General features: G+C 47.4%; 1 protein-coding gene across 2 annotated transcripts; it reads right to left on the reverse strand.

Annotated features, from left to right (window-relative positions):
* Positions 1-20,614: 20,614 nt before the first annotated feature.
* LOC142571812 (neurotrimin-like) lies at positions 20,615-194,647 on the reverse strand. Of its 2 annotated transcripts, XM_075680444.1 has the most exons (11): positions 193,993-194,647; positions 192,857-193,280; positions 56,045-56,166; positions 51,405-51,612; positions 48,500-48,655; positions 39,018-39,149; positions 37,799-38,089; positions 34,363-34,437; positions 32,517-32,585; positions 31,665-31,748; positions 20,615-23,181 (listed from the first exon to the last, which is right to left on the reverse strand). In XM_075680444.1, exons 2-11 carry the CDS (start codon positions 192,993-192,995, stop codon positions 23,060-23,062), a joined length of 1,398 nt encoding a protein of 465 aa, XP_075536559.1. In that variant the 5' UTR covers positions 192,996-193,280; positions 193,993-194,647; the 3' UTR covers positions 20,615-23,059. The 2 variants fall into 2 exon arrangements, with proteins under 2 accessions (XP_075536559.1, XP_075536560.1); XM_075680445.1 differs by having other exon boundaries at positions 20,615-23,178; positions 192,857-194,647.
* Between the last annotated feature and the right edge of the window lie 44,328 nt (positions 194,648-238,975).

Genomic DNA, 238,975 nt, shown 5'->3' on the forward strand with positions numbered 1-238,975 from the left:
TTACGGAAACGTGCGGATGCAAATGTACAGCCCTGGAATTAGCAGCACAAACCCACTCGGGGGGATTGGCCAAATTACTTAAACGTTTTCACTTCACTTTTTTATTCCTTTCTATATAGCTCAACGCTGCTCGCTCAGCGCACGCGCTGGTTGCATTTTGTTCGCTTTAACTCTTTCCTTCGCACTCGGCTACTTTTAATGCCGACTTCTTCGCTTAATTATTGCCCCTTGCGCTGCTTGTCTATTCGGCACGCATTCATTCTGAGGGGATCGGCCAAGAATGTTCACAGAGCCAGTGCCATATGCCCAGTTGCAAAATACCCAGTGGACAGAGTTGTCTATTCGAACACATAACCAGGGGCTAATGTCCGGTGGCACATACAGAGCGGTCCAAATATTTGTATAATTGGCAAGGCAGCACCCGCCAGCACACTCCATGAAGGAGAAAAGCGCTTTAAATTAAGGTATTGAGTATAGAACTCTGTAATACAACAATAGAAAACGATTAGTTATGAAACTTGCATCTATTGAGAAATCCGAAGAGCACAAAATTGGTGTATCATACTATGAGCTGAAGAATCGCCGTGAGAAAAATAAAAAGCAGTTAGCTCAAAGCAAACGGTTGCTTACTTGGTTATTATTATTATTATTATTATTATTATTATTATTATTATTATTATTATTATTATTATTGTTGTTGTTGTTGTTGTTGTTGTTGTTGTTGTTGTTGTTGTTGTTGTTGTTGTTGTTGTTGTTGTTGTTGTTGTTGTCGTCATCGTCGTCGTCGTCGTCGTCGTCGCCGCCGCCTCAAAACATGCCAGGAGACAGCATCCACGAACCTAGTTTTCATCATCTGCCGCTAAGAGGCCGTGACATTATCTCCTCTACACAAGAAAGAGATAGACTCTATGCCCAGGCGCAGAAGTATAGCAATGAGCTAAGCCACAAAGGATGCAGTAAGCTCCCAATGCAGCGGAAGAAAATAAAAAAAAAATAAACGGAAAGCACAGCGGCCACGAAGACTCGGGCAACACTAGGAAACGGGCTACAAACGTCGGCAAAGAGATCTGAAGCTGCGCCGTGCATCGTCTAACGGGTGCGGCTAAAAGACCACTAGCGGCGCTCTGATGTGGGCCGCCCCATGTTGTCAGCACCTTGCGTAGCTGATTAGCGATTCAGGCGCTCATAACTGAATAATCGGCTTTGCTGCCGACGAAAGCAGTGACGAGGGAACTGTCGACATGGACGGTGATATCGGCGGAAGTTCTGTAGGTGATTGCGGAAGAAGGTGTTAGTTGCGCGGTGTTGGCAGGCGGCGTCGAAGGAGGACATTTCACAGTTCGTTTGACAGCGGCCTCGTCCCCTGAGGTCACCGTTCTCAGTTTCCCCGGTGCGGGCTTCCACAAGTGGCGGCAGTGGAATCAAAGGAGAGCCGGGAACGGTTAGGTGACGCTGGCCGACGAGGTGGCGGTGAATGGAACTGTCACCAAATCTAAATAAATTGGAAGTTTATTGCAAAAAAGGTACAGACGATGAATATCTACAAAAACATTTGGACGGACAGCCTACTGTATGGCTAGTTATCGCTCCAATTTGTGCGACAGGTCTGACCGATGACCATGTGGCTGGAGGAAGATTATTATTTGCCAGGTGCTACTCGATTTCTCGCGGGCCGGTCACCATAGCGCGGGCAACGGGCGTCTGAATGGAATACGCGCAGGCCAGACCGTCGGTACAGGAGCTCAAAGCACAGGTGTTCAGCTTTCCCACAGTCGACTTCCAAACTGTTGCCTTCCACAGGCCGGGATGAAAGCCCGCTTGCAGAGTTGGGCGCTGTATTGCACCCTAAAAGCGTCGAGGCAACTCTGCAGGCAGGGGCAAGAAAGGAGCTGTAGTTGGTGCAGGCACCTGAACGTCATCAGCGTAAGAAATTCCCAAGGGGGATCGGCTCGTGATGGGTGTCAAGAGATGCATCACCTGCCGAATTTCGACCTGAATGACGCCAGTAAGAGACCTCACACTTGGCAGGGGTCCCGTTGTCGAAAGTTGTAGTTACTCCCGGAACGCCTGCCGTGTAAGTTCGGTGAGAGATTTCCTGCCATTTTCTAGCATAAGTGAGCATAAAGTGGCTGCTGTGGGTTTGCTTTACTACTACGACAGGCTGCTACCTAAATATGGGCTCCATAGCTGCGACCTCACGGACGAACTCCATTACCATAGTCGTAGAACTGCGTACGAGGCCGGCAAAAATCTGTTCTTTGACGCGTCGAATCAATAGCCAGCCTTTTTTTTTCTTCGGGCGTGGCTGGGTTATTCCATCGGAACAATCGCGAGATATTCTCCAAAACATGGCTATGCTTTCATGCAGCCTGTCAGTCAGCGACAAAAGGACCTGATTTGTTCTTCCCTTTCTTTTCATGTTGCTGTTGGCGTGGGTGTCGCGCAGCTGCCGGTGAAACTCTTGTCAAGTCGTGATCGAAGCTTCGGGGCTCTCATACCAGAAGTTGCCGAATGTTCAAGGGCGAAATAAGGATTCTTTGCCTTAGGACGGTCATCTCAGTCATTAAAGGCGATGATCCGATCGAAATTGGGCGACCAATCCTTCACATCTTCAAGAGCATCGCCATGAAATGGTTTAGGCGTGCGAGACGCGTTGACAAGCCAGGTACTGAGACTGTTTGACTCACCTTGGTTTGACTTGCCGTTGTTGTCGACGTTCCTCTCGGTGTCTTGCCAGTAGACCCTACTGCGGTGGAAGGCCTTGGAGACGGCGGCTATTTCGGTGGATTTCTGCTGTCTCCACCGTAAAGGCGCTCGTAGCTTCCGGCTTGAGTCGAGGGGGTGGTGATGGTGGTGATGGGGGGGGGGGGGTATTCTGTAAGAGTCCACCTAGTGGACTGTCCATTTCGGCTGCTACTGATAAGCTAGGGCCGCTCGTCTCCTCCTCTCTCGTACAGCTGCATCCAATCAGCAGCGGCCGCAATGGGCAGTCCACTAGGTGGACTCTTACAAAATAGACCCCCTGGTCTGCCCAGCCACTCCACCAATTTGTCGCGAGAGGAAATGGCAAGGTAGCCAGCTCAGAACGAACGGCTGTTTACTTTCTTGCTATGAGGCAGCAGCCATGAACGCCGTCTTCGTCGTCTACCGCTAATTGAGTGTCGCAATACGAATAACTTGCCAATAGGGCTTTCGGGAAAGTCGCGCAAACAATGGGACAATTGAACGTAAACTAACCTAATGCATCATATTTGAAGCGCGCTTTACAATCTGACAGATACACTTAACAAAAGTCAGCATGTTTTTGGTGCAGACTTAAGGAGTTTTAACTTTTGTGTTCTAACTATTCTTAAATTTACCGAATAAAAAAAATTTGGATCCCTCACTCAAAATTCTGCTTCCAACAGCCGGTGGAATATAGCTTTATCTCTTGAATGCAACAAAACTTTATTCAGATTGTTTCAGCGATTGCCTGTTGAAGGCATTTTTGATTTTTACTTTTTTTTCTAAGTAGTTATGTAAGAGTCGGGGGCCCCGGCTGAAGCTTCCTTCTAAAATTTTACTAATGAAGCTACTAGTTAACACATTACGCATCGAAATGTTTCGTGTGGGTTCGTCAACGACAGCTTAGAATATGTCGCAACATATATGACGCCGTTATGTTCAAGCTGTAACAGCAACAGAAACTATCAGAAAACTAGCCGCAATCAAGTACAACAATTAAGAAAGCTAGACGGACAAGGCGAGCATCGGCTTAACGTTTTTCAATTTTCACATTACTTATACAATGATTTCCTCTTGTCTTTTAAAGCAGACAAATGAAATTTTTTTTTGTAATAGCAATTGTAGAGCTCGATAACTTTTCTAAATTCTCAACTACAGCAAGACGCACGGAATTTTTCAATAGATATAATTGTCAAGAAGGTCTGAAGAAATCAGGTTAATGAATAAGCATTCGAGCTTCTTAAGCTGACTTCAAGAAAGTTTCCAGAAGCTTGGAATGTTCACATATTCGAGCTTTTAGGGGAGGCCGTTCCATGCTTCCTTTTAATATCGTTGACAGCTTGTGTCAACTCCTAAAAAGGCCCGCATAAATAAATTGCTGAAGATGGCAGAAGTCGAATGTCATGACGTGGGGTGACAGATTGAGAGTTATTGCTCTCTTCTTTATTGTTAATTCTATAAAAGGCACGCATTATGATGTGGCTGGAGGCAGATGGTACAGGATGCTGACGTCATAAGCAGACACTCTATAGAGAGCAGGGAAAAACCAATATAACTACGGATCATGAAACAAAAACAATTAGAATTTATTTCAAAAGAAAAGAACGGATGCTAGCCCACGCGTAGGAGACGGTGAAAAAGGAGAATTTTCTATACTAAATTTACTAGACGAAAATCTGGCGCTGCAGTCAACCATCACTTATGGGAAAGATGAATGTAGTACATGGATTTTTCTGTGAGCTGGCATAGAGTTGTTGACGAAACAACTTGGCAGCTCTTTTTCTGTTCTTTGTACGTTCAGCTATTTTGCGCGCTTGTCTCATATTTCTTAAGAGCGATGGAGCGTTGTACATTGACAATCACTACATTGGGTTACTTACTTACTGCATCAATAAGTCTGGACACTGTTAATATGTGTGTCACTGCAGATCTGCGGTAAAATTTACAAAAAGCCTTTTCTTCGTAAGCACTCCTTGCAGTTTAACGTAGGCCGGTCACCTTCGCATGAAAGTGGTCAACGAGTCTTCACTCCGCTTTCGCGAACAGACGCTGCGGCTGGGCTGCGATTGTTGTCCCGTGATTGTACTTTACCCCTGTGGGACTCGAACGTTTTCACCATGAGTCGTTTGCGTTCGTTGTCTCCCGACATACGGGTTCACCTCCCGCCTGGGTTACCACGACGTGAACAGACCATGCTGTACCGTCTGTGGCTAGGCGTTGCCTTTACGAACTCATATGCGTTCCTTATTGGAATGGCCAACAGCCCCACGTGCGATACATGGAACAGCGAAGAGGCGCTCACACAAATTATCTGTGTCTGCCCGCGATATAGTGCCCAGAGACAAGTGATGTGCATAATACTGGACCAGTTGGACAATCGTCCACTATCAGAACTGAGAGCTTTGGGTCAGTGCTCTGAAAGAACATCCGCGTTTAAGGCTTTACTCGCGTTACTAAGGTTCTTGCGGTCTATGGGGCTTAACGATATACTTTAAGAACGCCGCCCCCTACCGCTCTATAGTGTACGCGCTTTGTTAGTGCTCGTCTCGCTTTCTCTCTGTCTCCCCCTTCCAATCTCTTTGTGTTTTTATCCCCATTAACCCTTCCCCCCGTGCAGGGTAGCCAACCGGAACTGCCTCTGGTTAACCTCCCTGCCTTCCTCTCTAATCTGCCTCTCTCTCTCTCTCTCTCTCTCTCTCTCTCTCTCTCTCTCTCTCTACGCTAATAATACGCCCAACATCAAGATTGGCTGGAATTTTTTTGTTTTGTCTTTTCCTACGAGGAATTCAAGCGCAGGAAATTTTTGTGAATACGGGCCCTGGATGGCTCTTGGCACAGTGACACTCGCCATAGGTGATTATTTATTATATTTGAGAAAGTTGTATTTTTAAGTTTTTGATGTGCTGGAAACAATACGAAGGTAGAAATTAGAGATTAAATGAGGCTGATCATCGAATTGAAATTATTTAAATTGTGGGGTTTAACGTGCCGAAACTGTGCTGAGGGTCTTGAGGGACACCGTATCGCAAGGCTCCGGATTGTTTTTTGACCACGTGATGGGCTTTAACGTTCTCCCAGTGAACGCTACTTGAGAATGGCGCCCCTATTGGAATGCAGCCGTCAAGGCGGACAATCGAGCGCACGACCTCAGCAGCAAGACGCAATTGCCAAGGAGCCATCACGGTGGGTGGCTAATCGTTGTCATACAGCGAGTTTCAGATAACATTATTATGTTAAAGTGCGATGTTGGAGGCCTAAACGGCGAAGGCTAGAGAATTCCATCTGTTGCCTATCATTCCTATGATGGATGAAGCGCTTTATTGGTGGCGCGCCTAGACATAAGCGCGATATTTGCCTTTGGTAATATTGGTATTGAACTCTTTGGGAAAAAGAATGTTGTTTTATTTCCACTGGTAAGTCGATAGCATGCTCACATCTACGCGTATGCTTACCATTGGGGGTTTGCTCACAGGCATCACTAGCGTTGGCATACGTCGGCCTTTCATGAACTCAGATTTCTCGGACAAGGAAGAACGCCACATATAAGGTCGCCATCGTCGATGTAGCGAAAACAAAAATAAGTAACTAAAATGCAAGATAAAAAAATATAAAACAGGCTAATTAAATAGGCTCTAGTTTTCGCGTAGCTGCTAGCTTTCTAAATGAATCGCATTATGTTTGAGAAATTCGATTTTTACGTTCAGCTGCAAAATGGAGCAATTCTAAATATGTATTTAAGTACGACTTTTTCTTCCAGGTATACATACATATTTGTATTTTCTGTCCAGTTCATACGACGAGATTCGGCGGTATATAAAAAAAAATTTGCAACCGAATCCGTAGCATCAAATCATAAATTTTAATCAGCTGTCTGCATTCTTCTTTTTTTATCTACACGTGTGTCGATCAGCTAACCAGCTTTTAAAGATCCAGTTTCTTACTTGAAGAAAACCAATTAATGAAATTTTGCTTCTCTTTGTCACCGTAGTTGCCACAAATAAATGTTTAGAACGTGTTCTTTTTTTTCGAATTTACAGTTGTGGGCTCGTCATCCTGCCTGCGAGCAGCTTTTTTCTCTCCATCCTCTCATCTAACATGTATGATGGCAGAAATAAACATTATAACATTATAACATTATTCTTAACTGTATCTGATAAACACCATAATTTACAATACTTCTATATTCTACAGAATAAGAATTTTTTAGACTTTGATAACTTTTACAATCTTTTTACATGTCTTCCTTTCTTTATTTGGGCAAAACAAATACAATGTTTGCCCGCAAGGTAAGAAAACAGCGGGGAAAAAGCCTCCTGGCTAAGGCTTTTACTTCGCAGCAGAAGTAGCAGTTTACAAGTATCAATACTAATAAAACCAAAACAACTAATAAAATAGAAAAAACATCAAAACTATATTCAGCACAAGTTTTAAGTACACTGCAAAGTAACAGCTGTTTGCAATACAGCAAGTAAATAAACTTATAAAGCACTGCAAAAAACAAAGGAACATAAGTATAAGTTATACATTAAGAATGTAACATTTATGACATGTCTATTAACATCGAACAATTTAAAACTCCACTAACATTCATTTAAACATTTCGTGATCAGAAAATGGTATGTTTACGATTGCATTTTTAAATTTGTGAACTGTTCTATAATTTTTAGCTTCGTCAACAATGTTATGGTACGTATTGCATAAACACATAGTTTCGTATTCGATAGCTTGCGTGCCGTAGGTTGTCCTTGGTTTCTTCATTACTATTCAAGTGCGACGTGGGCTCTATCCTGTGTCTCTACTCAGGTAACGATTTGAATGTTGTTCAATGTTGCTGGATGCCTCTTTAAAAAGCCGTATGCAGATGTTTGTTTTGTAAGAGTCTGTAATTTAAGAATGCTGTAACGCATCATTAATATAGAAGATCCTATGTATTGTCTTGAGGAGTTAAGGATCTGAACAGCTCGCCGCTGCAATACCGCCTATTTTTCTATATCAGTTTTATTTCCATTTCCTCGTACTAGAGGCAGTAGCTAGGATGGGAGTGTACATTTCGTCAGCAAGCTTTCAGCATGTAGTAATTTCTGCTTATAATCAGTGATCTCTGCTAATGATTATTGCTTTCATTATACAGCTGTTGTTATTATTGAAGATTCGTTCACACTACCAACTGTATTATCGATTGCCGTTTTAATAATCAACTGCAACCGGAGCGTCTGATAGCACATAAGGAAACAAAGGTTTGTAGCGATGCGTCGTTTCGGCTACACACGCAGGTAAAAGTGTCTGTTCTAGTTCTTCTGGCGGAGTGCGAGAACCCCCCCCCCCCCTTTTGACGAGAACAAGCGAACAGAAAAAAGAAGCTTAAGCAGCGGATGTGGCCGAACAAGAAGGGTCGGATACAAAACGAAAGCGTTCCATTTTGTGAACGGAAAGACGGGAAACTGAACCGACGCTGTAAATCACTGAGAATGCATCTGCTTCTGCTCAGCGCAGCCTGCAGTTCTGGATTCATGCAAAAGCGCCCGGATTATAGTTAAGCCAGACGCATTTATTCGGTGCCCTCTGAATGGTTCTTTTCGTTCCGTAAGAGCTGCTCCCGGCGGGCTATTCCAGAAAGGAGCGGCCGTGTCCTCCGTAAGGATGCCATGAACCGCTCTTCAGTCATACCGCTTTTTTGTCTTTTCATTATTCCTTCAACGACAGTGGCAAAAGAAGAAAGAAAACGAATTCATGCATAAAATTTAAAACGAAAGTTTGTCGCAGACTGATTTAGGACAATAACGAACTGAATGGGTGGGGTTGCACAACTGTTACTGATATCTAGAATAGCTCAAAAGACCGAAGTACTTCGTGAAGAACAGACACGCCGACGCGTAGAGACAAAAGTTGACGTTTAGCACACTTCTAAACATGCTGCTTAAGAGTCGTTCATATACGGGGTATCGCAACTATCATGCATCAAGATTTAAAAATATGCAAATGCCACGCAGCTGCGAAGAACCAAGGTATAATGTTGTTCGCCGTAGCTTGGAGGTACTCAGACTATGTCATTTTGCATCCTGCCTAATTGAATAATTAGTCTTAAATAATTAGTCGCTTTTCAAATATTATAATTAGATGAAAAATGTCAATGAGAAAATTGTAGAGGAACACGAAAAACTCTCCAATCCAGCTTTCTGCTGCTCAATACGTGCTACATAGAAGTGTTTTTCCGAGAGTGAAACAAGCCCGCGCGCGAAACTGCAGCGCGATTGGCCGCTCGAGGCACTTACGTGCATTTTTTTCTGTTAGTAACATTGATCATCTTATCTCTAATTGTAATGACACTATAGTTCAGCTACCAACAGTGGTCCTCACATAACTCTATAAAGATTAACGAAGATATCTCTATGTCCTTTTCCGAAGCAAAGCAGTGTGTCAGCGCTTAGGTGAACTGCATGTTACAACCAATTAGCGCTCACGCGCCATTCTAGTACGTAATTTGATATGCTAGAGTGAAGCTGAGAATACCCGCAAAGTATGCTACCTGTTTCTAAGCAACAAAGATATCAGGGGATTTGGTACAGTGAAGTAAATTTAATTATGGGGTTTCATGGTAACCATTTTCTTTATTTGACATGCAACTTAAGCACGTTAGACGACTGTTTTCGCATACTGCCATTGATGGAATGAACCGCGAAGGGGAATCTATCCCCGACCTCGTGCGCGGTAAACAACATTATAAAGCAACATCATAATACACTATAAACATGTAGTCCCAACTTAGGTAGAAAACAAAGAAAATTCCATGGTAGGCTCAACTAGAGCACATTTAGCAGCCACTTGTAGCAACGCACAAGGAAATGCAGTGTGCGTGTCACACACTAGAAAAAAACTTACACCAAACATAAGAAAAGTCGCACTTTCGCCCAAAAAGCGAAGCATTGATTGCGATAGCCAGTTATTAGACAGCTATACGAAGCAAGAATGGTAGTTTTATCCGCCGCATAAACTTGTCAACATTCTTCTTGCTAACTAGATTAACAAGCGTGTAGTCACGCGCGCACAGGTAAACAAACGAATCTCACTCGATGACAGCGGACACTCGCTGTCAAAATGCTGGCGTGAAGAGCAGCACCAGCAGCGAGCCGAATCGACCTTCGTGCCGCCTCTCGCTTCAATGCAAACCAAGTGGCGAGAACACAGCTCACACGAAGACATTAGCACTCGGCGGACCTAGACTCTGCACTCATCGCAGATCGCCTTCAATATTGGGCCCGCGCTCAGTGTTGCCGATTAAGCGGTTTTTGCGCTGCTAAGCGGGAAACTTCGGTCGCCTGCGGGCGGCGAGTCTTTTTTAACGGTTTTCATGCAATCTTGGCTTCTTTTTTTGGCGGTACAATAACTTAAAGATATGTGCAAAAATTCGTGCTCTTTGTGTCACATGCACGGCGCTTATCCATGTCCATTTGGACTTAAGAGGGGATTATCATCATCATCCGCAAGCACTGTGCCTCGCATTTTTTCCTCAATGGGCATTATTCTGCGGTGCTGTTCTGGACACTGAAAAATTCCGCCATATTGTCAAATATTGTAGTGTTGTCATGTTGAACACCTCAAGGAGGCCCAGTGGGCCGTTACGACCTATCTAATCGGTTCAAATTGCCGCCGTTACCAAATTTGTCAGTGTGGCAGAATTTGATAAGTTCAGAATAACACCCTCAATTCCGCCATATTGTCTCATTTGCCATCTTGAAACTCTTATTGGTTCAGAGCAGACTCGTAGGGCTGCTACGGCCTCTCTGACTCGAGATGCCGCCATAACAAAATTTGACAACGTGGCGCAATAAGACCAGAATAATACCCCATGTCTCGATGCCTCTTCTGCAGCATAACTCTGCCAGTTTCGGCACTTCCCAGCAGTGTCGCGCATCGTCATTATCACAGACGCGCGTTAGGGGATATTGCCTCGGGAAATGGTTCCGGTGAAATACATAAAAAAAAAGTCAGTTGTCTAATTTTGCTCTATCAGTACTGGTACTGCCGTGGCCAAGCGCGGATGTCAAGCGTGTTTTCAAGCAGCTGAATATGATTAAATGTAAGTTAAACAACACAGTGTGCATTAAGATGACAACTTCCATCCTTACTGTGCGGGTTCATCTACGAATAAACGAAAATGCTGCTTCAGTTACACGCTGCCTGGGCACGTTGTTCTCAGGATCGTCATGATGGGCGTCTACGGGGTCAGCGATGACCACCGACCCTAGATCCATCCCCGCGAGCCAACAAATGCACACGGAGGACGCGCGACAATACCAAGATCTAAGGGAGGACATTTTTATGTAAATTTAATCGCTACCCGGTAGTTCGACCTGATTTCCAGTCAATGATTGTGCGTTTCCGCACTTCACAGTCTTACAAAAAAGCGTTTATCAATACACACAATTTATATTTTTATTCCGGTATGGACGAAAAAGCAACAGACTTTCCAGCCAAATGTAACCTTTCATTTCTAGGTTGATTTATTTATACGCAATAAAACGTATTTTCAACGTGATTCTGATTGTTGTGTACAGTTAGCGGGTTCTTGGCGTACTTTAGATGCACGTATCACGAGCACCTAAAGAGACTATTTAGAGTATTTTTTTGGTCCGAACTTCCGTTCTTTTTTTCCTTTTTTACTTGTAGTCGGCAACACTGCCCGTGCGACCACACTCAGCCGCGCCATACGCAACCGACGGCCGGTGTAGACGCCTCCTCCGCCCCCCTCCCCCTTCTCCCGTGCCTTGCGTGCGATGGAAGACGGCGCGCTTCCTCCTCGCCTTCCTCCCCGCACGCGAGATCGAGTCACAATTCTCGGCTCATCCTAGGACGCTTTCGCTCGCACCCACAGCATACATCGTGCAGCCGCGATGTTGTCGCACTTGGACAATATGCGGAACTTCACGGCGACAGTGACGATGGAAGTGCGCCTGGAGTGTCCATATAATTGCTTCCGCAGTAAAAACTAAGCAAAATGAATATAATAAACGCAACTTGAGCATGTCAGAAAAAGGAGAGAATACATTTTATTCAAAAGATAGTGTGGGCTGCACAGCGTGAGCCTGTGTAGGAAGCGACATGTCAATTATAGCTGCGAAAGTAGGTATTTATAATAATCCTTCAATTGGAAGCCCCTCTGTAGAAATTGTAGTGTTCGCTAAATTATCTCTGTTGATACAGACATAGAGAAATGGGATGAGAACAGCAGGGAGGTTCACCGGAAAAGCTTCTGGTTTGCTACCGAGCACTGGGGGGAGGGGAAGGGGAAAAGACAGACGAAATTAATAGGCGGAGAGATAATGTTGGTTCTCCATTGGTCGCTAAGCGTGTCATTGTCTTTCGTCGTCAGTAACTGGATGATAAAACTTTGACATAAATAACCGTCAGAGGAATTTCTTACTACTGCATCGTCTGCGGCATCGGTCACCCTGTTTTGGTGCAAGCGTGACTTCATTATACATTGCTTCTAACAACTCAATGAATAAAGACTGCGCCATCCTTAAGCCGAGCGTCCAGTCATTGCCGCTGGTGAAGGGGCGAATTCAACAGAGGCAACAAGCTTCGCCGGTGGCGACTCATTTGCCATTGACACTAGCCATTCGCTCCACGTCCTGCCACCTAGCGGGGCAGTCATCGTAGAAGAGCCGCACAACTGCCTAGCAGGCCATTCACGCAGCGAAAGGGTCTCTAAACAAACTTCCTGTCACGTGGCTAGTGCCACGCATTTCTCTTTCTTGCCTCTCCGGCGTCATCTTATTGTTGTTGCCAAGGGCTCGGAGACGGAAAGGAACCCGCGCAGCCAGCACTTGCAGTGCGCGCTGACTATCTCTAGCACCTATGCTCCACTATCCGGAGCTCTCCCCACGAGCGCCGGGAAGAGGAGAAGGGCCCGGGAAACGCGGGGAGGGCGCAAAACGGAAACAAAAGAAAGGGCGGAAGTGCAACGAAGAAAACATACGGCTGCGCATCGCAGACTAAAGATGCATGCAACACACACACGATGGGGGAGAAGATGCCTTCAGGCCGGCAAACGTTGGCAGCTTCTAATAGGATTAGGGACGACGCTGCCTGGTGGGCCAAGAAGAACTGCGCAGCCATGCCTCGCGGGTCAGGCTGCGCGAGATGGTGGCTACCGCGGCCGTAATGGCGCCTTCTTTCCCGAGCGCCCCCCTCTCTTCTTCCCCGCTCTTCCTCTTTCCAGAGCCCTGGGCGAACGGTGGAGGTAACTAAGGGGGAGGGGGGGAAGTGGCGCGCCACTGTGGTCAACTGGTGACTGGACGGTGGCTCGGAAGGGTTCCGATCCAAGCGCAAGAGCCGGGCTTTGACAGAGGGAAAGGGAAGCTTCCGCAGTGTGAGGGAACGAGCGAGCTAAAAGGCAGGACCCGGAAAAGACTATCATATCCATCGCCAGGGGTGTTCTTGGGCTTGGAAGAAGCTCCGGTACCTTATACCCCACGCTGTGCCTGGGAGCGCGGGACTTATGACGCACCGGGGGGGCGAGTCGTCGGGCAATTCTGGGGATGAGGCCGGCATTGTTTGACCCCCGTTTGTTGTGCTCGAGGTTTGTTTCGCCGCAGAGAGGCTCGTATTTTTTCTTTACGTATTGGCACAAGGACGCGGGAACGCGTCTGCTTTGCCACCGCCCCCGTCACGCCGAGATCGGTCTTGTTTAGTTGCACACCGCGGCTGTTTGTCACATCGCGCTATGGACTACAAGATGCATTGGCTTTCCCGAAATTCTCTCCCATCTGACAGGGGACTGGATGACTCGTTGCGCAGACTCTTCCGAAAGACGAGAGAGGGTCGTCAGTCTTGAGACGTTAAACGACGCGGCGCAGTTATGTGACAGTAAAACTTACTTGCACTCTAATGATTATTGCCGGGGCGGATGATGGCAATGGATTGCAGGCAATCCTCTCCAAAGAGGATTGCCTGCAAGTACTGCTCGGTAGGGCGCAACGACATCGACCTATGGCTGAAGCAGATTCAGAGTTCTTGAATTGCGGTTGGGATTGCAGGTCACGCGAAAAGCCCATAAGCGCGCGTGAATTTGGGATTACATTTCATTTTTTTGAAGTGCTGTCTTGAAGAAAAGATATATAGAGCAATTACTCAACGGCCGAGAGAGCTTGTGCTTGTGCTTCTAGGTGGGCACTTAGACTTGAAAGAATTACCCATTCTTTGTTTAAGAAGCTTAGGAGCTTGCGTCATGGAGGTACAGTATCACGACTTTCAAACAGCTCATAAAGTTCAAGGACGGGAAGGACCACTTCTTCATGCACTTGCTGAAATAGTTCTTAGAACAGTGATGAGCAGTCCTCTGCGTTAATATTATATATCAGGTAGTGGACTTCTAGGATTTTGCAAGAGTTAGTGCATGCGTACTTGAAGGCTACACTGAGAATGGACTTTTGGCCCATTGGACTAGTGATTCACTATTTGAAATGATGAAAATAAAGAAATGTGCAGCCACAGGATAGGTCTGGTTGGCGCCATACGAAGGATAACTGAACACCTCTCGCTTAGGCACTTGCCTCGCACTTGAAGTTAATCGGCTGCTAACAATGACGACGATGCTGAAATATCAACGCAAGCAAAATGCATCTCTTCTTGGCTATCAACACATGCTACTTTAAGTGACAGCATTGATACTGAGCTCCTGTTCTTGCTTCAAGACGAGCTCGATGGCACTTTTTACCACAGCTTCGCGGACGCATCAACAGGCTTTAAGTGATATCATATGAATCAAACATGACACTGTGATTTGTTAAGACTATTGGCGCACTTTCGGGTGCCATTTTCTCGTTTTTAATACCCTATAAGGAACATGCTCTGCGGGGCACTTCTAGCTCTAGGCCATGAATGGTGGGTTGTTGTTGTTGTTGTTGTTGTTGTTGTTGTTGTTGTTGTTGTTGTTGTTGTTGTTGTTGTTGTTGTTGTTGTTGTTGTTGTTGTTGTTGTTGTTGTTGTTGTTGTTGTTTCACCTTGCGTCATATAAACCCTGGAGTCAAGGCGCTGACAGTATACGATGACGTGCACGCCAGAGCTACCTAGCGCAACAAGTGGTTACAGCCTGCGGAAGAAAGGGCCAGTCCATCAATATCGAAAATCGCTGGCAGTTGTTTTGCCGTTTGCGTTGTTTCAATGCGGTGGAACCGCACCCTGCTTTTGAAGAGGCTAGGTAGTGGCTCAAATACGCGCAGGGCGCGACTAACTTTCTTGTTCTATGAGACACTGCGCGTTTAAGCATGAATGCTTTTCCGTGTTTTAAAGGCGCTAAAGCACCTGTCAGAGTGTTGAATACTTTCAGGTTAGACCCTGTGATGTGTTTTTTCTCCAAGTTAAGAAGGAAATCCGAATTCTGAGAACAGTACGCGGCTGCAATGAATGATTGCAAGTCAAACGAACTTCAAATAACTATGGTGCAGTACAATCGCAAACGTGCAAGATATCATCCCATATGGAACTCGACAGCTGCGACAGATATTTGTTGGGGCAGTGGCTTCTCAAAATGTCGAGTTGCTTTTAGGCATACGTAATTTAACTTTTATAGACATACTGTAGGCTGACAAGCTACAGAATCTGCAGACCTGCTACAGAATACTGCACATGCGGAATGCGGCCACATATACAATATTTGAAATCTAATCGGATTAGCGCTGGTTTCGAAGCATCTGTGTTCTGTTAAGATTAAGGCTCAATTTTTTACGTTCGATTCACCTGAACTAGACTGTTTTTATTGTATCTGGGGTACACAAAAGACTATATGTGTTACCTGTCTCATTTATTTCTCATTCTATCTTTTCCATAGTTTCATTACCCAAAAAAGATATTCATCACCTGCCATGAACGAATTCCTGAAAACTATGCGATGTCTACTAAAAAGCCACACTGCTCTTCCGAAACAAACCCTTACAATGAATACATGTCAGCAAGCGAGACTTTACAGCAGGCCTCAAGAGAATATATCATTAAGACAAGAAGAGGCGCTGTCACGCTGTTTATTTCATTACGGAGGAGGGTGGCCCGAGAGAAAAAGAGGTGCGTGACTGACGTAAACGCAGTGCGCCGCTCAACAAGGCGCGGAGGAAGACATTTGTTTCCACGGTAAGGCTCGCTAGTAATCGAAGCCGCATGAAAGGACACGGTTAATTCTCGGTGAAGCGGCAGCATCTATAGGGTTAAAACTCAGCACGTTGCTTAGCTACCCGCTTGCTCAAACAAGACAAGGAGAGAATCCTCACAAAAACGAGATTGTGTACGACGTGAGAGGGAGACCCCGAGGCGGTTTATTCTTCACGGAGACGGAACAAATCAGCGGTCCGTAACGTTGCTGATAAGAGCGCGCCGATTTTCGTCCGGACGTCCTTTCGTTGCGACCCGCCTTTATCACAGTCGCTTCTCTGCCGCATCGCCTGTCGGCAAGCCACTTCCCCACCCACCCCCGGCCTCTCGTGCGATGCGCGCTGCACCATTTAGCGACTTGGCCGCTCTCGCTCAACCATTTTATTTCCGCCTTATTTTGCACGCGCAGCAGGGTTGGAGCGTTGGAGGCAAAGGCACCCGGACCTACGGCTATACCCACGCTTTCTCACCTCTTTCCTTTTCATTCGCCCTTTACAACGCGTCCGTACAGAGCGCACGACGTCGTTCAATCCCGCTCGCGTGCTCGGAGCAACTGACCCAGAGCTAAACGTCTCTACCCGGTGGGCGGCGATCGACTAGACCCTGACACTTGGGCAACGGGAAGCGCCAAGGGCAACGGTTGGCGGCAAGCGTTCTCGTCGCTTGCCGCCAACCCACTCCCTCGCCCGGTTCCCCTGTTCACTTCCTCCAACTTTGCGCGCAAGTCGACTGGGAGATGTTAGCGGAGATCCTGCGTATGAGCTTTTCTTTTTCCTTCTTTCTTCCTTTTTTGTTCCGTCGTCGTTCTTCGTGGGCTTAGCGAATGAATTGCCAACCTTAACCTGCGTGATAAGAGCTTAGGCTAGTTTTGACGCACGTCACTCCGAAGATGTTTGTTTTCGTTTTTGTTTTCCTGTGCGGGTAGTGAAGCACACCTCTCACTTAGTTTTGTGTTAAAGTAAAGACTTATTATTCAGAGAAAATGGGTGACTATAATAAATATATGTGAAGTCATGAACTGTAAAAGAAAAGGAAAACCGTTTCGCGGTGTGTTTACGTGTAACTACCAATCTCTGCCGCGCAGTCGTATTATTGGTGTGAAATGCAGCTATAATCCATATCTTCGAAAATGAAAAGGGCGGCTGCTTGAGCTCGTTGGTGAAACATTCCTTAGACAAGTAAAAAATCATTTTTAATGCTCAAAACGTCGAAGGAAGGAAGAAGGCGACAAGACAGAGTGCACTGTCCCGTCGTCTTCGTTCCACGTTTTCCGCTCTAAATAAAAATTTTCCCTTGTCTAAAGAAAAAAAAAAGTAGATCTTGGAGCAGACCTTGCATATACAACGTTGGAGCAGCCCCCGCTAGCACTTCGCACGCTACAAAGGCGCTATTAGTGATCCTCTGGAACACTGACCTCAACCAGATGCTCTAAATGTTCGTTATTTTGTGTGCCTGTGGTTTTTACTTGTCCGTGTTTTGTGCGTGTGAACGCATACGCGCGGGTCATTTCATTCATCACCTTTGTCATCTGAAGAGGCATGCTAGGCGTATGACTAGGCTAGCGTCTCCAGCACACATAGAAAAATTTCTCTCTCTCCGTGAAGCGATTACACAAAAGCGAGATCGAAAGAAGAATAAGCTCCTTCTTTAATCATTTATATTATTTATGTTCTCCTTCCTGCGACATCATCGAGGAAGCATAATTAACTTTTGAATGCACTGTGTGACAGACTCCTGGCTTATACATTCAGCTTACCCTATAGCACGCGAAGTTGAAATCTCAACGGCACCACAGTAGCTCTGTCATGGATGTCTTGTTCGCAAACTGGGTGATGCGTAAAGTAGTTAAACGATTTTTTTTGTGTGTCAGTGAGGCACAGTGCGTCTTCAGACATTTAATATAGCTCGGACGGCCCGTGTGCCCGTTTTGCGTCCGCTGTGTAACTGTCTTCACGGAACATGTGTCTTGGCGTCTTTCACATATTTTGCATCTGGAGTAGATGTCAAGCATGTTTCCCCGAGGTTAACCCTTTCAACTTTCAGTAAAGCCATCGTCTATCTCTTTGAACAGTCGAGTGTTTTTTTGGCAAGGTGCGTCTCGCTATGTGAGCATTGCTACAAAAGAATTTATTTATTTATTTATTTATTTATTTATTTATTTATTTATTTATTTATTTATTTATTTATTTATTTATTTATTTATTAGCGTCCCCATGCAGCACCCAGGAAATTAGAGAAGCCATTGTGGTGGCTACGCACGTGTTGCCTTATTGCGCCCAGCACGACCGGGAATTGAACGCACGAGCTTTGGTTCAGCAGCAGAACGAGGCACTGCAGCAAGTGAAAAAGGCGTTGCCATCGATTTCGATCTGGCTTAACACCTCGAAATAAATTCAGCTGCGGGAGTATTGCAGCTTTGTAGCAGCTGGCAATTCTTCTTATGGAAGCCGGAGTGACAGCTGACGACTGTGAACAATTTGTAAAAGGAACATGCCAGATAGGAATGAAAGAAAATGACGTGATGGGGTCATGTGCGGGCACCTTGTTTTTTAGGTAGGCGGACTTACAGAGGATTTAGTTATAAGGTGGTTTCATTGAGCTGTTCTTAGTAAAGCTGTACTTTTTCAAGCGCATACTATACGAGAGAATGCAAAAGGTGTGAAGGGCATATATTTTTAGAGACACACATAAGAGAGGCAAGAACTATATTAGGAATAATCTTTCTTTAAGAAGTACTTTCTTCAGCATGAATACAGAATCTGAAATGTGCGAAGCACTTAGTCATTTGGGATAATTCACAAATTGTATTCCCATACTCAATATATTCTTGTAAATTGTAATTTAGTCATTCACTACCAACGAAGCATGTGATCGACATAGTGGAGGAGCTCTTATTCGTTTGTTCGCTGGAAGCCACTCGTATAATGACTAACACATTCTTTATTATTGTTTTCTTAGGCCATCTGGCAGCAAGAATAAAATTATAGCAGTGCTAGCTAAGAGTACGCGGACATCTCCCGCCGCGCACAGTTGGGCCTGTATTTCCCCGTCCCCCAGTGTAGGGTCGCCAACAAGACACATTTCTGGTTAACATTCCTGCCTTTTCCCTTTCTTTCCTCCTCCTCCTCCTCCTCCCCATGTATCTTCAGCACAGTTCTTACAATGGAACTGTTCGCAAGCGCCAACGCCCACCATTCGTGCTGTTGGTAGAAAAAGATTTTAACAAAGAGAAAGTAGAATAGGTGGGCCGGGGGGATGAGCGTGTCGATAGCCTGGAACTCCTCATCTGAGTAAGGTGAAAGTGAGAGGGATATGACAGTTTAAATTACTATAGGGCAAATGAAACATACGCAAATTGTCCAATACGCGGACATATTAGCGAAGGTCAACGGTAAATAATGGTGAAGAGGACTTGCGTGCAACAACCTTTCTGAATTTGAGGGATAGAACGAGAGAGAGAGAGTGAGAAAGGGATAACACGTTTATTAGTAAATGAAACATTGAACTATTCCACGGCAGAAAGACAGGCAACAACACCCAGCATTCGCAGTCGTTGCGTACCTTCCCTGTGCTGTCCGACGCACTCCCTGACTAACAATACTACCTATAACCTGAGCCATCTAATGAGAACCAGCATACTGAACAAGACATGTCCAATGGCCAAGGAGCATGCGAGAAAAAGAAGCTTATCACGACCTCTGCACTTGTTTTCATATTAGCACTTTATTCACGTGAAGGGAGAATTCGCTTTCTGTGACGCAGTGAACTAAAACTTGTAGGTCCTCCTTAGTGTATCTTATGCTAACACGGAAACTACGTCGACTTACGCAGTGTACACGGTTCTGGTTGCGAGAAAGAATTAGTGATAGAAATGCAAATTTTACAAGGAAGGTGGGGGTGTTAGCCTGGTTGCTGACCTGGCGTGCTACTCAAGGTATTGGGTAAGGGTTGCGGCGTACACAGTGATCACACAAAAACATATGCAGTTCCTACACGCGCATACGCACAAACTGAAGCTATTCACGAAAGTGAAAGAAAAGGAAAGACCGAGAGGTTAACCAAACTTCACCAGGTGTGCTACCTGACACTGAGGGAGGGAGAAGAGGGGGAAACGGAAATGGAAAGGGAAAATAAACGAGAGCGATAACAAAAGATACGGGCGCGCAAACAACCTTCACCTCGCGATCAAGGACAGTCACCGATGATGAAAGACAGACTTTGGTTTCTGTTTTATAAGCCGACTGGACGAGAAAGCGTTCACAGAATAAAATATATTGGCACCGTTGACTCGACCGTCACCCTCACAGAAAGCCACCGAAGCATTAGCTGCCCTTTTTTAAATATCTATTCACAAAGATGTGTTAATGCCTCTAGGTCTTAAGAAAATCGAAAGCGTTACGTAGGACGCTGCGCGCGTGGTGCTTCCCCACTAGTCGAGAATGCACCGCCGCTATCAGCTTCAGTCTAGCTGCACCAGGTTAACAAGGTGCAACCTGGTTAATGTTCCTGCCTTCCATTTTCTTTCATTCTCTCTCTCTCTCTCTCTCTCTCTCTCTGCGAGTGTAGCTCGGCCTTTAGAGATTGTACCTGCGGCAAGTAGCAGTAGCAGTCACACGCAAGCCCGTTGTACGACCTCCGGATAGAGATGTGCAACAGGACTTGCAACATTTTCCTCGCTGTGAATCGTGCTGATCGCGAAGAGGTTTTGTGTTCGTTGAATGACGTAGACACGGGATTGTTGAGCTCCACGTACTGTACAACTTTATTTCTTCGAAAGCTCGTTTTTGTCACCCAAGCAGTAAATACAAAGAAGCTGCTTGTCAGTAAGTCAAGTGAGCAGAAACAAAGAAAAGCAACGCAGCACAAGAAAGTGATCTTGTAATGGAAAGAGGGCGCGGTATAAATAAAACAAGTGCACCATTTTATGACGCTGACAGCGTTGTCCACGCTCTAATATTTGTCACGAGGAAATTTTATCGCAGCAAAGCATATGAAACCTCGATAGACAGAGAGAAATCAACTTCACTACATACATATATACAAAAGAACGCAGTATACTCGTGGCTCACTGAGTGAATGAAAACTAAGCAGTAGCTATAGCAGTAATAAGAGTTAACTTTGCTCATTTAACAAAGAAAAAAATGTATCTGCAACAACATACAAGTGTAGTGGCCTCAAACCCGGCATCATATACAAGGTTAATGCTTTTAGCTTCAGAGAGCCCGCTGAGCAGTCAATTATTTAACACCGCGTTTAAATGTTGATCGTACGGTATACGGTATATTATTAGCAGCGGAGGACGTAGATGTTTACAACTGCTCGCAATGACGTAATTCAGTCATGTAATGGCGTAATTTTGCAGAACGCAGAAGCCCAGGCTCGCTGAAGCTAAAATGCATTGTACGTACGCCGTACTACAGAAATGCTACGTGGCCCTTCACTAGTGCGTTTAAAAGTGCCACCGCGCTGGAGCGGCCCGTTTAGGTGAGACCATTAAAGGCGAGAACGTCAGCAGTCTCGCCTCCGTCGAATCGCACACACACACGCACAAAAAACCGTTCGCACGATGTGTTGTAACCAAAATAGTGCATTCAACTCCATGTGGCATCTATAAAACTACACAAAAGAAAACACGAACCCATCAGAGCAGTTAAAGCGAAGCTGCTGTGACAGCCTTCCGAGGAAATACAGCATTTGTCAAAATTTCTGGAGCCGCTCCGCATCTAAGGAGACCAGCTGCAGGACCCTGGGGCAGAGTTTCTGCAGCACGTCTCGCAGTGCGAAGCTCAGTAAAGCGAGGAACACAGCCTCTGTGAATCCCTCGTCCTTTGAAACGAAAACAGTTCCACAAGGGTCCTGCGTACGCGAGTCTACGAGGAGGCTGGCCACGGATGCAGCGGATTCTGAACTTTTGACAAAGACTGCACGTGCTTAGAGAGCGCAAGCAGCTCATTCCTACCCGCTTCAATGGTAAAACACACGGTCACACGAAACTCGAGAGCTGCTGCGGTGAGACGTTTACTCTGGATAGTTACCCGTATGTCCAGAAAGCATAGGTCCTACGTCTTTCGAACTTTATTGATATAAAGCGGACTGTGATCAGCGGACAGGAGATGCTGATAAAAGGAAGTTTGAAGTCCAAGCTTGATGAACCTGCTGCTTCCCACTTATCAACGTCACTTTAACGCATGGTAACAGCGAAGACGTCAATCTTTCAGTCTTGATTTTTTTAGCTCATCTCGACAGCTTTAGTCTAACAGCAGGGTTTAAAAATTATTACGTGCGGGCTCCAACGATCAGATTTCAGTGCACCAAATTTGGGCCCCCTTGTGTCATGTTTATATTATCTTTTATAATACTGCCATATTATGAAGACATCAAAGCATATAAATGTATATATGAGAATCAAACATATCGCTTAAGTTACCTTCTCTACACAGCGATCGCAACGCTGTAGTTTCACTCTGACACTTTGTTTTCATAAGTGCATGGGCACCGATGGTTTCTGACTCCAACCGCTCTAAAATAAAACAGCAGCAGCTATCGAGTTCAAACACTTTGCAACTTGCTAAACTGCGACAACGTTCTGTTAAGCGTTCACCATTATCAAGCAATTCAGCTACAACTTGCTTGGGTTCTTCTCCTTTGAGTTGGCATCTGTTGGCACGTCGTTTCCTTTTCTTTTTTTCTTTTTTTTTGACAGAAACAGGGAGCAAGTAGGGATAGGAGGAGGAGGAGGAGAAGTTGGGAGTAGGTGGCTCAGGTGTGCCCGCAGGTTACCCGAGCAGACGTCGTCGTTGTCTGCTTCGGTGTTTTGGCGCTCAAGCTGTTACTCTTACAACCACTGCGGATCGGCCCGAAGCATCTCCCATGACGCACGACGGCTGTTGGGATCTGAGAAGCACCGAAGGACCATTGTCACCATGCACTAAGCGTCCATCAGTTCTTTCGTGAGAGGTCGCACGTTTAACGGTGATGGTTTATGACATTCTTTCTTCCTTCTGTACTTTTTTTCCCGGGCCAAGCAGATGGCGGGAACGAACAGAAAGATGCGATTCCTAGCAATGCGTTTCATCTTTCAGTTTCTTTCTTTCTTTTTTTTCATTTTTGTCCACGTTGGCTGCGCGCAGGGTCTGGAAGCAGTACACGCGTAGTTCCCAATTGCAGCGGTCCTCGGAGGAAGCAGTGATCAGACGGCGCACATGCGAAGCAGCAAAGCGCTAACTGCGGCCAGGACCACGACTGAAGACGCGATGCCAGTCTGCGGAGCCAGGTTGTGACCGGACGATGGTCGCGCGCTGTCCTTGTCTGCTGCGTGAACCGGGAAAAAAAAAGAACGGTTAGTGTCAAGCTGTTGGGCACAACTTTGGTCTGCGTGATACGAACAATCAATGATACGGCGGGCCATTAAAAACATAAAAGAAAAACAACAGAAATGTTGTTTGCTTGAAACTGCGACCTAAACAACTTGCGATAGTAATTTCAGCACTCTTTTGCACACGGTGACGCTGGAGTACGTGCTCCTACGCATTAATCGGATATTTAAATGCACCTTAAGGAACTTGCGCGAAGTAAGGCGTCGATACCACACGAATTAGTAAAATATCTGTGCTTGCGGCGGTGCAATATTGCAGCGCCATTTTTATTGCATTCGGCGAATGACGGTCGTTACTTCCGAGAGTTCGATGCACATCTTTGTGCGCGCGTCTATGTCAGATGAACATATGACGCACAAGAAGCTTCAGAAAGAAGAGGCTTCATGAATCAGTTCAAACACGAAGTGCCACTCGCTGTCCTAATACGAAAAAAAGCAAAAGAAATATTAGCCTCGTAGAAAAGCTAATGTGTGGACAGAAAAAGTTTATCTGATGTCAAGTAATTACGAGGGGAATGTGATTTTAAAAAAATTCCGTCGCGTACGTCAAGCATCCCCTGCCGTAATGGAAGAAAGAAGCGGCTTCTCTAAAGGACGCCGGAATTTCGTCTTTAGGAGATCGAAGTTAGAGAAACGCGCAATACGCTCAAAATCGTTAATTCGAAAACTGTCAGCGCTCTTAATTGGATGCCGAGTTTCAGAGATGTGCACGTGAGCTCCTAATGATCCTCCATAATCAGGGCACATATTCACAAAAAAAGGTCGTACGCTGAAACTTTTTTTTTTGTAATAGCCGATGCCGAACAATCGTGATGTTTAACCCGGCCGGCTGCTAGGCTAGTTTATTCAAGGTATACAGTAAAATTACAATAGCTAAATAAAAGGACACAGACGCCACTGAACAACACAAGCACTCACTAACAACTGACGCCTCTCAGGAAGAGATGAAATGACGAAACGAGAATTCGAGGTCTGTAGATGCGCGATGCAAACGTCACGGGAGTGCTCAGAACGAAACACTTTCCGCCAGTACTTCATCAGATGTAAGGACCTTGTCTAATCAACGTTTCGACGTTGTGTCTTCTTGGCAGAACACTGGTTTCTGTGCTCTGTGAATTTTGGTGAAATCTTCGCCTTTCGAAGTGCTTCGCCTCCCCGTCTTGCGGCCATGGACGCGGAGCATGCCAGAGGCCCGCCTCGCCAGAAGTCATCACGGCCGCCAACCGCAAGGAAGCGAGTTGGCTCCCCTAGTGACACCGAAGACACCGAGCTGTGCTCTATGTCGGAAGGCGACACATCGGACAACGGCTTCATACCCGTCTGGAGTAAGAGGGCGAAGAGAAAGATCCTCAACACAGCGCCGTCGACTCCAGCGAGTACAACGACTATGAAGTCAGGGCCTGCGCGCTGGCCACACGTCATCATCCTTATGCCGGAAGAACCCTCCAGCAACCTACGATTGCTGAACAGGCAAGCCCTATCCATTTTTCTGGAATCTGCGGTGCCGGATCAAATGAAAGACAGAATAAATCCACGCGTGAATATACTCGCTATAGACGTGTACAACGCGAGTGCGCTTGGAAAAATTCAAGAAATCACAGAGCTAGACGGAATCAAAATGCGCCCCTTTATCCCGATCGACGACACATCCATAGCCGGTGTGATTTACGACATTGACATTGCCATTCCCAATGATGACTTACCTAGCCTCATCAAGCCGGCATACGAAGGCACGATTATTACGCAAGTGCGTCGCCTTGGGAATACGCGCTGCGTAAAAGTAATATTCAAGGGGGAGTGTATGCCATCCCACGTTAAAGTCGGACATTTCCGACATCCGGTTCGACCATTCATCCAGATGCCGCTTCAATGTCATCAGCGTTTCAGGCTAGGAGTTGGGACACACGCCCTCGTCAAGGGCGTGTGTCCTAACTCGCTACTGTGTCCCCGTTGCGCTGAACCTAATGCAGAAGAGACCTGCGGTGCCACGGTTCTGAGGTGCGCCAACTGTGGCGGCCCTCACGCGGCCTCGTCGAAAGAGTGTCCCCGCATCAAGAAGGAGCGCGCGGTCCTCAAGCAAACGGCCAGAGACAAGTCGGCCCACAGGGAGGCAGCCAAAGTAGTCCGGCGTCGGCGTCGACGTCTGCACCATCGTACGTCTTCAAAGAAGGCGCATGCGCGAAGTGATAGTTTTCCAGGCACTCGACATTTGCGACACTTGCCAGGCACTCGACATTTTGGCAGGCCCTCGACCCCCGCAAGCCACTGTCTCACATTTGGAAAACGCTGCAAGGTCTGCGTTGCCTTCCGGAACGGCGTTTTCCATTGAAGGCGCTCGCGCTTTTCCAAGGGCGGCAGGACATCGATGTCGCAGAAAACTTTTGTGCACGGATCGCAGACCAAGCAACTCGTCCAAATTCTCCAGCCCGAGGCGACGTCCCCATACCCGTGAATGCCGCATGGACCTTCCTTTTACAAAGGATGAGCTCGAGGCGGCACTAGCTCTCTGCAGGCGCTCATCATCTCCGGGTCCAGATGGTATATCATACCGTGCCTTGTGCTATCTCGGAGAATCCGCATGGATAGAATTGTTGGGTCTTTACAACTCCTCATGGCAGGAGGGAAATGTTCTTGACGAAAGGAAAGTAAGCCTCCTGGTGTCAATCTTGAAGCAGGGCAAATCCTCACTGGAGCTCACCTCTTACCGCTCAATAGTGCTGGCCATCTGTGTAGGAAAGATAATGGAACGGATGATCCTTGGCCGCCTCGAATGGTACCTTGAACACTACAAGATTTATCCGAATTCCATGGCTGTTTTCCGACGTGTCCACTCTTCCATCGACAATGTAGTTGATTTCGTTTCATATTTCCAGCACGAGAAGTCCCGTAAGCGTTTATCTGCAGCTTTATTCTTAGATGTGAAAGGCGCATGCGATAACGTATTACATGAGGCCATTCTCGACGCTCTTGCGACGGTTGGCCTAGGTGGTCGAGTCTTTTTAAGGATTGCAAGTTACCTGTCTGCAAGATAATTCTATGTGTTAACTGACGGTGGCCCAACGATGCGACGCTATACCATCAGAGGCGTTAATCAAGGCGGTGCTCTCAGCCCGACGCTATTCAACCTCGCTCTTGTTGGACTTGCTGAATACTTGCCAACTACCACCAAAATTTCAATGTACGCAGACGACATCTGTGTCTGGACTTCGGCAGTCACACGTCCTCAGAAACGTGCGCGGCTTCAAACAACGGCAACTTTGACAGCGAGCTTCTTGTGTAAACAATGTCTCAGCATATCACCAGAAACATGTGCACTAGTGGCATTTACTCGCAAACTAATGGCGCCTTATGTCATCTCAATCAATTGGCGGACCATTTCTTATGTCAGAACTCACAGATTTCTTGGCGTAATTATTGACCGAGACCTTTGTTGGAGCCCGCACTTGGCCTACATGAAACGGCGCCTGACAGCAACTTCCCAGTTGTTTAAATACTTGACAGGTAAAATGTGGGGGGCTGCCAGTAGACTCTGGCAGCCCTGAAATGCCGAAACTCTACAGAGCTCTCTTTCTCAGTTTTTTTAAGATATAGTCTACCTGTACTGAACATCACCTACAAAAAGAATATTCGTCTTCTGCAGGCAGCACAAGCTCAAGCACACAGAGTTTGCCTTGGTTCGCCCAGATGCACATCAACAGATGCAACTATTGCGATTGCTCGGGACCATCCAATGCGAACTCACATTACGGTGGAAGCCCTGAGAACGCACATCAGACATTTTGCACGTGCCCCCTATCACCACCTTGCAACACTACCTTGAGACAGGCACCAAGCACCATTCACTAAATGTATCGTCAAGTACAACGAAAAACTTCCCTCAGGCTTCACCGCTGCATCTAAACCATCGATACCCCCTTGGTGTCTTATCAGCCCAACAGTCTATTTAAGTGTACCATGAATCGGTAAAAAAGTCTGAGCTGTCGTCGCCTGTGCTGAAACAACTGTATCTGCTTCTTCTGCACGAGAGGTACGCGGACAGTGTACATATTTATACTGATGGTTCCACAAACATACAGAGTACGTCCGGTGCTGTGGTTGTCACAGCAAGAGCTATTACCATCAGTTTTAGGACTGATCACCCAACGACATCGACATCTGCGGAACTAGCTGCTCTTCGCGCTGCACTTTGTTTCGTCATTCGGGAGCCACCTCGACAATTGTCAATCTTCAGCGACTCAAAGACAGCCCTACAATCTGTGCTAGCAGCTCTGCGTCGAGGGCCATTCGAACATCTCGTATTCGATATTAGATGCCTACTCCATACATATGAGAAAGGACACCATGTGACGTTTCAGTGGCTGCCAAGTCACTGCGGCGTCATAGGAAACGAAGACGTCGATAATGCCGCTCGGGCAGCTCTTGAAGACACACAGGAAGAGGCCATACCACTTTCGCGGTCCGACGCAGCTAGCAGACTTCGATTGCTTGCACAGGAGATCACGCTCTCTCTACGGTGCACACAACAGCCAGACCAACGGGAGCAACCGTCAACCTGCCTTCTTTGATCCGTCTCTGTATGCCAACTGGATGCCGCCGAAGAGAGGCCACTCTGCTTTATCGCTTATGGCTAGGGGTGGCTTTCAAAAAATCTTACTCATCTCGCATTGGAATGGCCGACAACGCTCTCTGCAATGCCTGTCTTTGCGAGGAAACGCTAGAACTCATTCTGTGCGACTGTCCTGAATATAATGTTCAGCGACAGTCCCTGGCATCCGTTCTAGCGCACCTTAGCACTAGACCATTGTCACACGAAACAATTTTCACATGTCACCGACAGAAGACATCGCAGCTAAAGGCGACGAAGGGTCTACTTCAATATTTGAAAAAGACGGTATTTGACAAGTGGCTGTGACAGTGATACCACGCACCACGCAAGAGTGGTGGACTCTAACTGACAATGTGTGTGCTCTGCTATGTGCTCTCTCTCTCCCTTTCCCATCTTTCATCCCCCCGTCCCCCTCCTATGTGTAGGGTAGCAAACCGGTTGAGCTAAACTGGTTAACCTCCCCGCCTTTCCTTCTCCACTTTTTCCTTCCTTCCTTCCTTCCACCAACCTAGCTTCTCCCTTCCTCGAGCCAACAAATGTGTCACAAACGCAATCGCACCGCCTCTGCGGGATAAAGAAAGCCTGCAAGAGCTCACGCGCCACACTGCCCCTGCTTCGACCTAATATTGTCATCTAGCCAAACATGGGCACGCCCTTGCAGCTGCCCCATTGCGTAGGCAAATGCGCATTCCTTTCTGTCTACAGCCTTTCCCCTTCGCCCAACGCCGAGTAACAGGTCAGAACATTGATTCAGGCCGACTTCTCAGCTTTTCTATCATAATAAATACCTCTCTCTCTCTTAGAGTACCCCTCAAGGTCTGTTCCTGCGTTCTGCTCCATGTTTTTCTTTGTTATGTCGTCTTACTTTCAATTTCTGAAGAAGGATTTCGGCTACTGCCACTAAAGTAAATTCAGGGTAATCAGCCCTCCGTAGCCTTTACAACTCACTGCTAAAACTAGTTTCAGCGCAATGGTCACATGACTTTCGTACCATTGATTACAAACAATAGGACGCAACTGCTCTGTCCACTGTCTTAAAATGGGATGAACAGGAAGTTAGTAAGTCCTTACGCGCGCGAAGACTGTCCATCCAGCACATGTGACTCTTTTATTGATCAGTCTCTTGTCCATATCATTTTTTGCGCTCCTTTAATGTTACTATAAAGTGTGATGTTGCATATAGCATTAATGAAGGGAACAGCACTTACGACTACAGTTACGAATGAAATGTGAATACTGCCCCAGTTCCTCAGAGTTTCTACTATTATGAGAATTATGAGCGGGAACACAGGAGCGCGTGTAAGATAGCCTCGAACCCTGCAATGGGCGATGCGTGGCAGCCGCCGTCGGAAACAAAGTGGAGAGGAGGACACTGTTCTAATAAGTGTTAGCACTCCCACCATGCGTCTCTTTATACAAAGTGCGGAACTTCGCATCACCAGCGCACATTGATAAAGCTGTTTGATATTGCGGTTACTGATAACTTTGTGCACCGAAGCGTGGCCAATAGCAGCATTGTCTTGAAGCGTTAACATTCGAGAGCTACTTCCTTGGGAAATCTGTCCGTCTATCTGGAACACGTGACACGATGCGCTCCATAAGATATACATCAGGTCCTATGGGGGTATATCTGAAAATACCTTACGCTAAACGCGAAAACGGGCGCCTAAAAGCTGCGCTCAAAAAAGAAAAGAAAGACACGACTGAAAATAAAATGACTCGCTGGAAGTTACTGTGCACGTAACCGTCTTATCGGTTGTCGGCGGCCAGTGAAATGCCGTAAGCTGCCGTTTTCGACAAACGTAGGCGCCGTGGGAGTGCCAACAGTTAGCGGAAGAGCGTCCCCCTTCCTCCTCTGTTTTCGACACCGCCATCCGCGTATCGCTCTAACTCGGTTTCTAGGCTATTTGCCATGCGTTCGCGTGTTCCCACGCATATTGCTCACGATAGTAAGTAAAACTGAGCTGCCGCCCTTATTATAAGCGCTTGACCTCTCGACTGTCCTTAGTGCACAACTTTTTTTTTCGATTGAAAAAGAAATGCGGGTTCTAAAGATGAACATTGGAAGGCTAACGTTGCAAGCTAGGCTGTTCGCCACAGAGTAAAATGATAAACATTACGCCATACATGACCATTCATGGATGCGCCATACAGAACATCGAAAAGACGGCCATAGGTTGCGACTATAGTTACACTGGTCGCGATTCACATTTCCTGCGATGCATCGGACAGGACAGTTTCGTGGAAGCATGGCGCACGATGGGACCGCTTCACGACAACGCACTCAAGGAAGGCTCACTTTCGTTTAATCTACAGTTGCCAAAACGTGGATCGCCAAGATTTCGACACACGTCCATCAGTGTATTTCAGTCGCGTCTGCCCGTCGTCGCAGCCATGGGATCGAACCGACGACCAACGTTTTACTTATTTGAGGGACACGACGTCTGAAAGCAGCCCAGCGGCTCAGAGAGGTTGTACTGCTGAAAGCTACGGAATAAGTTTTTTTTTTATTACCGGTAGTTATTTATCGTGTATACGTATATCTCGATGCGCGAGTGTTTCTGCAACTCGTACACGATTAGAATGGGGCGTCGTGGTCGGGTATCGGCCCCGCAACTTCGTACTCAGCAGCAGAACTCCGTGACCATTGAGCAACCGCGGAGGTTAACGAAAAAAAAAAACGAAGGCCAAGCGCTCAAGCAGGACTCACTTTTTTTTCAGTTGATTTGCAGTAGGTAGAGGTGTGAACTCCCCCCCCCCCCTAAAAAAAATTGCACTGGTGTCGAAACGCGCCGGTTGTCAAAGCCGGTGATCGAACCGGTGACCTCGACCTTACCGCGCACACTCTGTGCTACTAAGCGCACGACCGATCGCTTCTCCGCGATGGACGAGAATGGCGGGAAAAGGGTTCGTGTAAGGGAACGCCGGCGGATGTGCAACACCGCGGGGGGCAAAGGGCCTCTCCCGTTATACGAGCGGCCGTAAATGAGCGCACTGTAGAGGACGGCGACGACGGGCACGATGGGCGCCCATTCCGGCAAATTGCAGCGTCGGCCCGCTTGTCGAGTGATGTCGCCGCCATAGCGGACGACTACGACGAGGGGGGGGGGGGGGGGGGCAATCCTATATACACGATACACACGGGCTGGCCATTTATTCCGAAGAAGAGGCACGTCGCTTGGTCGCATGTAAATGCGCGCACGAGGGCTTGACCGCGCTGGCGCATTGTGCGGAGCACACATAGCCATAAGACGTCCCTGCTGTCACGGCTTCATAAAACACGTATATGCACGCCAACGATGACGGGCTGTGTCGAAGGACAGGGGCCGGTGCTCTAAAAATAGTATATGCTCGAATCTTCGCAGGCCGAGAGAAACCAAGCGAAATAAAGAAAGAAATGCAAGATAGCCAAAAATAAATATGAACAACAGACAGCTGTGAATGTATTGGGCTTATGCTGTGCGATTTCAGCACGATTTTATCTGGCGCATTCGCGGGCTAATAATTTTCGTCCGTGATTTGAGGCCTCTGTTTATTCTCCCGGTTTTTTTTTATCTTCGTTCGTTTAAAAGAAAATGTTTTTAATGATTATTTGGAAGTACTCGAATAATTGAACCCTGGTAAGCCAGAACAGTCGAATAGCGAGGTGGGCAAGACATATTTCGTCGCTTGGTGCTAGAAATAAACTTATTGTTGTGCCTGCAGCGTGGGGTATCAAGAAGTATTAAGGACTCGGGGGTCACTCATAACTGAAGACGAGAGAGAGAAAAAAACAACTCCAAAGAAACAACTAATAGGCTCTAGAAGACTTACCTGATCTCTCGTAGTCCTGGTTGAAGTTGGGAGAAGGGTAACCCTGAGTGCCTTCTTCTTCAGTAGAGTACTCTCCTCTGCGCCCTAGAGGAATTTTTAAAAATTCATGTTTCATAATCAGTTCGCTCGCTCGGTTCGCAATCTGATAATTGTAATGTGCACTTCCTGCTATGCCGCATCTGATAATGACGTTATTTACACAACTGTTACAATAAAGAAAGATATTCGACGAAATCCAAAAGTTTCTGTGGCAGACGTTTCTTCGGTCTATTTGGCAACTTGTATAAGCTATTACTGAGCCAGACGATGATTCTCATCGCCTAGGGCTTGTCAATTTTCTAGCAAGAAAAGTGATTAGTATGTTGAATTATTGTCAGTTGACTAAGTTGGATAAGTTAATTGACTTATTCATTAAGCTTATTTAGCTTTTAATTCCTGCAGCAGCCATACAAGATGACACTTTTGTACTTATGTTATGGATTATTCCTGAGCTTAATAGTGAGTGTTACTGCGAATGAGCCACCTAACAAAACGAAACGCTGCATTACTTTTGCTCGATACACGCAAGGGTCACGTAATTATCTGTAACTCATTTTATTTCACTTGTTAGAACTGTTACCTACTAAAACTCTGATGTCACTTTATTTTATTGTTATTTTTTTATTTTTTTAAATTTTGATTGCCTAAGTTCTTCACTTTCATTTAAGCAGTGCAAACTGCATTCGTAAGTGAAATCTCCTAAAGAAAAGTGCTTTGACCATGGTGAGGAAACCTTAATAAGGTGTCGCACTGAATTAGTAATACTCCGATGCAAAAAGAAAACACCCCGAGAAAAGTTTTCGGTATACGCACCTTCTTTGAGCAGAGCGTTGGAAGCGTGCGTTCCCAAGTGGTGCCGGGGCCCATTGGATTGCTGAGTTGCTGAAAAGATACGAAGGAGCGTATATACGTATAAAGGGCATCTCGCGTTGGAGTGTTATGAGGTCCTCGTAGCTTCAAGTTTACAACGAGGAGGTCATTTGGTAAAATGAAAATGAGATAAACTTCCAGCACCAACTCATCGAGCAGGCACATTAAAGTGATAGCAGTAAAAATATGGATTTTCTTTAACCATCTAGATGGACAATATTGCGCTCTGTTCGGAAGAGGGCCACTCAGCTAATGCGACCTTTCCTTTGATTTCTTTCTTCTTTTTTTCCAAGTACACCGTCACCCAGTGTCCACGTTGCAGAACGTCTGCTTTGTATTGAATTAGTTATTGATCAAATTTACTCGTTGAGCTGCATACAACTACATCCCCGAGAACTCGATGACGCTGCTTTAAAGAGCTTCGATCGACCGTCTGACAAAGAGTAAGATTGATGTGGTCGCTTCCCCACAGGACATTATGATTTCTTTTTCTTTTTCTTTCTTCTTTTTCGTTTCACAAGCGAGTTGCGTTTCCGTTGCCAAGATAGCGAGGAAAAGAACAGATGCGACGTCTTTCTTCACGAATTCACTCGTTCAGATAATTTACGAGTCCATTATCCAAAATGGTGGCTGTCCTTAAAAATATATGCCACGGGAGAGGAAGCATACACATTCGGGTTCTGATGCAATTGGTTTTAATCCCCTGTATTGGCGGTTATTTTTAAATGTTTTGCTCTCGCCTGCGCAAAACGTTATCGTTGGACACTGCAGAGAGGAGCTTAAGGAATTTGTAGGGAGGCTAAATAGAAGAATCCGGCTTGCCCGCCTGCTGGAAGGGGGTAGCAAATTCCCTCTAAGGATGTCGCAGCTACCACAAGGCTTCTCCCGCTGCAACGCAACATTATTGCGTCGCTTGTGGTTGGAAGCAGCAAACGATCATTAGTGCCTCGCTAGGATGGATGGCACATTTTCCCGCGACACTTGCGGTTGTGAGCATAGTCTATCAATAATGCGCTCTTCATCTGAACCCGATACAACGACCAGCACTTTCTAGACCTCACAACCTTAGAACACTGAACCCGCCGTGGTTGCTCAGTGGCTACGGCGTTGGGCTGCTGAGCACGAGGGCGCGGGATCGAATCCCGGCCACGGCGGCCGCATTTCGATGGGGGCGAAATGCGAAAACACCCGTGTACTTAGATTTAGGTACACGTTAAAGAACCCCAGGTGGTTGGAATTTGCGGGGTCCTCCACTACGGCGTGCCTCATAATCAGAAAGTGGTTTTGGCACGTAAAACCCCATAATTTATTTTTTTGGAACACTGAATTTAAGCTTATCCTCAGGCACAAAAGTCTTTGGACCATGGCCAAAGCTGGAAGCTCAGAGAGCGACATGTTCGTTGCTGCTGTTCCTGTTTCCGACAGACCTCAGCGAGCGGCTGTACTCTCGATATGTAGCACCGCATGAACGCAAATTCCGTGTTAGTTTTTTCTTCCTTTCTTTATTTTCATCCCTTAGCCCTTTACACTTTGCTTAGGGTGCAAATCAGAATTGTGTGCTCAGTGAACTCCCTGGCATACCTTACATGTTCTGTGTCTCTGTCACTTTCTCTTTAAGGGTCTGTTGTGCCACCCTGAATGGAAGCAAACCAACTTTTATGTGCCGCATTCCTGGCAGGGAAAAGCATTGAGGAACTTTAAGCGAAGAAAAGTAAGAGGACGCTTTTTTGACACTACACAATGCGAGTTGTCATCTTGAAAGTACGTGCACAAAAGAATACAATCTTACAGGTTGCCTCCCAGTGTTTCCTGACTTGGAACTCCCTGGAAGACGCGATGGTCGATGACGTCGGCCGGGGTATTTCTGCGAGGATGTCGAACGACGTGTGAAATTAAAGGAAAACCGATACCCAACGCATAACGTGTCATCCATGAAAGCGCGAGAAATACTGCAACGAAATGTGAAGCGAATGCTCAAGGTCTGCTCTTCATTTTCTTTTCATCGAGAAGTAACGACCTAAAGCACCACCGGAAACACTCAAATATCCATCAAACATAATTTTCTGTAAAAAGGTTCAAGCACCATGAGTTACTAAAGTCGAGTACAACTTAAGAACGCAGGCGAGGCCCCGCCCAGACGACCCAAGTGCGGCAGCCGATTGCCTGCACGACTAAGAAAATAGTCCCGCTGACGCGACTCGGCCCAGTTCGAATGTTCTCCGTAGGCGGGGTCACCGGCCGTCCGGCCCATGACGTAAGTCTAGAGTGCGCGCCCATTGGACTAGGCGCGTGTGCATCCACCTTTGAGGGCCAAATGCCGCTGCCTTCTAATGTTGTACCCGGCTATAGTGATCTGCGGTTTTTAAGTACCATCTCTTTGTACACGAGTACAGCCCGGACATTAGGCTCAAGCTCAAAATTACATACACGATCACACAATAAAATTTTACAGCGCACCTGTTAGCCTCTTGGCGGTCTGCATTTTTCGCGTCCGCGTCCGTTAGCGAAAAATGTAGGCCGATCCCTGTGGGAGTGCAGGGCCAGGAGATGTGGCTCCTGGCCCACGTTAGGCAGAATCACGCATACAATATACAGAACAGCATTCGTTTCAAAAAATAAAAAAACAAGCTCAAAACAAACATCCGAACCACATATTCCGACGAGCCTGTCAATTTCAAGCCTGCCATTTCCGCGCTGTTATTCAAGAGTTAACCGCTCCTCTCCGTAACGCCCTAGTGGCCCTGAGAATAAATAAATAAATAAATAAATAAATAAATAAATAAATAAATAAATAAATAAATAAATAAATAAATTGATGACTAGCTCGCGAGAAATTCATAAGGGCGTTCTATGCGGCTTCTCGGTGCATGCGTGCGTAGCGGAAAGCTTTCAATATCGGACTTCCGTACTGAAGGTCCTAGGTTCGAATCCTGACGCCGAACGTTCTTAATAATATTATTTATTTATTACACAGAACTCTGTTGAAAATGACGAGTTTGCAAAGGTCATGAAGCAGTTCGAATCCAGAAGGACGAAGTTTAGTCGAATCAAAGTACTTCCGTTTATTCCCATGTAGGCTGAACTACCCCGATTGCAGCTCCCGTATATAGACACTCCCGTTACAGCACGGCAGTGGGTAGATCACGCAGAGTTTAGGGCTCCCGAGGAACCACAGCGACCACAAATCGATTGTCACTACCCTTTGTCCAAAGTAATTAAACTTTTCATACGCAGATCAGCAAGGGTGGCGCTTTTGCAATATCTTCTCTGGACATCCATTTTTGCAGGGCCGGGGTATCGAGTGAACTTCTTATTTGCACCAAGAACTATGGCTCAAAACTGTGATTTGCACTACAGAGCTGCACAGGTTTATGATAAAGGCGATGGTCAGGTATCAATGGCGTGAAGGACCGTAAAACTTGAATAGGGACATGAACCAAGCAAAACGTTCAAATTATCTCAATATATTTACTTATATTGCGTTTATCAGGTATTAATGGCGTGAAGAACCGCAAAACTCGAATAAGTACATGAAGCAAGCAATACATTCAAGTTATTTTAATATATTTATTTATGTGGCGTTTATTGTAAGGTTATGGCAGGGGTCAATATTCTAAAACCGTCAAAGCGAGTATCGCAGCTGCCACGATATCTGTCATGAGGCTCTTGTTTTGCTGGGCGCGACACTGTAAGGTTTGGAAAGCCTTTGGCGCTCATGTGCAATGATATGATGCTCGAATTGCAGATATTGAGCCATACGGAGTAGTGTTTAACATGAATTTAGCGAACGAGTAGCTCGCTTGTCTTGTTTACTAGGTTCCACTCTAAGAAAATAATTTTCTATTATTTGTTTCTGTTTTTTACTGAAAAACAATATCTTAACATAAGAGGTCGACATTTCAACGTCAGGCATCGTCCCCACTAGTGCGTATGGCGCTGAACATTTAATCTTCTTCTGGCACCGTAGTTCGTTGCTTATGCTACTGAGAAACAAATGAAAAGTTGATAGGACATGTAAATTTGACAAAACTTGGCGATGATTTGTAACTGAAGGTTCACAAATTCTCGAATTGATCACAAAAGTCTTAAGAAGGCCGATGAGCAAAACGTGAACAAGGAAAAGGCGGGTGCTCCCGCTTTTACCTTGTTCTCGTTTTGATCGTGCTCTTGGATTTACGCCTCCTGCCTTCCCCGTGTTTTCCCTTAAGAATTCCCAGTATACGTTGTTCGTGCATGTGTGTTTTGCGACGTCTGTGAAACTACTTTTACTTTACACAAAGTTCCCAAAATACTTCATGTTAAGCCCTCTGGAACAACAGAAGCTACGATAGTCTATAAATATTAAGAACTCTCCCGTTGGCACCAGATTTGCTATGCAGTTAGAATGTTTGGCAAGTGAACTTTATTGGCAAGTGCAACAAGAAAGCTACATACAGGAGCTCTATGCATGTGGTACGTTCCTCATATCTGTACACACCAAGAGAATGCTCCTATAATATACTATAGGGCAAAATATTGTATTTTCCATGGCTAACTTTACTGCTAAAAATACATGACAGGACGTTTTCTGGGCTCATGAACGAACTGTCGCCCCAATACGTCTAAAATGGTTTATACAAACAGCCCAACAAACGAAAATCTTCCGGTTTCCACCCAGAAGTGATTATTGGCAGTGAGACTTAACATGATGCGTTTAAGAGAAGGAGTTTATGATGGTGCTGATTTACTAAGATTAGAACAGAACAGTGGTGTTACTTGAGTACTGTCTGTCATGGCGCGAAACAAAGTAAAATAAGAGCAGGACAGGAAAGACCCCCTGTCAGCAGGGTTACGAATGCGAATGCGAAGTACGCTTTTGGATCACTCATCATCGCGTTCTAAGTGGTGTGAACTACTTAGTACGGACAGAATTAATGCCGCGGATATGGCAAATGTGCTGTCATTAGCCACTACGTTGTGAGTTGACGTCTTGTGTTGTAATTCCCGCATTTTTTTGCACACTTTCAATCCGTGACAATGCAAGCAGGAACCTAGCCCTCCTTACACGTACTCTTCTCGGCCGCGTTCGTGGAGCCACGGGTTCTGTATAAACGCTTGCTCACAAAATAATTTCAAACGGTCATTTCCTAGAACTCACTGACTGCCTCCGCACTGGTTACGGCACTACTTAAGGCATTAGCTCAGCACAGTACACCATTAGCAATATAACAGCAACGCTCACTGACCTTGGAGCTTGATGTTTGCCTCCGTCTCCCCCAACGGGTTCTTGGAGACGCACTTGTAGGTGCCGAAGTCGTCGGGCTTCAGGTCACGTATAGTGAGGCGCAGCAGCAGGCGGTAGGGCCCGGTCTCGAGCACCAGCGAGTCGTACTTGGCGCTCGAGATAAGGATGGTGCCGTCGTCCCGCTCCCAGAAGGTCATGCCACGCGGGTGCGTCTCCAGGTTACACTCGAGCGTCACGTCGGCGCCCAGAGGAGCGCCGACCAGCTGGTTGGGCTGCCAGATCATGGGCGCGACTGTGCGGGCAATGCGTGGAAGGTGAGAATTGCTGGCCTACTACTATGCGTTAGGACTAGAGTTGTCAACTCCTGTATGAAGAGTGCAATTAGGATGTAGTATCAGGCCAGCTACCGCGTGTACAGGAAGGAAAGAAAAAGAAAACGGGGAAGCGGGATTGTGAAAATAAAGACGGAAGGCTACGTTTAGCAAATCGACTTTGAGAGCGTCGAAGCGTGAAAAACATTTTGCAGAAACCGTCGACGATGATTGTCAATGTAAGCGAATAGCCCGAACGAACGAGCGAGCGAGCTCCAAGGGGATCGCTGCGGGTGACACATTGCGTATGTATCACGGGTGCACGACAGCACAGTGCGCGCGAGCCAGTTCCTTTACGCCAAAGACTCGGGAATCAAGCAGGCAAATTTATAGCATTTAATTAACCACTTCACGAAAGCTTCACCACAAAGATTACAACATGTGCTTTGGATCTGCATAATTTTTTGTGTGACGTAAACGCTGCGCCACTGTATAAGGTCACCAGCGTATGCCCAATGTATTCGACGGCCTGGCGAACTTTATGTATGAAAACTTTCAATCGCACTTTCATAGAAAGCACAAATTTGAAAGTATATGTTGAATGCAGTGCTGGCGACCTTGTGTAATTGTGTAGGGTTCACTTATACAAAAATGTACAGGAAGGTTAGTGCTGTGTGTTTTAGTGTATTTATCTCATTTCGCCTTCGTTCATCTTTTGCGGCCTGCGCCAAACCATGAAGTCCTAACTCGGCCAAACCGTTCTGTTCGCGAATAACAGCCAATTTTAGCTTTTGCATAGAAATGTCAGACGCGCTCGTATTTCATGCCGTGCACTCACACTTTCTCACCAGGCAGCAGTCGCAGCTGCCTGGAGTCACACATGTGCTCTACACCCAATGTCATACTCACAGTCAACCTTCAGGAGTATGCGCTTGCTGACAGATGGCTGCACCCCGTTGAAGGCGATGCACAGGTACGGCCCCATGTGCAGCCGCGTCACTTTGCTCATGTTCAGGTACTCGCCTTGATAGCTGGGAACTCCTGCGGACAGCGCCACAATGTGTAGTCATAGTTAAGGTTGATCTTTTTCCTGGCTGCTTTCACTCATAATAAGAACACAGCGCACAAGGACATCGACGATGACGCGCTTACTTGTGCAAGAGCTGGCGAGTGTCGCTTAATTGACATAGCTTGACGAAGGGGTTCAGAAATTGTTCAGTTCCTGCCGTGTATATTGTATTACGCGTGTAGCGCTGCGACTATCGCCTCCAGAGCCGGCGCATAAGAAGACGGATCGCGTGCAGGTAGCACGAGAAAGGAACATTCACCTTTAAGTTAGTCTGACTGCTCGCTCGCATACTAGTCTAGTTATTGCATCATCTCATTTTATTGTATGTCTTTTATTTTGCGTTTATCGTCTTCAAATAAGAATTTTCTTTAGCGACCTCCTGCCGCCCGATTCTTGGCCTATCCATACCTTAGTGGGTGCGAGCCATGACAGAGGCTCCTCCTCCTCCTCCTCCTCCTCCTCCTCCTCCTCCTCCTCCTCCTCCTCCTCCTCCTCCTCATCATCATCATCATCATCATCATCATCATCATCATCATCATTAGAAGACGTTGGCGCTCGACATGGTCGCGAGTATTTTCTCCGAGTCACTATGCTGGTCATATGCATTACGCCTTCCGGATTTCACATCCATATTTCGGACTGAACTGTCAGTCCTTATCTGAGCTCTTCAAAAAAGTCCTTGAAAATTTTCAACAGCAGTTATAGTGACTGAATCACTGTCAGTATGCACATCACTCACTTCATCTTCAGACACCCCCCACCCTACTGTGTAGCCAATACATTTAAATCATTAATCCCCCCAACCTTAAGCCTGTTGGGGTTTTTATGGGTTCCAGGCCATCGTGGTATGTTCTTGAATGAAATGGCAGACACACTTGCGCGGACGTCTCTTGATGGACCAGCTATGTTCGTTACGCCTACTTCGGCTTATGTCACTGCGGCTAGGTTTAGAAGATTTTCTCTTTTCCAAGATTCTACAAAACTGAAAATCCAAATTTCGGAATTTAATCATTTGCCCTTTTCATATTATAATAAATGGTGTCCCACACGTAAATTAGAAATCTCCATAACAATTTTACGGTGCCGCATCCTACCATTAAATTTTTACCTATACAGGTCTGGTCTGGCACCGTCCCCTTTGCCAGGAACCCGAAAACATTGATTACTTTCTAGTAGCATGCCGTCGATTTAGAAATGAGAAGAAGGAATTAGTCTTTTCCTTCCGAAGACGGGGTATTTCTTTAACTACTCAAAATAACCTCTCCTTCGGGGCTTCTTCATTGGGCTTTAGCCAGGAGAAGATCTGCGTGGCCATTTGCGACTACCTCTGTGACACAGGGAGGCCAGCTACCACGGTAGTTCTCGAAATCAATAATCGGATACATCATTAAATCGCTGATTGTGTGTTCGAAAATTTCTAATGCAATCCAAAAAAAAAACACACACAGAAAAAATAAATTATGGGGTTTTACGTGCCAAAACCACTTTCTGATTATGAGGCACGCCGTAGTGGAGGACTCCGAAAATTTTGACCACCTGGGGTTCTTTAACGTGCACCTAAATCTAAGTACACGGGTGTTTTCGCATTTCGCCCCCATCGAGATGCGGCCGCCGTGACCGGGATTTGACCCCGCGACCTCGTGCTCAGCAGCCTAACACCATAGCCACTGAGCAACCACGGCGGGTCACACAGAAAGAGAATTTGCTGCTAATATATAATTACAAATATTTTCATTTCTGTATCTGCCGCGTAAATTCAGTTCTTGATTACCACGAACGTTATACTTCACCGTGATTTTACTTTCCGCTTAGGTTTTTTTTCTCTCTCCCCTTCCCTTTAACCTTTATCCGCCGGCTTCTTGGCCAATCCCCCGTAGTGGGTAAGCGCCACAAGTGAGGAGCAAGCAAGCAAGCAAGCAAGCAAGCAATGGCCAATCCGCCATACTGGGTTGCGTCATTTCACCGAGGAACAAGAACAAGACCTGAACGACTGCGGTATCGGCCGCTCCCGAGATACCGCTGCACCATGGCTAAACGACCTAAATAAACAGTGGCCGCGGCGGCTACCTCTTCGCACCGCCTCCCACATGCGGTTTAGCCTTCAAAAACCCTGCAGCGGGTGATGACGGACGCCGGATGGTGGAGGGCTCCGAATTAATTTTGAACATCTGCATATCTCTAACACGCACCTAAGTCGCCTAAGTTCACACGAGCGCGTTTGTATTTCACGCCCGGATAAATGCGGCGGCCGCGGCCAGGAAACGAAGCCGCGCCCTCCTGCTCAGCAGCACAATGCCAACGTCATCTACAAATGCAAAGAAATAAGGGCTGTAAACACACAGCAAGGTTTAGCGACAAAAGTTCGAACCCCAACGCAAGGTATTTCAAAAGCGATCAGGCTAAACAATCCGGTTATATAAGAAAAGAAGCGACAAGGCCGCGAAACCTGTGTCTTCACGACCGCTCTGAGAAGGGAAGTGCTAATTGGCATCGGGCAGCTGTCGTCGCTCATATGTCCAGCGAAAGGATTAGCTGACATTTTCTCTTACGAACCATTCCAGCGTGGGAAGAATTTGGGAATACGGGACCAGGTTCTTCCTCCGTGAGATAAAGGGCATAACATTAGCGTAGGTAGCCTGCAGATGACAAGCCGTTCTTACAAAGGTCAAGTTTTTTTTTCAAGTTAGAGCCCGGAGCTCGCGGTATTCACAGGGCAATTCTCACGCTAAATGATTCGTACGAAGTACCACGCTGTAGTCACCGTGAACATATTATTAGGAAAGGCGGCTTACTACATAGAAAAACCGTTAATGTATGGAAAGCTTTGTGAATTTGGCCTCCCCTTCTTCCTACCTTCCATTTCTATGTTTCTGTATCCTCCTTCTTGAAGAGTGGGCAGGCGTGGTGCCCCTTTCGGCGGCAGTTGCAAGCCTGCTCCTCGTTTTCCCTTTTCTATCAAGCGTATCTATGTTTTGAAAACTAATAATAATAATAATAATAATAATAATAATAATAATAATAATAATAATAATAATAATAATAATAATAATAATAATAATAATAATAATAATAATAATAATAATAATAATAATAATAATTGACCTCTAGCCCGGCATTCACACCTGCTTAAGCTCGTTTCCTCCTTGGCCAACGAAAGAGGAAGCGGCACGATAAAGTCATGAATGCTGAGCCAATCCTGGACGGCGCTTACATAAAAGAATGAAGGCCTACTTTTAACAGTACATTTGTTTATTTCCTTCGCCGAAATAATTGCGCAAGCCGAGATTTCTTTTCGGCAAGCTTGAGGTGCGTGTCGTATAAGCTACCCTGCGGGAAGGTGCATCCGGTACTATGTTATGCGTTCGACCTCATCATCATCACGTAGCTTCGAATTCCACAAACTTTAGCATAACTGCGAGTCTGCCTAGTTGGAACAGATTCATTTTAAAACACAGTTATTGCGCGCAAAACAAACAGGGACAAAGAAAAGACAAAGCACTCGTCCTTGTGTTGCTCCTTTTCTTTTTCCCTGTTTGTTTTCCACGCAATAACTGTTTTAAAATGAATCCGTTCCAACTAGGCTGACTCGCAGTTAGTTATGCTAAAGTTTGTTTAAAAACGACAAACTTTGTTCCCCCGCCTATACAGAGTACGCGACTGGAATGTACAAATTTATCCTCACGTTTTCACTCACACTGAATGGGCCACTGTATCTGGAAGTGAATGCCGATGGCACCCAACTGCGAGGGCGTGTCGGTTCGAAACGTTGCGCCTCTCGCCGCCTTGCGTATTTCGCTTGCGCTCTGCGCGAGCAGTATTGTCTCGGCCGTCGCCACGCCGTCGCGTGCAGCTGGACGCAGCGATGCGCAAGGTAGCCGCGCCCCCCTGTTTTGCACACCGCCCGCACCGCAGCGCCGCTCGGCGGCATTGTCGTGCGGTCAATACGGCGCGCAGTAATTAGCAGGAGCAAGGACTTTTCCCAGGCACCTCACGTGATTCAGGGCGCAGATTCAGGAGCTATAGATTGTAGGTTGGAACTGATTGTATCGGTGAGTGTTGGCCAAAACGCTATGTTAGACGATGTGATAGCAAAATCGCTGGCCAGTGACGAACGCATCTGGAGGAGTGTCAGCTTCGTTAATCTCGAGATGCATTATCGAAGTTTTTGTCCGTGAGATCTGTTTCACATTGACCGGCCGGCTTCTTTGAGTATGTTGGCTATACTGCTTGGCAGGCGGCTGTATATGAGCCGTTCTCGTGAACTAAGTTAACGACAAATTTAAGGCAAAACTGCAGTCTGGGCTGCCGTGTACAATGCACACTGATGATGTCGGCATAAGGGCCTCTAGTTTGTCGGTCGGTGAGCTTCAGTCGAAGCTGCTGGACGGCTTAGAAATGATTGACAAGGTCACGAAAGAAAAGGCCAGGGGTGTGTCTTATGCTGAAACAGCTATATTGATTTTCAGCAAATGCGAATTAAGAATGTTTATCTCATTCTTGAAGGTCGAACTTTGATGCCTGTGGAACAACATAAATTTCTCGGACTTAGACAAGTATCATGGACTTCGCACCAAAAACTCACTTGAAAACCACTCTATCATAAACGTGTTTCGCCGATTAGCCTAAACAACTTAAAGCGGGGAAAGATAAAACAGTCGCATCACTACTACTAATGTACGTCCACAATGCAATAATAAAGCGTAAACGTGGCTTCTTCGGCACCCGTTCTAGCGAGATGACTTATCGCGTGTCTTCGAGTCCGCCGAGCAAACTAGATGTTCTCTTCTTGCAGCTGACTATCATCATTTGTTTTTGTTTTTTCCAGTGCTTAATCATAGATTCAGCACCAAGAAAGCTTAAAGCCTTCAGCTGAACACCATGCCGACGATAGATTTGTAGTAGGAACAGTTTACGTCACATACGGCCTGAATATTCTTTTCACATCTGCAAGGCGCACCCGAAATCACATGCACACGGTGCATTACAGCGATTGACTGAGCGCTGGCGTATAGGGTACAGATTTCACTTTGCCCGTTATCCTCACGCTTTTCTGAGATTTCAAACGCGAAACGAACCATCGAAACTGGGTATCCTAAAAGCAATGCCACCGTGCCCATTTTTTCTTATAGTAAATAAATGAAATGATACGAGCATTGCTTCAAAGACGTTGCTAAGTGCCGTGTCAAGGCCGTGAGCGAGATGCAGCGATGGTTTTTCTGCATTCAACGCACGATCTTAAATTATGTTTCTCTGTTTCTCCTCCCATGCGCGACGTGTGTCGAAATGGAGATCACGTGATCATAAAGAGCACGCGAAAAAAAAATAAGAACAAGAAACGAAGCAGGCGAGATGCAAAGAGAGACCCTCGTATATATTATTGCTCGTCTGCCAAGAAATCCAAACATTTTCGCTTCATTTCCGCGGAACTCGCGGAGAAGGCCAGGCTCTCGGTCTGCATGATTTGCACACCATCACTTAGGCGTATATTCCGGGAAAGGCAAACGGTACTTTTCTTTTTTCGAACAGGGATGAGAGCTCGGGTGTGTCGAGCGAGAAACGCTCTCCGTGGCCGCCACCGCAAAGTTTCTGGCACGGACGCTCGGCCCACACGAGCTTTGAGCATGGTGAAGTGTCTTCCATGGAGAAAGAAGTGGGGTGCAAGGGGAAAGGGGGGGGGCAGAAAGGGAGCTCTTGTTTTCTGTCTAGCCAGTTTTGTTCCTGAAGGGCATCACAAGAAGCCACTGGCCGGCATAGGTCCGGGGCCGGACCCGACGACGCCGCTGAGAAGAGGACGGACCGTAGTGACGACGTCGTAACTTTCACTTAGGCCGCTGTCCTCGAGACTTCAATTTTCAAAACGAGTTTTCCTCTCTTGCCGTTTTTTTTCCCGGCGTTTGCAGTCTCCCTGGTGCGGGGCAACCCTTTCCTATCCCCATTTCTCTTTCGCTGCCGCTTCCCTCGTGGGGAGGCCAGCAGGCCGTGGCTGACACCCGTGGGTCTTTTGTTTCTGGTGTCGGGGCCGCACGGGGCTTCGCGCTGTAAGGCAAGGGGCTCGGGCGACGTCGTTGGGGGTAGTCCTCGTTACATAATGGAAGCGGGACCCTCGTCGCTGCTCGCGGAACGCCGTACGTCTTTTACGCACTTTGAATCGTGTCGTGCCTCTACGCTATACGGTTTCTTGTTTTACTGCACCGTCGCCCAGCGCGTATGTGTACAAAGCCCAGCTTTGCTTTCTCCCTCGCCTGATTCCCCTGCCCCTCAGCTTTCCGAGCCCGGTACTTGCTCTTCTCGGTATCTTTTCCTCGCCGTTTCACTCTTTCTATCTTTCCGTGTTCTTTGTTCTCTCGTGCATCTCATTTCTTTTATTATTGTTCGCGCGGCAAATGTTCCGAAGCCGTCCAGTCGCCGTCACCGTCGCTGCCTTCTTGGAGCGACCCGAGTAACTTCCCGTTTCGGGGCCTTTTCTCTCTTTTTTTGGTCCGTGTTTCTTTCCAACGCTTTCTGAACACCGCTATCCCACCGCCGGCCAGCTACAGCCGAGCAGGTTTTATACGCGGAAGTGAAGGCACAGGAGAAACTGGATGAAGCGAATACGTTACGAGGAGCGGGACGGCCGTTAACAGTGTTCTGCAGCTGATGTAGTTCGCGTTATTAGGTTGCCTGATCGCGCTCCAAGGCACGCGCGCGCCTCCTGGCGATGGACGATGCCTTGTCCGGCCACTTTCCTCTTCCCCTCTTTTCTTTCCTTCGGGATTACGTCTTCGCTTCACCCAGGCAGGCACCATCGCGTGTTCGTACGTGTCCGTGACTTTTGAGAATGGGTTAGGCGTTGCGTGTCGCACGCCGCGGGCAGTCGAAAGCACGCCCGCGTCTCGCGCTTTTGATCCGGACCCTTTGACGATCATGTCGCGTCAACGCACAGGTCTCCCCGAAAAGAAAACAAATGACAGCAAGAAATTGGCTAAGGACAAGCTCGGGGGGACGTTACTTAGCAGGTGATGCAAAATTCAAGACGCGAGAGAGAAATAATCTTCGTGCTTGCGTTGCTTCTAGCGTGGCGCGCTACTCTTGCTACACGTGCGCACCTGAGAGCATGCACGGGGAAGTCGAGGCTTCTTGATGGCTAAAACTTTGATGGAAGCCCCGGTTAAATGTATTCACTACTTTGCGAGAAGCCTATCTGCAGCCTGGAAGTTCTATCGCTGAGTTAAAGAAAGTGAACATATAAGAGAAAGAATATAGGACCACTCCTGGAGCATATATGAGCGAATGCGTGCAATCGGGTAAGCTTGCGTCAGGTTGAGCCTGAAGTTGCTTCACGCTGCATTATGAAGCGACGTTAACTTCCGGAACAAAAAATGCATATGTTAAAGGAACTCCAAGTGCGTACTATTATAAGACTTCGTCTGAGGCTCGTAACGGTGGCTTAATGCACATCTGCAGTTTATGATCCGACGACTTGCGCGGAACCGACGACTCGGCGCTTCTGCCGGCGATTATAGACTCGGTCTGTGTTGAGTGCAATTTTCGAAGCTTGAGTCAATTTTTTTATTTGATTTAGCGAATTGCTGCAATGCCGATATCACGCTCGCTCGAATGTAGGCTAACCACGCACCACAAGAAAAGAAATTTTTATCTTAATAGGCACTCGTTTGCATTCAACTCGAGAAGCCCGTGTCCTCAACAAATTTTTCCAAACGATGTTCTCGCAAACGCTTCAATAAGCCTTCGCTTCGAAATGGATGAGGTTGCTTACGCCCTGCGTACATAATGATGCGAACAATAGACCACACATTGCGCACATCTGGCTTACTTGTATGAATAAGCATAATAGTGAGGAAATGCGGAAATGCTACAGTAATGTAATAAAAACGTGTTAGTGTTTTCTAGAGTAATTATTCTAGCGTATACTGATGTAACAATGAGAGTGAGAGAGAGTGAGAGAGAAATAAAAGGAAATGCAGGTAAGTTAACCCAATCGTGATTCCCTATTTGTTGGTCTGCGCTGGGGGAGGGAATAAAGGTAGCACGAGATATAAAGTACACAGAGGGCGTACGTCATCGGGGACAGCGAAACACATGTGCGAAATTAACGTTGGGTAATAACTGTAATAATAGTGTACTAACGTTCAGTGAAATTAGAATTCGCGGCTGCTGGTCAACCTCTTGAAATAAGCGAAGGAGTCAGCACCTAAGCTAACTGGCCATAGAGGACTTGAATCCCAAAAATGAAATACAGGTTGACTGTCTGGGTAGGAAAGCACCGTAACTGTCTACGCCAAGAATAGGGGAGCAGAGTCGACAAACAGTTCGATCACAAATGTCTTGTTCTACTTTGTAACGATACTGGTGACTCAAAAGAAATAAATGATAACCTTAACCAGCGAAGTCTAAGGCATGATTTGAGAATTAATACGCACAAAACTAATGCAATGCTAGGCAAAAGTACAAGAATGCGTGATTCGTAACCAGCGTCATGAAGCTGCGCGAGACTACGTTTACATGGGCCAAGTAATCACAGGGTGGGGAAACGGAGTACCAGGAAGAAAATTCTAGACGAATTATAGGCGCCATGTCAAGAGACGTGAAGGTTCGTATGGATTAGGCAGCAAATAGGTGTAGACTGACGTTAAAGATGAGATGTTAAAAACAATGAGTTCGACAGGTCATGTATTGCGTAGAGCAGATACTAGGTGGTCTGTCAGAGTAACGAAATGTGTTCCGAGGGAAGAGAAACGCAGCCGACGGCACTAGATGAAATGGTACGATAAGACAAGAAAATTTGCAGGCAAAGGATCGGCTGACGTGAGATACGGGCTTCGGATCGGATCGGAAAACATTTATTGGGACCTAGAAAAGAGATCTTCGCGGCTTCAGACGGCCTCTTCCATCTTCTGATGGATTCTTCTGTCTGCAATCACAGGGTTGGTGCCCTAGTCCAAGGCTCCACTGAGTATGGCCAACCCGCGAGCTCGCTCTACTAGGCGCTTTTGGCCGTTCAAGCTTACGCTGGAAAGCATACTCTCCCACTGTTTTATGTGACGAATCGGGTCAGTGAGTGACTTTCCATGGTGCTTAGGTACAACGCAATTGGCCAAACACGGAACACAGAAAGGCGCGACGACGTGCTCGTTGTGTCTTTATTTGTCCTGTATCTACCAAATCGTTACCCATGCGCCATAATAAAATATTGCATAGTTGTACAGCGCTGGGAGAGGATCCTTTTGACTGTGTACATAAAATAGAAAGGAAGCAGAAGAATATGTTATCATGGATGGGGGTTATGATGATGATGGCTAAGATGATGATCGCTACCACGCACCTTTCTTTCCGGAGAGCAGTATCAGCGCGTCGTCCTCTCTTCGCCACTTGATGACCGGCTCGGGTGTGCCCGTAGCCCGGCACCTTAAGGACACGTCGCTGTTTTCATGCACCTCCGCGTCAGAGCTTGTGTTCTCGTCGTCGATCCTCGGAGGAACTGGGACAGAGCGCACGAGTGAATTCCACTTTCCCTAAAGAGGTGCACCTCCACATTTAAGTTTCTCAGTCACAGTCATTCTAAACATATACATGGTTGGCCTAACAGCGCAAAGACTATGAAAAACAGAAAACAAGATGACAGGACGAGCGCTTGGGCTTACCTTCTGTCTTCCCCGTCGTTGCACTGTTGGGCCAATCATGCATTCGCGCAAACTCGCTCAACATTTAGTTCTTGTAAGCTAAACATATACCTTCATGCTTCAGGTAACCGCAAAATGGAGCATTCTATATAAGGTAGTGAGAAGAAATTAAGGGGCAGAAGGCTGTTTGGTAGCGCATACAATAAACGGATATGCTATAGTCAACAAACAATATGACAACTAGAAACTCTGGTTGTTTAGTATGCCGGTTGCTTGCGGCAAGTTTTGTTTCTGCTTTCCTGCTGCCACAAGTGTTTGTGAGACCCTTTGGAAAAAGCAACTCGAAACAGACGAGGGACAAGGAAGCAGATGACGTGGGCGCAGCACTAAGTTGTCTCTCCCTTGACCCATGCTGTTTGTTTCCAAACGTGTTCAGCTATATCATCTCGCCATTGCGATTCAATTTTTGAAAAGTCTGTCAGCCATACGTGACTCACTCGCAGTCGTCTGAATGCTAATAAGATGAAGAAGGCATAGTCTTCCACTTTTTTTTAATTTGTTTAAGTGGTGGCTCTACGCCTATTTTGGCCTAAGGAGGAGAAATCGTTGGAAAACTGCATGGGTCCGACCAGGGCCGCTATAACGTAAGGCTATTGCAAAGTTTACTGTTCCAGTTCTGCAATCAGCCCTCCACAAATGGTCAGGACATTTTCGGGTCACCCCCACTTCACCTGTCTGTCGCGGGACGTCATGAAAACCATGATAGCTTCCCGTCTTATATGGCTTGCACGCACTGATTATGTATGATTAGACCAAACAAAAAGAAAAGACACTTATTTCTGATTCAACGTCTCTTTGCTATTATCCCTCTGCTATTGGTCAAATGTTTTCGGGCAGCGCCCACTTCGCTTGTCTGTCACGCGACGTCAAAAAACTGAGAAAACTCTCCGCCTCAAAATAACGTGTGTCCGCTAAAGATGCATTAATACGCCGAACAAAACTGATTTTTTTTTCTGAATAGCCATAGACTGCCCCATTTTGAAAGGAATAGAACAAGGCTGCCTGCCGATCGCTCGGGCACTGGCTACTCGCACCTGCCGGAGAGCATGGATTTACTTGCATGTAATTTATTCTTGTTTCCATCGCAGTTGCGTTCCGTGACGTCATCGAGCCCTCTCGGCACGTATACGACATCGCTATGCCAATTCATCTTTGCTGAGGATCTGTTTTAGCGGTATTCTTATCTCTCCGTTGCAGGCCGCCACGATTTTCTACTAGCCACCGCAAGCTAAGTAAGGGGTAGCGGACTAATCGCAGACGCCGGCACTACTCTCCTCATCAGGGTATCTATTTTCACTGAGCTGGCTCAGTCCCAAGGCAACCTTCTTCACTTGAGCGTGTTCCTCGCCCCTTGTCAGCCAATTAGACAAGGAAAACCGCTCAATGTAGGCAACGTACGCCATTCGTTTTGAAAGCAAACAGTGACCTCCTATAAACGAGGAGAGCATTTGACTGGGCTGTTCAGACAACGCTGCAGGTCCCCACCCGGCTCTTTCGTTGGCGGTTCCGTAGATTTGACGTCAGGAGATTGGAATAAAAACAGACTGGAATAACTTTATGTCATAGGGCCCCAGGCCAACGTCATAGAGACACTCAACTCGCTGTAGTGCTTCGCGTGCGAAGCTTCCATAGGGGTCACGAGGGTTGCATAGTGGGCTTGTTGGTCGCACACCTTGAATTAGTTTACGGTAGCGCGATCAAAATACACGACAAAAGGAAACACAGATCAACACACTCGGCGTCGTATGCACCCTTATGTGTCTTCTGTACTGTCGTTCAATCGCGCTACCGTAAACCTATTCCATAGGAGGCCATACTTATAGCTCCTTTTTTTTTCTCTACGCTATAAAGCCAGTACTAAAAGTATTGCTTTGTAGCACGTTATGCATGGTCCCGGCGCATCAAAACGTCGTGCCTCTGCACGACGATTCGGTGAGTGCGGACAAGAAACCCACTTAGAACTTCGAAAGAACGGGGACCAATAGGAATAAATCAACGCAGAGGCACTTTCAAGGCATACGCCGGCCAGCATTTGGCTCAGCTCGGCGACTTTCTTCGACGTTCTGCCAACCCATTACGTACGTTTGTTTTCTTTCTGCGCTTTATTTCGAGAGCAGCACGTGATTGCGTGTGAAATATGAGACTGCTCCCTCCGTTCAGTGCATGCGACAGCTCCCCATTCTTTGAAGTAGGCCCCCCTTGGCTGGTTGCGAGTGACACAGAGAAAGTCTCAAGCAGTTAGGAAAAGCGTCTCATTTCGACGAGACATTTCTTATGCTTGGCAAGAAAATCCATGAAACAGAGTTCCCAAATATGTCGATGCGCGCACAGATCCGCGTAAAACACGAACACGAATAACGCGGAACGCTTTGACAAGAAGTATTGTAGCTCTTCCGCTACTCTCTGGCGCTCGATTTCCATCACTAAATAGAAGAGCTGCTTTGTATAATCGGAATGGAGGCACCGATGTTCGATTTATTGCCAATTAATGCAAGAACCGCTCAGTACACAATTTTTACAGAGCGCCCAATGAGGATGCGCACTCACCGACGACGTGGAGGTAGCCCATCATCTTCTTCATCGGGTTGGTGTTGATCTGGCACATGTATTCGCCGCGGTCCGCTTCCTCGACCTCGCGCACGTGCAACTGCCACGTGCGGTGGCCGTTGTGCGCGATGTTATACCGCGGATTGGTCGTGATCAGGTTGTCGTGCATCGAGATCAGCATGTGCCGGTCCGTGTGGATCCAGGCCACCTACGCGTAACATGAAACAAAACGTGTCTCGACCACTCCAACCACACCGAACGGCTTTTAGGCGTGCATCTAGAGCGAGGCACCACCTGGTGCTCGGGCGTGTCCGTTTCAGAACTCACGATGACCGCGTCGCATATAGTGACTGCCATTGTCTGTTCTTTGTGGTCGCTGATTAAAACGAATAGCAGACGGTCATGACGTCATTTTCTTTCGATCATGATAGCAGCGTCCTTATTGCGCGGCTATATATATTTCGTTCTCTTTACCTCCTCTCGCTCTCTTCTCCTCGCTCTGGGGAGGCTCTCAGAACTACGTACTTCTGGTTAACCTGCTTGTTCTTATGTGCCCAATTTCAATCTTTCCTTCTCTCTGGGCATGGTGAATCCTGGTGACGCAGTTCCTAAAGAACGTTGGATATATGTTCCGCGTGACTGCCCATGAAAAGTTCTAAGGATTTCACAGTTCAACCGAGTTACCAAACAATGGGTCGCATACAGAAGGTGCACGCGTTTCGCATGCACCATGCGGCTACCGTGAAAATAAATCTGTTTCAGCCAAATAACGCGAACACTCACACCTCTCTAAAAATATTTAGTGACATACATTCATTGATTTTCGCCGACTGATACCCGCTTCCACGTTTTCTCGAATACGCTGCACATTTATAAATGTCCTGTTACGCATCGCATATGACGAAATGCGCTGTACGAGGTCATTCTGCAGCGGCAATGCTCAGAGCTTCCGAGCTTTGCGCAACTGTTGTCTACCGAAGGTCTGCCAGGTTCTAGATACTTTCTGGCATTCCAGTAGTTTTACTGTAGGTAGTTTGCTGATCGCATTAGTAGAGACGGCGCGGGAAGTGTTTGTTTTCTTGCAACTCAGTTTACTATTGATATTTATGCTCATTGTACACCAGTCGTTGCATGCCGATTGTTTTTCAACCCAACTCGAAACCCTAGTATCGATCATGTTGGTCGTTCGTTTGAGCTGCTTGCGGTACAACGACTCAGTTGTATTGCGAAATAGGAGGGTTTAGTCCGGAATCTATGAAACAAGTTCCCTTGACAATGCCGCGAGATAGAAAACTTTTTTTTAATATGTATGCCGCCGCCCCAACAATTGATTTACAATATCGACCGCGCTTCACTGCTGCCACACAAAATCTGTGGGCCTCCCGCAACAAGTATGCGAACTTTCTGCCTTTGACGTACGCGAACTTCTCAAACGAGTCTTTGTGCTAACGTTATGAAACTCACTCCGGCTTGAGGACATCGCTGCCGCAAATTCTTTTTTTAACTAAATATACGAAAGAATTCGTGTTCACGCTGTATTGCGTTCTTTGTGTCGAAAATGCACGTCGCCTCTCTCACTGATATTACATGCTTCGTGTCTATTGTAAGGCATATGGTAAGCCACATGACTGCAGCGCCTACGATTGCCTCCGAAACAAGTCGCCTACACTCTTTCAATGCACTGGAAGCATCGCTTGAAGAACAGTTTGCGCCTTCATTGTATTCGGCCGCATGTAAATTGAAAAACGGCCGCGTAATTTTCAAACGGATAGATGATTTCAGAGACACATTTTCACAACAAGTTACCGCTGCGACCAAGTCGAGCCCGAGTTTGGGATGCAGCCAGGCTGATCTGCATTACAAAACTTCATTAGCGAAATCCTGTGGCCACGTCGTTCTTTGGCAGTAAGCTTCCGGGAAACGGAATGAGACAAAACGATGATGCGCTGTCAGCGTCGTGTAGGCAACGTTTATGTAGTGTGCTCCGCAAGCAAACAGCCTAAAGCTGACGACTGATGAGGCAGTAGGCTTTAATTAAACCTGCGAGCTTTCAGGCGGGTCATGCAATTTTCGGTGAAGCATTAGGTGATTTTCTGTGCTACAAGACTGCACCGTTAACTCATCTGCATGTGCGCTTCTTCAAGAAACGCAGCTATTCAGTCTTAGTTACGCGTAAGCGGAAAATTCATGTGTCAAAGTCTAAACTTAGGATTGATATACAGCATACTCTTCTTACGGGGGAGATGAAAGGGCTGTTGAAGTCTATTCATCTTACCGAAAGTTTAATTTTACGGAAGTACGTGGCAAACTAAAAAAAATAAGAAAAGATGAGGATTTTCTGACTACTAAGCTAACTGTTATTATTCTATATGAAAACATATCTATAAACAATGGGCCGAGAGAAATAAAGGGGAGGGAGCAGGTTGGCAACTAAGCTTAATTATGAAATTCAAATTTAACAAAGTCCTTTATTAAATGGGTACTGCTCTTGTTGGTACGTTCCTTATTTCCCCTCGAGCCTACGACGAACAACAGAACGACACTGTCGCACACCCCTAATCACGTGGCCATTGACTTGCGCTCCACATTTTCCAGCTCTCGCCAACCGCAGGCGAGTTACGTGTAGCGCGGGGACACGGCCACGCACACCATGTTCACAAAGCGTCGAAGACGGAGTGGTGCGCCGGATACCGACGTGGTGTGCCACGATGGCGCGCAGCAGCCGCTTCACAGTAGCGAAAGTCGACAAAACATAAAACAGAGAGAAGACGCCCCCCCCCCCCCCGCCCTATTGCCATCAACACCACCGACGCTGCTGCTGCTGCGAGGCTGCTGACAATCTAGCGACGGGGGACAATAGGACGTGTGGGCTCTTCAGGCGACGCCATTGTACCGCGCGGGAGGCACCGCCTGGCCGGCCGCGCGCACTACTAAAACCGTGGGCGGTGGACGAGACGAGTCGACCGAAATGAGTGCTTGAAACACGCGAAAAATAAGCGGCAAGATAGACCTAGAACCAAAGAAAGAAAAGAAGAAAAAAAAATCGTAAATATTGGATTGAGCGAGGAGAAGTTCTGGCCGCAGTATCATCCCTCGCGTAAGGGTGGGAGAAGAGAGGTCGAAGGGCCAGGGGGCCTGGGAAACAAGGTAGGGTGATGGAGAGAGAATCGCAAAAGAAGAAAGAAGAAAGATAGAGAGAGAGAGAGAAACAGAGAAAGGCACGCGGTGGGAAGTACCCTCGATTCCACCCAGAGGAAGCGTCATTAAAGTTCGCCAACAAGTCGTGTCACGTAGCGCGGTGCGGCGGCCTCACTTGACGAAGCCCAAATAGCCGCGCAACAAACGCCGTTACGGGCTCCGCGTCCGCTGAAAGGTCCGCTTGACGTGTGGAGAGAGAGAAAAAGAGAGAGAGAAGGCCCAAGCGTTGCAAACGAAGCAAGCAAGCGAGAAAGAAAGAATAAGAGAGGGAGGGAAGGCAGCCGAGATGGCGGCGCACAATGTTACTCAGCTGAGCGAGCAGCTTTCAGCGCAAGGTGTACAAGAACGACGACGAAGTGGAAACGAGAAGGAAGAGAGAGAGAGAGAGAGTGCGTTTTGCTTTCATTCGGCGCAGCTTGTCGTCGCTGCCGCGACGTTCCTCTTTGCGGCATGGTATAGCGACGACGACCAATTCGCACCCGCAGACGTTGATATGTATTTATATATCCGGCAGAGGGCAACAGCCGGTCGGGCAGCAGCTGCGTTACGAATGGTCTTTTTTTTCCCCTCTTTGTTTCGTGATTGTTACCACTCTCCTGAGCTTCAATCAACGCTCGACTGTGTTGTACGCCACCTTCCATCCTTGGCCCCACGCTATATTGAAAGCGCGCGAAAAAATGCATTTCCATCTTCGGTGCGCATTTGAGCGTTCTAGAAGCACAGTGAATGTGTTGCATCTCGCTGTAGCAAACGGAATCAACAGCTTCATTTAAAGATTAGACCTTCAATGAACAGGAGCTGAACTCACAATAGTTTCCGGTCGTAATAACTATGTTTTACGATTACCCGGCCGCCACAGATAATAACGAATATTATGATTGGCTGCAACCAGCTCTTACGAACAGTTCTTGCGTAATAACTTTTTGTGAATACGGGCCCCGAGCCCATATCGCGAGTTTTGCCCTGTGTGATTCCGCTCGATATTCAAAAGTTTGCCCCATTTGCTGGTCATTCTGCATGCCACGCAAAGCGACTAGTTTTGGCTTGGTTTCAGGAAACAGGTGTCACAGGACACCGACATGATCGAAATATTTGCGTTTCTTGTATGGGAATGCTCAAAAGGTATTTTGATATATAATTCCGCCGTTCTTCAATAAAGCAGTTGTAAAGGGCTCATGGTGCGTTCTGTGTCCATCGTTTCGCCCGTGTCGTTTGGCGTCTATTTCTCGCAATCGCACAAAGATAGCGCTGCCCGCCTCTAATGGGGCTGCTGCTTTCTCAGTCAGTGTATTTTCATCCCACAAGGGACTGCAGAACGCATGAACGATGTGCTGAGCATGTGCAGCAGTGATATGGGTGTGCGCTGTTTCGACTCCGCGGGGCCAAAACTCTGAGTCTGCGCTCTCAAGTTAAGCGACGTACATGCAATTGTTGTTTCGCACCTTGAAACTCCCGAGGTTGTCGACGACGCAGGTCAAGGTCACCTCTCGTCCTGCTGCCACCGTCACGTTGGGGATCGGTTCGGCGAAGCTGGGGAGTTTTCTGTGCACCGATGATGAGCCACCTGCAATCAATCAATCAATCAATCAATCAATCAATCAATCAATCAATCAATCAATCAATCAATCAATCAATCAATCAATCAATCAATCGTTCGTTTATTTGGCCTATTCAAGAAAAATATAGAAGTCGACCGGGTCTTGAAGTACACAAACTGACGAATAAATTGAATCGGACCATCGACTTGTGGGTGCGCAGGGTCTCTGAAAAGCAAGGCACTGATTCTTCTTTCCGTATTTTCCGCTTTTATTCCGGCTGGGTAAAGGGTGAAGCGTGAAATGGGTAAACGCGCAAAAGACAACCTTCAAAACAAAAGCCGGCCCGTCGACCCAAAGTGAAGGAAGACACGTCAGCTGAAAGATTAACGCAGTCTTCGCTATTTATTATCCAGAGTCTCTTCGGAGCAGCGCTATTGCCGGAGACCGCTTAATCCCGTCGACAAACACTTCAGCTGTCGGGAGCCGTCTTCCCATTAAAACAATCGACCCGCCCTTCAGCAGATTTATTTATAGGATCTCTACCGACCAGTGTTTGCTTTAGGGATTGTCCTCTTGCGGTCGTGCTCACGTCTGATTCCTGGATTGCTGCGTTAAACAACTTTCTTTTCGTTTTAAAGGTCTCCATCAATCGCATTCCTCTGACTCTGGAAGCGCTCAAGTTTCGCGGTGTTGTCGCCTCCTGCCCGCTCATTTCATTGCTCAGGTCACGAGGCTTCTATTAGCAATTCGATTCCATGTAGGATCCCTTACAAAAGTTGCTATAATATTCAGTTCTCTTTCTGATGATACTTTTTTGTCTTCAGCATTCTTTTTTTGTTGTTGTTGTTGAGATAGAAGTGAAATAGCATGCACACGTTTTGCGCGGACTCAAACAAGCGGAACCACTTGGTCAGTTTCCTTGCCAATATTATGGGGCAAGTTTCGTCTCTCTTTTAATGCTTAGGCGCCCGCTACTATCACTGACAGCTTTCGTAAAATGCTTTGACCGTAAGTCCACAGAAACTTGAAGTGACAGTATACAGCAGGGTCAAATGTACTGCTGCTGGAAACGGTGCTCAAAAATAAACACTCCTTGATTGTATTTGTCTACACTGTTACACTTTCACGCCTGACACAAAGAGAATAGGAGGCTACGAACAACGACTTGCGTTTGTCCATGTGAAGATTATTAAATGGTGTTTTGCCCAAAAAGTTAAACGCAAGCCCACACGTTACTCAGCTCTCGCGCTGACAAATCAGGTGTGATCGTGTAGGCAGGCTTTTCTGCAAGCGTATCTGAAAACATTTCTTACCTTCCAAGTTCATTTCATATATATATATATATATATATATTGTTACGGGGAGTATTCACTCACCAGTAAACGGCTAGCACTTGGCTAGTCAAGACTGCACAGGGCACACATAATTTAGCAGCTCTCTCAGTCCGACAAGAGAGACTCTGACCCAACCCCACGACAACGTCTTTGTCTTCGCCACTGTTCGTGACACACACACACACACACACACACACACACACACACACACACACACACACACACACACACACACACGTGTATATATATATATATATATATATATATATATATATATATATATATATATATATATATATATATATATATATATATATATATATATATATATATATATGTCTTCTTGCTTATATGTTTGCTTGTCTTTGCTTCTTTGCTTCTTTGCTTGTCTCCGTGTCATGTGATTTTCTGCATAATTATCATGTCATAAATAACGAGCCCCTCAGCGTAGGCAATACATGGGCGAAAGCGCAAGACACATGCAAGAGGTGTGCTTCGCAAGGTACAAATACAGGGGAAAAAAAAACAGATAATGAGAGAGGAGGTCTCCGTAGACACGCTCGCTCCTTGCCGCGTTCGAAGTCGCGCGTTCCGGCTCGAACAAATAATTCACGCGTCGTCAGCTCCGGCACCTTAATGGCTTTCCAAGCCACAGCAACGAACCCCTTAGCGTCGCGACGTTTATGTGCGCGGCGGGTCGCGCCCGTCGTAGCCCTTTTCCTCCCCCTCTTATTACTTTATCTTTTCGTCGCTGGGACGACAAGGGTCAACAAGGAAGTTTGGAGCTTTGATCCCTAAAGGGGGAAGTGGATGGAGAAGGCGCAAAGGAAAGAGATATGGTGGGAGGAAACCAAAAGAAGCGAGACAGACCTGGGCAAGGCGAGAGCACGCAGCCATCTTCTGGCCGCTGGAACCCTTTTAAGGAGCACATGCGGAAGAAGCGAGAGAGTGAGCAAGAAAGAGAGAGAGAGAAGAATGAGGCAGCCGAGCAGAAGACGAGGCTGGTCGGCCGCCGACGCCGGGTCTGCCGGAGAACACGGGGATCAACACGCGCGCGGGTTGAAGAGACGGGGGCCGATGGAAATGCGCTCCTCGGAGCCGGCGCCGCCACGGCCGCCGCGGGAGAGCTATTCCCCCTCCTCGGCCTCTTCTCTAATGGATTACCCTCGCCCGCGCGTTTTGTCTTTACGCCGTGCGCCATCGGGACGGCTTCGACGCCCGAAGTGAACGCACGGCGCGGCCGACGCGCGCCCTGCATGCGGCTATGCGCTATTCGGCGAGCTGCCTCTCCGCGCGTGCGTCGAGGGCGAGGGATAGAAAGAGCTTAGATGGGGTGCAAGATTAATGTTTCCCGCGTGGTCCGTTGCCCCAATATTTCATGTTTCTCAGCAGCAGCGCCCCCCGTCTCCCTGCCACTGGCCCGAGTTATACCCCTTGCTCGGTATCCACGCCTCGCCCCCCGAAGAACCTCAGTAGTCTTTGCCCTCCATCACCCAAGCCGCCCCCTATCCTATGCCAACCAGCCTCGCACTTCCCGCCGTTGCCTCCTCTCGCATTCGTTTTTCCTCTTCTCGCGGGGTCTCCTTCCGCATACATCGTCGTATGCCTAGGCGAGCGCGTCAATTATTGACAGCAGCCGATAGCACCCCCCGTGCTGCCCCTGTTGCCGCTGCTGGCTTGGCTTTTCTCATTGCGCATGCCTCGGCAGGCGGCTGGCCCGAACAGTGGGCCCGCGTCAAGCCCACTCTTGCGTCTTTCTTACCGACGCCGCCGAGCCTCTCTTTTCCCGGTCGTCTATGGTTCGCGCTTGCGCGCGCACTATCGCTCGCTCGCTTGTAGGCGCTGCTGCGTCCGCTCCCTCGCAGTTCTGTGCCTCTCAACGCCACTCATTTCACCCGGCAAAACTCGAGTTTCCAGATGGGGGCAAACTGTCCTCTGTCCTCCGTGCCGCGTCTGCCGCAAAGCCTAGTCTGTCAATACCGTGCGTTCTGTGGAAAAGCGCGCCCTCATGAAAGGGTGCCCTCATATGGCTTCCACGTGGCTGGGAGCAGCGTGGGACGAAGGGATTACCAAAGTGTGCGACGACCACGCGTTTGCGCGCCTCGTTATTTTCGGGGTATTGCAGCGTCGATTCTCCTGCTTCGGCGTACAGCAATACAGGTATCAATTTACAACATTTGAATTCATATCACAACGTTTCTGCTCGTTCGTTTCTTTGTCTGTCATCTCTCCACTTTGATGCATCGAAACGGTTCCTGCGCATGCGCCGTTAAAGACTAACGGAGTTCAAGTGGACATGAATGGACTGCAACAGATCTGCGGTGGGTGACCCGGTCTGTACTCCCACGTGGCTTTTTTTTTTCCTCCTTGTTTCTATACCCCGGGTTCCCGTCAGAACACCCTGGTACACAACGCTACACAACTCATTTGTTCCGTAGCCTCGTTTGCTCGTTCTCCAACACTCGGCGTGCATCAAACGGCCCCGCATTCACGCCGGTCGCCACAAAGACGAAAGCGTTGGCGCGTTATCGCGTGAAGCCATTCACGGTGGCGCGCAACAAGCCAGGAGAGATAACGGGACAGAAATGAACGAAGAAAAAGAAGAAGAAGAAACAACTAACGCTAGTCCCACGATACCATTCCGCAACCGTACGTCTTATGTTTCTATACAAACAAACGAAAAGAAGGAAAGCTTTCCACTTGCTTTACGCGCAATCATAGAAAAAAAAAAGAAAGAGAGACTCCCACTTTGAAACTCGCACACAGCATGGCGCTGCGAGCCTTTTGCTATACGCGCGGTGTGCTTTGAGGCCTCCAGTCTGAGCATGCGTGGGTCGGGCGTTCCTTTTGTCACAGCTGTGTTGTGGAGCTCCTACTCCTTTGGACCGCGCGTTCGTCGCACCCTTTTGTTCACACGTGTCTGCGCATTTGTATCTCCTCCCTTTGCGAGCGCATCACCGGCGTCCGGCGTTCCGTTCATTATCCTAATTTAATTACGCTTCCTTTCTCGCGCGGGAAGAGAAGAGAGAAACACAAGCGTAGAACGAAATGGGGAGAATGACTCATTGCAGCAGAGCGACGCCCCCCCATTTCCACCCTTTTGATAAATGCATCCAGATTGCTAAACTGATTGGCGTTCGTGATTATCTGTTTACCGAGAACGGAATCGGTAGTTTTGCTTTTCATCCCGGGTAATTTCCATTCTCCGTCATCGTTTTTGCGTAGTAGGATTTTTCGTGCTTATTGGTAGCTCAAGGGAAGACACAAGGCACAACCTGTTTTTTTCTTTTCTATTATGTGCCCTTCTGCGCTAAGTTCATTCGTTAGTTTTCGCGATGGTGTCTTTCTCTTTTACCGTGCGAAAGTGAAAGTTCTTTTTAATAATAAAGAAACAAAAAAAAGTTATTTCTGTCTTGGACTGTGGTGTTCAGACAGTAATTTTGATCGCTCTTGGTAGCAAGAAATAACGTTATTTTTCTTTTCTCTCTTCCTTTCTATTTATTCTTTCTCTCTCCTTTTTTTGTAACAAAGACTTGCTAAAGCATACTCAGAAATATTATTTTCATTTCCATCCTCCTTGAGGGGCTTTAAAATTTAGGATATTCACTTTCTCTGTGTGCAGAACTACTACACACAAAAAACACAAAAAAATCAGGGTGGTTATTTTTCAAGTTGATGACGCGTGCACAAGAAAAGAGCACCGGACGAGTTGGATCACATTCATCGTGTAATGTATCCAGAGCAAAGAACGGACACGGACTCTTGTGTCGCCTCTCATCCGGGTCTGTTGTGTGCGCGCCGACATGTGGCCAGAGAGATGGCCACGGTTCACAGTCTTCCCTTTACCTGCACTGGACCTTATTCAAATTCAAGCACTCAAAAATTCGATTCAATCACTGTGTAGTGCTGATAGCATGCATGTCTTGCGGTTTCTTGAAGAGATAAAGGCGTTCCATTAAAAAGGGTTGACGTAGTGGTTCCGCGGAAACTCACAAGGTGGAGCGAAGTAATTATTTAAGGAAAATGAGACACACACACATTCGTAGCAATTGCTACAAAGGAAACCGATACAGGTTTCCTTTGTACGAGAAAGCCGTACGAGAAAGCCGTTTACTTCAAATACGAGAAAAGCCTCGCAGTTGAAGAAAAATTCGCCCTCCTCCGGGAATCGAACCCGGGACCACCGCCTTTCCGGGGCAGTCGCTCTACCATCTGAGCGAACCGGGCGGCTAACCATTCGACTTCGCCCTGCCATCTGCTAGCCGCCTGGTTAGCTCCTACGTGGAGTGGGCATCCGTATCTGGAGAGAGTGTGTGTAATATATATATATATATATATATATATATATATATATATATATATATATATATATATATATATATATGTATGTATATATATGCATTCTTTTTTTGTTTATTGCCTGTTTTGTACTACTATATCAAACAACAAATGACATTTGAAAAAACAAGATAAATTAGTCAGTTTTCAGCACCCAGTGTCACCCTTACAGGTCTGGCTATATTAGAATTCTTTGAGCGCGGTCCAGGTTTCCACCCTTCACAGTCACGCAGGTACACAATCTTGTGCTTTCTGAATTTCTACAAATCTCGACACGCATTCTCGAAAAAGCATTCGTGCAGGCCGAGCATCCGGATCGCAGTGATACCCCGCCATATGGGCGCGCCATAGACAGTGAAGGCCAACTAGAATAATAAGGTCAAACGGCAGTCCATCATCGTTTTCTATAGATAAGTATCTAATAGCCTGTGGATCTAAAGGAAGGTCTTTTTTGATAGTTCTCTGAAGTACATTAAAAAAAAATACACCTGCCCAACAATCTAGAAATACATGATCTATAGTTTCTGGTTTCTTACAGATCAATCAATACGAGCCCCAGGGTAAAAAAAAAACACACACACGGATACAGAAGCCCATTCCACGTAGGAGCATGTTAAATGCCTGAGCTCACATCAGGACACGCCAGCACACTCCTCACTGCACCAAAGGTGTCCACATTAATATACTCGTCTTACCTAGGAGACAACACTAGGGAATCTGATGACAGTATCTCGTCCAATTATAATCATCCAACCACTCTTTATATCCCTCCCGTGACGTCGTACCGCACCGCCGGACTCCACCTCCAATGTCGCACCGTCGCCCCCGCATGCGTTTCAACCGCGTGGCTTGCTGGTAAACCGATGTTGACCCAGTCCCCACAGTAGTGCTCGACGTCGGTCCCTTTCATCAATTAGTGCGCTCTCAGTAACGGTCAGCTTGCAGCGACCCTTCGCGGTTGTTATCGCGTCTACACAATCCGGTGGTCGTTGCACCTGAGGGAAGCTTCTGTGTTGACCCGCCGACAGCCGGCGTCAGGGCTGCGTATACGTCTAGATGGGCGCCGATGAACGGAGGGGGGGGGGGGGGGGGGAAGGGGGGCGCCTCGTGAGAAGCACCTAAAGAATACTCTTGTTGAGCCGTGTTCAGACTAAACAATATATACTGCAACTGACGCTGGTCTACTCCGGACTACCGCCATTTTCACTTGGCAAATTGCTCCTCAACAGGCACGACATGTGTCGAGCGAACTCATGAATAATACTTTGCAATTGCATCATGAATCCCGGACTTCAAAGAGGTGCCACGTAATGCTGATGCATTTCTCTTGCATCTGTGTATTTTTTGCAAGTGTGTATTTTTGATCATGACTCCGGGAGGTCCTGCATGGACCTCCCGGAGTCATCATCAGCGATCGCGGGCGGCAGTTCACTGTGGACGTGGTCCAAGAGATGCTTCGTCTACGTGCTTCAAGTTTTCGACATTCCATTCCGTATCATCCGCAAACAAATGGCCTTACGGCACGCACGAACATTAGCCTTACTAACATGCTGTCCGTGGATGTCGCGTCAGATCATAAGAACTGGGGGGACAGCGTGCTACCTTTAATTACGTACGCATTTAACACATCACAGCACGAAATTGGCGGCTGCAGTCCCTCCTTCCTTCATTACGCTCGTCCGCCTCGTTATGCACTAGACACTATCTTCCCATTTTCAAGCCATGATAATCTTTGTGTATTCGAGACCATGTCTCTGGCAGAAGGGGCCCGACGACTAGCCTCTTTGCGCACTCTTGTTTCACAAGACAGCTCGAAGGCACGCTACGACCGCCGACGCCGACACGTGATATATGATCCTGGTGACTTAGTGTGGCTCTGGAAACCAACAAGAATACGGGGATTATGTGAAGAACTGCTGGCCCACTATGTTGGACCCTATGTGCTGCAGAGTGAAAACGACAACAAAGACAGAGAAAACCGCGTTCGCCGTGGCGCGAGACCGACGTCATCGCACATGCCGGAGCGGCTTGAGAACGTCTGAACACAGGGCTGTCACTGAATAAACGGGCGCAGTGTTCCCGTTCTTGTGTGGGCGTTATTGTGCTCCTGGCCGTCTGGCCGGATGCCGTTCCGGCCCGGTAGCTGTCATAACAGTTGAGTTATAACACTATGGTATTACTGATCGTATAAGCGCATTAGCTTACCGCATAGCACGCCTCATATCAAATAGCCGACGGTCAGCAAAGACGTGGACTTTCGCATGTCGCCCACTTAAAGCCCTTTATTTCTCGACAGCCTGTTTGACTTGCCCGGCGGGCTTCTTCTGCGGCGAGGGGAATGTGGAACCCTTACGTGCGTCGTTGGTTAACGACGTAACAGTATGTGGGGCATCCAAACGCCGTCGCGTATAACGCTACCGAGCTTGTCAATAAACGCCTGTCGTGGGCGTAACAATATGTATTATATATATATATATATATATATATATATATATATATATATATATATATATATATATATATATATATATATATATATATATATATATATATATATATCATAAAGTTACAGTACAAGTTGTAATACAAGATTATAAGTAGCAAGTATACCGCTTGCTGAAGTTCCGCAGTGCCAGCTTCTACTCTGCTTCCTTTGACAGAGTGCGTCATCCGCAACATGTACAGGTCAAATGTTTGCGGTGAGTGTCTTTGTCTTGAGTTGAGAGCTGTGTGGTATGTATTTTCGGCAAGCTGTTGGCTTTCAAGTTACTGTTAATGAAACAGTGATAAAGGGGTGAGCGATAAAGAAGCTGACCGTTATGGAGATGATTTCGTGTAGACAAAAAAACGGAGAACGAAGCGTGGGACGAAAAAAATGAAGAAAAAAGGAAAGATCAAGAAAAGATGCCGTAAAGTGCCCGCGTCTAATGAGGAAGAACAACAGGTTCTATTGGTCAAGGTTATTGCCACTTCATTGGGGAATATATGAAACGACACCGTTCGTGTCGCGTACGACAGAAATAGAAAATAAAAATGTTTTGCCGTAGACTACGAGTATGCGAGACTAGGAGAGAATACGAGTACGAGACTACGAGCACGAGCTTGCATCGCACACTGTTGGCCCGTCTCAGATAATACTACTGTATTTTTACTTTATGAATGAAATTACAAGGCCAACACAATAACAACAGCGCCATGGGGTGTTCAAATAAAAGTAGTTATACTCCATATTTACAAACGCACGTTCCAGGTCGTGGTCCCGTTTAGTACATGTACTTTTATGTTCTCATTTTCTTTCCTATGTACAGATGGAATGCGAATTCCTGGCCAATTGTGTGCAGCGGATATGACTAGTAAGTAATACGACCGGGAACGCTGCCTTCCCTCGGTGGCATCAGCGCATTCACGCTGATGCCACCGTGGGAAGACTGTACACCGCCGTGTCTGCAGCCGTTGCCACCGCCAAGCCCTGATCGCGAGACGAAGTCCATGCCCGCGGCGCCGCCAGCTAGAGCGCGTGCGAGCGCTCTAGCTGGCGGTGCTGGCTCACGAAAACGCGGGGGCGGTTCAGACGGGAAAGTCGCCCGGTCTGCGTTTCGGTGGACGCAGATCAGCCGCAAAAGCGGCAACAGCCGCGTGCCCCAAGTGTTTTATGTCGCGCATGGAGCGCGGTAATAAAGACGGAGCTGCCCGCTGCCTGTCACCGACTGCACGCGGTGCCGCTGGTGGTGGTCAGGAGACCGGCCGCTCGAAAGAGAACGGGGCAGAGCCGCGAGGCGAGGAAGGAGGCCGGCCGCTTGAAGGCAGTAATTATGCGACGAGGTCGTCGATCGCTGCGGAGCTGAGAATGGAACGGACCGCGCGGCATGGGGTCGACAGAGGGGAAGCCCTCCCCTCTTCACACGCACGCACGCGCTCGCATAACTACATTAGCCTGGGAGATAATGACCCGACAACCCTCCTTCGCCTTCACCTCTGAAGTCGCGACGCCGATAGAAACGGCTTTATTTCGCGTCTGCCCGTTTCGTCTCCGTATGGTCGCCCCTCTACCCCCCCCCCTTCCTCTATCTTTCGCTTTTTATCTGTCGCTCGGCGGGTTAATTTATCGCTCGAAAGGAAGTCGTATGCTCGTCCGTTTCCTTGTGCTTGTCGCGAGTGGGCAGTCGTTTCGCCCACTTGTTCTTGTTCTGCTCGTGATATGCCTCCTTTGAAGCCTAGAAATGTTTCTCCTGTAATATCCCCGTCGCTTTTGTTTTCCTATATTCTACTTCCGAATTGTAGTTCCCGTGGTGCGGTTTATCGTGCTATATTATAAGCAATGCGTGTACAGAAAATGTGCGGATATTGACCGCTCCGACAGCCGGCACGGCGTCGGTGTGAACCTGCGCTGAAACGCTCGGGATTCACGAGGCCTTGCGAGTATGTTGGTAACATTTCAACACAAACTTGTCCTTCGCTACAATAGCTCGTACCAATCTAAACAATGATTTCCGTTTGTAAGATCTATCAATGACCGGTCCTCCTTCCTGCGACTCCGTTTTTGAGAAGTGCTGTAGCGTACCAACTATTTGTGAATTCGAGTCGATGCTTTCTTCTTTATTATTTCTTGGTAGCGTCATAAAGGGACCACTAGTGTCGGTCTTGCATTTGTTAATTTACGCTGACTTGCAAAATGTTTTCTCTACATCGCAGATTCTCCCTGTGAGTCGACAAAAAAATAGTAGGAGGGAAAAATTTTATCCTTCAACATGGGAGGAGGATCTATATAGCCAAATTAACCCAACATAATTCCCAGGTATTCCCCAAACTAGTATAATTCGCTAGTACTAATGTTTACCAACGACAACAAGTCTGACGTGCATTCAGCGTTGATTTTATAAAGCAGCTGAGGGCACATATTACGCAATACCTCCAGGATCGGCCAACTCACTTAGACTGCCGCCCTCCGCTCGGGACTCGCCCACTTCCTCCTCAATATCCGGGCACGGAATTTATTAGGCGCGAACGTGCGGACATCCGGGGCCAACATCACGCAAGAAACGCACAAAGACCTGCAATACAGACTAGAACGGTGGATGGAAAGTCCAACTCTACGCGTGCAAGAGCCGACACTACCTGATGGAGGCCAGAAGACCTGGCTTATCGAGAATAAAAAAGTAGACGTTCTTTAATATTTCTGACCACCCGAAGCTCTCTCCTCCGCATTTAGACCTAAATACACGAGCATTTTTGCATTCTACCCTGACTCATGTACAGAAGGAAAACGCCATGCCCACTGAGAAGTCACGGCGGATAGCCACTGACACCAGCAGGAAAAGGAAGTCCGCAAGCTTAACAGCGAGTTGGTGCTAGGTGCACTAGAGCAGATTGGAACCTTCGCAGAGTGGCAATCGGGTAAAGTGAGGGCGCCCTGAATGCGTCCTGTAGAGCTTGCTATAGAACGGAGCAAGAGGCGCGGATAAAATTAAAGGGTCCTCGCATCAAAAGCCGTTTCGAATCGGCTAAAGCGTAACTGGGCCTCTCGCAGCGTCACTTCCTCTTCCGGTCGCATTCACTCCCACTTCCGATTCATCTAAGCTGACTTGGCGAAGCCATTCATCGGAGCAACGATCATCGGAGCGTCCGCGGGCACTCAAATGGAGATGAGTCGTTTAATTCGATTTGCTGCAGTTCGCAGTTCTCGAAGCATTCAGTCGCGTTATTTGTCGCCGTCTTTCTCCCCCTTTTTCATTTCTTTTTTAGACAGCGAGACCCATTGGGAAGCGCTTTGCAGACGCTGCGAGTCAAAGAGCAGATAATGACGGCTCTCGCCTGTGAAGTGAGCTTCAAAAAATTAGGTTAGGCTCCAGTGCCGAGCGGCAGAACGATCCGAGAATTGCGCTCGCTGGCCTAATTGTGCCGCCAAGCGGTGCCTGCTTTCGATACTCATTTGTCCCCCGCGCTGTACGAAAGCAGGATGCCGAGCGGAGAGCTAGACGCGCGCGCATTCTTTTTCGCTGGTGCATGCCGTTCACTGAATTCCTTTTTTCTATAGTACAATGCACTCTCTCTCTACTTCGGCTGATGCTTAATGCTCGAGAGTGTGACGTTAGCAGGCGAGAAAAAAAGAAATAAAAATAAAAACGCAGGAAATATGGAGGGGGAGCAGAAGTGCCACTTTTGCAGAGGCGTTTGATTATGCGATCGCATCCGCGGAAGTTAGAAATTGAAAAGGAGAAAATGGAAATGCTGTTAGGTTCGCTTAGGAGTTCAAGGGCGAAAAAGAAATGAAATGGAGTAGATATGGAGCTTGCTTCAATCATAGATACATCTTCTGATGGCCAAAACAATTCCGTTTCCGTCGTATTGACCACATATATAGGCCTGTCCAAACGGATAATGTCGTGCCTTAACGGTGTAGCATTTGGTGAACACGGGGCAGAGAAAAATCAATAATAATCTCGCCGGAAAATGACGCTTCTTTGCCTCAAGCACTAAAATCATTCACGTCATAGGACGTCCAAAAGTGTTAAATGGCGGTAAGAATTACCCCTTATGTCGTCTTTCTTTTTGCCTTTCATTGCTAATGGTTGTGCTTAAAGCAGAGAAGCTTAACACATCGTCTACAAAATGCGTCTGAACTACACTGATGCATAGCGCAGCAATCATGTTTGAAATAGTTTCCTTCCGAAGCCACTTTCACAGCCACGCAGTTCTACGTTAATATAACGCGTGGGGCCTTTTCCTACTTCACATAACTGCCATTTCAACGCAAATATATGCGTATCTAGCCCTTCAACACGAAATTTCCTACTTACCGAGGTGTCATACCAATTTATGGCGAATAGTTACCACGGAATTCACGCCCATCGGGCGCACGCGCACCTGAATCAAACAGTTTACGTAAGACTGTTTCTCGGCCACGCACAAGTTGCCGCGAGCCTCACATTCGTAAAGTTTAGTAGCGTACTAGCTCATGTGTACCTAATGTCAAGAAAATTGGTTGCCTCAACTCAATCGTTTTATGCACTTAGCTGGAAAGCGAGATTCTTCGGCACAGCACAGTGGCACCATTTACCACTGGACCTTCAACGGGGCCATCTCCTGTGCAACATTCGATTTAAAGACGTTGAAATTATAAAACCCGGATTATGAAAAAAAAATGGAAAGAAAGAAAGAAAGAAAGAAAGAAAGAAAGAAAGGAAGAAAGAAAGAAAGAAAGGAAGAAAGAAACGTAGAGCTGAGGCTGTATTTTTGTAATGATCATTTTAATTTCCCATTCTTTCTGCTCTTCGTAATTGCTTACCAAAATATTACCCACTATCACCGTTTTTAAGCTATGCATGTCGAAGAAATGCATGTGATCCGTCATATGTATATTACTAGGCTAGAAAAAGTGCATGCGATCCACCTATATCTATGAAATACCACTCAGGTAAGAACTGACAAGGCGTATGTCTCGCTTGCCGCCACGCGAGATTACGCCAGGCGAAGAAGAGACGAAAAAGAAAAGGGCAGCCTAAGCTACTTGAGTGCACTTCAGGTCCTTTTGAGGGCTTCATGACGTGAAACAACATGCCGCACTCGCTTAGTGCTTCTTGCGGTCACGTCATTCTCTTGTTTCCATGTCCGTGAGAAAGAAAACAGACCGACATGATAGGAAAACAGAAAGCACGAGCACGCGGTGAAAGAAAAACCAAATAAATAAATATAGAAGGACAACGATTAGGCAGGTCTCGCGGGAGAAAGTGCAACCCTTGTGTGGGCGAGTTACAACATTTTGTGCATTATTCAGGCAGCAAGTGGATGCGAGTGCCCAGGGGAAGCAGTCACTCGGTTTACTTCTTGTCCAGCATGATTTCTCTCTCTGTTCTCCCCCTTTTCTTTCCTTTACGACTCCCCGAACCTTTCCCAATGTGCGCTATCGTGGCAGGAGGCGAGGGGGGGGGGGGGGAGGGCGAGGAGTCCTGATCTCCGCTTCCATGTCGGTTCTTTGATGCAAGCGCTTGTAGATGGCTCGTGTGACTTTAGGGTTGCGCGAGGCGAAGAGGAGTGCATGCCGAGGAGGGGAAGGTAAGACGAGGGAATCCGGAAAAAGAAGAGTGCAGCTAGGGAGAGGGGGCGGTTTTGAGGGAACTGTGTGAGAAGGAGAGAAAGAAAGCGGGGAAGGGGGACAGGTAGCGCGCACACGCGCGCATTCACCCCGCGACGGCGGCCCAAGGGAAGCAGCATAAATTGGACTTTATTGGATTGCGGTGCGTGTTTGTGTGTGCGTGTGTGCATGACACGGCTCTATGTTTCTTTTCCCACGCCTTTTTCTTTCTTTTCTTCCTTTCCCCAAAACGCGCCTAATGGTCCGGTAGTGGCTACTACACTGCGCAGCACGTACGCCGAAAATGGCGGCCCTCTCTCTAGCTCTCTCTCGCGTTTCCCGAGAGACGCGCGAGAACACAAACAAACAAACTGATAAACGAAACATAATCCATCGATGCGAGCCACCCGGTCCGGCCCCGTATTACCGGCATGGCCTCCTCCGCCTCTATCCGTGTTCCCTCACTTTTACTCCGTGGTTCACCTTTCTTTCTTCCCAATGTTCATTCGTTGCTTTTGCTGCTGAAGCTTTGCCGTGCGAACTTTAGTGTTGTACGCGAATTTTGTGTGTGTGCCTCTGTCTATACGCATGGCTTGTTTGGTTTTTAGTGTTCGACTGGAAGGGAGAAAATGAAGAAGACGGGTGAATGCTAGGTGATTTCATGGCATCGCTTTTTTTTTCTCTATATACTTTCTTTTTCAGTCTCTCTCAATTTCGGCTTCTCTCCTTTACTTTCTCTGTCATCGTGTTGTTACCCATCTCTGTCCTTGTTTCTCCTGCTGCCGTTGCGGCCGCGTTTTTGAGCGTGCTCGCTCCGGATGATAGTGGAACGTTATACAGCTCGAGACGTGTGTAAATTCCGTCAAAGAACCGCGCCAAAGGAAACGCTTCTGTTCGAGTACTCAAGCCGCGGCCTGCCTGTCCGCCCTGCTTACGCGCTGTTTCTTTCCTTCTTTCGATCCTTGCTTTTGCGTTTCAAAGAGATTCGCTCGCGCGCAACACCAGCTCGGATAAAGAAAGAAAGAAAGAAAGAAAGAAAGAAAGAAAGAAAGAAAGAAAGAAAGAAAGAAAGAAAGAAAGAAAGAAAGAAAGAAAGAAAGAAAGACTGGTCCGCGAAAACAGAAGGCAGAGCTTGCTGCAGCCAGACTGAATACTACTATGCCTTTACCAAGTTAGTTTTTTTACCTTTCTTTGTCTCTTTTCGTGTCAGTAGCTTGCACATGCTACCTATTCCAGTCACTCGCTGGCCTGCCGGCCTGTCTGCCTACGCGGGCCTTTCCTGTCATTGCTGCGGGGTGACTGCGATATGTTACGGGAGTCGGAAAGGGAGATGCAGGGGCCGGCAGCGCAGCACTCGGTGGGAAGAAAGGGGGAAACATGGGGAAATGTGGAGGAACGGCGGCCCGAAAAGAGTGTTGAGTGCGGCGAAGGGGAACAGAAAAAGAGCTGATCATCCTGCTTCGCCCCCCATGGTTTTGTAACGCCATTTTGCCGCCTCGATTCTTATTTCTCCTTTTTATTTTTCACTCTCAATCACTCTTGCATCACGCGCTACGCTCCTTGCGCTCTTCTCTTTTTTCCCCTATTTTCTCCGGGGCGTCCGAGCGAGAATGGGGAAAAGAAAAGAGGGAACGAGGGGCAAGGGGAGCCCTTTTGAACGTCCACTCGAAGCTTTCGGGAAAACTAGAAAATGGCGCCCGGCGTCCGGCGGTTATACAGCATCGTCCACGTTCCAGCGCCAACGGATAGCGGATGCTTCGCTACCCTACGGTGCACATTACGGGAAAACCTGATAGGGACACAGTGAGACAGAAATCACCGCGTGCTCTGGCACGTCTCCAGCACCCACACAGCCTCAGCGTTACTCGAATCTGCTGTTTCTTTTATTTTGTTTATTTTTCTCGCGGGTAGTGTAGCAGGTCATGAATCTCGTTCTCGGGCGGTTATGTTGGTTTTCCGTTAGCTCTTGAAGCACCCAAAAGGCATATTGTTGATTTATCTCGTGCAGCTGTTCTATGTTAGTTTAGACGACTGGGGTGAGTACTTATACCAATTAAACGGCTAAATTCTTTATATGTTTATGAGTGGAGAGCAAAATGCGGATGAATTTCTTTCTATGATTTCAACCGTCGAGGTGAGAGACAAGTACAGGAACCGTCTTAGACGTTTTACTTTACGGTAACTTTTCTAGCGACTGCATTACCTCAGCACAGACATGACAAAAACAAAAGCGTTCCTTCATCGAACAGCTTAATTTGAGCCACTTTCGGTACTTTCATTTCTAAAAAAAATATAGACGCTTCTGAAGAGCATCCTTTGAAAAATTGAGTGTCGCTCATGTCGGCTTCGTTTTTCGTTACCCTCTTGTGACATTTCTCGTTTAATACATTTGTGTTGATGTCATTACTGATGTTACTGTACGCCTACCAATAACATAAGAAAATACCTTAATGAGAACAAGAAACACCGTTGTTGTGAAAAGAATGACCAACCCTTTCCTTCCCTTACCGGAAAATGGGGGTAAGCGAAATTTGTGCACCTGACCTTCCTCGAGGTTAGGTAATACACAGGTACCGGTGCCCGATTTCTTCGGCCTCCCGCTCCCTCAGCTCGGAATCTTCTTCGTGTTGCTGTCGGATAGCCTGGGCTCAAGCGGCTCTAACGGCTGAATCGGCACGGCGACGGCGAGCCCTTTCACGGGCGAGTTCTCGCCGTCGCTCGTCGAATGTTTCCCGTTCCTCGGGGGAATGCACAACGCGTGGCCGTCCCATCTGTTTTCCGAGACTGAATTGACCGGAAACGAAGTCGGCTCAACGCGTGCGAAACCGTTTCCTATCCCTTCCTTCCCCGGAGGAAGCGAAACGGCTCTAATTGGTTGCGAGCAGGGCATGACCGCGCGCCTATGCAGCTGGAATTCTTGCTAACTCCGGCGCCAGCGCAGCTGTCAACTCATCAATTCGCCCTTTCCTGCAAATGTTCTGCTCTGGGAGCAACTGGTCCTTCTTTTATTGCGTGACCACGACGATGCCACTTATGAACCAATGCAAGCTTCGCTTGTAAAAACCATTTCTGCCAACAAATAAAATGAAAATGCCTTGTGGCATTACATGGTGCAGTTTGCTTCCATAACTGATATCCCAAAAGAAAACCAGAAGCGTGGGAGGAACAGATTCGACGTAAATGTCAATCTACTGTCTGACCGTCGGGCTACAGTCGCGAAGAGCGGCAGACTTCTGCCAGATCGAGTCGTGAAAACCAAATGGTGTGATTTTTATGTTTCACGAGCACCCCACACGCAGCTAGCCATCATGCCCGCAAGACTGCGATATATGTCTATAGTTTCGTGGGACCGCAGACGTTTCGGCAAAAGAACACGGGGACGACATCACGAACAAATTGTTGGGCAAGCGGGCGATGAAACCACGCGTGGCGTTAATGGCGGGAAATGAGGTCCGCGCGCGAGGGAAAACGCCCGGGCGGACGTGGTGGACGCTCCAACATCCACCCTGCTGTCATCCGGGAGCTCGCTGCGTGGCGGACGCGCCAGCGCAGAGGCGCCGGGTACATTAGAGTACTCGAAATCCGAGACTTTCGACAGCCAAACTTTTCCCTTGCCCACACCACGCCCCGACTTGCGCCAGCCCCCCCTTCCCGCTTTCTTTCTGTTCGGAGAAACTTTTGTTTCGCTGTCTATCTTTTGTATTCTGTAGTGCTTTCCCCCATGCCTTCTCATTTTGTTCCTTTATCGGGCCTTTATATTGAAATAGAAAAAAATACAATATTCGGAAAGCAGAAGAGCAGGAAGTAAAAGAAGAACGAAATAAAAAAGGAAAGTCTAGGCATAAGAGCTCGGAGGGCACGCGTGGGACAAGTCTTGAGACTCGAAGGGAGCCGTGCCATACTATAGCCGCGGCCGGCGTTTTCTTCTTTTCGTTAGCATTTTAGCTCATCCTCTAGCCAGCCGGTTTTCTGAGCTATTGGCGGGGCCTTTCACAGTGGGCCCCGAGAGCACGAGGTCTGCGTCTTCTGCAGGAAAGAGAGAGTGCCCGGGAAGGGAGAAAGGAGGGGGGATGTTCCTTGGGAGAATCAAGGCACTCTTGCGAGGATGCACTCACTTAGCGACGGTGATGACGCTACGGCTGGCGCGTTATTGACGGCGGGGGTAGAAGCCGGGAGCAGCAGCAGCAGCAGCAGCAGCAGGAACGGCTGCTGCTGCAAGCCCCGCTCGTGTGCGGGTCCTGCGCGGCTCCCGCAGCTGAAGATCTCGGGGGCCCCCCGTCAATATTTGCAGCGTGCATTCGCTAAGAGGCTCAGTACCGCCAACGCTGCCGCTTCTTGTCTGCGCTTTCTCTCTCTCTCTCACTCCGCGTCCAAACTGCCTCTCGATCTATGCACTCACACTCACGGTCCGTCCTCTAGTCACTTTCCATTACTTTTCTTGCTTTCTTTTCTTTTCTTTTTCTTTTCTTTCTCCTTTAGAGACTATATTTCTCTGCATTTGGTAGTGGCTGCGTGCCCTAGTGCAGGAGACTCCCTAGTCCATGCTGTCCTTGCTCCTATGTCTTGGCGTGCCGCTGCTGTTGCCTCTTTATCGGTGCCTATCGGCCCCATGCATGGCTACACTCTACTCAAGTGTTCATATTTCTTGCTGTTATGCGCGGCGAGTAGCGAGAGACTCCCCATGTCCGTTTGGCCGGGGCATTGTGCGCCGCCTGATGCCTCTCTCTGAGAGCTTTCCTGGTGCTTCTAGGGAAAATTGGGCTCGAAGAAAGGAGCAGGCCCTGCTGATCAGATTGTTGCCCGTACGCAACTTGACCTATACTTCGGTTTCCTCATTTGAATAACTTAGCGCGAAAAAAAATGGACAGGTCATAAAGGTGAGAACACAAAAAATGTGCTACTTCCAACTGGTGTTTAGTGTGACATACACGCTTATATACATAAGGAAAGAAAAAACTGAAGCTTCAGCGCGCAACATCAGTGCTGCAATGATGAAATGATGACGCGAGGTATTTATCGGACAGTTGGTCGCCCGTGCACGCCTATAGTGGCACGTATCCACTTGTCTATCTCATGCTGAAAGCTGATTTCCCCCTTTTTTAAACTTTTTTTTTTCTGTGTATATAAGCTTGTATGCCATAATAATAAAAAATTATCGGCAACCACGTTTTGGTGCGTGCGGGTCTTTCCGGCCTCTTCATTCTATTGAGCTAAGAAGTTGCTCGAATAAATTACTGGCTATCCCGAGCCGTTGACCTGCAAGGTTCTCTCACCGAAATCCTCTCTCAAGAGTGGTAGAGCCTCAGCACAAATGTGGAAACTTTCAAGACAATAACGCCGATGAAGAACGATGTCTGCGCCGAAAGAAGAACCTCTCCTTTGTACAGTTCTGCACAGAAAAAAGGAAAAGGTAAGGTTCCTATGTGCATAACTATACAAGACCATACAAGATGTCCCATCTAACTTTAGCCAGAGCTTTAATATATGCGAATGCCACGTAGCTGGACAGACCCAAGGTAATGTTGTTTGCCGTCGCTTGTAAATACTCAGATAATATTTTTTCGTTCCGCCTAAATAGATAACCAGTCTTAATTAATTAATAGACTTCTAAAATATTATAGATGAAAAGTGTCAATGAGAAAATGGTAGAACAACATAAAAAAATTCCAATGCAGCTTATTGTGGCTCAATGCGTGCTACATAAAGGTGCTTTTCCGAGCGTGAAAGAAGCCCGCGAATACAGGCAAAGTGGTTCTAGCAGCCAGTCACGCGGCAATTTTGCGTGCCTCCAAATTTGGGTTGACCTCCCTCCTATTTCTTTCCTTGTTTTCTCTCTAGCTCTCTTGGTCTTGAATATCTTGTGCTTCGTGCCGGGGTAGGTAAGTTGTTAGAACGACTCCATACATGGCGATGAACCGGATCTATCCTTCGAACATATAATGCTTTTCCCTTCAGCTAAGGAGCTTAGATTTCAGAAGAGCGATTGGAACTTTCGTTCATAATACCACAATTACGTGATGAGAACTCTTTCTATGATGCAAACAAAGTGTTATGCAACTTGTAAAGCCCATTCGCATGCTGCTAATTACCTGCGATTCCAAACGCGATTGCGTCAACGTGGCACAATTCAGATTTGGTTGGGCAACAGAGTGTGACGTACGTGTTGGCGTATCAGTAACAGCCCGAGCTCGTTGAAAGACCGGCAGTAACTGAGTTGGCGGACGCTGGAAGTCGGAGCATATAAAGTTAACTTTTGATGGCAACGGAACGGTTCCTGCACGTCGGAGCGTCTTGATTCGTAGAAGCGTACTATGTGAAACAGACTGTTATATGAAACAGGCTTTATCTGCCTGTTAAACAAGCTGTTTCGATTTTTTAATGGTTAAATGTGGTGTACTTATAGCATAACTGCATTACAGTGTAATTAAATTTGCATTCCTCTACCTATATTTATTGGTTCATATTTTTTCAGCCTCTTTCTTCTTCCATCCCTGCGTAACGTCCATCCCTCTCCCGGCATATTATTTGCACGACGCAATGTAGTGGCTCTGCCTCAAGCAAACCCATCTTACAGTGAAGCACGCTTTACAAAATAATGCATTTTTGGTTTAAAGTCTGCTAGCTCGGCCTCACATATAATAAATCTGCAGGAAACAAAGAAAAATAATATTGCAATAATAAACTGAAGACAATGAGATGTTTAATGCTAGCTGTACGAAACTCTTACACATCGACGAGAGCACATAACATGGCTAAAAATATCAGCAAAAAGAAATCCGAGGACACCTAAGCATTTCTTATGAGTTGTGAATGCGCAAGCATTGGTGTCAGCTGAGCGGTACTTCCAGTTATGAACCACTCGCGGTCAAACGGGGACGTTGAAACGCTTGGCTCGTTTTGATTTGACCTCACCGATGGGCAACTAGACAAGGAACACGCGGATGGCACAGACTTCCGAGAGCGAAAGCGTGGGTGACGCGGCGTCGCGGCGATGCCCTCTTTCCTCACAAAACACCTGGCGCGCTAGTGCGGCAGCAAATGTCCCCTTTTGTCTGCCTTGCTACGTCGAAGCTCACTCTTGGCAAGAGGTCGCAGCCTACGGGACTTTAGGTGCTGTTTCACTGCTCCAGGTGACAGACTTTTACAGCGAAGCTGTTTACGGTAGGCTTCCATATTTTTCATGTGCGAGAGCAAAAACTGTGGTTTTATTCCGAAGATAATAGAGAAAGGGTCCAAGCACAATCGCACTACCCCTGTGGACTCCGAGTAGGGGGCTCCGGGTCCTGTGACGTGCTCTTGAACAACCCTTGTCACACCTGGGACACAAAGAGGTCCCAGGTGCAAGGCTAAGAACAGAGGTCTTGTTTCAATGTTATTGAAAAAATAAGAGGGTCAGAAAACCGGAAAGGAAAAAAAGGATGTAAAAATCAATCAGAATGAACAAAACAGCCATTCAGAGTTCAAGAGTTAGAGTTCGTTGAAGTTACCGACGCGCTAAGTGCTGATGATGATAAATCTCACGTGAGCCAGAGATGACCTAGCTCACGGCGAACTTCTTAAACTCTTTAAGGTAGGACCATGAGCAGATCTTGCGCATGGCAACGTATTTTTAGGGGTCCCAGGGGCCCACGGCACCAACGATGATGGCGTCAACAGTTACTCGCTGGTACTGATGTGCTACATGTCTCACCGGCTGGTACTTGGTAACCTTGGCGTTGCGGGTGTCGGTGAAGGCGTCAGGTCGGTCTTCGGAGGAACAGCAGACGTCGATGACAACCGCCTCTTCACCGCGTGCTAGGTCGAGGTCAGTGCGGAGATTAGTGTTGCCTACTGGCTGGTTCTCGTAGACGATGGAAATTCGATTCCGGCACGCAGTGCGGAGCCGAGCCGCGACGTTGTTGTGGCGAGCGGTGTACATGACAATCTTTGACATGCAGTGGCAGAGTACGTGGGCAGCGTCTCCTTCGCATACCCACAAACTCTGCACCGCTGCTCACGGTCGGACATCCACATACAGGCTCTGTTGAGAGGTAGCAGATTGAGCCGGGCCTTGTGGATGAACTAAGCGCGTGCGTATCTAGTTTCCTTTTCTCCCGCTCACATGTGGTGGCGGTCCCGTCGAAACGTCACGCGTGTCTAGTTTGCTCCGGCTCCTAGGGACGTTGGACACACCTCGTCCGCGCAAGTGACAATAAACGTGTGTGCGTGCCTTTCGTCACGATGACCATCGTTCAAGAGAATAAATGAGTTTTTACTTTTGTTAAAAAATTCCGTGTCACCTCTGTGTCGTGTGCTAAACAGCTTCGCTGGTCGTCCTTCTTCTCAGAGTGGAATGACACGTGATTTTTTTCACTCAGTGGGCAGTTTGACGCTTTCTCATCAAAAAAATAGAGTGTCAGTAGCGGTGGGCACTTGACTTATGAGACCATAAGCCTAAGGTGCTGATGCAGATAGACCCCATCGTTCTTGTTTGGGAAATTAGGGCTTAACAAAGTCATATCTCGTACCCAAGGAAAATGCGTCGTCGTCCCTTGCGCAAGTCTTCTTTCGACGACACTCTCCGTCTAATACTTGTCCCATATATCAATATATTTTCTTGGTCAGTGCGCCAATCATTTGGTCGTGAACGGCATTTACTTGAGATAACGGCACGTCTGCAAAGCACTAGCACTTGAGTCCAACTGTAGCTCCTACGGCGTCTGACGTTGGGTGACGCGACACAGTGTGATTTGCAGTGAAGCATTTATTGCGACTAGAAGCGTTAGAAAACGCGAAGGTAAACGCATGCGCGTACGATTAAATGAGAGATACGTAAAGACAGACGTTTAAACACCAATGCGCACTCGTATGAAAAATCAAATGGCGCAGCGTCCGCAATATTATGGGCACTATGGGAGCTAATAAATGTAGTGCGTCGACAAAGTTACATATATGGGCTAAATTGAGCTGTGTTGTGGTAAATCACGTGAGTTCTGGTAACTGCTTTACCGGGTGCTTTTCGAGGACTAGCCGAAGCCATTTTATCGGTTTTTTTTCTTCCCTTGGGTTGACATGCAGCACAACGTGATTACGAAATTAAATATGAACCCACACTGGTCTCGCAGTGGCTTTGGCGTTGCCCCGCTAAGCACAAGTTAGCGGGATCAAATCCCGGCCACAGCGGACGCGTTTCTATGGTGAAGAAAGGCAAAAAACACCCGCGTACCATGCATGGGATACACTTTAAAGAGCCCCAGATGGTCTGTCAAGCCGGAGTCCCCTTACTGAGGCATGCCTCATAATCAGACAGTGATTTTCACGCGTAAAAAATCAGAATATTTTTAGTTAAATATAAACATCCAAGCCCATTTGCAAAATTTGACGCAGCACTTTAGTCTGGCGTGCGTTAAACTGCGCGTGTTGCAGCTTAAGTTCGCGGTTCAGTGGCGTCATCTTGGCCAGCAGTTATTGGCCTGACTTGTTTCTGTCTTAACGTCGAAATAGTGCGGACAAATGCAAAAATATAAAAGAAAGAAAATGCGCGAGAGTGTCAGGTCGCAGGTGCGGCGCACGAAGACGGGGCAGCGTGGGACACCCAAGTAACAGTTCATTAGGGTGGATAAGCAGGCGCCACCACACAAAGCCACAGTGCGGCTAATTATAATCGCGGTAGTTTAGATGAAGAGCGAGAAATTACGTTAACTGACGGAGCTGTAAGCCGACAGAAGTTCACCTGCCATTTGAGTGTCCAAGAGAACAAACGTATAAACTACCCGCCGCGGCACAAGGTCTATGGTTCGATTCCCGACCGCGGTGGCCGCATTGTGGTGGCGGCGCAACGCAAGAACGCTCGTGTCCCGTGCTTTGAGTGCGCGGTAAAGATCTTCAGATGATCGAAATTTAACCGGATCCCTCCGCCACGGCGTCCCTCACCGCTCTCTGGGTAGTTTCGGCAGCTTAAAACCCGTGAAACTTATTCATTCCTTTGAATATGGGCTTGCCTCCTGTTAACGCATGTAACTAAAGCTTTGAGCTTGAGACCTGCCGGTAAAAGCACTGTGCAGCTTTGTACAGCGCCGTTGAAGTCCAATCGAATAATTGATCAGTCATTCATTTAATCAGCAATTATGGAGTTAATCCATTCTCAGCCTTAAGGTCGCGTTAACGGTTGGCATGGCAACTGGCGTTGTTTTCGGTGTTCTGCCCGTGCACGACGCGAAGGAGCGATCGCGGCGCAGATTGACGCTCCGCGGTTGAACACGCTTGGCGCCGCAGAAAAACGTGCTGCCGTCGGCAAACGAGCGATGAAGGGGCGCGGCGGCTGGCGCTACGAACAAGGAAACTTCAGGTGCATATAAGCTGCGGTGCCTCCTTTTGACTTAATTAGTTTCCCGTTTCCTTTCTGTCCGCTTCTCTTCTTCCCAGGCCTTCAATGGCGGCGAAGGAATAAGCGTCTGGCGCGCGTCTCTTGATTGAAAGGAACGCACGGGAAGGCAAACACGACGTCCGACAAAGGTCATTAATATCGGGCGCGAATCGGCGCGTGCTCAGCTTTTAATATGAATGACGCCCGATACTTCGTGGAGCGTGAAAATTGAGAAGCACCGCAGCATTTGCATCGCTTAATCTTGCAACGAGCTTACGCACCGCCCTCCGAACCACACGTGCGCTTTTTGCTGACTTTTCGCAACCACTCCTTGCATCGCAATTAGTCGTTTGCTCGACAATTGTTTACACGGGCTTCCCCCTTTAGCCCTCCCCCCCCCCCTTCCCCTCTTCATTCGAGACTAAATGACGGCGCGTATTGCGTACCTGGCCATTATGTGCGAGCAGTCGTCCCTTTTAGTGCCTTAAATAAAAACACGCTCGTCTCTTTTTATCCGCGTTCCTCAGTTGGTTTTGAATACCTCATTTCGCAACTGCCTTTAGCGAGATGAAGGTAGCTATTGAACGTAAAGGGCGCACTTATGGAAGTAAAACTGCTTCGCGCGCATTTTCAGGCGCATAGGTCGCTGCGCACAAGCAATTACCGCTCGACACGCTAAGTTAGGAACAGAACACTAAAAAAAAAACTCACAGGAAAAGGTAAGGTTAAGCTTTAGAAGTAAAATAAGAGAGCATTCATCAGAAAGGCAAAGAGGTCGGCACAGTTATATTGATATTGTAAATATGTGGGTCCGCTGTTGAATTTCAAGTGGCCTGAAACTAACATCACCGGCAACATTGCCATTGGTACGCAGTTTAGTTTCGTTGCTATGTGCTCGACACAACGTATATGGTGCACTTCCATTTTCATGGAACTTTGAGCTGCGCTGCTTGTTAATACGCCATTTGCAGCGCTCTCCTTCTGAGATCCTCTTTTTTAACAGTTCGTTAAGAGCTCTTGGAATATCGAAACTTTGTAATTAAGGTGCGATATTTGTGACCTTTAAGCAATAAATAAAGAAAGAAAGAACACGAAGCCGTCTCCTTAAGCCATCATTGTATAAGTTGGTGTGTGTGTATATATATATATATATATATATATATATATATACCAACTTAACATGAAAATTAATCATCGCTCGCCGGCCCATATAGCGGTGAAGGAACTTTTGTGCTTCACCGCTATATGCGTCGCATGGACAAACTCGCATCGCAAAGATGAAAGTCATTCTGTGAGTCTTTGGATCCAAGAAAACCTTTGTCTCACATATGTAGAACTGTTCGTGGTCTCCGCGGAACCCTTCAGCAGCGCCACCCTTCTAAGTCTTTGGCCCTTTACCAACAATGCAGCGAGATTGACGTCGGGGAAGCTTTCTGCAGGAGGATTGCTGGCGAAACTAGTTCCGCTGGAACATCGACGCTCCACCACTCACCGATTTCACGCGACCCCCGCATGAACCGTCCTTTCTCCATGGAGGAACTCGAAGCTGCACTGGCCTTGTGCAAGCATTTATCTTCACCAGGACCCGACGGTATAACCTACCGAGCCCTATGTAATCTTGGCGAAGAGGCTTGGAAGTGCTCCTGCTCTTGTACAACAGCTCCTGGCAGACAGGTACGGTTCCCCAGGAATGGAAGACCAGTCGCCCAATTCCACTACTCAAGCCTGGCAAGTCACCTGTAAACATTGCATCATACCGACCAATTGCGCTTGCCAGTTGCATCGGAAAACTAATGGATACGGTGGTTCTAGCACGGCTAGAATGGTACCTCGAACATTACCAGGTATATTCAATGCAGTGGCCGGTTTCAGGCGTGGCCGTTTTTCCATAGAAAATGTTATCGACTTGGTGACGTACGTCGAGCACCAGAAGTCCTGCAAAAGATTATCTGCTGCCCTGTTCCTGGATGTTAAAGGAGTGTACGATAACGTAACGCACGAAAGCGATTTTCAACGCCTTAGAGGCAGTAGGACTTGCCGGCAAAGTCTATTTTTGGATAAGTAGCTATCTACATAAGATATCGTTTTTCATACTTACCGAGGATGGCACGACCTCCCCACATTACAGTAACCGTGGGGTGCCTCAGGGCGGAGTACTGAGCCCAACGCTCTTCAGACTAACACTCATTGGCCTTGCAGACATCCTGCCATGCACTATTAGGCTCTCCATATATGCAGACGACATTTACATTTGGACGTCGGGTGTGACACGCCTGCAGCTTCGCGCGCGGCTCCAGAAGGCAGCCACTTTAACATCATCCTACCTTCGAGAACAAGGACTTCATATATCATACGAAAAGTGTGCAGTGGTGGCGTTTACCAGGAAATTAATGCCTCCATACGTGATATCCGTCGACAGATAACTGATCTCGTACAGCACGAGTCACAGATTTTTGGGGGTGGTCATTGACAAAAATCTCTCCTGGACCGCTCATGTGAATTATGTGAGAAAACGCCTGACAGGAATTTGCCATAAGTGCAAGTTCCTTGCGGGAAAGACCTGGGGAGTGCCAATACAATCCATGCTGCAACTGTACAGGGTCCTCTTTATTGGATTCCTGCGGTACAGCCTACTGGTCATGTCAAACATCTGCAGAACTAAACTGAATATAATCCAAAGCATCCAAGCCCAATCCCTCAAGATATGTCTTGGTCTACCGCGGAGTGCGTCAACGACTGAAGTTATTGCAGTCGATCAGGATTCCACTATTAGAACGCACATTAGCATTGAAACAATGCGTGCGCACATAAGACACTTCGCCTGGACCCCTACCCACCACCTCGCAAGTCTCCCAGTAGATAAGCCTCACACGACATTCAGTGCGACTGTCTTTGCGCACCGTGCCTCTATCAGGCCAGGTTACACACCTGCGGCAAGGCCTTCCATTCCTCCATGGTGTATGCGCCATACTCAAGTAAATCTTACACTCCCAGGACTTCAGAAAAAGTCGGACTTGCCATCATCAGCGCTCAAGCAACTAACTTTACTTCTCTTGTACGACAAATACAGCGACTGCACACACGTCTATACTGATGGATCAACTACATCAACCAGTTCCGGTGGCGCTGTAGTTGTACTAGCAGTAGGAATAACCCAGCGGTTCAAGACTTGCCATATCACTGCCTTTACAGCGGCAGAACTCGTGGCTCTCCTCGACGCGCTTCATGTGATAAATGCTGAAAGTCCTAGAATAAGGGCAGTCTTCTGCGATTCAAGGCCGACCTTGCAATGTGTGCAGTCGTTTCTCCGACGTGGAACTCACGATCAGCTCACGTGCGAAATCGTGGAACTTGTCTATCATTTAGGAAAAAAAGGTCAAGGTATATCTTTTCAGTGGATACCAGGTCATTGCGGTATCATAGGAAATGATAAGGCAGATAAGGCAGCTCGGACATCAAACGAAGAAGACCGCTGCGTCCCCATTCCTCTCTCAAGGACCGACGCCGCGAGACAACTTGGCATTCTAGCACGCACGATCTCCTTAGCAGAGTGGAATACCGCACATACAAGGCGCACAAGACTCGACATACTAAACCCGTCACTTCAACTCAGACCTCCAGCTGGTCTACACCGACGTGAAGCGTCTCTTCTGTGTCGGTTATGACTTGGAGTTGCCTTCACGAATGCCTACTCAGCACTAATTGGAATGGCTGATAGTCCTGCATGTGATGTTTGCGGGTTCGAGGAGAACATTGAACACTTATTGTGCCATAGTCCTCAATTTCAAGCCCAAAGACAATCTTTGTCCAATACATTGAGGGAATTAGATGATCGTCCTCTGAGTGAACAGACATTACTAGAGCACCGTCCCGACAGATCATCGGCTCAGAAGGCAATGAAGGAACTTTTGTGCTTTCTCAGAACTTCTGGTTTGCGCGAGCGGCTTTAACTCAAATGCCGTCCGTACAGGTATCTACACCTTCTCTCTCCCTTATCTCGCTTCCACTTCTCCCTTCCCCCAGCGTAGGGTAGCCAACCAGACGATTGACTGATTAACATCCCTGCCTTCCTATATTACTCTCTCTCTCTCTTGTGCTTCTTGAGGACGACGGACTTGTGTGAACGTCCGTGACTATTAGTGCAATTACTATTAGACAACACGCGTCAGCGAACTCACCGCTAATTACCTTCTTTCCTTCCCTCCTCTCTCTCCATGTCTTCCTTGTTTTCCCCTTTCCCATTTCCCCGGTGTAGGGTAGCCAACCGGTCGTTATTCTGGTTAATCGCCCTGCCTCCAGCTTTTCTCTTTCCTTCAATCCTTAGTGTGCGGCCTGCAAATATAAGGGAGGGCAAAATTTAAGCTTACATTGATATTATTCGTAAATGGTCTGAAAATTAATATGGAAGGAGAGATGGTATTCCCCCGGCGGTAGCCGAACCGACAACCTCTGCCGACGACAGTGTTATACAGATTAACAATACGCACGCACAATATAGACACAGTATCTGAGAGTTTCCGCGACCATATCCATGTTATCCTGCTCGCGGCGTATGCATATCGTTGATGACGGCGGATGATAAATACGTTATGAAAGACTACTCAGAAAACAGCCAACCTGCCGTATTTACAAAAAAAAAATGATTTTAGGCTAGAATTGTTTGCAAGAGAAAATTCCAGCCAATCGTGAAGCTTGACAAATCATTGGCGGCCTGCCAATAGCAAACATCACTTGCCGACGAAAATTTTGTGAATTCGACCCCTGGTCCCTCTCGATGCTGACGCCGGCGCTCAACCTATTGCGTAATGACTCTATTTAGCTGAATCAAAAGGGTTTATTGATAAAGATGTGCTAATAAAACTTTTCATCACCTTTTTCAAGTTAAGTCGTCTTCATTCTTTTTTTCTACTACAGACGCCTTACAGTCAAAAAGCCGTCATGCACCATTTAAATGTGCATGAGGGACCTGCTGAAATTTGACAAACAAAAAGCCAGACCACTACAGCTTTCACTGTGCTGTACGGTTTTAGCGATACAATGTTCGTGCCACATAACGAAAGCTGATGAAAACTACAGCGTGTGGTGTAGTGGCGTGACAAGTGAAGCACGACGGCAGTGGTCAGAAAGGGCGCACCTATACGCAAAAGCACTGACCGCGGGAAATTATAATTGGCGGTTAGACTAGTGTCTCCTAACACTTTCCCGCCCAAGGACCCATAATCATACACGTTTGCCGAAACTATAGATTGCATAGGCTAACTAGGAGTCCGTACTGCATAACGGTTACTTTCATGGTTCGTTTGTTCTCCTTTTCTTCACTGGATCGCACGAAACCGCGCACCCTCGATACCCGGAATAAGCTACTCGGTGGTACAGACGATGAGAAATGACTAAAACCGGACTAAAAAAACTTTTTAGAAAAATACAGCCTCATAATGCGCTTAAGGAGCTTCTCACACTTGGAAAACAGATGCAATTGGCTGGAGAACGAGAGAGGCATAAAACTAAACGAAAGGCTGGCAAATCAACGTCCGATTCACCTACCAGATTCATACGCTTGGCTAGGAGGCATTAGTCGAGGCAGTCGCGAAACCCTCTATACGCAGACGCAAAAATGGCGTGGAAAACACAGCTCCTGTCATCACAAACAAATTTCGACAGTCTTGTATATATAATTTCTCGTCGGCTTTAGGCCCTATCACAGCAACCTTTGTAAAAACGTGCACTTTCACACGGATGCTTTACCCGCAAGTAACGATAACAGCAGACACAATTTGAATTTGTCGTTATTTGATTTCACGTTCAGGCGTAACTTCTACCGGCGAAAAAAAAAATCATCCCAAGATGTAAGTAATCGCGTTGTCAGCCCTCATTTTATATCTGACGCCAAATGCCACGACTGCCCGTAAATTTTTCGGGTAAATTTTTCTCGCATGGATGTAATTGCGTTTATACACGAAGGAAATTTACCCAGACACTACCATTATAACGGTGATCTGTGGACAGACAGACACAGAAAGAGAAACAAATATTTAAGTGGTGGCCACTATGAGAATAAAAACAAATGTCAATAAAGTTTATATTGAATGCAGAGACTTACAGCTGAAAAGCTCCGCTCTCTACAACTTCCTCAGTGATGTACGGATTTAGTGACACAAAAGCACCATAGCGCAAAGATCGCTTTCTATTTTCGCAGCTTTTGAAAAGAAAGGGCAGCGATATATGTTAGCTCCTGCGAACGTAGCAACCACGAAGGTAAGAGAAAAAGCCGCCGCAAAGGCTGAAACGACTTGGGTTATCGCTTCGGCGCTGCAACCGCGAACTGTTTGCGAACTGCCTGCTTCCGGCCATTCTTCTTCGCTGTCGCGTGCTTGAAGGCGTCGATAAGAGCGCCGCCACTTTTAACTCCCGATAACCTCGGACTCGACTTGAGCGGCTCTCACCCATTTACCTGCTTCAACTTTGAAGACGCATTGGTTAAGCAAACTTTTACTCATTTATTTATCGTTTCCATGTTGCTGTCATGTATAGTTTCAAGGCTTCGCTTCATACGTTTATTTCTCATTTCCGATTAACTTTTTCAGTCCGCAAACGGGAAAGACACCGTTTATTTATTTATTTATTTATTTATTTATTTATTTATTTTACTGTTTCTTTTAGAGCGCAGATCTTAAGCGCCAGTTCCTGCGGCGAGCGCCGGCGTCGGTGACGTAACCGAGCGAACGAGTGCAGCAAAAGATGAAAGACGCGAAGTGCAAACGGCAGAGACCAATGGGAGCTTAAAGGAAGCAAAGGGGCCCTTCAGTGACGTGCACGCTGGAAACTTGTGTCATGCGGACCCTCCCGACCACTCGATGCGTACTCGTATCCGGTCTCAGCCGGACCGCTTGTTTCGTATTATCGTCTGCTCGCGTCAGCTCTCGCTATGGCTTGCTTAGTTTGCTTGGTTTGGTGTCGTTTGCGCTTGTTTCGATTGTCGTGGTTCGCAATTGTTTTGTAATCTGCTTGTATGCTCGACGCGAATTGTGTAATACTTGCTGGAAGCCACGCGGCACCTGTGATTGCGCTGGAACCTTCGACGAGTCATTGACCCGCAGATCAGATTTTCGACGATTGCCGACCCTGCTATATGTCTCTCTCAAATTATTTGCCTGAATATATTGCGAAATGATAACCCGTATAGAGCTACGCTAAAATTTCGCATTAGGTAGTATCGTAATGATCGGTGAATTATTTGTGTTTGCAAAAAAGAGAAGGGACAAGAAAGTCTCAGTTTCGCCCGAGAGGCGAAGCATCGATTGCGATAGCAAATTAGTAGACAGCTATCCGAAGTTAGCTTTCAGACAGCTATCCGAAGTTATATAGCTTTCATTGATTACGAGAAAGCGTTTGATTCAGTCGAAACCTCAGCAGTCATGGAGGCATTACGGAATCAGGGTGTAGATGAGCCATATGTAAAGATACTGGAAGATATCTGTAGCGGCTCCACAGCCACCGTAGTCCTCCACAAAGAAAGCAACAAAATCCCTATAAAGAAAGGCGTCAGACAGGGAGATACGATATCTCCAATGCTATTCACAGCATGTTTACAGGAGGTACTCAGAGGCCTGGAGTGGGAAGAATTAGGGATAAAAGTTGATGGAGAATACCTTAGCAACTTGCGATTCGCTGATGATATTGCCTTGCTTAGTAACTCAGGAGACCAATTGCAATGCATGCTCACTGACCTGGAGAGGCAAAGCAGAAGGGTGGGTCTGAAAATTAATCTGCAGAAAACTAAAGTATTGTTTAACAGGCTCGGAAGAGAACAGCAGTTTACGATAGGTAGCGAAGCACTGGAAGGGGTAAGGGAATACATCTACTTAGGGCAGGTAGTGACCACGGATCCGGATCATGAGACTGAAATAACCAGAAGAATAAGAATAGGCTGGGGTGCGTTTGGCAGGCATTCTCAAATCATGAACAGCAGGTTGCCACTATCCCTCAAAAGGAAAGTGTATAACAGCTGTGTGTTACCAGTACTCACATATGGGGCAGAAACCTGGAGGCTTACGAAAAGGGTTCTGCTGAAATTGAGGACGACGCAACGAGCTATGGAAAGAAGAATGATGGGTGTGACGTTAAGGGATAAGAAAAGAGCAGATTGGGTGAGGCAACAAATGCGGGTAAACGACATCTTAGTTGAAATCAAGAAAAAGAAATGGGCATGGGCCGGACATGTAATGAGGAGGGAAGATAACCGATGGTCACTAAGGGTTACGGACTGGATTCCAAGGGAAGGGATGCGTAGCAGGGGGCGGCAGAAAGTTAGGTGGGCGGATGACATTAAGACGTTTGCAGGGACAACATGGCCACAATTAGTACATGACCGGGGTAGTTGGAGAAGTATGGGAGAGGCCTTTGCCCTGCAGTGGGCGTAACTAGACTGATGATGATGATGATGATCCGAAGTAAGGGCAGTAGTTTTATCGACCGTGCAAACTTGTAAACATTCGCTTACTAACTAAATCAACAAGCATGGTGTCACGCGCGCACGAGCAGACATGAACACATCTCACTCGATGACCTCGCATACACGCTGTCAAAAAGCTGGAGTGAGGAAGCACGGCAGCAGCAGCGAGCGAATTGACGTTCGTGCTCTCTCTCTCTCTCTCTCTCTCTCGCTTCAACGCGAACTAAGCAGCAAGAACACAGCGCACACGAAGCTATCGGCAATCAGCGCACTCTGATCCCATCGCAGACTGCTTTGAAGATAGGGTCGGCGCGGCTGCGCCGTATCCGCAGCCGCCGTTGGAGCAGAACGTCCCCTCCACACCGCCACCCATCACCTTGCACGCCATAGAGGAAGATGGCGCGCTACCTCCCCACACTTTCCTCCCTTGCACGCGCGAGATTGAGCAGCGATCGCCGGCTCACCCTCGCACGCTTTCACTCGCACATACAGCATACGGCGAGCGACGGCGATATTATGGCACTGGGACTTTATATGGGAACATCACGGCGACGGCGGCGACGCTGACGGAAATGCTCCTGGAGTATCAATATAATTTCTATCGCAATTAAAATGGAAAGTGTAACATACTAAATAAGCAAGAAAGCTCCCAACCATTTCATTATCTTCTAAAGAAAAAAATATTTAGTAGGAAATAGCCTTCTTCATCTTTTATATTTTTTTCCGTGAGTCTTCTATCGTTTCTGTCGGCAAATTGCGCTATTCAAAGGTACTACCGCAAGCAAGATTTTGGAGATCATGCGTGCCATGAAAGGAAAATTCCTTTGCTGTTATTATTAATGAAAGTCTCTATCTTCTCTGTCAATTAAACGGACTAGCTGGAAGGTAGCTGCTTTCAAGCCGTCCAGTCGGACCTGCATTAACTCTACCTCACTGCACTTCAGGCCAACCACTCCTACTATCTGCTCGTTAAAACCCCTTCTATCTAAGTTTATCTTTCTCTGAACATACTTTCTTGCTCACAGCATGGCATTTACAGAGAAATCATACGCGCTGAAATAAATAAAAAAATAAGAAACAAACAAGAACTACAGTGCACACAATGCCACGAAAACAAAGAAAGAAACCACACGCCGATTATTCTTCTGCAAAATTATCGTGAAAGGTAGGCAAAAGTATTGTTCTGGGGGTCACCGCGACGAGTTGTTCTTTCACCTTCGCATCCTCTCCTTAGCTTTCTTTCCTTCCAATATTCTTTGTGCAACAGTTTGCGCTTCAAGACTGAGCCGAACGCGGAAACAAACTAACATCTAAAGCGCAAACCCCTCTTAGTAAAAATAAACTGAGCAATTCTAGCTTCTGACGTTTCTCTCTCTCTCTCTCTCTCTCTCTCTCTCTCTCTCTCTCTCTCTCTCTCTCTCTCTCTCACGTTCTTTTTCTCGCTTGTAGTTCGCATCTACGCAGGCGAACATACCAACTTGCTCTCACCGCCTATCCTTTTATTTATTATTTACTCTTCGTTTCTTCTGTTTTCTTGTTCTTGTTTTCGTTTTATTTATTTATTTTTCTAAAGATTTGATTCGCGTCTGACGCTTCAGACTCCACGCTGGAGTGCGTGGCGAGCCCTGTTCCTTCGCGTCTGCAAGGTGTTTTCTTTCTTCGTGTCCTTCTTTATTCCTTCTTGCTGGCTCCCTCTCTTCAGAGTCTGCGATACAATTTCGAATCGCCGGCAACTCGATCACCGCTGAGCAAACGCGAAAGCGCAGTCTCAATCACGGCCCCTGCGGCGGAAACCTCCGCGGAAAGGCCACCGAGGCCACGTCTGGCAGAACCGCAAGCTTCCGGCCCTCGAACACTAAGGCCCGTTACAGGGATTTGCGGTATAGCTCTGCTGGGACAAATGTACGGACGCCAAGACTATAGAAAACAAGCCGCAACGAATATTAGGCTCCCCGAACTATCGCGCTCAAGTTCGAGCGAATGTCAGGTTTGGTACGCTTTTTTTTCAATATTTTGGTCACGACCCCACGTGTCGAACTTTGTTAGTCTTTTGAAATAACTGATATTTCCATGTCCCTCTGTTATTCATCCTTCTATTATTATTATTATTATTATTATTATTATTATTATTATTATTATTATTATTATTATTATTATTATTATTATTATTATTATTATTATTATTATTATTATTATTATTAAGGTACACCATGTCATGGATACATTATTGCACCAATTGGTAGAATTCTCCGAGCAGGCGCAGGCTCGTTTTGTCGGAGCGTGGTTGAAATAAATCAATTTGCGTAACGCTGATAATGACAGTATCGGTTGATCACCCTCCTTAGCAGACTTGAAGTTTGATATCGTCGAAAGCAGCAATAATAAACTAAATAAAAAAGAGACGCAGTTTCGTCTGAAAGGCGAAACATCGATTGCGATAGCAAATTATTAGACAACTATAGGAAGTAAGAGTAGTAGTAAACTTGCAAACATTCGCTTATTAGCTAAATTAACAACCGCGGTGTCACGCACGCACAAGTAAACATGAACACATCTCGCTCGATGACCGCGGACACTAAATGTCAAAATGCCGCAGCAGCAGCAGCAGCGAGTGAATTTACCGTCGTGCTGCTGCTCGGCTTCAATGCGAACTAAGCGGCGAGAACACAGCACACACGAAGCTGTCAGCACAGGGCATCACAGATCACGTTAAAGATAGTACCCGCCAGCCGCCGCCGCTGGCGGGTCTTTAAAACTTAATTTGATCACTTGGTGTTCTTTAGCTTGCACCCAAAGCACGGTACACGAGCGTTTTCGCATTAACCGAGCACCGCCTTGATAAACCTGCCTGTCGTTTCTCCTATTAGGCCTCCCTCTTCTCGTTGTACCTCTCTCTTTCTCTCTCTCTCTCTCTCTCTCTCTCTCTCTCTCTCTCTCTGGCAATCACATGTTTTGCTAGCGCCATCTGACAATGGAATGCGTGCATCAAGACTTCATGACGATGCATTTTTCGTCGTAAACTTGGGAGCGCACACAAGTTGCAGCATATGGCCCCATTTCTGCAGAGGCAGGAACTGACAGCGTCATTTGTCTAGCGGTTTCTCAGGAGTACATGCATTGTATATCGCACCCAATTTCAGCCATTTCGACATAGCGTGACGCAGCACTTCTGGGAAGAGCGTTGCTACAAGTAACAAAAAAATAAAGCACCCTTGTTGAGCAATTTTGGGAGTTCCATGGTGTGTTCCTTGGTGCACAATCTTCCCGAGTATTTGAGTCGAAACACCCACACCAACGCCTGTCCCGTGGGGTCAGCTGTTGTTCATTTGGCTCACCGAGCAGCGCTACACAGCTGCGATTGGTCTGTTGGAAACATGTCAACTTTGCTTTTACTTGCAAAGAGCACTGTCATGTCGGCTTGCGTGGCACATTCATTTTCTTTCTATGTCGCCGTGGCCCGTTACGCTGTAGCTCCATTCACTTTACATACAAATGTTGGCACGAAAAGTCGGGGAAAGGGCTCAATGGTGTAAGCGCAACAATAGCGGCGTAACCAGAGCAGGCGTATTGCGTCATGCGAAGGCAGGGAAAAATATGTGAAAGAAAAGAAATAATGGGAGATTAAAGGCATCAGAGAAAGAGCTTAGCCAGACAGAAACGTACCGCAGAGGAGAGCGCAACACGGGCACGCAGAGAGAGACAGACATGCTGGCAAACGCTACGGTGAGGGGCTTCGGTGTCGCGAGTGCTTCGTGAAACAAAACGAACCAGCCGAGCGGAAAATAGGCGCGCAGTTGACTGCTCGACCCCTCTCCCTTTGTTCCCCCGTTTCCCTTCGCAGCAGGTTTCCGCTCGTGTCCCGAAAACGAAAACAACAAAGGTATGACGAAGAAGAACGCGGACTCTCTACACAGCGTTTTCAATAACGAGTTAAGAAGGGAAACCAAAACACGGATAGACTTAGTAGAGAAAGAGAGAGAGGAGTGTTCAGGTCGAGAGGAGGTGCTGCACAGAGTGTCAAGGATTCGGAAAGGAGGTCTGAGAGTAGGAAGCCAGGAAGCGAAGCATGCCTTTTTCTTGAGGCTATCCAAAGAAAGATTGACTCCGTCTAGAAATGAACCCGAGTGAACCGCCTGCACAGTCGGCAATGGTGGCGCGGGATTTGTTTGTCTGCCCTTTCTGTGATTCTCCGTGTATAGCCTGCATTTGCTGGTGTTCTCTTTCCGACACTCCTCCTTGTTGTAGCTGTCTTCCCTCTTCCTCAGTCGGCGTTGCTGCCGAGTCAGCCAGACCTGATCGGGACGGACTCTATTTGGTTCGGGAATGCCCCTCCCTCCCTGTCCCCCCTTCCTGATCACCGTCTGATAGCCGGCAAGAAGAAAAGCGAAGCGATTCGTTCGCCGACGCACCTTCGCTGTTTGCTCAGGCAGATAGAGCCTCGGTGTAATCTCTCAACCTGGCTTCTTCGACGTATAGATTGCGGCACCACGTTAGCAAAAGAAAAGAGCGTCCATTTCTCATTCAGAAGTAGGTGCACGTGTCCACACATAAAGATGTGCTCCTTCTTCTACTTAGCCAACATATGTACTGTACGTCTACCACCGAAGCTCTGTTCTTTCAGCGCGTATGCATAGATAACGGAGCTAGTGTATTCGCTAAATTGTAGCCGTACAATCACATGCTGCCTTGCAGCGGCAAGCAGCTAAGGCCTCTACTTTCGGTAAAATAATATGATTCGTGGTGACACTGCTTCTAACGCCGGTCCCTGCTTTCAATAAAAGAGTGCGATTCCTGGTAACACTTGTCACCATGGGAAAATAAAATAAGCGCGCATTGCGGACCGATGTCGACTGTTGTATTGGGAGCGAGATTATTTGCATCACTGTGAGAACCACATGAAATGGAGCCACGTCTCTGGCTTGAATCAAACAAATCCAGACCATGCGCACACGCAGCATCCCTTCTTGCAAGCGGAAACGTGGAAAAGAAATGGCCAATATTAGTCCCATGCAGATGGAGGGAGGACTTCGAACAGCGCAGTGACATTCGCCGGTGCCGTTCCGACAATTGTGTCCTTTTCAAGCCTAGAGCATCATCCATATTTTCCTGAGACGGGATGGGCACTGCTGAGACACGGACTTTTGCACTCAGCCGTAGACGTAAGAAAAGACACCGGCACAATTATAAGCAACCAAAGTTTTAAGATTAAATCCGGCGAACCAGTCTAGCGCGGACTATCTGCACCTCGAATCTCGGTTAGTCTCTCCCATCGCGCGGCAGTTCCCTCGGCAAAACCCTCATGGCGCGCACTCTCCCAGCACCTCCTACACCCAAAGTCCGTAGGGCACTCTAACGTACGTTACAGTATCCTTAACGAACTGAGTACTTTCTCGCTACTGTGCAAGGAATAAATAATTACCTCACAATCCGCTTAATTAATGGTTACGGGTATAAGCTTTCGTTCTCGACCGGCGTTGCACATGTTGCGATATTTTGAAAAAATGCAGCAGTTCACTCTAAATGCGTGCTGGCATCGATCAGTTTAAGAATTTTCCAGTTAAGTGCTGTTGGTATAGCTTTGGGACACCGCAACCTTGGCGGACGCTTAAGCCTCGATTTTAATATTGGAACGTGGTAGCATTCAAAGATCCCCGATTGCTTCTCATGCTTCCCGGCAACTTCAGCTTATGTAACCGTAATGTTTACCAGGAAACGCTGGCGGCGAACGCTATGCACGAAGGCGAGCTTTCTGGTAGAAACGCGGCCTCTTGCGTTAGCCGATCCCGGCGGTAGTGCACAGCCGTGCAAAAAAAAATTACATAATTTCCAGTTTTCTTTTATTGTTTCCCACTTTTAATAATTCAGTATGAAAAGATTTAACATGAAAGGCACGCGATGAAGGTGTTTTGTTCCATGCCATTTGTTCGTGGGCTTTCATCCTCAGAAGTCCGAAGAACAACTTTGTCAAGAATGTGAGACAAGGTATGAGCAACTTTAGGGATGGAATGGTGTGGCAATACAACCCGCATATACCGCATGTCATACAGCAAGGCGTGGCATATACGCACGCCTAAATATATACGGAAATTTTCGCTCACAGACAGCTCCGCCAATGCCGACACCGACACCGGATTTTCTGTGACACTGTGAGACAGGGCCCTTTTAACGTTGTCGCGTTAATAAATATTCCTTGTTGTTTGCACTTTGTGGGTTCTAACTTCGCTGCTTCACCACCCTCAGCGCCTGAGGGTTTAATACCGCATGTCTCTGTCGTTTTTTCTACTTATTCCCTGCACCATAGAATGCGTCGAGTCATCGCTTCTTTGTTCAAGGAAGCCTCTCTCCGAACACGCGCCGCCGTAACTAAGTGAATTCGGCCTACGACTCTATCGAACGCAGTGAATTCCCAAGTGTAGCTAGCCTGCTTATCTCTCCGTCTCTCATTCCTTCTTTTACGAGATGCCAGACGCCCAAAAGCGCAAACTTCTTTTATCGTTTTCTTCTTTCTGCCTCCGGCATATTTCCAATGCTCAGACCTTATAGCGGCCTGCCGCACGCTTCGTCTCATAATCCAGCGAATCGCGACACATTGAGAAACAAAGACTGAAGCAAACACAGAGGAAGGATGCGAGAAACCGAATAGGCTAAGTGAACCGGCGGGCAAGAGAAGAGGGGGGGCGGGGGGGGGGCGGGGGGGGGGGGGGTCGCGGAAGCGTCGTCGGCGCTCGTATCGGCAAGGAGAACGGCCGCACACCACTCGGAGCGTGTACTAGTACAGGGGGAGCGCGCGGGGACGTCTTCTCCGCGGTCGCGAGGGAGGGTCCCTGACCGGGAACGCGTCATCCACGACGATACCACGGTGGTTCCCCAGAGTAGTTTCCTGCGCCGACGTCAACCGGCCTCAACACCCTCTCTCGTCTTTGTTTCGTCTTAACCACGTCCCGGCCTCCCCCCCCCCTCCCATTCCCTCTCTCTCACTATATTTTTTTTTCTTTCTCGTATATTCCCCACGTCTCCCGTCTTCGCCGCCTGTTTTCTGCGAGCCCTAATCTTTCAGCGCAAATTCTCGTCCCGCCGCTGGTACCGCTGCACATTCAATCCAAAGTGCTTATGCGGTGTTTTGTTCGAATTTTCTTTGGTTTGGCCTTCCGTGCTGTTTTTCTGGCGTTATTTGACAGTCCGCTTATACATTACTGCTGACACTCGTCTCCAGTGGCCCTAATGCTTCCATCGTCTGATTATTGTTTTGTTTTGTTTTAACTGAATGTCCTCGCTTTCCTTCTTTCGTTCGTTCTTTCTTCTTCTTCTCTGTTTCTGCGTTCTTTTTTTTTTTCTGAAATCCCCAGACGCAGCTTTTCATGGCTGTTAGAAACTATAGCTACTAGTCGGAATGAAAGTGGGCAGCGAACTGAATATATCTACCCGAACAACGCACTTGCTACACGGAACAGGAAGATGATTCTTGTTCGTTCCTTTGTTCTTCTTTTTCCCAGCTTTTTCTTTGTCCACAGATTTGTCCCGCTCGAATCGTGAGGCGCACGCTTAGCAGCACTCCTGCTCTAGACGCGCATGATACAGACGTCGGCAAATGTTCCAGCCTCACAACCGAGGAGAAAAACACAAAATTGCAGCCTGCATCTACGTTACGGCCAATAAGAATTCTGCTTGAGTGCGCCGTTTCATTTTTCCCTTACTTTGCGCGAAATGCGAGAAAAAGAAATAGTCGCACGATGCAACATATGTTCGAGCGTAGCAAGAGAGCACGAACGTGTGGTCAAGACGTAGTGCTAAGATTCGTAAGAACTTTGGAAACAAATGTGCTTAACGAGTGCCTGCGAGAAGGACAGCTATTCATGATTTGCTCGACACGATTTTGCGACACTCGCAGAACACGGATATAATATAAGTCCGGGCGCTGAACTCAAGCTCGATCTTTATATACACAATAACCGTAACAGTGAGTGCGTGGAAGATTCGCGGAAAAGCAAACACGCAGGGCTTGCGGTTGCGTAGAAGCACGAGAGTTCGTCCGGTATCTTATGCGAATACGCAGAGGGTATTTAGTAATATACTCAACAGCGTTACAGGTATTATTTCCTTCTTTTAAGAGGTCTTATATCTATTTTCATGTGTGATAATATTTCAGACGCAATCTCAGAATTGGTGCATGTTACAACACGCTCGCTGTTTCCTTATGCAACTCATGCATATGCGCTTGTACAACCTTGAGTTGTACAACAATTAATAGCGACAAGGAAGGTATTGATGTTTAAGTTCTACCATGTTTCAAATTGCGGCTATTGTATTCAATACTTTTTGTTATTAATTTATGTGCTTGTGTGACAGCAGCTGCCAAGGGTAGCGAGGCCCAGTCAGGCACGTTCAGTGCCTTTTGTCGCGTCCCCCAAGGCATTTCTGTAAGGAATGTCTTGAATAAATGAAGAAAGAAAGAAAGAAAGAAAGAAAGAAAGAAAGAAAGAAGGAAAGAAAGGAAGAAACAAAGAAAGAAAGAAAGAAAGAAAGAAAACACCATTACGCGTACTTACATGCCCATCATTATTCGCTCCCAAAAACATTGATTGCTTTCATAAGATAATGTACACGCGATGTATATACAGTGTATATATATAGCGTGAGTATTTTTCTATGAAACCAATAAATGGCTTTTGGAAGAGAATAATGATGGGCATGTAAGTACGCGTAATGGCGTTTACATTCCTTGTCGGCTATGATTGTGGTGTATATATATTGTAACGCACAGTTGAGGGACGGTACTTTAATCAATCTACCTTGGGCGAACTTGTGCCCGACAAGCAGCTAAACGAGAGCCTCACTAGAACGTCCACAGCCGTTTTCCGCAAGAGACCCGCTCCTCTTCTTCTTTTCTCGTGTCCCGCGCTGATGGCACGTTGCTCCGATTGCGCGTGCCTTGCGGGCCCGTGTTGCCCGCTTCACTGCCGCTATCTTTCGCAGGTAGCAGTAAGCAGCTGGACGGACGCAGGAGGCGGCTGGCGCGTAATTTGAAATCATCTTGCGTCAATATATATATATATATATATATATATATATATATATATATATATATATATATATATATATATATATATATATATATATATATATATATATATATATATATATATATATATATATATATATATACCACCCCTGAACACCTCCTCGCTACGACACCATTCGCCAGAATTTGCTTCTGAGCGAGGCAAGTACGTCCGAAAAAAGTTCGTAATCTGAAAATTCGTTACCACGATCTTATTATGAGGCACACCGTAGTGGGGGACTCTGAAAATTTGGACCACCTACGGCTCTTTAACCTGTGCCTAAATCTCAGTACACGGGTGTTTTCGCACTTCGCTCCCATCGAAATGCAGCCACCGTTGCCGGGATTCGATCCCGCGACCTCGTGCTTGGCAGCCCAACACCATATATCCACAAAGCAACCACGGCGAGTTTATATATATATATATATATATTAAGCGTGCGTGCGTGCGTGCGCGCGCGCGCGTTTCGTTAGTCTTAGCAACTGTAAATAAGATTTAGAGGACAGCACGTTTATTCGCGCAGCTAACGTATTGTTCGGAAGCTAGTGAGCAACGGCTAGTGGATGCCGCTAACTTTCTCTTGTCGCAGTGCAACACAGCTGCGCCAAGCGGGCTAGTCGAGGTCAGGCAAGAAGCTTCTGTTCCTGACGTGACAAGAAAAACAGACAGACAATGGCCGTTTCGTAAGGTCGTTTCGTAAACACATTCTTCTCGCAAGAGCGACCGGCGTCGACACGCACAAGACGACTGCGGACCTGACACTGCAAGCGTCCAAAGCTCCCGCCGAGAGGAGACGAATTGGGTGGAATTTATGCACGCTCAAAAAAAAAAAGAAATATGTGTATACAAGAAAAAAAAATAACCCGGCATCGTTGCGCAACAAACACGCACGGGGGAGTTGTCGTCGCCGGCATAGCCGTCTGCGCCGCCAAGCGGCGATGATTGAATTAGGTTGGTTGCGTAATGTGCGGAGACGAGGCGAACCGTCGCGATGCGAGTCCGGCGAAGCTGCAGAGCACATCGGTGCCCTAAGTCTTTATTCTTGCTTACGTATCCGGAAGGGCCCGGGCGAATCACGCCGCGCTGTGTATAGGTGGTGCGTTTAGCACTGGTGCCCGATTCTCTCGCGTCTCTTTTACACCTCCGTATAATCTCCCGTAATGTCCGCAGCCTCTAAAATGATCATTTCGCGCAAGAGTCGCTGATGCGAATATTGCGTCGATAATAGGCTGAAGTACTTCAACAAAAGGTTAAGAGGAAGCTTTAGCTCCGGCCGAGCTCCGACGCGGCCCATTCAAACAGATGTAAAACGCAAAAACGCTTTTCTGAGATAACCCCTGGACCGATTTTAATGAAGTTTGTTGCATCTGAGAGAGAAAGTTAAATTCTAGTAACTACTGGAAAGGGATTTTCGATTTAGGGTCTGAATATTGTTGAAAGAATTTTCAAAAATTCGGAAGTTCGAAAAAAGTAGGAGCCCTAAGTTTACAAATTAATAGCTCTCGACCAAGAACAGATAATGCGATTCTGTAAACGGTGTCCATTGCATCATTCAAAGCGAACAAATTCAGTATGTCAATTTATATATTACATGAATATTTTGCATTATGTACGTGGGTTCCGCAATAGCTGTATTTCCATGTTACTAATATTTTCTAGACTCATGAGTAACACATCAAGATGTAGCATTATATGCCATTGACAGAACTGTGATATCATTTTTCATTGCTGATTTACAGAGCTGTAAACTTGATAGTTTCGTTTTCGGAAAACTCGCGATTTTTGCCAATTTTTAGTAAAAGATTGACGACAGAAATCAAGAATTCAAAACAAACAGTCACTAGATTTTTTTAAGTTGTACTTTTAAATGCAACAAACGTCGTCAAGTTTGGGGGAGTGGTTGCCGAGAAAAACAAATTCTCCTTTCACATGTGCTTACATAGGAGCACCCGAGCTAAAGCTTTCTCTTAATGGATTGAATTCGCAAAATGGTGCAAGCTTTCTGATATTAAGAACGTTTACAAAAAATCTGGTGCTCGTGTGTACACGAACAGCCAGTCCAAAGCTTCATTCATGACGGCAATGACACGCAGCATAGATTTATTTATTTATTTATTTATTTATTTATTTATTTATTTATTTATTTGCTTCACCCTTCTTAGTTTGAGCAACCTTCTGGCTTCTTTATCTTAACCTAAAATGTCGTCACAGATTATCACTATGTCAGTGGCAGTCCTTAATTAGCCTTTTATTTCTGCCACTGCGCTATCTTTTGGAGCATCACAAATACAGTTACTCTAAAAATCTCAAAAACAATCACCCTTGGTAGGTGTTACTGCTCAAATCACCATGAAACCCAGCGAAACATGAACTGAAAGTTCTTGAGCCTCACATATGCACTGAGAGTTATGTGACAGGATTATTTATCTGTCAATATCAAACACTCAATTTCTCTAGACAAACAAATATTCGGTCAGCAATTACCGCAGCTGAACCACAGCGCGCAATAAAAGAAGCCGCACTCAGCTATCTCCACAAATACAAGCCAAATGACTGAAATATTTTTGTACTACCAATAATTACTACGACGGTTATATTATTTCATCACAGCATCATATTTTGTTCAATGTGACCATAGGTTAAAAGGAGTGCGCTCTGACTGAATTGGTGTTGGTGGTGAGTTGTAGAAACAGGCGGGTTTAGCTTGGCGATCAACCCCGGCAATTGCTCCGCCCGAGCGTCTCTTATAATATCACTGCGGTGTTTCAGCACATGAATTGGTTGTCATTGGTGTTCTTGCTTTGTTATTATCTCTTCATATACATATGATGGCTATATACAGGGTATTTTGGCTATTTTTAGGCAAGGTTTTAAAAAAAATATGCTGAAGTATTCCGGAAAGACGGGACAAAACGTATGTTTTTTGCCGATAGTATGAAGCAAGTCACGCTTTATTTTTATTCTACTTAATTGAATAATTAGTCAATATTAATTAACCAGCTTTGCACGTATTAATTGAAGGTTGGAGCCTCCGACGAGAACATTGCAGAGCGTTCTAGGAAGCATCTACTTCAGCAGCTGCAAACTTCCTACGTTCTACGTAATTATATTTTCTGCGTCCCAAACGAAGCATACGAAACATGGAAAAAATACATAGAGGAGAAAAGACCGTTGAATGATCGCTCGCGCGCTGTGGTGTCTGTACTTTCAAACATGCCGCGTTCGAACGAACAGCGCGATTAGCCCCCCCCCCCCCCCCACTCCATCCATTTTAGTTTCCCATGAATATAGCGTACATGAACATCACAATCTATCTATCTCTCTCTCCCACAAACCAACCTGTCGGTCCTCGCAAAAGCTACTTCAGTGCCGCTAGCTCCTAAATAAAAAAAAAAAAGGGGGGGGGGGGAACGTGGCATGGTGGCGACAAAAATTTTGAGCACGCGGAAGGCGTGAGTTTATTTCCTGGAACCCAACGCAGTATAAATCCGTTTAGTAACCATCCAATTGCCTTCACGCTGTGGGTCGCAAAGCGATCGCTATTCGTTCAGATAAGAGGCTTAGTGCGCACATCATGGTGGCGCGCTCTTCGGCGCTGCATTAACGAGCAGCGATCAAGGACTTCACTCCGTACACAAGTTTCGCTGCTTTTTCGTTCCCCCTAATTCTTTTATCGTGCGCTCACATCGAAGAAAAGAAATTATCTGTTCTATGATGGTCCCTTAAATCTTCTCTTTTAATCTATCTGGTTTATGTTAATTCCAGCATGCCCGTTTACATGGAAGCTGTTTGCACGAGGGCGGTTTTAAGAGAGCGAAGTTATAAATTTTTTCTTCGTGTAGCGTAGTGCAGACTTAAACCAGAGTTATGAGAATTTAATTGCAAATACGCGTCACCTCCGCGTCACATATTGAAACACATTCTGACAGGGGTGCAAGTTCCCCGATGCCTGTCTGGAGCTTTCCGAGGTGCAAAACTCTTCAGCTTGTACTTCAATATCGTTATCTTAGTCTCTTACAAAATATCTGAGTGTCCTCTGTGGGGCTTTGCCCAAATACAAAAAAAATATCCAAATTTTACTTCATCACAACTTCATGTAACCCATCACAAGATACACATCGTCGCGCCTTCTGATTCGTTACGCAAGTCCATCTTCGACTGTACAGGTACGCTGTGTCGGGTACTGCACTTCCGGCTGCTTGTTTTCATATTATTTTTCAAAAGCACAACAAATGCCACAAACACCACCAGCAGTCATCTCCATCAACGCCTCCACTGCCACGACTATCCATTTCGAGCTTTTGGGAGTCGGGCAGCGCAAAGCAAAGAACGAGACGGGGGATCAACTTGCCGTGACAAGTTTGCGTTTTCTCGCTATCGATACTCGGAAAGAGGCTGTTTCTAGAAAGTCGGTTGATACCGAAGGTAAGAGAGTACTGAGTCAGGTGCACAGTGCTAAAGGAGCAAGCTTCGAGGAATAGACTAGCTGAAAGAAAGAAGACAAAAAAAAACAAAGAATTGTCGCGAGCTTAAGCAGGAAGAACGCCGAACGCAAGTGCAGCGCCGATGAAATGAGAAGCTGCCAACGCAAAGGACCCAGACGAAGGAGAGGAGCTTTCGCAAGCTTTGGTCATCCGCCCTTCTCGACAGAATCAACACCGAATCAGAGTCACGATGTTAGGTTTAAAACATGAAAATGATAACCTCAAAAAAAGAACGAAAGAAAGAAAGCAGAGGCGAGTACGTTCGGCGGTGGCAGCCCATCCGCGCGGAGACTGAAAACGTCAAGATAACGAAAACCGAGAGAGCAGCCCAGTACGCCAGCGAGAGGAAGGCGGGCGCCGGTGGTGTGGCGTGCAGTGTTCGGGTGCCGCAATAGCTCTGCAGCGCACACACTGACACGTGCACGCACGCTGAAGAACGAAATGGCCTGCCCCGAGCGACACACGCGCGACCCAGAGCTATAGCGCTGGTCGACGCCCCCTCTTCGTCTTAGAGCTCCGGGCAATGGAGAAGCGCGTTTGTCTGTGTATACGTGTGTTAACGGCGTGAGTGTTAAGGGGCGAAGGGGGGAAAGCGAGCTCAAGCGAGTGTTGACAAAGTTGTGGTCGGTCTAACTGCAGGCCACGTATATATATATATATATATATATATATATATATATATATATATATATATATATGTCGTGAGGTGCGGACAGGTAACGCGCGTTCACGAAGCCGCTCCCGTCGACGAGCTGCGCCACTTTGATTTATAAGTCAATTGCGCGAGGCTCTCAGTGCCCGAATGAACAGGCCTTACTTGGGGGGAGGGGGAAAGGGAAATGGTGCTCATTGCATTATTCGGTGTGTAGCTCCGAGCTACGAGCGCGCGCGCGGATTTCAACGGCGCCTCGGTGTCCGTGTGTCGACCTCGTTCATCCCGCGTCGCTTTCCCGCTCGCGCTTCACGTCCAGCCCTTCAACTCGGCGACTTTTCGCCATATATAAGGGGCGAGACGACCAGATTTCGAAACAGAAGTGGGTCCGCGAATCTGTTTCTGTGGGTGTGTGCATTCTAGTTGGCCTGACGAGTGGTCTTAAACTGCAGCCCACGACAGAGAAATGTTGTCCACCGTCGAAGCGCAGCAGCTGCATGATGAACGCTTCGCTAAGCGCGGGGAAAAAAAAAAGATGTTGCGTCGGCTCATGTCCTTTCGTTTCACATTTGCCTTTCAATTTCGTTTCTGCATCTTCTTCTTCAGCTTCTTTCTTTCTTTCTTTCTTTCTTTCTTTCTTTCTTTCTTTCTTTCTTTCTTTCTTTGAGCATGCGGCTGTTTTCATCACTCTTACAGGGTTGGTCGCGCAGTGACCTGCAGTTAGTTTCTCTTCTGTGTAGGTTTTACTGCAGACGTGGCCGCCGCTTCGCTGCTGCCCACCCAGAATAATGGTCACTAATTGAGCCAGTGGGTGAGGGTTCAACAGGGTCATTAACGGAATGAGCTCGCAAAGCATCGACTTGAAAGACGGCTTGAACAGGCACTAAAACAAAAGAAGCAGTAATCTAAATATAGCGCTCACTCAAAATTGATTTTTTTACTACGGAGACGTTAAGCCAACACAGTAGAGTTGTAGGGCACGAACATCACCAAACTGCGCCACAGACAACAACGAATTCTCCATTGATAAATTGACACAAATAAATGTTATCGTAGCATTCTTGGTCAACCCCTTCGAGAAATCAAGCAGAGGAAAATCAGTGTCGCTCAAGACTGTGTCAATTGTCTGTCCGAACTATTTGAAACGCATCGGGACAACTACGTGCTTTGGCGCCAGCTAGTTCTATGTGGGTAATATTCTGTCTGGTTGAATTGAAAAGGATTTTTTTGGTTATGAAAACTGTACATTTGTCATTTGTCGGCCGCCCTCATTTAGAATACAGAGTGAGCCCGGAAAGTAGTGAGTCTGATTTGATAGGTGTCTAGTTAGGTGTTTATTAAATATAAATAAAATCAAGTGGAGAAAATTGAGTAGAGGGAAAACTGATCGACAGTACCGTAACTGTCTATCTTTTTTTTCTGCTGACACCCGAATGGCGGGGCCTGCACTGCGGGGGGGGGGGGGGGGGGGGGGGAGTAAAAGGACACGAACATCATTTACGAGAACCCAACGCGAGCGGGTCGTGTCGGAAGTCAAGCTGATCTGGACCGACTGTGGAGCACTCTAGCATGAAACGCCAGCGAAGAAGTGAAGTAATAACTTCTCATCGTACCATATAGCTCTCTAGATCGACGGAAAAACAAGCGCACAGGAAGACACACACGAACAGCCGAGAAGGACACAGGACCGGCGCTTTAGTTTAACAACACCTGCAGATGGGCTAGGTGGTGCATTCATGTCATGTGTCTGTACTGTGTCTTTCTCGAATGTTCGTGTGCTTCTTTCTGCGCGCTTTCTTTCCGCCGATCTGCTATGAACCATCTAGCCCGTCGACAGGTGTTGTTAACTGATATAGCTCTAACTGCGTTAAGCTTTAAATAAGGGAATACACGGTGCTCCGCCTTACTGGCAGGGTAGCATAGGTTGAGCATAAAGGTCTGCGATGCAGCAGTAGGCGGAAAAGTTCTGCAACGCAAGGCTGCCAAAAAAGGAAATCTCAAAGCGGTCTTCTACCTTCGCTATCATAAAACGCAATCGTGAGCGCCAAGACCATATTTATTGTTAATCATTTGCCGAAGGCAACAAAACCATGTATATAGCAAGCTCTTATTTTAAATTGCTGCTACATTCCAAGGCAGTTGTCAAAGGTAACCATGGCAAAGATGGGGGAGCACTTTGGCTTAATTGGATGACGACGTGATACCAAACCGACGTTGGCATCCAGTTATGTTCCTCATAGAGCTTACAGCCAAGAAAGTAAACTTCGAACGGAGACTGCCCTGCGAGCACACTTTACTTTCTCATTCACTGCCGCCACTAAGTGATAGCAGCCCCATACACTTAACAGCTACCCGATTGTTTAACAAACGACGTTTGGTATCGTGTTACTGTTATTCTTTGTACAGGGGTATATATCCACGAAAAATAACGACTTTAATTAACAATTTTATTCATTATGAAAGCAAGCGTTTGCTGTTGCTCCTATATTCTCCAGCGCCTGCATTGTCGCTTCGGCGACTCTTTTCAGGAAGCTTCTATGCGTGCGTAAATCAGTGGCTGCAGGTGCAGTACGCGCAGCATATTTAGCAGCTGTTGAATATCCCGGCAGGCGAGGTTAAAGATATTCACACTACAAAACGCGCATTTAATTTTAGCAGTTCAGGCGTGTCGCTCGGCTTTGCGAACATTGCTTTATTTTTTTTCTCTTACATACACGCTGACGACAGCGTTCCATAATCATTCTCAGCTTCCACTGTGAAGGCGTGTACGAGAAGGCAAAACGCTTACGGCTGATTTCGCACTTTTTCGTGAGACACGTTGGTGATTCGAACGGCAGCTTGCGAGTTGCGACCCTGTCACCACGGCCCGTGTCGCAGTAAAAGAGTGGCGATTAAATAAAGAACCTGGACATGGCCGAGACGCGTAACGAAAGACGTTTACTGCGCGAAAATAAGTGATAAGAGGGGTATACGTTTTACGTGCGTTTTACGCACCCTCTCAACGCTGCACTGTTTTGTATATATAGCGAAGCTTCGTTTATTGTGCCCATTCCTTTAGCGAACATCACTGATACGGAACCTCGTAATAAAATAATGTCATCATGGTCCCAGGCGAAGAGGGCTCCGGGTGTTTACACGGTACTACTGCTGTCATCAGCAGAAAGCTCCCTTCAACTATGCCTGTCCGTCTCGCGAAGTCGAAAAGGCAGTTATTTGCACGAAACAGAAACAAAGCACGATAAAAGGGATCTCAATTTAAGCATAGCGTATTATGCTTTTGCATACCTCAGAAAACGTTGGGACGCGTAACTTTAGAGGATACAAAAGAAGCAAAGTAAACTGAAGGAAAGGCAGGGAGGTCGACCAGGAGCACGTCCGGTTTCCTACCCTACGTGCGATGAAATAGAGAGAAAACACTGAGGATGCCACTTAGTTTGCATGTGTTCCAGACTAAGCCTGCGCCAAAACTACAGTCGCTCACTGAGGTCTGTCGAAGTCAGTAAATGCAGCAATGCACGCATTGCTTTATTGGTTTTTGATGTGTATGTAGCCACGGTCCAAGTAGTTCTGAACCCAAGAACAATCTTAAATGCGCACAACTAAGGGACGAGTTTCGTTTGTCTTTTTATACATCTTTCTTTGTGTTTTGCAAGTGTTCTTTGCCATTGGCTGGCCGCCTTCGCTAATGATATGTCCAGCATCCGGTTTTACTGAAATAATTATCTTCGTAACAATTCTATCGCAAGTTTTTTTTTTTTTGTGAATACGGGTCTAGGGGCCCTATAGTGTAAAACGATTCTAATCCGTTTTTGTTCTCATCTCCTACTCAAATTTACGTAACCGACGACGCAAATGTTCGGTGGTAACCCGCAGCGTTGTTTGAACAGTCAAGTCGAACGCTCTCCTCGTTTATAGAAGGTCACTTTTGTTTGCTTTCAAAGCGAATAGCAGGGCGTACCTCGACAGGTACTTCTTTTCTAATTGGCTGATAAGAGGCGAGGAACACGCAGAAGTTCGCACGGTTTTAGCGGGACCGAGCTAGAACAGTGAAAGTAGGTAACCGGACGATGAGAGTGATGCCAGTGGCTGCGATTGGCCCGCTTACCCTTACCGGACGAGGATAGTGATCCCAGCGGCTTCGATTGGGCCGCTTCCCCTTACTTATTTGGAGGTGGCTAGTCGAAAATCGCGGCAGCCTGCAACGCAAGGATAGAAACGATGCTGAAATGGATCCTCAGTGAACAATAGTTGGCAGGGCGACGTCGCACACGTGTTGCAAGGGCTCGGCGACGTTATACTGAGATGCAAACATTTTTGTTATACGCAAATAATGAAGTTCTCCCCAGCAGCTCCGAGTAGCCAATGCCAGAGCGATACGTGGGCCGTCGTCCTCTATTTATTTGAGAACGGTGCAGTCTCCGGTTATACCAAAAAAAGTTCGCTTTAGCTTGGCATATTAATGCATATTTAATGCGTACACGTCACTTTGACGTGGTCGTGACGGGCTGCGTGACCGATAGGTCAAGTGGGAACCGTCCGAAAACTTTTGACAAATAAAGGAAGGATAATAGGACCGAAAAGAAAGCGTAGAAGCGGAAATAATTACTTTTCTTTTATTCGGTCTAATCATGCATGAACTGCGTGTACGCTTCATAGCAGATAGGAAGTTCTCGCGCTTTTCGTGACGTCGTGTGAGAGAGAGGCGAACTGGTGGCGGCTGGAAAAACGTTTAACGAATCGTGGAGGGGCTGATTTCAGAACAGGAATATATAAACATTTGGAATAACTTTAAGCACCAGTATGCTAACAATTACAACGAGCAGCGTTGCCGCAAATAATTCACAGACATCTCGACAGATCGGCACAGTTGTTCAAGTTTTGTAGGCGTGACATATGTCATTCTGCACATTCTGTTTCAATCCAGCTGACAACAACGAGACCTGATCCAGCGTTTTATTAACTATGTATACCGTCCGCGATTGGCCATCACCGCAGTGAATGTGTCGCTTCCTCGACGATCATGGCTCGCCGGTGCTGCAGATCATCCAATAAGGAAACTAGTTAGTCTATGCATACTGTGCTTCTTAGGTAATTGATTCTGTCTTGCTTTCCATTTGGGAGTCGGGGCGTGAAACCTTTGTATTCGTGCTCTTCCAAGTGGATTGTAGAACGAAAAGTGGATAGGCAGTTGGAGTTTCTAGAATCATCGCGTGAATACAAGGAATATTGCACTTTCGCGTCCACATCGCACCGAGTCGCCATCAAAGCGGAACGTGGAGCCTCTGATGTCAGCACCACCTGCCACCAACAATTAGAAACATGCGACCATCAGCTGCTCGAGAAAGCCGCGTAAGTGACGACAAGCCAGCTCCAGGCGAAGCCATCGCTGCTTTCTACACTCACCTCTTTGTCACTTTACTTCTTAAAAGCAACCATTTTTTTTCTTTATTTCTGTAGCATTTAAACCTTTTTGCAAATAAACAATGAGCCAGAAAAAGAAAAAGAATATCTGTGGCTAAACAAACGACATACACTGAAAAGACAAATATATGGTTAGAAGAAAGAGTCGTCCAATCAACAAACTATGAAACCGTTCGTCGCTGAAAAAATCCTCACTGCCTATAGACGCTGGCTGGCTCAAGTCAGTAGGTAAAAGCACGTTAAACAAAAGAACTGCAGCGTGGAAGGAAGAAGCAAGCAAACAGCATAACAGCCCAACTTTAAAACTTCTGCATTTTTTTTTTTGCACCTCAGGTTGGAGCCGCGCACTTTCCTACACAGTATATACTAGGTAGATTTGAAAAACAACGAGCTTGTCGCGACAGACCCACTAAAAAGAAGAAGAACGCTAAATCCGCGTGAGCGGTTTGAAGCTGTTTCAGCGGACAGGCGTCCCCGCTTGCTGCTAGATGAGGCTTTTATGTGGCCGGGCCTCGCTTCGTTAGCGGTTATGCGAACATTATTGCAGACCGCCTGAATAATGAATGGGCGCGGGCGGCGCTGAAACGGCGCGCATTTGAAAGTCGTGCGCCGCAATTCACTTTGTCTCTCGACGATTTCGCCCGGGCGAGACTGTCGCGATGCGCTGAGAAGTGGTCTACTGAACAATGCACGTCGCCGTTAAAGCACTGAAGAGAGACTAAAAAGAAATAAGGGTTGTTCCTTTGTAATGGGAAATGCCGAGAGATGTAGGCGACGAAGGGACTGCGCTGTACGAAAAGATGTGTGTCTGTGCGGACTTGTTGGACTGTTAGAAGTAGAGAAGGTGCTTTTTGCGTAGCGCTAATGGCAAATTTTCCACCGGATCTCTCTTAAGTGTGCGTCCTTAGCCACTCGCAGAGGTGGAAAGCCGAAGCTGATGTTATTAAAGGAGGCATTTGTAAAGGCAGTCGTGCGACAAAATCAATATCTTGATGCACAGCTCGACAGCTGATTGTAGCGTGAAGCTACATGCAAAGAAAAGCTGCACGGTTTCTTTGGAAAAGAAAAAAAAAACGAACTTTCAGTTGACCAAGAATTCGTCCTGGTCCAGAGATCGGACACGAAATCGTTGTCGTGCGGGAGAAATATCGCCACCAAACTGATCGACAAACAGAGTCCTTTACAGTTTAGTTCTTACGCGTATTCTTCAGTAAGTTTCATTTTCTTATTTCCGCTCATTTTATCAGTCATTCACTGCTCGCATTCCAGAGGTACATCGCATGCTGAATCAGATTAACAGTTGCGCTAAGTGTGAAGCGAGCGCTTCCCATGTGGCCATGCGATCCCCTATAGTTAGAGATGCTTAAAAGAGTGCTAGAAATAATATAGTAGTTTGCTCCCGATCCCTCTCAGTGCTTAATTTTGTCGGTAACAACTTAAAGATAACTACGCTTACACGATCGCCTTTACGTGAAGCATACATAGTGACTATAGCAAACCAGTTTTGCGGAAGGCCTCAACGTGGAGAAAAGTTCCTGAAAGGTAAGCTGTCCACCCGCCGGTAACTCAAAGATGTAAAGGAAACTCGTACGAGCTTATCGGAGAGACTGCTTCTATCGCCCATTCCCCCCCCCCTCCTCTCAACAAATGGTTTCGTATTCCCTCAGTGTTTTTTTTTTAGTTTCTGTTTACACTTTGAAGCATGGGATCTTTACAAGCATCCACCGCGGTGGAAGGCTTGATGGGATTTATGCGACCAATTTTTACTGCTAACTCTATTGCAAAGTCCTGTACTGTGGGCAGTATCGCTTTGCATGACACGTTTCCTCTCTGCGCCACCTTTGCCTTTCCTACCCCTTTTTTTTGCGCATGCCGACCAGTAGTAATATGCTGCCGGCCGCAGCATAAAAATCGAAGCCGTGACTAAGCGGCACAGCCATTTGGCTACTGAACACGCGCAACTATACTTTATTTCGTCGGAACCCCGCAAATAGCCGGGCCCAAACTAACCCCACAAGCACAGTGCTAACGCAATCGCCTCTCGCGACGTGCAAATAATCGTCGCCAACGAAGCGCTTTAGGAACAAACAGCAGAAAGAACGAGGTATACGTGATGGTTTCTGTTTACCTGGGCCTTCTAGCCAACCGTGCGTAATCAGTGCGAGCGTTCTTCCAACGGCGGCAACTTCGCGAAACGTTTCTCTTTTTTTTTTCGTTTGTTTGCTTTTGTGTCCGAGCGTGAGTTTAAGCTTAACCGTGAGTCCTGCGTGGTGTGCATATGGCGTGAGTGTTGTGATGTGTACGGTTGTGCACGTGGATGTGTGCACACTGTGTGCCCGCGACGCATATGTTTCGTCTTTTTTGTTGTTGTTATTGCTTTGCCGAGCCACCCAAATTAAACGGCAACGCGCAGTTCGCTAATACTACGGGCTACTCCGCTGTGTCTCCCGTTTCTCTTCTTTCTTGATTTCTGCGTTTGAAATTATAGACCTTTCAACTCGCTTTAGTTCGTGATATACCCGTGTGGAGCACTGCGTTATTTGTTTTATTCCGGACGCCGCTTGCGTGTGCCCACCTAATCCGTGTTGCCACTGTTGTCAGACGTAGGAATCAATGACGAAGGGAGATGTGGTAACCGCGACGGGAAGAGAGAAATTGCCAAAATATTACCAGAAAAGGCAAACAACTCACTTCGTAGGCCTGTATGCTCTTCATGAAAGAAAGAAAGAAAGAAAGAAAGAAAGAAAGAAAGAAAGAAAGAAAGAAAGAAAGAAAGAAAGAAAGAAAGAAAGAAAGAAACGACGAGAAGGCCACCCGTTGAGGGTCACACCAAACATTCGTACAGATTGTTGTGTGTGTGCTCGCTAGCTTGCTGCCGACCTTTAAGCAACATGCGAATAAAGCAAGGTAACATGGTCAAACAAGAACAAAAAACACTCGCGTAACGCTCAACGATGACCCGTGTTCGACGAAAACGCTTACAGCGCACAGAGACGCACACGCCGCGGACGACTATGCGACCGTGCTTTGCAGCTACGGTAATGAGCCGACGAGAGGGGGCGATGGGGGAGTGCTTGACGCGAACGCTTATGAATATGGAGATTACGGTCACTTCGTGGTCTGCTGCCACTGCAGCCTACGTTGCTAACGTACACGATGCCCCTTGCTGTGTTCGTCGAGGTCACCCGCGACATGCTTTCTCTGCGGGATTTATAATAGGGTTTGTACTTCGCCTCTCCTCGCGGGGGAAGCTTTCTCTCCCGTTTGATTGTCTGCTTGTATATTTACAGTTGCTTCGCGAAATCTTCCCGCAGTGACTTGAGCCGTAATCACTTGCATCACAGGGCTAGACGCATATCGCGTGACGCTGTCTTCTGGACGAACCCAATAAACAGAAACAAAGCAATAAAAATAAATATGGCTCAGCTTCGGCGAATTATACTCATGCGTGAATTTGGTCATAGTCAAGTAACTCGCGGTAAGCTTCGATTACCTTTGCTTGGAAAAGTAAAAAAGAAAGGTCCCTTGTTAGTATAAGGTAAATAAAGCACGGAGGTAAGCAACGAATGTCTCGAAGAACCGGTTGCAAGGTTAAAGAATGTTTATTGATACAAGTGGCAAGACGTTACGATGTTATTACTTGCAGAGACACGTGGCGTCGCATTCACAAAAAAAAAAATTTCTTACAAGAAATGTTCGTAAGAGCGGATGCCAAGCAATCGTCGTCGTGTTCGCAAAATTATAACCCAAGTCGGCTCGCCGATGCTAAACCCACTAACGAAAGACTTGGTAAATTCAGTCCGTAAACATTGCACCGTACAATTTCTGAGTGAGAGAGGATTCAAGTCTAGCGAAGTATATCTCCATTTTGTTATACCCTAGAAAATATATAAACAAAACTAATGAATAAGTAGGCTACATTTTTGCTAATCTTATGGTTCAGATACTTGTAAACCGGTTGTTGCAGGAAGCTTGAGACATTAGTGGGGAAAAAATTACGGTTTCATATATCCACATATTGTTAATAAATGACGTTCTATAGATAAGTAACATCAACAGGCTCACCTTATGGATATTCTAACGTCTATACTCTATAGACGACATGCTATATATATTGTCACGCGTGTATTGTTTTGATTTTTGACTGTATTTTTACTGGATTATCACTGTTCAGTTATCGCTCGGCGCAAGACGCGCCTACACGTGATCCGCATTTTTTTGCCCTTGCCATTTCAAATCGCTAGCACGATAGAACTGTGTTGCATAGCCTTCAATGCATGCGAGCACCAGAGATTACTGCAGTATGCGCGGTAACACATGTATAAGTAGCTGACGTTGGTGCGGGCTATTTAAGGTTCGACGACCGTGGTGGTGGTGGAAAGCATCTATTAAACGAGAAAGACAGGTTTGGACTAAAGCAGGAACCCTACATACTATGTGGAGTGCCTGTCCGGGACCCCATTGGTCAAAGCCGCCATCCTGGCCTTCTTGACTAAGGCCGTTTGGGCCTGAAGGTCTGAGCAATCAAGCAGGGCCGCCTCCCAGTCCTCCCGGGTAGGGTTGGGGTGGGGGGCGGGAGCTGAATTTTGCTGGCAGGCCCACACCATGTGATAAGTGTCAGCCATCTTTCCACAGTGTTGGCACCTGCCAGTGATCGCAGGATCAAAATGTTTCATTACTGCCGGGCACAGCATTGTGTTAGTGTATCAGCGAAGTAGAACGCGTTCGTTCGCTTTCCCCAGAGTCCCTTAGCTGGGGCGGGGTACCGGGCGATGGCTATCCTTATAGTATGTAACATTGTCTTTGAAAGTTGAGAAAATTGCGCCTTCTTGTTGCAGGACCTCAAGGTTCAGAGGGGACGCCCGGTAAGTGAGTGCTCGGGCTGCCGCATCAGCAGCTTCATTCCCTTGAAGGCCCTGATGGCCAGGAGTCCAAACTGTACAGCGGGGGGTGGGCGCTACAGCCCTGCTGCAGTTTTGCAGTATTCGTTCGGCCAGTATGGTGGCCTAACCAGCCTCGTAGTTACGGCACGCGCCACGCGAATCCGTAATGATATATTTAGAGCCTACGACGGGTGCTCGCCGCCGTCGTTGTTACTCGAGAATCGCTTGTCTTTCTTGACGTGTGTTCGCCCAATTAAATGTTAACCCACAGTTCTGGCAGCGTTTGGTTCTTCGTCGCCTCTACAGCCGGAAATTATATATTATCTACAGACTTGCCGTCACTGCGTAAGTAAACTTTTGCTTCCAACAGTCAACCAGACAGCGTCGCCTCCTGACAAAGTTGTTCTTATATTTCATGAATTCTCTCTGACAAATGAGTCATTCACGTTGCACTGAAATTTAAAACGAGCCTAAATGTACAGTTTGTCGGCGACGAGCGCTACATTCATCTGCGTTTTACGTTCATAAATATATGCCACGATGTCTATTAACCCACCTCGCTGGAGTTCGCTGGTTTTAAGTTTCGTTCGTCAAAAAAAAAAGAAAAAAGAAACATTCCCGTGACAAACATAGCAGAAGAATATCATATTACCTTCAAGCGATCCTTCTGTTGCAGCCCAGGTCAGTCACCTTTACCGCGAGAAGGAAATCCAAGCTGAGAAGAAACAATAACTTTCTCCAAGTCGAAATTCCGCAGAAAAGTGCCTCTTAGAGGCAGGTCCGTTAGCGCGGCCCGCCTGATGTGTTTTCAAACGCTTTTTTTCGTTGAGACTTATCCGGCGTGCCAGAGCCAACGTTCCTATATATTTTTTTCTTTCTAATCGCCCCTTTTCTCTGATGGTATTGACATAAAGAATCCTATACCTATTGTTCTCTCTCATTTTCTTTTTCTTTTCTGGTATTTTCCCTGCGAATGTTCTATTCTTCTAGCTTGGTTCTTACGGTAGCCTTCTGTGCTTCGGCGAGATCTTTTTAATTAGAGCCATCGAAAATGCATTACTTCGGGTTGCCTTATTTTATACGTACCACATATTCTTGCTCGGGTTTCTTTTCTTTATTGTGCTTCCTTTCCACGCATCTCATGCGAGAGAAAAAAAAAAAGACGAAAGACGGTTGTGCACTTTGTTTCAGTCCAATTCAAGGCTCAGTACCTCTTTTGATTTTACTGTCTTCGTCTTCATTCCCTTCTTCATTTTTTAATCTTTCTTTTCTTTTTTGCAGACTTCACAGGGCAAAAAAAAAAAAGAACGCTTTAGACTCTGATGCAGATGTAAAACTTTACACGAAAAGGTTGTGGATAAAGGTTCATGCGTGACATACTTTGTATGGTGGAAGGGAGAAATCGGAGAAATCGGCATTCACCCTACAAAGCTACAAACGAAACCCATACTGGGTTCTCAAAAATAAAGCTTCACAGTTCAAGAAAAATACGTTTTGGTGCTGACCTCCAGGTCCAGGACGGTTACTGCTGGACTAGGGTCCATTCTTTCTCAAATGCGAGGCCTTCTTTCTGGGAAACCAGTATGGGCTTCCTTTCTAGTTTCGTGCAACAAGACGGGTGGATGTCACTCTTTTTTTTTCCTTTCATGAACTTTCCTCCATCTTGCGGGCTTCCGCAGAACTGATTTGGCATACTTTGTGTGCTTGCGTTTGACAAACAAGTGGACCGCCGTACCTTACAAGCCATTCATCAGCGAGCCGTCGGAAGGGTGAGTGAAACAATGTAATATACCAAATTTGCAGTCTAGGCGGGAAACACCGAAAGGCAGACGGGAAGACATTGTTTTACATGTGACGGAGATGTTTGCCTAGCCGTCTACGGCCCATAGCATGCTACACTATACAGATGACAATGGTGATGCATGAAGTGAACCACTCATAAATAGTATGGTATGGTACGGAGAACTTTATTGGGTCCTGAAGGTCAACCATACGTTGACGCGGGCCGCTCCCACGTTGGGACTGTCAGGCCGAGCCCTTCAGCCACATCGCGGGCCTTCTGGACTGCCCGTAATTGGTCAGAGAGTGATTCACTGTGTAGCATTTGCCGCCACCATTCTTGTTCCTTGTCACGGTCTGTGAAGACCGCGGGGCACTGCCAAAGCATGTGGTCAAGAGTAATGATGCCATTGCACTTATTACAGTTGGTTTGAATTTCCCTCTCCGGATAGATCCTGTTAATAAAATATGGACTTGGGTATGTTCTTGTCTGTAGCAAACGTAATGTGACCGCTTGGGCTCTGCAAAGCTTACCGTGTGGCAATGGGTATTCCCTTCTGCTTAAATAATAATGCTTCGTGATTTCGTTATATGTTAATAATCGAAGTGTTAGCTACGATTTCTGGGATTGCGGGCTCATTATTACTCACACATTCAGTATTGCCCCGGGTAGTAATCAACAAGAATAGCGAGTGCACGCACTCAGGATACGCAAGTAACATGCACAACACACACGCAGACAAGCAGATGAAGTATCTGGCTGAGGTCAGAGTCCTGGAGGAACACTGATATGATAAGTGCACACACTTAACTCATTCGCATTTACTATACCGAAGGGCGCACTTTGAAGGGCCAGCAAAACCTCTCGGCCTCCGCGCATCGAAGACTAGGACTTCCCAGGCATGTGACAAAGAATCCGAGCACACAAATTTCGTCGCTTACAACGAACAACCAAGAATTATTTAAAAAGAAATCAGGGCTAACATATAAACGCATCTTTAAATAATAGGAATACCGTACTTGGTGACCCTTTAATTTTGAAGTAAATAGAGCTTTCGTGTATCGACAGCAGTGGCGAATATGTAAGGTTTCATCCGGAAATCTTAGATTGAAAGCAAACTCCTTTGGCAACGTATTTCTCTAATGATTTCGTTTCTTTATTATTTCAATTTCAACTGCGTCTTTTATTTGATCTATCTACACGGAAGTGTAAGTAGTCCACTGAAACAAAGAGAAAAAGAGTGCTGATTTTTAAGAAAATCCCCGACGATTACGATACTCTGTAATGCGAATTTCCAGCGCAGCTGTTTAGGTGCTTTGAATTCACGATATATCATGGCGAAGAAGTTGATTCTGACGGACAAGGTGCTCTCGACGGCGGCGCTGAGCCTCTGCTCGGGCAGTTCGTTTAGCAGCAGCGGCAGACGAAGCATTTCCATCGGCTGCGTAGCTCATCGTTCAGAAAGGAAGCGTAAACATGGAAACGGATGGCTCGCGCGAAGCGCCTAGCATGTGCGTTGGTTCTAGCATGTGCGTTGGTTCTGCATATATTGGCATTTGTCTATATTAACTAGGCTGCTTCGTATTTTTTTGTTCAATGACCATGAAGCTGGTAGTCAGCGTCATTTCAAGACACTAACGTTCTCGTGTATAGTTGTTACATACCAGTAAAGAAAGAGAATGTCTACGTATAACTTTCTGAAGCTCAGCTGCCTCAATTGCTTTTTACCTTGGATGCATTTGAGCGGAATCACAAGATTTGTATTGCGATTTCGCATTAGGACATCGTATCGTCCAGTAATGTTGAAACAACCTCAGGGCATCAATACCCTGCTGACTTAGAGGTTTTTTGGAATTTTTGCCAACACTCCTTCTCCCTCTACGCTCTATATATGGAACAAAAGAAACTTAACAGAAGTAGTGCAACAGAAGATGAAATTCGGCCGTCAATTTTAGCTTGACGGTGAACGTAGCTATCTCGGTTGTAACGAGGAGTATCTGCACAAATTTCTCTTAAACCCTGTGCGTACACTCGACGGGTAACGATAAGTAAGTAAAGAAAACAAAAGTATCAGATGAGGTTCCTTTGGAATTGCTTGAAGTCCGTGGATGTCCACGCGGATAACAGTGTACAAAGTAATCGCTTCTTTTGCTGCTTGTTGAAGTCGACCTTCCGTGCTGGGTTTTTGTGCGTGCGCCTTGGCTCCAGCCCGCGAGAGAGTGCTGTGACACAGAGGCTGGAACGTCCGAAGCCCGGAGGGCCAATGCTCTCATTGAGACAATCCTTGGGGCCGCGTAAAAGCTGGAAAACTTTGACGAAACTTGAAAGGAGGTCGCGTTTAACGAATGGCTTCGCTCGTGCGCAGCAGAATGGTTGCTTCTTTCTTGCTCTGTCTCTCTTTTCCCTCAATTTGTGCCGAATGTCTTCCTTGCGCTGGAATTTCACAGCGACGCTCTATACAGCTATGTTTCCCCTCTGTCACTCACCTACAAATAGAAAGAACTTGACGGTTTTTTTTTTTCTTCGTGTGGCAGATGTTCACAAGACAATACAATTACCAAAGTGCCTCAAGCAGGTCAACTGACGCTTAGATTTTTCACTGGTTGCTGGCGGTTTTGTACGGTCGTCGTGTATTCGCCTTACATTGCAAATTGCACCAGCGAAATGTAGATCACTTTCCCCGCTTGTGTTTAATGAAACGAAGGAGAACAATTATACCTAGCTAAGTGTCTTTCGCATTAGGCAACTTTTCACCCTAATAGATGTCAAAGTGCGCGAGTTCCTTTTTCTCCCTCTCCCCTCTTTCGCAATGCAGTGAAGCCGACTGCGCGCGAGCACGGTTAACGTCCCTGCCTTCCAGCCTCCTTGTCCTGCCTCTCGCCCGCGATCTGAGCCTGGAGTACGGTCCGCCGAGGTAATCTACTGCAACATCGGCAAGGATCCTGTGGGTCTGCTTTCTCTACCCCGCCCACTTGCCGCGCAGAGCACTGCGACACCAAGCCGTGACGGCGTTCTCGAGAGATTTGGCCCCAACAGACACCGCCGTGCGTCAATGCCACTAGCTCAAACTCAACTGCGCGCCACTCCATCAAAACCGTTTCCCTGCGTCGTCCGTGCCTTCCAAAGCCATTGCCCCCTTCCGGCGTTTTGCTGACTCGCATCGTCGCCTCCTATCTCGCTTCCTTATTAGCCGTTCCGACCGCAACGTCTTTTCCTTAGCCTCTATATATAAATAGTCGACCGAAATCCAGAAACTAAATTGCTGAGAAGCACAGTAACGAGAACGAATTAGAAAAAGAAATAAGACAAAAGACAGCACCGGCGCGCGCAAGAAGGTATCAACGAGTTCCGAGGTAAAGGACAGAGAAACACCACCAACTCCCGGAAACCGTGGGCACCGCGAAAATCGAGAACTTCGGTCTCTGGCCTCGACCACGAGAAAGAGAGAGAGAGAGAGAGAGAGAGAGAGAAAGCTCCCGGAGGTGATGACTCGTAGCTCCATCATGAGTGGGGAAACTGTAAGGGGATGGCAGTGGCCATTCACGTCCTGCTTCACAATGGAGCAGCCGTGTTGATATCGACGCCTAGGCTATTTTATTTTTTTCTGTCTCTTCTCATGGGAACTTGGGGTCATTTATCCTCCGTGACGTTTTATGCGATCCTATTCCTTGGCGCCTTCTTTGGTGATCACATCTTCCTAAAGTGCTTCGTGACTAATTCTTTCAAGTCTATTTATTTCTTCTTTCTTTTTTTTTTGCTCCCACTGTGGTTAATGCCATCCAAGAGGAAATAAAGTAGGTCACATGGCCCCTAGAACCACCGTTGTTTCCTCGCGATTTGGAGTGCTTCAAGCGCTTGGCGAGGGTGCTCGCGTTCCAACTGAGTGCGTATAAGCAAGACTTTATATTATGTATTACGCCAGCACGCTATGTTTAGCTAGTTTCTCGCTCGAATAGCAATAAATTTAAATCCGATTTCTGAAGCATTGTTCCTTAAATGCCTCCTTTCTACGCGTATTTCACATTTCTTTAGCTTTCTCACCACTCGTAACAAAGCACATTGCATGTTGTCTTTTTCTTTTTCGTTTTCTTTTGCACGTTTACATTTATCCGTGTGACCTTAAAGGTTTTCCCATTTCTCTTCTTATCCGCAAAGGAGACCAGTAAATCACGCTGCGTTATACTTGAAACAAGGCGTAACATTGAAAAGCAAGTACCAACGAAGAACACATGCATAGCTTAGTCAGCGTTAATCTAAATGTTCTCAGTTGACAAAAAGAAAACTTCATGAAATAATACGTTTAGCCTATATATAACTTGTACAGATTTCTTTTTCCAGGTGCGTAGTCCCGTACAGTTCACGATAACTAGTACTGCTTTTCGACGGCCTTCGGTCAAAGGCAGAATGCGCATCCGGAATTCCACTGAGAACGTCAGGGAGACTTTCTAGTGTAGCGCTCTACCTATACATTTTCTTATCATTGCTCAGAGTGACAAGTTCAACAATAATTCCATTATTTGGAATGCGACTACTTTGGAAATTCACTTGAATCTCGTAAAACATGTCCCAACAATCAATTTCCGATACCTTAAAAGGTATGACCCGTCTTACATCGTCTGGCTTTCTCTGAAACGACCTTTAACATTGATATTATACAATTACTTCGGTGAAGACAAACGGGCGTTTAACTATAATCCCATTTTATTGTTACACCATTCGACCTGCGATACATTAGTGGTACAGGTAGAGGCATTTCTTCTTTCTGCCTCTCTCACTTTCTGTTACACCATTTGCATGAGATTTTGATGCAGGGCAAGAACGAGAAAAAAAATTAAAACCAAGAAAGAAGAACAACAAGTTTTTGCTTTTCGCAAAGGAAAAGAAGCGTTCTAATAAGAGAAAAACACATGCAAGCCACTTACTCAAACGTGTCTATTGGAAAGGAAGTCAGAGTTCCTTAAACGAGCAAATTGAATGATGTGTTGCTTACTCTTGCAACGAAACCAATACACGCGGCAAATTAAATCGCCAACTGTTGAGAGCGAAGTCGCTGTCTTCCAATTAATGGGTCAAAGCGTTGAGTCCTCGAAGAGAATCTCGCTTATAACTGAAATTAAATTAAATTATGGGGTTTTGCTTGCCGAAATGAAAATATGATTATGAGGCACGATTATGAGACACGCCGTCGTGGGGGACTACGGATTGATTTTGACAGCCTAGGGTTCGTTAACGCGTACCTAAATCTAAGCACAAGGGTGTTTCTGCAATTCGTCCCTGTCGAAATGCGTCGGGGATCGAACCCGCGACTTCGAGCTCAGCAGCGAAACGCAGTATCCACTAAGACACCGCAGTGGGTACTTGCTGGTAACCAAGATCCAACTATTATTATTTCGACCACAAAACGATCTAGTTTGCGCGCACAAGCGGTCCCTTGTGCGTTTTACGCACTGAACTTATTACTTCGCTTCGGTTTTATCTTTATTATTATTGTGTTGATTATGGCATTATTTATTTTTTGCGGCAGAACCGATAGAAGTACTGTGGCCGATCGAAGCCTTTTCTGCTTCTACCTCTCCAGTGTAACAAAATTATAACGGAACAGAAGAAGATTGCACGATGCTACGAACATATGCCTGACCTACCTTTCTTTTGTGCCTTCACTGTGGTGGTTATCCACTAGCTTTTCTCGTGGCTCCCTACTTCGCTACGCACTTAGCCTCGCCGTGTCCTCTCAAACCCCTTCAGCCATCACGTTTGCCCATCTCAGTAGCGAACGTTTGTGACCAGCTCATTCTGTGAGAGAAATATACTTTTGTTTTGCGTTTTATTTACAAAGTGTATCGTCTGTTTTATTTTTGTTCGTGTCGTTTATGATCACGCATTCAGGGGAACTACTTAACGTCGGTAGGGTCTAATACACTGCACAAAATACCGTGCCCACCTTTAGATATATTGACTCTAATATCAGCCGACTCAACCTTACCTTCTCTGGTAGAAAAATTGAAATTGTAATATAGCTCACCAAATGTCGGAATTCTAAGTCGGCCTGTCCTTGACATGCAGACGAAGACGAAAGCCTTTAAAGATGCTTATTTGTAGTTACTTGTTGTGAGTTCTGTAACCGAGGCAAGTGGCAATTTGGTGATGAAAGGCTGTAAGGAATCAGCTCCACGACGAAGGTTCTCAACATACGCTTGAAAAGGAAACAATCCATTAAAAAAAATCGGAGTTCCGACAATGCTCAGAGAGATATTCAGCCATCGGAACATGCATACCGAACCGGCACACACACAGCGTCGCATGTCTTCTGTTTCAGTCCCTGCCGGAACCGATAAACTTTCGGGTTCCGTGGTACACGCCAACTGTAGCCCGCTTTAAGTCCAAAAATACGCCAGACTACGGATGCATCACTTGTTTCAACTGCAGCTCTTTCACAAAGATATAAACTGCATATCCCCTACCCGCTTTCCCGCCTACCCGGTATAGCACGCTAGAGCTCACCAGCTTAGTCCGACATCTCCGCTTTTCCTGTAAATAATATCTTTATCTCTGCCTCCACTTATGCACACGCAAAAGCCGCAACAAAAAGGAAACTCGCGCATATTTTCTTCCGGTGTTCCAGCCCAGAGCCTTCTCGTGAACAACTTCCGGCTCTCCTCGGAAGTCGTGCGCCTCTTTTCCGGCGTGGCACGCCGCGTGAAATGCGCGCACTCGGTGCGGGAACCGTCGCCGCGCTCTTCTCCTGTGCGTCCCCCCCCCCCCGCTTCTTCCCCAACTCCAGAATCCTTTCCCAACGATAAAGTCTCTCACTTTGTCTTCGTCGGCCGCTGTCTTCATTCGTTTTCGTCCCTAATCCTTTGACGTTTGCCGCTCGAAAAGCCGCGCGACGTTCAAGCACGTCTGTTTCCCTGCTCCCCAGACGTCGTACAATGACAAACGACTGGGCATACATTCAGGCACGGCCGGTTAGTTCCTCAACGTTGGTCGGTCGCTCGCCGCTGGCGCGACGCCCGACAACTGTGCGTGCGTGGGCGCGCCCGTGTGGGTGAGCGTGAGTGCGCGCCCAACGGGGGCCAAGAGAAAACAACGCTTCCTGTGGGACGACGAGAATTTTCCTCGGCGACGCGTGTTCTATTTATTGGCAGCGAATTTAGGCGACGCCGCCGCCGCCGCCGCTGGAGCGGCAACTTTCCTCCCTTTTATCCGCCTTCCCATGTATTTATTTATCTCTTTCCAGCTCTCCCATCGCACACTTTCTTCAGCTTTGTCTCACCGATGCAGCGCGACTTTGTCAAGGTTAAAAGAGATGTCAAATGATCGTGCGCCGAATCGACAAAGCGCTAAACGTGGCTTTAAAAATGTGCGAATATCGTAATTTCGGAGACCTAAAGGTTAGTCTTTGTGCGGGAGAATCTGTTCGTGTGACCTTCGTACTGTCAAGTGTAGGTTATATTGCGTTTTGTCGGTGACCGCTTTTTTTGCCAGGCTATACCACTGTTGTCAAGCGCCGCTCGGCGCAAGACGCACCTGCTGTATGTGTCCGAAAATTCTTGAATGCTGTCGTGGATGACACAGCGAAAGGGTACTGTCTGATAAGATTACGCGCGCGAGGCGAATGCTGTTGTATGTTCTTGGACGCACGCGAGCACGAGTGATTATTCTGAAATTCACCGAGATACACGTATGAAAAGCGGCCGTACTTGACCCACGAATTTAGATGTCGATGGCCGACGACTGTGCTCACAGCTAGCCTTTAGGTTGAAGTGTTGCTTGTTTTTTCTGAGCACAAGTTCGCTAAATAAACCGTTAGATTCTCACAGTTGTGGCACTGCCTGGTTCTTTCCCATCTCTAAAACGTGATCATGTGTAAGAAAAATCTGATATGGTTCACCGTAGCTTCCTTCAGCGGCCGCTGCGCGAATGTGTAAATGTAAGCTTTCATGTGAATGTTTGACGCGATCAATGTATAAAGATGCTGCCGATGGCTGACGATTGAACTTTTTTGTTCACTTACCTTATCGCAGAAATCATCATAAGAAACACTGCGGCGTAACTGCTATTTAGATCAAAACACTAACGAACAAACATTTTCGGATGTTTACATTTATGAGCGTCGTCGAAGCGGCAAAGGACAGACGAGAGTCTTTGTCAAGCGGCCAATCATAAGCTGACGCCGGTCATACATTAGCTTTCCAATAAAAGAAAAATTTTATCGCAACGCAACCGGATTTATCTAGCGCTCATAATCTTTTCAGACACGGCATACATGTTTGTGGACGCGACTTATTTTTGCCATCTGCTGTGGTTGCCAGGAACAGACAACGAACAATAAGCTTTAGGTAAATTGAACATTCTGCTTTCCTAAAGCACACCGATTTGACTTCTCAGTGAAATTAATAACATTATACGATCGCTTTGGTGAAGGCACCACCATGTTTGACGAGACGTTTGAATTGGGGCGTTTCGGCAGTAATTGCGAAATATTTTTGCCCTTGTCGTAATACTTGCGCCCAATAATTAATCTGTGCATGTAATTTGAACGGGTGATACAATATTTTTAACGAGGAAACGCTGTATGACGGGCTACAATGAATGAATATTCAATTACTATATATTTATGATGGGCCTCTATAAAATGCTCAGATCATTCTCATCCCACCTCGACTTGCTTTCTATGAAGTCTCCAGCACCTCGGCATAAAATTAAGTAAATTTGACAGATTTATCGATGGTCGATTGTAACGCGTTACTGCAGGGGTTAATACACGCTTGTACGATAACACTATTAATAGAAAACAGACCTGCATAAGCGGCTGTAGCCTGAACTAAAGCTTATGGTGCTGCAAGTGCTTCTGTGCGGTGATAGTTTGCGGCGATAGTGACCAGTTGTGATTGTGTCTGTGCTCGCTCTCTTTCTCTCTCTCTCTACTTTTCTGTCTCTTTACCTCATCTCCCCTCTCCAACCAGCGTAGCGTAGCAAACCGAATTTTTCCTTCTGGTTATCCTCCCTGCCTTCCCCCTTTCCTCTGTCTCTCTCTCGTAGAAAACTTCGGGTTAACTTTCACTGCCTGGAATTCTATAACGTGCAAAACCCTAACTTCACGAACATTTTTGGAATCCACTCGCATCGGAATTAAGCCGTCGTATTGTGTGTGATGCAGGAGTCAGTGACAGTCGAACCCGCTACCGTTAGCACGGACCCCGAGCTCGCGCGCTGTGTAGAGTATCTTTGCCGATGCGCAGGCTAGCACCGCTCGTATACTCCTTTAGCGGTCGATGGTTGCGCTGTCTTTCGCGTGTCTTGCTTCCTTGCCTGTACTTGCAGGGAATTTGGCCCTTGTTGCATAGCTGTCTCGCCAATAACCCCTTTTCCTGCTATTTATCTCCGGTTTTCTTCACTAACTGCCTGAAGGAAATATCGTTCAACTGGCTGCGCGATTCTTGCCTCCGAAATCTTTTGGGCCAGTCGTTGCACGCCAGCGATTTCGATCTTGTAATCATCCCCAAGCGCAGGAGCTTTCGCTCGCGTTCGCCGCGCCGCCCTGTCACTTGCGATTAGTCGAGTCTCTTGTTTTCCTTTAACGCAGGGCCAACGATTCATAATGCGTAGATCTAAAAAAAAATGACGAAGGGATATTTTATCCTCAATTCCTCTCCGAGTCATCTCAAGCTGTGCGTGAATCTTGCGTCATTTGAATCGTGCTGTTGTTTTGTTTTTCTTTTCTTTTTGCGTATCCGTAAGTTTGACGAGTCTGGAATTATTAGAGCATGTTTCTGCTCTTCACTTCAACTCACTAAAAGTTTTTGAAAGCCATCTTAGCATTTTCTCTTTCTTTTAGTACCTCTGACGCGGCAGCTAAGAAAGCTTTTAAAAAGGGCTCCAAGATTATTAGTTACCGATTTCCGACAAAAGCAATGGTTTTCAGCTCAAGATATATTATTTTTTTTACTAAAAGAACCTATCTATCTATCTATCTATCTATCTATCTATCTATCTATCTATCTATCTATCTATCTATCTATCTATCTATCTATCTATTACTCAAACCAAAGTTCCGATAAAGGTCGCAGTTTTCCGCAATATGGCTAGTTTGAGCTCCGGCATTGTAATACCATATAAGCCCACATTAACGCAGTTGTTCGTTTCCAAAAATCATCATCATCATCATCATCATCATCATCATCATCATCATCAGCCTATTTTATGTCCACTTGAGGACGAAGGCCTCCCCTGCGATCTCCAATTACCCCTGTCCTGTGCCGACCGATTCCAACTAGCACCCGCGAATTTCCTAATTTCATCGCCCCACTGTTATCATCGACTGCGCTTCCCTTCTCTTGGCACCCATTCTGTAACCCTAATGGTCTTAGCATCTTGATGCTTAGTATTCTTAGTAGAAGGATGCTTAGTATCTGATCGTTTACATGTTCACAAATGGGCCTCTTATTTCCCTCGAAACGCGGTCGCCCAAAACACGGGGTATGAGGGCTCTCACATCGCAGGGCGCTCAGCGTTGGCATTTCCTGTTAACGCCGCACGACCTTTATCTCTGCTCTATCGCGGCATCCGCCGCCGACAGATATCTATCACTCGCATCTTCCACAACCACAGTTCCGTCAAGGCGTATTCACGTACGATCGCAATGCGCCAGGAAAGGAACGCTCTTTTTCCCTTAAGCCGTTCGGAAGCACAGAACATAGAAGAAAAATAAGAAGAAGAGAAAAGAGCCGTGAATGTACATCGCTTGCTCTGCGGAGCGTCGGTTGATTGTTTCAGTCAGTCTTTGCCCACTCTTGCTTCTTACCTTTATTCTCCGCTTCTTGTTTCGCTGTTTACTTCACGTCGGGTCGCTGTATTTTCGTTCCCCTTCTTGTCTTTCCTTGGGGACGAGGGGAGCCAGACCGCTGTCGCTGCTTTATCTTTTCTCCTGACTGGCTCCGGCGCGTCGGCTGAGTGCACGCGCTGGCGCGATGTCGCGTGGGCCCAAAACTGATTGTTTATATCCGACATGATGTCGCTCTGGCTCCTCGGAGTTTATCTTTCCCCTCCCCCGCTATTTCTCCTTCTCTTCTCTCTGTCGTATGCTCTCCCTCACTCTAACTGTTTTCACTATCTTCTTTCCTTTTCTACTTTATTTATTTTGTTTCTATTCGGAACGCGACGATCGAGACTGCTTCGGCATTCCCGGTACGCTGATGCGGCGGAGCTTCTACGCGCTCTTATGCAATCGCCTTTCTTTTTTTTTTCTCCTGTTCTCAGAGAAAATCTCGGAAAAAGCTGATCTTGCTATGCAGGCAGTTTTGTCACGCTCTCCTTGCTTTCCTCTTTATTTATTTATTTATTTTTGTAATTTCGTTCGATTTTTGAGATACCCGCTGTCGCGGTGCCTATAGCCAGTTTCAGCAAGTGTCCGCCCATGTTTCCCCTTCTCACTTTTCTCTTTTTTTTTCTTTGCTCATCTTCATCGCGTTGACTGTGTTTTGTTCACTTGTGGGTGCAGGGCGCATCACTTTCTAACCCCAGTGAGCGTACACCACTACGAGAAAAAAAATTATAGCCGTAGCGAGAGGTCATCGCTTCTACTTCAAGCTTATCTTGAGCAATGCATGCAGTTAAATAGTCAACAAATCTGGCAAAAAGATTTGGCTATATTAGGCGATATGCAAATGAAATCATGTCGCGGGTCACAAAACTGAAGGCACGTTAAAGATTGGTTGTTCTTCGAAGACTGTTTTTCGTATTCGTTTTTCCTTTTTCTTGTTTATCAGCGCGAGGCTTCTCTGTGCTTGCGAATATAAAGAACAATAAGGTAATCTCTCACAGGGCTAGGTCTCGATTCTCATATTACTTGTACGTGTTATTTTCTACAGTTGTATACTAATACTGTGCTGAAGTTTTGCAATCGCGTCTTTAGCACTCACTGTTGGAGTTTTGCGATTTCACTACCATCCTAGTTCTGTGTAGGAAAGGTGCATGTTGGAATAAAAAGACATCTGAATGCACACATGTACAGCATAACTTGTTGCTGAGATATAGTTGGTCCATGACTTAAAAACAAAGGTCGCTAAACAAACAAGGATGAAGTGAGACACAAACGACATATACGGGCGCCCGTATATAAGCGGCCGTCTATGTCGTTTCTGTCTCACTTCGACCTCGTTTGCTTAGCGCCGTAACTTTCGTTTTTTTAAGTACATCATGCACGTGTACAATAGATGATTCATATCTGTCGTACACGCACCAACCAAAGCTTTTGTTTTCTTGAACTGACCGATAGTTTTGCGTAAGCCACCAGGTTTGGTTACGAACTTCGCCTCACCGATCTGTCTATATTGGGAGATGAAAAAATCGCCGTTCCCTCCTGCCACAGAGTGGCTGCCGATCCCTGTCGCATTCCCGTGTACAGACATCGAACAGACAAATTACGGCCGACTGAAAAGAAGATGTGGGCGCAGACATGAAAGCGGAAGAGGAGGCAAGTAAAAGAAGGGCGGAGGAGTGGCCGCAGTGCTAAGGCCACATGACGTTGCTTGTAGGCAATAAGATATTGAGGACGGGGGAAGACGGGAGGAGGCCCGGGCGCGGGTTAAGCGGCGCGCCACGGAGACTTCCCGAGCCGTAAATAAATAACGAGCGGCCATTATCATTGTCCGCGCGGAAGGCAAACAGGCAGGCAGGCTGTGGTTGCCGCTGGGTTTCATAGCCGAAGCCAAAGCCATCAAAACGGCGCCAAGAACACAGAGCGTGCCGCGGATGGGAGACGCCAACCGGTGGGAGAGGGGTCAGTCGTATATCGATCAGGCCAATGGCAATCAGGGAAAACTGACCACCGCCGCCCACCGTCGCCGCCGCCAGAAGAAGATCCAAGACGCGAGGCACACAAACACGCCGTGCGCCCGCACACACACACACACACACACACGCACAGGCACACGTGTGCGTCACATACCGAGGCAAGAAGGAGAAACACCGCTGCGCAGGGCGCCAGATCGGGCCAGGAAATGACGCCACGCGAGCACCAGCGGCGTCACGTACTGGTAGTACACTGGCCCTTTTCCCTCGTGTCTACAACCGCGCGGTTGTGTGCGCGCAGCCCCCTCGCTCTCTTTCTTTCTTCCTCTTATCTCTCTTGGTTTGTTTAACCGGAATTGCGGTATATCTCTCCATCCCTCGGCAACTCTGTTGCTCCTTTTGCGGCTCGCAGAAACGTATTGAGCTCCTTTGAGCCTCGCGACATTCTCTCGCTTTCGCTCTTCTGAATGATGTTTCCCTCCGCACAGCCGTGCCCCACGCTAGCATTCGTATACGCTACGCGGGGGAAGCCGTACCTCTGCGTGCTTCATTCCTTTCGGTCGCAATGCTGCAGTGCTTCTTGCCCTGGATGTTGGCTTTGATACCATGTTCCGTTGCGACGGACGCGTGCGTTTACCCCGTGCAACCGCTGTATCTTTGAGAGGATGGGGTCGGTAGGCTGATGTTAAGATGAGTATTCTAAATGAGCGTTTCGCCTCCCAAAGCCACAAACTGGTTACGAGCGACGACCTAGTTGTGGAGACCGCGCAAACTTTGACCGATCAAGTTTCTTTAGCGCTCCAGATAGACGTGAACATATACTTTTACGTCGCACGGACCTTCTCTTAAAGGATGTAAGGATAACGTGAGTAAAAAAAAATAATATTTCATAGCAGCCCTAATAATATTCAAGATGTTACTGAGTCAGGGACTGACTGAGTAAGGTAGTGAGTGAGCGTCGAGAGACATTCTTAAATGAACGTCGGTGATGTTTGCCTAGCATATTATATAGGATATTATATAGGCTCTGACAGTGTTATCACGTACAATGCCAGATTGATAGACTCTACCGGACGATGTTTGTGTGCTGTGCTATGTGCTCTCTCTCTCTCTCCCCCTTCCCCATCTTTCATCGCACCCATCCCTCTCCCATGTGTAGGGTAGCAAGCCGGTTACGCTAAACTGGTTAACCTCCCTGCCTTTCCTTCTCTACTTTTTCCTTCCTTCCTTCCTACATGCGTGCCCACAACGTACACAAGTCCGCACAGTAACACCTATGGCCGGTCGAAAACAGCGCCGAGAAAATGCAATGTTTCTATTCCAATGCCAGTTCTATTCAAATGACCCTATGCTTTTTTTCTCACGCTTCCTCAATAATGTAAGCGGCGCTCCGCCCACGTGGTCGCTGGGATCGGACGGCCGTGTTTAGTAAGAAATGGCGTTGATCGAGCAAAAGGAATCCTTGCATTATATCGGCTCAGTGTTGCGGAGACAAACTGAGCCGTCGCTGCCCACTATACCGGCACAACTATAGGGTGCACCTTCATAGTGCAGCTCAAAGATGGATCTATGTACATTTCATGAAGAATACAGGAAGGCTCTCCAGGTCACGAAGCTCGTGCAGATGCATAAAACTTGATTCAAATAATCTCGCACGTTAAACAATGGTCACGTGGTCAAGGCAGAAAAAACAGCTGCTTCATTGCCCGTCCACGGACGAAGCTCAGCGCAACTGAATAAACATCCGCCTACATGCGGCTTAATCTATGCTTGCATGCGGGTTAAGCTACATCGATTCTAGTGAACTTAAACCACAGCAAACGAGACGTGAGCGTTGGAGATCTTCGTCCAGCTCGTAATCTTCTTCAAAGGTGATCGCGTTTCAGGCAACGTAATACAGTTAGCGGACAAGAAACAAATGTTCGCGCGTTCTACTTCGCAGCGTAATCTGCCCAGCTTTCTGATCGCCGTGAGGAACGGTAGCAAAGCTCTTACTTTAAACCCTTTTCAATCTCGCAATAAGAGAGCCACCCCCCCTGCGAAAGCATTGTTAGTAAAGAAGCTGCACAGTGGATTAAGGCGCGCTCATCTGCGAACCCATTCGTTAACTTCCCTTCGCCTGTATCGGCTACAGCCTTAACAGCCTCCTCCAGACGAGCGCAATCAAACGCACCACATCCGACTGCGCGCACAGACCTCTCGAAACCGGCGTGTTTGCCAACCGGCGCGTTCTCTCCGGGTGTCCACTGAGCGCGGCTGCCCGTCTTACGTGTACTTGCTTTCGTCCTCGGTTACGAAGGTGACGCAACCGTCGTGCCAAGTAGTGTCGCCTGAACTCCATTCGCGTTGCGAGAGCGTGTTCTTAGCCTCATCCGAGAATGAGGCCAGGGAAGACGGTACGCTGACCTCGTCGCAGCCCTACCCGTCAGGGATCCACGGCCTTGGATTGTTGGCATCATTTGAAGGGAAGCGGAAAGTTTCTTACTTGAGAACAAAAGGCATCTCAAGAAAAGATGGGTAGCGAGGCATCGCGCGTAGCGCCATCTCAGCGTCTGCAAGAGCGCACAGCGGTTTCCAATTGGCCCGGAGGCCTTTTAGAAGGTCGGCTGTTTTCTCGGGCGCCGGCACGGAGATCGCAGCACGTGCCTAGAGTGTCGAATTCGGGGATCAGTGCTTCGTCGCGCCGAGGCCGGAGAGCGCTCTTTAAGGATTGAAACGTTTTAAAAGGGGGAAAACGCGCGGCCCAGCTCTCGATGAGTCCCCGACCTCTCCCCAACCCTCCATCCGCCCTCCTTAGCTGCCTGTTCCTCATCGTCGATGCTGCTCCCCTGCGTCCCAGCCTCTCCTCACTGCCCTGCTCGTCAGAGGAACCGATACACGGGACCGCCGTAAGAGAACGAGAGACTGCGCCCAATGCGACGGCGCTCTCCCTCGGATTAGAATCCCAGCGACGTGTTCTTTAGCACGCCCGCATTAGAGCAGGAAGCGCGTCCAACTTGGGGAGATGGGCTCCGGTCTGGAGCGTTATGTGGATTATTTTCATTCTGCGTTTGTTTTTCTTTCTAACAATCTTGCATGTCTTAGCGATAAACGTCTTTGTTTTTTAATCTCATTATAAGCGTACCCATTAATCATTATAGTTCCACGTTGTCAGGCCTAAATGCACGCATGCACCAGTCTTGTGTGCCACGTCTCTGTGTTCTTCGTCTTTTGACTGGTTTAAATCTGAAGAGCATATTCTTCGAGCGGCCATATATGGTAGGCCATAATAATGAAATGGAATGCCACATTTGCTTTCAAGATTGACTGTTTCATAGTTCTTGCGATAAAATCAAAGAGGGCCGGAGGTAGAGTCTATAACACCAGCATTTCTTGACGGGTAGCAGAAATTGAGATTAAGACTTTTCCGTCTACCGGAAACATTGCTAACAAACGGGTTAGCGTGTTAACTTTAATACTGCTGCGTCTTGCCTTGCCTCCCTGTTTTATTAACAGCGTCAGTACGCAGAAAGCAACTGAACGCATTAGTTCCACTCAGCGCGCACCTTTATTAGGAATGTGTGAAAAATATTGAAATTATTGTTGCATCCCTTAAGTGGTGACTTACCAGGTTTGCGAAACTTTCGAGTGTATATGTATCTAGAAATACTCGTACTGGTTAGTTGGCCTCCCCGAACACCTTTAATTTCTACGCTATAGCGTGAGGTCCCTTTCGCCTCTGGAATGAAAACTGGTTGTTCGCTCTTCTACCGAGTCTCATGGAGTAGCAAGAGAGCCAAATTTTGCACGCTGTCGTTAACTCTCCCGCCTACCATTAATGTTGTCGGAGCTATGTTTGAGAACTCTTTCATGTCAGTGAGTGATGGTGGCACAACCAACCATTCTTATACATCAATGAAAGAGGGAGTGAGGGGAATTTATTAGAGGAAACGCAGAGAGGTTGACGTGAGGTAACAGTCATCTAGCCTGATATTCTGCTCAGATGGAAGACTAAGTAAGAAAAGGAGTGTGAGGAGTTATGAAGAGAATAGACAGGAGGATGCGACTATACGCACTTTCGTATTCGAAAGACCCGTTCAGAGCTTTGAATTTAAGCATGCGCAAAATTAAAAACTATGAAAAAGCCTTGATAGCTCGCTTCATTGACATTGTGCTCTGCCAAGGGCCCAGCACAACTTCTTTGTTCACTAATGGTTTGTTGCCTATTGGCGCTATAACGAAAAGGCCAGTGTCTGCCTATTTCATTAGAGCAAGTTGCAACTCCGTTCATGCCTACCTTTCGCTTTCTTTTCCTCTCACATCACTTCCTCAAGAGGATGAATTGCGCCATATTTAAGGAAGGCATGCACCAGCAACAGTCGATGATGAACGGTGAACGTCAGCACTCATAACCGTGTTGTTCATTAATGAACAAACCATGCATCCCGTTGAATCAATATTAGAAGACATAGTGATGAGTTCCTAGATTCGTCCGGTTGTGAACAGCGCTAATTTCGGGACATGCCCGAAGTTATGAGTACTGACTCTTTTATCAAGCAGTAACGCGCTAAACGGCCATTCCACGCCTATCCCTGCATCATTCGGCATGATATCTAAACGTTTACGCCATGTATGAAAAGCTTCGTAAGTCAGACGCATCTTTCTCACAGCGCAAGTATCAGAAGCATGCACCTCGATGATGGGCTACGTCGTGTCAACCTGAACTGCGAACCTTAGATCTTCAATAAATTCGCGAAATTATTGTAGCGACATCGCTGCTTAGTTACGAACTACTACAGCTGTCGACGCGTGTTAATTACATCAGGCCAGAGTCGAACCAACTGGCCAGATTTGGCCATTTCTTTTTCTGGCTAAACATAAGCGCCAATACCACACGCCAGCAGTGCGATCAATTGCGGCACGTATGTAGCTGCACTTTAGGAATCCTTCGCGATATTCCTCAAAATAAGCGTCTCTTTTACTGCCGACGTGTATATACTATAGTTGTGTACATTCCACGTGTGGCAGCGTCGGACACCCGTTCGCTAGCTCGCCCGATTGCATCTATTCGTTTCTCACGTTCGCCGGCCTGAACTCGAAATGGCGCAGTCGCACGCAGCACGCGCCAGTGAGCGCTACAACCGCGGCGAAATATGCCGCTCTTCATTTGCGTACACGTATTGGCGCTGGAGAAGGGAACGGAGGAGTAACGAAAATGGGGGAAGCCAAAAGAAAAAAAAACGAAAGCGTGAGTCTGAGCGAGGATGTGGCAGGAAGCGAGCGTCGGCTGCGTGGCACGATACAAGGTGGTGATGGCGGCCGCTCTCCCGCTGCCCCGCGAGTTGGGTTTACGGAGTTGTGTCAATATTGTCACAAGGCGGAGTCCCTCTTCTCGACCACCGCGGCAACGAGCGAAGCGTTTCCGTGTTCCGGGCCAACGTAATGATCTTCAACGGCTCTCGCTCGGGAAGCTCCCCGGCGGGGCTTCCCCTTCGAGCCCTTCGCCTTCCCCGGCCGCGTTCCCTCCGTTCCCCTGCGCCTTCTTTCCCCGTCGGCGCGCCCGTTCCGCGTGCTCCCACAAGTAGGCTCGCCCTCTCCTCTTGGCCGTGTTTGTGTGCGGCCGACCGGAGTTGGAAACCCGAGGACGCCGTGCCTACGCGTGCTGCGGATGAACGCTGTGCAAACAAGAGCTCGACCGTCGACGTCCTAACGTCTCGTTCGCCGGACGCCTTCGAATCGCGCGACCTGACAGACGCGGCGCCCCTGGCATATATCCCCCTTCCCCATATCTCTGTTTCTTCAACTTCTTTTTTTTTTTCTTGTTGAAAGAGAGTGGCTGTTCGTGTATGCTAGAGATTGCATCCTCCCGTTTCTATCTCAGGCTATGCGGAAAGTACGATGTCTCTCTCTTTCTTGTGCAATGAGCGAAAAGGATAAGGGGATCCGAGGAGCTCCGCTTATACAACTATATGTTACAGCTATCATTAAAGCTGCAGCTGAGTTACAAGTATATCGAGTAGACAGACGATGAAGCCAGAGAAAGCATATAGGGGGAACGATTTTTATTATTTTTTGGAAATTTACGAAAATAAGGAAAATGGAAATGAAAGTAATCGAAAATATAACTTGCCGCAGCTAGAAACCGATTTCACAACTTCCGGCAGTTTTTTTTATTGTTATTGAAAATGACGACCCTCGCGTCTGGTAGCGAACTGCTCAGTAGAGATAAGGAATCATTTCATTTCACATTGTGCTTTCATTTATACAATGAACTTTATGCTGACGCCGGCGAAATATGTATTGCCAACATTAACTATCGCGTCTAAAAAATAAATAAAGTTCGAAATTAACGTCTGTATATTATGTTGGCGATCGTTTTATTTAGGTCTTCAAATATTAACAGAACATATTTCGGGAGGCTAGTTCTAGCATCGAAGTTTATTTCATCTCTGTCACGCCGTGTGATCAGTGAAGATCCCAAAGCTGTACGAAAAGTGAAGATGATTTCCCGGAAATATAAATATTCGCTCCCGCACCTGGCGTTATAGCTAGCAATATTTGAATAATCGCGCTCTATCTTCAACTAGGTGCGTTTTAATCATAGGGGCGTGAGCTCAGAGTCACACGAGAAGCGCAATTTCTGCGTTCGCCTACATTGAATCCGCAGTCAAATTAACTCTCACGCTTAGGTAAAATTCGGCATACCAATCTATACCTGTCCACGTTTGCTTTATTGTTCCACACTTCACGCATTCCTGCTCCCCCCTCACCCGTCAGACTTGTTAGCCCCTCCACTGCTTGAACTTTTCGACTTCATGTTTCTATTTAAAGAGGTTAAAAAGTAAACTTAGCCTTTAATAAGATATCCCACCTCTACGCTGATCTGTAAGAACGTCTTCTGCAGGCTCTATGTGCCAATATTTTATGGAAGGTGGCATTGTGAAGAGATGGCCTTCTATTCGTTCAGAACCGTGCAGATTTGTACTACGAGAAGGCAAATGTACCCACAAAATAGCCAGGTTAGCACAATCTGACTGCCTGAACCTTGTTTTTACGCTTTTGCGGCCATCTGGAGTACCAACTGGGAGTACGGCTCGCGTAGAACACTGTCACCGCACCTGTAATCCTTTTGACTCCAGTGCAAAAGTGCAAAATGGTGACCTACCATGAAACTTTCGTATTATAATATGAACTTGTTATGATATTATCATAATCATATCATTATCATATCATATTATCATTACAATATGCTATTTATTTAACCAGGGAGGCCTAACGCAGGAGCACCTTTAGCAACGTTCAATAGCGCACCGGATCAAACCGAGAGCGAGAAATGAGCCTTGTAAAGTGTGCATGCTATACAGAGTTCCAATGCAGATATTATGACGGCAGATATCATAAAGGATTGCATTTACAGTGCGAAATCAGGGCATTTGTTATTTTTATGGCACAGTAGCATGCTGAGCGAAATAAACTATACCAAATTACCATGGAATGTTGCTTCTCAACTCGCATTCCCTGTTTCTCCTAGGTGAAGGAGAACCGAAGGTACGCCGAAGTGGCCGGCCCGCTATGGCGTTCTGCTACCGGTCAAGAAAAAGGTAGCAGGTTCGATTCATTTGAATGGTTTCATATTAGAAACCGCCAGTGAAATTATATTTCGAGTGCAAAATCCATGCCGAAGCAACATCTCAACAATCGTAAGGTATTTCTCTGTATGTAAATAACATAGATACGTATGTACAGTCGGCCACACACATTTTGGCACACAGGAATTAGGAAAAAGCTGTTAAACTCGAAATCAAAGTTCCCATCTGTAGTAGTTTTTGTGACCTACACAGCGATCGATTAAATGAGAAGCGACGTTCCTTAGCAGAGCAGAAATTCACATTTGTCGTGAAACAGTGTCTCGTAAACTTTAGTGTGGCCTCTTGTACATACATACATACATACATACATACATACATACATACATACATACATACATACATACATACATACATACATACATACATACATACATACATACATACATACATACATACATACATACATACATACATACATACATACATACATACATACATACATACATACATACATACGTACATACATACATACATACATACATACATACATACATACATACATACATACATACATACATACATACATACATACATACATACATACATACATACATACATACATACATACATACATACATACGGATGTGCCTAGGGTCGCACATTTACTATCACGCAATACTAGTTCCTCTTCTTTCGAGCGAGTTAAGGAGCGCACAGCCCATAGTCGCCGACTACGAGGGGAGGGGGGGGCCTCCGAGGCCCGAGTCCCCTCCGGAAGTTTTCTGGGGGGAGCTGAGCCCCCCCCCGCCCCCCCGGCGGTGCCGGAGCCCCCCCCCCCTCACACACACACGCGCCCATAAAGTGTGATTGCTAGACCGTTGTCACCCACATCATTTGAGGTTTCTTGCGACTTGCCTCGATCTTTTCACTTGAAATTTTATTAGGGCTTATAGCTTACTACATCACTGTTGGCGCGAACTTGCATGGCTTTTAATTCATACTTTCGCTTTATTGCTGCAAATCCTGACAACAGAAGGACAAGCGCATTAGATGCACTAGCTGCGGCTGCCTCATCCGTATTTTCTCACTTCAACATTGTTTTATATTTCCACTCTAAACAGCATGCACATATACAATATATTTAAATATACACACAGGACAAAGTTTATTATATTTTTTAAAGAAAGAGAGGTGGCCAATTAAAAATTATTTCTAAACGTATCGATAGTCCATGCCTAGAGAATGAATATGTTGATGTATGCTCACCTCGCTTCAAAGTTTTTTTGCCAGCTTTCTTGACCAAGAAAAAAACCTGTAAACTTAATTCAGTGACCCCTTCGGCAGAGCCTTTTATCAATGGCGTGTGAAATGCACGTGAACGATGTGTCTCAGTATTGCTTCTCTTCCCAGTAAGTAATGATAACGACTCATGAAACAGAAAACACTTCTAATAATATTGTTACGTGAAGGACGCGTCAGTAATACGAGCAACTATTTACAGGTTATATTTACTACAACGGTTGCAGCGCTGACCCATTAGATACACAGCGTGAGCCCAGTTCGTTCTTCCTCCTCTTTTCTGGAGTCATGGCGCCCACGCGCCTCGTTCAAACAAACAAATACCACACGCGTGTAGCGTAATCCCCCGGCGGCAGAAGCGACGTCCCGGAGCGTCTAAATGTCATCACTGGGAGGGTGATACTGCTTCAGTCGTGTAACGTGCACGATATCACTGGACTGGGAAGCAGATGGTGCGTCAGGGGGCGATCTCGTAGGTGACGGGAGTGACGGCACGAAGCACTCGGTATGGGCCTGTGTAACGAGACAGCAGTATTTCGGACAGGCCAACCTGACGCGACGGAGACCATAGAAGCACCAAAGAACCAGGCGGGAACTGCACGTCTCGGTGTCACCGGTCGTATACACGCCTTTGACTCTCTTGGGATTTCAGAAGGCGGTCACGGGCAGTTTCCCTTGCCTGGGCACAGCGGGCGATGGCGTCAAGTGCATATTCATTGGTCGGTGCCGCGTGAACAGGGAGGGCTGTGTCGAGGGGCAGTGCTGGTTCTCGGCCGAAGAGAAAGAGAAATGGGGAATAACCGGCTGTGTCGTGATGACGCGAGGAATTATAAGCAAATGTGACAAATGGTAGAGCGAAGTCCCAGTCAGTGTGGTCTGAAGAGACAAATTTCGCGAGCATTGTCCGTGAGAGTGCGATTCCGACGCTCCGTGAGGCCATTTGTTTGCGGATGGTATGACGTGGGTAGCTTGTGCCTCGTGGCACAGGACTGCAGGATGTCCGCGATAACTTTTGATAGGAATGTCCGGCCACGGTCTGTGTTAAGTTGTCGCGGAGCTCCATGTAATAAAATCCCGTCGCGTAGAAAAAAATCGGCGACATTTGTGGCGCAGCTTGTAGGAAGCGCTCGGGTGATGGCGTAGCGCGTGACGTAATCCGTGGCCGCAGCGATCCACCTGTTCCCAGAGGTGTAAAGAGGAAAAGGGCCAAGTAAGTCCAAACCAACCCGAAAGAATGGTTTTGCGGGTTGTCGAGTGGTTGAAGGTACCCAGCAGGGAGCGTCGATTGTGTCTTGCGTCGCTGGCATTTCTCACACGCGGCTACGTATCTTCGAACGGAGCCAGCAAGCCCTGGCCAAAAGAAGCGTCGGCGGATCCGGTCGTAGGTACGTGACACACCCAGGTGAACGGCAGTGGGGAGATCGTGAAGTCCGTGGAGAACCGCCGAGCGAAGGTGTTTAGGGATCACAAGGAGTAATGCAGGGCCGTCGGGATGAACATTGTAGCGGTAGAGTACGCCATCTTGAAGTGTGAATAAGCGAAGGGAACTGTCGGGAAGTGACGATTTCAGACAGTCAATGATGATACGCAAGGACGGGTCACGGCGCTGCTCCTCGGCGACATGGAGCAGCAGTGGGGCCAACGACCGAGCCGGCCAGTAGGATCCTTGAGCGACGAAAGTCAACAGAGCGCATGATGGCCTGTGGTTACTGAGAAGGGCTTGCCATATAAATATGGGCGGAACTTTGAAACAGCCCAGACGAGAGCAAGGCATTCGCGCTCGGTAATGTGATAGTTGCGCTCTGCAGTTGTCAGGAGCCGGCTAGCGTAGTCTATAACGCGGTCGTGTCCATGTTGGCGTTGCGATAAGACGCCGCCGATCCCATAACCACTGGCATCGGTTCGGACCTCTGTAGGTGCGGACGGGCCAAAGTGGGCCAAGACCGGTGTATTGGTGAGAATCGGGATTAGGCGTGAAAATGCGGAAGCCTGAGGGTAACCCCACGCAAAAGGCACGTCTTTCTTCACAAGTTCAGTGAGTGGTCGAGCGATTGCTGCGAAATCTTTCACGAACCGTCGGAAATAAGAACAGAGCCCCACAAAACAAAACTCCGGACGTCTTTGACAGACTGAGGTACAGGTAAAGCCGTTACTGCTTGAACCTTCTCCGGGTCGTGTTGTGCTCCGGAAGCATCGACGAGATGGCCTAGCACTGTAATCTGTTGGAGCCTGAAGTGGCACTTCGATGAGTTTGTTCTGAGCCCATCCTTGCGGAAGAGGTCAAGGACAGCTGCGACGCCCTCGAGGTGCGTCTCAAATGTAGGAGAAAACACAAGGACCTCGCCGAGGTAACAAAGGCAAGTTGACCATTTGAAACCTTGAAGCAGGGAGTCGATCATCCGTTAGAACGTGGCGGGGAATTGCATAAACCGAACGGCAGAACGTTGAATTGGTAGACGCCATCTGGAGTGACGAAAGCGGTCTTTTCTGGAAACATCTTCACTTGCATACAAAGACCATAAGTGTATACAGGGTGTCCCAATTAACTATCATGCACCAAGAAATAAAAAAAGAGCAATGCATTACTCAAAGAAAATCTTGTGCATATTGTTTGAAGTACAGTGGAGTAGCTCCATTAACTTTCTCGTTACTGAGATTTAATTAGGTAATTCTAATTAATTATCTAACTCGAGACGTACTATCCTAATTATCAACGTGTCAATGAGGCGTTTGTAGGCAGAGCCAAGCGACATCTAACTGCGGTGTTTTCAGCGATGTACTAAGTGCCTACTAATTTTTTTCCGACTGATAAATAAACCCCGCGATGTATGGGGAATACCACGTGGCTGCGCTCCCACCCGGATCATAAAGCAGCGCCCTCGAACAGGCTCACTCTGAGTTAGCCAGAACGAAATTTAGGAAATATGGGAAAACATCATGATCGACCTAGTGCCTTATCTGCCGCGCTCCGGCCGAAGTAATACGTCGCGTTTGGTGTTAGTTGGAAACAAGCTGTGATAGCTGTTGACTTAGCCTAGATAAAGTGCGCGCATGTTTTCATTTTCTTTTTGCCCCAAAACTTTTGACCACAAAAGCAAATTGACAACGTCAGTGCAAGGGTTTAAAGGTGCGTTTTGTTTCGTACCGGTCGCCATTTTTTTTTCTCTGGTGAGCAGAAGGTAAACATGATCCTTGCCTTCGGAGCTGCAAATGGCAAGAAGAGGAAGGCCACAAATATACAGGGTGTTTTTATTAGCTCCACCAAATTTTTAAAATGAGAAAAATATAAATCACGGTAATGTTATGCTTACCATTCGAGTGTACAGATTGGCGGCCTCTAGATACAGAGCAATCGCCGCTCTTACATGCGCAATTAACGAAGTTACGGTAATTAACTTTCTAATTATCAGCAACAGGCGTCTACAGCAAATGAGTACTTTGGGGCCCGTCCTCGACGCTTTCTATCCCAACGATAAAATTTTGAATAGCGGATTTCATGTTGGATCTACGCGAACAATTATTTCCGTTTGGCAGGCTCCTTGAAACCGAAACTGGCGACACAGACGACAACACAGACGCCCTTTTTCCAGCCAGTTTCGGTTTCAAGGAGCCTGCCAAGGCGAACTAATTGCCCCAAAGTACTCATTTGCTGTAGCCACCTATTGTTGTTAATCATAAAGTTAATTACCGTAACTTCGCTAACTGGGTACGTCATTGCAGAAATTGCTCGGGAACTAGAGGCTGCCTATCGGTGCACTCAAATGGTAAACATAACGTTACCGTAATTTATGTTCTCCTAATTTTAAAAATTTAGTGCAGCTAAAAAAAAACACCCTGTATATCGGTCATGGAAGTGTGACGGTAGACTAACCGCATCGACTATCAACAGAAATTATGAAAACTTCAGACAAACCAGCACTTTCAAGAAACAGCGGCGCAGGACTCCATCTTCGAGTCCTAGCCTACGCATGGATGTTCTAGCATTTATGGCCTCAAACCCTCATGCTAGCGTGCGGGACGTGGCCGCCAAGGTACCTATTTCCATCTCATCAGTTTGGAGGATTCTAAATGACGGCTTTTGCCCCGTACCAGCTTAACCAGCACCAGTGCTTGGAAGATAGGGGCCTGTAGAAGCGTCAAGATTTCTCGAACTGGGTCCTCACGAAAGCCGATGAGTCACCGAACTTTTTTAGCAACATCTTGTGCACAGATGAAGTCAATTTTCGCAGAAAGGCCTATGTAAATTTGCATAATACACATTATCGGATGGACTCCAATCCACTCTGGGTAAAGCGCAATCGGCAACAACACCAGTCAGTGGTCGTTCAATGTGTGGTTCGGAATTCACGCCGGTGCTGTAATCATTCCCATCTTCTTCGGTCACACACTGATTGGACAAAGTTACGTGAACGAAATCCTTGAAGGAGTGGTGGAAGAGTTTCTCAGTGAAGTCCCGCTGTCACATCTTCCACTTCTGTGGTATCAGCAATGGGGCACCCGCAGAGAGGAGCAGCTGAAAACGAACCTGGCTGGATGCGACTTTCATGCGCGATACATTGGAAGGCACGGGCTTGTAAATTGGCCGGCTAGATCACCTGACCTCTCCCCACTCAATTCTTTTCTTTGAGGTTATGTGGAAGATCGTGCTTACATGATCTAGATGGACGTCAGATCAGTTCAAGGCAAGGATAACGGATGCCTGCCGTCGAATTCCAGCGTCGGTCATCAAGAAAGCCACTGAAGATGTGATAAAGCGGACACACCACTGCATAGCTGCAGAAGGAGACCTATTCGAACACGTCCTCTAGGCAGCAGCTGGAGCTTAAGAATTCATAGATAATAAGGGCACACTGAAATATGATGATGTTTTTTTTTTCAGGCATCCTGATTGCCAATTCGGCTCATTTAGAAGTGGTACGTTCGCTTTCTTGAACGCATCGGCTTTGTCTTTTCTCTACACGTTGGTTGCTCCTCAGTCCGAAGCAAGTTTTGGCGCAAAATATAGGTTCGCGCGCATTTTTTCGATGCGGTGCGAGCGCAGTTGGGATTTTTTGAAACATTCTATTCCTTTTACATTGCTTTTCGCATTTCGTTCGGGGTCAGAGCAGCGCTTCGGCCGCGTTATCAAGAAGCTTTTGTTGTCAATGTGATCAGTCGGCCTTGAGAGACAGATAATAAGTGTGACTCAGAAATGAGAGTAAAGAATAACTGCGAAGCCGCGAAACCTGCTGTTGGTGCTCCTTCCGTGCCATTATCAAGGTGATGCGCTATCTCTTCGTGTTTGCGACAGGCAATGCAGTTGCTTTCAATCAGCTTATTTGAGGGCGCTGCTTTATGATGCCGGTGAGAGGGCACTCACGGGGTATTTTTCATATTGCGTGACGTTTCTTCGCCAGTCGTAAAAAAATTGTACGCAAATATTACGTCACTGAAAACACCGCAGTTAGATGTCATTTGGGGGTGCCTACAAATGCCTCGTTGAGGCCTTGACAATCACGACAGTACTTCTCAAGTGAGATAATTAAGTGCAATTAACGAATTAAACCTCCGTAACGAAAGAATTACAGGCGGCTGCTCCCCTCTACTGGAAACAATGCGTACTAGATTTCCTTCGAGTAACGCAACTGCTATTTTTTTTCTGGTGCATAAGTCTGGTGCATAATAGTTGGGGAACACTGTAGTACAATTCACTCAGTAACCGAAATGAGGCCAAGCCGAATTCATTCGGAATCATAATCAACAGCAGTCATGCACAGAAAAAGAAAGAGAGAGAGTGGGGGCTGCAGTTCCGCCAGAAAGGCGAAACAGTATTAGTGATAGCTAAGTATACAATAATTACACGAAGGAAGATTGCACTACCGAGAGAACTCAGGCTGTGAAATTGAACTGTCGCTTACTGTGAGGTCTTGTATATACTCATACAACGCCGTCACTTCAGCGGTCAATTCTTCGAGGTCACACAAAGTTTCTTCAAGTGCAAGGAAGGAAGGAAGGAAAAAGTGGAGAAGGAAAGGCAGGGAGGTTAACCAGTTTAACTAGTTTAGCTTGAAGTAAAGATACGAAAATATCTGCATATACTGATTGTGATGCTACCGACATATGTCGGCAGATAATTTTTATAACAGTTCTGTGCACTTCAGTTCCACACGGTATCACAAAATGTCTGTGCAACCACTGCTGCATGTAAGTGTGTGTTCAGTATTCTTGTATGCTTCTATGCTAGCTTATATCTGCCTCCTAAAGTTCTTTAAAGGGGCCCTAAACCACTCTTTATCAAAATGAAGAAAGGAATTTGAAGTGGAAATAGGCTATTTCAGAGATACTTTGCCCCAAAAAGTACTTGGATGCGTTCAGCAGAAGCGGAGTTTATTCATTCAAATAACTTTATTGAGTGCCCTGCGATTTGGTGGGGTGGGCCTCGACCCCGTCTACGTTTCAGCCAAGGGTTGTTGGCGCTTGGCGGCTACCTCGGCTCGTTGGACGGCCCAGAGTTGGTGCTTCAGGTCCGAGCTGAGCACTGCAGACTCCCAGCATGCGTGGAGGCTGTTGCTGTTTGAGGCTTTAAGTGCAAGAGACATATCTATATATATGGGTTACAGAAAGCTGGTCACGTCCCCCACCCCCCGCTCCCCCCGGAAAAATCAAAACTCTCCGCCTATGGCACAGACAGCCACAGGAAATCTTTCCTCCTCCGCACTGAGAAGCAGCATAACGTGAAGCGGGACGCCTTTTTGTGCACGCGACCTGTGGGAGCCTACGGCGGCCCGGCAAAGAAGCCTCTTTGCGGTCGACTAAACGAGCAGCACTTGGCCGATCCGCTCGGTGGCTTCGACGGGAATCCAGCAGCAAGAAATGCAGGGTAACAGCAGCCGCTGGCAGCGTCTAAAAGCACAAGCGGCTTTCCGCCGTTCGTCGCCTAATTAAGCAATTAGGCCACCGCGCAGCGTAGCTCTTCTCTCTTCAAGTCGACTTCGAATGCTGCTGCCGCCGCCCCAAGTGCCCAAAACTAAAGCGAAGGAAAGCGCGCGTTCTTTTCGCAGGCTTCCGAATGGAACTGAGCGAGCGGAGAGTGCTCGCACTTTGTCGTTTCCCCGATGTTTCGTTCACATTTTGTTGTTTGTGCGCTGTCGATCTGATGCGGGACCACGGCGCTGATTGTCCTCGGCATCTTTACTTATACCTGTTCCTGATGGAGAGAACTTGCGAGTGCTTCCGAGGCCTCCAGCTTAAACTCCTGGATTTCGCGGCCACTTAGTTCCTGAATGCTGTCGCTGTCTTCTCCTCGTCCTCGTTCTTTTTCTCATTTGATCTTGAGAGTTGTTGCTTCTTATGTGGCTTTGGCATCGGAAGAGAGTGGCTAGGCAGAAGAAAGGAATGTGTGACGGCCGCTTTTAAGTATTTACGCAAAACGCCAGGGACGAAGAAATCGGGTCCCTTAACTTGCTCCTGCACTCGTTTTGCTTCTTATGACGAGCTAGCTGCAGGAGTGGAATAATGCAAACAACTCCGGGTAAGAGCGGTAATGAGTTCGGCGCGAAAGACGCCGGTTTGTTTACGGTTCACTGCAATCTTCGCCTCAGTCGGACGTGCTTCGTCACAATACATGCTTCATAGATTACGGCTGTGAGTCTAGATAGAGAAACACTCTCTATGGAGAAAGCGAGCCAGACCGCGACTTGGTAAGGACGCTCGCTCCATGATCGCCCGATGCGTTGAGGTATTAAAGAACTTGCAAGTCACGAGCGTATGCTAAGAGCGTGACAGCTGCAGTCTGGGCAGTTCAGTATCAGTTTTCTGGTTGAAACTGGCCAGAATTTATTAAGCTGTAGGAATTGGAAGCGTCAACGTTTTTTTTTTTTTTTTCATATCCGAGACAGGTTGTGAGCTCCAAGGATGGCGAAATTCAAGTCCTGACTTAGCATCAGTCGTCTGAATCTCTCGGTTAAAATATTAGTCGAACTTTCGTAATTAGTAGTCTAATCACTACCTTGAATCATCTTAAACAGTATGCTTGTGCGGTAAAAGTAATCCCGATGAATTCGCCTAACTATAACGTCTTCTCTATTTAGAAGAAATTTCGAAGAAGTTTCCGACAAAAGTGTCGATCTCATCTGGACACCCGCTCACACACTACCAGATGGTAGCGATGAGGCGGCGCACCGCGTGGCTTGGTTGCTCACGGACCGAGCCTCTGTTAGCCCTGCCTCACCGACTACCGAAGAGTGGAAGTGGGAAGATCGAATGACCAGATTTCACGAAATTACACAACACCATAGATTTCAGAGGCGCACATTCCCGCCGCCGCACACAAAATTAAACAAAAATCATTCTGTCGAATGGCGGCAGTCACAAACCAGATCCTCTCCGAGTCCAGCTATCATGCGCCCAATACACCCATGGAGATTTATACACGACTGACAAGTACAGACATTGCAACTCTAGAGCCACCCTAGAGAATATCCTATGGGAATGTACGGGTATAATACACATCCGCACCTATTTACACTGATCTTACCTTCTTCTCTCCCTCTCCTTTCTTTTCTTCCCTTAAACCCCTTCCCCTGTGTAGGGTAGTAAACTGGACATGCGTTTGGTTGACCTCCCTATCTTTCCTTCCTTCCTCTTCCTCCTCCTCCTCCATAATACACAATAACGGTGATGCATCCTCAAACAGCGACAGCCTCCGCGCGCGCTGGGAGTCTGCGTTGCTCAGCTCGGACCTGCAGCGCTAACTCTGCGTCGTCCAGCAAGCCGAGGAAGCCATCAAGGGCCAACATGCCTTGGCCTAAATCTTGGCGGGGTTCAGGCCCACCCACCAAATCGCAAGGCACTCAATAAAGTTATTTGAATGAATGAAGTTTCCTGAAGCACCTTGTATATACGTAGTACAGGAGCTTGAAACGGGCTTTCCTTTATGCGTGTGTCCGTTTATACCATTAGGTTAGCGAAAAAATATTTGCTAATCGTCATTATCGCAGTCGTTGTCGTCATGTCATCGTCGTGCCGTCGTCGTCAGGCCACTTCCTCATCGTAAGTTTCACTCTAACCGTAGTGCGAAGAAGAGAATTCGTGCATAGGCGCTGTTGCATTGCTTGCGCTGGAGACAGTCCAAGCACGGAAAAACCGGCCTGTATATGGCACACCATTTTGATCCACAAGCTAGTGCAAGCTAATTCGTCTCTGTTCTATATACCCAAACAATAAATCACGATTAACCCCATATTCATAGTCGGCTGATGGAGGATCGCGCAAAAGCACACTTACCTGCTATTATAATAGAGCGTGACATAAGATGGTATCGTTATAGACGCGTAACACCTAAGATGTTACAACACGTAAGGTGTTACCTATACGAACGCCGGCAAAACGCGTTGAGGGCAGCCAAATCAGCGCTTACGCGCTATATCGGGCAACTCGCGCGAGCTGCCCTATTTTGGAGGCAATGTTGATACAGAACTGCCGACCACAGCCACTGCGATTTGAACTCATGCCCCTGCGGCATGCGCACTTGGAAACCGGCGGACGCGCTAAGCCGCCAGACTATTGCCCAGCATATGCGCTTGCTAATCCGTGAAAGGCCTTGGGCACCAGATACACTCTTGGAGCGTTGACGTTCCGTTCATCTTCATACTCACCTACCCTAGTACGCTAGAAGCGTTACCTATAGAGGCTGGTCTCGCTTAATATTTATCTTTACTGCTTCTGCAAAGCAAATGGTGATTTATTTTATTGCGACAGCAATTATGCGGAAGATAGAGGCAAGTTCGCGCATCGGCGCCATCTTGTGGTCCCGCTGTCGACGGCGCATGTGCCGCTCGCGAGCAGGAAGTTAGTATGTCTCCACAGTCGGCGAAATGCGTTTGGCTGCAAAAATGACGAAGCGAAGGGGACGCATGGTCAACGCTGCGCTAAAGCGGCTCGATGGTGGAGCCATGGCCAGAGTTCTCCCTTCCGCTGCTGGCATGCTGGCTGTTGTGTGCCGTCATACTATAGGCACACGAGCATTTCTGCTGCGCTGCTGTATGCATGCACCGGTCTGGGCGCAATGAACGAACAGTAAACGTGAAGTTAACGTCATCCAAAATTTCACGTGCGTATACTGCACAACGCCGTCGGTTTCTCGTCGGTCTCATCTCGCGCACCAATGAGGCGCCGTGCCTGCAACGCCATGGGCGACGCTAATAATCGTGCCACCGTTGTGAGACGCCTGGTAGCTGCTGCCAGGACGCTTTTCCTTCTGCGATACAGTTGCTAATTGTGTTCTGCGTCTGACCAACATGTCTCCGTCGCGTATGACTTGAACACCTTCCGAGGAGCTCTAGCGCAATGCTGAACCTTGCTATCGCAGCCAATGCTTTCGCTCTTCGGGTGCAAACCACATACTTTAAAAATGAAGCTTTTCCTTGCGAACCTCGCAGCATTTGGAAACCGTAGAAGCTGAGGCCTGGCTGTTCCCTTGCTGAGTGGACGAACCAATCACGGCGGACCACGTGCGCCGCGCGCGCCGCTGGGTACCTTCTAGCACCCCAAGATGGCGCTCGCCTCCACGCATATGCGGAAGACTCGGGAACATGGATCAAAACAAATTGGCGGCCAAATTGCGCAAGCATCTGTGCCTGAAATGCGTGGACACAAAATTGAGGAAGAGGTCAAGAAAGTCGGCAACCAAGTACAGGGTAATTGAAAGGGTAAATAGACAACCAGGAGTCATCAGAAAAAAAGTGAGAGAAACAGAGAGAGTGAATTGGATGCTAGAATGGAAACAAAAAAGTCCATGGATATTTACAAGAATATCAAGAAAGAATTTAGAATGAAAAATCTGTGCGATAACACGAAGGGCAGTGCTTTGGTATTTGAGGCTCGAACTGGTTGCCTAAGGGCAGAAACGTACTGGCGCAAATGTTCGCAACTAGATGAGGCATGTGTATGTTACAGCAAAAATACGGAGGCCACTGAGCACATTCTAATGGAATGCGAAGGAATTCACCCACTGAGGTGCGTAGCTAGAGTACACCTCCCAGAAGCGGGTGGACTTAAAGTGGACGGAAGCATCAATCGCTCAGCAGTCGAGTTGAGCAAGAGACGTTTAGAGTATTGGTGCAAAAAAAAAAAGCAGGAAGAGAGATCGATTGATGCGACCAGGTACGTTACAAGCATGGGTAGCTGTACAAGTCAGAGACGTTTTGAGGAAGAGAAAAAAGATCGAAGAGATGTGTACAAGAAATGCTAGAACGAAAATCATGTATGACGACCTGGGTAACTCAAGCAGGCTAGGTGACTATTTATCACCACCCTGTTTCAAAGGGGATGCCAATACGTTATCATACTGCGGCGCCGGCCGTGCGGGGGAGAGAAACAAATAACAGTGACGTTTCACTTCGTGAACGCAGGTTATACGCGTGCGTGTGGGTGCTACTTCCTTTTTGGGCGTTGCGCGTAGAATGTTTGCAACGTGGCAAGCCGCTTCGCACATTCCCCGGGAGTCTCCTGGGCACGCCAAGCCTGCACCTTTTGCCGGACTTCTTCAGCTGGTGTCGGGCGCTTGGCGACGACTTTAGGGTCGGTCGACTTGCGCTCAGCCTGCCGCCGCTTGCGTCGCTGCTCCGTCCTTCTCAATCAGCACTCGGCCACTCGATCACGAGACAAACCCGGTACGTCCATAGCGCACACAGAACCCATAGCAACTGCCAGAAGAGGTCAACCCAGTTAAAGTCCCTTAAACTTCGTAAAGTAAAGACACTCTCCTCCTCCGCCTTCACTCCTCTTCGTTTCTCCTCTCTTTCACGCACCCTCCTCGACCGTGGCGCCGCCTACACCGCTCGAGCGTAGCAACGGCCCCAACATGCGCTCCTCGCCACTCCGTAGACGCTTCTCGAGCGAAAATGGCGCTGAAGCACGGCACGAGGGCCCACGTGATGCTATTAGGCCAATAGCGACGCGGCGTCGGCCTCGGCCAGAGCGCGCAAGGAGGAGGCAGTATTCTTCAAAGCGTGGCGCTACTTTACGAAGTTTGAGGAGCTTTAAATCCAGCGCGCTTCCGCCTACCCTCCTCCTCCGCGACACTTCGTCTCCTTTCTCCTTCCTGGCTGCGCTCAACTCCACCTATACTCGCGGACAACTTTTCTTGGCAATGAAGCAAAGGTTACAGTGTCAAATTACGCGAGTGGTACCATTAAAGAAGGTAGTCCCACAATGTGTCCGGGCTTTCTGCGTGAGACATAAAAAAAAACATTGCTTCATTTTCTACAGGAAACTATTCTAAAGAGGGCGCAGCACATACCGGGTAGATACTTATATTTTTTTTTTACTTTGATATTCCGCGTTTTTTGCACGTGTGAGAAGGACTCGCCCTTTACGTGCACCTCAAAGGCAAAATGGCTTCTTTGTCTTCAGGTGAGCGTTCGTCTGGCTCTTCTCTCGACTCGCCACAGAAGCTTAGCTTGTGACGAACTTCACTAACAGATGGCTGGCTAAGCAGACGATGCAAATGGCCTGCAACGTTTATGCTGCAACAACGCGTGCCCATCTGGAATCCACCACCGTCGCCGTGCAAAAAAAAGTGAGCCATCTGACCGGTCTGAGTTCGTGTTCCGTGAATAGAATAAAAGCAGAGGTCCTTCGAGGTACAGTGCTATCTCCAAAGCAGAGAAGACCTGTCTTCAAGCGGAGAAGAAGCACTACGAAAACTGGCAGGACAAGAATGCAGCTGCATAAAAGCTTCACGCTTGGTGACTTGAGACGCAAGGTGCATCAATATTTCATGCGTAACGAGCTAAGTCTGCGAAGATCGCCTGGGATGTGTCAACTGACCCTGACTTGCAGATGCCCGATTTGAGGGAAAGGAATGTGCGCAGACTGCCAAACGACATTGGCTTCGCTTTCCGGAAGAGGAAACAGAACTGTGACATCCCTGTCCCATGATTCGTTTTCGATTCTTTCCATATCAGCGCAGTTCCGCCTCCAGTTTTCCTCGCTTACTAAGTCAATTCCTGCATGCAAAGAATTTCTACGTCGTCAAGCTTAAATGTTACGTTATTTGCGGCCACGTGCCCTTTCACTTCAGTCAAAACTAGCTCGGTTGGATTGAATTCGATGTGATACGGTGGCAACCTCAAACATCATGACCAGCTGCTTTGGAAAGGGTGTTTATTTTGTACCCAACATACTTGTGCTTATGCTCATTCACAAGCTCCAGCAGCTCCGGCTTTAGCTGGTCAGTATGAAACTGGATGTTCTTGCCTCTCAACCATGAATTAATATAGCTTCGCTGTATATAGATTCCAACTCATTGGATCTGCTGCATTTTTTTTATACGCGCGCAATTTCAATTAAACGCAACAGTGGGAAACCATACCGTTTCTCGTCGCTAAGCTGAGAAAATCGCTGCGAAACTTGTAAAATGTTGCCATACTGTCACGTAATGAACGAGGCGATAGCAACGCGCTTAAAGGCCACTATACCCTAAGCGCGATAAGGGACCAACGCAAATGTTGCAACAAATGTGCACTTCCGTTTACCGTATACACCCCACGACGAAGACCGCAAGGAAATGGCCTGAGTCGTGCTCATAACAACGAAGATCGCTCACAGGAAGCAAGGAGAAAGAAAGGCATGAAAAAATGTGACAAAGCCCGCGAAGTGGCTTTAATTTATGTGACGAGTCGGGTTTCTCTAGTTCCAGCTATGTTTTGGAGAGAACGCAAAATCACTGTTTAAATTTACGCCTTCCAGTAATTAAACGCACGAAGTAACTAATGAACATGGTCCGCGCACGTTCGTAAATAACCTGGTATATGCCTCTCGCCGTTTTGTTACAGAAGAAAAAAAAAAGGGAGGGAAGGGGGGGGGGGCTTTCCGGAAAGACCTGTGCTCCTCTCAGGTCCAGCAGCGCGTATGAAGACAGTGTTCGTTTCCAGTAATTGCGTTCCAGATGTGGACAAGGGCTGAGTTGAATTCTCAAGCCTCTTCAGCACAAACACGAGGATGAAACGCCAACACAAACACACAAAAATAAAGGGACATGAATGCGCACGGTTTAGAAACATAAAGAACGGGAGAGTTTCTTTTGATTTCTGTGCAAAATGGTTTCGTTTCCTGGCGCTTATAGTCGGTGCAGTTCCTTGCTTTCATTACCGGGAGCTACGCAGTGCCTCAATTTAACCTTACTTTGCTCGCTGAACGTTCGTAAAAGTGAAAGCTCGTTTTAATTTCGAGTAATCCTTTCACATGGCTAGCTGCGTACTAAGAGCAAGTTTGATGCAAGAAAAGTCTTGAGTTCCAGAACATGAAGAAAGGCCGAGTGTAGGACTTTCGGCTCATGCTCGTAGGCATTTGTCCTTCTAATCATCATCCGCAAATATATTTAGTTTGCCAGCCACCGCAGTTGCCGGTTAAAGAGTACGCCACGCGTGACTGATGGGAATGTAAAAGAAAATATGAAAGATAATAATAAACAATGGGGGTCAAGACCTCGTCAGAATTTTTCGCCTTTAGTCTTTGCCTCCCGCAGAGAAATCTTGTATTCTTCCTGCAAATAAACACGTTTGTATTGTGTTGTATTGTATTGTATTGTATTGTATTCTATTCTATTGTATTGCATTGCATTGTATTGTATTGTATTGTATTGTATTGTATTGTAAATGCACCCGACCGGAGGAACTGAGGCCCTATTTTCGAAAAATCTATTTTCTTTTCGATCAATTTTCTGTCCTTCGTCATTTTCTCGTATGTGGCGTTTCTCGTATGTGGCATGTGTACGTAGCGACATTGTTATCGCACATACCGGACACTCTGTGCGGCACGTGATCAAAAAAGAAATGTAAAGAAATAAGAAATGATATGGGACTTTAGAATGCACGGACCCTGGGCCGTATACATGAAACTTCACTTTAAGAATTCTGGAGTTTTACGTGCCAGAACCACGATACCATTATGAGGCACGCCGTAGATAATTTTGAGCATCTGGGGTCCTTTAACGAGCACCCAATGCATGGGCGTTCTTGCATTTCGCTCCCATCAAAATGCGGCCACAGCGGCCGGCATTTTTTCTCGCGCCTTCGGGCTTTGCACAGCAACGCCATAGCCACTACGCCACCACCACGAGGGGTAACATCACTTTCGGAAGTGCTGCATGCGGTGAGACATCGCCGCGTCAAATGTCCAATTAACACGCCGATCGCTATCACAAGTGGCTGGTGCCCCAACGCCGACAAGTGAAAAGGCGCTCTTACGTAAAAGGAGTTACATGAAAACGAGCCCTGGGAGGCATTCAGCCGTTTACTTCCTTTGCCATGAGAAAGATAGAGAGTGAAATGAGATCTCATTAAAAAAATGAGATGAGTTTAAATGAGATGCGATTAGCATTGAAGAAGCCTATCGGCACACAGTAATGCCACCGCAGAGACGCGTCATGTATAAGGCGTGTATACGCAGTAGGGTCCCTGTCCCGCGCTTCCCTCTGCACACGCTGCGCCACCTAGCATCCGTGCGTCCGTGCGTGGATTGTGTGTGAGTATATATGTATATATATATCCATACAAGATTTTCTGAAATTATGCCCTGCACCAGAGAAACACCAGAGAAACAAAAATGATCTTCCGTCATTGAAGCGTTGCACGTATTCAATGGCGCATATCCAGTGGCACGTACCCTGGGACCCAAGTTGGCGTGGCAGAGGACCATTCAGGAGCGACGATCAGTCGGTGCCACATACTCGGTCACCCAACTTTGTCTGAAAAACGGTTTCGAATGTGGCTCCCTCAGCACAGCATCCCAATGCTCTACCCATTCGGCAATGAAAGAGGTTAGCCAAGGACCGACGGAGGAGGAAAAGAAGGAAAAGAGGGAAGGGGGGGAGGTCAACCATACGCCCGTCCGGTTTGATACCCTCCACGGGGGAAGGGGTTTAAGGGATGAGAAAAAAGAAAGGATCGGGAGGGACGAAGGTACTATCAGTGTGAACGCGTGCTGTTGTCCTTCAAGGACCGACTGACAGACACACATACAAGCAGACATAACTCCAGCTGCGTGATGTTCCCAAAGAATGCAAATTGCATCAGCACTGGACATGTCTGCGTGGCAGCATGCCTAGCACGCTACTCCAAGTGAATGCAATGATAAATGAAATAATAGGCACATGATGTTCGACAGACTCCCCCCCCCCCTTTAGCACACACAAAACACACAACATATAAAATTAAATTATCTCGTTGAAGCAGTTTATTGTTGGGCGCTCCTTGGGCATACCTGGCCCTCGCGCCACTAAACAACACACATTCAATTCAGTTTATTGTCGCGAACGCATGGCGTTTATTTATTTATTTATTTATTTATTTATTTATTTATTTATTTATTTATTTATTTATTTATTTATTTATTTGAAGGCCCATTAAAGGCTCTGAGTAAGTAGGATTGCAATACTGTATTAGGAGTATGAGAGCCTGATCAAATGTGTAAATAATATACAACAGAAAGAAAAACTCAATTATGCAAGGCGCGCAGTAACTGGTAACTGTGCAACAGATGCGCAGAAGGCGGTATAACTTCTACCACGCTGAACTTTGGTCGTCGTTGTCATTGTCTTCCTTGTCATTGTTGTTTGGGCTGGAAACTGCATGGAAAGCCTTTCCGCGGAAGGGCCTGTAACGTCGCCCTGCAAAAAAGACGCGGTCCCACGGCAAGAGAAATCATGACCCATTCCACCACAGCTACTTTGCTTCCCAAGTTTCCGAGTGACGCTGAAACGAGAGATTCAACAAAGCGGTCTGGCCCATTTTACTCTATCACTGACAGGAAAGCGGAAAAGAAATTGAACGAACAGAAATAGGAGGATCAGGTAAACGTTCTGTACACACTCGGCCAAGAGTTGAAATAAGATCCTGCGGTCTCTGTGTAGACTCGATTACCTTTGTTACGCTTCCACGCGGTTGGCATTTCCTTTATTTACTAGTTTGTTGGAACAGCAAGTGCGCGCCTGTTGCAACTATCAGGCGAGAAAGAAACAGACAGCGTGGAAGCAAACTAGCAGAAATAGCAGAAAGAAAAATAGTAAAGGGAGTGCTTTCCCAAGGCGGCCGCAGAAACACTAGTACGCAACGAGCCGTAACCCAGGAATCGTTCTGACTGAGGAAGGGTGTGGCGTGGTTTCCGCAGTGGCAGAGAGGAACAGGCGAAGTTTTAAAACGCGGTAGTGCTCGCTTAGCCGTGCGCTCTGGCCGAAAGCCGTCTCCGGCCGAGGGAGCGACCGACGACGCGAAAGGAGAGATGCGGGTGAGGCTGCACCGACGCGCACATTCGCTCAAATTGGAGCTTAGGAACCTCGTTTCCCTCTCATCCTTTCGTCATGTTTTTTATTTTCAAGCGGGCTACACAGACGGGGAGGCGAAATGCGCTTATGAAATGCTTTGCAGAGGCATGCAAGGGAACTGAGGGAACACGGTGTCTGGGAGCAACAAGAAAGGAGCTGCGGAGTGTGTGTGTGTGTGCGTGTGCGTGTGTGTGTGTGTGTGTGTGTGTGTGTGTGTGTGTGTGTGTGTGTGTGTGTGTGTGTGTGTGTGTGTGTGTGTGTGTGTGTGTGTGTGTGTGTGTGTGTGTGTGTGTGTGTTTGGGTGGGTGGGTGGGTGCGTGCGTGCGTGCGTGCGTGTGCGGTTCCAACCGCGGAAATCGAAAAAAGATGGCAATTTGTGCAATTGAAATCATATTTTTCGAAGACTAACAAGAAGCCGTACACTAAACTTATATTTTCTTCTTCGGCATCGCCCTTTCTGCAGCGCTTCTGCTACTTCCCGTGCGCGTACAGTGGCGGGCCTCAAGAGCTCTGTGAGATTTGGAGCCCATTACAATTCAAGGGGAAGAAAAATATCAAAAGAAGTAATAATAATGCGGGCGCTGAGAGGGATGTGCTTCTTTCTTTCTTTTTTTTTCCTTTTGCCTTCTTCTGGAAAAAGAAAAGCCCAAGAATTACCGGCCGGAATGAGAAAGAGGTAGAGCAGAAGGAGGGCCTACCAGATCGCGGCGGCAGTAGCAGCAGTTATACGCGCTTTAATCCTGGCCATATTTCAAGGCTGAGCCAAATAGCTCCTCGGGCTCAGCGGCACGGCCGATGCTCGTTTCCCACGAAACCTAGTCTTCTACGACGTCGAGCAACCACGCGGACTTCGCGAGACTATTTTTTTCCCTTTCGCCTTCCCCGTGCGCCGTCTCTCTGGGCTTTCCAATGAGAGAACGTGCCCGGGGAAAAAAAAAGAAAGAAGGGAAAGACAACAAGAAAAAGCGAGAGAGACATACGGGACGAAACTGCCTCCAATAACTGCTTGAAACAACGCGCGCGCCACCGCGGCTTATAGCGCAACGTTCGTAATTTGCCGCGCAGATGAAATAACACGGATGGAAAGCAACAGCGCGACGGACTGACGGCAGCTGAACAGACGGGCGAGGCAATTTAGCGGCTCCCGAAGCGTTCTCGGCGCAGAAACCGACGCCGATTTCGCTAGTGAGTTTTAGCTGACGGGCACGACTCGAGCAGGGACTGTTATTTACCTCGGCGACGGTCGCGCCGTGGTTTCAAAAGGAGGGGTGCGTCGTCATTGCACCGACGTCTGCCACCGGGAAACGTGTCCACCTCCATTTTCTTCAGTGTTTCTATATACGACGCCGGCACTGTAACGAGAAAGGGCAACGACGTCGCTAGAGTGCCTGAAGTTGGAGTGCTCAAGCTTGAACGCAGTTGAGCAAGAGAGTGTGGGAAAAGAAATGGGTGAAGTAAGTTTTGCCAACTGTTGGTATTGCCTCGCTCTGTGTGGGCTGGCTCAGCGCTCTTTTTTCTTTCTTTCTTTTTTGAGAGCCCGTTAGAGCATACACTCTGAAAGAGCTGCCAGAAGAGCAGCTACAGGTTTTTCGCCTGCCGTCTGCGATGTTCAAGCCAACTATGAGTGACACGAGCAATTCTTTCAATGACTGGCTCCTGCTGGTGAGATAGAAGTTCAAGTGGCTCTTAAGAAAAAGAGAAGAAGGCATGTTAATTGTTTCTTTTACAGTGGACCCGTCAACTGTGCCCACTCCTGATGGCTGCTTCGGTATGTAAATACATAACGAGTGATGACCTCGGAGTGGCGGCACTTACTGATTCCATGAAAAATGGTCCTAAAAAGAAGCGCGTACTTCGAAAAAGAAGAGACTGAGCATGCGATCTTGTGATCTTTCTCCATGTCTCCTTTTTCCACGACTGCGTACGCTTTGCGCGTCTTTCTTTTGGAATGCAGTGCCTATATATCACCGACTTTCGACGTCTAAACGCTCCCTTTAGATTCGTATTCTCCTAGGCCGGTCGGCCGCTCACGGAGCAAAAGACCTCGCTACTCTGGCCGTAGGTGCCATAGGCGTGGAAAACTACCAAAGTGCTGGTGTAGTTCTTAATACATCTGGGTAATGCAACCTTAGTTGATGCATGGTGAACGACCTGTGTTTGCGTGCACGTTGTTTGTCGTCTTCCCTACTCCTCGAATTCGTAGCCACTCTTTCTCCTCCGTGAGTTTGTGATAGTGAAATGGACGCAGACTCAGCCTAAAGGAAGCGCTGACTTAGCTAACGTCTTCTAATTTCCTCCTCTCCTGCACACGCCGCGGCCCTTTCATTTCTCACCTCGTCGTTGCCGACAGAGAGAATTCTTGTGTGTGCTGATGTAAAAAAAAATTAAGTAAACTCAAAGAAAATAATTTTGCCCTACCCGCTGCTCCTGAATATTGCAGGCATTGTCGTTCCCAACACCAGCCGCTCGAGCTTCTAAAGAAAAGTGAGAATATCTGAATGACAAGTAGACAACTAGTTACATCGTTTGCGTGCGCCCGATGCACCAAGCACTCCTTATTTCAAGGCAGCGCACGCAACTTAAGGAATGCTCGTGCATGAGCGATTGATAGTGCGACACTGACCAGCGATGCAGAGCATTCTCAGTCGAGCAGTCTTCGTCAAGCGTTTCGGTGCAACACTGCGAGATACCAAATTTGGTCACTCAGAAATGTCTGAGTTACTGCAGCACACTTCGTGCTCCGGAACTGAAGGAAGTGAAGAGCGCTCTCCCTTTACTACTCCGTACACACGGGCCGACCGCTATAGCCTTGTCACACGTAGTGAAATCAAAACGCAAGCGGCACATCAACGCTCGCCTCGTAAGAAGCGATGGCAGGTGGCCACCACGAGATTGCCGTCATAATATAACGTTTACGCTAATGTTCTGCGCAAATCTGGGGCGCAACCTAAAGCCAACGTGCAACACGTTCCAGCGAACGTCCGGATGGGCTAAACGGCTCAAATGCCTTGCCGAAACCCACTCAGCAGAGATATATAATACATTGAAACACGGGGAAGACGAACGCAGCCCTGACATCCCCGTGCAGCGACATCCTTTGTGCAGGGCTTCTGTACTCGTGTTCTCAAGGCAGTTCGTACACGCTTAGCGTTTCGTAAGAACGGGCGCCGGCCGCTTTTGAAGGCGGACACGTTATCCCAAAAGACGCCCTGAAGCTGCCAATGACAAGCGGCTCCTGCGAACGAAAAACATTCAATTCGCCTCGCGGCAGGATCCGTCTAGACGGTCATTTCTTTGTACCCACGTCTTTCGCTCTCGATCCGTCACTGGAAGCGTGTTGGACCGTGCAAGCTTCGGTTCTACACAATGTATGAAAGGCTCGCTGTACGTTAGCAGCCGCGCATAATCGCAGTGAAGCTTTTCGTCTTCTTCGTAGACGCAGAGCACCTGTTCGCTCTCTATTCCTCCACTAAAGAGCACGCGTCAATTGTGGCCTTGGCTCTCACGGACATTTCTCGGTACTCGAGCTTCCCGAAAGACCGCGAACATTTGAAGCGCAACAAGCATCGGAAGGTGCTGCTGGGAGGGGATCATGACAGTACGTTCAACGACCAAGCGTTACTGTACAAAAATTAGTCCCTATTGGATTTCTGAATCAAACTAGGTGACCGCAGAAGTTGAGGTCCCCGGGTACTGCAGTAACCCTGAAAGTAAAGGCAAAGAAGTGTGCAAGTGGCACAATAGTTGGCAATATATAATCCCGGTCATTGGGATTAGTGCTGTCATAACCTTCCTTGCTGGTGTCGAAATACCACGGCCCGACGCTTCCTATAGTGGTGTTATCTACCTCGGTCCGTTGAAATCTTTGCCGTTGACGCAGCACGTTCTCCCCATCGAACTATGGCGTGTTTTCGTATATGAGGGGAAAAGAAAAGAGGAAAGGTAGGGAGGTCAACTAGACGCGCGTCCGGTTAGCAACCCTATGCAAAGGGTAGCTACACAAAATTGGGGCCACGGGATGAAAAGAAGCCATGAAACATTGGGAAATCAGAGATTTCCCAGCAGTTCATAGAAATCACAAATCGAAACTGAAACTTTAGCTTCACCCTTACCCACACGGCATCAGGCACGTTCGACCGCTAAGCCTGCGTTTAGGAAGTCACGAAAAAGCGCTCTGACGAATTCGTACGTATTCGAACGTAAATGAGCTTTCAGTCGTCTTGAGAGGCGAACTTCCGGGAGCAAACCAAATTTCTAGGTGTATGGTCTCTGGGCGTTTCTTGTTTAATCCATTTGGATAGCCGGTGGGTAACGGGCGGCAGCTTAATTTTTAACCCCCGTCCCCCCGCAGCCGAGGCGGACTTTCAACCACGAGGGCGCAGCTCGTGTAATAAAACATGTAATAAATTAAATAAAACGTGACATAATAAAACCGCTGCTGTAAAAATAAAAAAACTAAAACTTAGCTATGAGTCAATGCCCGTGTTGTCACGGGCAGTCATGGCCCGGGCCTGGGCCCGCCAAAGATGGTCTTAACCGGGCCGGCCCGCGAGCCTGGCCAGTGCAGCTTAGTGTAGGGCAGTGCTCTAGAGCAGCACGCTTTCTTCCACGACATCGTCGCACCCCGACATTTAGCAATTTCGAGCTTCGTGCATGCTGTTTTGGGCCCATATTTACCAAAGAGTTATCAGTTACAGCTGTTCATAGTAACACGTACCAGCCATAGTTCATAGGAACACGTAACACGTACGATGTGATGGTGGTGGTGATTATCATTATTATTATTAGTAGTAGTAGTAGTAGTAGCAGCAGCAGCAGCAGCAGTAGCAGCAGCAGTAGTAGTAGTAGTAGTAGTAGTAGTAGTAGTAGTAGTAGTAGTAGTAGTAGTAGTAGTAGTAGTAGTAGTAGTATATTCATTGGCTCATACACACTAAGTGGGATAGGCGAAGAATCGAGCGGAGGGAGGTAGCTTAAGAGAACTGTTAGTTCAAGAGGAGAACCGCAAATAAAGAGGGAAAACAAAAGCAGATACTGGAAACAAAAATCCGATACTGGAATGTGGACAAAGCATTGGTTTGACTGTTTGCTTAGTTGGTTTTCCTCTACGAGTGGCTCATGCACACTATGGGGATTGGCCAAGAGTTGGTATAGGCAGGAAAATAATAAGTCGAGTCTAAAGAGAAATACTAATGATAAATGTTGAATGGATGGAAGAAAAAAATGATGTCAGATCAAGAACAAAGCATCGCCACAATAAATGTCTTCTTCTTCTTCTTCTTCTTCTTCTTCTTCTTCTTCTCCTTCTTCTTCTTCGGGCCAATCTAGTTCTTTTGTGTGGGCCGATGCCGGAGATAGTGGGACACATTCTAAAGAAATGTATGCCACAGTTGCCACTGGCTATGTTTCACTGGGCATGTGCCAGTGGTTATGTGCTGCTCTTCAGTGAGTCTCTGACGCCAACTTGGGTTAGTGGGTATCGCAACAACAAACACCTGTGTAGTGACATGTAGTACGTGATGATTCGCATTAGGTAGATGTCAACTGGAATCGAGTCTGCTTGAATTTTTGTATTGCTTTATTTGCAATGCGTGCGCTGCGCACGAGATGCGTCAGACAGCCACGAAGCGAATTCGGTAGAATATACATAAAAACAAACTCGAGGCCCTTCAACAAGTTCGTTAGGCGCCAGCAGTGATTTTTTTACTTAGTTTATCAAGTCGCTCGTGATAAGTAAACTGATGTGCACGACCCATGATGAACACTTCTGCGTGCAGGCTTAGCTAGGCGTCCAGGAATTTGTTCTTATGAAAGCGCGAACAAAAAAAAAGCAAAATTGCGCGGATTTCTTAGGAGTTTTCCACATTTGTAGGAGTCGCATATGACAAATTCTTCTACTGCTGTCTGATGTGCTTGGAGAAAAAAACGGTAGTAAAGAACCGTCCTTTCGCGCTCAACGAAACAAAAAAAAATTAAGTAATCAAAAGAGACCCCAACGTGCACAGAACAATCACCGCCCCTCTTGATTGCTCTGGGAGGATCTCCTATTTTTTTGGATTACAAAATTATTTGTGAGCGCCGCTCGGATGAGCAGAAGAACAATAGACGCCTTTCAATATTCAGATTGACCTGAGTCCTTTACAGCTTTCTTTTCCGTTTTTTTCTTGTATTCGCCTCCGAGTCCTATTAATCCCCGGCTCCCGCACATTTCGATGCTTCTTAAAGCTTCGTTGCCAAGATCTCAATTTTGCTTCTATTGTTGTAGCGTTACCTTACTCGTTTCCGTTCACTCGACAGGTCTTGTTTTCTTTTTCTTTCCTTTGTGTTCTGACAGAACGGCCGACACATGAACACAGCCAATATTGGCGCGCTCTGGAAAGTTAAAAAAGTAATAATAGAAGAAATGTCTCACAACTTTTGTATTTGTATTCTCATCTCAGCTTCCTCCGTGTATTTTGTTTTGTCTTTACCTTCGTTTCCGCCAACCTCTTTTTGCGACGAAGAACCCGGAAGAAAAATTATGTGGGTGAAAACCACGTGACCAGGAGTGCTAAGCTCGCTTTAACTGCCTTCCTCCACCTCTCCGTCCCCTCCAACTTTTGTTGGGGAGAGGAAGACAGGGTACAAACTGTTGTTCCTTTGGCGCTGCAGTCGGAAATCTACGGTTTACTGCGAATATTGAATACAGGAAACGAATCCGTCTTTCAAATCTGTCGACTCTTCTAAAAATACGAAAGCTCGGCTAACAAGTAGAAGCTAAGACATAGTACATACGCATATGCACTCCGATGTCTTCCTGGGACCCCATCTGCAGCGTGTGACAAAGATTATAAGCGGATCAGCGAGAAATATGACTATAGGCTGTAACAGGTCATGAAAGTGAGGGAAAAATATTTTTAATGGAGTTAATCGTCTCATGTTTCGAATGTCGTCCTCCCGTAACCATTGCGCTCGTCGACCGTCACAGAATTTCGCGTTTCTGTTCAACATCACCGTCATTGTCGTTATCTTCAACAAAACCGGGTCGGGCATGGAAGCACACGTACGCACGTGCGCGGACAAAAGCGCGCAGCTAAATGACGAGCGTATCCAATTATTAATTCGTGCAACTTTCTCCTTCAAAGACCTGCGAAAACGAGAAAATATTTTCCGCGAAAGTGTGTCGCAAGTACTTGGGCGTGTTATTTGTTATTATTTCAAGTCCAGGCAGGCATCGATTTGCCTGGACTCCAATGTCCGCGCCATCTCGTTCAGCCCCAGCCGCTCTGAATAAGAGTGTTAATTGGCGCCGCGTTAATACCCTTTTCTCTTTTCTTTAATTATCATTACTATAATGTACTTCAGCCACTCTTCCTCTTCTTCTTCCTTTTTTTTTTTCTTTTTTTGCTCCAAACGACCCTCGCGCCCATTGGTTCAATCTGGTGCGGTGCTAGTGTTAAGTCCGCGCTCTCACGTTCACTGGCAGAATCTTATGATTTATTCTTTTCTTTTCGCTCGCTTTATTTGAGGTTTTTTTATTTATTTCTTCCGCCATCGCTTGCTCATTTGTGCTGCCCACACTTTGTCATGCGAGACGCTTCAGAGAAGCGCGAACGGCCACGGAGTTAGCCGCGCCCTCGGGACTTTAAAGCGCGCGCACAAAAACGGTGACAACGGGGGCGATTGCTTAAAACGCGCGCGCTTTTCTCGATGAAGGTGAGTGAGTTCGCGCATTACCTAATTCATTCTGATGCGATGAGGTACCCTTCACTTTTTCTCTCTCCTTCTTTTTTCTTGTCTTTTTTCTTTTCTTTCGGGAAAGCTGGCAATCGAATCTCGCTCGCCATCACTTCCCTGGCTGCGCACCTTTATCTTTATTTTTTCTTCTTTCTTTAAAGAAAAGATAATAAAGGACGGGGTTGTTTTTCGTGCACGCGCTTTTCAAAAACTCCTTGAGCTTGAATAAATTACCTTTGAAACGAATTAGAAGCGCACGCGTCATGCACGCATACCGCGTTTTAATTTTGGCTCCTGTTAACAGGAATGGCTTTATTAGTTGTTCAAATTTCTGTTGTCCCAAGGTGACAAAATCCGATCCAAAATTATATTCACGTCACATCTCGAAAGCGCTCTTTGCCAGGGGGCGCATTATCACGCAATTACCGCAATTACGACGGCTTTCCCGCGTTTACGCGAGTTCTCCGTCAAGTATAAGCTTTCGGCCACAACATAAGTCTTCGCTGGGGCCGAGAGCTTACCGCAAAGTAAGCAGATTAGAATGAAACATACAGCTTGAGCATCTTGGCCTGTCTCCCTGGGGCGTCTCTAAATACGACAGCCTTAAACGGATCATATAAGGATCAAAACGGCAAGTTGGGCCAGTTAGTTGGGATTCATAGCAAGGTTCATCAGCTGATAACCATGACATGCACGAGACACAGATATGCACCGAGGATGCTCGGCGCTGTGGGTTGTCATCGAAAACAGCTAGGAGAAAGGAGGAGGAGGAGCGTGAAGATGAAGAGAAAAAGTATAGGTCACCGGGGGAGAAGTGCAGCGGCGGAGAGGAGAAGGCCGGATCAGGCGATTACGTCAGAGGTACGTGGTAGAGAAGCAGAGGCGCAACTACGAGAACTACTGCCACAGGCTCCCTAAAAGTACCCATATACACTAACTCCAGCGCCTAGGCGATGGCAGCGCCGCGTAGCGCTGGGAGCGCGCGTCGATTGCCTTATCCCATGGCCCCAGAGATCACCCCCACGCTTGCTGGGTGTTCTCGGAGGCCATGATCATCCTTAGCGCTCGCTGGGTTGCGTCGGTTGCGGCGCCGAATGCATTGCCCGCTCCGCTCACACCCTTCCCTTTAAAGACTGTACAAAATTTCTTGCACACGATGGCGAGCTCAAAATGCATTGGCCATGAGAGAACCCGTAGTTGAAAAGTGCGCGTTAATTCTGACGACCTGATGCGCACCGGATTCTCTGACACGCGTTTGGCAGCGACAAGTGGTAAAGGTTCATTTCATGCGGTTTTCTTGTCATCTGTCGCAACTGTCGTCGTCCTCACTCGCCCCATAAAGTTCATTTGTCCCCATAAACTATTCGATGTTACCCCTTAAGGGTAAGAACATTCGGCAGGGCGCATTTTTTTTATATATATATGAAATGTCTGCAACAACGTGGGTGGCGTCATTCGCAAATGTGCCTCGCGAGAAGGCTGTCGTGTCCAAAGAGCAGGCAGCTGCGCTTATACGACTACATCGCAAGGCTGAAACAGCCAGGGAGCAATCATACACACGCCTACATAGGCGTGCGTGTGAAGACTTGCTGTAGAAACAGCGCGGAAACGTCGGACTGGCGAAACGCCCCAGAAATGCGCCGCTTGCTCGGAAATAGGGGAATCGACCATGTGGCGTATGGAAAAAGCAAGGACAGGAGAACGCGAAGTGTTTAGTCGCGCAAAGCCGAAGCTTCATCAGTAAATGCAAATGTCTGGCGAAAGAATACGGAAAGGGACAAACTTCAAAATGCGATGGCATTACAACTCACTAATGTAACAACATTAGCCTGTGATTTCTTTTCTTCGTGAGAAAAAATAAGTAAGCATAAGTATACTTCTGCCATGAAAGTGCATGCATATAATGGATCCTCAGTCATATCATACTACTGTTTTCTGCAACGTTACTCCTGCAGTCTAATGCATATACCTAAGTCACAGTGCACCCGGTTAATATCCCAACACAATATGGGCGTCAAAATCATATTTTGGAAAGCACCTAGTGCAGTTACACAAGAAGACGAGTGGAGAACTTGTGAACGCCACATTGTTGCGGATGTCGAGGTTGTTCGAGGAAGGGCTCAGTTCACATCACATCATGCAGCGGCCGACGTGTGCTTCACCCGAGTGCCGTCTTTCGGTTCCAACAGCTAGACAAACCTACGGTTGCGTGCCAGAAACCGACAAACGGAGGCACCGACTACGGGTCACATGACGAAAGTCTTCGCACCATCGAATCCGCCGCGTCCGCACCGCTTCGCCTAACGACCCCAAACGTATGGTAAGCGTCGCCATTCAGTGACGTGTCAGTGTGAGCGCTAGCTCACTCGTAATAAATTGGCCACCGCAGCGCGCTCCATGCATCAGCACGCGAAGCCCTACCGTGCCCACGAAACGCGGAAGGGGCCTGTTGCACGCGCGTGTTATAGTGAACGCGCAGCCAAGACGGCTGTGGGGAGGCTTTCGGCATATATAGCGCCATCGCGCCCACTTGGCCTTCAATAAACCGCGTCTCATCTGCATGACGGAATCGCGCCGAGAACGTCGGCGTCGTATAGACCCAATTCCAGGACATGGCGCCTGGGAAACATCAGTGTATAAATATCTATACAGGCCAGTCGAGAGCGCAGGCTGTGCGGTTGAGCCGAGATTTACTGAGAGAAAACTCATTTTGCTCATATCGCGCGAGGAAGGAAATATGCAAGCGCGTGCTCCCCCGAATGCGGCAAAATTGCGAAGGGTAGACACAAAACACAAATACATAAATGCATACGGTAAACTGGTAGGAGCGAAAAAGCAATAATACCGCGCTGTCACACAAGCGAACCCCTTTTTCTCCCTTCGGGCTCCAAGCGGGCCGGGCGGCACTCGGTGAAATAAGGCCTTCTGAATTCATAAGCGCCAGACCGGGTCGAACGCAGATATAATCGAAATTAGATTCTGCGCAGCTTTGAGAAAGGGGCAGCGCTCGTGCCGTATTCTCTTCCAAATAAGCACGGAAAGAAGGGAGAGACAGCGAAAGCGGAAGTACGAAATGTTTGAAGGGGTGCTATGCTACGCGGCAGCGAAGAGCGCGAGGCCGCCTGCTACAAAACAGACGGAAATCCAGACAGACGAAAAGAAATACGAAAGTGTAATGTTGCCGGATTCGGCTAGATTTGGATAATTTTGTCTTTTCCCCTTTGTTTGGGCCTCGCAATCCTTGTCAAACGGGTTACGGTGCGTCTCCTCCAAAAGTGTGCTTGTGAGTGTGTGCGTGTGCGTGTGTGTGTGTGTGGGGGGGGGGGGGGGGGTTTGTGTTTTTTTTTCCCTGTAGAGCATGGTAGGGAAGCAGAGAGACCGGGTCGGGGGGGGGGGGGGGGGTAGCAGCCTAGCCATCGCCGCGACAGGGGTGACAGCACCCACAAAAGCGTTTCACTTTCTTCTTACTCCTCACCGCATTCAAAACCGCTGAAAAGGCTTCTCTTCCCGCAACCCCTTCACCTCCTCGCCCTCCCCCATCTTCATTTCTCCCTTTTAACCCTAGTAGGAAACAAATAGAGGAAATTGAACGCAAGAACATCGCGCCCGGGTGCCGCGTTCCTTGGGAATATAATCAAAACCGACACACTCATGGCCACAAAACCACAATGAAAAAAGCGCAAGAGTGTGAGTTCAAAGGTTCAAGGTGGGCGTTGCAGAAAGCTGGGGTGAAATAGAAAAAAAAAAAGAAACGTCGAGACCGAGAGGAAGTGAACTGGGTAGGAAAGGACGGGGCGGGAGGGGTAGGCCAAAGCTATTTAAATTACAAATTGATTCCTCGCACTAGCCTACATTTAAATTCGGTAGATCAGTCATACGACTATCTTGCATATTTCCCCCTTGGCGTTCGTAAGTTTTTGTTTGCTTCTTCGACTTAGTTCCTATACGCTTCAAAGTGCTTCCAGAGCACGCCAAATCGCGCCTGCAAAACCTCACACCACTTCCTCCCTGAATCCCTCTCCCAACTCCATACTTCTTTTCTCCCTACGCCTGCTATTGACTTTACCTTTTCTTTATTTGGCGCTTCCTAATGCTACTCGTTCGTTCTGCCACAACTGTCATCGCAACCGTCATCGTTGTTCTTCATTAATCGCTCCTTTCACCGAACTTGAATTTGACTCGTCTTCTGAATATGCACTAAGTGCGCACCAACCTTTGTTTTAAATGTTCCTTGCTTCTCACACCTTCGTTCTTGTTTAGGTTCACATAACTTATTTTTGTTTCTGTTTGCCTTGTGCGCTTTCCTTTTGCGCTCTTGTGAACGTCTGGCACTGTCATTTCGTTTAACACCAAGTGCACGTCAGTCATTCAGATATTAGTCGGCCCCCTGCTATTCTTGAACTCTTTCCTTTACTCTGTCTCATTTCTGTCTCTTCTCTTCCTTTAGTATTGCGCGTCTGCGGGGCCTTCGTCTACCCGATGTACCGAACTACGCTCTTGCGCATCACATTCGGCCGGCGCTGTAGCCAGAGGTATAGAGGCCGCATCCATTCCATCTGTAAAAACATTCTACCGATTCGCTTCGCCACGCAGTCTTTAGGCCACGGGGAGCAGCCTCTGAGCTTTGTCAAGCGAGCGGGAAAAAAAAATGCTGAAAGCCACGAACCTCGTGTTGTCGCGAACTTCTTGATGGCGCATAACCACCCTGGTGGATCGGCAATGAGTTGGTCTCTTTACATAACTGAGCCATTGCCCACACACGCACAGAGTATAGAGTAAACACGGATTGGGGGGGGGGAGGGGGGAGAAAGGAAGGAAGGTCTGGCAAAGGCAGCAGGTCGGTTTTGCGGGGTACAAAAATAGGAGCCGTCCACGCGAAATCGCACCTATAAGAACGCTCGCCGAATCTCATGAGTCGCTCGTTTTAGTGGTTTTCGCGTTTTACCCCCTTCAAAGTGTTTGCATAGATATGCGTGCATAAGCGCGAAGGCGACAACCAAAGCGACAAATAAAAGAAGGGTTGAATGAACCCATATACGAAAGATTGAAAAGTGCAGGTAAAAAGCGCTGGAATAGCAACGGAGGTGGTGGGGTTCTCGCTGAAAAGCGCCCCGTGGAAATAAAGCGCGAAGTAAAAAAAATAATCACATACGAAATTTTCCAGATCATCCGGTAAATGCAAGAAAACGAATAAAGCTGCGCCACTCTGCCGCTAGGAAACGTGCCGGAGAGAAGTCCCAACTCCTCCCCAGAGTTGGAAGACGTGAGGCTCCGATTTGAATGCTGCCGTTCCGCGGTTTCCTGACGGGCCCACTTTCTCCGCATCGAGGAATAGGTGTACATATACGAAATGGAGATATGCGCCAGGGTAAAAACGACCGGCCGGCGTCAGCACTTTTGGAGTGTTCCGCTCACTTACACTCGCTCGCCAACTTTTTGTGCCCTCTTCGTATACGTGAACGTCCCTTCATTTCTCTCTCTCTCTCTCTCTCTCTTTATTATTTGAATGTGCATTTTTCTCTCATACAGTTTACTTCAGAAATCGGCCCACCAGCACGACATCTCTTCTATCTGCCTTTTTTTTTCTTTGCTATAAAGCTAACTCATAACTTGCTCCTGTACAGATTCTTTCCAAAGGTCGTTCTTTTTTTTTTTTTTTTGTAGCGAACTTCACTGCACTCTTTATATCGCTTACATGCTGTATACAACGAATTTCCAAAGCAAGGAAGTTGCAGCGGTGACTTGTGAAACTAACTGACCGCGGGCTTTCCACTCAAGCGACGAGGACTTTCCGCGTATATCTGGAACTTGTTCTTTCTGTACTGCTTCTCGACCACTTCTACCAACACGAGGACAAATCTTCGAACCAACGATTTCAATGTGATAATGAAGTCATCACTGTGGTTTTTCGGACCACGCATATTTCGGAGCAGTTTCATTTCGGCAAGCATTAGGAGTAAATGCACTGCACACGGTAATGAGAACTGGATACAGTGAAGGGGAGAGAAAATGTCTCGTATAAGTTGCCCTCTAAGCTGGGACACATCGGCAAACCAGGGCTATAGTATTATGACTTGCTATCAAAAGTGATAGTGAACTCCCGAATAAATTCTGCCAGTCTCCACGTTTCGTCAGCGTATAGAAAAGCGCAGTTGGAAGAGATGGCCTGCATTACACTGTGCGCCATAAACATCACAAATTGCAGGGCGTAAGGTGTTTTCTGAAAGATACGCACGCTACGTGGTCTTTTGGAACGACGCAGTGCATTAAAAAGCATGCAAGCATTTATATAATTCAAAAGGCACGTTATGTTAAGCTACAGATCTGCATATTACACTACCTGAATACCACATAAGCCGGTCTCTCAGCGATTGGCAAAAAGGCTGTAAGGACTCAAAATAGACCAAGGTTCGACGAAAACTCATTAGGTGAGGGTGACGCATTGCCAAAAAAAAGGCACTCACTTAAGGTTTAAGGAGGAGGAGGAGGAATAAACTTTTATTGTACAACCAGCACTTTATGGTGGCCGGGTCTAAGCTTCCCATGAAGGGACGTCGAGGGCTTGCCTCGCCGCCGCCTCACGGGCGTGCTGGGTCGCCCAGGTTTGGTTGTCGAGGGCGGTAAAAGGAAATAAATTATATAGTGACGGTTCGAGACCGTTACGTGTTCTTTGTTCGCGTCTTTATTGTGAACAAGAGACCCGGAACGGCCTAGATGCGTCGATGTATGTTTTATTTCCTTTTAAACTTTATGCGAGTGCCTGTATTTTGACAAGGATGCAAAAGTGGATGACTCGTGGCTACGCCATCTCAAGTTTACCATATAACCTCCCAGTGTGCATCATGGATTTGCAAAGGATCATCTCGGTGGGGTTCCAGGGTTAACTCGAACAACGCATTCAAATGTTAGCATACTCTACTAATATCGGCTTTCTTTTTTGACGTTCTTAATGAAGTTAGTTCAGGGAAGTTGGAAGTAGAAAACACAATTTTATTGCGAATGCAGGTTATCAGCGCACTGAAGAAAATGACGCCGCGAGATTTCTCAGCGCGTAATTGTACTCAGCTGATAGCCCCGAAGACTGGTGCAAAAGGGACAAATCCTGCACAAAGTCAAGAATTGATCCCTGTGTTAATGATGTCCCCATCTCGTTCATAGATATAATTCAGTATTCAAAGAACGCGTCAAGACTGCAGCTAGGAGCGACAATAGGAGAAAAGGTACGCTTCATCATTCCCGTCAAAGGATTCTAGCCCAACAAAGCCTAAGGTGATTATTAGGCACTTGTGCTGAGACTAGCCTACAGAAATTGACATCCTGGTTCTAAAGCGGAAAATACAGGAAGCCGTAACAGAATGCTGGGAGAGCTGCTGGCGCGCCGTTGTTGTTTATGTCACCCCAAAAATCAAGTACGGAGCATCATAAACGGGCTCCGATTTCGCCCCCCCCCCCCCCCCCAGTGAAGTATGCGTCAAATACCGTTACACAATGCAAGAGGTCTGGACCGGACAAAGACCCATGTGTCGATGTGGCCACGGTGGGATCATAAATTTTTTGCTACGGTCGCATAGCGGGACATTAGCTTCGTGGAGCGGTGATGGGCTGGAGGGGGAGGGGGGGGGGGGGGGTATCTGGCATGGTTACATGTGTGTGACATGCTTATCATTGGCGCGTGACCGAATCAGCCACAACATGGATAAAACACTTCCCACTCAAAAAAAAAGAAAGAAAACGCGACGAACTGGTAACTCTTACGGGTCACAGCTCCCTGCGTGTGAATGTCGTAAGTGTTGGATTTTCCCCTGAATAGATACAGTCGTAAGGGGCGGAAGAAAATTAAAGTGGTTGGTCTTGCTTTTCTATCGCACTTATGTACCTGTGTATGCGCTTGCTTGTTTTGTGCGTGCGTGCGAGCGTTCTTGTGTGCGCGTGTCGTGCTTTGGGGGTGGGCGAGTGAACGCGTGGGTGCGCGCTTGCTTGCGCGAGTATACGTGCGCGCGGTAGTCGGGTCGTGCTTTCGCGGAACGCTTTTTAACGATACTTCGTACTTCCTTTCCAAACCGCTGGAACGTTGACTTGCACAAAACCGAGCGATTGTGGTATCACCGGCATCAGCCACTCGGCTTTATGAAGTAAAAAAAAAGAAAAAAGAAAGAAAGAAAGAACAGAAACGGAGGAAACTCGTGTTTACAAAACAAAGGCCCAGAGCACGATTATTCTAGCGAAGAGCAGCTTACAGCAAACGCAGCGAAGCCCATTTCATTGGAGGAAACGCTTCACTTGACCAACGTTAATTCGTGTGTTTGGGTAAAGGGCGTAACCCTTTACCTGCGTCCCGTTACTTTCCACGGCCGCCAATCGGGCGAATGCTAAGAGGATAGAAAGATGTGTATCACTTTCATTAAACGCGAGTCGCTACCACTGCCTTCAGAAGCGTATGACGAAAGATTGTTGTCGAATGTATTGTCAGCTCGGCGAATAAACATTGCGATCATGGAGTGATGCAACAAACCTGCTTTGTAATATCGACATGCTTTCAATTCGCACCGTCAGATTCGATAATGGACTAGCGCTATCAGGCTGAAGGAACGCGTCAGTGGGTGGAGTTAACGGAAACGCTACATAGGGCAGGCGTCATAAACTTGTTGAGTTGAGGGGTAGTAGGCTACCGGTGGGATTAGCCTTGCCGTTGCTGCCGGCAATTGCTCCACCGTATAAAGCTCCTTGCAGCCTCGATGTGCACTGTATGCCGATACGCAACGGCTTTGATTGAGAGCCGCCTCACAAATACCAAAGTTTGAGTCCCCCGACTTCTCTTCGTCGTTCGGTGACCTCAGCTTGCTCTTTATCACCTACGTGAAGAATTTAAGAGAAAAAGTTTGACGTCCTGCAGTTTCACTCACCCAACGCGGCCCATTTGGGGTATGTCTTGCTTACATTATATATCCTCTTATGCGTTAACAAGTTCATCTGCCATCAAGTGGACCCGGAGACCTCTTGTTGCTCAGCGAGGAGCTGTCATTAGGGTCTGGGAGTCATGAAATTTCATGCTTCTCCGAGCGATAAAATGTCTCGAGCCGCTTACAACTAGAGACACGAAAGAAAGGAAGGAAAAAAGGAAGATGGAGGGAACGACGTGTTTCAGAGCGAGAATTTCACCTCCAGCCGTGTAGACTTTGAATGTCCTTCCTTTAGCCGAAAAAGGCACTCAACAGCAAAAGCAAGCACTTGCACTGCCGTATAACGTTGAAAAATGAAAGACCGAATAACTTTAGCTTGAACTAGTAAGAACGTATAGGAGCCTTTGTTCAAGCACGTGCTGTAGAAGGAACGGAAAAGTAGAAAAATATTCGGGATAACGCAGGAAAGGTGTACGCCCGACGATTCTTTAATATTTCATGCCACGTTAGGTACAAAAGGGAGAGGATGTTTAGACTAAAGCCAAGCCCAGCCGTGCGTAGCCCGTGCAGCGACACGCAAGTGTACGATCCTTCAGTGTGGGACAGTTCTTTTTTTCTTAAATCTATTTTCGCGAAGAAGAGCCTGTCATGTTTAAATAAAAGCGTCGTGATTATCAATAGAGAATTCAGTATTCCGGAAGGTCACTGGCAGGGACCCTTTTTAATGTTTCGGCGTTCGTGTCTCTGCGCTACCTTGGCACACTATAGTGGGAAACTCACTGTCGCCACAAAGCGCCCCGTATCATCTTTTTGTACGCACAACTTGTTTTGTTGTTGTTTTTTGCATAAAAGCTCGGCTTTGAGTGTTGAATACCTAATGTGGAGCGCATACTAGTAGTTTTTGATATGCTGGAGGAAGTTTTCAGTTGTGGGTAGTTCAGCAATTAAATTACTAATTAGATGATTACCGTGCAAATTATTCTTTGCTCAATCATCATTTCAATGTTTTCTTAGTGTTAATGCAATATTCATGATCAGAAATAAATTAGGACCAGTTGTTCTAATTTTCATTGATGTGGAATGGTGTCCGCGGGCTTTCCAGGAGCTATTCGAACGTTGTCCACGTGTCTTAACGGTGAGAATTTCGTTTGTGAGACTGCGCTGACGGAAATTCACGCGAATCTCTTTATTCGGCGAAACCTTTGTTTCTGTGATTCCTGCGATCCTCCTCTCCCCTAAAACCGTAAACTCACTAACCTACCCACTAACTTATCGTCTTATTGTGTGCTATTTATACTGTTCCCTACCTATGCTTGACGAAGTCTCAGCTAGCCTCAGGCTAGGGATTCAGATGTGTTCATGCAGTACTTTTATTTTTTGCGAAATGTTCGTTATGAATAAAATCAATCAAACAAACAAACCCATGTTAGAGAATGGCACAGAGTTTTTTTGCTTTAGTTGTTTCAAAAGTGTAGCAAGAGTTGATTTTTTTTTTTTTTCATCAAGACAGAGAAACAATGCGTGTTAGCAGCCGCGAACAAGTTATTTAAGGCTATTACACGAAGCTGAAGCGGGCAGTGTCCTACAGTGTCCCGATAGTGTCCTCGATGCGCTCTAGGTGCAGAGTTTGTTAGGTCGTTTCGTAAAGCCCGCGGCGCGCTTAACAGAAACATTGATTGAAGTTTTGTTTTAATGGGATTGGCACACACGCCTAAACAGGACAAAAGCCGCGAACGTGAATTTCAGTCTTGTTAGTGGAGTGACAACGCCATGCGCGCTTTCAGGAACCCCAGACCAAATTTCGTCAACTCTCGGCACCCCCAAGAAGGCGCTATGCGACAAACACATCTTGCATAAAGAAAGAGAGCGGCCTTATCTGAGCGGGTAGAGCTGTAATTCTAAGAATGGCTGTTCAAACAGTACCTTAGCCACGCACGACGGGTGTTTAGTTGAAGCTCCGCACTTGAGAACCTCTGTGTCAGCACGGGCAAAATGGATGAAGTTTGCACGTGGCGGTGTCATTTTCTGACGTTAAGAGAGACAGCCGGAAAAGAGGGTAAATGCAAATAGGGGCTAACTCGAACAAGGCCTGGTTCGCTACCCTGCACGGTGGAAAGAGAAAAAGAGGAGTTGTAAGGCAGTTTAACCTCCAAGTGAAGTCGGTCAAAGACGATGCCTTCCTGAGCGAGTTGGGCGTGAGAATGAGGCAGTGTCACTTAGAAACGGCACTTTATCGTGTCACCCCTCGCGTGAGCAGAGTAAGAGGAGTGTCGCATTGCTACAATGTTGTTGTTTTTTTACTGCACTATCTCCGAAATCGGACCACTTTTTTTTTTTTTACCTTACAGCCTTCGAGGTCACCCCACACTTTTAGCCTGCATATACGCATCATTACGGCCCATACTGCTTTAGTGCACTAACTTCGCCACTGGCCCTCATTTTTAGAATGCACTATTTGCGGGATCGGCCCACGAGAAAGCCTAGAAATACAAAACACTATACGAAAAACGGTGGGGGGGGGGGGGGAGCAACTCACTAAGAAACACATTGTTCTCAAAGGGGCGCCACTCGCAGGAATACCGTCGAACACGATATAAGGTTACAGGCGGAACTTTATAAGCGCTGTGTTTTCCCGGTCGCCATCTATGCGTGCACGCAGCGTTCTCCCCAGCAGACGGTGCGTGCCCAGAACAAACTACCACGAGTCGGCGGTGCCCTCATCTGGAAATTGCTCGCGGTAAATACCGACGGCCACGCTGAAAATGCCAAGGTCGCGCGTGCGTCCTCATCGAGAATGTTCAGATCGCGATAACGCCCATTACCGCCAGCGCCGCGCATACAACAGAGGCAACGTGCCCTTCGCTCGCTGTCCCACATTGCCCGGTTGCACAGCAGGTACTACAAGCTTTTCGGTGTGCGCTTTATGCGGACATTGTGAGCGCAGACGACAAGAAACACAGAATCTCTCCCTTGCACCTCCCCTCTCTTCTTTGGTGCCGTGTCCCCCTGGTGACAAACTAGGGGTGTAAAAAAAAGTAAAGGTATCGAATCACAAGCAACAAAGTGACCGCGCAGAAACTGACGCATGAGGAGGCAGTAAACAAATTACGCTTTCTCTGACGGCGCAGCGCGACGCGCTTGTTTGTGCGCGCGTATTACGCGCCCTGCGCTCAAATGCGCGTCGTTCCCGTTAAGGGCCGCCTTCGCGATAACCTTATCTCGGCCGCTACTGCCGCTTGAGAGAGGCGCTATTAATTTCCCTCTTCGAAGGTAGCGGGCGACAAGCCGTGATTTCCGGTGCTGCCGCAGCAAGCTTGGCGGCGCTGCATTCGCATTTTCTGGTGTGCATTTTTTTTTTCATTCTTTCTCCTTTCTTGTGTTACGCCTCCCGTATTACTTCCGGTGTGAGTTACCGATCTTTCGGCGCATCAGAACTTGAGTATAAACGAAGGCTTTGAAATGTGTTTCGCGGTGACTGCGCTTTCCATACACGTAATTCTACCCTATGGGCGAGCGAAAGCAAGCCTATTATTATGCCGATTGCCGCAATTTCTTTCTGCTCTACCGTTTTCCGGAAGATGCTGAAGGCGGATTTAATGAAGAGGAAACGTGAATACGCCTATCTCCGTGCTCAAGCACACCGTACATTTCACATTTTCTCATTTCCCCATTGGCGAACCAGAGGAGACGGAATACGGGAACGCTGATTAAACGCAAGCTTTCCATGTTGTCGAGGTGAAAGTGTGTACCATGTGCGTGATTGTGGCTTCCCAGCAAAGGCAGTCGAAGCACCTGCGGCAACACGAGGGGCATCCTCGCACAGACCGCGAGACAATAACTGCGTCATTTGTGTTCTGGTTGTTTGTCTTCCCCGATGCTGGGAAGTCCTCGCGCAATAAAGGTGTGTATTTCGTGATTCACTTTATCGAAGATCAGACATATACTTGCACTCGCACATTTCAGCGAGAGGGATGAGCCAGATATCAACGTTTCCACATTTATGTTAGGTACAGCCGCAATGGGCAAAGGACAAAATCGCGCTATAGTAGCTTCGGTTGCGGGAACGCTCAAATCTTGTATTCGAAGTCAAGTAGAGCTACAGTTAAGACCGCGTTGTAGAGAGCGGAGGACGCCATAGACGCCATGCCTTGCAACTCATTCGCCACCTCTTGCCGAACCAGAACTGTTTTCTTCTGTCTGTATACCTGTCGTCTACTCCCCCCCCCTCCCCCCTTTTTTTTTTTTTTTGCTTCTAGTTTGTCCGTAGCATTTTTCGCCTGTGAAGTGTCCATGGAGAGGTGACCACAGCTGCGAAACTTATGTGCCCGTTCTATCAGCTTGTGCCGGTACTCGCGATGGAGCAAGACGGGATGTTATCCATAAAATCATATAACAAAAGATGTAAACAAGCGACAACATGCACGTGTCTTCACGCGCTTGCGCATGGGACAAAAAAAAAAGAAATGTTACGCAAAAAAAAAGAAACGAAATCCGTTCCGAAAATTTGTTCGAGCCGCGTTTCATATCTAATGTTTTCACATTCCGACTGGTCTTTGCCTGCACCTTTCACCAGCCGCGAGCCACTACAGGCAAGTGCATGCGCCTTCCGGAGCGTAGGTGACGTGACTGTGTGCCTGCCGAGTTAAAGACCAATCACCTTTTACCATTCTAGCCGTCGTCGCGTCGCCTCGCGGCACATGGACCGTCATCGTCGTACGCGACTCACTGGTATACCGAAAGCGAATGAGGTTATTCCAAAGGTTGCTGCTGGCGCTTACCACTCGATGACAACATGGGAAGAACTGACATCCGAGAAGAGTCGAGTCAACAGCTTTGCGGCGGCACCGATAAGCCTGGACTTCGGGTCAAGCGTGCAGAAACGCTTTGTGCTGTTGGAAGCTTAGGATCACAGTCGGGAAGGGCATGGGGCGATACTCAGCGCGTATACCTAATACAGGAAGCTTTCGCGCTGTATGGCAGAACCGCGCATGTCTCATGACCGGCGGCTGCCACGGTATCTCGATGTCCTCCTCGCCCGCCGCTCCGTTTAGAGTGGAGACAACCGCGGCGTCCACTGCGGCGTTGGCCACGCGAATCGCGATGCCGGCGTTCGTGTGTCTTGAAAGCAATCTGCGACGTGGCCGAAGTATGTGCCAGCGCGGGCCTCATTTTTAAAGCGATCTGCGACGTTTGCAGAGTGCGCATAGTGCCAGTAGCTTCGTATGCGCTGTGCTTTAGACGTTTAGTTCGCGATGAAGCGACAGATGCACGTAGGTCAATTTGCTCGCGGCTGCTGCCGCGATTCCTAACTCCAGCGTTTCCACAGACAGTTTCCACTGTCATCGAGCGAGATGTGTTCATGTTTGCCTGTGCGCGCGTGACACCGTGCTGGTTACTTTAGTTTAAACACGTTGATGGTCCGTTTTGTTTGAATCCATAATAGAATGGGCAAGCGCGATTGAACAAGGACGTAGAAAGAAGCAGACACGCAAAGACAGCACTGTCTCTGCGTGTCTGTTTCTTTCTACGTCCTCGTTGAGTCATGCTTACACATTTTATCATTGTTAACTTAGTTAGTAAGCGAATGTTTACAAGTTTTTATAGTTGATAAAACTACTATCCTTATATACTTCATACAGCTATCTACTAATTTGCTATCGCAGTCGGTGCTTTGCCTTTCGGGCGGAACGACCTCGCTCTCTGTCGCGCAACGCCATAACCACTAATATACTCCGGAGTGTACCCTGGTACTCGTATACCTTAATTTTATATTAGGCGCAAGCTGGACCTGATTTCACCTTCCTGAAACCCAAAGGCAGCTCCGGGCCATAATCGCTTTTCAAGTTGGTTCTTATTACCGACTGGTATGCAACAAAGGCGAGAAAAAAAAACGTTTTTGTTTAAATCGTTTTTGTAAAAAAGAAAAAAAAACGATTTTCTTGGCATAAGCAAAGAGATGAAAGCGTAACATCGCGTGTTAAGGGTGCATGTTGACGTTGCGTCCTGTGTTTTCACTTCAACTCGAGGCATCTGAAATGCACTTCAAGGGTGCACATGCTTTTCATCGTGTGTAACAAGACGATTGTGTAGTTCAAATCAGCTTCAGTTTTCACGAATGCTGACTGCGGGGATATCCTTAAACCACTTCAGTACATTTCTCCAAGCATCCCACATCTTATGCGCGACGAATCGCTTTAGAGTTATCTTTGCAAAGGGTTCACGGCAATATGCACTTTAACATACAAAGAGCCGGGTGAGCTTATGCATTTAACTATCGCTGCATTTTGTTATCTCGACTCTACATACTTACATTAGCGTTCATGCCTAGCCTTGTGTCAAGGGCAAAAGAAAGCTAACCCCTTCTTAAAACGCCTTTGTTTTGCGTCCCCAATAGGCTGCGTCATATATACTCAAGGTGTCACAGGTGAGCGTACAGTACATAAGTAATGTATAGAAAGAAAAAAAAAGAAAAGAAAGCACTTCCCGAACCAATTGTTCCATCGTCGTTTTGTAATGCATCCCGCTAGGTGACACAGGTATACGCGGCACGCGGTGGAACGATTTATCAAGCGCGAATGGCAGGGACTCGCGGTCTCGCTAGCCGGTCATAGCTCGCTGTCGACAAGTGCTGCTGCCTGCGCACAGCGAACCAACAGTTTTGCGAACGCATAGAACGCGCCGTCGGGCCGCTCCATCCAGTGGTCGTTAAGCGAGAGGGAGAAGCAAAAGGGGTCGCGCTGGCGTCGAGGCCCGTTTCACGCGCGAGTGGCGCCGCGATAACGACCTCCGAAAAACGTGAGCCCGCGGGTGGCCCGCGCCGTCTAGCTGTACGACGTCGTCCGCTGACCGCGCTGGGCTTCTCCTGCGGGTCGCGCCGAAAAGGGCCCGCCCACGTTTTCGTGTCACCGTTGTTGCCAGACAAGCGCGTGCGCGAGGCGAGGGGGAGCCGGCCTCTGAAAATTAGCCGGCGAGATGCCACTCGGCGATGCCGTTACTGCCCTCGCACGGTTTCGTGTTTCGTGTTACTATATAGAAATCTGTGATTGTGTTATGTAAAGATCCATAAAATTATTTGAATTTCGGATTTCGTCATTGGCTGGGACGTCGCCGAGCGGCCGTTACCGTGTGGGGCTTAGAACCGCAGAAAGTTGAGCTAGCAGGCGGGGATTCATCGCGAAGGAAGGCAAGGCGTCCAGACGCAAGAAAAGTGAACCAGACAAAACACAGGCGCCGGTGCCTGTATTCTCTGGTTGTCTTCTGTCCGTGACCCGCCGTGGTTGCTCAGTGGCTATGGTGTTGGGCTGCTGAGCACGAGGTCGCGGGATCGAATCCCGGCCACGGCGGCCGCATTTCGATGGGGGCGAAATGCGAAAACACCCGTGTGCTTAGATTTAGGTGCACGTTAAAGAATCCCAGGTGGTCAAAATTTCCGGAGTCCTCCACTACGGCGTGCCTCATAATCAGAAAGTGGTTTTGGCACGTAAAACCCCAAATATTATTATTATTATATTATCTTCTGTCCGTGTCTGCACACCTTGCGTCCTTTCACCGTGTGAGGATCTGGCACTCGGCAACACGGCTATAACAAAAAAAGAAAAGATACAGATGAAAAGCAATGAGAGGAAATACGGGGAGGTCAGCTGGATGAACGTTCGGTTTGCAACCCTGCACTGGAAAAGAACAGGAAATTTAATGGCATGTTAACGGACTGGTGTGTCTATTGTTTGCGTGCGGCGACAGTTAAGCTAGCGTGGGAATGACGAGAACAGCATGAATTTATCGGGAGGGCATGAGGGGAAGGGCGTAAATTGGAGGATAACAAAGAAACATGCGAAGCTAAAGACTTCGCGACGACCAGTCAGACGGAAAATATTATAGGCGTAACGCGCATAGACAAAAAGATACTACTGTCGATTACATAGATAACGCTGCTGGTTGATATTCTGGTTAAGATTGCGAGGAAGAAGTGAAGCTGGACAGTCACGCAATGCGTAGAGACGAGGGGGGCTGGACAGAGATAGCCGGTGGTCTATTACAGTAATAAAATGGGTATCAAAGGAAGGGAAACACAGTAGAGGAAGGAAGAACAATAGGTCGGTTGTCTGACGAGACTTGAAAATTTGCTAGAATGAGATAGAGCAGGCTGAGGCAAGATAGCCATATAATTAGACACCACAGGTCACTAGGAAAGGCACTTGTTCTAGCCATGTCGGAGGCTGATGACGTGCACTTGTCTAAATTTTGTTGTATCGCTTTGCACCTCGTTGTGTTTTCCTTTATTTGCCTTCCTGAATTCTGAAACAAAGAGTTAAATTCTGAGGTATTGCGTGGTAAAACCGCAATCTGATTGTGACGCACGTCGTAGAGAGTTCTATTTTCCTCATTTGAGGTTCTTTAACATGCACTTTAATCTAAGTGCGCCAGCGTTTTTTTTTTTTTGTATATCGCTCTGCATGTAAATGCAACCGCCCAGGCTGGCATCGAACCTACGACATCAGCAGCGCAACGCCGCACCTACCGTGCTACAGCGGCGACTCAAACAAGCACTTGTGGCGCTACCTCTGCCTCGGTCTCTCCTCGTTTGTTTTGCTCGCTCTTTAAATCGTGAATGAGCGTTTCGCCGCTGTGTAGGGCAGAGAAGACCGGGCCGAGATACACTGTGCACACGAGGGAGGACGGAGGGGGGGAGGGGGGGAGGGGGGGAAGGGGGGGTCGCGCGCTGTTGCCACTTCAGCCTGCTGTGTATAGAAACATTTTTGCCCCGTGTGCGACGCATTTATTGAGTTATCGCCGCTCGGTTTTCTAAGAACAAGGCCGGAAGACAACGACTGCTAATTGCGCATAAGAAAGAATCGGTCATGAAAACAAAACGCCGCACGCTAATTGTGAGAAGGAAAGCCGCCCTCTTTCTTCCGCGCGTGTAAAATGCGTGGCGATTTGCTACAGTGCGTTCGCATCTGGCGCAATGAAGGCCTCTTGTTCCGTTCGCTTTAACTCATTCAGAGGGGAGGAGCGTACCCCGTTACCCGCCGGCGTGTTTTATAAGACGCGCTACAAAGCGCGGCTGTTTGCTTTCTCGCGACGAAGAGGCGTCGACGTGGGTTGTTCCTGCCGCTTAATTACGGCGCCTCTCGTGGGCCCCCTCTTCAAAGTTCGTTTAAGAGAAAGGCAGTTCCTTTTTGCAACCGGAGGCAATTAACAATTATTTTCCGCCTCCGGTGCTCCCGTAACCCCAGAGCCCTCTTTTCGCCGTCCTTCTTTCAGCGGCCATCTCGCCTTTCGTCGCTGCTGTCGCTACATATAGTCGCGATCTGTCGTACTGTGCCGCTTTCTCTTAAGAGGAAGGGTGGGGGAGAGGCAGAGGGGATGGAGGTTTTTTTTTTTTCTCTACAGAATCGGCAAGAATAAAACCATCAGGGAAGGGATTCATTCATATACTTTATTTAGGGAAGATAAAAGAGGGAAAGAATATCGTTGATCCGTGGCGAAGGGGAGAGAGAGAAAGAGATCATGCTTATAGAAAAACAGGGAGAACGGGAAGAGAGGTAGCGTGCCTGAGCATCCACGCTTCAGGCTGTCACGAAAACGCCTTCGGGACATAATTAGGGGAACAACAGGACCCGCAGTTCTCCGGAAACACCTCCCCCTCCTGCGTGCCCCCCCCCTTTCCTGTCCCCAAGCAACTTGCTGCTTCTGGTTTGAAAAAAAAACATCATGAGTACGCTGCCGGCCATTGCGTATTGTAAAATGCGCGAAGGCGAAAAAGGATAACTGGAAACGTCCAGCCCGCCCTATGCTTCATTGTGTTTTTGTTTTGTGTCGTTGCTTGAGTTCCCACTTATTTTATTCTGTCTGTCATCTCTCGTCAGGTTCATAAGCATACAATCAATGCACGCATGTGTCACTTTCTTTGCCTTTCTTTCTTTTTTCCCTTTTGTTCCGCTACGTTAACAAAAGCGGACAGTGAGGCTCGTGACGCTGTAATACTCTTGTTACAAACGCAGTCTGCACATTTGCACATATACCTTGCTTGTACCCAGAGGTAAAAGCACGTTCTTTCTTGGTGCAAATATAACGCAGTGCAACGTTGATGCTAGTAGCTTTAACTGTTCAGCGCGGCATTACGAGCAAGCGAACAGGATCACTCACGCGTGCGCGAAAGGCGGTCTTGGGAGGGCACGACAGAAGAGGTGCCATCGAGATTTGCTTCAGCAGTATATAGAGATAACCCTCCAGTCTTATAAAAGGCACGTATTTATCTTCCTACTCCTTCTCCCATGCAAAATAGCCGAGCGAAACTACCTCTGGTAAACCTCCCTGCCTTTGTATACAACCTCTCTCTCTCTCTCTCTCTCTCTCTCTCTCTCTCTCTCTCTCTCTCTCTCTCTAGGAGCCCCCTGCATCTCGCGTTGAAGTTCTCAAGTTTTTTGAACGTACGCGTTTTATTGTCCCCTCCTCTCGCACAAACCTAGGCAAGCTTTGAGATACCATGCATACATCCTTGCCATTACACCGCACTGTCCTACGAGTGTTTAACGTATTTTGAACTTCCTTACGTCCGTCAAGTCCTGGGTACATTAAAACTGCATTAACTTAGGACCTTTGATGCTTTTCTGGATGTCTCGTTGTTTATAATAAACTCAAGAGCTATATTTGCGCTATATTCTATAAATGCGTTCTACTTGTAGCTAGTTGTTTATCAGGTTTCAGGGTAGAAAATGACTAATAATGTTCGCAGTTCTGCCCAAACGTCAAAGCAGAGACAGTAATTGTGCCATACAGAGACCGGCCACTTGTACATACTTCCACTCGATTTGAGCCTGGTGTGAATAGGCGAGCACGCAGTATTCGGGAACGAATGGTCTCCGTCCGGGTGCAGTGCACTGACGATGAGTTTCACTGATACTTCACTTTCGTTGGCATCTTGCCTTTTATCGGTGCCTTAAATAAAAACCACATCATATCTTTATTAGCAGTAAATTATGACAAGGACAATTATACACAGCCATCACCCGTGACCTGGTTTCGGAGTCGTGTGACGCGCCCATGGATTAAGAAAAAGAAAAATGTCAGGGTATCACACACTACCACATAATAAGTGCAAGAATAAAATGGTGGTTGAAAGAGAACAGAATAAGAAGTAAGTATTACGAAAAACACTGAAGAATCGATAAGCCCTAAAAACTTTATATGACTCATCTTCATTATCAGCCTATTTATATGTCTCCACCAGGACGAAGGCCTCTACCTGCGATTTCCAATTACCGCTGTCTTGCGCTGGTTGATTCCGCACAGGACCTTTGAAGACGTCGTATTCCCCGGAGGGCCCGCAGCAATCAGGAAGAGAGTGCAACGACTGCTGATTGCCTTCATGCGAGACACGGCGCTCTTCGACATTCGGAGGCACACCTCTGATCCTACTGACAGGACGCTGAGGCGGAACGATTGCCAGATTTGAATTCCAGGCTAACCCCGCCTGCTGCGACACTGCCACCACCACCACCACCACCTAGCTGATTCCGATTGGCGCCAGCGAACTTACTCATTTCATCACCTCACCTAGTTTTCTGCCGTCCTGGCCTGTGCTTCCTTTCCCTTGGTAGCCATGTTGTAACACTAACGGTCCACCGGTTACCTACCCTGCGCAGTCAGCATCTGTAATCCGGACTGAGTGACCGAACGATATCCCCAGTGGACTTTCTCTTCTTCTTTTAATCTTTCCGTTCCATATTCACTTTCCCCAGAGTAGGGTAGCCAACCGGGCTCAGTACTGGTTAACCTCCTTAGCTTTCATTTATCATTTGCTCTCTCTCTCTCTCTCTCTCTACCCTGCGCATTACATGGCCTGCCCAGCTCCATTTTTTCCTCTCTTAATGTCGTCTAGAATAACGACTATGCCTGTTTGCTCTGTAACCCACACGGCTCTCTTCCTGTCTGTTAACGTTACGCCTAAAATTTTTTGTTCCGTCGCTCCTTGCGCGGTCCTTAACTTGTTCTCGAGCTTTTTTTGTTGAGCTCCAAATTCCTGCCCCTTATGTTAGCACCAACAAAGTAAAATTATTGTACACTTCTTTTTTCAACGATTGTGGCAAGCTCCCAGTCTGGACTTCGTAGTGCCTGCCGCACGCATTCCAGCCCATATTTATTTTTCTGTAAATTTCCTTCACAGGGTCAGAGTCCCCTGTGAGTTATTGACCTAGATAAACGTACTGCTGTACAGACTTTAGAGGTTGAGTGGCGATCATGAATTCATTTTTTCTTGCCAGGCTATTGAACATTGCCTTTGTCTTCTGACAAAGTGCCAGTTGTACGCATCACTGCCTTGGCCTCTCTGGAATATTATAAAGTTTCACCGGTTTCTGCTAGAAGACGCCGCTCCTTTTTTCGTCGATGGAAGTGGAATCGGTACAGAACCGTCCCGACCTGCCAGCGTCTGCGGGAGCTACTTCAAAGAAGGGAAACCGCCCTCGGAGCGAAGCTGACAGCGATGACACCGAGCTGCACGCTCCCTCGAGCGTCGTCACTTCTGACGATGAAGGCTTCGAGGTCTACACACACCGGAAAGCGAAGAGACGAAATTCTCAGCGGGTGCTCCGCATCAAGTAACTCGACTGTGACTCCTACGCCAAGAGCTCAGGAGCATACAATTCTCTTTGTTCCCGAGACGGCTACGGACAATCTCAACCAACCCAATAGACAGGCCCTCCCTGCTTATCTGGAGGCTCTCGCTCCTGGCGAAATCAGAATTAATAACTGCAAGAATGTCCTCGCTATCGATGTTACTAACGGAAGTGCCTTGGATTCGTTGATGAAAATTACGGAGCTTGATGACATAAAAGTGCGCTGCGACATTCCACAGAGCTTGGAAACCACTACAGGCGTCGTTTAGGACATCGGTGCCTCAATCTGTGTCATCATCATCATCATCATAATAATATCATCATCATCATCATCATCAGCCTGATTACGCCCTCTGCAGGGCAAAGGCCTCTCCCATACTTCTCCAACTACCCCGGTCATGTACTTACTGTGACAATAATATGCGACAATAATATGCTTATTTTGATCAAAGCATTGCCATAGTACAAGCTCGTAGTATAGGCAAATAAACTTGCGTGAAGCTCCTCTTCAAAGGTGATTGCCTATCATCGCACGTGACGGTCGGCCATTCTCGTCATACTGTGCGACCTTTCGTGCCCAAGCCCCTACAGTGTCGGAATCGTCACAGAATTGGACACGTGAGTGCTGTCTGTAGAAACCCAAGCATATGCTCACGCTGTTCCAAGTCGCACAGATCTGACACTTTTCCTGCAGCGGGCTTCAAGTACTCCAACTGCAAGGGTGCACACGATGTGACTTCGAAAGACTGCCCGTTCCATAAAACTGAACAGAGGATGTTGAGGCAGATGGTTAGAGACCATTCGGCACATAAAGAAGCCGCAACCGAAGTGAGACGCCGACGTTTCCGGCACCGCAAGTCAAGAAAACACACTGATATTCCTTAGGAAGTGCGCGATCCGGCCAAGACTTGTCGTCAACTACTGACGTCATGCGTTATCGGAGCAGACGAAAGAGGGACGCCCACCATTGCTCTGTCAAGGGAAGCATGGTCACCTCCACCGATGCCACGCCAACTTGAAGAACCACGAGACGCAACTCGTCCACCAACTACGATCGCCTCCGCAACAGTGCCGCCCTTTTAAATATATTTCCCTGCATTAAGGACAAGGTGAGATCGACGTTGCTGGGGGCTTCTGCGCAAGGATTGCTGGCTTGCCGTCACTGCCTGTGTCAACATCACATGATGTTGCGGCATCCCAGGACTCCCGCATGGATCTCATGTTCTCTATGCAGCAGCTAGAAACTGAGCTGGCGACTTGTAGGAAGTCATCATCTCCATGGCCCGACGGGATCACGTGCAAGACACTTGGAAACCTTGGCCAAGAAATCCGCAGCGTACTCTTGAAGAGATACAACGAATCCTGGTGTGAATCATTGACTCCTTGTGAGCGGAAAGTCAATCGCCCAGTTCCTTTACTTAAACGTTCTAAATCTCCATTAGATTTGGCATCTTACCGTCCCATCGCTCTTGCCAGTTGCGTTGGGAAACTATTGGAAACAATGGTGTTGATGCTTCTTGAATGGTACTTAGAGCATAATGAGACATATCTGAATGCAATGGCGGGCTTCCGGTGCGGTCGATCATCCATCGATAACGTGCTTGATTTGGTAACAAATACTCAACATCAAAAGAGCATGAAACAATTAACGGTGGCGATGTTTTTTGATGTCAAACGATAATGTAGCACACTGCGCAATCATTGATGCTTTGACTGATGTGGGAATTGGTGGCCATGCACTGCGCTGGACTCACAGCTATTTGGAGGATAGATCCTTCGTGCTTACAGATGATGGAATGACATCCCGCCGTCTAGCCAGGAAAGGTGTGCCGCGAGGCGGAGTGTTAAGCTCCACGCTCTTCAACGTAGCACTGTTGGGCCTTGTTGGGTCACTGCTAAGGACGGCCTCGATAGCCATCTATGCAGAGGATACCTGCATCTGGACGTCCGGCGTCACAGGTCCGCAGATACCAGCGAGGCTGCAGAAGGCGGTCACACAAACGTCTTCTTACCTTGATACGAAAGGCCTAGAACTCTCCTCATAAAAGTGCCGATTAGTCGCATTTCAACGGAAAACAATGGCTCCATATGTTGTACGTGGAAATGGACAAGTAATTGCTTCCGGAACAAAGCACAGTTTTCTTGGAGTCATCATCGACCTGGATTTGTTCAATATCAGAAACTGTTGAGTTTAGCCACGTTTCAGTAAGAAGAGCAAGTTTACGTCCAGTAGATTCAATAATGCTTCTAACTTGGTCGCGCTTGGGTATCACGCTCCTTACGTTTGTGTAGTTGACGGAAATGGGGCTGGGATTCAAATGGGCGCAGACAGGAAGACAAGGTGATGGCTATCGCGGAGAAGAAACGACTTCTTGTGAGCAGTGATCGCACACATATGAGGCTTTATCGATTATTAATATGTTGTGACGTAGTCTAAATGGCTTGCTCTGAGCTCTTGCGAATTCGAAGAGCTTTTTCCGCACAAGGCGTGTGTTTGGTGAAAAGTCTTCGCTAACGCGGAAGTTCGTTCCTTTTAGCTATCCCGCGTTTAACAAAAGGGGCTCCTTGTCTTTGAAATGTGAAAAACTAACGATGATAGGTGTGGGGGTTAGCGCTAGGTTTGGATCGGCCTAGGCGATGTGCTCTTCCGATTTCCTTAGGTTCAATTTGTACGTTCATGTATTCCTGAAAAACGTCAATTACCATTTTTTTTCGATTCTGCCCAAGACTCAGTGACGCAGACCTTTAGGCCGAAGAATAACAGATTTGATCGGCGAGCTCGAGCTTCCGCATTGTCTATTCTGGCCTTAAGCAAGGAGATTAACTGTGAATTTGGCGAGGCTAATGTACGCAGGTTTCCTACTTCGCTCTGAAGCGGAAAGAGAGTCGAGCGATCGGATTCTATCTTAGTTAGCCTTCATGTGATGTCATCTAAGGCTTTGTTTTGTCGCTTTGGCTTAGCTTATTATGCATAGACTTTAATTCATTCAACAGTGTCGCCTGACCGGCTTGCAGTTCGTGTAGGACGGTTAAAATTTCTGGTGATGATTCGGCTGCTTCTGGGCTAGATCGAGTAGAAGGGCCAGGGTTCTTCTCAACATCGCGTGCGAGAAGCAATAGCTCAGGTAGTACAGAGGCACAGTCGCGTAATAAAGTAGCACAACAGCTAGTATAATGTTAGCATTCTTCCAGCTCTCTGGTATACTTGAAGTCGTGAGGCAATGCATATAAAGGGCCGCAAGCTTTTCAAGCATAATATACGCTTCCTCTCCGCTCACTTTCCCCATGCACATGGTCAGTAATATTCTAAATAATATTTTGATTATTATTCAAGTGTCCGAAGAGTTTGAGTACGTGCAACGATGTTATTCAGCTGACGCTGTATGGTAGTATTTATCAGTTGAACCAGCATTATTCCTGCGCTTAGTGCAAGTGACAGGTGTAAAACACATCCTTTAAGCGCACATTATGATGCTTTTGGCGCGACTAGTCGTTATCCGTGCTTGAGGCTCACGTCAAGTTCTACAGCTTACCAACAAGGTGGTAGTTTTCCAGTAGGCACTCTACGTATACATACGTATGTACCGGTTCGAAATCGTATGAACATTGTGCGCGTTATAACAGGCGCCGCCTACGCCTGTGGCGACTCCGGACAAGTTCAACCGATTCATGAGCTCATAACAATTACTGCTGTATAATTAAAGGAAGTGGCGGTCAGCACAACCCAACGTCGCCGTTTCTCTCAGCGTCCGCCGGCCATTTGGACCACTTGTGCCGCTGCGATTGTTTTCAGAACGTCAGAAATCGTGCTCTAAAATTTCTCGCCCGATCGCTCCGCCACTTCTTGTTTTCCAAACGGTTGTACCGACGTCACATGAATGCGCTTTCTACCGGCGCTTATATATACGAAGGTGCCGACTCGCAACGTTTCTGAGCAAGAAAAAGATTCGTAACATTTTCCCCGTATTTTGTATCATTTGGCGTAAAGGAAAAAAGAAAGGCAGAGAGAGAGAGAGAGAGAATTAATTAACGGGTGTCCTCATGGTGACAGTAAAGCAGTCTTAGCAAGAAATACATGCGGCGAGAAGCTGAAAAGACGTCAGCGTAATGAGTTGAAGTTTTGTCCGCTGTACGCATGCGGGCATCGTGCGGATCAGGTTACTGTGCTTTTCGTTTACAAACACGGTGGTGGTCTACAGACATTTTCTTTCTCATAGCGCCGACACAGCTGCTTTCTTAGACAGTGGCAGCCACGTGCCAGGGGCCCCGTGCAGCTGCTGCTTGCAGCTTATTTCCGTACAACTATAGCAAGCATCCACGCCACTCCAGTCTTCAACAAGGCGACGCCAATTGAGTTTCTTGTTAAAAATGTATGTATATATGGCTTCATTGTTTCTTTTGCGATTCGATGCAGTTCTTTAGCTTACAGGGCTGATGAGTGCGAGTCGTAAGCAACAATCAGACACAATATTAATCGGAATAAAATAGTGGCTTGGCCTATGCGCCTTTTTTTTCCTTTCTTTTTTCAGCTTTGCTGGTCATAAACGTCAACCAACTCGCCCAACCAAGTTTACATCTTATTGCGAATCGAAAATAGAAGCAGTATTAGTATTCAGACGTGTATCTTGTGCGGCTCTAGCAAACGAATAAGGGAGTGCGAGAAACCTATATAAACGTCTTAGATGCGGCGCTTTGTTGTCGTTCACTGAACGGCAGCGCCCGCTAATAGCACCCGATGAGCTTTCTCCCCTACCTGCCGCTACCTCCTCTCTTGTTGGCTGCCATGCGACGCCATTTGTATCATTCTTCGAAGCTGGATCTCAACTGTCTCCGTGTCTACCTGCCAACGCGTGCTTGGTCATCTGCTTCCGAAACAAGGGAAAGGTGTGCTCGGCACCGGGCAAACCCTGTGGGAGAAAGATGGCCGGCAAGGTGCCCCCATCCTTGCCGGGGAATCGCCTGGCCAGTAAGGCAGGCCAAGAGAGAAAAAAAAATGCTGAAAGTAGTGCATTCGCGATGAAACGTGCACGCAGACCTGGAATTGAATTAGCGAGCAACCTTCTTCTTTTACTTCTTGTGCTTCTTGCGATGTGGCGCTAAGAAAAGGAAGAAACGCCCTGTATAAGAGGAGGTCCAGCCATTTGTCAGCCTGCAGACTGCTAAGACTTTCCTCCTTCCCTCAACCCCTGCTCTTTTTTTTTCCTTTTTCTTTCGGCCCTCAACACACGGATTTCTTTCCTGCCCGCGGTCTGGCCCGGACAAATTAGCGCCCGTTGGGCTCTCTTGGGTGAACTCCACGTAAGTAAGAAAGGAAAAAGCATAAACACAAAAGGCAGAACTGAAGAGTGCAGGCAGTGCTTTCGTCTCGTATACACCGCGCCGCGTTCTTTTGGACGCGCATGCGCGTTGGTTCTTGTTATTTTTTTTTAAGGACTGGGTCTTGCGCAACCTTCAAGACAATACTGTGGGATAGGTTCTTCGACGGAACGTGAAGCCGAGATGAAAAAGTTGCAGCAGTTTTGGCGAGGAAAGTACACGAATGAATTACCCGTGAGAATGAGCCGCACGAAATGTAAAGAGAAGAAGCTAGATCAAGAAACGCCACGTGGGTTGAGCAACAGATCTGTGAAGAAAGAGATGAGAAAAAGAAAACTTGTGTCTGACTGAAAGTTTACCAAGAAAGCGCGAGTGTAATTTTCCAGCGATAGGCCAAAGAAAAACAGGAAGCCCTTTCATGGACTTTCGTTGAGTGAAAGGCGGCCGCTGATCGCTCGGCGCGAAATTTCGGGTCAGAAATTTATTAACTTGAGCGGAAATTCAAAGAGGAAGTGACATTAGATACAAATGACAGGTGGACAGATTAACCAGTACTTGGGTTCCCTGCTCGAGACGAATATGGTAGGCGTGTTGAAACATGAATAAACCGACGGACGCTAAAAGAAAAAGAAAAGATAATCTTTAAGGCCCGCTCTCTCTCTCGTACGAAATGAAACTTCAAACCTAAATGTCCTGTTAACTAGCGCAGACAAGACATTCGTGCATCTCGAAATGCGGGCAATTACTTAACGTCTTCCTCGCAAAGCGGGAAGTAAGCTGTTTCATCTTTGTAGTAAATAACTGACGACTTCGAGCAAATGCCGACAGCAGTCGGGAGCGCACGGGTCAAGGTTCTTGCGCTGTTTCCGTCACCCCTTCACTAAATGCGTTTGCGCCGCTACGTAGCTGGCGATCGCAAGCGACCGCAACCATCGGGCGTTTTCCAAGCAAATACTCCGAACCCCACGCAGCGTCTTAAACAGTCTTCCCTTCTTGCTTATACCGCGTCTTCTTGATCTTTCTTTTTCTGAAACAGTCTAGCAAGCCGGAATAAGTGCAAGAATAAAAAGTCGCGAAAACCACGACGATGTCCGGGCCAAATTAACCCAGAAGGGTTCCGCACAATATAGCCAAACAAGAAAAATGGCCAAGCGAGTGAGGCGAGGATTAGAACTGCGAAAAGAAAGAAACGAGACACAACAGTTTCAGAGCCAGCGCAAGAAGAAACACCAAAGAAAGAGAGAAAATCCTCGAATAAGAGTTGGACTGATTCTTAAAAGGCAAGAAGAAAAGGAGAACTCGGGGTGTAAGTCGGGGCCGATGGGGAGGGGGCCGGGAACAGGGAAGGGGTGCAGGCGTCTTTAATCACAAGCTCCGCGGCTCCACAACTCATTTGCGTTGGGTTCGCGCTCCTTCTGGCGAGAGACTGTGTTTCCCGTAGGTTGAAACAGAGGCGCAAAAAAGTGGACTAACGCCAACACGAGACAGATAAAAAAAGGGAGAAAAAGCAAGAAGAAAATAAGGGCGGACGCTCACGCAAATGAAGGAGGCTGACTGCTACTGGGGAAGCTCGTAGGAAAGGGTGTCGCAGTCAGGCGTGGAGAAGAATGAATAAACGCGGCAAGTCGCGAGGGGTTGAGGGGGATTTGGTGTAAAGGGAGTATTTCGACGAAGGACCGAGACACGCTGGGTTGAATCAGAGACGAGAAAGAGAGAGGCGGGAGGGAAGAGACTGTAGTAGTCAGTTTCATTAAGTGCGTTTACGTGTTTTTCGGGAGAAACGAGACACTTTTTTTTTCATCCTCCTCTGCATTCCTTTCATTTTCCCGCTCCGCTTTGTTTACTGTGGCTTATACCGGTATATTTGTTCTAAATTATTCGGCCTTGCGTTCTACCGCATCATTATTTGCCTTTTTTCCCGCTCTCTGTCCGCACTCAACCGCTCAGAATTCGTTAGAAGAGTGCACTTCGTAGCGCTGCTAGGACCTGTTTTACATTCCTCGCTTTTCTGTTAGCCAGTCTCTCGATTCTTCTCCTTGCTTTTCTTCACCTTCACGCATACTCTCATTGTCTGCACGTCTTCCTCCGTGCGCAGCCTCTGCGCACTAGCGTCCGTGGTGTATACGCTGTGTCTGCCTATCTATCTATCTATCTATCTATCTATCTATCTATCTATCTATCTATCTATCTATCTATCTATCTATCTATCTATCTATCTATCTATCAGACAGATAGGAGTCCATCCGTCCGTCCGTCCGTCCGTCCGTCCGCCTGTCTGTCTGTCTGTCTGTCTGTCTGTCTGTCTGTCTGTCTGTCTGTCTGTCTGTCTGTCTGTCTGTCTGTCTGTCTGTCTGTCTGTCTGTCTGTCTGTCTGTCTGTCTGTAAGCAACAAAGCACGAGCTTGCGCGAGATGTCACAATTTCTGTTTCGTCTTTGTCCCTCTGCCATCGTCACACTCCATTCCTCTGCTTCGAGCGCTCTCTTGCTTTTCTAGTACCTACACGCTTTGTGACGTCAACTTATTCCCGCTTCACCCTCCCGACTTGTTTATCCCCTACATTATTTTTTTTTACCTCACTCTTCGTCCCTCTTCCATGTCTTTGTTTCGCGCTCACCAAGTTCCAGTTGAGATAAGCCCGACACGGCCAAGGTTGGGCGTGGCCCGGATACACGCACACGCACGGTCGCGCGCGAGCAGCAGCCGCAGGAAAGCGAAGTTAGTGGTGCCTGAGCGGAGAGGGGGGCGGGGGGGGGGCGATGGTAGCCAGCAAACAACGCGTCGCAAACACGCACGATACACTCTAGTTTGATTACTCTCATTTATTCGTTCTCTTCGCGATTCTCGCTTCGTGGGACACCGTCGTTGTCAAACATTCTGGCAGGTATCTTGTCAGAGTGGCCTGAAAGCTAGCTGTTTGCTTTCCTCCTTTTCACACGGTGTCAGCCTCGGAGTGAGTGGACGCTACAGTTGCCTTGTCATGTCGCCTGCTTTTGTTGTTTTCTTTTACTGTTTGCGCTCTCTCTGAAGGGGTGCGTGAATCTACCTTTGTTTGTTTGTTTTTAGTGCAAGATGAAACTTCGCGCTTCTTACAGCACCTTCCAGCCACGCATGTTTTCAGGTGGGTGCGGTTTTCAAGTGTTACTGTAACACACTTCAGCCCGTTGAGATAGGTGGTGTTTTACGTGGCCTCAAAGACTGTTGCCATTGTTTTATCCTGGAACACGTTTCCGGTGTATACCTCTTTTGAAAAGCAGCCGCAGACGATATTTTGTATTTTACTGTAGCATACGTGGTTTGGTAAGAATTAGGCTTATTGATCACTAAGTGTATTTCTAGTTGCGTTCTTATTAAAGAGGCCGTGATACTTTATGTACGTATCGTCACACAACATAGATAATTTGGTACTGGTATTTTGAATAACAGTTGTTGCTTGCATTGCAAGATGTGTAGAAATTCGATTTCGTTAGATTTCGTGCTTTCGAGTGGAACCCATGCATATAGCATTCATGTCAATTAAACAGCAGTTTACTGTACTAGTTCAATGCTGGCATACAGTCAAGTATAGATTATCAGATGGCGCTCAACGCTGTTCTCATCCGCTTCAGATAAAAATGTGCCCACAACCACTAAAACAATATTAGCGAGGATGCATCGCGCGTGAGCTTTCCGCTAGGCAACTGGTTTCAGGTTGTAGCCGCTAACTAAATTTTGTTTTGCCAATGAGGTCTACACATAAGTTTTTAAAGGCAATGCAGTAAATTTCCAAGGAATGACCGAGTGTTGCCCGAGCGAAGGAGCGCGTGAAGAATGTCAGCTCATGATGAACAACTCCTTAGTGCAAGTGAAAAGCCACGTTGTTCTGTCAGGCACAGCCTTGTAATTCTGATTACTTCGCCATTCTGCTGCGGCATAAATCGTGCGATACAGACCAGCGTAGACGTTTCTTCAATTTAGGTGAGCATTGATGTTCATATTTACACAGTTTTACTTAAATAAGCGCGTTTTCTCATTTCCCAGTGTTCTGTCGCCCACCACTCACGATCCTATGAGCGTGAGAGCGACACAATCGGCGCTACGATGACCAGTCCTGGATTGCACATTCGTAAGGAAAGGTTTGTAAGTACGGGTCAAGTGCCTATGGTAGTAGACGCACGAACAAAGACGTTTATTCAAACAAACAACTTAACCAGCGATAGGTATGACCACTTCACGATTAGAAAAGTAAAATACGGTGAGTAAAAGGTTTCATTTAGGCCCCATCGACTTCCGTGTCATTCTGTATAGATGAGAAGGTTTCTAGAAATGTACCCATTCCCGGCAGTAGTGGACTTAAAAGCGAGAAACAGACAGAGAGACAGAAAGACAGAGAGAGAGCAGACTTACCGTAGACGGCGTGCGAAGCGGCTGCAATCCAGAGCGCGCCAAGAAGCCAACTTTCCCGGGGCGCGTCACACCGGCAACGACGGGAGGACGCCCCATAGCACCGCTGGACCGTCATTGTCCGCCGCGTGGTGTCAGGCATCGTGTCCACACCGTTTCATTCGTGCGCGTTCTCTAGAACTCAGTGGAATGCTTCACCGCAAGCACGCCGTTGTGAGAGAGTCGACGTGGGGCTTAGTCATCATTGCGTTGCTCCAAATTGACCAGCATCGCCTCACTCGACGGTCACGCTTGCTGCAAGTTTCTGACACTGGCGCGTGTTCGTGTTTTAAAGGACAGTGGCAGCGTTGCAGTCTCTTGATTCTCTCCAAGTTTGTCGCAGTAGACCACTGGGCGTTCTAGGGTTGCACCATTACTATTCCTGCGCCTAGGCGAGAAACAAAAGAAGGTTCAAATAAACCGGGAATCCTCTGCAAGTCGAAATGGGCCTCTAACGTTATTTGTAAACTAGAGATGTGTCTTACAACCGGTGCCGAATACAGCTGAAGACGCACTCGATAAACTTCTGTAAACGCTTTTGCTTCATAAGCAAAACTAATAACCTTCTGGTTGTTCTCCAAACTATTCTACGTTTTGTTCATCCCGAGGCGTTTATATCCTACGGGAAAGACGTAACATCTGAGCAGACTTAGATAAAATCTTGTTCAAAGCACTTCTCTTAGTAAGAAAGTTATATGAACAAAGAACCAGCTTCACGTGTTTGTAAACGGGTGACTCTTCGTTCTTTTAGCAGTTTTATGCAGTACCGACAAACTGTCCCATTGAGCGCATGGTGGTGTTGCCTTTTGTTTCCAAGTCCGAGTAAAGTGTTACGCTTACCACTTCAATAATATGAATCGCTAGTGACTATCAGTGTCACATACAGCAATGACCAGCAAGCTATACTTGTCGTGCCGGCAAGCGTTCTTTCAGGAAGACTAAAACTCCGAGAAGCGGTCGAGCGTTTATGAGCAGCAGTAGGCGGGCACAACACGTTGCCACAATCGTTTACGGCCACGAAGACAGGTGGTTCCCGTGATGCCGACGTTACTAGTCAGTCGGAACGTTTCAAGGCAATAGCATGTAGAGTGACAACATACGGAAAGCTTCGTGAGACTGATCTTTGCCGAGAAGACGCGGAGACACCAAACGCTACGCCACCGGAGAACACGTGCTGCCGGCTATGAAGAGTGGAGACCAACAAGTTGCCCCGCCGCAAGATCTCCTGGGGCGTGTCTGTGACACAGTCGGCAATCACGCACTAGTTAGGAGGCCGTCCACGCACCGCGGTTGAGCGAGCCTCGTCTAGCCGCCCCACGCAGCCAGACGCCAGCAGAGAACGGCACAGAGAGCACGTGCGTCGACGTCCGGTGCCCACACAGCGTAGCAGTCAGCCCCGCCGATGCGCGTCGGCCACCGCTGGCATCGCTGGGCTCCTGCTTTGGGAGCGGCGGCGGCTGCGGAGGCGAACGTCCCGGTACGGGACTCCGGGAGGCGCGTGGGCGAAGAAGGGGAGGGAAAAGAGAGGCGCGCACACACGGGCCAGTGGGCGAGAGGGTCGCAGCGCCCCAGCGGCGCACAAAACTCCCGCCGGAGAGAGCAGCGCTCGCTCGAGCGCCGGGGCTCGCTCCAAACGAGATTCTCGTTTCGGCTTTCCAGGGGCTCGGACATTTATTAGATTGTGGGAGGGGCGAACCGAGGAAACGATCGGAGCGCCACCGACGCCTCGCGTCGGGTCCCGGCCTCCTCCCTTTCCTCATTCCCCCTCCTCCTCATTCTCTGGACTCTTCCCCCTACGCTCTCCCTTTGCACTCTACACTCCCCTTACCCTACGCGGACTCCCTCCTCTTCCCGATTCTCCTCCACTATCAGACATATCCCTCTTTTTTTGCCCGCTTCTTAGACTGCGTTTGTTCCTTACTTTTCCTTTTTTTTATTTCAATGAACGATTACTTTTTTTTACTATTGTTTGCTCTGCTTTCCCTCTCTGCATCGAAGTGTTTTTTCTACGCGATGTCTCTGCTAAATCGCTGAGCTGACATTTCTGCTCGGGGGTCGGGGTGGTTTTTCGCTCCACGAGTTCGTTGTCTCCTTGATGCCTTGCTCTGAGGCGAAGACGAAGAGAATGCCGCACTTTGCGGAGCCGCCCACCAGCACATATACGCGCGCAAGCAGACTGTTTCCTAATGTCACGGGTTGTTTCCTCGAGTACGTCGCACTTTTTGCACCGTACCCTGCATAAACTCGGCGAGGAAATGTCAAACTGACTCGTGTTATATTTAGCTACTCCCAAGGCCCAGCATAGAAAACGATTACGAATGCGCCGCACTAACTTGGTTTATGAAACCGCTGTGGCCTATACAAGTAACTATTTCGTTATTTCGCTGCATTTAATCGCGTCAAGCAGCTGTCTGTAGAAGTACGCCTCCCCGATGGTGCCTGAAAAGGAGAATCCTATAGCGCGGTGCACAGCCATGGGCATAATTTTGATGCGATCAGAAGAGAGAACACAGGGCAAAGCCCATTTGCAAGATTCAGCATCCCGCAGCTTGCCAAAGTGTCATAAATGAAATGGTCATGTTTCGCCAAAACTAAAAAGAAAGACAGGAAAAAACTCGCACGCATCTTCGATGAATTGCGGATAACGTGACTATCCGCCATCATCCGTGAAAGTGATGTGATTACTGTCCCTCCTTTAATACTGTCAATAAAATTTTACAATCACTCAAGTACTCATTCAAAAGCGCCCTCTCGCATTCGATGAAACATTGCCCAAATAACCCCCGCTACGCCCCTTTGTTAAACATCGCGTTATTGTGTAAATTTCTCTCACTTTATTTTTTTTTTCGTCTATCACCTCTTATTCCATTTACCCCTTTCCTCAGCACAGGGTAGCCAGCCGGTACTTACACTGGCTAACCTCCCTGTCTTTCCTTCCTTTTTTTTTCTCTCTCTCTCTCTCCTTGTATAACAACGATTTTGATTTCTTACAAGCAATTTTCGGGCTGGTGTCGTTTGTTCGAGTGCTGCCTTTGGACATCCGTTCACGAGCCACTCCATCTCCAGCTTTGATGACACGCGTTAGTGAATCTTAATGATCAGTCAGTTACCCCATCGACTATTTGTTCAGTATTTAGCTTGTTTTGTATATCATCAGCAAAAGGAAGAGAAAGAGAGAAAAAACTTCATTTGGCAGGAAAGGTGGGTAGGGTGTCGCAAACAGTCCAGGGCGTCGCTTGCAGCGCTCTCAAGCGCGTCGCCGAGAACGTTGTTATGAAAAGTCTGTGGTCAGCCACTCGGCAATAGATTTCGAGCTGAGAAATGTGGAGGCGGGCAGGTGCTGTAGTGTGAAAAACTGTGCCACAAAATGAGGGGTGCATTGGGGTAGCCGCCACAGCGGAGGAACAAGTGGTGTGTCTTCCCTGCGGACACCAGTTAAAAGATGCGTCCAGGGGTTGGGTGAAGAGTGCCTGTTTGTGCCTAGCAGATTAGCATGCCTCGTTGGACGTTATCTGGATGCAGTTTGGAGTATACTCTGAAACAAGTGAGAGGAAGACAACGTCATACTGTGCGTCTACAAAGCTTTTGTCACCAACAATGCCATCAAAATGCGGTCATGGTGACGGTGAACTTACAAGCGATTACACAAATCCACTGTAGGAGAATCGACAAGAATCGAGTAGCACAAAGAGAATATTAGTTTATCAGGAAAAAGAACTTACAAACGACCACGTAAAAGTGCCAGTCAGAAGTGATAACAATGGTAGCTGACTCGACGAAAAATAAAATGATAACGATGACAATGGTGCGTCAGCTATGATGACACACGACGGCAAGATTGCTCACAGGGCTAAATGACGAGATTGTATCCTAAATGGGATAAATTAAGCTTTATTTTCTGACGCGTTCTGTCATGCTGAAATTATCATGACAAACACGACAATGACACCTGCGGCAGACGATGCGGAGCCTGAATGAAGTGCTCTTACCGCTATCTATGTAAAAACAAGCCGAATTTCTGTACAAGCAACCTAGCGTTGAAAGTAGAATAATTCGTCTTAAGTCCTTCTCCACCTTTTAATTACAAGTTTTCGTCTTTCGCTTATTCTTTGGTTCCGTACAAACGGCGACGGCCGATGTTGGTTTCGTGTTAGTAGATCACAGCTTCCAAAATTTGCTGGTCTCCTAGAGTGAACGCTCAACGTAAGTTAGTTTTCCATTCAAGCGTACGCAGATACGGCATATACAATGATGGCCACTGCGTACAAAATATAATAAGACTGAAATCTGAGCGAGTCGTTGTGAATTGAATTAGCGATCCTAATTTCTGTTCCGGGGTTGTTGTTTTCTTTTGGCCTTGTGTTTAAAGCCCGGGTCTTTTCCTGCGAGGTAGCGCCTTGACATTCATGTTGAACAACACCGCTGAAATGAACGCGACTGTACTGTGAGGGAAGAGATTCGCGATGCCGGAGAGGCATTGATACATTGGGCGGGGAAAAGCATTCTTCGCAGATGTTAAAAAGTGGCATCTGATGACACCAAATCAGTGGTAAGCCTTTATTTTCTAATGTTCTTTCTTTTTATTTGTCCTTGGCTACCTGTTGATCACCTATGTGTGTCCACTGCAAGACGAGTAGCCCCGCTCGGCCATTCCCTTTTACACATGGTCCCTGACCTGCCTCAGCCAACTCTATGCTATGCTTGGTGCTTGGGCACAATGCAAAACACAAGACGCAAATAGACGCGGCCATCGCATCTATCTGCGTCTTGCCTTTGCGTTGTAAGCAAGCATCACGGCCCCAAATGGCCCAGTCTGTCACGCTTCCATGTTGTATTTGCACGTTTCCTATGCTCATCGCTATACTCAATCCTCAATCCGACAAAAAAAAACGTTTCGAACAGTAAAGTTAGAAAGTCGAGCCTTTCACCAGGTTTGTTTCTCGAGTAAAGCGAACACCCTCATGGCGCAACACTTCTCGTAAGCGTTCATCGTATCCATGAACAAAGTTGATTGCTCCTTCATTATGCGTCACCATCGACGTCACGCTGAATGCGGAGGTTTCCAACAAATTGCGAAACTTAGAAGCATTGCGCTTAGTCACTACGTAGGAGGCAAACCATAGTGAAACTCTGGGAGCTAATGGCAGCCCTTGCGCAGCGAAACTGTTCATGAGTCCCCCTTGAAATATCCAGTTATGGCCTTGTCGTTAGCCTCGCGCCACATAGTAGTGTTCCAACCATCCTCGTAACTTTGACTTTGCACTATTTGGTGAATACGAGACCGTTTTCTTGGGTAAGTAGGTTCCTGTCTCGCATCGTTTCGGACCTCTCTAATAATAAAAGATAATAAGTAACAGTAAGTAAGACGATTGGCGCGTATGTCACGTCATAGTAGAACAAGCGAGATCACGTGCCCGGAAAGCACGTTCCCTCGAGCCAGTTCCCATTAGGCCACAGATTTACCAGCCCGTTTCAGGTACATCGCGTCGCATAAAAGTTGCTTATAAAACCGAGAGCCCGCCGGTTCCTCCCAGTCTTCCGCCGGGGCAGCTAACGCGTTGAGACGCTGCGTAAAAGAGTGCACCGCCTTTAGGATCGCCCAACATTCCTCAGTCTTTTCTTCGTAGCTAGCAGTTAACGCTACGTAGACGTTGTGAGACATTGTGCCGCCTTCTGGATCGGTCCAGGTCGTAAAGAAACGGATTCTAAGTTTTTCTTCCCCACAGTACATAAACAAAACGATGTGTCGTCGTTCCGCCACTGTCACACTATGGTTGTCGCCCCATGGTCACCCATTCTGTCATCACACACACACACACACACACACACACACACACACACACACACACACACACACACACACACACACACACACACACACACACACACACACACACACACACACACACACACACACACACACACACTTTCTCGCTTTACACAAACACGTTAGTGCATCTGGTAGCGCTTTTCATAACCCTCAAACTACGCTGGATAGCCAGCTAGCCGCAAAATGCTTCGCATAGCATCGATTCCCACAATAGAGGGCGATCTACGTTTATTTCATTCTTCTTTAAGCTATAGGTGGGGTGTTAGGACAACGAAACGATACCCTGCTCCTATAGATATGCCTCTGCTGGTTTGCGTTTTTCAGCGAAGTGTGCTTCTCGTGCATTTACGTAACACTGTTCTTCACCGAGAATGGGGAAGCGTAGTTTTCATTTCAGTAGGGTTACGCCCTGCGGCAGCACGCGTCTACCACCCGAAGGTTTACTATCCATAAAACAATTTAATGCGCAAAGTAATCTTGTCGTGCGTGACAAAACTGTTTTCAGAATAAACCTCAAGAAGAGGACTTCTATTGGCGATGTACACGAGTCGAAAACCTTTGCGTGACTTTTCCACGAAGACGACACCTCGTTTGTCCCTCAAGGCAGTCGAAACCAGGCGCGCGTTTTCTCTGAGTGATTTCCGGAGCGCATAGTGCATTACTTCTAAGCTTTATGGAATTTTTAAAGATAGCCTATTGCAGATAACAAAAAGTTCAGTCCTTGAGCTGGATTATTCAGAGAGATTATTCAGGGCATTACTTGCAGCAGAAATCCAAACACATATTCAACAAAGGCACTAATTATATTCTGAATTAATTAAATTATGGCACACTTACGAATTACGAAATTTACGAATTACAGCCAGTGAGTTTTCAAGGTGTATCCACTTGGAATGAATTCCCAGAGGGATGCCAGCTTGGCGATATGCGCCACAAACTTGGCGTAAAAAGACCCTGTGGTTGCACTTACTTGTTTAACAAAACGCCCTTTTATGCACTGAAGCACAAAAGTAAATGGAACGCCCATATATTTTGTTCCACTCTTCGGGGAATTATGCCTCGATATATTACCCATATATTACCTGACGAGAAAGCCGGCCGTGAAAGAGCCTTCTTTGTGGAATTGTAGTACCAACTGTCGCACAATAATCTGCAGCATGCGAACGACCGATTAAGTAAAATCCCGAAGGAAGCAATAGTATGCAATAGGTGAACGGCGCCTTTCATGACAGTCGCGTCTATTTCTTTATTTTGCCTTTAGGGTTTAAGGCCTTAATCATCCTGCATACTGGAGGGCTTTTGCTTGACTCCCATTTCCTCATTAAGTTCCGTATTAACTTGCGCCAGAACAACGCCACACATGCCAATGAAAACGTACTCACGCTTTTAGCCGACTATTTCTATTGCATTAGCATATATATATATATATATATATATATATATATATATATATATATATATATATATATATATATATTAGTAGCAGCCCGGCGACCGTGTTCGGGTATGGACCCCGATACGACGACGAGGACTCAGTGAGAAACTACTGCGACGCTATTTCGGACCCTACAAGGTCATTCGACCTATTGGCGCACGGGACTATGAGGTCGGGCCAGACGGCATTTCGCATTCACAGCGGCGCCGCGCACGATCTGTAGTGGTCCATGTGGTGCGTCTTAAACCCTTTTTCGGACGCTGACAAACTTCCTTATTTTGTTGTTTTCTTTGCTGCGAGTGCTTTTCTGTATTACTTTCGTTTGTTTGCAGCATCGGGTCGATGCTTTTTAAGAGGGGGGTATTGACACGTGTACTTATCTTTATCGGGCGACCATGTTTCGCCGCCTAACAAATGTTATCGTACAGCGCAGGACGCGCCTGCATGCATGTAAAAGAAGTTTCTGGAATGTTATCGATGCTTCCGTCCACTGTCTTTCCCCGCAACTTGTGTAATCTGATTGCATGTATGCGCGACGCGAATAGTGTAGAACTTTGTGGAAGACACGCGGGTCCCAGCGGTTACTCTGGAACATTCGACGCTGATCAGATTTTCGACGATCGCCGACTCTGTTCGCCGCTATCATTGTGCGATAAGTGTAGCCTGTTTTTGTGGGCACAGGTTCGCCCAATAAATTTAGTTTTGTCTTTCACAGTATTGCTACGGTGTTCTTCAACGTCACCACCACGTGACAATATATATATATATATATATATATATATATATATATATATATATATATATATCTAACGCTTCTAGCAAGCAACAGCAACGTGCTGGATGTGAGCAAATGAAGACTAATGCATTTTACAGACACCGTAAGCTCTATGCGAAGTCATTGTCGCTGTGAATAGCTGCTATACTGTGTCAAAATAGCAGGCAACAACCTCTAATAACAAGAAGCATAAAGCGCACTGAAGGTGTGGCACGATGCATTATAAATCACGTAAGACGAAAGAAAGTGTAAATAAGATATGCAGTGAATTCCAAGGAAACGAAGAGTGCGATGGTATGTGCCGCGTAACTAAGAAAGACGACAAAAACAAAATTAACGCTATTGAACATTTATCAACAATGTCAGGTCCAATTGTGCAATGCGCAACAATGCTTATGCTTTGAAACTGCTGCTTTGTGTTGGATCTGAGCATCGTGTCAGCCATGTTGTTCTTATTAGCAACGCAGACTAGCAACCAGTGACACTGATCGATTTCGTGACTTTTATCATCCTGCCCCTCCCCCCCTACAACATATTTATTGTATGCAAGCTTTCTTTATTTTGCTATCATTTTTGGTCACGTCATATTTTCTTCTTGTCCTGGGCCGAATTCACAAACCTTTTCGTAGAATTGCTTGTCATAAGAACTGCATACCACTGGTAGGCTGCCTTGACTAAATATATGATCTCTGTCTCAGTTGCCCGGCGCCTGTTTTTTCGAACGGCCTTGGCGCGCCAACTGTTTTGTAAATATGGGTCCCGAAGTTTACAAAAGAAGTTTAAGGCTGCCGAAGGGACGGCCCATTTCTATCCCATCTAACTGCTGCTGCTCCTCTTGTTGCTTTCAACGTAGGGCAGGCGCTCACGAAGGATTGGTCAAGGTTCCCAATGGAAACTTAGTGCAATGCTTTCCTTCCCACAGACTTAATGGTCTATGCACCTATTTTTGAATAATAATAATAATAATAATAATAATAATAATAATAATAATAATAATAATAATAATAATAATAATAGTAATCTAGCCCTCCGCGTTGTACTTCTGCCTTTCCTTTAACGGTCTTCCGGTTTTCCATCGTTCCACGAAATATAACTTAACACAACAAGCCCAGAACCAGCGATAACGCGTCACTGCTCAATCGCACACTTAACGTCGTGCAACTAAGACCGCATTCGGCGGCATTTCTGTCGTTCCCTATAGCGCCCGAGACGGACTCGCGCGTCGGTCCAGACGGGCGCGCCTCGCTCGGCGCGAAAGTGGGATATCGTCCCGAACTCCGCCACTTCGGGACGAGCGCGGCGCGGACGGGAAAGGGAAAGACGGGAGGAACGGGAAGCGTCGGGTCGCGGCGCGCGGGAGAGGATGCCGCCATAAAAACGCGATTGTCTCACTCGGCGCCCAGTCTCCTCCCCCGCCTCGCTACGACTTGTCTTGCGCCAGTACACGGGGCGCTCGCGCGCTTCTCGTGTGCCTCGGAATCTGTTCCCTTTCCTCGCGCTTCGTTCCCAGTTTTCGCAGTCCCTTCCCTGCCGTTCCCGACTCGTCCCTCGTTTCTCCGGCCGCTGTGCTGGAGATGAGTCACGGGCTTGAATCGGAGGAGGATGGAAGGATGCGGGCCAAGAAGACGAAAAGGATGCGACTGAGAGAGAGAGAAAAAAAATGTGGAGCAGTGCAACGGGAAAAGGAAGGGAGTGGGGCAGACAGGGAGCGAAGTGCATCGAAACAGCGCCGGCGAAGGATAAACGCGCGGCGAGATCGAGCTTGACGTCCTACCGGAGGCTTCAGAGGATAACTGAGAAATGAGGAATAACTCGGCAAAAGAAAGGAAGAAAAAAACGGACAGCGTAGGATGCGACTGGGTGCGCAGGGAGAACGAGAGCGAATTGTTTGCCACCCCGAACCAGATGGGGAGAGGCGCCAGAAGAGACGCCGGGAGCTTTACGCCATGGGGAACGACGCGAGTGACGTTAGTTCGAGGAACAGGGGTGCAAAGAGGGAGAGAGAACGCACGGAGAAGCACAGTGATAAAAAAAAATTGCGTTGGTAGAGCGAGGGGGACTCTGGAAGACACCACAGGCCAGAGCGACCAAGCCGGAAACGGCGCAAGGCAACTGTGATTTAGGGTTTTCATCGCGAAAGAGACCGAAAAGGACGGAACAAGTGTAAGTGCACGCGGGAAGCAATGAATGAGTGGGGAATAGAAAGAAGGAATAGAGTAAGAACAAGAGTCAATAAAGAGAACGAGCAAAAGAAAAACAATTGGCGATAGTCTCTTCGGCTGGGATTGCCTATGGAGTCTGCGGGAGGAGGCCCGAGCAGAGCCCGTCGTCGACAGCGTCGACCGTACACAAAGACGGGGCTCGTCCTCTCAGGCGCAACAATGGGAGACGCTTCCCCGCCGCTGTCGCGCGCGCGCGAGACGGCAGGACAGCGCGAAGACCCGACCCGAGCGTGCGTGGCTGCGCCCAAGAGAGAGGAAGATACGCTCCGGAGTGTGGCTCCCGACGGAGGAAACAGCGTCGCTCGAAGCTCGTCCGATGAGTCACGTTGCATGCGGCAAGCCCTCGCTCGTCGCCGACGAACTTACCCCTCGAGCGCCGGCGCCCAACCTTGGCGCGCCTCGTGCTACGCTGTTCTTTGATCGTCCGACAAGATTACCACGTTTCTTCGGGTATAGGCAACCAAGCAATGCTGAACTCCGTCTTCTCGACAGTACTAAATAGTGCGTCAGGGGGTGTCTTGGTTTGAGATTCCGTAGTAGCGTCTACAGTTTTTATGTGTACCCACGTGTGAGAAGAAATGGTGGAGTGCATCGATATCAGTCCTACATGTCGCACGTTAAATTGACTTTTATGTTTCCAGTCTCATGCGCACTCTATATGTCCCCTCGAAACACTTGAGATAAGCACCTGCAAAGCTAGCTTGCTTGTGTTAAATATGTGCGTTGACAACATTGCAGAATTACCACCATCTCTCTCTCTCTCTCTCTCTCTCTCTCTCTCTCTCTCTCTCTCTCTCTCTCTCTCTCTCTCTCTCTCTCTCTCTCTCTCTCTCTCTCTGCCTTACGGCCATTACTCATCTTCTTGTGGTAAGTAAGCGCTGCAACGAGCTTCCTCAAGACCCACAGCGCCGCTGAGAGAAGGAAGGTCGTCTCATATAATCCAAGCGCAGCCGGGCAAAAAAATAAAGAAAGAAAAATGGCAGCATGCCTTTTTTTTAGCGCTCCCTTTTTTCGCTCGGCTGTTTGCATGCTTGGCTTGGCGCCAACGGTTCGCGAGAATTGCTCCGGCTTTACGCGGAATGCAGAAACGCCAGAAGTTACGGCACGATGGCAAGTTATGTACACACGCGTCCCTGCTGTGACTCCTTCTTTACCGCGTTGTTCCTTCCGGAACATATCCCTAACGGACCACCACGAGAAGAGTGGGACGCGTACGTGGGATTTGGCAGCGTGGACAACATTGAAGTGCATTCTTTCTTTTTAACGCGACAACGTTAGAGAGCCCGTCGGCGTCCCGCGTAGGTGTCCATCGTCAAAGAATGATTTTCGAAAAACCTATACCTAGGACCTCCATGTGACGCAAGTAATTGAATGAAATAATTGAATTTCTCAAGCTAAAAGACGCGGAAAAATCGTAAACTACGCCTTACACGCAACCTACAGGCATGACAGCTCTCGGATTGTAATTTGTCTATACGAGAAAACATAATTCTGTTACGCCAAAACTCAAAGAAACCTCTTCACACACACAGACCGGCCGCGGCGTCCGCCATTTGTTCGCGCCGGCGCGATGGGGGTCCTGGGGGCCACGGAGCGGCGCGTCCGCTTCCTTGCAATACCTCCAGCTGGCGCTCGCCTCCGTCGCATCGCGGCCCACGCAAGAGGCCGCGTTTCTACCACAAGGCCCGCCTTCGTGCAGAGCGTACGCGGCCGGCAGCGTTTCCCGGTAAACATTACGGTTACATGCGCTCTTTGAACGTTAGCTCGGGCCCAACTCTGACGCGGCCTATTCAAATACATGTAAAACGCAAAAACGCTTTTCTGATATAGTCCCTGGACAGACTTTAACGAAATTTGTGGAATTTTACCCAGAAAGTTAAAATCTAGTGACTGCTGAAAGGGAATTTTGATTTAAGGCTTGAGTTTTGTTTAAAGAATTTTTAGAAATTTCAAACTCCGAAAAAAAATAGAAGCACGAAGTTTACAAATTAGCAGCTCTGCTTCAAGAACAGATATCGCTGTTCAGTAAACGGCATCCATTAGATCATTGCAAGCGGGCAAATTATAAATGTCAGTTTTTATCTTACGTTAACTTGTTACGTGGTGTGCAAGGGTTCTGCAAAAATCTGTATTTCCATACTACTAAATTTTTTAATGATTCATGTGTGACATATCAATTTTGTCCGCTTTAGAAGTGCTATTAGACGCAATTCACAGAATTGTGATATCATTTTTCATGGTTGAGTTGCATATTTGTAAACTTGAGAATTTCGTTTCCTGAAAATTTTCGATATTTACAAATTTTTTTATAAAAAATTGTGAATCTAAATCAAAAATTCGAAACTAACAGTCACTCGATGTTAAGTTTTTCTTTTAAATGCAACAAATCTTGTCAAATTTAGTGCAGTAGTTGCCTAGAAAGACGAATTCTCCTTTTACATGTATTTCGATAGGAGCACCCGAGCAATAGCGTCCTCCAATTTTTTCTTTTCAAGGTTTGCAAGCACACTACTTGAAACAGGTGTGCGCGCTAGCGCATGCACGCTTGGACACGTGAATATGCTTGGACACGCATGGACACGTGAATATGCGTCGACATTGTCGACGGCAACAAAAGCCCGTCAGCTGACTTGACTCGCATGTTACAAAACTCCATGACGTCACAAGAAAGCCCTGAAGCTACGTTCTTATGGTTATCTCAAAACTGTGCATCAAAACAATTTCCGAATAACAAAGTACCTTCTCGCCCTGGCATGAGCTCCCTCAGCTCACCCGGCTCACCTACAAAACTGTAACGTGACGAAGGTTATTTTCGTAACAAGGAATGCAAAAGGCTCGACATATGCCGCCGTGACTTCTTTTTCGAATTTCCTTAATTTATTTGTGCTGTTCCCCACGAGAATGCGAGCAGCTCACTGCATGGCTGCACGGCAGGACGTCAGAATGTTATCTGTCTGCGGAAGGCAAACCATTATGGCAATCACGTGTTTTTACTCATTGCACCTTTGTGAAAGGGGGGTATATGCGCTTGCTTCAGGCAGCATAAGCCAGCATACGCTCTCATTCGCTCTTGGAAGCTAGCACGGCTCGCACCTTGAAACAACTGAAACACTCAAAGACCCACGCGAACGCGTCAAAACAAATCTATAAATCGTCCTCGACTCCCAGTGGTTAGTGGAAAATGGCAATCGCGGAATCGCTCTGACAGAGAAGCCATCTCGGAAAGCTGACGTCCCTTTTGAAAAGTATACCAGCACCTGAATGTTCGCTCGCACACCCAACTGCAACAAGCCTAGAAATTCCCTGCCTACGTAGTGAGCTAGCGACGCACATGAAGCAACTCTAGGAACAGGCCGAAGTTTTGTGGTTAGAATACACACGCCTGTTATCTATAGAAGTCAAACTTTCGTTGCAAAACCTATGTGTACATAAATTAATTAACCGTGAGGATTATGGCCTGCAGAGATACTGAAACATAAACCTGTTGATTTGACAAATATAAGTGGCTTCTCTTAGCAGCGGCGTTTCCGCCTGACCAAGCGGCCATTTCGTCTCATTCTACACTACGTTTCAATTGCGACATTTTACATTGTTACTAGAACTATCTCAATGATAAGAACGCCTCAGCCAGAGCGAGCCAAGAGCTTCGCATCGTCGGTAAAGTTCGTGCTCAGTACTCCATTTTTTTCCTGTTTATCACAAACGTATCCTAAAAAAAAACTAAGTTCGTTTAGTATGCGTGAATGAGCAACAATGAAGCCAATTACTACAGTAATTCCTGATTAATTGGGGATTAGCATTCATTTCCTTTCTTTCCTGCATCGATATACCCAGAGCAAGCAGACCTTTTCTTACCAGAGTGTCATCAGACAACTTTGGAACAGCTTACGGACTAGTATGTACGTTTAACACAAGCAGTTTGCATAACGTTGCGAATTGCACGACTTGAAGACTTTTATTTTAATGCATGAAAACACAAAAGGCAAAGACGTTATAAACAGTCGTTGCTTCACCCGGTGCACGGCGTCAAACCTCTCTAAGGCAAGACAATTAATTAACGCAAACGTGTCGTTTTTTTATGCCGATATGTCTCTTCATATATGTGCGGACGCCGGACTTGCGGAACGATCACAAGAAATCCATTTATTGGCAGTCAACAATGTCGAGTGAGCGGCCATTCACATACGAGTGGCAGCTAAGGATGCCGCCATGTTCGTCATCGCCATTTAAGTAAAGAGCATGCGCTGTCACTAGAACGCTATTTATTTACATACCATCGGGAGCAATATGAAAGGTAACACGGGAGCGCAGGTCAGATAGCCTCAAGCGTATGTTGGAGTGTTGCGCAACAGCCGCCGTCAAGAGCAAAGTGACTGTGAAGGCGCTGTTATGCTCACCGATTGCACTCCCGTCACACTTTGTATCCACAATGCAGGTAGCATCAAGCTGGCCTCTTACAGACCCAATAATTACTTTCTCAATTCCTGCCTACGCTCTCATATACACATCGTTATGAGCAATGGCCGTTTCCACAGCAGTGATAGTTATCGCTACACTCGAGTGCATTGTCAACCTTCCTGAAATCTAAACGCGTCATCATTTCAAGTTGTCGACAAGGGTTGAGATTTTGTAGCGATGCCTTCCGCTTGATTCCATGCGACTCTTATCATCCACCGTTCACGCCCGGCTGATCCCACTGATAACGCGGGTGGAGCGTCGCTATGAACACTGACGAACTCAAAAAGGACTAACATAGGAGCATAGGGAAAGGCATCCCTACAAAATCGCGGCCAAGATGTCCCCGTGTTTTAGAAATATAGACGGGGTGGTAGCTAGTGCTATCAGTTAACAGAACAGCGCCTCCCTTTCCACTATTTTTTTTTAATCGGGGAAATTGCCGCAACGCACATTATTAAACTGGGGTGGAGGCTGTCTGTCACGCGCTCCCATGTTACCTTTTCGTATTGCTCAGGATATTTTGCTCACGTGCGTTATTCTAAAGGTATTTGTTATTGCGCTTAACTGCTTAATGAAAGCACATAGGTCTTTTTTATCGTATTTGTGTTATGAGCAAAGAGAAGTCTTGGAAAGGAGCTGCCATTTTACAACGAAAAGCGCTTGTTCGCGTTTCCTAACTAACTTCTTCGTATTTACGCTGCTGTATATTCTCTTCGACGCAGGTGTTACTACCTTCAGAACTTAGGGTAACCAGCCCCAAGCAACCCGTCATGCTGGCTTCCTCGTACAATAACTGTGCATAAAGAAAACTTTACTCCGTTAAACCTGTGCAAACAACAGTCACTTTTATGAACTTGCGCTTACAATTCGTTATATTTACAACGTCCCGAAAGGCTTATTTTTACTGAAGTAGCGGCCTCTCGCAAACGGCGTTAATTGGTTGTCGCTTCCAGCACTTTAATTAAACAAGTTTGTGAAACATTCAGCAATTGAGAGACTTTAACGAAACAAGTTAATTAGCCTTTCCCACATTCTTTACGCTGCAACGAGTCGCTGTCGCGGTTCTTTTTCTTGTTGTTGTTTTTTTTCTTTTCTTCCTTCTGAGAGGAAAACGGGTCACTTCTTTCTCTTTGTCTTTCTTTTTCTTTTATTTGGGTGAAATCACTCCATTCATGCACGCAAGTGATGCAACATGAGTGTTTCACGCTAGCCATATCCACTCTACTTAAGCGGAGAGAAAGCGCTTCTCACACATACGGGGCTGTGTAAACGACGCTGCATATCTATTTACAATTCGGCGAAAATGATCCCTACTGTGCCCTCGCGTGCAACGTACTTGAAACACCTGCCACACGGTGCACTTTCGAAGCCCCATCGGGCTCGGATTTATCGGATTTCTCGATCACGATTGCTTCCCTTGCGCAATCTGCTGAAGGGAGACAGTCGTGGTCGTTAAATTATATCCAGTCAAGCCAGATCACACTCGAAACTGTACCCTATGAATAGGATATAAATAAATCATGCGGCCGGTTCGCACTCTGTGCACTCAATTTAGGCCGTTAACAACGTCCCTATGCTGAGGGAACCGCTAGGAAACTGTATGGCAGCGCTCTGTGCGATGCACGCTACGATGACACCTGCCTTAACCAAACAGTATGACTAGCTTCGAGAGTAAACGCTCGCATATACGCTGTTCAAATGAAGACGCCTTTTTCTGCGTATATATATATATATATATATATATATATATATATATATATATATCTTTTTAGTTCACCTCTTTCATCAGCTAATGTAGCTTTTATTTGAAGATCGTTTCTTTCTGTGTGTCTAAACGTATATACCCTGGTGTTGTGAATGCTTCTCCTTTAAAAATGCGGTAGCATTTATTGCACTAATTAGAGACGTTTTGTTTACCACGAGATCTCTGTGAAAGTAGTTGCGATACTTCTGCGAGAAAACCTGTGAGATCGCTTGCAGGGGAGGTATCAGTGTTGAGGCCGTGAAATGTACCATGCATTCACTACAACACATTCAAGCTGACGTGATAGCTGCCGTAAAAACTACTTCACTGCAGTGGCGGCAAAGTTCAACTAATTAAATCTTTTTCTAAGCCAGTTATAAGGTATCTCTCGCAACTAATTCCAGAACAGTAGAGTAGGCCACGGTAAATGAATTTTTATTCAAGGGCAACAGAGAACACATTTCGTTCATATAATTGTATCATACCTTCGAATGGGCGTGGTCATGCAACCTTCGGTTTTCATCAATTTCAAGAGGAAAAAATATAAAAGCGAGGTGCAAGAGATCACTGTGGGGTTCGTTCATTTCTCAATTTTATTTCACAGCCAGAGAGAGAGCGAGAGATAGAGTGAGCATTTCACTGTCATGACCGGCGAGTCGTCGTACGATGATGCATACAACCGGGTGCGTGCGGAAGATTGAATTCACGCTGCCGCCAAACATAAACCGAAAGCTTTGTCGCAATCCAAACAATTCAGATAATATTGTGTCAAGGTAGCGATGTAAAAATCACTTAATAAATGCTAAGTACCCGAGCCGCACTTAGCGTCACACAGTATAGCTTGTTTGGGTATGCAAACTTTGATATTTGATAAATTACTCGCAGTCATTTCGGCGGATGGTCCTAGAAAGGGAATTCAAAGTCTGTTTTAAATAACGTCTAAGAAAGAAAGAAAGAAAGAAAGAAAGAAAGAAAGAAAGAAAGAAAGAAAGAGAGAAAGAAAGAAAGAAAGAAAGAAAGAAAGAAAGAAAGAAAGAAAGAAAGAAAGAAAGAAAGAAAGAAAGAAAGAAAGAAAGAAGCGACGTCGATTCAAAGCTGACATTGCGAACTCGAAGGCAGCGTCCAGTCGAAGTTAAATCTGCATGTGAAGACAGAAGCAACAAATAAAGACGCAGCCGTATTAACCACTGCTTGTTAACAATACAAAGGTGACTAGCAGTTTTCTTCGCTTCCTTTCATACGGGGCGGGACAACTGCACTGCGCTGAGAAAACGCTCAGTCGACGACACGACGCTCTCCCAATGCTTTCAAGAAACACAACCACCAAAAATTGTGATTGCTTCTCCTCTAAAACAAGCACATTACAGCAAAGCACGCTTTACAAAACAAACAACAAGCGTTACAGTATGTATTGCAGGAGTCCCAATCTTGCTAAAATGCCGAAAATATAGGGGATGTCAATGACCGCCGCAACATGATTGTTTTACTCATCTACAGAAGTAACCGAAGAAAAGGATAGAATGAGCACTCCATGTGTTCTTTGTCTGCAGTGTCAACAAAACCGTTAACGTTTTTCTTTTCAAGTTTCCTTCATATTTGTATTCTAAGGAATTTTTGAAAAAATCTTTTCTTTTTCAGGCAGCTTACGTAACGTGCACTTATCAGCTGTCTGGACGTTGACACCATTTTATTGCTTTGTTTTATTTTTTTTAATCATAGGTCTTCGAAAGCAGCGTGAAACTGTAACCTTAAATGGGAAAGTTTTGGTTGTCCTTGAAATCCGGCGATGAGCTTGATATCCTACTCTGCCGTTATGATACAAAAGCAATGATTTAATGCACGTGCTCTCACGACACTGTGTGCCGCACGCGTGCTTTAAAAACGGTACGGTATCTAAGTAAACGGAAAAACACCGCAGCGGCCGTTTTAAAACGCTAAATCTAACGTTGTGAATTGCGAGCCAGAAGAATGAAAAGATACGAGGGGCTCGATATTAAAGCGAATAGATTTCTGTGGACTTTTCTCCCATGTCCGTGGTCGATGGTTGGACTTTCACAGCTTTCAACACCGATACAAAGGCGCCGATACAAAGGGCTCGTACTCTCGTCGACCGAATCGTGGAGCGCTTTCTTCTGTGAATGATAACTATTACAGCTATTTGAGACGTACGTGCTGTCCACTTATACTAACACTGAAGATGTACTGATTAACGGTGCTGTTTTCTACTGGGTATTATGCAATAAAACGACAAATGCTGCCTTAATATCCTCAGTACAACGAACAACGCCGTTAAACGCACCATTAATTTAATAAAGCGAATAGCTTTCTATAGGCTTTTGGCTATTCGTTCGCATTCGCTCTTTGTCGATGATTTCCGCACAACTATTTCGAGCGCAGCTCTAAAGGCGGCCCCACATTCGGCGTTTTCCCGACGTTTTCTGGCGTTTCGTCACCCGGCGTCGCTCGGCGTCGACGCCGAGGATGGCGCGCTTACAGGGTCTCGCCGCCACCGCCAGCAGCGACTCGATGAGCGCAGACAGATCAGCGCTGGTCCGCGTGCCGCGCATGTGGCTGGACGCTTTCTCTGGCGCCGTTCATGCGACAACGCCGATAGACACAACGCCAGAAAACGCCGGTACAAAAAAAAGGCAACACCGCGTTCACTAGAGGCGCTTTTGTACCGCTTTGAAGCATCGAACTTGTGGCTCAGTGGTAATGTCTCCGTCTCACACTCCGGAGACCCTGGTTCGATTCCCACCCAGCCCATCTCGGAAGTTGCTTTTTATTTATGAAGTGCCTGCCGTGATTTATCGCTCACGGCCAACGCCGCGGACGCCGACACCGACACCGACGCCGACGACACCGGCTTTTCTGCGACACGAGCTCCTTAACGCTATCGCGTTAAAAAAGAACGCTGAATGTGAGGCGGCCTTTAGGCGCCCATTCCTGGGATGAGCGTCGGCGTCCTTCGGCGTAACCGCGCGAACGAGCTCGTGCCGCGGCTCGCGCGTTCGTCGCCTTCTTCCACAGCTGGCCCCGATGGCACCTATCGTGCCAGCGTTCTCATACTGCCCGCCCCTCTGTGAAAGCGCTGACGGCACTGGCCCACTGCCAGTCGGTGCGGTGACTTCGGTCTCAAATTCTTTACCTCAGTATATCGCGAAATGAATACACATATCGAGCCGCACTCAAATTTTGCATTACTGAACATCGTAATCGTCGGACACTTTCTTTTTTTTTTCCTTTTTTTCACAAGCATACGAATTAACCGACGCCGAATCTAACAAACGCCGACATAGAAAACCGTGGTGGCTTTCCCTCCTAAATTATCCTATTGCAGTGAAGCACGCTTTACAAAGAAACTAACGAGTCGTGCAGTGCTTACTGCATGAGGCCCAATCTTGCTGGCGTCGCTTCGATGGGTGCCGCCATGTTTGTTGACGCAAAGCATTAAGGGCAGCTTTTGGGACTCCTGCTACATCAGTCAAATAGCGTGCCCGACGCAAAACCCAAACGCACTTTGCGTCTTGCGTATTCGCAGTGGCTTCGACGCTATTTCTATGGGGCCCCAAACGTTTGGAGCCTCTGTTCTAAAACTCTCTATTAATTTTGCAAAGATTCTCATTGATTTCGGAATCACCGCAAGTGAACGCATAGGATAGAATAGGAATAAACTTTATTTGCCCAACGGTTATTGCTGTTGGTGCCCGGGGCTAGGCTGCCAGGGGTCCATCGCCCGAGGAAAATCTTCCGAGATCCTCGGCAACGGCCCAGGCCCGACATAAGCTGCTTCCTTGATGAGCGCATTCCGTGTTGCTACTCCCCTTTGTTTTACTTTTTGCCCGTTCCACCAAATTATCACTGTTATCAAATTGTCGCTTGGAGCAAGACGCGCCCAGGCTATCCAAAATTACTTGGATGTCGTCGCCAGTGCTAGAGTGGAGAAAGCATGTGTAATTAAATTGTGCGAGTGTCACGAATACTGTTGGACATTCTCGAATCTAAGCGAGCACCAGTGAGTAATCTTAAATATATGGTGAGGCATGCAGAAATAGCGATAAACTCTGTCTGTGAGATCAGATTCGATGACTGACGACTGTTCAACGACCACCATCGTAGTGATTTTAGTGTTCCTTATCTTCCTTCGCACAATTTTACCCAACAAACGATTGGTTCCTTAACTCACATTTATGACAGTGCTTGGTTCTTCACCATCCCCGCGACGTCACAATACACATAATGGTACTTGGATGGTTTCAAGCCGACAGAGTACGACTGAAACGTGCCCGAGTGGTGGTGCAAATTACGTTACAGATCCTGGCAGGTAGTTCGTGGAAGACGTAATAATCTAACACAACAGCGTTAAATATGTCCACGCGTGCGTAGTTTTATTTCTGGCCGAAGCTCGCTTTCAAAGAGTTATCTTGTGACCTAATTGTTATTGCTTTAGCACAAAATTCACTTGCTGTGTCCGAACAATAGTGAATGTTACCGCTAATTCGACAGCTACACTGGTGAACCGTAAACAGATCGTACGCAAGTCGCGAACGTTGCAGTACATTTTAGAAGCGATGCGAGCACCACTGACTTCATTGTGATGTACCATGACGGATGTGCAAAGAAGCGACCAATAACAAGCCAAGCGACAGGGTATGATTCGACGATCGCAGACTATATTCGACACTATCATGTCGTAGTTACACATAAATCGATTTGCCTCCGGGAGACAAGCTCACCCTCAATAAACGATTATTTTGTTCTTATTCACCATTTTTGGCTAGTGTGTTTGTCTGTCTATAACCATGAAAATAAATAAAACACGCGAGGCCTCACTTATAGGAACGGTAATGACAAAGAAGTTAGCGGGCATAAGAAAGATGTACATGAAATGAAAAGAAACACAGGGTGGTACAAGGCTGACAGAATTTTACCTAGAGCCACGCGGCAGATGCTGACGAACTCGTGCGGGACTGGAGATATCTTAACGTAACACCCCTTTCTCTACGTCATTCTCGGCGATTACACTGTGTTCCAGCTATGACTCAAGTTGCGTTACATTGTCAGAGGAGCATGGTAAAAATCGTGATAAAGGATTCTGGTTGAAAAATGACTGCTCATAGAAATTTAACGCTGGGCCTGGCAGAATACGCTTAGCGTTCTTCAAGCAGAGTCAGAAACGCTCATCAACCAAAATACCAGAGTCCTCTCTCTATTAATACTTTCTCCAAACGTGTCGTCGGCACATTGCACGCTAACGATGCACGTCTGGTGCAGCCGCAAGTCGCAGCCGCGCTGAAGCTGGCAGCCGAGTACTATACAATTTCCGGTCGAAGAAGATTCGCGCCACAGCGAGTGCGTTTCCTTAATCCTCCGCTAAACATCGCAGGCTGTGACGCAATTCATTGCGCAATGAAAGAAAATGCATGCAGCTGACTTTCTGTGCGTACCTTAAGCGCACAATTTAAAATTGTTTTTACCATTTCTGAGTTTAACTTCTTACGCGGGAATTAAGCCAAGAGATTTCCGGATCTCCAAGGAGAAGCAGCAGGATGGCGGAAGGTTCGAGGAGGGTGGGAGGGAGGGCAGCGGGGAAGTCAAGCGGCGGTGGTGGACGTAGGGATCGCAACACAAATTGGAGCCACACGTGCATGAGACTTACCTCCCGGTCTCCTTCTCGCTTCTATCACGGCCGGCAGTAGGAAACAACCACAGTCGCCGAGCTCGATTGCTGGGGCAACGCTAACAATGGTAAACACCAACGCGTAGAAAGAGGGAAAGAGAGAATAGGGAGGAAGAGACGTCGCGAAGGACATCAGCCGATATCTTGCGAAATCCAGCGTAGGGGAGGAAAGGTTGGAGCCAGAGAGGGCTACCTATTCCGTGACCCGTGGTGCAGCAGCAGAAGAAGGACGCCCGGGCTCAACGCCCGGATAAGGCGACCAAAGCATCTGGAAAATGCCGCGCTCGGAACAAGAAGTTTTTCGGGGCTCCTTACCCAGCGGCGCGAAGAGCGGCGTTTCTGTCCAACTCGCGGTGCGCTGGAACGAACAGCGAACGCTTCGCTCGGTGCGGTCGGTGAGAGAGGGGGAGGAAGCTAGGAAGAGAAAGGCGAGTTCGGCAGGGCGAGCCCGAATAACGGATTTCCGACTCGGGATTATTGGGATTGCGACGGGGATTACGGCCGCTGCTCCGTGTGGTTCGTCTTCCTTGCCGGGGGGGGGGGGGGGGGGGGGGGAGGAGAGGGATATAAGGCGGCGGCGGCGCACTCCCATACTCCGACGGTTGCTTCGTGCAACCCCTCCCCACCTCCCCGCGGCCTCCTCCTGTTATACCACGCGCTTCGCCTTCCTCGAAGCTTCGAGTTCCATGCACGCTTCCTTTTTCTATCTTTTCCCCAGCAGCCCACAAATTCTCGCGCACAACCAACTGTTCCTGCTGCTTTCCATTCTGCGCCAACGCAACCGACCCCCTTTCCCCGCGCCAAGGCAACTTTTCCCCTCCCTGCTCCCGTGAAAATCGAGTCGTTACAATGGAGTTGGGCTGCGGCTGCGAGGGGTAGCACCTCGGAAGGCTTAGCACGTAACTGCTTGTTATCGTGCGGAGCACACTGCGTCACTCCGGGAAAGCGTCACCGGGGAGAGCTCAGCTGAACTTCGCCGCAGAAACGGGACGTTGTTTGCTCGAGCCCGTACGAGCTCAGCGAGTTGCGCGGGAACAGAACTCGCTCATCTGCGTGGATTGCCAGTTTAATAGTTGTTTATGTAGTAAGTAAACATATAAGGCAGTATAAAAATAAAAATAAATAGTAAATAGTTTATGACGCTTTCCTGGAATATGAAAAGAAAGGCGCGAACAGAGGGCAACACTGGAAAGGAGGCAAAAGTGTATTTACTTTAAGCAATGTTCTCTTTTAAAAAGAAATATAACTAACTCTTCCGCTTAATGGCGTTCTTCCTACTACACGTTGCGTTACAAGCCAAGCACGCCTGCGTGTATGTGTGTACGTGCGCTTGCAGGAAATAAATAATACATTATTAGAATAGCATTCTTAGCAACGCTTTAGTTGAAGTCCCTGAAGATAAATTCCCGCGTTAAATGGAAGCACAGCATTAAATTACTTAGAAAGCTTTCTCCGTTCGATGGGCTTCGCCACGAGTCCGAGGCGGAATTATTGGCTTATTGGCAAATTGTCCTAGCTTTACGCAAATTACCACCATCTATGTCATCAGCTATAATCTTAACTGTCGGTCGGTCGGTCGGTCGGTCGGTCGGTCGGTCGGTCGGTCGGTCGGTCGGTCGGTCGGTCGGTCGGTCGGTCGGTCGGTCGGTCGGTCGGCCGGCCGGCCGGCCGGCTGTCTTACGCTTGTTGAATAACTTCGAAAGTTCTGCCAGTTCTATTCTAGCTGTAGGGTTAGAGGCTTTCATGCATTGACATTTCTTGATCAGATCTTTCATCTTCTGCGATAGCTTACTGGTATCCTGTCTAACGGAGTTACCACCGACTTCTATTGCACACTCCTTAATGATGCCCATAAGACTGTCGTTCATTGCTTCAACACTAAGGTCCTCTTCCTGAGTTAAAGCCGAATACCTGTTCTGTAGCTTGATCCGGAATTCCTCTAGCTTCCCTCTCACCGCTAACTCATTGATTGGCTTCTTATGTACCAGTTTCTTCCGTTCCCTCCTCAAGTTTAGGCTGATTCGAGTTCTTACCATCATATGGTCACTGCAGCGCCCCTTGCCGAGCACGTCCACATCCATCTTGTATGATGACAGGGTTAGTGCAGGGTATAAGGTCTATTTCATCTCTAGTCTCGCCATTCGGGCTCCTCCACGTCCACTTTCGGCTAACCCGCTTGCAGAAGACGGTATTCATTATCCGTATAATATTCTGGTCCGCAAACTCTACTAATAACTTTCCCCTGCTATTCCTAGAGCCTATGCCATATTCCCCCACTGACTTGTCTCCAGCCTGCTTCTTGCCTACCCTGGCATTGAAGTCGCCCATCAGTATAGTGTATTTTGTTTTGACTTTACCCATCGCCGATTCCACGTCTTCATAAAAGCTTTCGACTGCCTGGTCATCATGACTGGATGTAGGGGCGTAGACCTGTACGACCTTCAAATTTGTACCTCTTATTAAGTTTCACAACAAAACCTGCCACCCCCTCGTTAATGCTATAGAGTTCCTGTATGTTACCAGCTATATCCTTATTAATCAGGAATCCAACTCCTAGGCCTTGTCTCTCCGGTAAGCCCCGGTAGCACAGGACGTGCCCGCATTTTAGCACTGTATATGCTTCTTTTGTCCCCATTATATCCCACTTACTACCCTCCAATTCCTCCAATAACACTGCTAGACTCGCCTCACTAGATAACGTTAAAAGTTGCCAGGTTCAGATTCCAATGGCGGCCTGTCCGAAGCCAGGTATTCTTAGCACCCTCTGCTGCGTCACAGGTCTGACCGCCGCCGTGGTCAGTTACTTCGCGGCCGCTGGGGACTGAGGGCAGCGGTTTGATTGTTATAGGAGGTTGTTGCCAAGTACTGCACCAGGGTGGCCAATCCTGCTCTGATGAGAGAGTGCGTTACCGGTTCTGGTCACCGGGATCAGGCCGCACTCCAGGCCTGTTTATGCAATTTTATCAACACGCGAATTTTTTTCATCCGGTGGAAAATTGCGCGGCATCGGGATTCGAACCACGGTCCTCTTGCACGCGAGACGAATACTCTACTTCTTCGCCACCGCAGGAGTTGTACGCCCCATTTAACCTACAGTGGTGCCTTCTTCGATCAGTCAAGGTCGACCAATCTGAGCTCGGTTAAACCGCACAGATGGCACTCAACTGGAGAAACCTGGTAGTTCATGACATGCACATGAGTGGCCATACATAACAAAGGAGAAAAATTTTTTTAAAAATTTGCAAGTGTTGCCACCACCGTCCCCGTGCGGACGGTCGTGGCAAAGATATGCAATTCCCCGGTATGGTGATAAACTAGAAGAAAAGAGATAAAAAAGAAAAAAAGAAGAAAACAAAAAAGGAAGAGAACAGGAGATTTGAACGCGTGACCCTTGGATGTCGCCCGGAGAGATAGCCCAGTCGGTTGGTTCGTCAGGCCCCAGGTTACATTGAAGCGGCATAGCTCCTGTCCAGAGCCTCGTACTTACGTGGAAAGAGACTGATGTTGTCCGCGATGGTCGATTGGAAGGCATACTTCTGCTTGGAGTGGTTGGAAGGCGCACTTTCTTGGAAAAATGGCCGCCCGCCAATAAGAGGGAACTCGAGTGGCTCTAGAGACTAGGAAAAGCTTGAGCAGGCGCTAGGCGAGCGCGACACGCTTAGCATGGGAAGCTCGCCCGAGTAACTATCCCAAGGAGTGATGCTCACGAGATCGAAATACCTTTGTCTAACTATAATAACCCTAATATGACTACTTTCGAAAAGAGAACGGCCCAGGAGGCTGTACTACGAGTGCCATGACTGATAATTTTCTTTATATATATATATATATATATATATATATATATATATATATATATATATATATATATATATATATATATATATATATATATATATATATATATTGCGAGAGAGCTGTTAAGCTTCAACGGTTTATTTCGCAGGGCGCGCGCTGAAGACGAAGACGCTTGCCATGATGATGAATATATACAGATGAAGAAGATGAAGGGGTAAAATAATGCTCACACAATTTTCCCCGCGCGTGGAAGCGGCCAACCTGGCCGCTGGTTATGGCGGGAAACGCCATTTGAAAGTTTTTAAACGCGAAACATGCACAATCTCTGTGGCACGGCAGTGGCCGTCCAAAGGCGGAACAACTGGAGTTGCACGATAGTTAACCGGCGAAGTCTGTTCCCGAATAATGTAGGGCCCAATAAAACGGGACTGAAATTTATCGCACAATCCAGGAGCGCGAACTGGGGTCCACAGTAACGCATCGTCTCCAGGGTGGAAGGAAACGACACGGTGAGATGCGTCATAGCGAATTTTTCGGTCTTGTTGACTGGCGTCGGTGTTGAGACGGGCACGTTGGCGACACCGGGCAATGCGCGAAACGAACTGCTCACACACTGATGTGGACGAAGGCACGGGGACACCGAAGAAAGAAACGTCGAAGGTAGTGATCGGTTGGCGACCATACACAAGGAAAAAGGGCGAGTACCCCGTAGTGCGTTGGACGGCCGTGTTGTATGCGAAAGTGACGAATGGTAGAATGACATCCCAATTGGTGTGGTCAGGGTTGATGTACATAGATATCATGTCGGACATGGTGCGATGAAAGCGCTCTGTGAGACTATGAGTTTGAGGGTGGTAGCTGGAAGTCGTTTTATGGATGGTATTGGACGCACGGAGAACATTGTCGAGAAGTTTAGAGAGAAAGGTCCTGCCGCGGTCACTCAAAAGGACACGTGGGGCTCCGTGCCGTAAAAAGATGGCTTCCAAGAAAAAGGCCGCAACCTCCTCTGCGGATCCCGAAGATAGTGCGGCTGTTTCAGCGTGCCGTGTCAAGTGGTCTACAGCTGTGATGATCCATCGTTTACCGCCAGTGGTTAAGGGTAGCGGTCCATAGAGGTCGATACCAACGACTGCGAAAGGAGTTTTAGGGCACGGGACAGGTTGGAGCAGTCCAGCCGGAGGTGCGGTCAGTCGTTTGCGGTGTTGGCAGAGCGAAGAGGAAGCCACATATTTCGCTACGCTGGTTGCAAGTCCAGGCCAAGAGAAGCGGCTGCGAATTCGCTAGTAGGTTTTATGGAAACCAAAGTGACCGGCAGTAGGATCGTCGTGAAAGGTCTACAATATCTGAGCCCGAAGGGATCGGGGAACGACAGGAACCCAACGGTGTCCTTCAGGATGAAACACGTATCGGTATAATATCGAATTTTCGATCTTGAAGTTCTTCAACTGCCGACAGAGCCGAGCGTGAGGTGGGCGAGATGATCCGCGAATACGCTCCATAACGGAGTGGCAGTAGGAGTCATTACGTTGGCTAGAGGCAAACGTATGAGAATGGCTGGATGGGAGCCGGTCAAGAGCTGCGAGTGAAGGGAATGCAGGCGACGCGCCTTGCGGTTTCCTCACGGAAGGTGGTAAGCAAGCAGCGTTTGAAGACGGTGGTAGGGGACAACGAGAGAGAGCATCGGCATCCTGGTGTTTCTTTCCATACTTGTAGGTGACGTCGAAGTCGTATTCTTGTAAACGAAGTATCCAACGGCCAAGACGTCCCGTAAAATCCTTTAGCGTCGCCAACCAGCACAAAGCGTGGTGATCAGTAACGACCGTAAAGTGGCGGCCGCGCAAAAGGCCGAAATTTTTGGATGGACCAAAAAACGGCGAGACGCTCTTGCTCAGCCCTCCTGTTCTCCAGCCTCAACCTTCGGTTCCTGGCTTGTGCGACATCATCAAAGAGGAGCTGTCCTCCATGACATGCGCTGCGAGTATAATTTTTCTCTGCAGCTGTTAGCGTGCGACTTGCGTATGCAACCACACGTTCTTCAGAATTTTGCTGACGTTGCAGAAGAACAGCGCCGATACCGTGTCCGCTGGCGTCAATATGTACAAGAGTGGGTGCGGTGTTGTCGAAATGACAAAGCACAGGTTCGGACGTGAGGGCGCTTGAGGCGTCAAAAGCAGTTTGGCATTCGTCCGACCATATGTAGGGAGCTCCAGAAGGAAGGAGTTGATGGAGCGGCGCCGCAATGGTGGCAAAGTTACGTATGAAGCGCCGGAAATACGAAGCTAGGCCAAGAAAGCTACGCAAGTCTTTGGCACGTTGAGGCCTGGGTAAGCGGAGGACAGCGGTAATCTTGTCGGGGTCGGGTCGAAGGCCCTCCTTGCTGACAAGGTGTCCGAGCAATATAATGGTTTTGCTGACGAAGTGGCACTTTTTTGTATTCAGCTGAACGCCAGCAGCTGAGAGGCATGTCAGGACTTCGTCGAGGCGCTGCAAGTGCTGATGGAAGGTCGACGAAAATATGATTATGTCGTCGAGGTAGCATAAGCAAGTCTTCTACTTTAGGCCCCGTAGTACGGTGCCAATCATCCGCTCAAATGTGGCGGGAGCATTACACAGGCCGAAAGGCATTACGTTAAATTCGTAAAGTCCATCGGGTGTGGTAAAGGCGGTTTTCTCCTTGTCTGCTTCGTGCATGGGGATCTGCCAGTATCCGGAGCGAAGATCAAGGCTGGAGAAATACTCCACGCCTTGTAATGAATCTAAGGCGTCATCGATTCAGAGCAGTGGATATACATCTTTGCAGGTTATTTTGTTCAAGGCACGGTAGTCTACGCAAAATCGCACTGAGCCATCTTTCTTACGCACCAAAACGACAGGTGATGACCAAGGGCTTGAGTATGGGCGGATTATGCTACGTTTCAGCATGTCGGCAACGTGGGTATCGATGATTTGGCGTTCAGCGGAAGAAACGCAATATGGCCCCCGGCGCACGATGGAAGTTCCATCTGTGTGTATGCGATGAGCCATCGCAGAAGTCTGTCCCAGAAGAGGAGAGTGGACATAGAAGGAGTCTTTATGCTTGGATAACAACGCCAGTAACTCCCCCTTCTGCTGTGGCGTTAGATCGGAGCTGTGGTACTAGCGACAACAGAAGCAGGGACCGGATCCATAGCTGTGGGTGGTAGTGAAACAGCAGTAGTCGAGGTAAGCACAGAGACAGGCTGAGTGTCCAAGACGCACATGAGAACGGCGCCTTTAGAAAGCAGGACTGGCTCATTGGTTGTGTTGAGTACAGCCAAAGTGGCCGTGCCGTTGGTGAAGCGAACAAGGCTGGGTGCCAGAGCAATCCCTTTGGATAAGCAAAGGGCTGACGGTACAACTAAGACGTCACCATCGGTGATGTCAGAGTTAACTACAAGTAGTTGTTCGCGGCCAGGGGGCACCATACAATCGTCAGCAGTTCATAAGCAAAGGCGCGGTTCGTGCACGTCGTCGGAATTGTCGGTCTCTGTCAAGTTAACGAAGCGTTGACGGCACGAGATGAAAGCAGACGCCGAAGAGAGAAAGTCCCACCCTAGTATTAGCGTGTGAGCACAGGAAGTCAACACTGGGAACTGGATATGGTGGCTTATCCCGTCGATCGAAACTCGAATGGTGCATTGCGCCGATGGCCGAATCCCAACATTATTTGCACCACGACGAAGAGCTCCACTGTAAGGTGTAGTAACTTTGCGTAGAAGAGCGCACAAGCCAGCGTGAATAATATAAATAGCTGGTCCCGTATCAATCAATGCTAGGACTGGTACACCTTCTACACAAACGAATAAAGTATTGGCCGGGCACGCTGGAGGAATTGTAGTCTGTGCGAGCCATGCAGCTTTTCCTCCAAAAACTGCACCACCTAGTTTTCCGATCGGTAGTCAGGAGTGCGGGTGGCCGGTTGCAGGGGTGATGTCGAGCGTCGGAGAGGGGAGGGCGAGCGGCGGCGCCCTGGACGGTAGTTGCGAGGCGCTTCGGGAGGTGGAGAAAGTGAGCGTGGGGGGAGCCGGCGCTGGTAAGGACTCGGAGGAAGCAACGGGTCTCTCTCATAAATATCGTAGCCACGGCGTTGGTCCTGTTGTCGTCTTCGGCAAAAACGCGATATGTGCCCGCGAATACCACAATGATAACAAATGGGGCGGGGCGTAGTCCGGGTAGTGTAAAATGCTGTGGCAGGCGGACGGGGTGGTAGAGTCGCCAGATGGTTGGGGGCAGTAGCAGGAGCAGGAGGCGCTGTCCGAACGAACGCTGGCTGCAAAGCCGCAACCTGAGCATACGAGGTGGATGGCGAAGGAGGGCCACAGCTCGCAGCGCATGTCATGGAGGACAGCACCTCTTTGATGATGTCGCGCAGGCCAGGAACCGAAGGTTGAGGCTGGAGAACAGGAGGGCTGAGCAGGCCACACGCTTGGAGCTCTTCGCGTATGAGAATCTGAATCAGCATACGCAGGTCGGTATCCGACGAAGGAGACGCGTCACCGGCGATAGGTTGCAAACGGATGGCCTGCAGTGCGTCAAGGTGTTGGCAAGTCGCGATCACATCGTTAACTGTATTTGGATTCTTGATCGCCAGTGCGTTGAACGCGACTTGGGCAATGCCCTTTAGGATATGACGAACGCGATCAGATTCCGTCATGGTGCCGTCAACACGGCGACAAAGGGCGAGGACGTCCTCGATATAAGAGGTGTATGTTTCTCCGGGAAGTTGCATGCGTCCATCAAGCTTTTTCTTGCGACCTCATAGCGGACGTTGGGAGCGCCAAAAATCTGCCGAAGCTCGTGTTTGAATGCCGCCCAGTCAGGCAAGGTGCTCTCGTGGTTGAGAAACAAAGTCGTGGCAACGTCAGTGAGGTAGAATGCGACGTTGCGAAGCTTGTGCATATCATCCCACCGGTTAGACTCACTCACGCGGTCATAATTGTCCAGCCAGTCATCAATGTCGTCACTACGAAGGCCAGTGAACATGGTGGGATCGCGCTGCCGCGTACTGAAGGTCCATGAAGGAACGGCCGGTGGGGCAGTGACGGTGACGCCGGAGGCTCCTGGAGGATCTTCTTGGGGCATCCTGGCGGAAATGCGCAGCAAGCGGCGGCCTGAACGAAGCTCCAGGGAAACTCTAAGGCGTAGAGGACCAAGGGATGGAAAGCAGCCTCCACCACTTGCGAGACAGCTGTTAAGCTTCAACGGTTTATTTCGCAGGGCGCGCGCTGAAGACGAAGGCGTTGGCCATGATGATGAATATATACAGATGAAGAAGATGAAGGGGTAAAATAATGCTCACAATATATATATTTTTTTTCTCATTTATGGAATCGAATGCGAGCGCTGTTCCTTTGTTTCTGCGTGTAGTAGTTAAGAGAACGAGCCTAAGGGAGGAGAGAAAAAATAGAGAGAAACGGAAAATTAATGAAGCACAATTGCAGCACCGTGGTTCTAAAGCGCACCCTAGGTAGAGAAACGGAAGGAGATATAGACGTGCGAGGCCATGGTTTACGCACGCGAAAAACTTCCTTAATAGATTTAGAGACTTGAGAAAAAGTTACATTGACAACCGATAACATGGCAATCAGCACTCGAATCAGCACTCGAATACATGGAGCTCTGTGGCTATTATATATATGACGAAAGCTCTACAAATAAATGTTGGTAATAAATTAGCAACGTCGATATAGTAATATATACTAACTGTATTTAGTGCCTCGTGAATGAAGAAAACTTTTCATGTTTGCCAATTAACTGATGTTTAAAGTGTACAGCAGGGCGATTTTCTTGTCCCCATTGAAACGTAAGTCCACCATACGCGGTACATATATACCTCATTCGGTGAGACAAATGAGACACACAGACAAGCCACTAACCCTGAACGTGATTCACTCGCACACTCCGAATCTCTAAAGTGTTCACCCGGCCATCATTGTCTAATTTTGCCTTCGGAGGCATCTCAATGTCAAATCATATGCATCTCCTGCACGACGTCAGTGTGTCTTCAAGGAAAGCTTTCGGATGAGCGTCTGCGACGAGAGCGCATAGCATAAAGGAGCAGCTTCGCTGCCCGTGTCGCCATCTGATTTCGAGGAAGCTAACACGAGCTCAAAAGCCCGGCGCGTTTTACGAATCCCGAAGTGGAACGATAGGATCGAAAACGGAGCGTAACGCAGCTCGTTGCACCCGTTCTGTTCAAAAATGCCGTCGTTGGACCCCAAAGAATCAGCATTCTTCGAGTATTCCGTTCGCTGTGCTCCGCTTCTAAGAACAGGTAGACAGTGAGAAAAAAACACAGGCGTACAAGAAAGGCGAGGTATTCAAACATATATATATAACAGTTCCGAGTACGAGTTTTGTTATCCACGCTTATTGCACCTATACGAGCACATAGCCTGCACAGAATACACCGTGCTAAGCGAGAGGCAAGAAAATAGTTTAATAGTTTAATAGTTTAATAGCACGCAACACGCTTTCAGTCGCAGTCAGTGGCTGCTACGAGAGGGAACACGCATGGCGCGCTGAATGCGCTTTCCAACGGCCGTCTGCTATCAATAAATCTTTTTCGCAGGCCTCTGCAAGGCGTCCTTTTTAAAGGCCATCACGACCAATTCCGCGGAACGTATACACCCCATCAAATGTTTTCCGCTTTGATCCCGTTAACGCGCTAAATTCAAAGACAGTCTCCAGTTTACAGAGCCAATTCAATCAATCAAACGCCACGGCCTCGTGCTTCCCGTGCGAGGCGACGGAGAAACCGTGAAGCCCGCGACGCCGCTCGGTCGCGTCTTCTGGACGCTCACGACGGCGGCGTCGACTCGCGGACGCCGAGCCTCCGTGGACGCCGATACCACCAGGCCGGCGGTTTGGGTCTTTAATCCAGGGTGCCGCCACATCGTCGTAATGACCACCACGAGCACCAGGATGCTCATCGTCAAGCCCACCAGCGCTACGCACACGGTATACGAGGGCCATCTGCTGTGACACAGTGAAGAACAGCCAGAGTTGATTTATTATAAATAAGATGGGCAACTAGTACCGGTGTGACACGGCCGCTTTCGATCGCGATTGAGGCCTGGTGCAGATCGAAATTCTCGACCGCGATTGGCTTCCCTCCCGCATGCCACTCGCGCAGAGGAACCGATCGGGACCAAGAAATTCGATCCTGATCGGGCTAGATCGCGATCGAAAGCGTGCCGTGCGACACCGGTATAAGACGAGGGCACAAGAAAGACGAAGACCAGGCATACGACGCGCTTGTGCGTCTGGTTGTCGTCTTTGCGTCCTCGTATCGTATCGCAGTTCGCATTATGCATTGACATGCTCGCCCATTCTGTCGCTCGCTCGCTCATTCATACATTCATCTCACTCGGCTCTCTTCGCGCTGTGTTCCGCAAGACGATGTTTCATCAGCTCCCCTGTGCAGCTATCAGTTCTGTTTTGGTGCTTCATTAACACGGAAAAAGTTGTGTAATCGCGCATTTCGTCCCGATGATGCACAGCGGACAAATGCAGCAAATACCTAGGAGTGTTTGGAACAGCGGACCCTTAAATACCACAATGTCCACCAACACAGCCCTTTAGCATAGAATCTAATGAGTATCAAAGGACTGCCGGTTCTCGGAGACGGCTGCGGCAGAGCCTCGGATGACCGCCTAGTGATGATCGGATGGCGGGAAAGAGCTGATGCAGAAAAGAGCTCACAATAAATGCCAGTGTTCCTTGTTGTACTTTGCCTGAAAAAACACGTAGCCGGCAAGACAGCCTTACGTCGCAGTTTTCGATGTATTTTCGCGTGTTTGGGCCATTCCTGCGTGTCGAAGGTCAAAACCCGCCAGGTTTTAGTCGCTGGTTTCTTTACTATGCAATGCGAACTTTTCTTTACCAACAAAATGTTATTTAGTCCTAAACTCACGCTGTACAAATCAATGACGTCAAGGGCATGCTATTGCAAGAACTAGAAGGTGGCGTGGCCAACCGTCCTTCCTTGTTGTTTCTTTTCTGTGTTACTAACTGTCTGCGGGCACTAAGTTTGATCTTTTTGGTGTCAGAAGAGTAATTTGCGAATCTGGCTTACTTAACGTTCCGCTTTAGCGTACCTTAACATTGCCGAAACAATCCAATGAGTCACTGGTCCTACTTATGGCGAGTGAATCATTCAGCTTTCTGGCCCGAAAATTTGGATTACTGGGCCGCTCAAAGTAAAGACGGCCAGAAACTTCGTGTTTTCGATTAAACAATATTATTTTTATAAACTAGCCTGAAAGTGTATAGTTTGCTATTTAATTACACTCTGATATCCTATGCTACAGATGAATTCCTCTTTTTGTTTTTTTCTTTTATTCCTCCTCTTTTTTGGGGGGAGGAGGTAATTGTTTCAGTTTATTTTTCGTTGCTATACAGTCAATGCGTTACAAATAATATACAGACGAAGGTCCAAACGTCAAAGACTACAACGGAACCTTCGGTTAATAATACAAATGCAGAGACATGTGAGAAGAGCAACAAGCAGGAAACAATAATGATGTCATAACATTGCGACATTATTGATAACTTTCTCCTGTACTCTACTGAAGTGACTTCTATGTATTTGTATTCTTCTGTGCAAATGGCCGTTGTTAAACGCGTTGTACAGTTTCTATGAACTATGTTATGTTGCAATGCTGCTGCGAATAATCATGTTTCGTTGACGGGTTTGCACTAGCTTCTGCAATTGTCCCTGCAATTGTTGTGCAAAAATAAATTGCTAACACTAGGAATTGATTGATTGATTGATTGATTGATTGATTGATTGATTGATTGATTGATTGATTGATTGATTGATTGATTGATTGATTGATTGATTGATTGATTGATTGATTGATTGATTGATTGCAGCGCCGCGGGTCCACTGCGAAGCCAGCGACGTGGGGCGTCCGCCCCCTTCGAGACGTGCAGGCGTACCGCATGCTTGTCTCTCGAGCACTTTTTTCCCTCTTGTAGACGGGCCTCAGCCGCGCGGCCAGGTTGCTGGCTTTGGTCTCGCTGTAGTGGCGCAGGGGCACCGTAGAAGACAGGCTTACAGCTTCCGTGGTGGACAGGTGAAGCTGGTCGGCGACCCCGCCGCCACCTGCACCCGACATGAGGGGGGCGCCGAACAGTTGCCCCGACACCGCCGGCGACTGCCGAAACCCGCTCGAAGGCAGCGGCACCCTCTGGTCTGCGTGAGCGGCCGAACAACAGCGCAACAATAAAGGGGAGATTGCTGTTTGGCTGTTTTGTGCTCCCTTGAACAAAAGTATACGGACCAGAGGTTCCGTGATAAAGCCGGTTTTGTTCTGCGCCTAGGAATGGAACTTGAAATAGAGGACTGTAGTCCAAACCTGGCATTACGAGCCTTCCAGTGCGCTCGTCAATTTCGGTTTGTGCAACTGAATTACAAAGCATTTAGCTTTATCTGTGAGTCTGTGGTCCGTATGCTTTTGCTCATGGGTGTATACGTATGTCTGTACAACAATTAGGCTTGTATGTGCGCTAAGTCATCAAACAAAACAAAAAGGATCAGCCAAGACAAGCCTGTGTGTTCCTTTTGTGTGCACCGTCTTTCGACTCAGTGACTGGAAAGAGGGGCAGCATATGGGCGGCGCGAAATCGTCCTACCTTCCATTGAAGAGGGCATCATTTCCTCCTGTTGCCACAAAGGCTCGCACGGACAATCCTAGATAGGTCAACTACGACTACATGAAAAGGCTGACGGGGGGACACTTGATTTATTCATTGAAGAAAAAAAAAAGTGGTTTCGGAGGATTGGGGAAAGGGCGATTTCCTGCCGCGGGAGTTATATTTGCCCCGCTCAAAGCAGACACATATTACCTATTCCGTGGTTGGCACTCCAGTGGGGAACAGGGGTGCTGTGCGACGCTGTACGTATCACACTTATCGTTTCAACGGACACAACACTCTGCGTACATCTGATAACACGCTGTTTTCTTGTTTCAATATCTTTACTGTCACTGTAATAGTGCACCAGATAACTCATCACTATTTTCCCTTAAAGACCCCTTTCACTGTACTACATAAGGGGGGGGCGGAATGCACCAATAAACGCTATGGTCCATATTAAACAATAGTTAACTTATTTATACAACGGTGAACAAAACTTAGTACACATGCTAGAAGACGATGGGCGCGAAAAAGCAAAAACAGAACACACACACACACACACACACACACACACACACACACACACACACACACACACACACACACACATATATATATATATATATATATATATATATATATATATATATATATATATATATATATATATATATATATATATATATATATATATATATATATATATATAATCGAATCAACACGTACCGATACTTTGTATTCGATTCTTACACCTAACTATTCGAACGTCTGTGATATAAAGCTTTTGCCGAACATGCAAGCCAGTGTTCAACGGCTTCTGCTTACCACTGTTACTGAGGTGCTTCAGAGACGCATCATTGGACGGCACGTACTTGACGGGTTGAGCGCACGAATCCTTCCCTGCGGCATCCGGTTCTTGTTTCGTCGCGGCTGCGAGATACGAAGCAGTAGGACTGGCCGATTGATCGATGAACCTTCCCATTAATCGATTTAATGCTTCAGCCACGTTTATACGCTTGAGGTTACGAGCGAAATAAGGCAAGCGTCGGTGGCGACGCCTCTGCTTCACTTGTTAAACATCAGAGGAAGAGAATGACAAATTCAGCTCCAATGTTCAGACTAAGGCGGCTTCTGTAATTTTTTGCAGGACAAAAACCACCCAAGTGTGCTGTGCTGCCTGCCAGCGGAGGGAAAATCTAACGCCATGGGGACGCCATTTTACGCAGCTGGCTACTGGCTATTATTGTCGTCCTATTGTGTTCTTGTTGTATGGCACTGTATTTCTCTGTTGTATTTCGTGTAGTTTTACTGTTTTGAAGCGGCGATGCTTCGTTTACTTCTTTATTAATTTACCAAAGTGCTATTGCATAAATGTTATTGTTATGTAGCTATTTATTGATTTTTTAGTTCTGTTCACCACTACTATCTAGGTCCAGCGTGGGACTGAGAGCATCTTCAAATAAAAATGTCCCTTTTTGAAACTTAATTGTTTGCCTTCGCACCAGAACCATCGATTGTGTCCGTGTGAACTTGATACTTGATATGTTTGGTATATCCACTCACTAAAAGTGTCACTGATAGACCATTGCAAATTCGAATAGCACGGTTTGATTTTTATGCAGTTTACATACATAAAGAGAATAGAATAAGATTGTTTATTCGGACCTTCACAAAAATTTCGAACGGCACAGGGACTAAAAAGGCGTTGCCTGAACAGTTCTCGGGCGCCTGAGACTATTTCGCTTACCTCTAGCTAACATACATAAACATAAATATGTTGAATTGATTAATTAATCGAATAAAGTACCCGATTGGTCGGGATAAAGTTTTTGTCGATGTCCAACTCTGTTGTGCAGTGTGGATCACATGCCTCGCCTCCACTGCGTTGCTTGCAATATTTGCCGAAATACGCGCGCACCGGGCGAGTTTATCTGTATGCGTCAACGCTACAACCTCTAAACTCGGAGGTGTGCCATTTCCGTGAAATACTTGCTGAATTTGGAATAACCTTTCTGTGTATATGCATCGGAAAAGCTTTGAACTGACGGACTCGAGCTTTTGAGTGCGTCAGTTCAAGAAGAGGTCCCGGCCGCTGCCTCACTTTTCGTGAGGCAGCGGCCTCCCGCCATGGTGGGCAGGTTGGTCAGTTGGACCCGGTTAGGTTGGTTAGTCCAGTAGAACTTGATCGTACGAGCAGTAGGCGAACTAACGCAACGGTGAAGGAGTGCATCGCATGGAATGCATGTCGAACTCGACAGACAGTGCTCGAGTCGTCTCTCGACCGCATTTCTTTGCTTGAACAATAGTTTGGGACAGTCCAGTCCCACCCTTTTCTTTCTCTCTATCTCCTGACTTCCGACTTGGTCGGAGTAGCCACTCTGTGCACTACCTAATAACTTCCTACATTTGACCTAATGACAGATTTATCATCTCGCCTACTCTAATTCTACATTGCGGCAGATATTGACACTGTATATTGTCTGTGACAGCTTAAGAATGCAGTGACAAATAAACAGTCATTCAACTAGGGGGAAAATTTATATAGATGCGCCCACCAATCAAGTTCGCTCAAATAGGGTGACGTCATGGCTTGGGCGCACTTTTTTTTTCAATACCGGCGTCTCTCAGTAACTGCGTTGTGAAGCGCGAATGCACACAGGGCAGGCGTAATGCGCTCTTGCGGGTGGCGCTTGTGCTGGATTCTGAAACTTTCACCGAGTATAGAGTATAGTAGTGTTGGTACGCGACTTTTAAAGGAAGGAAATCGGAGAGAAACGTGCAGCACCGTAACCCTCTCTCGCCGAGGGGACCCCTGAACAGCACTGCACAGGTTAAGCAAGCCCGCTACTGCCGAGATCGCACACGTGCGCGCACGGCTACTCACGGATGCCGGCGGCGTCCGCTCCCTGGGTTTCTCCGAGCTGTGACGGCGCCGCCGAGGGCGAGGCGCCGAGCGCGTCGCCCTTCTGCGGGAGCGTTTCGGCGCCGGCATTGGTGTCGGGGCGGGTTTCGTCTCTGTCGATGGCCACGAAGCTAGGCGAGCGAGTGAGGTTCGACAGGACAACGCTGTCGCTGCCCATGCTGAGGTAACGAGAGAATATCTTCCCCATGGCCCTCGGCGGCGATCTGACGAAGCGTGTGGTATGGTATGGTATGGTATGGTATGGTATGGTATGGTATGGTATGGTATTCCTTATGCGATACCATAAGCGTGTGGTCCTCTCTACTTCTGCTTCTTCTTTTCGTGCTCCCTGAAATGGCGCGTCTCCTTGACGCTTATTGCGTGGCGCATTCACACAGGCGGGTAAGTTCGCCGAGAACTTTGATACCCGAGAGGGAAAATCGCCTTTGCAGTGGCCGTAATGTTTACCCGGCCAAAGATAGCTGCATTTGCGATGACTCTGACATACGGTGCGTCACTTCGCTGTGGATGTTTTCTTCAAGCAAGGGGCATAGAGGACAGGCAGAAAAAAAAATGAAGAAAATGCGGGGAGGTTAACTAGATTCTGTCCAGTTTGTTACACTCTACACATGAGGGAAGGATGAGAGGAACAGTGTAAGAGTGTCACTCAGGAACCCATCTCTGTCACTTTCAGGTACTGTAGAAGAGCTCGGGTGGCTCTCTGGGAGCTGTACGTGAGTCCAAGTTCCCAGGATGTTTGATTTGCATAGAGTGCATAGAAATAGAGTGAATTTTGAAAATTTGCATAGAGTACATAGAAAGCATAAAAACGAAGATCGCAACGTTATCATTTCGAAGAAGTAAACTTTTCCTTATCGTGTACACTGTAACTGTTTCTTAGAGCATCTTAAATGTTCCGTAGGAGAACTCGGCGTTCTCAGGAGGGCACGTGGCCAGTGCCGTAGCCAATAATGTTTCTCGGCGGGGGGTTGGCGGGGGGGGGGGGGGGGGCTCGCACTTGACCAAGGTAGAGGCGAAGGGGGTGGTGCAGGCGGATGGTCACTTTATTTCAGCACCAAGAGAGAAAGGCAACTACACGGTTGATGCTGGGAGATGCAAGCAAGAAAACGATCTCCGGCTTGACCCTCGTTTACAATGCAACAGCAGCACAAACAACATATCCCGCACAGCATATGTATAATACTAGTACTAAAATAAAATTCTTTAAATAAAACAATAATAGCACATAATTTCAGTGTGTTACAGAGTTTAGGGCCTGTGGAAGTATCGCATCATTCGATGATCGTAATTAGTATGGCTAATGTGTATTGTATGTTTGTACGTGCGTATGTAGTTAATTTCCGTAGTTTCTCAAGGAAAGAAGCCATTTGCTTCGAAAAGTGATGACGCCACTTTCTGGACTATCCCTCCGTGCAGCCAGCGCCCAGCGTATTCACCCCATAGCGGCGTGCACCGCTCGTTCTATGCGCCGTCGAATTAATCATAATTTCCTCATGCTCGAATGACCTCATCTTAGGCTGGAATTTTCTCTCCCGCCACAATACCGTGATTTATTGCGCACACGTCGAAATAGAACTCTCGCCGTTCTCAGACTTGACGCTGGCCGACAGTCCTTTGACTTCGAACAAGCTACCCGTCAAAGACGACACCACAGTCCCCCCGAACTCTTCAACGGTTGTGTAGGTCCACTGCAGCAGCCTGTCCGACACCACTGTACTACTTTCTCCACTGTAGAGAATTGTAGAGAATTAAGGAAAAATTGGAGGACGCTTAAGCTTCGCCTTCAAGAGTGGAACGCGACAGCGTTCCCGTCGACCCGCCAAGGGGTGTAAGACAATGGGCTACGGCGCTGCGACTACGCGCCCCGCATCGGACGCGGTGAGCGTCGAGCAACGCAGCGTTCGGCGCGACAACGAAATGTGCGCCTGAGCAAGCGACGCACGCCTGAGCCTTAGAAACAGCTCGTTTCTAAGGCAACACCGCGTTCACTAGAGGCGCTTTTGTACCGCTTTGAAGCATCGAACTCGTGGCTCAGTTAATAAAGAAAAAAAAAACTCGTGGCTCAGTGGTACCGTCTCCGTCTCACACTCCGGAGACCCTGGTTCGATTCCCACCCAGCCCATCTTGGAAGTTGCTTTTTATTTATGAAGTGCCTGCCGTGATTTATCGCTCACGGCCAACGCCGCGGACGCCGACGCCGGCTTTTCTGCGACACGAGCTCCTTAACGCTATCGCGTTAATATATGTTACGATATAGTGGGTCGTCCTCTCCAGCGCTTTCGCTCGTTGCTGCTCGCGCTCGTAGTCCGTGCTCTGCCTAGACTGCCGCCGCTGCGCTGCTCCTAGTCCGGTCATATGAACACTTTTAACAATTCTCAATAAAGTTTTTACTCATTCGCCGACAACGGGAGAGAAAAGCATTCCATGCTTAAAATGCGGAAATGACGAACCTTCTGATGACTCCGACGGGTCTGTGCTTGCTTCTACGATGATGATCATAGCGTGCTATTGCTTTTGATTTCAGTTTTGCTAGCTGCGACGCATCGACGGAAGGAGGGATTCGCTCGTAGACTTGCTTTGGCGCAGGCTCAGCGCAATTTTCCGCTAAAGTGCCGTTTTCGCGCAGGATGGCGCAAGGAGCCCGTCTCGGCGGAGTTACGCGCAATTGGTGCACCTGTTCCACCACTGCTGCTTTGAGTGCACACCTGCAGTCGGTTATTTGTAATCCTTGTTGGCGATAAGAAAGCAGGATAGTATAACATCAAGAAAATTTCCACGAAACTCATAAGGTTCTAGTTCTTTTTACTAGTGTAATGTGGTTAATTGTATCAAAAGTCCTTGACGTAATCAATAAAAATTTCACCATGGCGGGACTTGCTGAGAAACTCGGACAGATCCATGGGCTCGAGCAGACCATATACGCAAATGATATCACCATGTGGGTCTCCAAAGGAACCCCGGGCATGGTGCAGGACATCTTGCAAGAAGCAGTGAATACCGTAGAAGAATTTCTAATTCGCACAGGACTCAGATGCTCGCCTACCAAGTCGGAGCTGCTCGTACGCAGACCCACGCAGAAGGGCCGCAGGCCATACTCGTCAGACTTCGATTATAATCAAGAAATTACCGTACGAACCAATTCGGGATACGCCATACCGTGCGTCGACAAAATCAGAGTCCTGGGTATGATCGTAGAGACTAAAGACGTCAATGCCTCTACGGTTCAGAAGCTCATCACCAAGACCAACAACGCTATCGGGCTCATCAGAAGACTTGCAAGTAGACACAGGGGCCTCAAGGAACATAATCTCATCAAACTCATACACGCACTCGTCACCTGTCACTTCGCATACGTTGCGGCAATGCTCAATTGGACACGATCTGAAAAAGACAGACTGAATGCCCAAATCAGAAAGGTCACCAAGCAAGCCCTCGGCATTCCAACCAGCACCAGCAACGAGAAGCTGGGCCACCTGGGCATGCACAACACCCTGGAAGAAATTGCCGAAGCCCAGCAGCGCGCCCAGCTTGCTAGGCTTTCGACGACGCCTCCGGGGCGCACGATCCTAGAGAAGCTAGGCTTTGCACAAGGAAACATAGAAAAGGACTTTGCGGACCTCCCACGGGACATCCGTGTCAAGATCACGGTACGACCTGTGCCCAGAAACGTACACCCCGAAAACAACAAGGGCAGACGACAAGCGAGAGGACAATTCCTCCTTGACCAAGCCTCGGCGAACCGCGAACGCTCAGCTTTTGTGGACGCGGCTGCATACGCGGGAAACAAAGCTTTTGCGGTGGCGGTTGTGGACGGCCGCGGATCCACAAGACATGCAGCCACGGTTATCGCAAGGAAGCCTGAACAGGCCGAACAGGTTGCGATCGCAGTTGCGCTCAGCGACGACAATCTTTGCCATATCTACAGCGACTCCATAGCCGCTATCAGAGCTTTCCAAAAGGGCACGGTCTGCGCACAGGCTCTCAGAATTGCTACAAAGAAAGAGATTAAGAAACACGTCATATACTGGTTCCCGGCACACTTTTAGGACCAAAGATCGGCGACGTCCCCAACCTTAACGAGGCGGCACACGAGGCTGCGCGCGCGCTTACAGACCGCGCTGCTTCACCCGACCACTCGGAGAACAAAGACGCCCCCACTATATACAATGAACTACTATATACTAAACACTACTACCTACAACGTAGACAGTATAGCACGCCACACCGCACGCTCACTCGAGCTCAAGCGGTTACACTCAGAATGCTACTAACAGACACATACCCCACGCAAAACAGGCTACACCATTACATGCCTGAGCTCTACGACAAGTCTTATTGCACCAATTGCAATAGATCCCTTAACGTATATTTTTACTCTGGCCGTGCTCGCAAGCTCATATAAACTACGAACAGGACAAGCGCAAGTTTGAAAAAGCAATCCGGAGCGAAGAACTCGCTCCCCAACTCTGGGCCGTCCAGCAGGTCCACGACGCCGCCAGGAAACAACCTCCCGGTTCCGTCGTGGGAGACGCCCACTCCATGAGAGCCCAAAGCTCTCGTGGCCTGAAGGACCTCGAATAATGTTGATTTCCTTCCTTCCTTCGCTTTAATTCCGATGCGCCAAGAACAGCTTTTTTTTTGCGAGAGAAATCTTTCTGATGACCTTTCTTCTTTCTTTTTTTTTTTTTTGCGAAACCAAATTGACAAGGAGTCATAATATTGTTCTTAGTAATAAATGACGGTATTCGTTTGTGAAACAATTTTTTAATTATTTTAGTACATGCCAGGAATCCCTAGTTCACAGACATTTCGAACTAAGGGGAGCGGGGGCATGTGCATTATGTCACTCTCCTCCACGCTTCCCAGCTACGCTGGGCAGCTTATACTGAACAGTCGCGTTCAATATAAGCTGCAACACGGCGCGCGCCCGTGGTCGAAGGGACCACAAGACTGCGCTGCGGAACCGATACAGGAAAAATTGAAAAGCTAAACACTGTTCCAGGCCCTGGTATTTATTCAACCACTTTTTCGTATGTTGACGCCACCGCGCAGTCTTGGAACGCCTTCGACCACGGTCACTGTGCTGGAGCTCATATTGAACGCGGCTGTACCAGTCGGTCCAACCGAATTTTGCTTCGCTTCGTTGATCTGACGAAAAAACTATGGCTATGGCGGGTAGCCGGACGCACCGTTTATTCCACCTCTTTTGCCGCGAACAATACATGCAGAAAGTTTCCAAATGAGCAGGGGGAGAAATGGCATATATCTCCCATTTTGCCCGCATCAGGGTTTCCTTCCTGCACCCCGAACGCTCCCGATTTGATCGAATATGCCGAAACATAAGACCCGCCGTGGCACACTTTCTTGCTCCTCTCTGCCCCCGTTGGCAAGTTGGTGGGAGGCCAATCAGGTGCATAATGCAGTTAGCGCCTGTCGCGCGCACACACGATCTCTCTGCTAGCTCGCCTGCTTACGAGCGTTGCCGTTTAAGCGCACCCGAGATGTAGGTTGCTTCTTTATTTTTTATTTCTTTTCCAGCATTGTTGCTTTCGCATCGGGCTCTGTAGTGCGCAAGCGTGGCAGCGGCTTGGCGATTTCCTTCTCTGTGGCTTGGCGATGTTTGAACCAGCAGCAGCGCGATCGAGCCGGAAGGAAGTAAGTACAAAGACAACCGCCAGGTCGTGGGCTAAGATGGATGGCCTCGACGGCCTCCTCCCCCTCGAGCGTGCGCCACGTGAACGTGACAGATGTTTGTTGGCCGCGCAGAGCCAACACAGGCCTGCTGCTGCTGCTCTGCGTGCGTTTGCGTACACACTTTTAGCTCGCGGCATCGAGTTCTCGGATGCGAGCTTGCCGGCGACATGTGACGACGACGACGCCTTCTCGCCGCCAACCGCACGCGCCCTAGAAAGCCGCGCACTTTCTTACTCGTGCAGTAGTACTCTTTCCATTTTGCTTTCAAGTGCCAGACGGGGCACGGGAACGCAAGCAGCAACGGTGATTCCCGGGTGTTCTAATCTGCAGACGAAATGAACTTATAAGCTGAACAATAACAGTCGAAACCAGGAGAAAGAACATTTGTGCGGAAACCGTCGACGATTAATTATTATTGTCTCGACGATGTTCGTTGCAGTGAGAATACTGAGGTGGCGTTTGTTCTTTCGTTGTGCAACTCCGTAGAGAACAAGGCCGTCAATCAGCACATCCTTAGCGGTCGCGTCTAACGCGTCTAACGGAGTTTGCGTTCGGCAAGCTCCGCGCCATGCAGCGCGCGCGCGGGCGCCCTTGGCGTCGGCGCTGCTGTGCCAACCTCGCGCCAGCGCCATCCGACCATTAACTCACCGCTAACCACCAACCCCGAAAACGGGAGAAAAAATGCTGTTCGCTAAATAATGCTATTCGCTAAAAACAAAAAAAAAAAGAAGAAAGAAAACGGCGAATGAGGAGAGAAGGTAACATTCACGTTGCTGTTGTTTGTGTCCTCTGCGCACGCACACACACACGACCAGCGCTTAGTACGGACAACAAAAGCTGTAAGCTGGTATGCGGCCTTCCCATAGCTTCCATCCCCATGCCGTGCAGCGACTAAATCGTAACCCAGGGGTGTATTCTGCAAGTGTCCACCTAGTGGACATGTCCATTTCGTATCCTGCTGAAGTGCTGATTGGCTGGGGAGGCCTGTCTCCTTCTGACGTGTGCACCAGGCCAGCCAATCAGAACATCCCCTGGATCTGTATTCCGCAAGGATTCTTTTCGCCCGACTCAAACCATTTGCCATTATCCGATTCGCCGAGTGGCTGATCCCGGCCATAGCAGGGGGCGCGGCTCTGTGCAAGTAAAAAGTAATTTACAAAATACGGTCGGTCCAAATACGCAAATCGACAGCGTAGCGAGCTGCACACAGATCTGTCGGTCGTGTGTCTGTAGGCCATGCACCTATCATGACTGATGCAAGGCATCTGCTAAGAGGTAGCTTTAGCTTGGGCCCAAACTCCAGTGCGGCCTATGCAAATACGTGTAAAACGCCTAAATTCTTTTGTCAGAAAGATCAATTCTAGTGACTATAGGAAGTCAAATTTTCAATTGAGGGCCTGGAATTTTTTACAATAATTTTTTTAATTGATACGTTAAAATAAATATATGGAAGGCCGGAGTTTGAAAATTCATACCACTACATCAGAGACAGGTGTTGCAGTTCTGTAAAGTGCATCCGTTATAACATCTAAAGTGGACAAATTTGGTATTTAATTTTAAAGCTTAGGCGAATTTGTTGCAAAGCTTACAAAGGCATTGCAAAAGTCCTGCAACCAAAATATTGGCATACTTCAAAACGGTGTGTGACACATGAATTTAATCCACTTTAGATGTATTATGAGGTGCAGTTTACAAAATTGTGATACCGTTTTTCATTGCTGAGTTAAAGAATTGTAAACTTAACAGTTTCATTTTCCGTAATCTTGCAAACTCCAAAAACTTTTATTAAAATATTGACAGCCTAAACCTAAAATCCGCTTCTCTCACAGTGGCTATATTGCAACTTTTTTTTCCAACTGCATCA

Source organism: Dermacentor variabilis, chromosome 2, assembly GCF_050947875.1.
Source record: "Dermacentor variabilis isolate Ectoservices chromosome 2, ASM5094787v1, whole genome shotgun sequence".
Taxonomy (NCBI): domain Eukaryota; kingdom Metazoa; phylum Arthropoda; class Arachnida; order Ixodida; family Ixodidae; genus Dermacentor; species Dermacentor variabilis.

Bases quoted from the DNA above. Each gene is read 5' to 3' on its own strand.
- LOC142571812 (XM_075680444.1), bottom strand. From the start codon at position 192,995: ATGCCTGACACCACGCGGCGGACAATGACGGTCCAGCGGTGCTATGGG. The intron at 39,150-48,499 runs GTGCGTGGTAGC...CGCTGTCCGCAG, and splicing joins ACTGCTCTCCGGAAAGAAAG to GAGTTCCCAGCTATCAAGGC. The intron at 38,090-39,017 runs GTGAGTATGACA...TTGCCCGCACAG, and splicing joins CATACTCCTGAAGGTTGACT to TCGCGCCCATGATCTGGCAG.